A 288,358-nucleotide genomic window follows, 5' to 3' on the forward strand; every position below is an offset into this window, starting at 1 on the left:
AACATATGACAAATGACTACAGTACTTTGATTTGGATACTTGCAAAGAAGAAATGTAACACAAAATCAAGGTGGAAGTGGAGAGATCAAACTGAGACAATAGCTCTAGGGTAAATGTGATATCTTTCACCCATTCTTTTCTCCCAGCAGTAGTTTATTGATCCAGTTGCACTGAGAGGAAAAAATACCTCCCACAAAAAAACAGTGGAATACTGCAATCCACAGCTGACTGAAATTTCAGTAAGCTGAAACTAGAGTAGCCCAATTAATTAAAAAAATTACATATATGTTGAGTCATCAAATCCCTACTGATTCAATGAGCCTAATTGCAACTTACTATTAGATTTCAGCAGCTATGTGCCAAGTTATACATGACAACAAAAGAGGGAAGGGTCATCAGAATTACTTGTTGCTTTTTAAAGTTAATATCTGGCCAACCAGTTTGGATCTGGACCATGGTATTGGTGGTGGCTTAGTCGTACTCTGACTCTGCTGTTCTCCCTGCACAGCTAGTGGTCTTGCAGGACTAAAGCCAGCCTTTACTGAGTTTTGAGATGTGAATTGGTGCCCCACCAGTACCCAAAACATAAAAAAAATACTGTATCAAGAAAAGGTGTTCCTGCTTGTTGGTTTCCATTTTCACATATATTTCTATCCAAATTAAGAGCGAACTTTCACGGACAAGTAAATCACCAGGTTGCTGGGAGAGGACAGAAGCAAGAACAGCTGGGATGTGGCTTTAATCTGTCTATGCAAAGATATTTTGAAGGCTGTTTTGGACCTAAGTGCAATACATACAGTGGAAAAACATACCCACTTTTTATTTTTCAGGTAAACTTATGTTACCATGCCTGCTCTTCAGAATATAGACTACAAAGTTATATTCCAGTGCAAGGTTCGCTCCAAGCTGGGCATGCACGCAAGCGTGCACAACTCCACATCCCTCTGCGCAGCTCTCTTCCTTCTCTGCCCAGCGATCACGTTTAACTCCTTTGGTTCCAGTCACAATGGAATCCAGCACGTGGTGGTTGTGGCAGAGTTGCACGCGCATGCAGGGGTGAAGTCTCATGCGAGTGAGGCAGAGCCCCCACCCAGCGGGGCTGAAAATTAGAGTGTATGTTGTTCCAGTTTCTAAACTCTTTCCTTGTGATAGACAACCTGAGGAAGAAAAGTTATATTGGACCAAAAGCTCTACAAACATATTGCATGCATGTTTTCCAAAAGATTTCTCCTTGCCTTTCATTTTTTTAAGGGGGGGGGGACAGAAAGGTAGCCAAGGTCAAAATTAGAGATAAGGCACAAATTAAGAAACAAATTGCAAAATTCATCCAAAATAGCTAATGCCCGATTGTTACACCTGTTCAAATTTATCTTGAATTCCTCCAGTGTTGGAGCATTCACTAGCTCTCTGACTGGTTCCATTGCCATACTGTTCTAACAGTTAGGACGTTTTTCTTGACACTCAACTGAAGTCTGGCTTCCTGTAACTTGAGCCCATTGTTGCCTGTCCTGCACTCTGGGATGATTGAGAACAGATCCTGCCCCTCTTCTGTATGACAGCCTTTCAAGTATTTGAAAAGTGCTAAGAAACTGAATTTGAAAATAATTTGAAAAATGGGACATGGTGGCGCTATGGGTTAAACCACATAAGCCTCTGTGCTGCAGGGTCAGAAGACCAGCAGTCGTAAGATCAAATCCACGCAACGGAGTGAGCTCCCGTTACTTGTCCCAGCTCCTGCCAACCTAGCAGGTTGAAAGCATGTAAATGCAAGTAAATAGGCACCACAATGGTGGGAAGGTAACAGCATTCCGTGTCTTGTCGCACTGGCCATGTGACCACCGAAACTGTCTACGGACAAACACTGGCTCTATGGCTTGGAAATGGGGATGAGCACCGCCTCCTAGAGTCGGACACAAGTGGACTAAATGTCAGGGGAAACCTTTACCCAAGACTGAAAATCTCCCCTCAGTCTTCTTTTCTCAAGGCTATACATGTCAAGTTCTTTCAGGCTTTCCTCATAGGGCTTGGTTTCCAACTCCCTAGTCATCCTTGTTGCCCTCTTCCGAACTTGTTGCAATTTGTCAGCATCTTTCTTGAAATGCAGTGTCCAGAACTGGACACAGTACCCAAGATGAGGCCTAACTAATGCTGAATAGAGGGGAACTAGTACTTTCATGGGATTTGGAGACTATACTTCTGTTAATGCAGCCTAAAATAGCATTTGCCTTTTTTAAATAGCCACATCACATTGTTGGCTCATTTTCAGCTTCTGATCTATGACAATTCCAAGATCATTCTCGCTCACAGTATTGTTGAGCCAAGTATCCCCCATCTTGTAGCTTTGTGGTTGTTTTTTTCCTTCGGTGCTGTACTCTGCACTTATCCCTGCTGAATTTCATTATGTTGTTTTCAGCCCAGTGCTCAAACCTATCTAGATAATTTCGAATGTTGTTTCTGTATTCCTGGGTATTAGCTATTCCACCCAATTTTGTGTCATCTGCAAATTTGATCAGCATTCCCTAGTTAGCTTGCTGCACAGCTTGCCAAAGGCCACACAAGCTGGTCCTACTCACAGGAGGCACAGTGGGGAATTAAATTCCCAACCAGAGACCTAAACCATTAAACTCTCCAGCCAGCTTTGATATGCAAAGGAATAAATAACTGATATCACTATGGATTTATTTTGAGATGTCAGAATTAGATTCAGACTTAACTGTGCAGAGAGTAGCAATGCTGATGAAGCAGTATAGAAATGGAAATTAACAAATTAAATAAATTAAATAATCTGGAATTGGTTCCTTTCTGCCCAAATCCTCACCACTGAGGAAACGAATGGAGTTTTACAGGTACCTGAAAAACAAAATGAACACTGTAGACAGACGCACAAAAAATTCTCATTTCACGAATCCCATTTTCTTCAGAGGCATAGTACAATATGAAATCTGTAAGAAAATTCTTACAAGCAATTTGCATACCGGTAATTTACAAGAAAAATATGTGTTATAATTTTTTTCCAGCCCTAATGTGGGACATGGTGGCACTGCAGGTTAAACCACTGAAGCTTCTGTGCTGCAAGGTCAGAAGACCTGCAGTCGTAAGATCGAATCCATGCGTCAGAGTGAGCCCCCGTTGCTTGTCCCAGCTCTCGCCAACCTAGCGGTTCGAAAGCATGCAAAATGCAAAAATGCAAGTAAATAGGTACCACCTTGTTGGGAAGGTAAATGGCGTTCCGTGTCTAGTCACGCTGGCCACATGACCACAGAAGATTTTCTTCGGACAAACGCTAGCTTTATGGGTTGGAAACAGAGATGAGCACCACTGCCTAGAGTTGGACATGACTGGACAAACTGTCAAGGGGAACCTTTACCTTTAATGAGTTTAGGCCCCTTTCCTTACAAACCAGCCGCCCTCCAACCAAGCTACACTATACAAAACTTTAAAAACCACATCCTCACCTTTCATGGCCTCATATTCCCTTTCACTCCAAAACAGACATGTGCTTTTATAATATATAATGCCTCAACCAAGTGTCTCCAGATGCATTGAAATAATGGCGTTTCATGCCCTTTTCCTTGGTGAGGTTAAAGACATAGCAAGCAAGGGTGGCTGGAGCCAGGCAGGACAAGCCCACTGAGACGGAAAAGCAGATATTCATACACACACACACAAAGATCCCATATTAGCGATAATACATTTTATGTCATATTTTTGCTCTGAATATTGGTAATTGATGGCCATGAAGATACTGCTTGAGGGATACATACGCCTACACAGACAGGTAAACAAGTTTCATTGATGCATTGCCTGAAATAACCCAACCCATTCACCTGCTACAATTCAACAGAGGAGCAGAAAAACATACTTTGCCCCACTTGCTACAATGGTTTTCTCCCTCCCTCCTTCCCTCCTTCCTCAGGCACACTCACACTGAGGCTGCAAGGTCAAGAGGAGGAAAGCGCTGGAGGAACCCCCAACTCCCTCCCTTCTCTCCTCAAGCTGGAAAGAAGGTAGCCTAAACTGGGGTAATGGTCCCTGTTTGCTCGAACGGCCCAGGCGCCACTGGCCGTAACTACCCATCCTATCATCCCCAGTACATATGCCCAACGCCTGGCCTGGCCTGGGACAGTGGGTGTTCTAGATCAACACGTGGCAGTTCAGAGAGCGTTTAATCTGGACGGCCAAAGATTCGTCATCGGGGACCACCAGAGGTTTTCCCGCGCTGGCTCCCCTTCTGGAATCTTTTCCGGCGCCGCATTCCAAGCTGCAACAGCAGCTCGAGACAGGGGCCAGGGCGGGCAAGTTGGGGCGTCGACTGTGACGTCGCGCCTGGCAGCCTCCCGACTGGCTAAATGGAGAGGGTGTACCCAGGAGTTCGCCCAGGATTGGCTGGTGGGCGGGGGAAGCCCTCTTCCCCCTCCCCCCGGTTCTGTAAATAGAGTTCCTGCGGCTGCAGCAGACAAGCCGCGTGTTGGTTTGCTGTTGCGCCCCCTCCCCCCCTGTGCTTTTTAGGACGCGCACTAGGAGAGGGACCTTAAGCCGCGCTCTGCCTTCAAGGTAAGGGACGAGGATGGAGATGTGTGTGTATTTGTGCGCGCGCCCGCTTTGGCGAAGGCAACCCCTTCTGTCGGGAGCGAGAACTGCACCGGTGCTCATTATGCTTGGGTGACTACAGCTCCCAGCATCCCCCCTCCCCGGCCAGCTATGTTGCAGTCCGAAGAAAGTAGCTTTCCCAAAACTCTGGTTCTTGGAGGAGGGGCGTCTTAGCCCCCCTAGGCAGCCAGCCTCTGGGCAGCCAGCGATGCGCCAGCCTTGCTATTTCTGCCGTGTGACTCAAGTTCCGGTTCCTGAAATCTTTTGCTAGAGGCCTTTCGGGAAAAGCGGCGAGACCGGCAGTGCCAGATTTTGCATTCACGGCGCGAAGGGAGGCGGCGGCTCCTGGCTCCAGCTTTAAGCCCGCGTCTCGTTTTCGTGGCGCTTCCCCCATCCCTCTCCTCACCCCCTGACATGGGCCTGGAGCACGGGCCGTCATGGCTGGGTTGCTTGTCCCCATGACTGGCGCCTCTCGCTTCAGCCACTGAGTTCCTAGATCTCGGATTGCGAAGAGAGACGCCGCTTTGCACACGGGTTGTTGAGCAGGTTTTAAACAGAAGAGATTTACTTTAAAAAAAAGGCCCAGTGATCCAACAACCTGGTGTCGGAGACTTGCCACTTCAAGAGCTTGTGACCCCAAGTATTTCTTCTGAGAACTGGAAGTAAAAGGTGCTCAGAGTTCCACCCCAAACCTGCTCCTGGTTCCCACAGTGTTTTTTTTCAGCATCAGCAGTCTAATTTAAGCTTAGGGAAACTTAATTTAGCTACTGTTCTTATTCAACAACTGGGAATCAGATAACCATGCCAGGAGAACAGGTTGTGCCTTCTGCCGGCTGTGGGCCAAAGAAACTCCGTTTTCCTCTGTGTGTGCGTGTGTATGTGTGTGTTTTACTCTTCCCCACCTTTCCGCCTACCCATTCCCCCCAAATTCCTAGGGTTTGGGAATTGAGGAGATTTTTAGCTTGAAGGAACCGGTTTTTATCTTGCTTGTATGATAGGCAGACATTGTTCTCAGCATTAGCTGCTGATTAGATAGTACTGACTATAATCCAACCATATACAGTACTTAAAATAGTTTTGGCACTTCAAATGCAGTTGGTAGTTCCAGCCACAGACAGTGAACACATTGAATCAGTGAGATTTGTAAATCAGCTCTTATGCAAATGAAAAGCTTTGCAGTCATAACCAGCATGATCAAAACAGGACAGCCTCCCTTTTTTGTTTAAAATTCCCATTTGATTCATAAATATGCCACCTAGCTCACTGTCTCCAGTTCTTTTTTACTTTCATTTTTGGGCTGTATGCTGAATAGATACTGTACTCTGCTTCCAATCTGGTACAAGTACTCTAGATTTAGGATTGGCATCTTCATTTCTTGGCCTTTATCTTCCTATTGAGCTATTACTATCAATGGCAAACTGTCCATGTGACAGGAAATAAAAACATCCTGTCTATATGACTTCTGCTAATTACAGAAATTCGCTTGCTTATCATAGTTGTGTTAGAGCAGGCCCATTGAATCATAGATTCAAAAGGGCCTCATTGTGACTCTAGTTGTAAGTAGCAACTAGAGCAGGCCCAGTTGAATCAATGGAATTTTTGGAGGAGTTGCCCCACCAAATCCCCACTGATTGAACTGGACCGACTTTAGGATTATCTACTATGCACAGTAACAGGATTTTGGTCAGTGTATTTGGAAATGGCAGTCTGTACATTGTGGTGTAAACAAATTGTCATTGCAACAGTCTTGTATCAGTGGTGTTTAACTGAGGTTTCCCTTCTCAGAGAATCCAAGCCAAGGGAATGCCAGGCCACAGCCACAGCATGGTGGTGTCTCCTTTGCAGGGAGAGGACATTATAAACCTCTCCTGAACTGAAGGGTAGGGCAGCTGTTTGTGGTGACATTAGTAGAGGGGGTAGTTCCAGCAAAGTTTTCTGTCAGCTGCTCATCTAAGAACAACTATTGTCTTTTGAGAGGGGCGGCAGTTTTTAGAATTGAGTGCCCCCGTGGTTGGCAGCTTTGGTGACTCTCTCACGTTTGGGGGGGGTGACCCTGGCCGCGAAGAGTGGGGTCCGCAGCTTGGGCATACATTTGGACCCGACGCTCACCATGGAAACGCAGGTGGTGTCGGTAGTCCGCACCGCATTTTTTCCATCTTTGGCGGATTGCCCGGCTGCGTCCCTACCTCGACACGGGGGGCACTCACTACCTTGGTGCATGCGCTCGTAATCTCAAGATTAGACCACTGTAACGTGCTCTATGTGGGGCTGCCTTTGAGGCTGATGCAGAAACTTCAGGTGGTGCAGAATGCGGCAGCCAGACTCCTTACCGGAGTGAGAAAATATCAACACATTTCTCCAACACTGGCTGCACTGCATTGGCTGCCCATTCGTTTCTGTGTCGACTTCAAAGTTTTAATGCTTACTTACAAGGCCCTAAATGGTTTAGGAGCTCAATATTTGGCGGAATGCCTGCTTCCACCAAGGTCTACCCGGATCACCCGAGCGAGTCAGGAGGTGAGGCTGAGGAGCCTGACGCCGAGAGAGGCCCGGAAGGAGAAGACACGAAACTGGGCCTTCTCGACGGTGGCTTCTCGTCTCTGGAACAATCTCCCTCCGGAGATTTGCGCGCCCCTACGCTGGACATCTTTAAAACCCAATTAAAAACATGGTTGTACATCCAGGCCTTCCCTCCAGCCAACTTCTGATTTCTTTTCTTACTTTCCCCCTATTTTTTATTTTATTGCAATTGCTATTGAATTATCATGTTCATGCTTGTGTTTTATTGTGTTTTTTTCTATTGGAAGCCGCCTAGAGTGGTCTGCTAGTCCAGATAGGCGGGGTATAAATTAAATAAATAAATAAAATAAATAAATATAAAGTTAACCTTATTGTGGATATATATTTATTTCTTATGTTTGAGTCCTGCTCTTCCTCTGGTGAGTTCAAAGTGATATTTATGGCTCTCTGTTTCATCCTTACAGCAACCCTGTGAGATAGGTCTATTTGAGACAAGAGTGGCTAAGAGTTCAATACCTTAACCTTGCTAGCATTCTGTGTATAGTTACAGTGGTTACAATAGTTACAATGATGGCGATTGCAGTGCCAAGTTATCAAAACTTCAAGCATACCTTGTTCTTCCTATATGTCTGTTCCAATAGATAATAACACTAAGAGTACTGTGTTGGGCATGCTAGCAAGCCACAAACAGAAAACTAGATTACAGATCTAATTTCCTTGCAGTCCTCCTCTTGACTTGTAAATTCCCAAAGGGAAAAAGGTGTGGTGCTGTTTGTATGCTGCCAAGTTGCTTCAAACTTAAGGCAGCCTTAATTGGGTTTTCATGGCACATGAGATGTCTGAGAAGACATTTACCATTGCTATCCTCTCCTGAGTTTCATGGCATTGGAGGCAAGATCATGTAGGTCACCTAGTACAATTTGCCTGCTCAGTGCAAGAAACTCAGTCAGAAGACCTCCAGCTAGAGAGAACCCACTTATACTTCCAGTTAGTTAGTTTGATTGTTATGCTGCCTTTCCTAAAGTTCAACCTGTACCTGTACTCCTGCAGATTAGATCTAGTCCTGCCCTCTGGATGTTGAAGAAAAGTCTTTGCTCTGACAGCTCTCCAGATGGTTGGATAATGCTTCTCTGCGCAGGAACAGCAGTATCCCACATGCACCCAGTTTTAATCAGTCATTCCCACTGCATTGCCTGTTGTCAATGCAAAAGAAACTCCTGAGGCCCCTGACCTTTCTTGAGCTGGTTATCACTTTTCTTCCTGTGTTCTCTTGATGTCTGGCAGGTAACTCTTGCTAGTTGATAACAGCTCACTGTTCAGGGATTATGTAAGCAAATTCTAGTTCTTCTCCTGCACTGTTGCTGGAGGTCACTGCAGGAATGGGAAGGATAGGCACTGCTTGTTGCTGTTTGCAAAGCAAGAAAGTAAAGAAGGTTAGGTCAAGAAATGTGACCCTTTGAACTAAGTAATCTTAGAACTGCAGAGCTGTGGATCATTGAGTCCAGCTCCTTTAAGACTTCAGAGCACCCATAAATTTTATAATACAGTACTTCAGGATGGTTAAGCCTGTGATCCATCACAGCTGACATTCCCTGTGTTTACAGAGTGATACCAAATGATTAGTATGAATAAGTAACTATTTTCTTCTGAATATTCTTAAAATTTCTTGCCCCCCAAAAAGCAGACAAAGTGTCCAAATCTCTGACCACCTGCTGCAATTGTTTAAGGTTGCTGGAAAAGTATCCTATTCTGACTGTAACTTAAAAGTGCTCCAGGTGTTGCCAAAGGTTCATATCTTTCCTCATGATGCAGGGTTACGTTTGCATTGAGGCACCTTATTCATTTGAATTTGGGCTTGTGAAGGACCATCTGTGTCTACTCATCGGTACACTATGATCCTTTTTCGAAGGCCTTTTCCAGGCACTCTCTTGTCAAAGCAAGGAGGGGGGCAAGTGTTTCACAAGTGTTCCACTGACACTTCAGTGTTTTTTCACCTTTTTATGTCTCCCAAGGCTTAAAAAGAGTTAATTGAACTTGAGTTTTTATCTTTTGCTGTGTCTTTGAAGCTGTGTTTGCCTATTCTTCCATTATTATAAATTGTATTCTCTAATTTGATTGCTAGTGAACCCATAGGGTTATTAATACTTAAACATAAATATTTGTTTCACATTGGAATATAACAAATATATGTGGAGTAGAGTTCTGAATAAGAGTAGGCCAAATATTGGGATTGTAGTTTGTCGTAATTCTGATTAATCCTGCCAACGGTGTGTTGTGAAATTTTCTGTTCTTTCCTGCACCTCTTTTCCTGCAAAGTCCTAATTCCACAGAGTTGCTTGGCTTAGTTCAGGTATTCCTGTTCTTCCAGAAGTAATTATGCTGCTTGGAATCTTGGGTTTTAATGATATGGGGCACTGATATGATTTTTTGTGGTGTGTTTTGATTGTTTTTCTGGTTCTTATCTTTTCACTTCATATTCTCATTTCGTAAGGAAGGGCATATTTGAGCTGAGGGGTGGGGTTGGTCTAAGAAAGCTGAAAATACTAGCATGGTTATGGGCAATGCACAGTAACATCTTCTGCATCATTTAGCATATGAAATCAGAGTTGCCTGAGTTTTACAGCAGATTTCTGAGGACACAAGGCTTTGGTGTTGATGTTTTCTGGCAACACACAGCTGTTTCTAAGCATCTTACACTGTGTTCATTCATTACTTTGTTTTTGCCACTGTCAGGTTTTTGTCATGCTCCGCCCATTCAAACAAAGAGGCAGTAGATTTGTGAGCCATCTTACAAGGTGGCAGACTTATCATAAATCTGTCCTGGCAATCAGAAGGGAGGATGTCAGTGCCTGGGAAAGGAGGGCCCCTTTAGCACCCCGGCATGTCAAACTGCTAACCAACTTGGGATACAAAGTTCTGGTGCAACCATCCAATCGGAGGGCCATCCATGAAAAAGTAAGTATCAATGCCTTTTTCTACATGTTGTTGACCACAAGAAAAGGAAGTATAGTGTCCAACACTGTATAGTGTCATCCTGGCCTGGATTTCAGCTCCCAAGATTCCTGCCCGTTGGCCAGGTTGGCTGGCCCTTCAAAGCATATGGAGGACCAAAGGTTGAGAAGCATTGGTGGGCAGCATGCTTTGGGCCCTGCATGTCAAATAGGCACATTCAAACATATCCACAGGAGGGTTACCAAGATGGTAAAAGGTCTTGAAACTAAGTCCTATGAGGAATGGATGAATTGCTTGCTTGATTGATAAAATCATTGGGTATATTTAGTCTAGAGAAGAGAGGACTGAGATAGGCACTAGGGACTGTCATGTGGAAAATGGGACAAGCCTGTTTTCTGCAGTTTCAGTGGATGGAATCCAGAGTCACATAGAAGATTTTGACTTAATATTAGGAAGAACTTTCTAAGAATGAGAACTCTTCAGTGGAATAGACTGACTCTGGGAAATGGTAGACTCTCCTTCATTGGAGTTTTATTTTATTTTTTAACGGAGGCTGGGTGTCTACCTAATTGGAATGCTTCAGCTATGGATTTTCTGCTTATTGGTCTGCTGATTTTCAGATGGACCTAGAAATGATGGGAGGAGTGTGTAGGAGGAAAGAACAGTTTAGGAGAGAAGGGACAGGAGCTGCAGAAGATAAGAAGACTGTAGTTCACACACAGAATGCTTTGGCAAAAATGCTTGTAGTCTGTCTTCCCTCAGTCTGATTCCCCCTAGCTATTTGGGACTCCAATAATTGCAACCGCTTTTAGTGTTGAGGTAACGGGAGCTATAGTCCAACACATTTGCAAGGTGACTGATTGGACAAGGCTGTTCTTCCCTTCTACCATGAAAATGGCAGTTTCTGAAATATTGTAGTCGTGTTCTGTTAAAGAGAGCGTGCCCTCTGGCCCAAAATGACAGACAACGTAGTATTTTTCTGTGTCTTCCTTGTTGTCAGGATCAGAGTACCTGTTCCCCCAGGTGATCAGATTAGAAACAACGCTACATCTGTGGGATTTATTTTAATTTCTTCTGCCTTTATGCTGTTTTGCTCAAGGTGTTCATTTTAATTCAATGCCTTGTTCACAGGAGTACATAAAAGCTGGCGGTATTATCCAGGAAGACATTTCGGAGGCCTGCCTAATTATTGGTGTGAAGAGACCTCCAGAGGACAAACTTATTCCTAACAAGAACTATGCATTTTTCTCTCATACTATTAAAGCTCAGGAGGCAAATATGTCCTTGCTGGATGAGATCCTAAGGAAGGTACTATTGTATTTACTTAAGTGTGTTGTGTGTCCGTGTTCATTGCAATAGCATTGTGAAATAGTACTTAGCACTGTAAGACTATTCAGAGCTATAATATTAGCTTTCCATGACAAGCAATGAAACATGCACATTAGTAGCTTAAAAAAGCAAACTCCCCCATAAGGAGTTGAATTAGCCAATCAGTGTTTTGCATTTTCAATGTCAAGGGAAATGATTATAGCTACAATTCCATGCACACTGATGGGGCAGCAAACTGCACTGAACTCAGTGAGGCTGGCATTGGAATAGATCTGCATGGGATTGGTTTGTCCGGCACACCCTTGACTGTCCTATTGGAACTAAAAGGAGGTGAAACTGTGTTGCTGCAGATGATACTAGAATAATAATTTCCATAATCCCTCACTAATGGCCATTCTGACTGGAACTAGCGGGAGATGGAACTGAGTCGCATAATCAGTCATGTACAGTGGTGCCTCGCATTATGATGTTAATTCGTTCCAGCGAAATCGCTGTAGAACGAAAACATCGTAAAGTGATTTTTAAAAACCCATAGAAATGCATTAAAACCCAATTAATGCGTTCCTATGGGTTTGAAACTCACAGTCCAGCGAAGATCCTCCATAGCATGGCCATTTTCGCTGCCAGTGCAGCGAGGAATCTGTCCCAGAAAACAGCGGGCGGCCATTTTTTTTACCCGGTGGCCATTTTGAAACTGCTGATCATCTGTGTGAAAATCGTCGTTTTGCAATAATCGGTTAGCGAAGCAGGGAACCGATTATCGCAAAGTGAAAAAACCCCACAGGAAACATTGTTTTGCGATCGCTTTTATGATTGCAAAAACTTCGTCGTTATGCGATTTTGTCGTAAAACGAACCGCTCGTCTTGCGAGGCACCACTGTACCTTGTTCTAACACTGAACCCCATTGGCCTCCCATACAATTTCTAGTGGGCTTGATAGAATTCAGGTAAACAAATGAAATTCCATCCCCCATTTTCCTAATATCAGTTCTTCCAAGTTGCTACACTAGTGGTGGGAGGAGGATACGGTGCAGCTTAGGTGGTGGAAAAGGGAGTTCCTAAAAAATCATTTGGAGCCAGCTTCTATGCACTGAGATCTAGTCAAGAGAGCTGCACTTGCCTGATTTTCAGGAAATCCTCTCTTCCCTATTCTGCTGTCTTTCCCCTTCTGCATGGTTTCCCCACCTTCTTTGAATCTTTTTTGAGAGACTGAAAGGGCTGAGGTAGGAAGGAGGGGGACAGAGAAGTCACATACCTCACGCTGGATCTAATCCTTTGTACCCAAGTGTTAGGTACAAATCTCTGTTGAAGAGGTGGGGGTTAGAGCTTTAAAGTAGTGAGTTGCAAGTAGAGATGGGCACGAGCTGCCATTTGGCCCAGTTTGTCACTGCACCTGTACAGGTGTTGTGTGGGTGCCACACACTTCCCTCCCTGCCTGCTCAGCACGACTGGCCACTCAGATGAAGACTCGGAGCAGGAAAGCTGGCAGTGCTGCGATCTCTAGTTAAACTTACTTGAGCTTTTTTTGGAACAGGTAATGGGGGTGGGATGACATTACACTTTGAATATATCACAGTGAGTGGGATCACATGGTCAGCCTGTAAGGAATAATATTTTGTAGTTAAATTTAAAGGGCAGTGGGTTTTTTTCAGGAGCATTTCGACTAGAGTTTTCCAAGCTTTATGCTGTTCATTCTCTTAACAGGTAAGATTTTTTGTTTCTGTCAGAGAAGAAGTAACAAGCAGCTTCATAAGTCTCCTAATTTTTCCTCCCTCAACAATCTAATGGTTAATAGGAGTGAATTGCTTTTTTAAAAATATCTATCTATGTATCTATCTATCTATGTATCTCTCTCTCTATCTATCTATCTATCTCTGTCTATCTGTCTATCTAAGTGCTGGTGGCAATTGCTGTGAAAGTGGATTTTCAGTACACTAAAGTGCATAGACTATATGAGAAGTCACCTGCGTTACACTGGGTTTGTTTTCAGAATATTCGACTGATTGATTATGAGAAAATGGTGGATCACAAAGGAAGGCGAGTTGTAGCCTTTGGAAAGTGGGCTGGTGTTGCAGGTAAGTGAAGTTATTATTTGTCCTATGCATTACACAGAACTTGTTGTAGTGCTTTTAGGTAGTAATCAAGGGATCTGAGGAATGGGATTGCTTCCATATTCATGGGCACCATGAGACATCTGGAATTGTTTGTCTTGTGCTGTGCCACCATTAGGTGGGTTCACAGATGAATTGTGAGAAGTTGGTAACCGAGAAAAGCTGCCTTTATTCAGTCAAACAGTAGACCAACATTCCCTCTAATTTTCATCCCCACTAGCACACCACTTTGTCCCTGTGCATGTGACTCTGCCTCCCCCCCCAAGGTTTTGTCCTAAGTGGAACCAAAGGGGCTGAAAATGATTACTGGGGATGCATGGAGGAGGAGGAGGAATGCTGCGTGGGGGTGGGGGTGGAGTTGCACACAGGTGTGCTCTTTAGAGGGAACCTTGCAGTAGACTGAAGATGGCTTTCCAGTGTCCCAGGCAGATTTGTTATTATTAGCCTCTTGTTTTAACTAGAGAAGCTGAGATTCACTGTCGCACCATCAGCATGAATGACATAATGACATACTGGGGAGGGAGCAATTTGGAGCCAGGAAAGCCACCTGACCTGAGGAGGTTGGATTGACATTTGCATGCATCCCAGGCCCTATAGAATCCATAGACGAAAGATCTATTCTCTCTGCCACCTGAGTGCTATTATTGTAGGTTCAAGCATTGTGTCTTCTGTAATTCTAACGTAGGTATAATCAACATCTTGCATGGAATGGGATTACGATTTCTTGCTCTGGGACATCACACTCCTTTCATGGTAAGGCTAGGTGTTCTATTGCTAGCAAAAGGGTGGGAGACATTCAGTTAACCTGTCTGTTAGGTTTTGATGGCAATATCCTACCTTTCTGCATTTCAGCACATAGGTATGGCCCATAATTACAGAAACAGCAGCCAGGCTGTGCAAGCAGTTCGAGATGCAGGCTATGAAATTTCCCTAGGCTTGATGCCGAAATCTATCGGGCCCATAACATTTGTGTTTACAGGTACCGGTAATGTCTCTCAGGTAAGCATTCTTCAAATGCATTAGTTCACTGCCTCACAGAAACAAAAATATTACATATGAATGACCAACACATATTTTCAAAGAGCTTATAGGCCTTTCACTTTGCAGAATCCCGGTGACTGGTGGAATGTTGGAAGTTGTCTTATTCTGAATCAAGCTGTTGGTTTGTCTAGTTCAATATATCTGCCTTCTCTAATAGGCTGCCTTCAGGATGATTTAGAGTACAACTCTCGTCCTCCCCTAAGGCCAGGGATACTGGAGACTGGCATTCAAAACATCTGGAAGGCACTGTGTTGGGGAAGGGTGGTTGAGATAGACAGGCAGCAATTCTCCATGATTTCAGATGGGAATATTTCCCAAATTACCTGGAGAAGCCAGGGGATGAACCTAGTACGTTGTGTGCATAGAACATGTGCTCTACCACTGAGCAACCACAGAACTGAATGCTGTTTTAAACCAGAATTTGGGGACTAAAATCCACCTTTGGCTCATCTTTATCTGCAGTCACTGACTGTGTCTACTAGCTTGTTTCTTGCCAGCCTTGGGCAAAGCACTGTCCATTTTAGTTAATGGGGTGAAACTGTTGAAGGCCTAAGTGGGGAGAAGAAATGACCAAAAAGTGGTGGAATTAGACAAAGGATGAGAGAGAGAGAGAGAGAGAGAGAGAGAGAGAGAAAGAATGTTGCCTGGTGCTGCATGATGAGATATCCAGATTTCCAAGATTTGGGTTTCAGTCTTCTTGGTCCAAGTTAAGCACTATATTACCATCTACTGCACCACGCTGGCTCTGGGTAGTATGTGTTGGTTGCCCAGTGTCTTGTATTATCGGCTAAATCCTAATAATATCTTGATCTGCAGGGTGCCCAAGAAATGTTTTGTGCACTGCCTGCTGAGTTTGTAGAGCCCCATGAGCTGAAGGAGGTCTCCAGAACTGGAGGTACTAAAGGGAATGTGGTGGTGGTGGTGGTATGCCTTAGGAGGTTTGCAGTGTCTTTTATTGCTCTCTTAATTCCTTTACTCCTCCACAGACCTCAGGAAAGTATATGCGACGGTGATAAGTCGGCACCACCATTTGGTAAGGAAGAGTGATGGGGTGTATGACCCAGTGGAATATGACAAGCATCCAGAAATCTACACATCTCGATTTAATACTGATGTGAGTATGACATCTAGTTTCTGCAGTTTAGAAGCTTTTAGCATGTTGAAGTATCCTACCCCACCCCACAGCCTTTAGTGTGGCCTATGCAGGCATCTAAGGTTTTGCTGCCACATCCCTGCTCCCTACGGTGTGGTGTAACTCAGTGGCACCCCTTCAAGACTGTTGCTGGTTGGTTCTCTGTGTTGGGGTGACTGTAAACCTTTGCGAGGAGGATGGCAAGTAAAACTAGCCCTTCCTGCATACCTCTTCCCCATGGACATCACATTCCCCCAGCCTTTGAAAGAGATGAAATGTAAGCTGAAGAAAATACAATGACATGTAAAGGAAAAGAGGATTAACCTTTCTTTCCCAGCCTAATGATCTGTCTGCAGATAAGGAAAAACTGTTTCTTTTGTTCTTTTAAAAATATAACCTCCTCAAAAACCCTAACCACTGAAACAGCTGCTTGTGATATTCTGGAAGAAGAAGAAAAAAATAACTTTCTCCTCTCTGTTGAATGTGTGAATGGGGCGGGAGTAGTGTGTGCATGGAACAGAATGCTAATAAACATAATCCACTGGCCCGTGACACCTGATCTGCTGCTCCCTGTGTCCACCTCCCATGTCGGGGATAGTTTTCTACATTTTCTTGGTGTTCCATGACAAGAGGAAGGCGAGGTGTACAATCAGCAGTAGAAATAGCCATGTTCTGCATTGCCTTCTGCTTGCCGAGTCATTCTGGATGCATTTAAACTACACAAATATATCAAGCTAACTTTACCTGTTAATGGTGTCTGTATTTACAGATTGCTCCCTATACGACTTGTTTGATTAATGGCATCTACTGGGAGCAGGATACCCCCCGGCTGCTAAACAGGGAGGATGCTCGGAGACTTCTGACTCTGCTCCGGCCTTCAGCTGCTGCTACCGAGGGCTGCCCTGAATTGCCGCACAAGTACGGAAGCTTTGATTTGTCAAGAATTCACATTTTTGACAGGATCTACTATCACATGAGCACAAGGTCCAGCATGGGATATATTGTGTTCAGTCCAGATTTACACTTAGCGGAGTTTCATAGCACAGGAAAAAGTGAACAGAGCTGCAGTTTCCCCCCAATTCTCCCTCTTTTCCCAGACACCCAGCATTGCTTCCCATGGTGTGTTGGAGGGTTTCCTAACCTTCCAAATCAGAGTGGGAAATGGTGCTGTGGGAGAAAAGAGGAACTGACAATGGTGACTGCTTGACCCATTTCCTCTTCTGAATCCTAACTTCCCTCCCCAGATAATTCTTTTCCTGGAAGGGGAAGTCTGGCTCCTGCCAGTAATCTATAATAATACTCTTCTTAAATAATTCAATTTGAACTTATTAACGGATATGTGTGATGTCAAATGTTTAACATATTATCCGTATAAAATGTATGGAACTTCACGCTTTGTGTAAATCATATTCTGTGCTGTTCTTGACCCAGAACCATTTGAAACCAGTTCGCCTGGAGAGGAAAGTCTGCATGGAATGAGCAACAGGGATTGGTAAAGTCCAATGTTGCAAAATGTTGTCCTTTAGATTTCAGGCTGTACATAGAGTACATCTAGTAGAACTAAGAAACACTGCATTTGCTTTAGATACCAGAACGGAATTTAACACTCCTTTCATACAAAGCCTAGTCCTGATTCCCCCACTTTCCAAATATTCTTCAGTTCATTGCCTAATTGAGAGGAGACCCGGAGAAAACATTTTTGGTTTTCGCTCTTGTTAGAGATTTGGCAATCAGGAGCTGAAAATATTTGGGAACCTACAGGTAGATCCTGAATTACCTTCTGACCCCACCTATACTGGACTGATCTCTAAGGCTAGAATAACAACTGAGAGCCTTGTGACAATATTTACAACCCATGTTATCTGTTTATATTACCAATGCTTCCTTGTCCAGATTGGTACCTTGTTTTCCCTGCCATTAATTTTCATTGGCTGAAATTCTGTTGCTTTGTATAGTCAGTTGCACTAGAGTAGGCTCACTGATTCAGTGGGATTATGGCCCTGTGCTTTTTCTTCAATCTGAAGTGACCAACTTTAGTGTCCTTTTGCTTTTACTGATCCATGTCCTATTGAGCTTGAGTAACACAAGATCATGCTATTCGTGCAAACGTTGGTGTTGACAAATGAGTAAAATGGGTGGGTGTTTTTTTCTCCCCTTCACGTGAATAGCAATGGCAGTGGCTCTGCAAGCAACCCAGCCCTGTTTTACTACACTGGTGGGACATGCTGCTCAGCAGAAACTCAGTAGGAAACTGGTCAATACAGTGGTGCCCCACATAGCGAGGTTAATCCGTTCCGGATTAACCTTCGCTATGGGGAAACATCGTTAAGCAGAACGGGGAAACCCGTTAAACTTTGTTTAATGCGTTCCAAATGGGCCCAAAACTCACCGTTCTCTGATGTTTCCCCATGTTCCGGTGGCCATTTTGGGTGTCCTGGCGGCCATTTTTTGTGTTCCGGTGGCCATTTTGGGGGTACCGGTGGCCATTTTGAGTGTACCAGCGGCCATTTTGGGTGTCCGGCGGCCATTTTAGAACCGCCGAACAGCTGTTCCACCATCGCAATGCGAGCATGCCCTCACATTAGCGATGGGGAAATCCGCATCGCAATGCGGATTCATCGTTAAACGGTGCGCTCGTTATGCGAGGCACCACTGTATTTAATTTAAACCTTGCCTTTCTGCCACAAAAAGATTTTGAAATATAATGGCCAGGATCCCATTCAGGTTTTCATAACTTGTCACAGGTAATTCCAGCCAATTGGTGCCACATGCTTAGCTGCCTAACCAAGATGAACCCAATTAGCTGTATTTAGCCATGGCAAGTTAGGGAGACTTTACACAAACCGCAGTTGGATTCTGACCAGTGTACTGCAAAATCCATCTCTAGGAATCTGTCTGGTTAGCGTTTAAATTATTTTGGCCCAATTTATAGCAGTTTCTATAGGTATCTCATATGTGTTGAAAATAGTATCATAACTGCATCTGTGTTGTTCTTAATTTTTAAACCAACTGTTCTAGACTTGTTGCAATATGTGACATCTCAGCTGATACCGAAGGTTCTATAGAATTTATGACAGAATGTACAGCAATTGACAGGCCTTTCTCCATGTATGATGCTGATCAGCACATTATCCATGACAGGTGAGAGGGTCTCTTTTATTTGCATTTTGCTAGTTTTTGCTTGACAAGACCAGCCGAGGAATTATTTCAGGTTGCTTAGTTAGTTGTGGTGAATAAGGCCAAGGCTCCTCCAAGTGTATATAGAAGTTACCTTTTAAAAACTCCTACTGTTGACTAGTGCTTCTCCAGGCCTCCAGAAATACTCTATAGAGGCAGAGGCAGCTTTTTTGGGGGGGAGGGAAATGAGGGACCAGAGAGCTTTCTCTCTATAATTGTTTTAAGAGCCAGATCAAGGGGCTTTGTGTGTGTGTTTGAAAGAGAGAGAAAGTTTCTTATTCCCTGCTATCTTACCCTAATGAAAATCCCGTGGAGGACACGAGACTGGGAGAATGGTGTGTGTAAAGTACTTATGGTATAGAATCAAGCTTCTCTTTCTTCCAGTGTGGAAGGATCTGGGATTTTGATGTGCTCTATTGACAACCTGCCAGCTCAACTTCCAATAGAATCCACAGAATATTTTGGTGACATGCTTTTCCCTTACATAGAAGAAATGGTAAGTAGGAACGCACAATTTGGGCTGCTTAAAAACAGTGGTGTGTTCTTGGGTCTCAGCTCTTCCCTGAATGTAGGAAATCTGCTGTAAAACATAACTGGCTGTCAGGAATGTTGGTGGAACTTCTTTTTATACTATTGGCACTGTAGCATCACAAGATTACATGGCATCTTTTCAAATAATGCTTCTCAATTTACATAATGTGTCCTCTTCTTTCACTGTGTGCCCGTTTATGTGTCTTGAAAATATTTCATTGTTTTCTGGTAGGTAATAATACCAGTAATATGGGAACCTGCACCTGCTGGTCTTAACTGGAACAGTTCCAATAAAAATATTTGTTACTTAGTCTTAAGATAAAGGGAGAAACCAAGTCATGCAATCTACCAAATGCCTGTGCTGTTTGAACTACAGTCGTGCCCCGCTTAACAATTACCCCGTATAATGACGAATCCGCTTCACGATGATGTTTTTGTGATCGCAATTGTGATCGCAAAATGATATTTTAATGGGCTTTTTTCGCTTCCCAATGATCGGTTCCCTGCTTCGGGAACCGATTCTTCGCATTACGGCGATCAAAACAGCTGATTGTTGGGTTTTCAAAATGGCCGCCGGCTGCTCAAAATGGCTCCCCGCTGTTTTTGAACGGATTCCTCGCTATACATGCACCGAAAATGGCGGCCCCTATGGCGGATATTCATTGGATGGTGAGTTATTCAGCCCATTGGAATGCATTGAACGGTTTTCAATGCCTTTCAATGGGCTTTTTTATTTTGCTTTACGACGTTTTTGCTCTACAGTGATTTCACTGGAACGGATTAATGTCAATCGAGGCACCACTGTACATTTATGCGGATAGAGTTAAGTGATGGCATTCTGGCCAGTCTCTCTCTTTTTTACCCTGAAAGTGGTGAGAGGACAAACACCTGCCCTGTGTGCTGTCCCCACGACCTCTTTTTGTGGCATTCTTTGCTCCCTTTGCCATGAAAAAAAAAAGGTGGTTGTGGTCTTTGCCACTGTCCGCATGAGCAAAGTTGCCACAGCTTCCTGCTTTGTCTTCTGTTCCTTTCCCCATGGGTAGGGAGGTGTTCTGATATGCAGTCTTAGGGCAGTGTGGTATAACAGTGTGCTCCAGCATCTTCCTGCGCCATAGAGATCCACTGGAGTTGCTCCCACACACTGGTGACAGCTGCAGGTCCTGTGGCAACTCAGTGGCAGTGTGATCTCAGGGGGGGTCTACAGGACTGAGTGTGGCTGCTCGCATCCTCAAGAAGCTTTGTACCCTCTGTTTTACAGTAGGCGTTGCAGGTATGGTGATCAGTCCAGTTGTTGGGCAACAGAGACGCATTCCTGCATCACTGCATCCCATGGTGGTGCTGGTGGTGATTCATTTTCTCTCAGTGTTATTATCATACAATCTGATAGGCAATGTATTACTGTGATACTGTGTATTGAATGAGGGGGTCACACATGCTGATGTTGTCCACCATGTACACTGGGCTCACTCCCTGAATTTGGGAGGCCTGAATCTGGGCTAAGATTCAAGTTCAAGTTGAGAATGGAGGGGAAAAAACCCCCAGATAGGTTTTTAGTAACTGAGGGAGGGGATTTTGATTGCTGGGCATCACGTTTTTAAAAAACTTTATTTAATATTGCCTGTCATGATATACTGGAAAGACTGTTGGACTATTACTCGGGGAGCTTGGGTTTAAATCTCTGCTCACTTATCTCAGAAACCCTATTGTGGTGCTACTGCCTACACCCAGAAGGAGCCAAAGACCATCTGCCGGCCATTAAGAGCCTCGTGGCGCAGTGGTTAAAACGCTGTACTGCAGCTAAAACTGTGCTCACGACCTGGGGTTCAAATCCCAGGTAGCCGGCTCAAGGTTGACTCAGCCTTCCATCCTTCCGAGGTCGGTAAAATGAGTACCCAGCTTGCTGGGGGGGCAATGTGTAGCCTTTATAATTAAAATTGTAAACCGCCCGGAGAGTGCTTGTAGCGCTATGGGGCGGTATATAAATCCAATAAATAAATAAATATAAATAAATAAATATAAATTGGAAGCCACTCAACAGCACCTTAAAGCCCTTTGTATTTTTATTTTTACTGGTTATTTCATCTTGTGAATTTCTTTGAATACCAGTGTGGAAGATAGAGGGGGATGTATATGTTAAATAAATAAAATTTAGAAAATTGTTCTGTCGTGAAGCTAGGAAAATGATACAGTGGACCCTTGACGTACAGACGGCTTGACTTACAGACTTTTTGAGTTACAGACTTCTCTGGCCACAAAATTTAGGTTTGACTTGCAGACTGAGATTTGACTTACAGACCAGAAAAAAACCAAAATGGAACAAAAACGGCCTGTTACGGGATTAATTGGTTTTCAATGCACTGTAGATCAATGGAGACTTGACTTACAGACTTTTGACTTGAGAACCGCCTTCCAATACGGATTAAGTTCTCAAGTCAAGACCCCACTGTAGTAGTGAACAAATGAGGCAAAAATGGGTGTGTGCGTTTGTGTACGAGTGTATATTTGGGAAACAGCTTTATGCATTAGTCAATACAATTAAAATCAAATGTCAAAATTCAATGCACACCTTGCTTTATTTAGAAGATCCCTGGAAGTTGAATCAGGTAAAGTTCCCTCTGCTGTCATATTAAAGGAACAACCTTAGTACTTTGGTAGACTGAAGGGCTGTTTATTGAATTCTAAACTTTGAAATCAGGTTGCTAGTTTTTCTAGTGGCCCCTGTAGCTGCATCTTTTCACACAAGCATGATCCCCAGGAATTGGTAGCTGCTAGTGTTTATTTCCATGCTTTAAAAAGCTTCACTTAGTGACTTTGCACATTCAGTTGTCTTGAATAACTGAAGAGCCACCCACAATTGACTTTCCCCCTCCTGCTCATTGCATTTCACTGCCCTGGAAACTATGGGGTAGCATGTTAATGGTACTGGATGAGACATAAATTGTTATTTGCAGGTGTTAATGGCTGTTATGTCGACATAGTGCAAAGAATAAGCTAGAAGTGTCAAAAGTCAGGTTTGGGAGCGAATGTCCTGACAGATGTCTTTGTGCTGTATATGTATTTTATAAAATTTATATATATAAATGTTATACAGTATATATATATATATAAGCATCCTCCAAAGTGTCCGAGACCTCCTACACCAGCCTTGAACTTTCATGACAGAGGTAGTTTGCAGTGACAGGTATGCTGACTAGGCTTCCTCACCTCTAATTTCAAAACAAAATAAATTAAGAAAAAGCACTCTTCAGTATTATAACCTTGTATGGTTGTGCAAATTCTTAACTGATGCTTGGATTAATGCTGGAAAGGAGTCAGGGAATTGAGTTTGAAGCCTGTGGTTAGGTAGTCCCTGTGTCAGGAAGATAGGATAGTTCCTGGTTTTAGAGGGGAGTGACCGGACATCACTCTTCATTTTGGGAGAAAAAGCTCCCTTGCAGTTAAAATAAGTTGGGAGCAAAACATGACAACCTCCATACTTCAAGGGTGGACGGGGCCTTTTTGTATTTGTTTTTAAAAAAATATTAAGGGGGTTCAGAGGCCACGCTGAACCCATTCCATTCCTAGATCTGTCTTTGCCATTTGGGGCCCAATTGATCTCAGCAGTTCAGAGTATTTCCTCCCCCCCCCCCCGCCTTGTTTGGTAGGTCACCTGCAGTTCTTCTTGCACAGATATAACCTGTTTACAGTGATGTGGGCATTGATATAGCCCCAGGATTTTATTACTAAGATGCACTTGGCATGAGGCTTCTCTGGAGTCTGATTTGGAAGCACCAGCTAACACAGGTTAAGCAGCTGCCCTGGTGCTGTCAGTGTTGCTTCAGGTATCAATATGTACTATTGTGTGTGTGTTCCCCAGCCAGGTTCAAGGTTTTGGTGTATGGCATTTGAAATAACATTACCCGGTATGGTGTAGTGCAGTGGTCCCCACCCTTGGGCCTCCAGATGTTCTTCGACTACAACTCCCAGAACCCTTCACTGCCACCTCTGCTGGCCAGGGTTTCTGGGAGTTGAAGTCCAAGAACATCTGGAGGCCCAAGGTTGGGGACCATTGGTGTAGTGGATAGACCGGCATGCAGAAAACCTGAGTTTGAATCCTTTCTCAGCCAAGTAAATTCGTTGTGAGGGTGCCCCTTGTAAACCTTCTTCTTAAATATCTCACTTACCTTGAAAACCCTATTAGTGTAGCTATATACTTGTCTTGCATCAGCCTGAGATCCACCTGGAATCCATCAGGAGCAGGGCCTTCCATGTATTAGTTTCCGTCCTGTGTAAAGCCCTTCCACCTGAAATTAGTTAGGGGCCCACACTTTTCCTTCCTTGGAAGGAGAGAGGATACCAGATTCATGGAAACATTCATTGATAACTCTTATCCCAAAACCTAATAAAGATCTAACAGACCCAAGTTCATATAGGCCTATTTCTTTACTAAATCAGGATCCAAAGATATTTACAGCAATACTTGCAAATAGAATTAATAAATTTATTATAAAATATATCAAAGAGGATCAGAATGGTTTCTTGAAAGGTAGGCAAATGGAAAACTTAACAAGGAGGGTTTTGAATATTATACACAATATAGAAAAAAATAAACTGAAGGCAGGCATTTTATCATTAGATATATTTAAAGCATTTGATTGTGTGGAATGGCCAACATTAAAGACTTTGTTAAAGGGTTGGGGTTTTGGAAAAAAGTTTAGGGGGATAATAGATCAATTATATTTAGAGAATACCTCTGTAGCAATAGTTAATGATGGGATGACAGATCAAATAGCTCTTGGCCGAGGTACTAGGCAAGGTTGTCCTCTCTCTCCAGTTCTGTTTTGCCTGGTTATTGAAATGTTGGCAAATGTAATTAGGAACGATGATTTAATTGAAGGTATAGGAGAAAAGAAGACAAAGATTAATGTATTTGCGGATGATTCCTTATTGACAGTGAAAAACCCGTTAGAATGTATAGATAAAATTAAAACACACTTAGAAAAATTTGGAAAAATAACCGGATTAAACATAAACTGGCAAAAATCTGACTTAATGTTGTTTAATTATAGTAGAATAGAACAAGAAAAGTTTACTGAAAAACATGATTTTAAAATATGTAAAATAATTAAATACTTAGGAATAGATTTAGCGAAAAATATTCAAAAGATAAAGGATTATAATTATAACAAACTAAAGGAAGTAATTAATAAGAAACTACAAGAATATGATAAGTTCAAATTATCTTGGTTTGGAAAGATTGCATTGGTAAAAATGAAAATTTTACCAAAAATTAATTTTCTATTCAGAATGTTACCAATGCAGTTAACAGAGGATGAGTTGAAATATTGGCAAGGAATAGTTAACAAATATTGTAATGAAGGGAAGAAATCTAGAATAAATAAAAAGTATTGGTATAAAACAACAAAAAAGGTGGTATAGGTTTGCCAAATATAAGAAACTATTATTTAGCTAACCAACTGAGGTTTATTGGTGAAATTATATATAATCCGGAAAGGTTAATTTGGTGGGAAATGGAATCATCAGAATTACAAGGAAATATAGAAAAATATTTATTTGCTAAAGGTAAGAAAGACAAAATAAGTCAAGTTAATAATCCTTTTTTAAAGACACTGTTAAATATATGGTATAAGTATAAAAAGAATTTATGTTCATCATACTCTCCATTTAGATTAGTGACAGAAATAGAAGATTTTCCTACCAATATGAAGGTGTATATGGATTTATTTAAAGAAGAAAAAGTGATTAGACTGAAAGATTGGCTGTATAAAATGAGATCGATAGATCAAATGAAACAAGTATTTCAAAACAAGACTATTTCATGGTTGAACTATGTACAACTGGAAAGATGGACTAAGGAATGGGCAAATAAATATAATAAAGGTAGAGAACACACAAAATTTGAGCAATTTTTACTCTCATATGAGGACATTCAGATGACTGACTCAGTAAAAGGTACAGTGAGTAAAATTTATTCACTTCTTAATTTAGAGGAAGAAGAAAGTGAGAAAGAAGGATTGAAATTGGTGTGGGAACAAGATATTGGGAAAAGAATAAATGAAGAAGAATGGAGGAGGATATGGAAAATGAGGATTTTAAGATTGATGTCAGTAAGAATAAAGGAAATTTTTTTTAAACTTAGTTTAAGATGGCATTTAACACCGGTAAAATTAAACAAAATCAACACCAGTCATCCGAATGTCTGTTGGAAATGTGAGAAAGAAGTTGGTACATACTTTCATATGTGGTGGGAATGTGAAAAGGTACAAAGTTTTTGGAGACAAATTTTTAAAGAATTAAGTTGTATCTGTGGAAAAGATATAGAATGTAAGGCTGAGATTGCTTTGTTATCAATATATGAGAATGTGGAATAGGACAAAATGATTAAAGAATTGATAACTAATCTAATAACAGCAGCTAGATTGATTATTGCTAGACAGTGGAAATTAAAGACTGAATTACAAATTGAAGAATGGTATAAAGAAATATGGAATATAGCATTAAATGATAAATTAACTTGTAATTTAAAGATGAAGAAAGGAGAGTTGAAAAAGAATAATTTTTATGTAATATGGGGCAAATTTTTGGAATATGTGTTAATAAGGGGAAAAGGGAGAGCTCCAAATCAAGAATCTATGCAGTTCTGGAGAGGAGGACAATAGAAGAAGAAGAATGAGAAGAAGAAGAAAAAGAAGAATATGGCAAGAGGTCCCGTATATGGTGGTGGGGAACACTGTTATTGTGTTGTAAGTGTATATGTTTTATGTATATGATTTTTTTGTTATAGTTATAAATAAATAAAAAAATATATTTAAAAAACAAAATGTCAGATACAGAGCAGTTCCTAACTTCCATAAATATAAATTACCATGTGTAAATTAAATTATCAGTTATAATGTGTAAATTATACCTTGTATAAAAATAAGTTTGCATTTTACTAGATTTACTAGATCATGCTTCAAGTGATTAAATTAGACTGGTAGAAATAAGGCCTGCTGAACTCTGTGCCTCTGCTCTCGCTTAGTATACTGATCAGTTTCATTAATAATAAGAATGTGCGGTCAAGTCACTTCTGACTTAACGGAGGCCCTTTCTAGCATTTTGTAGGTATAGGTTGGTCAGAAGTAGTTTACTGTTCCTTTCTTTGGGGGGTGTTCTGCATTGCGCAGCTTGCCCAAGGCTACACAGGCTGGCTCTTCTCATAAGAGGCACAGCATGGAATCGAACTCTTCATTTCTGGTTCATTTGCCAAGTGCCCAACTTGCTGAGCTTTCCAGCCAGGTAGTCGCTTAATAAACTCCTTGAATAAATGCCTTTTAGTTGATACGGAAGGTTGTCCCAATCAGCTTGCTTTTCAATTCAACTTATGTTTCTGTTTAAAAAATAAGAACTCTGTAGTTCCAGCCTTTCTACTAATTAACTATGTGCCATCAAGTCAGAACTGACTTAAATAGTAACCGTAATAGGGCTTTCAAGGTCAGTGAAATATTTAAGGAGTGGTTTTATCAGGTCCACACCCCTGGTGATTTTCCATGGCTGAGCGGGGATTCAAACCCTGGTCTATAGAGTCCTAGTCTGCTACTATATCTACCACAGCACCCTGGGTACCTTGAATGCTTCTTACTACAGAAAATATTTAGGATAATTCTATTTAAATAAAATTGGGATCCCAAATAGAAGGTATCCTGAATTAACTCTGTCCCTTGTTTCTTTTCTGTCCTTCCTCTTGCTCCCAAACACCTTTTTGTTCTTTCCAGCTCTTGCTTCCTGTGGCGTTACAGATCTCTCACCTTCCTTGTGGGTTGTGTACTCCCAAGTTTTCCAATGAAATGTTGACTCAACATGTAGGAATACATGATATCTCTGAGGAGGGGGTGGGGAGCCTTTATTTTCTTGAGGACCGAACTGGCTCCTGGCAAGCAATCTCAAAGCCGATAGTAGGTGGGGCCACAGCCCAAAGATGGAGATCCACCTTGTGCTGGCAAGGAGATTCAGTTTTCCTGTCCAGAGCCTTAGGATACTCTGTCACTAGCACTGGTCTTCTCTTCAGTCCCACTGAGCTGGTTGCTCAGATGGCTTTGTGGCGCAGTGGTTAAACCGCTGTACTGCAGCCAAAACTGTGCTCACGACCTGGGGTTCAATCCCAGGTAGCCGGCTCAAGGTTGACTCAGCCTTCTATCCTTCCGAGGTCTGTAAAATGAGTACCCAGCTTGCTGGGGTGGGGGGCAATGTGTAGCCTGCATAATTAACTTGTAAACTGCTCAGAGAGTGCTTGAAGCACTATGGGGCAGTATATAAGCAGCACGTTTTGCTTTTTTTTGCTTTGCTTTTTGACTGAGTTGCTTTCCTGCCATTGCTATATTCAGTACCACTTCCCTCTGTTGCAGTTGCATCCTAGCTTTCTTACCGTGTTTTAAAATGAAAGGGGACAAAGGGGGGGGGGACAGGAAGTGACTCTAAGAAGGAGAATTTAAATAACTAAAATTGAGGAGAATTTTGGGTCAGGGTGATACAAGCAAGTGGCAACATAGCCCATGTTTTAATCCAAGGTCATGTATTGATGGTTTTAATGCAATTCCACTGTCGATGGCTCTCTTTATATTGGAAATGTCATTAGCAGTCTGAGGACGAGGGTCTGTGAAAGCAAGCATTCTAACTGGAAAATGTTGATCTCCGCAGCTCCTTTCTGATGCCTCAGAGCCCTTTGAAAGTCAGAATTACTCACCTGTAGTGAGAGATGTAAGTTGTGCAAACCAGTTTGCTTTTCTTTTCTTAACTCCAGCAGGCTGAAGTCAGCTGCCAGGAAAGTAATGCTATATTTTGTGTATTTTTTTAGGCAGTGATTGCATCCAATGGTTCATTGACTGATAAATATAAATATATCCAGAAACTGAGGGAGAGCAGGTAATGTAGGAGTTCCCCACAAATAAATATATTTCACTAAAGTTGTAAAGTTTGGTGCTTGTGTGCATTTTTTGGTTGATGGATTTGTACTATGTTGTTTTATGAGGTGATGTTTGATCAGGAGTATTCGCGAAGGCTTTGACGGACGGGATCTAATGGTGGTTGTGGGTTTTTTGGGCTCTTTGGCTGTGTTCTGAAGGTTGTTCTTCCTAACAAGACACACTAATCACCCATTTACAGAAAAAGACAAAAGCCTATCTCACAGCCATAAATACTGTACTCCCTAGCCAACTACACCAGAGCACAGAGTGCTGTCCTCTGAAGATGCCGGCCACAGAGACTGGCGAAACGTTAGGAAGAACAACCTTCCGAACACTGCCAAAGAGCCCGAAAAACCCACAACAACCACTTTGATCAGGAGCTCTACAAGTTAAATGGACCTCTGTCAATAACCTAGCTAAGCATGGATATGGTAGTAGCTGGCATTTTTCTATGGTAGTGGATGGCATACTTCTTTGTAGGTAGCAAATAAACGTAGTTCTATCATGCTCTTGGGATCATTTGATATGAGAATACATTGTTCCCTTTGGGTGCGATAAATCTATAGTTGATGCCACATCTTGCAAAATCGTCGACCCTGAAAGAAATCTTAACCATCTGAACTGCAATCCAGTGAGCTGTTCTGTATGTGTTTGTGGTTTTTAATTTTGGCATAGGGTAAAGAAAATGGTGTCAGATCTCCCTGTGAAAAAATTGTTTTTTAAAGCTCCACAAAACAAAAGATGAGTCAAAGCTAGCAGCGGAGGCCTGTGTCCCTCCTCAGGCTCTTTTTGCAGCCCACAACTATCCCTTAGCCCCTTCTTTTTCTGGAAAAAAAGAGAAAATAATGTAGCTTCTGGAAGCTTCAGGAGTGGTGATCCATTTTGTAAATAGGTAATGGCTCTCCACCATTTAATAACCCAAATAGCAGTTTTTTCCCCCAAAGGAGAGCATGAGAGTTGCAGTCCAAAATACAGCTGGAGGACCACAGCTGCCAACCCCTGATTTCGAGCCTGTTGATGCCAGGGCTTTATAAGTTAAAAGTCTAGAATTTCATGAGCATGGATTTTATTCTTTCTTTAAGCGATTTGTATTGCAATATGTTTTCTAAAGAAGCTTGCATTTGATTTTTGTTCTAAGTGTTCGATATTGTGTATATAGATATGTGCACAAATTAAGTTACCCCTGTCTGGGCCAAGTTGTCATTGTGCTTGCACAGGTTTTGTGTGGACACGAGGCTTGCCTCCCCCACATGCTCATCCATTCCTTGGGCAATGCGCACTTCCTTTTGTGCATCCCACTGCAACGACCCACTCACCACTTGCAGTGCCCCCTTCTGCCTCCTCCCGCAGCCAACCACTCAGAGGCAAATGAGGAATCCTTTGAGTGCTTAGCTGAGGAAGAAGGAAGAGGGCGCTGCAAACAGTGAATGGGTTGTCTCTCTGGGGAGGCAAGGAGGGAGTGCATGTCGCTGGAGGAGCGGCTGAGTGTGCAGGGGAGGCAGACCCCATGCCCGCACAACACATATGCAGGCATGAAGACAACTCAACCCAGACAGGGACAACTTGAATTGTATGCATCTCTAATTATGTATCAATTGTTTTGCTGGTCTCTTTCCCCTTCCAAATGAATGCTGAAATGGCTTTGGCTAATGTTAGCATTAAAACCGCCATACTAACCTACAAGAGAACTCCTTAAAACACACGATGCAAAGCCTACTTTGTTTATGTGTTCTCCTTTCTTGTGTCTGTTCCAGGGAGTACACCCAGTCACTGGCCATGGATAGGAAAAAGAAGGTCTTAATACTTGGATCTGGATATGTTTCTGGGCCTGTGATAGAATATCTTACTAGAGATCCTAATGTTGAAATAACAGCAGGTTTGTAAGTAAGACTATAACACTAAAATGGTACAATTGAAACGGCGGAACTAATGCTAAGATTTCTGGTATGGATTATGTGTGCATACTGGCATCAGTGTTCGTTATTTTTTTATTATTATCTGGGCTGGCACGGTTTGGTGGAATGCATCACAGGTGCCTCCAGCCACGGAAGGAGCTTCCATTCAGAGAAGGAGAATTCCAATCATGCCAGGAATCCTTCCATGAATGTAACTCCCTTGGGAATGGAAGCTCATGAAGTGACTACACTGTGTGTCCCATGGTTTGCCCAAGTCATTGGCTGCCTGAGGTAAAGAACAGGATGGCACTCTCTCCCGTTCCATGCACAGAAGTCAGCACAGGAATCTTGTTTCAACTATGGTGATAGGATAGTATTCTTTGTTATACCTGAAGGCAACAGCTTAGCTTAGAGATGCAAGTCAGGCTGCACAAGTCTCTCTTCTAAAACGTTGCTTGTTTCCATTCCAACATCTTCTGCCTGAGTCAAATTGGCATCATTCTGCTGAATGGCAGAATCAGTTCTGTTTCCATGCATTAATGTTTAGGCTATGTTCTGAAAAGCTGTAAAGGTAAAAAAAAAAAAAAAGAAAAGAAAAGAAAAAGAGAGAGAGAGAGAGAGAGAATGAGCCCATTGATTTAATTTCATCTTTTGCATGACCTGAAGGTAGAATGTGTACCTATTTTAGGCACTTGTCTGAGGAGGAAATAATATTTTGGGAACCCAGATTATGCAACATAATTATGCAACGGTCTGCTTCTAAACTGTGTTCAGTCTGACTGCAAGCTCAAATAAACTTTACCAATTCCTGCACTGGCATCTTTTCAGAAATATGAAGAGTGAGATTTGAGAATAGGTTTGTGGTGTAACTAGCTAGCAAGCTACATCACTAGCAAGCAAGCTATGTCAAAAACTCCCTGAGCCTCCACAGAGCCTGGGGGCTGCTGCTCTGCCTAATACCTGTTCTCCCTCCGTCTGAGTGCTTGGCTGGAATGGCTTAGAATTTCTACAACCGAGCCCTCGTTTCAGTCTTTTAATCTGATGATCTTGATTTCTTTTCCCCTCTCAATAGTTCCTCTGCTGAGCCTTTATCCTAGAACAGGTACTGCTTTCCTGCATGGACTAGCCTAATTTTAGTGGAGCTTGTTGGAAACACATTTACAACAACCCCCTCCTTGCATTCTTGTCCTATGCATTATGCAGCAAAGCACTTTAGTAGTGAAAAATCTACTTTTTGGGCACTGTTTTTGTATGTAACATTTTTCTTAACAGGGGAGACATGACATCTTTTGTGTAGATGCTTACTGCCTCTTGACACTTCTTTGGCCAGCCACTTTTTCCCTCCATCCACATCAGGAAAATCTTTAATTTTTCCTTCTAATGTAGTTGAGAGGGTTTTTTTTTTTTTTTGACTGCAGATCCCATAATTTTCCATTGTGGGAATTCTACTGACAGATCCCTTCCAGATACCTAAATCTGGTTTACCTGGGAGAAAGGCCAAAACTGGAAACCTGTTCAGAAATAAAAACCTCCCAGGTAGCACTGGGGCAGGAACAGGAAACTGGGGTGGCACTTAGGCTTACCTTATAGATTCAAGGAGCCTCAGGGAAGAGAGGTTGGAGAAGTGTACAGCCTCTTTTTTGGTGGCAAGTTGCATACCAAGTAAATTATTTGGCAAGGTTGTATGATAGCACACATGGTTAGATTTTCTAAACCAGCATATCATGTGGCAATAGCTCAAGAGAAGAGTGTTGGTTTGCCTGTTTTAGTTGTTTTTTTTTTTGTTTTGTAACAGTATCCATTATGAAGAACCAGCTTGAGCAGCTGATGAAGAAATACAAGAATGTTGTTACTGTTGTTGCAGACGTCACTGAAGATGAGGAGAGATTATCATCCCTGGTGAAGAAACATGACCTTATTATTAGGTCAGTGTTCTGCTGGCTACACCAATACTTTACTCATTCTAGCAGTGACAGTGAGCCGTGGCAGAATATATCAGTATGACTTTACTGAGCTATCCAGGTGGTGAGAGTGAAGAATTGCAGGCTGCTTTGTTTTGTTCAAAATGCATAAATCAGTCACCATTGCATAATATATAAATTATTCTCATCATCGCCATTATCTCAGAACAGCAGAAGGGACCCTATGGATCATTAATTCCAGCTCCTATCAAAGAGGCGCAGTGGGGAATTGAACTCTGGCTCCTCAGCTGGATGCCTAAACCACTGAACTATTTAGCAAAATCCTGTTGGTGCAATTCTTCCAGTGTAAACTGGATCAGAGCATAGGAAATAATTTAAATCTTCCTGTTCCCTGATTTCAGCTTCTGAGGCTCCCTAGGTCTCCCAGTTGCCCTCGGGAAGCCATTGGGAGCCTCAAGATGCAGCTGCTAGTGATCTGGTGGTGATTTTTAACTATTGGATCTTCCCCTCCATCCCAAGACTCCCAAAGGTATCCACAAGGCAAAAGGGAGCCCCACAGAGCCTCGGAAGCCGAAACAAGGGGGTGGGAAGGAAGCTTTAAATTAATTTATAGTACCTATTTGTACTGTCCTGATCTGATTTACCCCGGTAGAACTGCACTAAAAGGATTTTGACCATTTTGATGCAATATTTTTAAAAATGATATGTTTTAGAAAAATGGAAATTGAGAGACAGTAAACAAAGCAAATAAACCAACTTTTTTTTAAAAAAAAAGCTACCAATATCAGCATAAAACCTCTAGGCAGATAAAAAAATGCTTTGGCTTAGCACCAAAATTAATATCAAGGCAGCACCAGTCCTACTTCTAAAAGAAGTATAGTTTGAAATCTAGAGGACTTTTGCATGGAAGATTCTAAATTTAAATACTTGGCATTGCCTCTTTTGTGACACTTGTAGACACCCAAAAAGTGCCATGAAGGGGCCGTAAAGCATTTTGTTGCTTTTACTCCAACAGATGAAGTTGGCCACACTGTGGGAGAATGGCATTACATTGTCTTCCTTACATTATGCCATCCCTAAATGATCTTTTGATACATGGCTGGACATAATCAGTTGCTTCCTCATTTCAGGGGCAAAGGAAGAGCTTGTTAAGCAAGGCCATTGTTTCTTGGTGTCCAGCCTTTCTTTACTTTTTGTCTCTTTAGTTTGCTACCATATGCATACCATCCTTTGGTTGCTAAGAAATGTATTGAGAGGAAAGTAAATTTAGTGACTGCCAGTTACCTGACACCTGCTATGAAGGAGCTACAGGAGAGGTAGGTCATTTTGAAATCTTATCTCAGTTCACTGGACATCTGATGTCTCTCGTATACTTCTCTTGACTGGATATTGGAACACACTTCGTGTGACTGAGCAGACCTTGGAAAAGTCACTCCTGCTGGGACTTGTGGTGCACAGAAGTATCTTCTCCAGATGGTTGTTGTGGGTTTTTCGGGCTCTTTGGCCGTGTTCTGAAGGTTGTTTTTCCTGACATTTTGCCAGTCTCTGTGGCCGGCATCTTCAGAGGACTGGAGTAGAGCATGGACAGAGTTCCTACTCCAGTCCTCTGAAGATGCCGGACACAGAGACTGGCGAAACATCAGGAAGAACAACCTTCAGAACATGGCCAAAGAGCCCAAAAAACCCACAACAACCATTAGATCCTGGCCATGAAAGCCTTCGCGAATACATATCTTCTCCAGACTCTTGCCACTTGGGTGAGTGGAGTGCCACTTTCTTGTGAGTTGTACCCTTTCCTGGCTCTTGCACAGCCCCTGTTCAGAGCAATTGTGGATTAAGGCCACCTTAAGGGAGGCCGTCTGGTTGAATTCCTCCTGCAGCAAAAGGGAGAGCTGGAAGAAGGAAAGCAGTGTTCTCTGAATTCTGGTTATGGAGTGCATTGTAAGTCCACTTATGTCCATCAGTTGAGGAAATCTAGGGAATAAAGATGGCCGCTTCCCTTTGCTTTGCTGAAAAGAATCTCGGCTTGTAAAAGAGTGGCCCTCACCTTGTAACTCAATTGAGCAGTGAACTGAATTGATGGCATGGCAGTCTGTAGAGATGCCCTTCTTGTGACGGTCTTTTGTTTTGAACTCTATGCCCTTTTGTTTTTAGCGTAGAAGCAGCTGGTATTACAGTTGTCAGTGAAATAGGTTTGGATCCTGGGCTTGACCATATGCTGGCAATGGAGAGCATTGATAAAGTGAAAGAAGTGGGAGCTACGGTAAGCTGAAAAGGAAACCAGTTATTTTAAGAGGTGCCTCCTCTACCATCTACATAATTCTTTTTTAAAAATGCCCTTCTTGTTGTGTGATGTTAGCTGTGATCCATTAGAAAATTCTTTTTTCCCCTGTGCAACCCTCCTCGCTGCTACCAAATGTCATCTCAGCCCATGCTTCAATTTCTGCCACATGCAGAGGCTGGGTAATTCCCAAGTTCTCTTTGGAATTTTATGTGTGGGCACAATTTTTACCTTAAAGGATCTTGTTAAAGTTAGTTGTGCCGTTATTATGACTACCATACGTACCTCCTATTCTTTTCCAAAGGGACAAATGGGGTGTTTATCCCTGCTCAGAGTACATCTCTTATTATTTTAGAGGCACTTACCCCTAAGCATCCTTACACAAAATTCCAGCTTTAGTCAACTGATTTTAGTTTGATTGGTGTTGGTGGGTTTAAATAAGATTAAATATGTCTACTATTTTGCTTTTTTGATAGGATGTGTGCATTCTGTGGAACACATGCTCTTAATGAGGGGGATAGTGAACTTGGGTTTAATTTTTTTTCAACAAATACATTTCTGTATACGTACAGTGGACCCTTGACTTACAGACAGCTTGACTTACAGACTTTTTGAGTTACAGACTTCTCTGGCCGCAAAATTTAGGTTTGACTTGCAGCCTGAGAATTGACTTACAGACCAGAAAAAAACCAAAATGGAACAATAACGGCCTGTTACGGGATTAATCGGTTTTCAATGCACTGTAGGTCAATGGAGACTTGACCTACAGACTTTTTGACTTGAGAACCGCCTTCCAATACGGATTAAGTTCTCAAGTCAAGACCCCACTGTATGTAGATGTCTGTATAAGAGATCTGTACAATGATGATAATAATAGTTGTTCTTGTTATTATTGCTGATTCAGTGACACAGACCTAAGCACTACTAAATTAGTTTGGACTCTGTTGGCTGATTCTAAATGATGGAATGTGATGAGAGACATTTCTTTTCTTTAACGACAGGTGGTGTCCTACACATCTTTCTGTGGCGGCTTGCCTGCTCCGGAACATTCTGACAATCCCCTGAGATATAAATTCAGCTGGAGTCCACAGGGTGTCCTGCTGAATACGATTCAACCAGCCACATACTTAAAAAATGGGGAGGTGAAGTAATCTCTGTTTATATCTGTAAAATAAGAGAGTGGATTATCTCTCAGTTGTACTGTGTATGAGAGAATGTTAGTGTTTGTTCCATATTTGTGGAATTCTTCTATTAGTCCAACCAGAATGGAACAAAAATGTGTGCAGGCCTTCAGAATTGTTAGAAGTCTTCATCAGATGAGATATTTCAAAAGGCAGTGTAGGGCCTGGGGGCAAAGCAGAAGGTGGGGCTATGAAAGCTGAATTTATATTTATATAAATAATAAATAAATAAATAAATTATATTGGCATCTGCAGGCTCTCTATTTTCAGCTGAATGGTTGCTCTGTTAGTGGGGTGGGTACAGAAATAACTAGATAAATACAGAAAAGGCCTCTTGTTTTTCTGTAGCTTCTTTCCAAAGCTAATGTCCCCCACCTTTTTTTACGTAATCTACAGGCAGGTCTTAGGAAAGACTATACCTACCAGAATCCCCTAGCCAGTATGGCCACTGTCATACGTTCAGGGGATTCTGGGAGCTGGAGTCCACCTAAATCCCTCCCCCAAGAGAGAAAATTTTGCAAAATCTGCCAATGGTGGAGTTATCCAGTCACTTTCATAAATCAGTTGTATATGAACTAGAGAACAGCAGTTGCTAAAGAATTTGGCTAGATCTGCCACCTCTTTCAGGATGCAATTGCAATTACAGGTCTATAACATGAGCTGGGTGAGTGGGAAAAGGCCCAGGGAATTGTTGTGGCTCCCAGTATTGTATAGTGCAGAATGATCAGGCTTGACCTGGTTCTTACTGGAGTGTGTCAGGAGTTGGTCTACGTAGCTGTTTTATGTAACACAGAGTCATTTCACTGTATGAAACTTGCAGCATTCATGTTCTTGCACTCTGTCTTTTCCCCATGATGCATGCATGTTTGTTCCATTAAGAATGGTTAAGTCCTTAATTTTCTCTGTCATGTCCACGTAGATGAGTCACAAAAAAATATGGTTCCCTCTATGTTCATGGACTGCAGCGCCCATGACTTCTAGCCTGCAGAACCCATAATAAAGAATTACGGGAACATCTGCAGACCATAAGTTGCTCATCCCAATATAAATCTGCTTAGAGAGACCATGTGCATGGGGTTCACTTGGGGGCACATGTTCAGACTTCATCACCCTGTGGGATTGCCTTAAATTGTCAAATTGCATAATCTGAAGTAGACCCTTTGAAAGCTAATAAACGGTCAATTCAGTCATTGTATGGTCACAGACCTGATAAATAATAAATTCTAGCAAGTTGAGAAGTACTGTATTTGCTGGTGTATAACACTACTTTTTTGCCCTAAAAAACATGCCTCCAAGTGGGGGGGGGTCGTCTTATATGCCGGGTGCACTTCAGCTGGGATAAACATAGCTGCCCATAGTGGCCTTCCGATGCTCACCCAGTGCCCATAGTAGCCTCCCAATGCCTGCCCACCTCATTCTACATACCGTCCAGTATTGCGCGGTATCCAGCGTGGCCGCGGCGAGCATCAGCAGCGAGACAGGGGTGCCAGCCTTTTCGACGTGACCGGCCCATTCTGCTCGGTGGGAAGCAGCGGTGCTCCGGCCCACCCCTTGTCTGCGCAGAGCTCACACATGCGCACTTGCGCACTAGTGCCGGTCACAGGGAGATGCAGGGGCGGGTTGGAGGCGCTGTGGTTGCGCTGCGGCTGTACACTGGTGACAATGAATAGCACCTTTTATTTGGTGTGTGGAAGGTGTGCGGAAGAGGGGGTAGTCTTATACGGCGAGTATATAACAAACTGTATTTTGAGTGGAAATGTTGGGGGGGTCATCTTATACGCCGGCAAATATGGTAGTGCTCAGAAGATCTGCCTTTAGAAATCAATTTCTGTACTCAGAAGCCTTAAAGGTTGCTTGTAGTGCTGTCGTGTAAGTGGTCCACATACTGCCTGTCTGGTTCAGGTAATAAGAATCAGGGCTTGAATCCTGTTTGAGGGCAACTCGTTCCTTGTTACACTGTTTTGCAACAGGTGGTCTATCTTTGCTTTAGTACGTGAGAGATTGCCAGAAACATCTCTGTGATGGAAAGCATAGTTGTCCTCTGATTTTTTTTTGTTTGGATTCTTAAGTTTCAGCTTTCTTTCAGATAGCAATAGACCCAAATTTATAAATCATTAAATGGAAACAATTTATACACTGTGCAAAACATGTGCTGTAAAAATGAGAAGACTTGGTCTTGCAGTTACATTAGAGTAAGGGATCTGTGACCCTCCTGATGCTGATGAACTAGTATTCCCAACATACTTTGCCACAGGTCAGACTTCCTGGGGCTGAATCCAGCAACAGCTGGTGAGCCACCTATTCCCCACACCTTGATCCTAATCTCAAATGGTTTCCTATCAATGGGGTAGGGTGTTTGAAATAATGTATACTGGAAATCTGGTGTCAGGACAGAGAAGGGAGAGCTGACTGGGGACTGTGCACCTGCTTGGTGGTCTTGCAGCCCCCTAGAGGTAGAAGGGTGTGAAATGGAAATGGGCTTGTCAGGGTCCTTAGCCTTCCTCCTTATGCGGTGTAAATATCCCTGAAGAGGAACTTGAGAAAGTGGAAGAGCTCTGTCCTCCTGTCTAGCACACTTACATGATTGTTGTTTTTCACAATCCGTAGATTGTCAGTATTCCAGCCGGAGGAGCTTTGCTTGATTCTGTTACTGTCATGGATTTTTTCCCAGGATTAAATTTGGAAGGTTTTCCAAACAGAGACAGCACAAAATATGCTGAGCCATATGGTATTCAATCAGCTCATACTCTCTTAAGAGGAACTTTGCGGTACAGGGTAGGTATATGAGCTGCTTGATCATACATGTTTGTGTGTGTAATTTTTATTTTATTTTATTGATTTATATACCACACCATTAGTGCAACACATTATTCTGAGTGGTGTACAACAAGGTGAAATGAAAACAAACACTAACAAATGAAAATAGCATAATACTTTTTTCAAAATACAGACAAAAATATTTTATATACATTTGGGATGCATTCAGGTCAGTTTTTCTGTATTAAGATAAAGATGAGATGCCATATTGTATGCCTTGTACAATGGTGCCCTGCATAGCGACGATAATCTGTTCCCAAAAAATCGTTGCTATCCGGATTCGTCGCTATGCGGGGAAAAAACCCATAGGAACGCATTAAAACACGTTCAATGCGTTCCTGTGGGGAAAAAACTCACCACTATGTGGAAATCCTCCATCCGGCCGCCATTTTCGCTGCCCGGTAAGCGAGGAAAGGGTGCGTAAACACTGCAGGGGGCCATTTTGTTTACCCGGTGGCCATTTTGGAACCACCGATCAGCTGTTTTTAAAACATCGTTATGCGATAATCGGTAAGCGAAATGCTTACCGATCATCACAAAGCGATGTTTACCCATTGAACACATCGTTATGCGATCGCTTTTGCGATCGCAAAAACCTCATCGCTATGCGGATTCATCATTAAACGGGGTGCTCGTTAAGCGAGGCACCACTGTACTTCCCTGTTTCTATTTACAGGAGAAGCAAATTGATTTTCTGTATAATAGTTTGGTATTTTTTCTGTCCCAATGAATTGGGTTGCATAAATTCTTGTTTATTTTCCTGAAACCAGCTATATGTCCTATAATATTGTGCAGCTGCATAAAGACATAATATGATCCTCCTCCCTGAGTGTTGTGCCTTCATGTAACCACAAAGGTTGGAATAGGAGAGAAGATTCTTAGCCATTCCTTACCCATTTGGCTTGCTTGATGGACAATAAGGGACTATAAGGATCTGTGTTCTGTAGAATTTTCTGATATGTTGTTTCTGTGCTTCCAGGGTTATTCTAGAACTATAGGAGGCTTTGTGAAATTAGGACTGATCAGTCTTGAGCCGTGTCCTATGCTTAATGCAACAAGAACTTCAGTAACCTGGGTGAGTATTGCCTAAGGGCTTTGAGGTTTATGTAATACAGAGTCATGTTGGATTGAGACACCTCTATGTAAAATTATTGTACAATCCAGTGTCAGACTGTGTAGCCATACTCCATACTCTATTAGGCCTTTTAAAAAAATTCCTGGTTTTTGGACTTCAGGTCCTAGACCACCTCTGGTTGTGCTAGCTGAGGGATTCTGGGAGTTGTAGTCCAAAAAGCAGACTTCTCTAGACTCTACTTGTGCCCATGAAAGCTCATACTTAAATAAATGTCTTAGTCTGAAAGGAGTTGCAGACTAATGAAATTTTTGCTCCATGATTATGGTGATTGAGTGTATTTCAGAGAAAGAATCATGGGAGCAAGAGAGAATGTAAGGAAAGCACAAGGGCAGTTGTGTTCTTGGAAAACTGAAGGCAGCTTTCAGTGCAGATTATTCTTATGGTTTGAAGAATTGTAGGAAACTGATGGCACAGAAGCAGCTCCATTAGAAGAATGTGAATGTGGCATATTCTTATGGAATAACATCTGTATGTGTACTTTATTATAAATGTTAGCCTACCTTAAGCTGGTGCCCTATAGATGTTTTAGACTCCAGTGCACATCAGCCTCAGCTAATATAGCCGGTGATGAGGTGTCGCAGCCATTGAAACACAAAGCACCTGAAGAGCACCGGGTTGGGGAGAACTGGCCGATGCCTTCCCTGAGGAGTTAAATCCATTCTGAATTGTGCATAACCCCTGGTTCTTGTAACTTGATTTCTTGTACATTTCCTTCTTCACCTTTAGTTTTTCCCCTTGACTTTTCATTGATTCAGTTTTCACATAGTTATGTTTTAACACTTCCTTACACTTAGAAAGAGCTCATGTGCAAGTTACTTGGTCTTCCGCCATCAGCCAGACTGGATGACCTCAGAGAAGCTGTTTACAACAAACTGAACAAGGATGAAAAGCAACTAGAGGCAGTGGAATGGTATGGAAGGAAACTGCATGACTGACTTCCACCCACCCACCTATCCTATCCCTTTTTAAGACCCTCTCTTCACAGGTATGATTGTTAAGTGAATTTGCCCAGGACAGCTGCTCACTCTGTCCATCTCTGTTTCCTAAAAACATGCAACATGAAACACTGGACAAAAATGTGACACCTTTGCTATACAGTGGTGCCTCGCAAAACGAATGCCTCACGGGATGAAAAACCCGCAAGACGAATGGTTTTTGCGATCGCTATGGTGCCTCGCAAGATGGCTTCTTCTATGGTTGTGCTTCGCAAGATGATTTTTTCCCCCAAGACTGATGCCTCGAAAGATGAAAAAAATTCATTTGTCTTGTGAGGTTTCCCATGTACTTTTCGCAAGACGAGTTTTTCACAAGACAGCGCTACTCATGGAACGAATTACATTTGTCTTGCGAGGCACCACTGTATTCCCCGACCATGTAACTAGATTTGCACGTGTCCACAGCTAGGGGATACACACCATGATTTATTCATATGCTGGTTTTTTGATGAAAGATCACAAATACTAACAACAACAGTATAGTACAGAGATCAAACAGGCAAATTGATGAAGTATGGTAATGTCAAAAATAAAAATGAGACATGTTCAATAGTAACAGAAAAAGAACCAGCAAAACAAGCATGTTGTTACAGAGAGAATAGTGCACTTTTTTCTTGCTATACCCTGTCCCATCTTTCTGATGGGACAGAGTATAGCACAGGTAGTGCCATCATCTCACCTGTTAGCAGGATAAGAATCAAAGCTCCCCCTGATGATTAAAGTAATAGACTCACTCAGGATGATTCAAACAGCCTTCCTTAATTCGTGTTTTGCTCACAGACTGATTGGTCCAAATTGCTATATGATGGCATCCTGTTGTTATCCCTCCACATTATATCTTCAAGTCCTCTTTCTGACAGCATTGTGTGAATGTTCTGACCAGTCAAATAAACGGCCTGGGACCTTGATATCTGAAAGAGTGGCGCTTCCTATACATATATGCCTGTGCATTGAGATCCACCAGAGAAGCCCTCCTCTGTGTCGCACTAGGGAGAGCATTACTCTGTGTGAGGGCACTGGAGAGGGCCTCTTTTGTTCTGGCAACCCAGATGTGGAAGGCCCTCTCCAGTGAACGAGTATTGGCCTTATTTCAGTACAAGTTGAATTGTGGCTTCTCATCAAAGCCTTTGGAGTGTAAGGATATGGCTTGAGTAAATGGTGGAATTCATTTATAAGTAAATGGTATTCTTCTATATATATTTTCTCCTTCACGGAGTGCTGCCTTATCGTGGTGAAGGGGCTTGAGTAATTCAGAGAAGCTATGGGCTATGCCGTGCAGGGACACCCAAGACGGACAGGTCATAGTGGAGAGTTCTGACTAAACGCAATCCACCTGGAGCAGGAACTGGCAACGCCACTCCAGTATTTTTGCCAATAAAACTCCATGAACAGAAACAAAAGGATAAAAGATATGACACTGAAAGATAAGCCCCTCAGGTCGGAAGTCGTCTAACATGCTACTGAAGAAGAGCGGATGATAAGTAAAACTAGCGCCAAAGCTAATGAGCCAAAGCCGAAAGGATGCTCAGCTGTGGACATGCCTGGAAGTGAAAGGAAAGTCCATTGTTGCAGAGAAAAATACTGCATAGGAACCTGGAATGTAAGTTCTATGAACCTTGGTAAGCTGGATGGGGTCAAACAGGAGATGGCAAGAATCAACATTGACATCCTGGGCGTCAGTGAACTAAAATGGATGGGAATGGCAGAATTCAATTCAGACAATTACCATATCTACTATTGTGAGCAAGAATCCCGTAGAAGAAATGGAGTAGCCCTCATAGTCAACAAAAGAGTGGGAAAAGCTGTACTGGGATACAATCTCAAAAATGATAGAATGATTTCAATACAAATCCAAGGCAGACCTTTCAACATCACAGTAATCCACGCTTATGCACCAACCACCAATGCTGAAGAGGCTGAAATTGACCAATTCTATGAAGACTTACAACACCTTCTAGAACGGACACCAAAGAAATATGTTCTTGTCATTATAGGGGATTGGAATGCTAAAGTAGGGAGTTAAGAGATAAAAGGAACAACAGGTAAGTTTGGCCTTGGAGTTCAGAACAAAGCAGGGCAAAGGCTAATAGAGTTTTGTCAAGAGAACAAGCTGGTCATCACAAACACTCTTTTCCAACAACACAAGAGGCCATTCTACACATGGACACCACCAGATGGACAATACTGAAATCAGATTGATTATATTCTCTGCAGCCAAAGATGGAGAAGCTCTATACAGTCAGCAAAAGCAAGACCTGGAGCTGATTGTGGCTCTGATCATCAGCTTCTTATAGCAAAAGTCAAGCTTAAACTGAAGAAAGTAGGAAAAACTACTGGGCTAGTCAGGTATAATCTAAACCAAATCCCTTATGAATACACAGTGGAAGTGAAGAATAGATTTAAGGAACTAGATTTGGTGGACAGAGTGCCTGAAGAACTATGGATGGTGGCTCATAACATTATAAAGGAGGCAGCAACAAAAACCATCCCAAAGAAAAGGAAATGCAAGAAAGCAAAGTGGCTGTCCAACGAGGCCTTACAAATAGCAGAGAAGAGAAGGGAAACCAAATTCAAGGGAGATAGGGAAAGTTACAGAAAATTGAATACAGACTTCCAAAGAATAGCAAGGAGAGACAAGAGGGCCTTCTTAAATGAACAGCGCAAAGAAATAGAGGAAAATAATAGAAAGGGGAAAACTAGATATCTGTTCATTTTGTGCAAAGATGGACATGATAAAGGACAAAATTGGTAGGAACCTCACAAAAGCAGAAGAAATCAAGAACAGGTGGCAAGAATACCCAGAGGAATTATACCAGAAAGATCTGGATGTCCCGGACAACCCAGATAGTGTGGTTGCTGACCTTGAGCCAGACATCCTGGACAGTGAAGTCAAGTGGGCCTTAGAAAGCATAGCTAACAACAAGGCCAGTGGAGGTGATGGCATTCCAATGGAACTATTTAAAATCTTAAAAGATGACGCTGTTATGATGCTATACTCAATATGCCAGCAAGTTTGGAAAACTCATATATGACAAGGTTGTATATTGTCTCCCTCCTTATTTAACTTATACATCATGCCAAAGGCTAGACTGGAGGAATCCCAAGCCGGAATTAAAATTGTGGGAAGAAATATCAACAACCTCAGATATGGAGATGATACCATTCTGATGGCAGAAAGTGAAGAGGAATTAAAGAACCTCTTAATGAAGGTGAAAAAGAAGAGCACAAAAAGCTCAACATCAAAAAAACTAAGATCATGGCCACTGGCCCCATAACCTCCTGGCAAATAGAATGGGAAGATATGGAGGCAGTGACAGATTTTACCTTCTTGGGCTCCATAATCACTGCAGATGGTGACAGCAGCCACGAAATTAAAAGACGCCTGCTTCTTGGGAGGAAAGTTATGAAAAACCTAGACAGCATCTTAAAAAGCAGAGACATCGCCTTGCCGACAAAGTTCTGCATAGTCAGATCTATGGTTTTTCCAGGAGCGATCTATGGAAGTGAGAGCTGGAACATAAAGAAAGGTGACTGCCGAAGAATTTATGCTTTTGAACTGTGGTGCTGGAGGAGACTTTTGAGACTCCCCTGGACTGCAAGGAGAACAAACCTATCAATTTTGAAGGAAATCAACCCTGGATGCTCACTGGAAGGACAGATCCTGAAGCTGAGGCTCCAGTACTTTGGCCATCTCATGAGAAGAGAAAACTCCCTGGAAAAGCCCCTGATGTTGGGAAAGTGTGAAGGCAAGAGGAGAAGGGGACGGCAGAGGATGAGATGATTAGACAGCGTCATCAAAGCTACCAACATGATTTTGACCCAACTCTGGGAGGCAGTGGAAGACAGGAGGGCCTGGTGTGCTCCGGTCCATGGGGTCACGAACAGTCAGACACAACTTAACAACTAAACAACAACAATATATATTTTAATGACTTTAAATTGTTTCTTGGTGAAACCTTCTCTGTGACCTTTTGACATATATTGGGGTATAGTTATTCCAAAGAAATAATTGGGTATTTTTCTTTCCCTCTTAGGCTAGGGTTACTTGGAGATGAACCTGTTCCAGCTGCAGAAACTATAGTGGGTGCCTTGGCCAAGCACATGGAGGCTAAGCTGTTCTATGGTATGCAGACCCTTCTTTGTATTTCCTAATGATTTCTGCATGTGGTAGGAGGAGAGGAAAGGTACGCGGGTTCCTTTGCGGGAATGTTTGGCCTGACTGCTTGGTTGTGGCTGCCACCTATCTTGCCAAATTACTAAGATAGGATGGACAGCTTAACGAGGTTTTGGGGATGTGCACAGACCTCAGAGGGCTGTTCCAGCTTCCAGTTCTTAAAGGGTTGGATGCCACCTCACCAAGCTTTTATTTCATCTGGCCTGTTTTCATAAGCAGACGTTACGTCCAATTTGAAGAAAAAGCCTCTTGGGTCTAAAACAAGTGGGGGAGGGAGGCATGGTAAAATGCCCGTACTCCTGGGTAGCATGAGTGACCCTTCTGGCAAATTAACAATAGTCACAGTATTAGCAGTAGTAATGACATCCATAATGGGGACAAGTCAGAAAGCTGGCCGGCAGTGGTAGGGAAAATCAAGAAGATATGTACAGTGGGGTCTCGACTTACGAACGACCCGACTTGCGAACAATTCGAGTTACGAACCTGCCCTATAGGGAAAGTAAGGACTCTACATGCGAACTTCCCTCAAGTTACGAACAGGGGAAAAAGTCCCCCCTCCCTCCCCTTAGAGGCTTCTGGAGGGGGGAAAAGGGTCAGAAACTTAAAAATAAATACTGTACTGTTAAATAAAGTCACTTACCAGGCCTTGGTAGCCCTCAAACCACAGGAAAAAGAGCAGGAAAGAGCTAAAAGCCGACACCCAGAAAGAGCCTGGCAGCCATTTTGTGGTTTCCCCGCTCCTCTCCCCGCCTAACAGCTGATCGGCTGGCTCTGAGCAGGCTTCCGGAGGCTTGCTCAGCACCTAAAAAGCCTGCCTGAGTGCCTTTGTGCTGAAAAAATCAGCACAACATGCTTTAAAACATTATTTAAAATTGGCTTTGTTTTAAAAAAAAAGAGTTCTAAAGTGCTGCCTTTAGTGTTCCCTGCCTTCCCTGAACCTAAGGGGAAAAAAGAAAGAAAATATCCCCCTCTAGTGGCAGAAGGCAGAATAGCAGCTTCCCATTAGTTTCTATGGACAGAAAAGAGCAGATACTGATTAAATGGTTTTCAATGCATTCCTATGGGAAATGCAGATTTGACTTAAGAACTTTTCGATTTGAGAACCACCTTCCAATACGGATTAAGTTCTTAAGTCGAGACCCCACTGTAGTCTTGCTAGAGTTGGTGTAACAAGACAACTTACCTTCTTGCTTTCCAGAACAGGATCAATATTGTTAACACGTAATTTGAAAGTTAATGCCTTGAAATGTCGAACACACAAGAGAGCAGTCTACATTTCATTCCACTGGACTTGTCCTCACTACTGTCTTTGGTTTGGCATTTTGTCTGGGTACAACAGAGGGAAAGATGGGGAGCAGAGACCTGTTCATGGGGACCAACTGGACTGATCCTCCTTTAGTTTTATCATGTTAAGAATTGATGTCTAAATGAGTTTTTTCCCTTTTCCTCCTCACCTTTTATTCTTTTTGTGTTGTGTCTTTTTAACTGTACATTTGAAGTTTCATGGAGAAAATACCAATCTTGTGCAAGTTACCCTTAGAGCCTTTTAAGTTAAAATGCAGAATAAAAAAAAAATTCTGTGTGTTGGATTACTTTTTAGCATCCAGCTGTTTTGTTTCTAAACCTGTACACTGCTTAGACAAGTGTGCCACATAATGACTGAAGTTGCTATAGCAGGCTTCAAACTAGATTTGATCTTAGCCTAAAGACCAAGAAGTATTTGTATTAATTAACATTATGTATTTTGAAAACCAAATAAGCTTTACGTAAACATTGTACATATCCCATTAATATGTTTGTCAAGCTTCAGGGATTTAATTTAATTTTCATGGTGTAGAAGTTATGATTATGAAAGCTGGTCAGATGCTTATTCTTCTTTATTATTATATAAGTTTTAAAAATTTATGTTTGAAATATACTGTATTTTAAGTGTATAAGACGCCCCCATGTATAAGACACCCCCCACTTTTCTAATCCCAAATTAAGAAATCTAAGTGGGGCTTAGCAAGTGTCGGGGGAAAGGGATCAAAGTGCTGCAGGATCGCTTTGATCCCTGCTTTCCCCTCCACTTATTTATGTTCTCTCCTCAGCTTACTTCCGTGTTTAAGATGACCCTCTATTTTTAGTCTATAGATTTTATACAAAAGTATAGTCTTATACATGGAAAAATACGGTAATTTCCAAAAGTCTTATAATAACCAGAAATTTAGATCCTTGTGTTTTTCCTCCTTCAGGCACTGACGAGCGAGATATGATAGTTATGAGGACTGAAATAGGAATCAAACATCCCTCTGGTCATCTTGAAGACAAATACGTCAATCTTGTAGTATATGGTGATACCAAAGGGTATTCTGCAATGGCAAAAACTGTAGGATACCCTACCGCAATCGCCGCAAAGATGGTTCTAGACGGTATGTATTTCCATATGTTAGCTAACAAGTCTGAATATGAAGTTATTGTTTTATTTAGTTGGTGCAGAAATACCTCCTGAAAAGGCATGTTGTCTATAAATGAGACATATTGACTGAAATCCTCCTGTTGCTCAGTATTGGTAAAGGTAAAGGTAAAGGTTCCCCTTGACAATTTTTGTCCAGTCGTGTTCGACTCTAGGGGGTGGTGCTCATCTCCGTTTCCAAGCCATAGAGCCATCGTTTTATCCGAAGACAATCTTCCGTGGTCACATGGCCAGTGCAACTTAGACACAGAACGCTGTTTACCTTCCCACCGGGATGGTCCCTATTAATCTACTCACAATTGCATGCTTTCGAACCGCTAGGTTGGGGGGAGCTGGGACAAGCGACGGGAGCTCACTTCGTCGCATGGATTCAATCTTACGACTGCTTGGTCTTCTGATCCTGCAGCAGAGGCTTCTGCGGTTTAGCCACAGCGCCACCACATCCCCTGTTGCTCGGTATAGTAAATTATAATTAGAGTAGGCCCACTGAATCAGTGGGGATTTGTTGAGAACTCCTGTCATTGATTCAGTGGGCCTACTCTAATTGTGACTTACTACACCGAGTTAACAGATTTCAGCCATTAACTTGCAACTCATCACAATGATTTTATGATCCCAGTCCTGTTCTGAACAAAATTAATCTTTCCCCCCCTCCTAATTTTTCATGTCACTGTAAGAAGGTTTATTTTCAGTACCAATATTTTTCTACTGTCTGTAGAATGTCGTCATATTTAACTGTGAGAAGAAAACAATGTATTGTTTAATTAGACTGAGTTTTTAAAATAAATTTTGTAGGAGTCATGTCTCCTACAAAATGTCTTGTCATGTCTTCTTTCTAAAACAGGCTGGTACCTGTGGTCATACAGATGATAGCACCCACCCTCCATCACCATTGGCTATGAAGCTATGGTTGATAGGGATTGTAGGCAAAAAAGGGGGGAACATCTGGAGGACCGCGGTTGCCCAATCAAATAGAAAAGCATGTTTTTCCATTTATATTTTAGGAGAAATCAACACCAAAGGCATGGTCATCCCACTGACGAAGAATATATATGGACCAATACTTCAGCGTGTTCAAGCCGAAGGCATTTCGTACAGTACCCAGAGCATTATCAAGCAATAGAGGAGATGCCAACATCTTCTTCATTTCTGCAGTTCCTAATTTTGTATGCATAATCTGAAGCTTGAGGATAATGGTCTATGGGGACTTGTCTGCTGGGAAGTCAAAGCCTTAATGAAGAATAGTTGCTAAACAGCAACCTTACTGTTCTTGCATACAGCTCTAGGCTATTTCAAAGAGGCTTGTGCAATAGAATTTCCTATTCTTTTTCCTTTATTCCACATTGAATCCCTGTCCAAGGATACCTGTAAACAAGTCCCATCAGGTTCAGTGGGACTTGTGTCTGAGTCAATTGCACTGTAAAGACGGCGATGAATGTGTGGCTCTCCCAACCATATTGGCCTTGTGTCCCTTCAGAATTGCACAGCATGACCAGGGTTTAGGGATGATAGGGATGAATCAAACAGTTAGAGGGCAGCTTCTTTCTTATGCCTTTAACAAAGGTTGCTGGTTGATAGCAGATTCAGCCACAGTGCAATACAGTATTTGCCTTCACAATCAGAGAACCTTTGTGTAGAGCTTGGGGACATATTCAACAGTGCTTGTTTAATTGTATTCCTAAGTGCTGAAAAATTGCTAATTAAATATTCAATTTTAAATAGAACATTTGCAATTGAACTGTGACACTGACAGAAGAAGTCTGTACTTTGTGTGCATCTAAATATGGATGGTTTCCCCCCATTCCATTATTTCAACAGTTGGGCATGGAAGCCACTGCTTTATGAAGTTTCAACCTACATTTTCTAAACTATTTATTCTGAAGACCTCTCATTAAAGTCAGTGATCTGTGTCTTCTGCCATCTAAGAATGTATATGGAGAAACTTTCCACTCACCCCCTCTGTTAATTAATTTCTGTAAATTATATTAGATTCATGGGCATGGCGAGCTTGTGACCTAGCTCATCACCATTATGTCACCCACTATGCTGCGGTTAACTGCCTGTGTGATAACAGTGGAGCCAAATGTGTGTTGAACCCAATTTACATAAAGAAAGGCTGCATGGATCTTAAGAGCATTGTGGAATCCCCATAGTTGAACCTAGGTCTCAGTTAAATGGTCTTTAACAACAGGTTGGGAAAGACTTTTGCAAGAGACCCTGAAAATTGCTGGTCAGAGGGAGCGGGGAAAAAAGTACCACACAGTGCAGGTAAATCATCTCCTGGTTCTGACCCCTCAGTATGATCCATGAGAAGGAAATCTCTTTTTAACCTGCACTTCACTGCCTAGAAATTTATGTCAGCAATATTTGTGTATTCATTGGAAAGATGAAAGTGTGATTATTTTAGGCCTTTCAGTAACACATTAGCCATGCAAGCTTTAAAAGAGGAAAGGCCGCACACATAAGGGCAATTAGCTGTTTTTCCCTTTTCATGGCCATTTCCCCCTTACTGTCCATGGTGGAGCCACTTCCCGACCCAAGGAAGCTGTTTGGAGTGTGTGTTGCTGACTGGCAGTGCAGTTAGGCTTGTGGGTGCTGTTGCCTTTTTCCACTCACTGCAGGGGGACCAAGAGGAGTCTCTGGCTTGTATGTTTAACTCTTCTGTTGCCTCTTTCTGGTATCTACCGGGAAACTTGGATGAAAGGCATTTTTTCCTTTCCTGAACACCAGTTTATTTTGGACAGAATGTACCAAGAAAACGAATTATGTACTAAAACCTACCTGAAAAGCATGAAGTAGATACTGAGAGATGCACTGGGGAAGTGGTAAAAGAAACACAAATGCATTAGAAGAATGATATAATTGCTTCATTTAGAGACTGATTACTCATCTTGCCAATTCTGTGTAAGGGCCAGCAAGGTGCTAGCTGAGGTAGTCTCACAGCATTCAGCATGCAAGTGAAATGCTGCTTGTGTCTCAGAGTCATTTGTATAAAATAAAAGGCCTGAGAACAAAGGAGAGGACACTGATTTAAACATTCTACCTGTATTCCTGTGGAGTATGGCTGTGTTCAGGAACCAAGGACACAACAAACTGGGAAGAAATAAGGAGACTTTATAAATGCATAGCTTTGTGAAGGGCACTTCAGTCTAGCTGATGGAAGACTAGGTCACCTCTGCTAAGGTCCTCTGGATTTGAGTCTGAAGACAAAGGCTTAGCAATCTTAAATAGCCCAGTGGTGGGACTGAACGCAAGGGAAAAGCTTTATTTCCACTTTGCTTTATCCACGAACGTACTTCCAGTGGCTGCTGAAGGGAGTGGACAGAGACTTTATTTACTCAGTGCCTAGTCTCTCAGGTGTTCTGTGGCCATGTACCTTGCCTCTCATTTCTACCTCAGGCTGAAAAATTCTTGTGATTCCTCAGGTAGTGAGTGTCCGAGTTCCAGTGGTCTGTGGGGATTTTCCATTTTAAGGGTAAAACAACTAATTGATAGTCCTCACTCATCCTTTTCACACCTCAACTCCTCTCCCAACGGTTCTGTTGATCAAAGGTTTTCTTTTTTTATTACTTCAGATTACAGAAAGGGATTGTTGAAATTGCACAACTAATCCAGGCTTAGCCAAAAGGTTACTGTGCATTTGTTTTCTATTTCAGTATAACTTTTTGAAACAATTTTGTATACGGTAAAAGGCTCTTTCATGTATTGTGGTTTTAAATAAATCCAGTGCTTCTGCTGTGCTGCCATATTAAATAGAGGTGTTTGACTTTCATCTGTGCATGTCTTTTGTTCTAAATAAAGTTGTGAGGGTAGTAGTTAGTTTCAACATCTCACCTTGTACTCACTTAGAGCCATTCAAGTTTGGGCAGCTTATGGGCCTAGCATGGCCTTCAGCCTGATTTCACTGTTAGAGCAAATCGGCCCATTTCCCAGCAGCTTCTCTAGTAGGAAGGAATTGCTAGCAAGGAGAGAAGACGATGGAATTAGACTGGAATTAGACGGACCTCACCTAATTTTGTGTCGGCCTCTATCCCCAGGCAGCTTGCAGGCCATTGTCAAGATGTGGAATTTTGAGTAGAGTGCTAAAATAAGAAGTGTATAGAAAATGCAGTCCTGAAAGTATACATTGTATTTTAAAAATGGAACTTTGAACAGCAGTTTACTAAAAGTCATTGCAAAACAATTAGCTCTCCAGCTGAGTCTGGAAACAAAGTCACTATACAATAACATTCCTGACAGTTGAATGTTTACAAATAATAGCCATAAAGGAAAGAACTGAAAGTGTATTCAGATAATTGTTTATAATATGTAAAATTTTAACATGACAGGCCCAAGGTATTTCAGGTCTTGTGATTTGCTCTACTTTATTTTATTAGACCTCTATAGTTCCAACCCACTGAAATCCATAGGCTCTGAAACTGTTGGAGAAAACAGTAACACTTATCATCATGGTAACTTGCTAGATTGTGATGAAAGCAGTAACTGCAATGAAGATTCCTGTTACAATTTTTCCTTGGTGAATCAGGACCCAAAAACTACAGCAAAAGAAAATATTTGTAGTTGGAAGGGAAAGGGAAACATTTGAGATAAATATAGAGGAAGGCAGGCAACGCACTACAATGGCACATAACACATCAAACTATGCCATGTCACACATATTACAGCAGCAACAGCAGTAGCAGACAAGGGCAATATGCATTTCCCTCCATAGATTCAAGCTGGCCTGAAAGGTGAGCAATCAGAATATTTTTCATGTCATTTATAATGTGCATAAAGTCTAAAAAAGTCAGTTTGTTTCATATATTCTCACTTTTTAAAAATTGATAAAGAGATGTATTTTCTGCTTTTTGATTGTGTCATGGAGCTCTTGCATGTGTAGAATGTAATAACGTTCTCTGTGATATTTTTGTTGCATTGCCTGCAATTTATGTTTAGTTTTCATATATTTCCAGTCATTTGTGCCAACAGTTTTTACATACTGTAGCTGTAAGACTTCTGGATGCTTTTCAACAATTCTGAAGTATTTTCATGCATATGGAACACAAGAAGCAATGTAAAAATAAAACTTGTAGAAATAGAGAAGCTGATGCTTCCTGGAATCACTGCAACAATGAAAAGACTTACACACCTTGATACCCACATGAATTTTCATATTATTGGAAATGACTGTCTCTGATTTCATTTCTGAAATTTAATCCTTAACTGGGATAAATGCAAGCTGTGGCGCAAACAGGCTTCTTTTTATTTCCCTAGAGGTCTATAAAGTTCTATAGGTTTCTTAGAAGGATGTTCAGGCATCGGACTCTGACTCTCAGACAGTCCCTTGAGGAGATGGCCCTTGATAGAATCAACAGTCCAGGCTGTTTTTCACTGATTTTCCAAACCAGTCCCATAAAACCACAAAGGTGAATCAGTCAAATATTCTCTCCAAGCCTAATTCATGATGTTCTTCTGGGCAGAACAAAATGGAGAAACAAAACCATCTATGTTGCCTTGAGATAAATGCATTAAATAGGAATAAACTACTGTATTTGAGAGAGAGTGCAGTACGCAAAACACTTCACAGAGCAATAAAATACAGAAAAGTGACCTCCAGCAGACGCTTGCTCTTCTTTTGTTTAGGTGGACATCAAGAACCTGTTTGTTCAGGCAGGCATTTCATCTTTAATGATCTGTTGTGTTAGACTGTCTTAATCTATCACTGCCTCAGTGTTTCAATGCTTCAGTTATGAACCGCCTAGAGTGGTCCTGATCCGACCAGATAGGCGGGATAATAAATAAATAAATAAATAAACAAACAAACAAACAGTTAATGCTGTGGTTTTGAACTACTTCTGGGACATATGTGTGTGCTTTCTGTACTCCTCCAAATCTAAGCTGCTTAATATATAATAAGCATTATATTACTATGAAATGACGACCTGCTGATCACAGAGAAACAATGTCATATTTAGTGTGTGCAAGTAATGTTGAGCCTGTTGAGTTTGCTGTCAGATAACATTTTGACATTTTAATATACCAGTTGAGGGGTTGCAAGTTCCTTGCACCACTAAAGCAAGTGTATTTTGCTTGTTTCAGCAGATATACTAGTAAAAAGTTTGCAAGGCTCGCTCATGAGGTGAGAGGCATGTATGACAAGAGCAGAAGCTGCTTCTACCCCTTCAGGCTGAAAGATGAGTGACACCTATCAGCAACTGTCTCTGTAATTTTGCAAAGGTTTGTCACTATGCATATTGTTGTCAGTCTAAATCAAACCTGTGGTATGATTTGTAGTACAGGTAAATATGTTAACAGAGTGCTTTTTTAGAGAGAGACAAAGTGAAATGCAATTGACAGATGACATTTGTTAGGGCAAATAGAATTTAGGGCTCAGGGCTTATTATAATAATAATGTGTGTCATCTAGTCAATTCTGATTTACAGCAACCCTTTTCAGGGTTTTCTAGGTAGAAAGAAGTGGTTTCCCATTTCTTCTGGGGGTGCCCTTGTTTTATTATATGGAAACAAAAAAGTGGTGTGCTTTCATGATAGGCTATAATCCACAAACTATTTGGAATTGGCTTTGCTTAGAGCAGCTATTTAGTTTAAGGGGTGAAAATTAAACTCCTACAACCAGTTGGTTGATGTGGATTAATACAGCTGCCTGCTCTATGTCTGGAAAATCTTTTGGGGAATGGCTCTATGGAGTGTTGTGATCCCTATTTTGCACTTCATAAATTTGAATCCTACTGTTACCAGTTTATATGATAATGCTGGTTGCTGAGAAAGGAACCCACATATAACTTTAGGAGAATAGGGGAAAGTAACTGAGTGAAGAGAACCAATAGAAGCATAATACATAGCAGCTTGGTTGCTTCACCCCACTTGTATGTTATGTATCTGACAACCAGTTCTTGGGAGACAAGAGCAGAAAGTGCCATTGCCTCCATGATTGACTTCATAGGGCACTTCTTATACCATATGTGTCAAACCTTTATTAAGAACATTATTTATTAAATTGCCTGTCCTATTTTGATAGAGATACTTGTGGGGGTGACTACAGTGATTGTAAGACACTATAAGAACACCAGCCGTTTCTACCCCATGCAACTGGTTTTAAAGAAAAAAAACATCAGGGTACGTAGTAGCTCCATGATGCATTTTACACAAGGGCAGTGCTGGTCCTCTCATATTGATTTTACTGTACTAGAATGCAGCAAATTACTATTCGAGATGTGCTAGGCAACAGGTGGGGGAGGGGGAACAGTTAAGGGCTATGGAAGAGTTTGGGAAAACCATTTTACTCTTTCCTTCTTTTCCTCCCTGGTTTTCTTTTTTCTTTGCCTCCAGTTTCACTCCAGTTGTTCTCTATGGAAAAGGAAATAACAAAGCCAGTGCTTTGATCTCCCCCCCCCCACTCCCATTTTGGGCTCTCAAGCCTCTTTTGCCATGCCACCTTCCATGTTGCCCTGGCAGCTCATGATATCAGAACAGCCACGGCACTAGAGTTTTTCACTGGTGCTCAAAGCATGGATATTCAAGAAGCAGAATGGCTCCTCATCAAGAAATCCTTCCACCACATGGCCTTGCCTATAGAGGGAGAAAGCCATAGTCACCTATGGCTCCTTATGATGCTTCCAGGACCATAGATTTGCAAAACAATAACCTTTTTCTTCCTCCCTGCATTGAACTCATCTGCCCTCCCTCTTTTTTTAATAATGCTGATGTCTGATTAGACTTGTCCTCATCACCAGCTTTCTGAAATGCAGTTTTGTACATTTGAAAGATAAAACCTTGAAGTGGGCAGTGCTAGTTAAGATGCATTAGAAGACCTGCAGTAATGGAGTGACATCTTTCCCATACTTGACCCAGTTTACAGAATGTGGCTCCATATCTTTTTAGTCTATTGCAAGGATTACAATAAAAAAAAACCCCAATCAGAATACATCATTTTTGTCTGAGATGGTGTGCTTGCTCTATTTAGGAATGGATGCACATTTATTAAAATGAATAATCCAGGTCTAGCTGAAGATTACAGAAGATATAAGAAATCTTCATTTTTTCCCCCAGATCAAACTTATGTGCTGGTAAAAAGATTATCCTATGGACTTATGCATTAAATAACTTGTCAGCATGCTGAGATGATGACTGTGATTACAGACTTGGTTGAAAGGAAATATTGGAAGGGACCCTTGAATCTTTTGTATTATCATTTTTAAAAAAATTCTCAGCTTCTTAAAAGGGCAGTTATTTGTAACTCACATTTCTTTTCACGGAAGGCACTGATGAGAATAAACTATGTTTAATATGGTCTCATTTGTATCTACTCCAAAGTAAGCCTCACTGTGCTTAATTAAACATGTCCCTTCAGAAATGAAAGTTGTCCATAATGAGGATGTTTTCCTCAGTCAAATAAGTGGTGCACAAGATCCCTGTGTTTCTTTGTATTATTTCCTTGGATTCTTCTGTGCTCAGGATTATGGTTGGGAGAAAAAAAAAGAAGGCAAGAGGATTAGGAAACGGGGTTATAGAAACAGCCATAAGATCGAAATTAACCCTGTGGCACTTACATCCCAAGGGATATAGTGAAGAAGAAGAAAAATATTTGGACTGGTTAGACTGAGTGCTTGTTTAGGAACAAATAAAGGGGAAGGACAAATTGTCCCAATGAAATCTGATTGCCTTTTTAGGTCATATTCTTTGAGCAGCTGGCTCATGCAGTCTCAATTTCCCCCCCCCCTAAGAATATACTTACAAAATATGTCTATGCCTTTGGAATTAACTTTTCCCCCCCAAAGTGGATCACTTGATAGTAGCCTGATGTAAGCTGTACCAAATTGTCCTTAGAAAAACATGTATGTATGCTTGTATGTATGCATGTATGTATGTATTATATTCCACTTTAAAAATTCAGATCCACTTAAATAGAGCTTCAGTTTGTTGTGTTGACCAGTACTCAACAAGTCTACACATCTGCTTGGCTTCAGGTATGATTCCTCAGCTATTCATTTACAGAAAGTTTCGGGCCCTAAAAAAAGGATGGGAGTGTATCTACCTTAACCAGGAAATCAGTGAATCCTGTACCCTTACCCATAGTTGCTTCACTCCTCTCTTTGCATAAGCCAGCCAAGAAACCGTGATATCTTTCATTTCTCATCATGTCTGATCTGAGAAGGGATGGCTAATGACTATAGAGCAAGTATGGATATGACTCATTCATACCATGAGTTCACCATTTCCTTTTTTTTCCACTGAAATTATTTGGCTTGCTCACTAATATTGAAAAAAAGAGCAAAATAATGAAAGAAAGGCATGTCTCCCAGCTTAACAAGCTTTTGGGTCAGCCTGTTGATTTTATAGGTGGCTGTCCTGCACTGTTCATACTAAATGTTATAGTGCTGAGATCTGGTTTTTTTTTTTTTTTGGAAGAACATTGCCCTCTCCTTTATACTAAAGAAACATAGGCCTGAGCCTCCATCTGCATGGAAAAGTCATACGCCAGATATATAGTGCAACTCACATTTAGTCCTGGGTAAGCAAGATGCTATGAATTTTGCCTGTTCTTACCAATATCAAAATCTCTTTGCCATTTACCATTGTAAAATAAAAAGGTGGTTCTGGCCCCCTTCAGGTTGTCAGCACTGATGAGATGGATGTTATTTAATGAATGTCTACTGCAGAGCATTCAACAAAAACTGGAATATTGATATTTATTTTTGCAGTGCCTTGGATAAAAACAGTTTAAACAATGCGCAGTACAGATGTTACTTTCATAGAAATTTCTTATTTCAAAACAGGTATATTTCAGCTTCCCACAAAAGTTAAAACTGCATGCAAAGATACGGTTACTCACTTAGGATGCATGACAATGTATCAGAAGATGCTTGTTAAAATTAACTTATATTGAACTACATAATTTTAACAATGCGATTACACAGAACTAGAAAACTGACTTTGTAGTAAAATATAAAACTCTACAATTATAAATATAAATTTGGTCCATGGAATCCACTCTAGAAATATTTACAGTAAGTATCAGCTATTCTAAATGCCTACCAAAATCTTAAAATGTTGAATATTACAGAGCAGAGTATATTTACATTCTACAATATTAAAAGTTAAACTTCTAGCAAATGTAAGGAATGCTATAAATAACAGCAAGTAAACAGGATACTAAAACATTACACGTTCCATTCTGAGAATCTTCGCATCTACAGTTATGATCAAATTTAAGTAAAAATAAAGCCCAAGAAATCATAAACTAATACTGTAAAAGAGACCACAGTTTCATTTTTAGAAATACAATAAAGATCAATCAAATTAGTTCAAACATAACAAAATGCATTACAAGAAATATTTCAAAAAGGCACACATTTGTTAATGATATTAAGTTCAGCAATTAAGTCATTTGCAACGAGTGCTTGTTTGAACATGTGAAATAAAAAGATTATCTAATTGCTGGACTTTCCCCCCCTCATACCCTCTCTGCCCCATTTTTTAATTATTATTTTAAAAAAGGAATGAAATGTACTGAAATTTCCAGATCTGGATAATTACCACATGGTATGTTCCATTTGTAATCAAACTAAAGATTCCAAGCTTTCAGCTGCATTGCCGTCTGGTAAAGCTGACCCATTACTGTCTATTGATACTGAAGGGTTTTCTTCTTGCCTTGAACTAACAAGACTGAGAATAGTCTTGTAGAGAAACTGATAGTGATCCTATTGATGAAGGTTGGGAGTGGGAGAGAAAGGACAAAGTTAGTGAGATAGGCGTGGAAGTTCAGTAGCTGTCTGATAAGGAAATAACATAACTTAAAATAATTTGGATGTCAGTGCAAGGATGGTATGTGAAAAGGTGGCCTTTCTAATATTGCTTATCATTTCAAGGTAAGTATCAGCACCCTCAGTGGCACATAGAAGTGAACAGGCAACTAGCCCCTTTAAGATGAGTGATGTAATTGTAGCAGCTGAACTCTGCACTAAACTAGAGCTTCAGTTTCATCTTCAAGGGCATCAACATGTACAGGAGGACCCCCATATCCACGGGATCAATATCCATGGTTTCACTTATTCATGATCTGAAAATATTTTAAAAATTAAAAGAAACAAAATAATTATTTTCATATGTATTACCACATCTAGCCATTAGAGAGAGCCAGAGACTATGCCATAAATCCTTGTTGCTGAAAAATGCATTGCATGGTCTCTGACACCCTCTAATTGCTGGTTCTGGTAATGCATGTGAAAATATTTTTTCTGGATTTTTTCTTGTACCATGCTATGTAGAGAAAGGTTTTTGCCTGCTTGTGGAAGGATAGCAAAGATGGGGCTATTCTGGCCTCCTATGGAAGGGAGTTCCACAGTCTGGGAGCAGTGCCAGAGAAGGCTCTCTCCTGTGTCCCCATCAGATGCGAGGATGGCGGGACAGAGAGAAAGGCCTCTCCTGATGATCCTAACACCCGGCCAGTCCATAATGGGAGACACAGTCTTTGAGATAGCTTGGACTCAGGCCATTTAGGGATTTATAGGTTAAAACCAGCACTTTGAAATGTTCCTGGAAACTGATTGGCAGCCAGTGGAGTTGCTGTAATGGGAGGAGTGCGTGTTATGTGATCCCTGTAACTAGTCCCAGTCAACAATCTGGCTGTTGCATTTTGGACCCAATGAAGTTTCCTGACACTTTCCCTCAGCAGCCCCACATAGGTGTGTTACAATAATCCAACCAGGACATAACTAGGGTGTGTATGACAGTGGCCATATCACATCTCTCAAGAGACAGACATAGCTGGCTCACTAGTTTTCATTATGCAGATACATTCCTGGCCACTGCCAAGACTTGGGCATCCAGGCTCTGGGATGAATCCAGGAGCACCCCTAAGCTGTGTAACTGTTTTTTAAGTGGGAGTCTAACCCCATTCAGTACAGGCAGCATCCATATTCCTTGATCTGCCTTTCGACTGACCAGGAGCACCTCTGCCTTTTCTGAATTAAATTTCAATGTAGTCACCCTCATCCAGTCCATTACTGATACCAAACACTGATTTACATCCGAAACAACTCCAGATCAGTGTTTGGTATCAGTAATGGTCTGATCAACTGAAACAGTTCCAAGGAGTGTGATAGTACCACTGTATTATAATGGCATCTGCTCTCAATCTACAGAACCAATTAAAAAAAAAATAACCCAGGCAATGGATATCAGTTGCCACCGAGAGGAAAGGCAGTCCTCCAGGGTTTATCTTCCCCTGTGACTTTCCCAATGGAGGTCATTCAGTAGTGCCAAGGGTCTTTCAAGTGCCAAAACTGGGCTAGAAGCTGAACTAAAAAGTCATGGTAATGTGCCCCATCCAAAACGGATTAAATGTGTAGAAGAGCTACACATTGTCGAATACATTTATGAGAAAAAGCTCAAGGCACAAATTAAATTAATTCATGCTAAAAGAAAACATGTTTTTGTGTATCTATGTAATGTACACCCATCTCTATTCCAACATACATTATAAGACATATATGTATGGACATCCTAATAAGGCATTTATTAGACTTGTACACTAGGCATACATTGCAGGAAATCACACATTCCATTGATGTGCAGAAACGTACTATTTCTAAAATCCAGAACAGAGTTCGAGGAGAAGAATATGAATTGTTCAGGCTGCATTAGTCTGTCTTTAGGCTGGAGAAAGGAGAGTTAAATACCCCTTCTCCGTGTCCTGCTGTCTCAATGAAAATCATTGCCCACACATATCTACCTATCATTAAACAAAGAGCAACAGAAACCCCCACTGCATTTTTTTTACTTGTTTAGTGTAATGTGTAGTTTGTCCATGGGCTGATAAATGCTGCTGTTCAAATATATGCCTAGTATTTAGTCGGTTCTTCATATTACCATTTTGAAGTAAAACACTGCAACAGGACCACAGTTATAATGACCCTTTAAAGCAGTGGTCCCCAACCTTGGACCTCCAGATGTTCTTGGACTTCACCTCCCAGAAATCCTGGCCAGCAGAGGCGGTGATGAAGGCTTCTGGGAGTTGTAGTCCAAGAACATCTGGAGGCCCAAGGTTGGGGGACCACTGCTTTAAAGGAACAAATAGTCAGACCTTTCCTTAAAAGAATTTATTTCATATAATGAAAGAAAATTGTTCAGGATACTAGATTACTTACAATATCCGTGAAGACTCCAGGCCTCATCAAATTGATCATCTTAGCTACGTGATAAACATCCACAGAATTTTCATTTTCTAGTTGATGCATCAGCGTTGTTAATGCACAGAAAGTACCCGCTGTCACTCCTCCATGCCTTTTTGAAGGTAATATATACATATATATGTATATGTATGCATTTTATACACATACACACATGTGCATGTGCATGCATGCAAGTGCACAAACACACAGAAATGAAAAAATTTACTTCCCTTTAGTGAGATACAGTTTTTACAATAAGCATGCCATTTAAGATGGCATAGCAAGGCACAGGTCAGATCAAATATGTTTTCCTTTTTAGCAAAGAACTGATTCTGTTCATGAAGTGATTCCTAACTGACCATTCAGGACACATTTACCAGCTATCCAAGCCTAAGGGGACTCATCGCACGGCTGAACAGGTAACAGCTTGGCTGGTATGCTTAACCTTGCTGTGGGGGTAGCTGGATATTTTTTTTTAAAAAATCAGCAAATGCTGTCAGAACACATAGCTTTTTTGCCATTTATTCTTGCCTCTCCTCCCAGATCTCTTACTTGCTAAAATGTATACTGAGAGCAGGTTTTTTCTCAAATCAACTCTCAGTATACATTTCTTGGATCTATTAATAATTAATTCCTGTTGAACTGAAAAATTATTTAACGCATCTGCCTTGCAGTTCTATTGGGTGGCTTCTTATGCAGGCAGCAAAAGAATTCAATCTGCAAATATACCACATGCAATGACTTTTTCCGCTGACTTAAAAATGTGGCTTACAGGATATGTAGATCCCTGTTCCATCTATAGAAGTTCCTTCAAAACAACAACAATTGCTCCCAACTGCCCTGTCTTCCTAAATGTGATTATTCTAGTGTATTTGCTCCAGCCCAGAATGCATTCCTCAGTCTTTTCTAGAGATTCATGTGCACCCTGGAGTGTAAAAATGAAAGCTGTGCTTTAAAACATCTTGGGTAGATTAAATTTGATTCTGTAACAGAAATTTTAGGTGCTCCTGTCACTTCTCCTAAGTACAGGTGGGTAGATCTGCAAGTACTTAATACTTACTCATCATGCACAATGATGGGCCCATCTCTCTTGGAAGTTTCTTCTTTGATTACAGTTATCAGTTCAAATGTTTTACTGATTGGGCTATCTGGATTTGGCCATTTTGGACACTGAAAATGCCGCACTTCAAGAACATAATCATCCTTAAAAAGAAAAAAAAGATAAGAGTTTCCCCAATATTGTTCAAAGGAGAATCTGTCTTGATCTCTAACTTGTGAATATATACTGACAAGAAACAGTTGGGTTCTGTTTACATGCACACTTTTTAAAAAAAGTTTAGGGAATAGTTTCCAAAGAGTGAAAAGTTTCCTTTTTATTATTATTTAAAGTTGTATCAGATACATGAGCAACCAAGGGAACATATCTCTTCATAATCCAATATTCTTGAATAGCAACAATGACTAGCAATTGATAGCATTTAACCCTACGAACCATTGATATATATCAACCATTGGGAGTGTTCCAAGCTAAAAGTAATGAATGGGATTCATGGTCATATTTTCCTATCAGTCAACTAAACTAATTGAGGAGAAGGCTACCAGCAGCCACCAGTCAGAAGCACAAAGACCCTGAATGCTAGTTGCTGCTGGGGAACAGATTGTTGGGGGGGGGGTTGGGCGGGTGGCAGCGAGGTGTTGTTCCTAAGCTTGGCTTGTGGGATCCCTATAAACAACTGATTGGCCTGAGTGATCATTCATGACTTTTAGTTTGGAACATTCATGATGTTTATATAAAATCAGTGTTTGATTTATGTCAACAGTTATGGTTAATTCATAGGGTTAAATTCCTATCAGCTGCTAGTCACTATACTGTTCAGGAATACTGGATTATGAGAACACAATGCTGGTTTAGATAAGGCACTTAGTCTGGTCCATTACAGCTTTTTCTATCTTCCTGAGAAACAGAATAAGGATGAAGAACCTTTGGCTCCTTGGCTGGATTTGGCCTGCAAGGATCCCTAATCCAGTCCACAAGTATCTTCAGCTTTTACCAGCAATGAAAAACAAGAGGCTACTTAAAGTGTGGGAAGGTGATTCAAGGAAATGAATTTTGGTTATTACTCAGGGAAGCCTTTGCACTGGGGCTTATTATAAATAGACAAATGTAGAACTGATCTGTGCTTTGCTTGCCTGAAAATTTTTTGGGGCTGTGGCTGAATCTGAACAGATAGCAAAGCCAAGCTATGATTTGTATATTCGCTGGATAAAAATGTCAATAAGAAACAATTATGTCAGGACCCTCCGAGTTTCCCATTGTCCTGCCCTGTGCCCGTTAGTCTTGCTCGCTTCTTGGTCTCACTCACATCTGGAATCTAGACTTAAGACTCCAGGCAAAAAAGGGTGTCCCATCTCTCATGTAAATGGTACAATGCACATACAATTTCATGAGTATCTTTAGGAAAATGGGGAGGGGAAGCCAACCTAACTAGCTATAAATATACCTTTTTTGCACAAAACAATTTGGTTTTTCCCATAAAAACTGAAAAAGCATGTGCATTTCTCCAAATATTAAGCAAATGATCTGAAGTGGGGTTCCAGAAATTCAAATCACAGTTATACTGTACTATGAGGAAGCAATAGTAACTTACTAAAGTGATAATAATGTACTGTAAAAAATAGTAAGAGTACCTGTGTTGCTTCTAAAATGAAATCCTGGATTATGAGTTTCTCTTCATTTGACAAACATTTGTGTTCTTCAGAAATCAGGCTAACTTTAAAGCTTTCACAATTTATAGGATCTTCTTTGTTTGGCCAGTATACAAATTCATCTTCAGCCTGCTAAAAGAAAATAATTCTGATAAAATTCTGAATTAGCAGTAATCTAGATCTACATGCCGTTATTCTGTGATGTAAACAATGCACACTCTGGCTGAAATCCTGTTGGCACAGCTCTGCACAGGTAAGATTGGTGATGTCATAGACTATGACCTTTTATCACTAATTAATTTTTTTCAATCTTCCCCCCTGCGGGCTCTGAGGCTCCCTAAGAATCCCATCCAACATGGGTAAGCCTTTGGGAGCCTCAGGAATCTGAAGGGTTCCTAATGACCAAAAATAGCTGCCACTGGTCCCAGTCCTGCGACTAGGACTAGTGGTAATAATTTTAAAACATTAAAATTTCTTCCCACATCCCAAGGATCACAAAGACTTCCCTAGGTCAAACGGAGCCATTAAAGAGCTTTGGGAACTGGGGAGGGAGATTAGAAAATTTTATCAGTAATAAAAAGCTGTGGTTGATGACATGATCAGCCTGCACAGAATTGCATCAACAGGATTTCAGCCTCTCAAGTGATAAAGATGGTTTACTTCAATGTGACTGAAACTCTTTAATATGATTGCTACATTAAAGTCTAAGTAATGTCTTTTTATCAATACATTTTCCATGAATCGTGTTATATATATTATTATGACATTAACCTCTCTTGCCAAGGAATGACTTTCTAATCCTTCACCAATACTATAGATCTTCACTACAAGTACTGTATAGCTCTCAATGATCCATAATTCTAGCACTAAACTTAACACCATTTTATAATTATTTTTATTATTCTGACTATTCTTCCCACAACCCCCAGTAATGACAAAGGTATATTTTTATTTCATTTATATAAAAATGACTGGTAAAAAAGAATAAAGATATTCTATGAATAATATGTCAAATGAAAATCCTGATGAATCAAAATATTTAATTCCCCATCATAATCTTACCATATTTTGACTATCTGGAAGCATGACAACAATCTGAGCATTGTGGTCCCATATCATTCTCCAGAAATCTTTTATAGTATGTAGAAGAGGATGCTGGGTAATAATGTATTCATTATTTTGATAATAACCCTGCAAAGCAAACACAAAGCTGAGGCTGGATGCATGGAGTAATATGTCCTGTGTTGTTGTTCATCTGTGGTTGTATTTATCTAATCTTCAGATTGCTTAGGACCAGATGGTTTTTATTATGTCCTGATATGTAAAACCATAACATTCAAAGAGGCTGTACTTGGTTTTTCACATGACTGTAACTCTCTTGCCAAAGAAGATTACTTATTCTGTAATCACTCAGTACTGAACTAACAGTGATGATCTTCTGTTTGAAGACATGTGCATACAGAGTCACTCATGCATACACAAAGAACAGCCATGAACACTGAAAAGTATTGATTTACTCAAGGGTCTTCAAAAAACGCTGATAAAAATAGGCAGGTAAATTCAAACTGTGATATAGTTTGTCATGAAACTTACCATAATATAGGAAGCATTGATGTAGTCTGTGCCTTCACCTGACAACGATGAAATACCAACTCTAGATCTTTCCACTGTAAAATGAAAAGAAGGGCTATTTCTTCTTTCTTTTATTTCTTTAGCAAATGTGCAAGTCCCTGCCCACAGATTCAATATTTTCTGAACTCAAGAAAACTGGATTGACCCCTCACAGTACTGCTGTGCCGCAGAAATGATATCTGGGCAGCATTACTTTTCCAGTTGATGGGATGGCATCATGTGGGCAAGAGGCCTTTCTCCCTCTCCCTCTTATTTTGGTCATGAACAGTTTGTCCCACTCTAATTGCAGGACTTTCAGAAGTGGCACTGGATGAAACTCATTATTAAAGTTCCTATAATGTACAAAGGGTGGGCTTAGTTTTAGCAGGGAAACCCATTATTTCTTTGTCATTAGTGTATGGACCTCAACACCAAGCCACACGTGTAAAGTTATTTCAATTTAGACCATGCAAAATCCCTGAAAAAGAGGGCTTGTGAAATTTCGTTCTTAACAAACCTACCAGGAATGATAGATGAAGTCCTGTTCTTTTCTCTGTTACACTGTTTCAGAGCAGTAGAATAATCACACTGCTGTATATTAGACTGGCTTAGAAGCTGAAGACAAAGCAAATAAAAAGAACTTTAGTTGCATGGGGTACAGGAAACACACATGCAAATAGCTATCTTGGGAAAGAACTTCAAGCCAAAATAAAACACACCAGATTCCACTGCTAAATGTCCCCAATTCTCCTATCAGCTTATAGGGTTACACATAATGGAGCGGGGAGGGCAACTGAAGGGGTTAATCAGGTCTGAAGTGAGATCAGAACCGGTGAATTTTTTATTCACAATTCATTATTCCACTTTTCAAAAATACAAGCATCTGCCTTGTCTTAGAGGGCAATGTTTTCCAACCATAATGCCTGACATTCTCTTCTACTTATGGAAACGTTAAAGGGCTACTGCATACGGCCATCAAAAATACAAGTCAGATGCAATACTTCAGCTGCGTGCATACAGGCTATGTACACACATGGTGGGTCATATAAAAGGGAACATGCAGTAATCTATAGTTTTTTCTGAGACTCAAGAGGTTGACAATTCCTATGATATGAGATTTAGAGGCCTTGTTCCGTGCAGGTAAACTAGAGCGAGACAGACCTGTTCTGTGCTGAAGTTTTGTTCATGAAATACACTTCACTGCTGATCCTATGATCCTGCAGCTACTCAACATCACATTTGTACTCATGCATCTCACCTTAAATTGTTTCTCTAATCTGGTCTTTCCCATTGGTCCAGGTATTAAGAGTGAATTAACATAGGCATGGATGTGACTTTCAGGTACTTCTGTTTCTTTACTAAGTATGGCTTCCACAAGTGCATCGTGAATAAAGACATATTGTTCCTGGTTAGAACGAAAAATGTGATTATTTTCTTTGTTTCAATGTTAGTGTTTATTGTGGCTAAAAGCCAAAAATCTTTGTCCACACATTTTAAGTTAAATTACGGCTAGAAAAACACAACTAGAGGATTCCTTGCTTCTAGAGTTATACTAATTATCCTTTACATGGAAGGTAAGCCTCTTTTATTAAGGCATTTGTATAAGTAGGGTTTAAATTGATACTAGAGCGCTATGTTTTTTTAAAGCTTTCACTGTTGAATCCATTTTTAAAAGATCTGTTAACTTTTTTGAGCTTTTGTGATAAGACCCTAGGCCAAAACGACAGAGGAAACATTATTATTTTCCTTACCTCTGTCTGAACCAGGTAGTTTCTTTGTGTTCGTATATGCTTCAGGAATCCAAATACATTGACAGTCCCTTCATGCTGAATTTGCTGTAGCATGCTATCTAATACTATGTATGTTCCTGTTCTTCCAACGCCAGCACTGTTAAACATTAGAAGAATCTATGAAACAGAAATAATAAGCAGCCACGACCTATACCTTCATAAGCACACCTAAATCCACAAAACAAAGTATCTGATGTTACATACATGCTTATGACAGCCGTTGCTGTGTAAAGCAGCCCTAAATGTATAATGCAGTTTGACTTTCAAGGGTGGCATGTTAAAATAGCAGCTTAAGTGCACTTCATCACTATACACAGAGGCAAGCCAGCCTATGTGATAGATCCATGTGTATAATATTCATATGAAGCAATACAGTCATGCCAAAAAATATTGCCACCCTTGCAATTCTGTCAGAAAATGCAACCCTTCTCTCAGAAAATAGTTGCAGTTGCAAATGTTTTGGTACTCACATGCTCATTTCTTTGGTTTGCTTTGGAACAACACAACACACACACACACACACACACAAAAACAGAAGAAAAGTCAATTCTGATACAATCCCACATAGAAACCCAAAAATGCAAAAACATGTGAATGCCACAACATTTGCAACTGCAACAATTTTCTGAGAGAAGGGTTGCATTTTCTGACAGAATTGCAAGGGTGCCAGTATTCTTGGCCATGACTGTATATTTGTGACAGGTTGGTCATGCTGTTTACCTCAAAAAATCATCGTATATTTACAAATGATATAAACAGATTAAAATGTAGGAAAATGTCAATGAAGACAAAATACCTGCAATGAACCACAACTGGGCCCACAGCATGGCGCTTAGCATGTGAAACTTTTCGAACAAATGTAAGCACTGGCAAAGTATATTCAGGGACACCCATATCGGGCCACTGGGTATAGTGGTACTGAGAAATGACACGGCCACCAGGTCTTCCTTTCTGAGATCCCTGCAACAATAATTACTGTTAGAGAACAATACAGGGGGAAACAACTATATTAAAATATGTACGATGACATAAACTACAAATGTCAAGGCAATTTACACAGGGAGAAAACCATTTTTGTTTGGACCGATCCTAATCTTTCTAAATAAACAGTAGGAACCAACCCTTGACCCATCTGGGATGGATTGGTCCCCATTAGGGCCATGCTGGAGTGCTCTAATTGGGACAAACTCTCATGTAGCCAAGTTCACTGTTCCTTTAATTCTCAGCTCACTACATAAGACTAAATCAGTTCTGGAGCAAGCCGCCCTGTAGATATAGCCATAATCATTTCAATGGAAAGCACACTGTGACCAAAATGTAAAGGAAGTTAAGGACCCTACACATACCAAATTCAATAAATCAGTGAATTATATGTGATTTCTTATTGTACAAAAAACTATATTGACTCACCTACCTTTTTCACTTTTGTGTTCCTAATGGTAAAATTCCTCACAGTGTAATAAGCAAGCACTTGAATGCTCTTCTGAGTGACTAAAAAGTTTCCATATTCTTCACTACCATCAGCAGGCCAGTACTGGTCACATTTTCTCTAATAGTCAAAGCAATAAATAGTTTTAAACATTTAAAATAACATTTTATGATATAATTTTCATGTCTACCAGCAGACTGTCCTTTCTGGTCACAGATGTTATAACATGGGAACAGAGTAATTTCTCCGTATGAAATATGTGTGAAAATTGACTGTTTACAAATAATAGTTTTTTGTATACACTTTACTTAGGGGTGCTTTACGGACCAGTATATGTAACCAGAATATTCAAGAAGGCAGTGCCATTTTACAGTATAAAGGGAAATGAGGTTAATCAAGATACGCTGCTGTTAAGAACGAAAGAAGAAATATTTCCCTAAATTCTGGCTGCTTTGCATTGGCTGCCCATTTGTTTCCGCATTGACTTCTAATTGTTAAAGATGACATATAAATCCCTAAACGGTTTAGGACCTCGATACCTCACAGAATGCCTTCTCCCACCTAGAACTACTCAAGTCACTTGCTATAGCCAGGAAAGACAGCTGAGGGGCCTGACGCCGACAGAGGCCTGGAAAGAAAGAACAAGAAGCCGGGCCTTCTCGGTAGTGGCCCCTCGGCTTTGGAACAGCTTGCCACCAGAGATCTGCCTGGCACCCTTGCTGGGTGTTTTCAAGAGCCAATTAAAAACTTGGCTCTTCAGGCAGGCCTTCCCTCCCGCCAATACTTGATTTCCATTTTTCTTGTTTTGTTGTTGTTATCTTCCCATCTTGATTATTATTGTAGATTTTAATTGTTGTTTTTAAACCCGTTTTGCGCACAATATATTGTGAGCCGCCCTGAGTAGACTCCTGTCTAGAAAGGCAGGGTAAAAATCTAATAATAAAAATAAATAAATGATTTTTTTCTAGTTATTCCTTTAAGGTTGTGGAAAAGCAGTGTCAGGAAGCTAATAATTGCTTTTCCAAGACAGGTATTAAGAAACAAAATGAATCAGACTCAGTCTGATTCCCTGGCCTTGTGCATGCTTAAGGCACTTCTCCATGTCCATGCCGGATGTGCCCATTCTCAACTAAGGAATAGTTTTACCATTTCCATGACCTCAGCAAGTTTCTATAACAGAATCAAGGAATTGAAACCAGGTCTCCTGAGTTCTAGCTCTGTCCATTATAGCACAGTGGGTATCCCCAGTTAAATCAAATGTTCTCTCTTAGCCAAAACAGTTCTTGGTCAATACAATCAGAAGGATAATGGTTTTATCACAAAACAGGCACCATGATAATTGTCAATTTGTAAGAGCCAAACTGAATTTTTCTCTCTGAAAAGAAACAATTTTTGTCTCAGCAGGGGAGAATTCCTCTCCCCTCTCTACCCTGTCATGTTAATAGCATTTGGCTCTTAATATTGTCTAGTTTGGCTGTTACTACCATTATGCATAAGCTTCAACAGATGGTTCAACAATATGGGAATTTGTCCCATGGTTTGGTCCTTTCTGGGGAAGTGGGAGGATGCTTTCAAGTTCCCATGATTGTCAAGTAGCTTAAGCAAAGCACAGAGGAGGGGACAAGGGGGGGGGAGTTTTTCCTGTAATTTTCCCTTCCTTCCTTTCTTAAACCTCAAGTGGTTGCTTGAGGTGCAGTAAGATTGATCCCTGCATACAGATTCTCCTAAATGACATACTGTACCTCATAGAAACCCTGCCAAGCATGTTCCAGCCTAAGATAATTTAGTCATCTAGTGCACTGGTTCTTAACCTTGGGTTACTCAGGAGTTTTGGACTGCAACTCCCAGAAGCCTTCACCACCAGCTGTCCTGACTGGGGTTTCTGGGAGTTGCAGTTCAAAAGCATCCGAGTAACAAAGGTTAAGAACCACTGATCTAGTGGAGCCCAAAGTCATGCTTTGTGATTTTATGTGCATTTACTAAGACAAAATCTTGGTTTACAAAATGAAACTTGTATTTGGAATAAAAGCAAGAATGCATAATTTTGCAACCTTAGGGTATATTAATCAGTTTCACTAAGAAAGACATGAAAAGTATACAATCAATCAATCAAACAAACAAACAAACAAACAAACAAACAATAAAAGTTTGTACCCTTCCTTTCTCAACAAGGTTGGTTATCATTACAATGACTTCCACATTATGTTCCCAAATCATTCTCCAGAAATCTTCTGCTGTGGATTTTAAAGGTCCTTGAGCAGCAATGTAAGCTTTTGGTCTGTGGTAGCCCTACGTTAAAAGAAATGGAAATGGCAATTGAGACATGCAAGATCTGATTTGTGGGCTAATACTACTCAAGTAATTTTCAGGCTGCAACAGCTTGAACAATAAGAGACTCAGAACAAAAGCCAATGTTGTGATGAATGTAAACAGAATCACATAAACCTGTACTGGGATACAAAGGCTGAAATCTTGTTTATGGCAAAAACCAAATCAAAACTTTTTGTTCATTCCTCCTTGTTAAACAAAGTGTCTCTGCTGCAATCCTCTATGGTAAACAGGCAAACTGCATATTGGCTTGGTCCGTAGGCGCATGCTCCCTCGAGAATCACGTTTACCAGACAGAAATGGATTGAATTACAACTTGACTTATGCTATGCATAGGGTTTCAGCCAATGACATATAAAATGAACTCTAACTCGACAAAGGCATACATTTCTTGACTTCCTGGACAACACTGAGGGCATTTGTTCTGCATGGCAAGTTTTATTCAGCACAATCCTTTTCTCAGCAAGGCTGACCCATATTCAATGTTTACAAAACTTCTTCAGATGAGGCCAGCAGAAATACTAGACTGTTTACACTTAGATGTTACGGAATTATTATGTAAAACCTTGTATTTTGCACAAAATTCTAGACTTTTGACACAAAATACAGATATACAAATATTAAAAATTACAAGATTTTTGCCAAAACACCAGTGGTGGTGATGGCTGGCCAATGTTTTTAACAAAAATTGTGCTAGATGTTTCATTCTTATGGATAAAAAGGATAAAAAATCTGGCAGAAGTTGCACATTTGTTTTTAAAAATGTGTTTTTCTAATAAAGGAGCATAAAATTTGCATTCTTACACCCTTACCCTCCACCCACTAAGATCCTCTTTCAGAAACTGCTTAGGCTACTCTGAACCTTACAGATTTTTGAAATCAAAAGGCCAATGAAATAGGAAAGCGTACTTACATCCACATAGTTGGCATTAATGTAGTCATTAAGTTTTCCATCTTTGTCTGCAAGTTGGGCAAGTTTAACTCTACTGTGATCATCTACATAGGGTGGTTAGAGGTAGAAAGAGAGATTGCAGTAAGCACATTTTAGTAACAGTGCGGATGTTTCATTCACTGAAAGTTAAATTCCAACATTGTCAGAACATTAATATACAATATTATTTTTCATCATGTGCAATTATTCTATCCCTGTATCAGCAAGCAAGATCTGTTTGCAACAGCAGACTTCCATGTATGGAGCTAATGCAGATGAAATTATACATGGCATGCACATATGTAACTCATTGAGGGGTAGAGACTGTGAAGGAGTTGAATGTGTCAACATGTTATTTGTGGTAGCTCCATAGCTGTGGAATTCTGCTCATGTGGTGGCTTAGCTGTCAGCAAGGCACCTGTTCAAAATATATATTTTTGGTGAAGGCTTTTGGAATATGTTTTTCTTTTGATAGTTTTAGTGTATTATATCATATATTCATGATTTTGGTTTTTAGTTCTAATTGTATGTTATACAGTTTGTGAACTACCTAGGCTCTTTGTGGGGAACAGTTGGGCATAAATCAAATAAATAAATCAAATAAATCAAATCAAATCAAATCAATCAATCAATCAATCAATCAATCAATCAATCAATCAATCAATCAATCAATCAATAACAAACCAGATCCAGTGGAGTGTCTACCAACCTCTGAATCAAGACAGCTATGTAAACTCTTAATATAATATCACCATTTGTATGGAATTACTTACAGGCAACAATATTTATATATCTATTCTTATTCTTGTTGTCTGGATGGTTACTGCTATCGGATGTGATACCAAGATCTACAGTGCAGTTCTGGATTTCCTGAAAAAAAGAAAAATTATGTTAAATATACATATGTATTTGTATATATGCCCGCCACCCCACAAAACATCTGTGATATCTTCCAACTATTTCTTTACAAAAATAAGGTACGTTGAAATAATTCCTTACCTGATAAAACTCTTTCAGTGTCTAATGAAGGAATGAATGCAAAAAAAGTAAAAATAAATCAAATTTCACAGCACACAACAAATGAATAAATGTTTTTACTGTATATTACAAATACAATGGAAAGCAATTATGGTTATGATAGAAATATAAACACATAAACACATTGATAAGAACCTAGCTAATAATTCTAATTCATAGTATGCAAATAAAATATATTCACTTTGAAATATAATTTAATTTTCATGACTAGAGGAGACTATAATATTAATGACTAGGTTCTGAAATTTTAATGACTAGTCATAATTTCAGTTAATTTATGTTAATGGCAAACACCCATTAATTGAAATGAATCAAAACCACCCTTATATATTGATTTCAATAGTACTGCAGATAACACACAGTACTTTGCAAATACAAACAAGTTACCAGCTTTACAAATAAAACTTTTAATAACAACTCATTCCATGAAAAACATGCATAGATTCAGTCATGCATACATGAACTGCAAATGAAGTTAGATTTTATTTCACTGATATGAGACACAGAATTAGCTGCTTAATGTGATTACACTTCCTAACTGCTATGCCTCTATGATCTTTATGAGTTAACAAATTCAGGTATCTTGCATGCTTGTGATGTTGTCAAATGATTGAAAACATGACCCAAAGCTCACAAATATCAGCACTGAACAGTTTTTCATCTTCCATTCTGGATTTGGCAAATTACAGTATAACATTTAACCATTACATTTTGACCAAGTACTTCAAACACTGTTCAGCAGAAGTACTCTACCTACACTTGGAGCAAGTTCAGATGTTATAGATAAGTGGAGAGAAAAATGATTGACTTGTACTTTCCACTTTCATATTCTGTATGTATAACATATGAAGTGGGGACTTGGTATCTTTTGTAGTGAGATGCATAAGTTTGAGATGTATACCCTAGAGCATTTACATCTCACTACAGAAGAGACGTAGGAGTTCCCACTCCACACAATACACAGGAAATACAAAAAGAGATGTCACAAAGTTTCGTGTACTCTTTCAGTTAGTTCTCCTGTTTATTGTCTGCTTTTGCCCTCTTAATTACTCTGAAGATTTGAAGTGTATGCATTCGAGACTATTAGCTATACAAATGGAAAGCCCTGTTCACACTCACTGTAACTGTAGATCTGAATACACAAAATTCATATTCTGAAGAACTTCGAGATAACAGGCTATTCATCTGTTGAACCCAGTTACATTGGAGCACTTCAAGCTCTAATTAAAGTGTCTTTTCCATAAATATTTGTATGTGAAATTCTCCCCCCACATCGCATGCTATTTCCATGAGTGTAGTCATGCCAACATCTAGGATTTTAACCACAAAGAATGTTTGCAATACTTTCAAAATATGAGTCACTCTTTTATTGTAATGGGATAGCATTCCATACCTCAAATTCTTCAGTGAATCCATTGCTGGCATGTAGATCTGCAACATGTTTTGGAAAATGTTTTGCTGGGATTGCTCCAACATCATCTTATAGGGATGGGGTGGGGATGGGGATAGAGAACAAATTACTTAGTTATTTACTAAAATGTTTCGACTTATATTAAGACAAAATGTACTGTAACTGACTGACAGAATTGGACTATATGCTGAGTTTCTGGTCACTCTGGCCAGAAGTCAATGGTGTGCTAGATCTCACTTTTTCTACTGTGACTGAAACTCGCTTTGCCTCCTGTCGCTTCCTGTCCACCATAAAATCCAGATAGACAGGAAACCATCAGGAAGAGGTTTATTGGTTTATTGGTATTGGGAGAAGAGGGAAAAAACAGTTCCACTGATGCTGGGTAGTATGAACTGCTGGATAGCTCAGTGGTTTAGGTAGGGGTTGGGAGTTCAGTTCCCCGCTGTGCTTCCCTGATGGGGACTGAATTCGATGATTCATAGGGCCTTCCGACTCAGCAGTTCTGCAGTTACTATTACAGTGGGGTCTCTACTTAAGAACTTAATCCGTATTGGAAGGTGGTTCTCAAGTTGAAAAGTTCTTATGTTGAATCTGCATTTCCCATAGGAATGCATTGAAAACCATTTAATCCGTATCTGCTCTTTTCCATCCATAGAAACTACAGTGGAACCTCTACTTAAGAACTTAATCCGTTTTGGAATGGTGTTCTTAAGTTGAAACGTTCTTAAGTTGAAGCAAAATTTCCCATAGGAATGAACTGAAAACCAATTAATCCGTTCTGGCTGTTTTTTTGTTATGTAGAGGTGTATTCGTACATTGAAGCATTAGTTCCCATAGGAACTAATGCAAAGCTGGTTAATACGTACTCTACCACTAGGGGGAGAATTTTTTTTAACCTAAGATGACCTAAGGTTAAAAAAAGAGCAGGAAAGGTTTTTTTTTCCTGTTCTTATCTTGGATTTCTGTTCTTAGGTAGAAGCAAAATTTAGCAAATGGAGCTGTTCTTAAGTTGGATTGTTCTTAAGTAGAGACGTTCTTAAGTAGAGACCCCACTGTATACTATTATTAGTACAGTATAGATTTACTCTGTTGGATCTTGGGCTCCCTTTTTATTTTAATTTTATTTATCTGTTATGCATTTAGACCACCCAGAAAATAAAGGTCTCTATCCAGTGCAAAGAGAGCAGAGCTGTTTTACTGGATGCTCATACAGAACAATTTATCCTGGTGTTGTTAGCATGCATATCTGTGTATTTTATTGCAAGAAATAATCTTTATTTGACCTTGAGTACTGCAAAATACCAGATTTTTAAAAATTAAACCTAATTCCATTGATCCAATCAAAAGAAAATTAGACTTTCCAAAGAACAAAAAAGAGTCTTGTGGCACTTTTAAGACCGACAGGTTTTAACTGGCATAAGCTATTGTGATTTGCATCCCTCATCCACAAATGCATTCCTAAACTTCACTGAAATAACTTAAACTTCTAACTGTTCATTCAGTTTTCTCTGCTTGTAATGAAACTGTGTGGAAAAATGCTTAACCAGAAACCTCAATTTATATTGCACATACTGCACCCAAATCTTTCAGGATGACATTTACATTTCACAACATGATATATTTCAGGGAGAAAAAAACATTCAGCATGCACAATATGAAAAAGACAAATCTTCATCCTACAAATCCTGAAAATGTTCCCTCTCAGAATAAGCTAAAGTACTAAACATATGCTTTGACTAAGTGGTAAAGGGCTGATCAGTTTTGCCCCTGAAAGGCAAAATGTTTTCCTATAAAATGTCTATTGAACTGATTAATTCTGCCCTCCTTGTGGGTTTTTCCAAAGATATATGTCTGGCCCTCTTAGTAATTGTACAGATGGCCTTCCAGTATATCCAGAAGGTGTCTTCTTACTTTCTTATTCCACACTGTGCAACTTCAAAATTGCTTCCAAGTGACAAGGAAACACTGTACAAATTACACAAAGAATTGGTTTACATCAACAGGGGGTTCATTATTTAAATCACGTAATATTTTTAGGCTTCAGTTACCAAAACATGTTGATTCGTATTGGGAACCATCTGTTGTTGTTTTTTACTTGAATGGATTTAAGTGCACCGATCAAATTAGTTACTGAAGCCTACAAAATTGTACAGGTATGTAATAACACTTACCAATAATTACATTAGAAACTGGTGCATTTGTTATCCATTTGATCCTGTGGATGAGGCCTAGGATCCTGAGTTAAGTTTCAAATGTTGCATAAAGGAAAATGGAAGATTGGGTTAAGAGTTATGAGTGCCGTCCAGTGACAGACAGGTACCATCCTGTCCTAAAGAAGACCAAAGGTTTAATCTTAACTTGATGTTGAACATAGAATTTTAAAATGGGACACCTTAAATATAATCAAATAAAAAGAAGGTAAAGGTTCCCCTTGACAATTTGTCCAGTCATGTCCTACTCTAGGGCGCGGTGCTCATCTCCGTTTCCAACCCATAGAGCTAGCGTTTGTCCAAAGACAATCTACCATAGTCATGTGGTCCGCAGGAACTAGACATGGAAGGCCGTTGCCTTCCCACCGTGGTGGTACCTATTTATCTACTCGCATTTTGCATTTTGCATGCTTTCGAACTGCTAGGTTGGCAGGGAAAAACAAGACTAGGGAAGAGCTTTATGGCAACTCTTTATACTTCTGTAAAAGAATGAAAAAATGGATAGACAGACACGCAAATGGGATGCTAGGTTCCAAGCTCCCATCTTTCTCTGTCTGAAGCTGAACTCATGTGCTAAAATATATACAGTCACACCCAACCTTTTTATTTGACCAAACTCCGGGAGGCAGTGGAAGACAGGAGGGCCTGGCATGCTCTGGTCCATGGGTTTATGAATAGTTGGACATGATTTAATGACTAAACAACAACACCTCCTTTTTATCTGCAAAGTCCAAAGACCATGTGTCTATCTTAAGTGATTTCTTATCCTTGCACAGAAATTGCATGTGTTGCTGACTCTTGGCCCTATAAACTTCAAACAGACCTAAATGACCTAATGTGAAGAGTCATTAGTAGTGTTAGATACAATGGCTTCCATGCTAACAAAACTTCTGAGATTGATACTGAGAACCAGAAGAGGATTTACTCAGCAGAAGCAGGGGAGGGGGAAATAATTTTCTTCCAGAGCTTCCTCCAGAGGATGTAGGTGTGAAACAAAATTAGTGGAAATCACACTTTCCCTGTACCTGTTAGAATGAATATCTCATAAGTGGTACCCTGTGTGACAAACCCAGACCTACTGGGATCTGCCACACGTTAACTGAGCTGCCACCAACCATTCCCTGTAAGAAGTCACACAGACCAGGGATGGATTTTTAACAAATAAAAGAATAAGGTTTATTTAAAACAACACACAGGGAAAATAAAATGATCAGGTGAATAAGATATGGTAACGTGGCTTAGTTTCACTCATACATACACACAGTTTGGTTCACACAGAACACTTAACTTGAAGCACAGACCCTGAACCTATCAGTTCTGGCTAACCAACAGACACCTGAACCTATCAGGTTGGTACTGACACACAGTAGTACCCTGTCTGACACACAGACTCCCACACCAGCTTCTTCTTCCCAGCTGCTGCTTCGTCACATCCCAGCGTCTCCCTTCACCACACAGGCTTCACATATATATACAGTACAGCCCCTCCTCCTGATGTCCCGCCTTCCACTCCCCATAGGATGGAACTTTCCCTCCAAACCCATGACAGACAGGTAACATCAGTGCTGTATGTAACACCTCCCCTCTTTATAAGTTGTTTTGTAGGGGGAAAGCTAAGGTGCTTTTTCCCAAAAAACAACCTGGATAAAACACACAACAACAGTTATACATACCATATCATACTTACTTATACTTACATTCTAAGTTAACTATAGCAATTAGGCATTTAAACATTTACCATATACATTACATCAATTTACCTTTATCCATACAAACCAAGTTCAAAAAACAGGTACATTTAACCTTTTGTTCACCAATATATATACATAGTCCATGTTCTTTCGCCGTCTTCAATCTTCAGGTCTTCTTGACAAGGCGTCAGCAACACAGTTCGCTGACCCTCTGACCACCTTCACTTCAAAGTCATAGTCCTGCAAGTTTAAAGCCCACCTCATAAGTTTGCTATTGTGGGTTTTCATTGTCTTTAACCATTGCAGTGGTGAATGGTCAGTGCACAGAACAAAATGTCTTCCCCAGATGTAAGGCTTGGCCTTCTGGATCGCGTAGACTATGGCCAAACACTCCTTCTCCACGGTTGCCAAATGTCTCTCACCTTTTTGAAGTTTCCTACTCAGGTAGGACACTGGATGCTGGTCACCATTCTCATCCTCCTGGCACAGAACTGCTCCTACCCCGCTGTTAGACGCATCGGTGTAGATGATGAACTCCCGGTCGAAGTCTGGAGCACGCAGCACTGGATAGTTGATGAGCGCCTGCTTCAACCTCTGGAACGCCTCCTCACAGTCGCTGGTCCACGGGATGCGGTCATCAGCCTTCTTCCTCGTCAGATCGGTCAGCGGAGCCGCAATCTCGCTAAACCTCGGGATGAACTTTCTGTAGTAGCCCACCAACCCAAGAAATGATTTGACTTTTTTCTTGGTGTTGGGTCTGGGCCAATCACGAACTGCTTCTATTTTGGCCTCTAGGGGTTTTATCACTCCTCCCCCTACCATGTGACCCAAGCACTTTACTTCTGGGCTACCCAGCTGCAGTTTGTTCCCTCTGCAAGGCCTAGGCCAAAGCACTTCCTCCCCTGGGTTTAAGTGCCTCTCCCTGGCGTTCTGGTCATCCCAAGCTTTCTTTCTGACCTTTTGAGCTTGCAGGGTCTCTGCTGCTAGCTCTAGATTTCTCTTTAAGTCCTTCCTTAAAGAGTCTATGTATGTCACAACGTCCTGTGGGTCATCCTGGGTGATCTGCTCCCAATTTTGTTTGATCAAATCAAGGGGCCCTTTCACCCTTCTCCCAAATAAAAGTTCAAATGGACTGAACCCGGTACTGGCTTGTGGCACTGATCGATAAGCAAACAAAAGGGATTGCAGCTTCTGGTCCCAATTGTTTGGATTCTCTGCCAAGTAAGCCCTAATCATGCGCATTAGAGTCCCATTGAACTTCTCAGTTAACCCATTACTTTCAGGATGATAGGCAGTGGTTTCCTTGTGCTTAATTCCACAGATTTGCCATAAGCGTTTCATGAGCTTTGATGTGAACGATGCGCCCAAATCTGTGATTATTTCTGAGGCAAATCCCATCCTGGACATATACCCCACCAAGGCATCTGCCACTGTGTTAGTTTCAATGTTAGCCAAGGGTATGGCTTCAGGGTACCTCGTGGCATGGTCCACAATGGTGAGAATGAACCTGTTCCCCCTCTTTGTGGCCTTGGGCAAAGGTCCCACAATATCCACCCCTATGCATTTGAACGGAGTGTCAATCACAGGCAAAGGGCACAACTTTGCTTTGGTCCTGTCACGGCTATTCCCCTGCCTTTGACACACATCACATTGTTTACAGAACTCCCTGATCTGCTTCCCTATGTCAGGCCAGTAAAAATTCTGTGTGATTCTCTGCTGTGTCTTGTTCACCCCTAAGTGCGCAGCAAACATGTCAGAGTGCCCCCTTTGTAAGATCATGGGGCGATACTTTTCAGGTACCACTAGCTGACTTCGGATCCCATCTCCCCCTTTTGAGATATTCCTCAGGGTCTCTCTATATAAAATCCCCTTTTTCTCCAGAAATCTCACTGGGGTTTCAGGTGTTAGCTGGGCGTTAGTCACCTGTTCAAAACACTTCTGGAGAGTGGCGTCTGCCTTTTGCTCTTGTCCAAATCTGCTGTCTGTGGCTAAGGTTTCCACCACAGCTTCTGAACTCCCCCCACCTGCTTCCGTCTCTGGCTCATCATTACCCCCCTGAACTGTCCCCGTGGTGGCTTGTGAACGTGTAATCACTAGCACCCGTTTCACATGTTCAGCCAGGTCATTTCCCACGAGCACGGCTGCTGACAGAGTCGATGAAATTGCTAGCCGCCAAACTCCCCTCCAGCCTTGAAAGTACACAGGTATCTCCGCTACTGGCAGTGAAATCACCTGCCCCTCAATCCCTGCCACCTTCATGCTCTCATTTGGGATTACATACTCCCTAGGAATAATATCTGGATGGCACAGGGTCACCTGGGAACAAGTGTCCCGTAGCCCCCGATACTGACGGTTAAGTATTCCTACGTCCACCCCTGCTGTCTCAAACAACTGAGAATCTGTTCTCACCAGCAGGCAGCGCCTGACCTCTACAAGAGGACCATTTTCCTCAGCCTGATCAGCAGATGTAGCTGTTTCAGATTGAGTAGCCATGGCAACAGGCTCCCTCAGTGACAATGAGCCTTGCTCTTTCTGGACACAGAACACAGCTTTTGGCTTGGTTCCACTAGAATCCTGAGGCACAATTCCTTTTAGCTGCTTTAATTTCTCACACTCTGAGATTAGATGGCCCTTTCCCTGACAGAAATAACATTTTCTGGTGTATTTTGATTCTCTCTCATCTTGTTTTGGTTTTCCCTCCAAAATCTGAGGTCTTGGTCTCATGTCTGAGGGCTTCCCTTCACCATGGGCCCCTCCCCCTTGCTGGCTTTTCCCTGGTCCCTGAGAGTACTTGCTGTAGGTTTCTTTGGGTTTACCTACAGATTTCCCCTCACCCAAGGGCTTTCTTATTTGCGAAATAAAATCTGCGATCTCGGCTGCTTCTACCACAGATTTTGGTTTCCTTTCCCTCACCTGGAACTTCAATTCCCCATGGAGAACTGAATAGAACTGTTCCAGCGCTATCAAATCTTTAAGCTGTTGAAAGGTCTCTGTCCCCTCCTGCGATAGCCATTTCTCAAGCAGCCTCACCAATTGGGCCCCCACTTGGGTAAAAGTCTGCTCTGGCTTTTTGGTGATTGACCTAAATCTTTGTCTCAACTGTTCCGCATTTATCCCATGTCTTGCAAACACCAGTTTTTTAAACTCTGCAAAATCTTTCATCAGTTCCTCAGGCCTCTCGGCATAGACCTCAGCCAGGCTACCACTGATTAAAGATCGCATGATGGTCATCTTCTCAGTTTCCCTCACTGAGAAGTCCACAAACGCTCTTTCCACTAAGGAAAAGAACACCTCAGGACAATCTCCCTTGTGGTACACAGGGAATTTCTTCAGGTCAGCTTTAGACAATTGGCCTCCCTCAGAATCCCTATTGTTATTATTGTTCTGGTTCATCAGTTCCAATTTTCTTAATTCAAACGCCATTTTCTCTCTCTCCAATTCCATTTCAAATTGTCTTTGCCTCTCCCTTTCCTCCCTTCTTTCTTCTCTTTCAAATTGCCTTTGTTTCTCTCTTTCCCTTTCCTCCATTTCCCTCATCCTCAGTTCATGCTGTTGGGCTAGGAGCAATTTTCTGAGTTCTGGGTTCTGCTCTCCTGTGCTGTCACCCTGCACTGAGCCAAATTCATCCTCAGAACCTTGGTCAACCTGGGGGTCTTTCACTTCACCCATTTCTGCCATTTGGCTTCGAGTCAAGGGCATAATCCCCCCTCAGAACAGGCTGCTTTAAAAAGTCAAGCCTCAAAATAAAACGACCACTTTTTTTTTTCCTTTTGCCTCAGAACCAGCTTTCTATAGATTGCTGCTGTTCTTCAGCACTTAACTTGCAACTGTAGCCAGCCAGAGTCTACCCCCCTCTGCTGGGCCTCTCAGCAGGCAAGCTAGCTCACTTCTACTACACAGTTTTGCCTCAGCTTTTTTCCCGCCAAAAACAGGCTGCCTCAGAGCACCCTAATCTAGTCTCCCCAGTTGGCACGTTCTTCCACTAGCGCACCTCCCCGTGAGGTACACCTAGAAGATTACCTACGCGCCTCAGATTGTCCCTGACTAGACCCCCCTTGCTCTGGGCACACTTGCCAAGGCTTTGCTGGACCGCTGGACAACTGGACCAGTCGTATCCCACACGCTGGACACCAATCAATGTGACAAACCCAGACCTACTGGGATCTGCCACACGTTAACTGAGCTGCCACCAACCATTCCCTGTAAGAAGTCACACAGACCAGGGATGGATTTTTAACAAATAAAAGAATAAGGTTTATTTAAAACAACACACAGGGAAAATAAAATGATCAGGTGAATAAGATATGGTAACGTGGCTTAGTTTCACTCATACATACACACAGTTTGGTTCACACAGAACACTTAACTTGAAGCACAGACCCTGAACCTATCAGTTCTGGCTAACCAACAGACACCTGAACCTATCAGGTTGGTACTGACACACAGTAGTACCCTGTCTGACACACAGACTCCCACACCAGCTTCTTCTTCCCAGCTGCTGCTTCGTCACATCCCAGCGTCTCCCTTCACCACACAGGCTTCACATATATATACAGTACAGCCCCTCCTCCTGATGTCCCGCCTTCCACTCCCCATAGGATGGAACTTTCCCTCCAAACCCATGACAGACAGGTAACATCAGTGCTGTATGTAACACCCTGTTCCAAGGACAGGGACACATGCAGGAGCAAATTCAGGTTCTTAGCCTAAAGGAAAAGGAATAAATCTGGCCGACTCTTTTGCTTGTGCCAGTTTCCCAAGGACAACTACTTGTTTTGAAGCTCAAGTACATGTACATCATACATGTACTTGAGCCCAAGCCATCTCAAGGACCAGATCTCCCTTTACATGCCTGCTGGAGTGTTACTGTATAATCATCAGGAGAGGTCTTCCGTCCTGCCACCTTCTGCTTTTGGTGGAACATGGGTGAGGGCTTTCTCTGTTGCTGCTCTCAGACGCTGGAAATCCCTGCCGCAGGAAGCTAAACTGGCTCTGTCTTTACTGTCCTTCATAAGCAGGTGAAGACCTTTCTCTTCAGGCAAGCTTCCCTTGAGTGAAAAGCTGCTGAGTGGAGCTTTTTAAATGGATTGTTGTACTTACTGCACTGAATGTGTTTTGGTGTTGCTTGTGTTTTTTGGTATTGTATTCATTGATCTTTTTAATATTATATACTCATTGTTACTAATCTTAAATACTATCTTTTAATCATTGTAAACTGTATTGGGTCTTTTTAAAGGAGAAAAGTGGGTTAAAATATTTCAAACAAACAAACAAAGAAATCTTGACTTTTAAAAGTTGGCAGTGAATTCAGTCTCAATGAGGTATATTTGTTTTATACTATGGCTACCAAAGCACATTTCCTTGTCACTTGGAAGCAATTTTGAAGTTGCACAGTGTGGAATAAGAAAGTAAGACGCCTTCTGGATATACTGCTAGTTCATTAAATTATAAATCAGAAATGTATCAATACTGTAGTCTATCCATTCTAGCTCAGCTGAAGTACTTGAGTTGAACCTCTTAAGTCTCACTAAAACAACTGGAAATCAGCAATAAATAAAATTCCAAAGCTGTATAGCTTGCATTGTAGAGGTCTATTTATTAGTATCTATTTTCTGTCTTAGTGGCCACAATCCTATTGCACAACTACATGAACAAAACCTGAGCTTGTGCCTGCAGTAGTTGTGCAAGCACTGAGGCAAAAGTGCTGTCTCCAAAGCCCTTCGGCCAGTGCATTGTGCAATTGGTTGTGTCAGAGGTGTGTTAATGGGCAATTATAGAGCACAATTCCTTGCTGCCATGTGTAATACCCATCAACAAGATGCTAGCCATTGTTTCCCATGTCTACTTTTTTAAAAATTACTTCTATCTTATTGAATTATTTGAGTAAAAAAAGTTTTGGAAAACAGCAGAAATAGCAAAAGAACCACAGCTAAAAATGCAAGGGGCACCATTTTGTAAATGGGCACAGACCACAGACCACACAGAGGATGCTTTAGCTGGGGATTTCCTACATTGGGAGATGGCCAAATTAGATGACCCTTGGAATCCTGTCAAACTCTATAGATCTATGAACCCATGATCAGTGCAGGGACATGTGAGAGTAGCTGGTGACCGTGCTGTTCTTGTAGCTATTAGACTGTGATCCTGTACATGTGTCTACAAAAAGCAGAACATGAAAATGCATATTATGCATTGATTCTCACTTAGAGCTTAGAAGTTACTTTTGCTGACTACAACACTCAGGAGCCTCCACAGGTCATTAGTCCAAAAACTAACTTTTCCAAGTTGCCTTCCCCTGTAACCTGAAATTTCTGGATGTTCTCTTGGTTTAGCATTCATAGCAGTTTAGTGTAGGGCTGGGCCCTGCTTCCAGAGCATAAAAAGCCTAATAATATAAAAAAAACCTGTGAGCATCAAAATCCAGAGCACCAAAGTCAGCTAGAAGTTACAAACAATAGTTGCAAACTCAAAACATAGGTCATCTGTGTAAGTGGCTCAATCCACTTTTCTTCTGCCTATGAATTATGATTAGATAAAACTTGATATAAAATCTGTTTGTCATTTTCTCTTTTTAATTATAGAAACAATTATCAATTTATCTTTTAAAAACCAGTAATAGTTCATAAAATAAATTCTAAGCAATTTACCCGACACAGGGAAGACTGGTGCTGGGGGAGTGGATATTACCCGGGGTGACGTGTTATCTTCTAAATAAAAGTGAGCTGTTTGGAAACATTTCCTAAGAGAAAGAAATAATTCACATAAATATGTATGTAATACCTAGAACACTCTTCTTCCTTTCAAAAAGTTTTCCTGAAAAAAGAATTATATACTTTAAATATCTGACTCATACAGTACATATCTATGCTTAGGTGATGAGACTTAAATAATGATTGTTAAAAAAAACACAACCCCAACATTTTGAGCATTGCTGCAGCAAAATTAAGCACACAGCTTTCTACTGGAGAGAAAAGAACGCACGCCTAACTGTTCCGTGGCTATGAGAAAAATTTCCATGCTCTTAAAATGATTATTAATAGGTAGTATATATTGACTGTTCAGATAGGTTTTTTTTACCTGAAGAGGCAGAAGATATAGCAAGCATGTGTCATACTGAAACTCTCTAGAGTGCAACCCTGAACTAGATGTCACTGCTTGTGTTGTTCGGTGCTGCAATGGTATTAAAACTATTGCCATTGCCTTTAGTATGTTCTGGTTTGCAGAGTCTCATGGAATACCTTTTCATTCCACTCATGGGCACTTCCTTCCCCTGAACCATTGAAGATGAATGAAAAAAAAAACCACAATCCCTTAGGAAGATGAGAATCCAGAGACTCAAAATAGAATGCCCAAAATTCAGTCTGTTTAATCACTAAACCATCCCACTTGCAATAATTTATTAAACCATCTCATCTAGTCAAGTTGTTTCAATAGGGAGAATAGTACATAATGTCAACCACTGAAGGGAGATAGAGTACAAAATAAAAACATTTACTGGGCTATACAATATGCTCTGCATCCTCTTCCATATTCCAGATGTGGAAATAATAGGAATGGCATCTGGTCAGTCTACAACGAGTGGCTGAAAAGACTGTAATAATCAACTGTAGTTTCAAACAATGTAGCTTTCCCTTAATTAAAAAATCAATCTTTAGATAATTACGCCTGTTAATTACCCTTTATGTGGGTCATTTGCTTTGCTTAAAGTATTATTCACAATTGGTTAACTTTAAAATGAGATTGTTACATCAGAAGAAGCATGAGTATAACTTTAAATAAGTTCTGCTTTGAGCAACTGGGCTTAAATCTCCCTTCTGCTTCCACTGTCATTTTGTGGATTTTTTTTTTAACTGACCTAGAAATAAATTAAGCTGAAATAATTGGTTTCACAGTGTCCTATACGTCCACCGATTTGGACTGTTGAATACATAATCAAGAAATTGTAAATATCATGGAAGTCTGGACCTAATGAAATGTCTTTCTGGATCTGACATTGCTTCAATAAACTTTACTTTTGTTCAACAGACTTCGGAACATGGAGGAAAAAGGAACTACCGTATACGATAATTTACTGGTCTGCTGTTTAACGATGGAGAAAACAATGAGAGTAAAACCTAGTTAAATTTAAATTTACGGTTTAATATTTTGGAAATACTGTACAGTTTAAAAGATCAAATCCAGCATCTAAACCTAAATGCTTCAGCTAAATGTGTTGTGTGCCGTAAAGTCAGGACCAACTTGTAGCAACCGTAATAGGTCTTTCAAAGAAAGTGAGACATTAAAGGAGTGGTTTTACAAGTTCTACTCCCCCGGTGAGTTTCCACGGTTAAGCAGGGATTCAAACCCTGTTCTCCAGAGTCCTAATGCATCACCCTATCCATTATACCTAATCCATTACTCTATTTACACTGGGATGTATTTTCTACTTTCTAAGAAAGAAGATAAAATGTATATCACAATACTCAGAAATGACCTTAGTATACAACTGCACAACATACTTAAAATAAGTATACTTTTAAAATACTAATTGTTAGTATTAAAATACTTTTTAAATACTAATTGTTAGTGCAAACTAGAGTAGCCATTTTGACTAACTGGCTGATATAATTGCTGATTTCATAAATGCCATTCATTCAATGGGAATGATGCAGCTGGGACTAACAACTGGGTTTAGCCCATTATGCCTGGAGCTATTATTACAGATGTTGGGAAAGGAATGAACAGTAAAATAACACAAAAATAATTTTATAGTAAGATTATAAATGAATTCAGAACAATTTAAAATAAGCAGTTTTGTTTCTTGCTGAGCCAAATATTTGCTGTGATAATGGCTGGCTGGCTGGCTGGCTGGCTGGCTGGCTGGCTGGCTGGCTGGCTGGCTGGATGGCTGGATGGATGGATGGATGGTTTTTGCAGCTCAATGCACAACCATATGCTGTTTTGGATTCATCTCCCTTGTGCATAATGCAGAACTAGGTGACAGCAAATGCAATGTTATTTGCACTTCTGGAATAACACTTTTGGATACTGAGCCTAAAATGTGTGCAAGTTATAAAATGAAAAAAAAACCCGTACCCTTTTAACATTCATGATGTAACACTGCCAGCACATGTAGACTGTACTGAATTCATGCTTCACACCTCATTTCTTGAGATGTTTGTTTTATTGTTTGCTTCCACTTTTCCATTTACAGGGCAAAGAATACTGTAGCAACTGTAAGGACCACAATATTTCCAGCTCAGGTTCAAGTACAATTGTGCTATAAATGGAAAATACGCATTTTTCTTTTTACATAATTGCCAGAATCCTATTGGGTATTTACTGTAATATTTAGTCCTCAATGGGGTATAGGTATCTGGCCATGGAGTCATAGGTTCGGAGTTCAATTTCTCACTTTGCATCCCAGAACAGCCAGCTGTGTGGCCTTAGGCATGCTGCAGAGTTCCAGACTGTCCTCAGATGACGGGAATGGTAAACCACTTCTGTGAGTATTCTCTAATTGGAAAACTCTGAAAAGGATCACCATAAGTCAGAATTGACTTGATGGCACACAATTATTATTAAGTGTACTGGCATAAACTCTAGCACTGAAATGCCACTAATGAACGAATTGCCACTTGCATTCCTCATCATATGACAGTCATGCAGTTTGGTGTGTGATGAGAAATAAGGGCAGAGACTCCTAATTAGCTCCTGCCCTTTTTACACTGTTACACTTTCACTGGTATAAATACTCAACAGTATTCTAGTTATTACATATGCAGGGATAATGTTGCTTAAGGAGACTCTCTTTTTTGTTGTTCAACAGAAAAATAGTTTGTGTTTGCCAATTCACTCATCACAGTGAATAAATAAAGTAACTATGAGGGGTGCAGGTAACACTAAACGTTTGCGATTTTCTTTTGTAGACATAAGAAGACATGGTGAATAGAAAACTTTGTTCTGTGAGTTATTTACACAGAACTTGTAGTCTACATTCTTGTGAAGGTATATGAAGTGCACACTGGGTGAACCTGTTCAGAACATCGTAGAAAGAATTGCATGCAAACTGAAAACAATTATGGTGTGTTTCATTATAATCTATACTCTGTAAAGACAAGGAAGCAAACAAACAAATACAGTATTTAGGATAAAATGACCTGATTTTTTTAAAAAATGAGCTGAGATATGAAACAATCTTTCTGACTGATGAAAGATATGACAAAATGTAGCAGAATGTTCAATTGGAATCTCAAAGAAATATAATAAAAATGTTAGTGACCTCTTGTGGTCAATATAATGTATCTTTCAGATAAGCAAAAAAAGAGAGCTACAAAATCTATTTTGTAATACACTAAAAAGACATGAAGGATTAAATTTAACATCTAGAAGTTATTAACATTAATAGGATATCTGTTTTATTTTGAAAAATCAAGGTTACAAACCATATATTTATATTTTTTTTAGGACAAGAAACAAAATGAACACAATGTCATCTGACAAAAACAAGGATCAAAACACATGTAGGATTACCAGAACTACACCATGCAATCCTGGTCTTACAGTGTCTGGCGTATTTTCTTTGTAAACAGGAAAGATTTCAAATGCCATTTAGCTTTAAAGATAAAACCTTTTGGAAGATGAATGTGAACAGTCATGTAGAAAATAATGTAAAGCCACAAGACAAGCTTGTCCGAAAAATGATGGTTAGCTATAAATCCCCAAAGTAAAACCCAGAACAAATGTACCAGAAATGTAAACTAAAAATAAAAATGTGCAGCTCTTGGAATGCTTGTCTTTCATCTACTGGTGTGTGCATGTGGAAACAGTTATAACTCACAGCTGAATGTGTGAACTGGCTCCATTAAATATATATATATTTGAGTGAGGCTAAGCAACATCTAAACTCAGTTTGTGGTGTTGCATCTGTGACTCTCATTAACACATGCAATTTATCAACTAATGCTGAAATAGTAAAGTGATACATATGCATATGTGGGCTGATTCTAATCCATTCATTCAGAAGTAAAACATCTTATTTTAAAAACAACAGCAAAGTATGGGGAGAGGTTATACACTATATATTTTTCTGTAATGCCCTAATCTAGACATGACCTAGTCTAGACAGTTTTGGGGATCGTCAGAGTTCAGATGTTCAGAGTTCATATATTCATTCTCTGTATGAATATATCAGTGCATTCCTTTGACAAGTTAATACGGCAGCGACAGGACTGGGAAGAAGATATTTTTCTAAAGGAAAATTAGTGGGCAGAAAGTCATATATAGTTGGGGTCAAAATGGACATCTCATATATTGTTCAAAAGGTGCTGATTAGCTGTCATTATTTATTTATTTATTTATTTATTTATTCCATTTATACCCTGCCTATCTAGTCATTGCGACCACTCTAGGTGGCTTACAACACAAATACACACACACACACACACACACACACACACACACAAATTCTCATAATTAGAAAATTAGAAAAAACTTCTACAAGATGGAGAGCAAGCAACATAACTCATAATAGGAGAAGAAGGGAGGAAAAATAGGATATTATGCATACGGTAGTATTTTTGAAAGACCTTAGCAGCTGCTCTACATTATTCAAGAAACTTCTCAGATAAAACTGAGAACCTTCTACTTATTATATGATTACATGCATCCTTATACAAATACATGAGACAAGTTGTAATTAAGTAAAAATATCTGAAAAAGAGATCTGTTACCAAAAACTCAGTCATTTAGGACAGGAACTACACAGTTACGGAAGGTAACAAGTCATCCACAAAAATGTTAATAACAATATCTTTAAATTTTTTTAAAAAAGCTTACCTCCAGTATATGAGTATACCAACAAGAATCACTAGACAGATGAAAGTCAGGGCTGATACGACCACAAGAGGTATAACTGTCTTCGGTTCTGGCAGACCAATACGGGACTGAAGGCTACTATTACTTGCCTCTGCAGTCAGAGAAAATTGAAACAACCTGTATTTAAACTTTGACAAAAAGCACAGCATAATTGGCCATGATTTTTGAATCTTAGGTACTCTCACTTACCGGTCTAATTTTTTAGTGTCACTGCAATGTATATATTTGCAAACCAGTTTAAGAAAATAAGCAGAATGATGGCAAAGCAGAGGGTCACAGCTTAGGCAGTGCAGAATTTCATTTTCTGGTTAATTACAATTTTTTATATAAAAAAGAATGAAATCAAGAAGTTTGGTTCACTTTGATATTAGTAAACAGAATTTCCAAGATAATTAATTATATATATCAAAGATTGTCTAAATGCAATATTTTACTGAAATATTCCATTAGCATTCTAAACAACAAAAATTGACTTCCTATTAATATTAGTATTATCATAAGATATAACAACTTTCTGAAGTGTTTCTTTTCTGTTTCTTATTCATGAAAAAGCAGAGCTCTACAACTCAGCTTTTATTATACTATGTCTTACACATATTTTTCTCTGAAAATCAAAATTTATATTATAATACAATTCTAATAAATTCCATGAAAAAGAGGAATTTGCAATATCTTTTTAAGATCAGGCTTATCTGTTCGATCTGTAGCACTGGTAGGGGCACAGTAGAATGATTTGTAGCTATTTTTCTTCGTTAATACACTGAAATATATTTTTGTCTCTATGGCTGCACAATTCAGTGTAACTGAGATCACATTTCATTTCCGTTTAGTTTATGCCTCTGATCTTTTAAACAAAACAATGACAGCTAGAGAGTGAAATAATGAACACCATTTTAAGTCCATACAGAGAGTACTAGCTCAGTGAAGAGGCATTTGTAAATACGCCAACATGCTTCTGTTCATAGGTTTCCCTGCAAAGAAAGCAGGAAAATACAAATGCTGAATCTATATATGAAGTTGTCCCCTCAAATGATGTTAGAGGGTAAGGAATTAAAATGGGCACATTCACTGGGTATAATCATACAATAATTATATTATACAACTATTGAGTATAGTACATAGGAGCAAATTACAGTTCCACCCATTTAGTAAAACCATAAGTACAGAGAAGTGTCCTGATCTTAAATCAAGGAGACCTAGACAGTATGCATAGGAGTACAGGACTCAGGTGAAGGGGGAAAGAATCATTAGAATATCACCTTCAAAGTCACTGGCAATGTAATCATGCATAGATTTGTACACATGGAAGTTCAGCTGAACTCAGTGGGACTTAGTCCCTGTTAAATATGTATATGATTACTGGATAAAACACATATAGGCTTTGCCACTGACTTTAGAAGGATGTGTGTTCTGCAACTTCCATCCAACAGTTTGGATGTGATTGTACTGGGCTGTATCCAACTGTGCCTTTAGGTGAGGGAAACAGACATTACTGGCAAACAGAATCTGTCTTTATTTAATAGCACATTGTGCAACCACAATGGAAGAAGGGGAATCCCTTCTACATGATGTTGGACAAAACCCACTACAACTGCCCTGCACATGCTGCTCCCTTCACAATAGGCTCACAAAGACCTCCTTATACAGAGCAAACTGTACATGGGAAATATATATGCATGTTTAACCTCCAGAGGCAAGGGTAAGTGGGGTGCCCCTGCTCTTACGAAATGGTACCAGTACACCTGATGTGTGCAAACATTTTGGAACTGGGCTATTCTAAACAAAACAAAGAAATATATTCTAGCATCTGTGAGACTAGGTGACAGAAAAATTCAGCTGTTGAATTTCTTTCTGGCAGACTGTTTTTAAAGGGAAATTATGAATCACAGCAAGCAAGAGCATGGTACTTGTCTAACACTCCGTGTTGTGCTCTTTTTGTCTAAAGTCAAGCAATTTCTGTGGCAAAGGGAATTAAAAGGACCAAATAATTTTGAGCCTTGGGTCTTTGGAAGCTGCAGAACAGCACAAAGGGGAATTCTGGGTGTTCTTTAGATATCCATGTCTATAGCCAATTAAACCTATAGTTGACTTTTGAATCTATTAGTCCAGAATTGGAAATCTGCATGAAGTGTTGGTTTCTTACTTCTGAATTTGAAGAGCACTCCAACAGTTCCACTTGCAACTTTAAAAAACCCTTCTACTTTATGTACTTAACTTTGAACCTGATCCTCTCCTCACTACCTGATACACAACAGCTATAAGTAGAGATTGAACTTTTGTTTGGGATCTGCCTGAGGACACCAGTACAAAGCAATAAGGACAGGCCAGTAGCACCCCATTCCCTAAGATTTCAGCTCCAAATGTTGAGTGGTGAGGAAGATCCTTGTGATGTCACAGAGACACAGCAAGCATGGGTTTAGAGTGGGAGGTTTTTTTTTCCCCTCCTAGGTTTTGTGTTGCCAGCACTCAAAAAGACTAATGAATTATACCACTGTTTCTCCACTCTTTGTCTGCTTAACTGTCCCAATGGACCCAAAATCAGCATGCCAAAAAGCCAGTAGTGAGGGAAGGGGGTGAGTAGAGCGTGGGTGAGTGCATGCATTTGGGCCCACAGTGCCATTTGGAAGATACATATGCAAACACTTCCACACTGAGCCCAGGTACTTGACAGTTGGAAATGGGTGATGTGTACCTAAGCTTTAAATTTTTTTTTAAAAAATCAAGTTATCTCCGCCTTCTGTACTGCTCATTAAATGACAACCTCATTTGGAGTCATGGAAAATATAGCAACACTCTGAAGCTTCAACCCTTGCCCTCTGACCTGGCAATTCTACACAGGACTTGTCTCGGGGAGGGGCAAGGCAGGCAAGCATGCCCTCCCTCATCCTGAAATGATAGAGGAAAGCCCACCACCCTGAGCCAGAGTAGCTCATGTAGCAGGTTGATGAGGAAAGTTCATTTCCGTCCTTCAGCCTGACAGAAGGGCAGTGTAAGTTAAACCATTTTGGTTATAACATGCCTAATCATTTTGTAATACAATGCCCATAAAATTACAGTTAATTGCTTCTCATCTCTTATTTCCTTTATGTACGTAGGTGCAATGATCTATCATCAGGACTTCCATGGCTCTAATTTTACCATAGCCATGAAAATTCTAGGCAGCCATGGGTCTCTATTGTCCTTTACCTGTGGGAATAGAAATACTGTGGTACCCTTAAAGAATTTCCTTGTTTTACGGATTACAGAATATAATGCATATGAAATTTTTCTTGAACATAGAGAAAAGGTGCTACACAAATAGTAAACATTTCTATTATATATATTTAGTGAGTGACAATATATTTTTTTTAAAAATTAGAGGCCAGACAAGGAATTCAAAAATATCAACACAACGGCATGTCTAGTTCCTGTACTTAGCAACGTACAATCCTTAACTTCTATATATACAAACTAAACTTTTTCATGTTTCCTGTCATTAAAAATTAATTTCAATTAACATCTGTGATTGATTAACAAAAGACCTCATAATAGACAGTATTCATTCTCAATTACTACAATGACAAAAGCAGAGTCAGGCACATTTCAGAATAAAAAAATCCTGTGAAAAGTCTCTAATGGGAATGAAAGAGGCTCAATTGATCATAAGTGCAATTTCCCAATCAATGTGATACATAATTCATCTAAATTATTCTTCTGGCACTGCCCAGTATTATCCAACCATTCATTTTGTAAAAAAACTAGAAATAACTTACGCTATCATTTAGACAGTTAACTAATTTGATGTCTTCTTCTAAATCACATGCCTATTTTTTTTTCTGCACTTTACATGATTTATGACTAAAATGGCTTAAATGCATCTCTGTAAGTCAGAATCATGAGGATCTGGCATACTCTCCAGACACCAATTGCTATCAAAATATGAAAGATAACAAATTTAGCCAGTTTTTATTTTAGCTGGGTAATGCTGCCCTCTACAGGCAATGGAAACAAAGAAAACTGCCTCACTGTCATGTTTATCTTAGGTTTATTTGTCATATACTTAGCTACTAAACCTTGCAAGCAAATTCATATTTTAATTCCAGCTAGAACAGACCCCCCCCTTCACGGATTGCTGCCTTGTCATGGTGAAGGGGCTTGAGTAATTCAGAGAAGCTGTGGGCTGTGCCATGCAGGGACATCCAAGGTTATAGTGGAGAGTTCTGACTAAACACGATCCACCTGGAGCAGGAACTGTCAAGCCACTCCAGTATCTTTGCCAAGAATGCCCCATGATCAGAAACGAAAGGCTAAAAGATATGACGCTGGAAGATGAGCCCCTCAGGTCAGAAGGCGTCCAACATGCTACTGAGGAAGAGCGGAGGACAAGTACAAGTAGCTCCAGAGCTAATGAAGTGGTTGGGCCAAAGCTGAAAGGACGCTCAGCTGCAGACATGCCTGGAAGTGAAAGGAAATTCCGATGTTGCACAGAAAAATACTACACAGGAACCTGGAATGTAAGATCTATGAACCTTGGTAAGCTGGATGTGATCAAACAGAAGATGACAAGAATAAACACTGACATCCTGGGCATCTGTGAACTAAAATAGATGCACTGTCCTGTGATCTCCAGGGCTCCCTGAACTCTCTATAGGAGATCTGGAAGCAGTATATTGTAGGTTAAAAAAATCCATTTATCAGCAAGATTTGTATCACTAAACTCAATTAACTATGAACCAGAAGAATTGGGAACAGAAACCAGAGATTTCTGTAGCCAAAAGAAAAGAAAAATCTTGATGCAAGCAATACCGTATTTTTTGCTCTATAAGACGCAGTTTTTCCCCACAAAAAGTGAGGGAGAAAGTAAGTGAGTCTTATGGAGCAAATACTATTAAAAAAGGGTTCAGGCACCATCACCCAGAAGCCTCCCACCACCATGCTAGGAGGCCTCTGAACTGGCACCAGAGGCTGCTTGCTGTGGCAGCCACATTAGACCTCACCACTCTGCCATCTACACTGCTGGCTTTCCAGGATCTGCCTCCTGGAGCCCAACAGGAAAACCAACAGGGCCAACAGCAGGAAATTGAAATGGCAAAGGGCAGTGAAAACAGGCAAGGACCAAAGGGGAAAGAGTGATTCTAAAAAGATTAGGGAAAACCAAAAACGCAGTCCCCCACTACCATAAATTAGGCAGTTGATTTTCCCACATTTAGAGAAATCACAGGGATCAGCACACCCAAAGTGCAATGGATGAGCCTTACCCTGGGAAAATCACTTTTATGATCATGGTATCTCCCCTGCCAGGTATGAGTTGGAGTGGTCCCTCCTACTCCCTTCTGTGCCCTGTCCCCCCAAGGCATGGTGACCCTGGCTGCACTTCCTGCTCAGAACAGGGCTGCACAGCCACAGTCCCACCAGAGGCCAAGAGAGCTCCTCAGTGTTTTGGGGTGCCCCATGGGACCCCCATCAGGGGTTGGGTATTCCTCCCACAATCGTCCAATGCACAGATATTAGCATACCTAATGTGCGGGGAAGACAGTGAAAGTGGGAAATTCAAACTTTCAGTTAGTGAAGAGGCTGCTTGTTTGCTTCCTTGCTAGTCCAAGCAATTAGAGAGCTGGGAGAGAGACCTGGGACTGCCTGGTAGTGTCATTTTAAAATGTAAAATTTAGTTTAAAAGCTGCTTGTTAGTGCTTGGGTGAAAAGGTGCTCGTTTGAGTTGAAACCTGCTTGTGTAGAAACGTGCATATTTGCTTTAAAAGCTGCTAGTTTTGCTTTAAAAGCTGCCTGGGAAGCCTTTCAGACCAGCGTCGATCAGGTGGGGAGAGGGGGGGGAAGGAGCGGAGAAGAGCACAAAATGGCTGCCGGCTAGGTGTTGGCTTTTAGCTGTTTGGTGCTCTTTTTCGGCTGTTAGGCACTGTGAAGAGCCGGGCTCAGTCTACAGTACCTGGTGACTTTCCTTTAATTTTTAAAAAGTTTTTGACCTTTTTTCCCCATAGAATGCATTAATTAATTTTCAATGCATTTCTATGGGAAATTTGGATTCAACTTGCAAACTTTTCAACTAGTTCTGGCATCTAATAGAGAATGTATTTCCAAAGGGTGTTCCAGCTAGGAAACTAACTGTGCTTTATGAGCCAGAACACAAACTTGGCTGCTGATCACAAATTAACCCTGCATAAATGGGAAAGCAAAATTCAGTCTTTCTTTCAGTTGTTTCCAAGTCCTTATGGTTGTGGTATCTCTTTGATGTATCTAAATCAGAACAGGTCCAGGAAGTCTCAGAGACAGGGGATAGTTACTAGGTTAGTGTTTTTGGAACAGAGTTCTTGCCTGTAGCACATACTACATTTGCTGATACAGTAGTTTGAAAATTAAGAAAGTCAAAATTCTTAGTGACTTCTAACTGGATTACAGTACCTGCTTCCTGATTTCAGCTACTATAGTTTGTATTCAGTTTTTTTGGCTTTGTCTTGAATAATTTGTACCTGCTTCCTGATTTCAGCTACTATAGTTTGTATTCAGTTTTTTTGGCTTTGTCTTGAATAATTTGTTGTGCCCTGCATGCTATAAACATTCAATTATGTCAGAAAACTGAGATTTGGTCTTATGCTGAGCATGTACTACTACTGGTGAATGGGATCAGATTAAGCTTTGTGTTGCTGTTCTTTTGCATAACCTAAATTAAATAAGGAAAACCAGCTGTTAAATAGTTTAATCCACTATTTATCCTCCACAAAACTAAAAGGGACCTCTCAATGCAGTGCCAAATCAGACAAACCATTTCTAACTTAATATAGGCTTGAGCTGTAGCTGGGCAGAGTTGCACAACAATCTCATCTATCATTGAGACATTTCTATAAGCATGGGGAGGAGGTGGATGAAAGGAAATGTAAAATATAGGCAGTGTGGTATAAGTCTTATCACTGGCTGATAATGGTCTATATGTACTTGACTTAAATTTATGGTACACAAATTTATGGTACATAAACTACAGTACACAAACCTTTAAGTCTCTCCATTTATCTATTTATTTTATTTATATCCCACCTATCTGGTCGAATGTGGACCACTCTAGGCAGCTAAAAACATTTGTTTATGACAGTGGTAATGGTTCTTAATGTCACTGTTGACTGCTGTTCACTTTACATGGTTCAAATGTTATTCTGTTATAGTTTATTAAATATTTTATTACACTATTTGGTTCAGAATATTTTTCCTGTGTTTCTCCTCTAAAAATTAGGTGCATCTTAAGGTCAGGTGCGTCTTATAGAGCAAAAAACACGGTATATTACAATAGTCACTGCAAAGAAATAAAGGAGGACAACAAACAAGGTGAAAACAGATCACTTTCATAAGATTTTTTAAAAAATCAAAGGGAAATTCAAAGCAAGATGAGTGATGCTGAAAGATCAAAGGGGAACATACTATGTGATAAAGATATAATAAAGAGAAGATGGAAACAATATACAGTACTGAAGATTAGAACTATGCAGAAGATATGGAAGGATAATAGACTCCCTTGAACAAGAAGCCTGTGATAAAGAATCTACAATTTTAGAAAGTAACATGATAACTAGTCTCAAAATATGCTGAAGAAATAAATCATGTGAAGTAGATGGGTGCCAACAGAACCACTTCAAGCTACAGGGACTGGATCTATAAAAGCCCTAACAAGTTGTTGTTTTGTTGTTGTTTAGTTGTTAAGTCATGTCCAACTCTTCATGACCCCATGGACCAGAGCATGCCAGGCCCTCCTGTCTTCCACTGCCTCCCGGAGTTGGGTCAAATTCATGTTGGTAGTTTCGATGACACTGTCCAACCGTCTCATCATCTGTCGTCCCCTTCTCCTCTTGCCTTCACACTTTCCTAACATCAGGGTCTTTTCCAGGGGGTCTTCTCTTCTCATGAAATGGCCAAAGTATTGGAGCCTCAGCTTCAGGATCTGTCCTTTCAGTGAGCACTCATGGTTAATTTCTTTCAAAATGGATAAGCTGTTCTCTTTGCAAGTCCAGGGGACTCGCAAGAGTCTCCTCCAGCACCACCATTCAAAAGAATCAATTCTTCGGTGGCCAGCCTTCTTTACGATCCAGCTCTCACTTCCATACATCACTACTGGAAAAACCATAGCTTCGACTATGCGGACCTTTGTCGGCAAAGTGATGCCTCTGCTTTTTAAGATGCTGTCTAGGTTTGTCATCTCTTTCCTCCCAAGAAGCAGGTGTCTTTTAATTTTGTGGCTGCTGTCACCATCTGCAGTGATCATGGAGCCAAAGAAAGTAAAATCTGTCACTGCCTCCATATCTTCCCCTTCTATTTGCCAGGAGGTGATAGGACCAGTGGCCATGATCTTAGTGGGTGTTTTTTTATGTTGAGCTTCAGACCGTTTTTTGCACTTTCCTCTTTCACCCTCATTAAGAGCTTCTTTAATTCCTCCTCATTTTCTGCCATCAGAGTGGTATCATCTGCATATATGAGGTTGTTGATATTTCTTCCCACAATCTTAATTCCGGTTTGGGATTCATTCAGTCCAGCCTTTCAGATGATGTATTCTGCATATAAGTTAAATAAGCCGGGGGACAATATAGTCTTGTCATACTCCTTTCCCAATTTTGAACCAATCAGTTGTTCCATATCCAGTTCTAACTGTTGCTTCCTGTCCCACATATAGGTTTCTCAGGAGATAGATAAAGTGGTGAGGCACTCCCATTTCTTTAAGAACTTGCCATAGTTTGATGTGGTCCACACAGTAAAAGGCTTCTGCATAGTCAATGAAGCAGAAGTAGATGTTTTTCTGGAACTCTCTGGCTTTCTCCATAATCCAGTGCATGTTAGCAATTTGGTGTCTAGTTCCTTTGCCCCTTCGAAATCCAGCTTGTCCTTCTGGGAGTTCTTGGTCCACTTATTGCTGAAGCCTACCTTGTAGAATTTTGAGCATAATCTTGCTAGCGTGTGAAATGAGTGCAATTGTACGGTAGTTGGAGCATTCTTTGGCATTGCCCTTCTTTGGAATTGTGATGTAGACTGATCTTTTCCAGTCCTCTGGGCACTGCTGAGTTTTCCAAACTTGCGGGCATATTGAGTGTAGCACCTTAACAGTGTCATCTTTTAAGATTTTAAATAGTTCAACTGGAATGCCATCACCTCCAATGGCTTTGTTGTTAACCATGTAATCTAAGGCCCACTTGACTTCACTCTCCAGTGAACAAGTATATACCATCAAAAATGGAAAACAAAACAATCGAGCACAGGCTAGAAGCATTCAATATACAGCATATTTCAGTCTCCATGAAAGGAGGCCAAGAGTGCAACATTAGGCAAAGTAATGCTCAAAATTTTACAGAGACATATATGGAGTGAGAGATACCAGGTGTTCAGACTGGGCTCTAAAAAGTGAGAGGCGGTCCAGGACTGGAACAGAATATGAAAGAGGATTATGCTTGTTTGCTTACTTAATTGTATTTCTTGCATTGTATTTATTCAGTTAATGGGGCAGAAAGGCACAAAACATACCAAAGAGACCAACCTTATGAACAGTGAAAAAAAAATGAAAAAGGCAAAAGTGCTACAAAAATAAAAAGGTTTCTGCTGGTTTAGGGGAAGTAAAATTGCAAATTCATGGATGGGCGGCTAATCACTTAAATTTTACTCCTAACATGGATGTAACCTATCCCACTCTAATCTCACAGGAGAGACTCAGCACAAGCAATGCCAATAGCAGTCTCTAGCAGATTAACACCTTTCCCTCATCCTGCCCAAATTATGACTGCTGATCCCACTGGGAAAAAAACAATAATTTTAGGAAAAGAGAAAAGCCTTACATAAGATGGACTGACTTGGCAAAGGAATACATAGATTTTAGTTTGCAAGACTTGAGTAGGATTTTTTGAGGTCATTGATTCATAAGATGTGCATAAATTGAAGACTTCCTCTCCAAAAACACCTGTTGAAACTGTATGTCTATGTAGGGTTTCTTAATATTATATACAAATTACATTTGCTAGGATTTTTCAGGGGAAGACTAGCATTTAAGTAAGTAAGTGACCAATATGTTTGTACTTCAAAATATGGCCCATTTTCAATTGCTTTTCACTCTAATCAGACAGGAAAAAATATAACTTTTTTGAGATGAGATGGAAAGGGTGTGATAGGTGATTTTTCAAAGAGAGTAGCTGTGTTAATCTGTTGCAGCAAAAGTAGCACACAGTCTTGTTGAAATCTGAAGACTAGCAAGTTTAATTTGACAAATAATATATTTTAAGAATGTTTGAAGTAAACTGGAGTCCACAAAAACTTATATCAAAGAAAACTTGTTACTATTTGAGATGGCGCAAGTCCCTTGTTTTCACTGTGAGAGAATAGCCAGTGAAACTTAAGATTTTTGTAACCTTCTCACATATATAAAAGGAAATTACTATCATTGACTGAATCTGATAAAGTTATAATGAATTTTTTTCTAGCCAAATAAGAAAGTATTTATGAAATATTTACCTTATCACCTTAGTTGAAAACATACAATGTCATATAAATCATTATTAGACATAATTAAATAATGTCTTCAGACCATATACAGCTTTTAAGCATTTCAGTAAGTTGAAATACTCTTCAATACTGTATCACAGAACTACTATTCAGTGTATAGCTATATTGCTGGTATACCTGCAGCAGTATATTTACCAAAGCAATCCAATACATGTCTAATTTAGAAGTAAGCCCCTTTACGTTTAATGGAAATTACTTCCAGATAAATGTGTTTTACAGTTGCAGCCTAACTATTGTTATCTGCTGGTTGTAAGAGTTCCAAACATGTAAGAAGTCAGTCCTTTCAGAAAAAACAAAATCCTGAGGTATTTTAAAGACTATCAATGTTATTTGGCATAATCTTTCATAGACTGTAGTCTGTCAACTGCATTTTTCATGTATCTGATGACGTGAGCTGCAGACCACAAAAACTTGTGAAAAATAAAACCCGTTAGTACATAGCAATACTCTTTTGTTGTTGTTTTGCTGCAACAACCTACTACAACTACCCCATGGAAATTTTTGCACTTTTAGAAAACAGCAGCTTCAAAGAACATTGTCCAACTCACCACATAAATGCATCCTTAAACTGGGGCAGACTGCTTTCATTATCTCATAACTGAGAGCCAAAATACCCATTCAGAGAAATGCCTTTCCTCCTCTTAGAACAATCTTCCCCCCAGCAACATGAGCTTCTTTATCATGTGACTCTGGGATAAGATATGCAAAAAGAGGTGCTGTTTACCCTACAGAGCTAATCCCAGCCACTCAGAGTGCTTTCTTTTTAACATGTGTTCACAATTACATCTTCTTTGCCAAATGTGAAGAGGGAGGACTCTTTATAGAAACTTTTCTCAATGTGCGAATAACTCCGATTGCAGTGACAACAACTTTACCTTTCAAAACTAACAGGGAGGTTTTGCTATAATGACACAAACATAAAAGGCCTAATTCTGTTCCCCTCCATTTCCATTTTATGTCACATCTGTCATTGCAGTACCTGTTCTCACTGCAACACCTGTGCTAATTTCCATAAATTCTCATACATATTTTATGTTGGGAATTCCATTCACAACCAATGGCAGAAGAATGCTACAGTTATGTAAGGTAAACAAAAGATGGCTATAACTAACCTGCCTCGGAAATGTTGAATACTGATGACTGGCCACTAGGCATGGATCCTACTGAAGCCTGCTGTGATCCAGAAGTTAATTTTGAGTTACTTACTCCAGCTACACCCTCAGAGCCTTGGTTGCTAGCATCAGAAAAATTGAAATCTGTTGAGGTCTCATTATCATTAATGTTATCTGAAGTGCCTTGACCAGAACCACTTTCTTCATCATTTGTAAAAACTGCCCATGATTTAGATTTTGGTGCCTTTTGCAGTGAACCACTAACAGTCTGAATCTGATTATCCCACAGAGCTGGTTCACTGTGTTTCTCAATCTTCATGTTTGAAGCCACAGGTGGGACTGTTGCATGTTTCATTTGGTCCATCTCATTGGTTACCATGTGATCTGATAAAGCAGTTACAGTTTTCTTCTCTTCTTTTTCTTCAGATGTTTCAAAATGTGAATTTACAATTAGGTTGTCCTGATCTTTTACACTGTTTGCCTCTGTTTTGGGCCCATCTACCTCCTCCTGAGTTCTTCTATGGGACATGCATGTGTGACAACCATTTATAGGTAGGCCACTATCATATTCATCATAATCATCATAAACAATAGAGGACCACACATCAGTATTAGAACCAGCAGTGGTGGATAATTTGGTAATTACTTTACTAGGAGCTAATAATGCTTTTAAAGTTTTACCACCTTCAGTGTTGGAAGAATCAGCTGTAACAGAAATATACACATCTGGTATGTTTGTAAAAGGATGCTGAATAGAATCAGAAATTATTTCAGGGACAGAAACTGTAATATCAACAATATCAGTATGTGAAGAAACAGTTAGCTCATCCTTCTGAGGAACATTAGAAAGACTACGGTTATGAACAGATGTAATAGTATTTGATAATGTATCAGTTGACAAAATAGCTGCAGTCACTGTGTTCCCTGCTTTGAAGGGAATGTCATTTGTATTTTCTACACTGGATGACTGTAATGATGTGTCTTCATTGTAGGACAACCTGGGTGAAATGTATTCATCATTTATATTGGCAACAGTTAAACCTTCTAGCAAAACTGTGGAGTTACTGGCAGTATGTGATGTAATTACAGTAGATGGTGCTGGTGCAGAATGCAACATTGTTTTATTTGCTGCAGAATCTGATGCCATTCGATTCAATATTTGGTCAGATATAGAACTACCATTACTAGGCTTTGTAGTCTTCCTTACCAATACCGGATCACTAGGTGCAGTTACAGAGGTTTTAAGTTGTGTGCCATCACCAGAGGACTGAAAGGACGTTTGCAGCAATGCATTATTGCTAAATATAGCTGAAGCCTCGTAAAAATTCTGCTGAGGAGAGGATGCCAATATTTCACTAGAAGCAGGGGTAAAAGAAGCTGGCTGTGAGATGGCAGTGAGCAGGGGCTTAGGCAACGAGTCATCAAAGGCTGGCGTTGTATCATGCAAAGGCTGGACTGGAACATGATTTTCTGCGAGGCTACTAACATCATAATCAAACACCTTAGTAACAGGAAAAGCAATAGATACTGGAAGGGTTCCCTTTGCACTAGAAACAGTAATCAGGATTTCTTGTAAGGTTGCATCATGTTTAGCAATCTCATCATTAGAAATTGCTGTTGTAAACTCAGTCATTTCACTTTCAGCGGGAGAAGCCATTTCACTGAAAGAAGAAATTTGCAGTTCTTTGTCATATGCATACATGACACCATTTTTGCGAGGCATCTCCACATCACCACTATATCCAGGTGTGCTGGATATCAGTTCACCTGAAGAGTCATGCGAAGAAGTTTTAAGCATTGACAAAATAGCTGTGTCAGGCAAAAGGGACTCACCACCAGAATAGACTTCAGACTGATCCATTGCACTAGAAAGAGAGCAGGTAGGCTGCAGCAAAATGTCAGCTTGCGAGACTGCAGTAGAAGGCTTATGCACAAGCACATTGCTAGAGCTGCTAGGTAGCAGAGCCTGATGAAACGTGCCAACAGACTCATGCACAAATTCTGAAGTATAATAGGAAGCAGCAACAGTTTGAAGAGAGCCCACATTACTAGATAAAGCATGAGTAAGTTCAGACACTGTAGACAGTACATGCATATTTAAATCACTGCTGGATGGTTCAACTTCAGACAACAAGTGAGTTCTATCATGACCAAATATCAATGTCTCTGGAGCAGCATAGACTGTCTGATGTGATGTCACATCAGAAAACTGAGCAAGGCTTGATTGCATCAACACGCCTCCCTCTGCCAATGTCAAAGGAGCATGCAGGGACACCTTATCACTCTCAACAGCTGGAGTAGCTTGAGTAAATGTTTGAGAAACTGTATACAGACGGTGAAACATTGCACTACTGGAGGAAGCAGAGGAAAATGGAAGCAAAGGTACACCACCATAGGAAGACAGGGTGGAGTCAAATGACACATCAACACTGGGAAATACAGGTGTGGCATGCAAGGTCACATCACTACTTGATGCAGCAGGGAAAGTGTTGAGCATCTGGGTGCCAGACAATAAAGGGGTGACTAGAGGAAACACTTCACTACGGTGGGAAGGTTGAAGTGGTATCTCACCATTATACACTGGCTGAGTTGTCTGAGAGAGGCCCCCACTGGCAGCAGCAGAATCAGAGCCACGTTCTTCAGCATTTGCAGAGACAGAGTAAGATGACAACTCGGGAGGGGAGAAAGCAAAGGTGGAAGAATGTGGCAATTCTATATCCACAAATGAAGTATCCTGTGACACCAGTGGATCAATGGGATAAACTACTGTTGCACGATTTGGGGAACTAATGTGAAAAAGCTCTTTACTATCCAATGGAGCGGCAGTAATACTTGTGCCATGATGGTGCCATAAATCCCCATTTTCTGCAGGTGTTTTCTCTGCAGAATCTTCAGCTCTTGGAGATGCTATATCTTCTGACACAACTTCAATATAGTCTTGAGAGAGGTCATCAGGCATGCTTGTTTCTGGGCTTCCTGAACTAAAGATGTGTTCCTGGGCTGTCTCAATTGTAACTAACCACGTTGAAGAGGTGGTAGATATGGAACCCCAAGAGTCATCGATGTCTAGGTCTGGCTTAAAAGCAGACACCTCTATATCATCTTCAATACTATCAGATGCTCTTGTCTCATTGTAAGAAAATGTATGTGCATACTCTTCCTCATTACCTTTGGTGGAGCTGCTCGTTAGAGGAACAATTGTAGCTGTTGCTTGAGATCCCATAGAATCATTCTCTTCCTCCTTTGGTACTTCTGTAACAGGCTGAGGAGTTGGATGCAAAATTACTTGGGAAGGATCATTTTTCCCTTGGGAGTCTTCCTCTTTCTCCAGATGTCTGCGTGTTCCTGCTTCACTGAACCTTGTCTCCATTCCCTCTTGACTGTAGCTAGATGTAGTAAACTGGAACTCCTGTTTCCTTATTTGATTTCTCAAACTCTCTGTGCTGGTAAGGACTGCAGCTTCTTCTCCCACCCCTGTCCTTGACTCGTCAATTTCATCTTCTTCCTTTGAAAACAACAATACAGAGACATAAACAAGACACAATCAATACACTTTCAAATGGTATCTGAATAAAGGAAGATATATTATGCTGAAACACCACAGAAAAGGATCCTTACAATGCAGGATTAATATATTCAGGAAGGAACATAAAACTGTGAAAATATGCATAAGCAAAAGCAAATCTTTTTGTCATAAGCTAATTTCCCCAATTAGCTAAGCCTCCGAAAATTTGTACTCCTGTTCTGTATAAAGGCAGCAGCTATGATGATTGCTTCTAATCCTAGTAACATTATTTTATCATCTCTTCCATGTCTATATGCATGACATTCTGACCTTGCCCACCCTCTGTCCATGAATGTTGAGTTCTCTGCACCTTTTCATGATATTTTATTACATTGATCAGAAATATTTCTCTCTCCCTCCCTTTTTTATTTTATTTTGCTATTTTCAAATGCTGAATGACAGCCAGTGTGGTACAGCAGATAGAATGCTGGAGCAGGACTCAGAAGAACTGGATTCAAATCTCCATTCAGCCTTGGGAATTTTGGGGGTTGGAAATGGTAAAGAAATCGTGAGAGATGATTTGATAGTATATAACATGTAAAATACATGCTGATTCCCAAGTGTTGCAGGCCTGGCTAAAGTTTATAACCTGGAAGTGGCATTAAGGTGAAGCTTGATCAAATACAAGGGGATATTCTGGTCTATCAGCTTGGCAGCTACTTATCATTTAGTGCTAGGTAGTATTAGTAAATAGGTCTGAGAAGAGAATGATGGCAGAGTTATAATTAGGGTACGGCAACTGGGGTTTTGTCCCAAAGCTACAAATTTAGAGAGCATGCTGTTGTCCCAAGACTTCCAAGATTGGTCTGGCAGCCCTGTCTATCACTATAGAAAAAAGATAGTGACAGATCAGGGTTCGAGGGCACATGCTGACTTAGGGGCAGATAGACCAGCTAGTAGACCAGGCTGCTGGAGAGAGCAGAGGCAAAGTGGTCTCTGAGAAAGCAGACAACACGTTCTATCCAAAGCTTGCTAATGGCTATTCCTTGGTAGGGATTAGAAAATAAGAATGTGTGATGTGAACATACCTCTCCTAGAAACTGTAGCTAATAAAGCACGGCAGATTAAGGAACATTTCGAGAGAAGAAAACATGGTACTGCAACTATGCATTCTCTTGAATGTTTAATTCCAGCAAGCTGCTTCAGTTCTCTTATACTCAGTATGAATCCAACTATGACAGGAAGTTATTTTAAGTTAGAAATCATATTTTTTATGTATGAGTTGTGTTTTTTAAAACAATGATGCAGACCAAGCTGATTTTATTACCTTGACATCTGGATACAGGGGCCCAAATTCAACTGTTAGCCCCAACTAGAGTATGAAGACTTACAACACCTCCTAGAACTGACACCAAAGAAAGATGTTCTTCTCATTATAGGGGACTGGAATGCTAAAGTAGGGAGTCAAGAGATAAAAGGAACAACAGGGAAGTTTGGCCTTAGTGTTCAAAATGAAGCAGGGCAAAGGCTAATAGAGTTTTGTCAAGAGAACGAGCTGGTCATCACAAACACTCTTTTCCAACACAAGAGGTGACTCTACACATGGACAACACCAGATGGGCAATACCGAAATCAGATTGATTATATTCTCTGCAGCCGAAGATGGAGAAGCTCTATACAGTCAGCAAAAACAAGACCTGGAGCTGATTGTGGCTCTGAACATCAGCTTCTCATAGCAAAATTCAAGCTTAAACTGAAAAGAGTAGGAAAAACTACTGGGCCAGTGGAGGTGATGGCATTCTAGTGAAACTATTTAAAATCTTAAAAGATGACGCTGTTAAGGTGCTACATTCAATATGCCAGCAAGTTTGGAAAACTCAGCAGTGGCCAGAGGACTGGAAAAGATCAGTCTACATCCCAATCCCAAAGAAGGGCTGTGCCAAAGAATGCTCCAACTACCGTACAATTGCACTCATTTCACACGTTAGCAAAGTTATGCTCAAAATTCTACAAGGCAGGACCGAGATCTCTGAGAAGTACAAGCTGGATTTCAAAGGGGCAAAGGAACTAGAGACCAAATTGCTAACATGTTCTGGATTATGGAGAAAGCCAGAGAGTTCCAGAAAAACATCTACAGTGGTGCCTCGCTTAATGAGCGCTTCGTTTAACAATGAATTTGCTTAGCGAAGACTTTTTCAGAGCATTTTTGCGCTCCGTTTAACGATGTTTCCTATGGGCAATTTTCGCTTAGCGATTTCTGGACCATGCTTAGCATAACGATTATGTTTTTGGGTTCCCTGTTTCGCTTAACGATGGTTTAAACAGCCTCATGTTTGCTGTTTTTTAAATGTTATAAAGTTAAAGTTTACTGTGTAAAATGTTTGAAATTATAAAGTGCACTTGATAAATCCTTTGTTAACAAAATTTGACTTTTTTCTGACTCTTTTTTAATTTGTTGTTGAATTTTCCCCATTGAGATGCATTAAATGGGTTTCAATGCATTTCAATTGGGGAACCGCGTTTCACTTAGCGATGTTTCCTATGGCGATTTTCGCTTAAGGACGGCAATCCGTTCCTATTGGAGCGGATTATCCGTTTTTCAATGCATTTCAATGGGAAACTGCATTTTGCTTAGCAATGTTTTCCCATAGCGATGATTTTTTTGGAACCAATTAAAATCGTTAAGTGAGGCCCACTGTACTTCTGCTTCCTTGACTATGCAAAAGCCTTTGACTGTGTGGACCACAGCAAACTACGGCAAGTCCTTAAAGAAATGGGAGTGCCTGGCAACCTTATCTATCTCCCTAGAAACCTATACGTGGGACAGGAAGCAACAGTTAGAATTGGATCTGGAACAACTGATTGGTTCAAAATTGGGAAAGGAGTATGACAAGGCTGTATATTGTCCCCTGGCTTATTTAAATTATATGCAGAATACATCATGCAAAAGGCTGAACTGGAGGAATCCCAAGACGGAATTAAGATTGCTGGAAGAAATATCAACAACCTCCGATATGCAGATGATACCGCTCTGATGGCAGAAAATGAGGAGGAATTAAAGAAGCTCTTAATGAGGGTGAAAGAGGAGAGGGCAAAAAACAGCCTGAAACTCAACATAAAAAAAAAACTGAGATCATGGCCACTGGTCCCATCACCTCCTGGCAAATAGAAGGGGAAGATATGGAGGCAGTGACAGATTTTACTTTCTTTGGCTCCATGATCACTGCAGATGGTGACAGCAGCCACAAAATTAAAAGACACCTGCTTCTTGGGAGGAAAGCAATGACAAACCTAGGCAGCATCTTAAAAAGCAGAGACATCACCTTCCCAACAAAAGTCCACATAGTCAAAGCTATGGTTTTCCTGTAGTGATGTATGGAAGTGAGAGCTGGACCATAAAGGCTCCAATACTTTAGCCACCTCATGAGAAGAGAAGACTCCCTGGAAAAGGCCCTGATGTTGGGAAAATGTGAAGGCAAGAGGAGAAGGGGACGACAGAGGATGAGATGGTTGGACAGTGTCATCAAAGCTCCCAATATGAATTTGACCCAACTCTGGGAGGCAGTGGAAGACAGGAGGGCCTGGCATGCTCTGGTCCATGGGGGTCACGAAGAGTCGGACATGACTTAATGACTAAACAACAACAAGAGTCGATCCACTGAATCAACTGCTGAATGGTAAGTCAATACAGGTTCAATTACTGTATTCTGTTTGAGACTAAAAATTGGATTTAGACCATGAAATATAATTTAATATTCCAGATGAAAATTTAAAATGCCCACCTTCAATATTCTGCTAAACACAAGAAGTATATGTTTGGCAGCAATTGTCCAAGTGAAGTTTGTGATAATACCTGTCAGAGTGCCTCTCCCTCGGGCCATCTTCCCATTCTAGCCACGCCTACCAATCTTTGATGCTGTGGGTAGCCACTCCACAAGAGGCCTGAAAGTCATCAACCAGAAACTGGGCCTTCTTCGTAGTGGCTGCCCCAAGCCTTACCCCTTTGTAATATTAATTTTTTAGTAAGTTTATTCTGGCCCATGGTTTGGCACCCTGAGTCTTGCACTATTTGCTAGACTGGTTTTTTTTTTTTTTGGTTATATATGTCCATTTAAACAAATCTGTTCGCATATTCATGCTGTTTTTTGGAAGTTGCCCAGAGTAGTGGCTTGTCCATTAAATGGGTGGAGTATAAGTACAAACAAATGAACAAACACATAAATAAATACAATACCTCATAATCTTCCGTTTCAGACATTTCGGGAAATTCAGTTTCTAAAAACAAAAACAAAAAATTCACTGTATAAACTGATATTTTGATGTCACAGAACCATCTTGTATTGTAATGTTGGAGCTTTTGCTATGAGTAAGGGCTGAGCTAGATGGCACAGTTAGCCTGCAATTAAAAGCAGAACTGCTTTAAAAGGAAAAGATTAATCATCTGGTACTATTTTGACTCAATCCATATTTGTCATATTTGGCTGCTTTTTAAAAACAACTAGTTACTGAGAGATAAGCGCAGTTTGTTTCTGTGTCCGATTTCTCAGGCATGTAGCTCGAAAAATGGGCACAACTGGAGGGATAACACAATGAAAGAAATAAACCTATAAATGTGTACTCCGACCCATAGAGCCAAACTATATGTGACATTGGAGATCTGTGAGCAGATATTCAGACATCCATTTCTTTTTATATAAGCAGCTACCATGGTGTGAGCTGTTGTGAGGTGTTAGATTTTAGTTGTGGCACTGACTGGAGAGGATGTTAACTCTTTCTGCTATGCAGTTTTCCTTTATTTAAACCACACCTCGGGTTATTAGCTATATAATAAAGGTAAGGTAAAGGTTCCCCTTGACAATTTTTGTACAGTTGTGTTCGACTCTAGGGGGCGGTGCTCATCCCCGTTTCCAAGCCATAGAGCCAGCATTTGTCCAAAGACAATCTTCCATGGTCACATGGCCAGTGCGACTTAGACACGGAACGCTGTTACCTTCCCACTGAAGTGGTCCCTATTTACTTGCATTTGCATGCTTTCGAACTGCTAGGTTGGCGGGAGCTGGGAGAAGCTACGGGAGCTCACTCCGTTGTGTGGATTCAATCTTACGACTGCTTGGTCTTCTGACCGTGCAGCACAGGCTTCTGCGGTTTAGCCCGCAGCACCACCACGTCCCTTATTAGCTATATAATAGCTGAAGTGAAAAAACAGAAGTACAGTATACTTATATTTTCCATCCCACATTATAGACTCATAGAAGAAAGGTGTTGGAAGGATCCTATGTGGCCATTGAGTCCAACTCCCTGATCCGTGCAGGAATCGAAATCAAAGTATATCTGACAGACAGTTGTCTAATTTTCTCTTGAATGCCTCCCGTGCTAGAGTGCTCATCATCCCCTGAGGAATTGGTTCCATTGATGTACCGCTCTAATAGGACTTTTTTCTGATATTTTAACCAAAATTCTGTTACTTGAGCCCATTATTACTCCTCCTGCAGTCTGGGATGATCAAGAACAGACCCTGTCCCTCCTCTGTATACCTTTCCACTATTTGAAAACATGCTTTCCACATGCTCTCATATCTCTCCTCAGTCTTCTTTTCTCAAGATTAAACATGTCAAGTTCTTTCTGTCTTTCTTCACGAGGCTTAGTTTCCATTTCCCTAATCATCCTTGTTGCCTTCCTCTAAACTTGTTCCAGTTTGTCTGCATCCCTCTTAAAGTGTGGTGTCCTAATAGAGAAGAATATGGCTAATAGCAGAAGTGTGTGATTATAAGTGTGTGAATATGTGTATATGAGAGAATTAAATCTGGAAAACTGATATATCTAGATTTTGGAACCCCATTCTTAGGAAAGCTCATTTCTCTGTTATTTCCACCTCCCTTTTTCATTCCCCCCTAGTACTCCTATCTCTGAATTTCTTTTTGTCAGTTTTGTTTGTGATGTTGCTGTACGGTTTTGACACTTTTTACCAGTTGGCAAGTGTTGCTGTTTTTTAATGTAAAGGTAGAATATAAACATTTTAAAGTAAACTATATATTAATAATAAATGGTGACACAGAAGAAAATGCCCCCCAGTGCCATGGTACTAATTCAGATTGGTCCTGGTAGATAAATTTATGCAAAGAAAGGATTTAAGAAGTTCTAATCATGGATCTCCTTTATCACATAAAAACCCACAGCCACATACAAATCTGTCATGTCCTGCTCCTGTATATTACAATCACTTTAAAAAAACTGCCAGGCCTATCAAGGTACTGTAGTCCTCAAACTATCAGCCTCATGGTAGTGCCACTAAAATTAATCGGAGCATATGACGCTATCACAAAAACAGTAGTTTATAGCTTTTAAAGAACAAGGAATACAAAGGGAACATGTTTGTTACATGTTTGGTGTCTGGTAATAAAGGAGGAAATAATTATTTTTAAAATATGTGAGTAAGGATACTTCCATACAGATGGCTCCCAGCATACCAACGAAGCACAATGTATAGCCATTTCATCATTTCCTCCTTCAGTTTTTTCTTGGGTGGGTGGGAGGAAGTTTGGAAGCAATAAAGACTAAATAGTGGTAGAAGGACATGGGATGATCAGAAGTTGTAAACAATATCATCACAACTGAATAAGGAATAAGGAATAAGCAAATCAGAAGCAGAAGCAAATACAAAACAAAATTAGAGGTTTTAAAAAGTCTTACCTGTTACTTTATGAAGGTTAGGCTAGGGGTAAAATAATGATGATATTCCCTGGCTTCTCAAATGCATGTAGTAACATTTAAGATATCCATTACAAATACTTAATACTCCAGATCGATAACACATATTTCAGTATCCTTTTCAAACAACCTTTATTTTAATTAAAGAGAGGCATCATCATCATCATCATGATTAGAGAGAAAATTAGCTTCAAATTCTCTTGATATAGATTCCCCCTTTCAGATTCATTTTCTTATAATATTTCTACAGTTCTTAAAATTTTTTTTTTACTTCAAGCAGAAAAAATAATTCACCCAAAGAGTTAGAGCAATACAGGTGCACACTGATCAATGAAATCCTGTTTTCAGAATCTACTATCTTCCATTTATACTTAAGACCTTGTCTAAAGCAACATGAAATTGTGTGTTGATACTTTTAAATATCGGAAGAGTTGCCTGTCCCTTGTCTCTTCCACCCTATGAACCAGCAGTGTAATTTCCAAAGTTTTTGGTGCTGTGTCGTATACAACACCCCCCCCCCCCCGTGTACACCTGCACAGCTATTACAAGCCATTATCTTAAGCCTCTGTTCCCAGAACGGGAATCATAGATCCAACTCATATGCTAAGAAACTATGGTCAGAAGCTAAATAACGGTCATTACAGAAAAATATATTTTAATTGTTCTGCTAAAGTGGTTTGTAAATGTTGTCAATAAGATAGTTGGTTATGTCTTGGGGAGGGAACAGAAAGATGTTTATTGCACTTCCCAGAGTGTTGTTTCCCTAACTAAAATTAAACACAACAGCATTTCCTAAGATCACAAAGGAAAGTCTACTTTGTATAGACAAGCAAATTTCACCAATTCACAGAGGTGAAAACAAGTACGAGAGTTCAGCATAATTGTGCAAGCCAGCAATTTGTAATGGAAAGCCAAAATACATCCTTCATATGAAAAGATATTCAAGGAAAAACACTGAAAAAATTCAACAGCATGATTTTATATCATAGAAGATCAGTATCACATTGTGACATTGCCGATTTTCTTCAACTGCAGATTTCAATCAAAGAACCCCCTAACCTTTGGCACCCCTTCTCTATTACTCTCCTGTTCAATCTTACATCTCCTTCCTTCCCTTTCTCTGTTTCCCCTATGTCAAGCTGTAAACTGTAAGCTCTGCAGAGCAGGGCCCTATCCAGTTGTCCTCTGTTAAATACAAAGCATATGTAAACAAACAAAAACAAACAGGAAATAAAAAAATTAATAACTAACATGAAAGTAAAGTTACATATAAGTTTTTCATTCATATTTTGTGTCCAGGATTGCTGGTCTTTTCCTTTTCCACATTTCAATATTCTTATCATTCAACAGATGCCAGAGGAGATAAGAAATAACATATTCATCTCTCTGGTTACATGGATCTAAGGTGTGAAGTACTTTTCCAGCTTGTGATTGCAACCTCAGCATTGGCATGAAGCAAAAAAGCAAGGACACACAGGAAAGTACGAGCAATACCATTTCTTAGCCTTTGGAATACTGTATAATGGAAGAACTTCAGGAACTTATGAAGTTTCTATTGCCTCCACCTACTCATTATTCCTCTACACTTAATCCTGTTCACTCCAAGCCGAGTCCATTTATGGAAGTGAATGTAACCTTAGTCAACCTTAGTCAACAATGACCTTCAAATATACTAGACCCATGTTGGCTTCAACAGGTCTGCTATAACTGGAAATAAAGCCAGATTTAGACCACTATGCTAAACAAAGTTAAATTGCATGTAAATATGCATAGCCTTAATTGTTACTAAAAATCTTATTATGTTAGCGTGATTTCTAGTCCTGGCCTATAAACTGATGATACTCTGGTTTTTGTAGCTCCTGATAACACAGTGGATCCACTGAATGGATCCCAAGCAATGTAAGAACAATAAATGAAGCTATTTTGCGGGACTCTTGTGTAAGGAAGATTAAATTTTAATTTCTCTTTCTGAAGTACTGCTTTCATATATTTGGTCCATTCATACAAGCCATACACACAACATTGGTTTTTGTTTTCTGCTGCAAAGGTTATAAATAGTTTATTCCAGAGGTTGCTCAACTTTGTTGTAAAAGTCTTTTTCCTCCACGTAAAACAACCACTTGAGCCTTCTACAATGCAAAAAAGGAAGACATTTACTGCAAAAAGCTGGGAACAATCAGTGGGAAAACAATGAAACTTGAAATGTCTTCGGGTCTAACAACTCACCCAGAAAAGGAGAAAAGAATAACTGGACAGTTGTCTGTACTAAACAATGCTTCTATCTATACTGTTTTTCTGATTTTAGTGAAGGATAGGCATGATTTACAGTAAAATCTCATGTATCCTATGTATGCTGTTTATTCAGAAGCACGTCTGTTCAGTAGGATTTACACACCAAATTAGCACACACAGGATTAAACCTTTAGAGTAATGAATACATCTGTGCTAACAGTTTATTTCAAATTCAGTGTTTGAAAGACAGAATTATGAGGTCGGTAACAATTCAATAGCTAATACAGTAACTGCAATATTAGATCACTGTGGATTTTGACAGAAAACAGATAAAACAATTAGTATATCTTTCACACTAAGGAGTGAACAGATACTTTTGAAATAAACATTTTAATTGTTAGGTTTTTTTTTTTTTTTTTTTTTTTTTTTTTTTTTTTTTTTGCAGTCCTACATTAAGAAGCAAGGGAATTCCATCACCACATTGGCACTGAAATCACATTTCAAAGAAGCAAGTGCAATGAGATTTCAAGATCAATGTTATCATATCTGGTAGTTTTCACCCACTGATGACCACATTCTTTAACATACAAATAATTTAACACAGTTCATCATTTCTCCCCTCCTAAATTCAATCCAAAATAGATTATCAAATTAGCTCACCAACAGGTAGAAGCAAGAACAAGTGGAAGATATCACAACCAGAGTGGCTGCAAGGCCCCCAAAGTCATATTTTAAAATCTAAAATAACAATGTACCCAGTATAAACAGCTTGCCAAAGTACTAGGTAACTGTGAAATCCAGAAAATGCAAGTGAAGAACATTGATACTGAAATTCCATTGCACTGCATTTTCAGCTGGTTTGCAAATAAAAGACTGCTGTGGCGTTTCAGTAAAAAAATACCTTCATGAACTTACCTGGATCATCCAAAGGCATGTCAACAATCACTTGATCGCTGTATTTTCCATATAGTCCATTAGCACAAATAGCAACTATCTGAAGGACATAGCTTGTATTGGGCAGCAGGTTATTCAGAATGGCCCCCTGGAAGGATAGAAACCACCAACTATATTCATTGTTTTGTACCTTTCACAGACATCTAAATTATTTTTCTTGAAATGCTATATTCCTATGCACACTGAAGAGGAAATCCCACTGATAATGTGGGACCTGTTTTTTAGTGATTTTAAGGATCAGGATGCAAACTTTTCAACTTTTCTGCTATGAGTATTGTTATGTAAAAACCAATTGAATAACAACTGAATGTAAGCCTTTTAAAATACTGTATATATATCATAACTGGTACACAGTGTTCCACACATTGCACTGTTGAGAAAGCTGTGTACATCTATCCCATTACAGTTTTGCTTTTCCATTATTAGCTGAAAATGAAAAGCACCAACATAGCTAACAAGTTAGCAGAACCTGTGGGTATAACAGAGAAGTCGAGAGCCAGATGTGCCCTGTCTGCTTGCCCTCTCTTGTTTTTTCTGTGCAACCCTCTCTTGATACACTAATTGCTACTTTCAGGTTTCACTTCCTTCTCCTTCCCCAAAATTAATGTCACAGGTTGCTCTCATTTATTAGAGGTAGAACACGGGGTCTTCCCTCTAATACCTTACTAGCATATCTTTGTGCACAGAGGTAGTATTAGGAGCTTCTATAATCAGGTTCAGGGTTCTTTTCACCTACATTATCTCTGAATAGATTTCTTAAAAAATATAATGTTTCTAATCTCTGAGTAAATCACAGTTAAGAAGATTCTAGGGCTATACAGTACTACATTTCCCTTAATATGGAAAGCCAAACAAGTAAGTAAGCAAACAAGGTGTCTGTGGAACAACTATTTTTCCTCCAGAATTAGTACTAGTATCTTTCATACTTCTGGGTAAAATTTATTTATTTATTTATTTATTTATTTATTTATTTATTTATTTATTTATTTATTTATTTATTTATTTATTTATTTATTTATTGGACTTATATACCGCCCCATAGCGCTACAAGCACTCTCTGGGTGGTTTACAATTTTTTAATTATACAGGCTACACATTGCCCCCCCAGCAAGCTGGGTACTCATTTTACCGACCTCGGAAGGATGGAAGGCTGAGTCAACCTTGAGCCGGCTACCTGGGATTTGAACCCCAGGTCGTGAGCACAGTTTTAGCTGCAGTACAGCGTTTTAACCACTGCGCCACGAGGAGTAACTATTGGAAAACAATGGGTGTGAATTCTTCTTCATTACATTTGCTTCTTCTTTTCTTGCTTCCAGGTTCTAAATATTAGAATGCATATTTCAATTCCTGCTTGGGAACAGTGATAAAACTCTATGATGATATACAAATAGCCAGCAAAATGCCTCTTCCCAAACAATTATAAATAGTCCTGTGGCTCCAAGAGGGACAATACATTCCGCACAATTAGAATAAAGGTAATACAATTGATGATAGATAAAGTTGCTTGTTATATTGTGCTCATGTTATGCCACAAAAAAGGAATCCATGTCAAGAATATCAAACTCAATTTAAGTGTTTGTATAATTGCTTCTTTTCATGTGTCTATTCCATTCATATATAAAATAGGAAATGGACCAGTCTTACTTGAACAGCAGAAGGGGATATGTCCATCTCTGCCGCTGATTTTCTCCACTTAGGGCTCACTTCTAGTATCACAGCTGATAAGAACAAAAATGTCAAGAGCAAACAAATGTGAAGAAGTAAGGGACAGAAGTGTGGATGGTTCAGTAATGGTTTCTCGTTGGACTCTTGCAGTACCTTCCAGCTCTGTACTTCTGTGGTCCTGTGTATTCTCTTTGATTGGCCTAAATCACAATCCCCTTTTTACATACAAATGGGATGGACACATGAATGATGGTCTAATTTGTCCCAGAGATGGGTATAAGAGGATGCAGTGTGCTGATTAGATAAATAGCACATCAACAACTAAAGCTGTAATTTGAATAAAATGCTCACCACAGTTGCAGTCTTTTTACCACTTTCATTATATGATCACCTTTAAATGATGAAAAACTTGCATGAGTGCAACTACTTCTATGGCTAAGAAAAGCTTTTAAAAAACATGTAAACATTTCAAAGAGAGTACAGTACAGGTAACATGACAGCAATATTCTCATTTCTGCCACCAACAGTGAGGAGGTTCAGCTCCTCACAATTTGTGATTTGTTATCCCTGCATTTGTAGAAAACTTTTAAAATGGTCAGTTACCAAGTCCTGATACCCATCCGTTAGGAACTCATGCTTTGTCTCATCTTCTCCCTCTAACTGTTGGTAAAACACAGCATATCTCTCAATCATTGTGTCATAGACAAGTCGTGGCCTTTCCCAAGTAACCAGAAGGCTGGTATAGTTCTTTGGATCAGCTTGAACATTTTCTGGTTCTAAGCTGCAAACTTAAAAAAACAAAAAGAAAGAAAGAAGACAAAAAGGATAGTCATCATAGGCTGAAAAATATAAGGGATGAGTCAGAAGAGAAATCTCACAGCATATCCCTTTAGTAACCCCTACCCCCCGCCCGCTACACAAAGGATGGACTATCATCAATGCTGGATCAGATGCCAGCCTTTTCTTCAACACCAGAGAGGTGAATGCCTTTCATATTCCTCACTCCTAAGGTTTGTCTACTTGAGCATTCATTTTTGAAAGTATTTCACTGTTGTGATTGAGTCTCTCTGCTCTTTGACTGCCTTGTTAATTAAAAAAAAAAGCAAAAAAGCTGTTGTGGTTCAGTACAAAACTGCTCTGGGAGGTGAGGGTGATTATTTTTTTCTTCTGTCTTCATATGAGGGGATTCAAGGAATAAGTGGCATACACAGCTGCGTTTTTGCTTCAAATGTGTGGAAGCCTTTGTGTCTCCTGGAGCTTGAAAATAGTTCCATCTCTCTGAAAAATACATGTCTGTTTCCTCCATAAGATCTTGATTGTTTTCTTCAAACTGTCTAAGACAGGGTTGAGAAAATCTATGGCTCTTCAGTTGTTGAGACACTAGAGTTCCTACTGTATTTCAGCTACTCTGGCCAATGATGAAGAATAATGGGAACAGCTATATTTTGATAACTAGAAGGCCACAGGATGGCTGCCATGTTCAAGTAGCTTATAGCCACTTTTACCCAACAGCAGAGATATTGCTCTTAAATTACAACTCTTGTTATCTAATAATTGTTATATAATAATACAATATGGAATCTCTGATTTTCAACCTATTACCTGAGAACAAAAGCAAATGAACACCTCTGTGGTGGCATGGTGAAAATCAGTGGTTTTCCACAGGGGAGATGTTTGTGCAGAAATGGATTGCCATTAGGTGGGGCCTCTATCTCAGTGAATATGAAGTGAGAAGATGCAGCCAAATTAAAAAAAAATTGGTCTTAATGTAGACAAAATTTTAAAATCAATCTACAAAATAGTTACCAGTGTGGTCAATCTGCTTCCCCTTAGTAGAAGTAGTTAATTTCAGTTGTTCTTTTTCTTTTTCATTAAGAAATTACCTTGTGAACACAAGAGGGCACTCAAGGCTCAATATTGTTTTCCAACATTAAACTTCTGCAATATACAAAAATTTCAGAGACCAACTCCCCTGTTATAGCAAGGTAATAACAAATAAAGATTTAATGAAACAATCTTATTTAACTCATGACCAACTTTAAACCCTAAACCTATCACAGTCTCAGTTTCCATTTATTAGATGAGGGGTTACATACACATTTATTAAATTTAGCAGTTACAATGATGCCCTGAAGTGTATCCATTGGGGGAAACAAAATTGTTCAGTTGTGTTATATTGAACCAATAATGTTTAATAGCTGAAACTACAGCAGATGGAATGAGCTCACCGTTCTCAATAAAAAAAGGAAGATTCAGTGTTTTCTACTCATAAAGATTCAGAGGAAAAAGACTTTCATGGTTTAGGCCACAACCCAATACATATTTACCTGCAAGCAGGTCCCACTGAACTCTTGAGATTTTCATATGAGTAGACATATAAAGGACTGTACTCTTAGTATAGCTTCATTTTGGAAAATATTGAAATTGTAATTATGACCTTGCAACACTGATACTGATGCTGTCATGTTGTAACCCGTATTGGAACAAATGAGGGTTGCAACAGAGAAGTGCTCAGTAGTAGTGATGGGCATAAACAAGAAAACTGGTGGTTCATGATGGTTCATCAATAGTCATGTACCACAAACCACCACAAATCCGCAGAAAAACAAACTGGCTCGTGGTTTATTTTTCCAGTTCGTGGGTGGGGGGAAACTACTTGCTCCTGCCCTCCACTTCCCCTGTTGCTTACCTGTCCCCTTATTACTGCCTCCACTGCTGCCATCTTCAGAGGCAGGAAATCCAGACACCTAGCTCTTTTATGCCAATGAAACTCAAAGCATGTGCCCACCTATCAGCTGGACAGCAGGCACATGCACAGAGGCAGCGGGCCCAGCTTCCCAAAGCAGGTAGGGAGGTGATGGGGCAGTGGGAAGGGGGTGGGCGAGCATCCTGTTTTGCTGAGGCAAAACTAAGCATGGGGGGGGGAGTTCAGCACTTCTACAACCTTCTTACATGAATAAGGTGGGGATTTGCTGATCAGATAGCCCAGTGAGCACCTGGCTGCAGAGGATTTCAATCCCCTGCTGTACGTTGTAGAATTCAAAACAGACTGGGTGGCTCTGGGCAAGCTGTATGGTCCCAGAGCATGCCTCATAAGAAGGGACTAGTAAACTACTTCATAGTACTTTATGTCTAGGAAACTTTAGAAAGTGTTGCTGTAAGTCAGAATTGACTTGATGACATGTAATTAAATTATTCAATTACAACTGACAATCCCCAACTCTCTGAGTATCTCACTGTAAATTTGCAATGCTGAAATCAAACAAATTGGTGGTTTATTAAATGTATTATTCTTCTGCTGCTGTTTTTAAAAAGATTTAATCTGCTTGCTTTTGCCTTGGAAATAAAGCACCATACCCAGTACAATAAAGTATTAGTAGTAATACTCTACTAATTTTAAAGCACATGAATCCTACCCGAGGTTTTACGCCTACGTACCTGAGCATTAAACACCACATATATCAAACACATAGTTGAAACTAACCTGTAAGTAAACTAAATCTGTCTCCACTCCCTACCCCCAAATATTTCCATGCTCAAATTCTAATTTGATTATTTTCTCTCTCTCAAGGAAAAGAATTACAGGAACATGTTAAATTGTAGATCACATACTATATTAAGCAAGGTCCAAATCAACTATCAATGCAATTCTAGGTATGAAACGGTTTACCTTTAAAGTTGTGACCTGAATCGCAATGGATTGTCAAATTGTTGCAGAATCATAGTGCTCCCAGGCTTTGGAATGCACTGTCTCAGAAGCCAGGTTGGACCCCTCCTTCTTGTCCTTCCATTGTCAGGCAAAAGCCTTCCTTTTCAGGAAGGCTTTTAAGCAATAAGGTGGAAGGTGGTCCTGGGAATGCTATATTTATGAAATTTAAATAATTTAATATGTTTTTTAAAATGGTTTTTAATTTTAATGTTTAATTGTGTTTTAATATAGTTTTGTATAGTATTTTGAACCTGTTATTATTGTTCAGTTTTAATTGTTGTGAACTGCCTTGGATTCCCCCCCCCCATGGGGAGAAATGAGGCAAGCAAGCAAGCAAGCAAGCAAACAAACAAACAAACAGAGTTCCTGTCTCGTTAATCCAAGATTTCCTATGAGCACCTGAACTTCTAGACTTGAAAGGATTTGTTCTTCCTCTTGTTAACAGAGAAAGGTCTGCACAAACAAAACCATGAAGGATGAATGAGATAGTGTTGTCTGGGGAAGGTGGGCACTGTTGTATCTTAAAGTATAATCCCTCCTCCACCACATTTCTTTGAACTGTCTGAAGCAAAATTTAAGGAAAGAGGCTGGGAGAGGTATATGGTATCCCTTAATTAGGATGCATGAATTTCACACAAGAGGAGACACAAGAATATAATCTTGAAGATTACAGAAAAGGAGGGAAGCAAGAGACACAGAGTATCAGTCACATAGTACGAATAAAGTGTATAGCTTCTGTATCTTGTTAATTCTAATATACAGAAATTGTGGCAATAAACTGAGGAGCACTAACAGGTCCATCTCTCTGCTCATTTCTGTGTAAGATTCTGCTAGGGAGTTGATGTAAAAAGTCATGCTACAATGGGTTGGATATCCACAAATGCTTAAATCAAAAGGGTATTTCTCTCCAGTTATTTAAAATTCTCAAGCATCTCTGTCAGCCTCCTACTTTTTAGCTTAATGCTTTCCGCCTGGAAATGAATAGTCCAAACAGCTTTTTGAAGGCCAGAAACAATGCAGAGGATGATAGCAACCCCAAATGGAAATGCAGCCAAGGGACGAAACTAAGGAAGAAAGCCAAGCAGCTGTGCCGAGCACCTTCGGACAAAGCACCATGCCAACAGCTAGGACAACATCAGGAAATACAACAGTACAGCGGTGGGATCTACAGTACAGAAGAATCTAAACAAACTAAAACAAAACTTTTCATGTAATATGTTCAAACCAAAGTAAAAAAGTAAAATGTTTTCAGTAACTGAAAATTCAAGGTTGAGCTGTAATGTGCTGAAATCGAGAACTATAACACATTTTTTTCCATTTAATATATAACCTCATCCTTAGTTTACCAAGTGCAATTACTACCGTTCATGACTGTATTAAAATATTTATTTATTATGTTCTCTTAATCTAATTGATTAATCATTAGCTAACAGTTAAACTAAACAGAAACGTTAGTAGAAATGTCCTTGAATAACTCCTTGAATGATTCATTCATCTAAGTATTGTTTCTGAGCACAGGAGTGGGGTACCCATGATGCCAAACAGTAAAAATTATAGAAATATCATCACATTTTAAATATATTTTTGAGAAAAAAGTCAGTGTTCTCCAATTGGTAAAATTAGGACCCAGTTCACAGGGGGTGAGTTGTTGTTTGCATAATTATGTTGTAAACCATCCAGAGAGTGCTCCAAGCACTATAGGAAGGTATATAAATTGAAATAACAATTGTAATACCAACTGTTGCAGAAATTATCAATTAAATCAGCAATGGGTACCTTGTAGTCCTTCATCTGTTGCTAATCTGTAGCCCCTAGTATACCTCGCCATTGGCTATGCTAGTTGGGACTGATGGGAGCCGTAGTCTAAGAATATCTGGAGGTCCACATACTTCCATCCCTTGTACTAAAGGAAGAATGTTGATCCTACTCCACTTAAAGAGCTTCACTTAATGATATGTGCTTCAACAAACATCCGATGTGACCAATAAAATCTATTTTTATTTCCCCTTGCTACCATGTCTGTACAGTTATTGTATGATGCTCCAGGAAAGGCGCCTGATCGTAGAGATATATATTCAAAGTTTTTATTTTTCATGTTCTAGCCAGCAGATACATGACATTTGTTTTGCAATTTTTACTTGAGATGTGTATTATCCAATTGAATTTTAAAATCAAATGATTAAATTATTTTTCTCATTGATGAACTGCTGGATAGCTCAGTGGTTTAGGTCTGTGGAGCCAGAGGCTGGAAGTTCAGTTTCCTACTATATGTCCTTCATAGGGATTGGACTTGAAGATCTATGGGGTCCCTTCCAGCTCTGCAGTTCTAAGATGATGATGGTAATGATTATGTCTTAGTAAGCTGGGAGTTATATGTTTGTAAAAGCAGGCATTTATGCACCTACCCCTAGGTGGACAACCAGCTGCTCACTTACATTGTTGCTCGATATGTGTACTTTCTTCCTAAATGCAGCTACCACAACTGCATGGATGCAGTAGCCCCAGTCTGAAAATAGGCAATTACACTGATCATATTTTCTGGATCTGGCAAAGCCCTCCAACTGGCTTTTACTCTATTAAAAAAGCTGAGTAGAATGATTACTGGTACAGTGGTGCCTCGCTTAGCAATTGCTCCATTGAGCGATGAAATCGCTTTGCGATGGACTTTTGGCCATCGTTGGAGTGATCACTTAGCGATGTCCTCTATGGCTAAAATTTGCTTTGCGATGATCGCGGGGAAGCGATCGGCGGTTCCAAAATGGCTGCCGCAAAAAAAATGGCCACTGCTGTTTTGCCTCGCTGTAGAGGCACCCAAAATGGTCACCGCTATGGAGGAATTTTGCTTTAAGGTAAGTTTTTAGCCCATAGGAAAGTATTAAATGCGTTTTAATATGTTCCTATGGGCTTTTTAAAATCGCTTAGCGATGAAATCACTTAGCAATGTTTTTTCCAGAACGGATTAACATTGCTAAGTGAGGCACCACTGTATCCTGTTAGTTCTGTGCCTGCGCGCATTTAGATCAGAAATGGTATTTCACTTCTAGAAGCAATTCTTTGTGGTTAAAAATCAGGGTCAAATCTGTTAAATCAGCAAATCCAAATAAGCAATAAATACCTGCTTCATGAATTTCTTCCTGCCCAGTATATGAGGAAAACACTTGGCCAGAAAACTTATGTTGCTGCTCTCTAAAATTATTTTGCAGATAGTCCATTAGCATTACATAACCCGATTGCTGCATGGTGAGGACGTCACAAAATACTGACAGCTGGAAAAAACCAGTAAATGCAATGAGACAGAGAACTTTATTTACAAATTCATGTTAAAAAAGGAGGAATTTTCAAGGTGATGAACAAACTTCACACAACTCCATTACAATAACAAAATTCATGCAAAACACTACATATATTAAATTAATTTAGTAAATTATTTTAACATCACCTTCTATTTCAAGAAAAGTAAAGACTTTGCTTTTATCCCCTGTGCAGACAGAACATCCACTTGCTACCTCCATGGTCATTCTGTCTGATTCCAGATGTTTTTCCCATAACAAATCCTATCACTGTAGAAGTTGCTAGAAATACGGTGGAATGCACCTATCTAGTATTATTCAAGAGGAGAAATTTTAGCCTTTAATGACTTGTTTACAGTGGAACACACGTACACACAGAGAGCTCCATTCTTTTTCCTAGTAAGCTGAAATTAAACGGCAGTTTCCAAACTGAAACGAAAGGAGAAGCTGAGTTTTAAATCCTAACAGATGTGCCAAGGTTGATATCAAATGGGATAAGAGAATGGGTGTGTGTGTGTGTAAAAACAGCATATGGACCTGTTCTTACTGAATCACAATTTATTAGATTGCAGTTGATATGTCTAAAACAGCCCTCAGAATGGGAGCTGGGCAACACGTTTTCTGTGGGCAACATGTGGTCCCATAAGCTACTGGGCTTCCCCAGCAATCTGTCCTTGCCAAAATTACTTTGCTTCAAAAAGTTATCTTGTAAGTTATAGGCAGGTGGGGGGGGCAATTTTACTTCACATCTCTGATGAAACTTCTTGTTCACGTTTTAATTTTAATTAATTTTTTTTATTTTGCTATTAGAGCATGTAAACTGGCTTTTCCAAAACATTCTCTACCCCACTTTTGTAAGAAAAATGTTCAGAGGAGTAGATTGCAAGCAGAGGTACCTCTCTCTAATTTCCAGGGACAAGCTTGTGCAACCCCAGACCTCTGGAGATTGCCCATTTCTGCCATTCATGCTGGTGCTAAGGACATTATTTGAAAACTGAATACTCGCTTGGGATAAACCAGGATAACACAGCCCCCACCCCGTCCCCATACACACACTTAAGCACATTAAATACATACAATTTACTCTGTATTATTTAGAAATCTACACTGTGGCCCAAAGTCTAGAAATAGATATGCTTTATGTGCATATTTAAATTATCTGCTACATTACTATGGTGAAACAGTTATGTTACGCACAAACTAGAAATAACTAATTGTTCAACAGAATAAAAATCACCTGGTTTTCTGAAATGTTAACAGTGTCCTTAAATACAATCCATTCAACTGTTTCTGAGCAGGGGGGTGTTGATAAAGATCCATTGTAAGTGTAATATTTGTCTGTTGAATTTGGCAAAAGATTTAACAAGATGAAGGGCTCCAGTTCACTTTTTTTCCCTGCAAAATACAGACTGTAAGAAAACAGCAACAACATTCCTAAAATGATGCTCCAAAAATAAAGATGGATTATGAACTATTTATTTCAGGAAAACCTATACAAGATAGCTCATATAAAAACATATAAAACTCCAAAAGCACTGAAGTAGTAAAATAGCAACCATTAAAAACAATACACACCACTCTAGATATTGATTAAAAGCATCTTGAAATAAAGAGAAAATTAGTTTTGCATAAACCAAAAAAGTAAGAACTATACAAAAGCTAGATACGGGGCCACAACAAAAAGGCTCTGACCTCAGTGTCTGATAATCTGATAGATCGTAATGGCAAGACTGTTAGCAAGGCTTGTTGACTGTTAGAGTGGTCAATTGACCAGATGGATGGGATATATAAATAAAGGCCTCCTTCATTCCAAGAATAGTGTCAGAGTTCTGAATTGTTCCCTTCAGAATGCAGTTCATTGCTTTAAAACAATTTGCCACTCATTTTTGAACATCAGAGACAGATAAATGCTAAACAAAGCCTTCATATTGAGAGGTCATGTTGGTTCTTAATATGAACCAACTAGAACTCTACTTTTATCTTGTTCATGGGTTCCCTGAAGCACAGAACTGGCTTCCACTGGAAAGGGATGCTGGGCTAGATAAATGTTTGGTCTAATCCAACGTGACACTTTAATATAGTGATTGGTCTTAACACTTATATTGTTAATCATGCCGTCCAGCTTTTACATTATTTTAATTATTATTACTTTAAAATGTTGGTCGTTTGTGCTTATTTTGATTTTATAATTATTATGTTTATTGCTTTGAATTGTTCATGTTTAATATGTAAACCACCCAGAGTGGCCTTGGCAGCCAGGTGGGCAGTATAGAAGTCAAATAAAACAAACAAACAAACAATAACAGCTGCGGCAGAAGTCCCCTTGTTTACCCAGTAAGAGTAAACAAGGGGACTTCTATAAAAGGGCTCCTAATACATTAGGGCATCAGGACAAGGTAAAACCTTGAGCTACAATGGGTTTTGTTTTGCTTGTTAGAAGAGGAACCACAGCAGGAACAGAGGATATTCAGTACAGGTATTCTCTCATTAAGTGGGTATTATATAATTAGGCCATCTGTTTCACTACGATGCTGCATCTCCTGTAAAGTAATCATTAGCACGAACATACTTTCTTTCCACATACATTTAGTTTAATTATGCTGAACACATCTCTTTGTATCAGGAGTCTTCACAATATTTCCACTTGTGTAAAATATAGCCATATTTTGTTAACTTTTTGGCTCCTTCCCACACCATCACAGTGACTACCACTCATGTACTGTAACAAGTTTACTGGCTTATTAAACAGTGAGGTACATGAAGAGCATACTGGTAGATGTAGCTTGTCTAATCCTACTTTGCTCCTCCCTTTGGAGAAAAGGTAAACAAACCAGGAAACCACAATGAAGCATAACTCCCCATTACATCTGTGGACCCAGAAACATAGTTAATTGCTACAAAAAATGTCAGGACTTATCAGCCAATTACAAACTTAGGTTTAAAGATGGCTTCCACTCTTGGCTTGTTCAGGACCAGTGAAGTACAGTTCCAGATATGGCTATAATTTAAGTTATGCTTAAACTGAAGCTGCTTATTAACTGTGAAGAGAGATTTTCACGTTGCACCATTAACTTACCAAAGCGGCTAACACTGGCCACCCCATCTATAATTGCGTTGTAGTTTGCATTATCTTCTAGGCCAATCTGTTGATGAAATATTGTATGATTGATTCTTATGCAGAGTTCAGCGTTTGATTAGTTTGTTAGTTATAAAGGAAACATGTATTAGCATTTTGCATACACACAAACATCCCATGCCGAAACACATTGCAATGAATAAGGGTCAATTTTCTCATGCAAAATTAAATAAGAATAACACATGCTCTCCCAATAACTTCTTTCTATCAGATGAAATCGGTGGAATTTCACAATTAAGATTATGCAATATGTGTAAACAATAATTACCTCAAATAAGATTGATAAAGCTCTTAATTTCCCATTTCCTTCAATTGCCTTATCTATATCCTCAAACTGATTTGGATCATAACAGTGGATTTGCATCTGTAAATACAGTAGTATTTCAGGATGATTTTTTAAAACAAACATGTACATATAAACAAGTCTTTGAAAAGAATTTTCCAGGAACATATTTATATTAGTTTGCATGTTTATTTTTAAAGAAGAACTTCTGAAATCCCAACCACTGCCTCATTCCAAGTAACCTAATATTTGCTTGAAAACATACTGCACATAGCAAGGTACTATTATCAAACTCTGTGAAATGCAATTAGAAATCTGCAGATAGCAGAACACAACCTTAATGCTTATCAGAGGTAGTCTACTTTTATAGTCTAAAAAAGTAAAGTTCCACATTCAGGTCAAAAACATGCATGTGTGTGCTGCCAGAGATTCTATCTCACATTTAAGAACCACTACAGGCTTATTACAAAGGGGCACAAAATAAATCCAAATAAAATGGCAAGACACACTCTGAACAGCTCTGAATTATGAAAAATGAGGGGGCAGTATTTTGTGTTTGCAACACCTACAGAACCACTTGTCAGTTACTTCCAAGGCCCTTTGAGTATCACTGGCCAGGTTTTCACTCTGTTCCCAGGTTTAGAGACAAGTATTTGTAATATGTATGCTTACTGTTGAAGAAGAAGATTTACAAGTCTCTGAAATAAATCATGATGTCACAGGCATGCTCTAAAGGCATAGTTGGTAGCAAGCACATTACTTTGGCTAGCTACCAAGGCCAACAAAAGATTTGTGGATACTTGTTTCCTTCATGGATGTAGTGAATGGGAAACATCACATACACATACTTCAAAGTTTATTGCACAGAAATATAATTTAGATCTGAATATATTATATAATTTAAAGCAAAGTATGCATCACATTTTAATTGACTTCTAAATAAAGTAGAAGCTATTTGAACTTTCCTGTGAATGTGAGTGAAATCTTTCTATACGTGAACATGAAATAACCTCTACCCTTAATCTATCAAGTACACAGATAAACAAAAAACTGACTTGCTCTCCTGGACTGAGTTATCATCAGAAAAATAACATTTACAAATGACTTGGAATAATGGAGTATCTGAACAGAAAGACTGGGCAGGAAAGGATCAAAACGTTACAAGAAGCAGCTTCATAAATTCATAACTGCTTAGAGATCAAAGAAACATCTTCTTAATTTTCTTTTGTTACTCTCCAAGCTAAAAAGCATGCAAATAGGCACATAGAGCTTTCCTGCCCTCAAAGCAAGAGAGCAGCTTATGCAAATGCCTCGCAAAAGTGATGGTGTTTTTTTAAAAAACAAATTATATTAAAATAAAAATACAAAAAAGAGAAAAAACATACCTTTAAAAAATTTAATAACAAAAAATCACATAAACAATAATACGTAATATGCTCCCCCTGCTGGGACCTTTTGGAGCTATAACTAGTTTTTCCTCCATTTACTGAGTCCCATTTTCCTTCTAAAACTTTTTTTAAGGAGGAAAAGCAAGAATGATGTTGTCCCTTCCATAGAAATGGAAGCTCACTGGCATTTTGCTGCCTCGGTCCAAACAGCAACTGAAGTTCATACTGATCCAAACCAGTCAATTAATTCTGGTGTCTGAAGCTGAAAAATTCACAAACACCACTCCCATTTCCTGACAGGAGAACATCAATCATAAAAAAGATCAATAATTTGCTTCCCCTCCATGGAATTCAAAACCTTCTTCCTGAGGGGGCTGTTTCACTCCATCTAGGGCTGACCACAAAACTTCATGTGTGTATCCTGTTCTGTTTCAAAGGGAAGATATAAGCATATTGCCTGAGCTTCTTTGTTTGAAGAATTGGGACTTGATGTGCACACAAGCTGCCTAGAGTGGTCTTAACCGACCAGATAGGCGGGATATTAAATAAATAAATAAATAAATAAATAAATAAATAAATAAATAAATAAATAAATAAATAAATAAATAAATAAATAAATAAATAAATAACAACAACAACAACAACAACAACAACAACAACAACAACAACAGCTTCCTCAGCTGTAACTTTAAAACCACACCTCCAGTGCAGCCTGCATCTTTCTTAACTGACATCTAAGAAATGTGCCTGGCAAAATATATGAACTTTGTGGATTCTAAGTTCTTTCCACTAATGACAAGACACCCCTGCAACCCTGATAAAGTGGGTCCTGATCCATGAAAGCTAGCAGATAGTATGCTTTCTTTAGCGGTCTATAGCTATTGCCCATTCCTGCATTTGTATCATGTAAAGATCTGATGGCTCTCTTTTATTTCAAAAAAATTATGAGCATCTGCTTTCAGCTGACAAAGTTTGAATAAGTAAATCTGTATGCAGATAATTTATAGATATGATTAGTTATTACCCTAAATAGTTACTATACATGTTGACTGCAACTGTACACTTCAAAAATACAAATATAGTTCCAATATTTAATATCTTTGTTACCTCAAGAGGGTATTTTTGGCCATCAATGCTATGTTCGGATCCATCTTGAGATATATTACATTTTCCCCAGTGAAAGGTTATCCTGCTTGCTTTAAATATAGCTTCTAAGCCTCCTCCAGTCACAAAGTATTCATTTGTCAACTTAATTTCCACTACAGAGGGGGGAAAGGAGTTGTTATTCACCATGCTTAAGATAAAGAAACAAAAGCCACTCTATGATTCAAACATATGTGGAAGCAGATACGAGCCATTTCTTTCAGCCAGGGAGTCAATTAGGCAGTCAGGAAGGGAAGGTAACAGAGAAAAGCTGGTGTACAACCAGGCAACTGACTTTGTAAGAGTTTGTGCTGAAGTAACTGTTTAGCAGATTATAATTGTTTCTTGCCAGATAAGGAGAATTTCTTGTAACTTCTTGCAGGGCTTAATTGAAAGAATATAAAACATTGTGTTGACATCAGAAACAAGTTAGTTTAACTTTATTCCCAGTGAAGTCAATGGGACATAAGTCATGGCTAACATGTCCCACTGAATTCAAAGGTATCCAGTTCAACTAACTCAGCCTGGATCCAGCTCAATAAAACTTGCAGATGGATGATGTCATGGATTATAGGTGCTATTATAGCATCTTCAGGAAATAGGTAGGGCATAGGACGCCTATTGCTTGCTACAATGCAAGATTATTTTACTGCTACTGACAAGCAAGTATTGCCAGAGCCCCTTGAGATGAGGCTCGTAGAATCAGTAATGATTTCATTTTCACCTTCTCTCTCCACACTCTGTAAAATACAGTACTCTTGTGCAGTCTTCAGGGACGTCTCTGGCAAACTGGGCTAGCTCTTTTGGAGTCAGTATGAGTGCAAACACTGGGTTTTACTGACTTTAGCTAATATAGTTATGGACCTGCTTAAGACCCAAGCTACACTCTTCTTTTTTTTTTACATTACATAAAACAGAAGAAACCTATGTATAGCCAAAAAAGCAACCCATTTAATGAATAATTGATTTGGTATTTGGTGATAGAAACTGAAGGTGTAGGTACCTCAGATGGATTGGGAACATAATAGGGCACAAACGTTAAGTGTCCAATTTCCCTATGCTCTGCTCCTGATTCAGACTAAACTTAATTCAAAGCAAAGACAAAGCAGGAGACAGTCACAGTGATCGCTCCTCTCTTGAACTCTAAACCCCGTGTATACGTGAGGGGTGGTTCCATAATGATTTCCAAAACACCAGTTGTCTTTACTAATACTCCTTGAACACACTAACTGCATAGTTGTGAAAACAGCAGCACAATGTCAATGATATTTGTTATTAACAGTCATAATTTATAATTATTATGTGGAAAATGTTTAAATCTTCATTTTCCTAATCATTATGTAGTACTGGATTACAGTAATTCATCCGACTTCCCAGACCATCCCATGTGACTCTTCTTCTTTTGAGTCATCTTGACTTGAGACTGGATTGCAATTACCAGCAACCTTCCCCACGGCTACAAAAATCTTAAATTCAAGAGGTTAAAAAGAGAGAGAAAAGGAAAGGAAGCAAGAGATCTAAAGTCTACAAATGCTCATTTTCTCCATGCAAAATAAGCTCACCTTTAAGAATACCAAAATAAATGAAAACAAGAAATATGAATTTTGTACCTGTTTTGCCGGTGTTGTAGATTAAAGTATCTTCTGATGTTTCTTTTCCCCAGTCTTGGAATTTCAGTTCCTTCAGATTTACATTTACTTGAGTTAGATCTTCATCAATATTAATAGGCGACTGTTTGGCACCATTGCATGCAGGGTATTTTTTCCCCCAACTTGTTTGATTTAATGCTCCTAAACACCAGAAAGAAAAGAAGGGGTGTGCGTGGAAATAATCTAAATAAACATATACATTTCATTTTATAAGAAAAGAAAAAATTATGCAATGTAACACCCATTAATGATTTTATCCACGAAAACCTACTTTTCTTAAAGTATGCCTTCCACATAAAGCTGATACAAATGTTTTTTTTATGAAGTTGCACCACTCAGAACTGATGACATATAGGAATGTTCTGTCGCATCAAAAACGTCATCATTAAACAAAGCTAGAGTATCAAGGAGAAAGTGTCAATATAGCTTTCTTCTTGACATTCTAATTTCACGTGCGCTTATATCTGAGGACCATCACCTTTCTCAGCCATGATTTCTAAGGTACTGCCACTTTGGCGTTATTGGTTTACATTCTGAAAGAGCAAACCATTTTGGAAGACAAGCAGCACAGCAACAGGTTGAAAGGGTAGAGCATATTGCTTCTTTCCTTTGTCAAGCAAAAACCTCTTTTCCAGCCTTTTGTCCATTACCCTTCAGTAGCTGAAACACCCTAAGATGCTTTCCAAATTGAGAGTTGCTGTGCTGTGGTGGTCACAGGCCTGGGCTGGAACTTTGAAAAAGTTGGCTTCTATTCTCCAGTGAGCCATGAAGCTCAATGACTGACCTTCAGTCAGTCACTTTTTCTCAACTTGGCATACCCCACAGACTTGTTGTGAAGATAAAGTAGGGAGGACAATCTATAAATGCCATCATTCGCGTAGTTCTGATGAGCCATGGGAGGAACTGTGCCAAAGCCACTACCTCTGCAGTGGCAGCATCCATAGCAACAGCAAGAAAAAGAACAGTCCATACTCCAGATTGATTTTGAGAAGGAAAAAGATGCTCTTCTGTCAGACTCAGGTTAGGATATGGGATGGGACGGCTTTGTTACTCTAGGCCAGCGATGGTGAACCTATGGCACACGTGCCACAGGTGGCACATGGAGCCCTTTCTGCCGGCACGCAAGCCATAAGTCGCAGGATCGCTACTCCCCTCTCCCCCTGCAGCCAAACCTGAGCAGGCAGCTGCAACCGCAGTGCTGGTGCCAAGACAGGCCGTGGGTCAGGTTCCAGAATAGCTGGTACTGGCAGTGGATCCGGAGTGAGGTCTCGAGGCACCTCCATGCCTGAGATTTTCCCTTCCACTGCCACTTCCGGTTCCACTGCCACCCCGTTTTTTCTTTTCCTCCAGTTTGGGCACTCGAGCACAAAAAGGCTCGCCACCACTGCTCTAGGCTGTTCTACCTAGCTTTCTACATGCCTTTCCCTTTATAATCTTTACAATTTATGACATTATTATTGGCCCACACCTCAGATGATGGTTTGTTACCTTGTCTCTAATTCTAGCAGTTTTTCCTTATTAAAGTAGAATATGCCAGTTTCTCAGGTGATACATGTGGCTCCGACCTTGTTTCATTGTTGTTTTGGACAACATGTATTCAGTCAATAGTGACCACGACCATGATCCTATTAGTTTTTACTGCATGAGTCAGGACAATAGCACTAGCAGTTCTTGCTGTCTGCAGGCTGTTTAGGCATGGAGAGCCACCAAATCATGCACATTGTGCTGTGTGATTGCCTTCTCTGCTCTACAATTCTAACAGAATACCTTGTCTTGGTATCTTCCCCTTAGAACCTGGGTGAGGCTTTGGAAAATGGGGTTTGTGCAATGTCCTGGCTGAGTCACACGTACTCTGCTCAGCTAATTAGGAGTACACTTACATCTGGACCCTCTCTGTTCAGGGAGCAAGCAGTCCTTCAGAGGACCTTGTTTCTGACATACCCAATCAAAGTTAACAATCACCAGCCCAACAAGAGATCCATATTATCCCCATCACAAAGACCTTGCTGAAGACTGAAGTATAAAAAGTACTGTGGCACCTTAAAGGCTATCAAATGTAATTCAATGTGGGTTTTTGTGCAGTATCTTTTGAGTGCTTCATTTAGCCACTGGTTTATATAGAGAGTACAAATCGTTGTGAGGCTGTGGATCAAGTGAAGAAGAGATACAGGTACATGTAGGCATCCTTCAGTCTTGAGAGACTATGGTAACGTGCTCTGAATAGAGGTCTTTGAACAGCGTCTAGTGTGGCTGAGAAGGCCAATTTGGGAGTGACAATCCCTTTCACACTGAAGACAAATACAATCTGTCCCCTATCCAGCTCCCTGATTTTGCTGGTTTTGGGTCTGCCTCTTTGCCTCAACCTGCTGGACAAGTGTCTCTTCAAATTGGGAGAGGCCAGGCTGATACAGGTACAGATTAGTAAGATTAGTAAAATAAGTTGTCCCTTCAAATATCCTTGTTCCCGGCAACTTATGACTTTAAATCAGCACCCGCACCTGGTTTGGAGCTGGAATAAGATCAGTAGTCACTGTCACTAGAGCAACATCCCAGCTAATATAATTCATGTTGTGAACTTCTGTTATGTTTTGTTTGAAAATTCTGATAATTTGATGCTTCTGAATACTCTACAACAATCACGTGTGTAGAATACATAATGGTACATCAAAATGGATGTAAATGTAATGTCATAGGCATTTGACATTAAAGGGGACTAGCTGCTGCACTTGCTCAGACTGAAGCAAGTGCAGCACTGAAGCACTGAAACACAGAAATACTGAAAGCAGCTTTATATATGCCATAGCATTGGTCCACCTGGCTCAAAAGTCCTCTATGATGATTGGTACTGGCTCCCCAGAGCTTCAGACAGGAATCCTTCCCAGTCCTTCCTGGAGATTCTGAGGACTCGGAGATTTGTATGTGAGTGATATGCACCGTCACCGAGCTAAAGTCATTCCTCTAAAGCAGTGGTCCTCAACCTTGGACCACCAGATGTTCTTGGACTACAACTCCCAGAATTCTTCACCACCACCTCTGATGGCCAGGATTTCTGGGAGTTGAAGTCCATGAACATCTGGAGGCCCAAGGTTGGGGACCACTGCTCTAAAGCACTACTAAGTTGCAAACCTGATATTTAAGGAAAGCACTACTCAGGGCAGGATGAGCTCCAGAATATTCAACCAACTGTACTGCTGCATTGCCAATTTTTTTTCATCCATTAGTGCTCTGAGATAATGGCTGAAATCCTGTTGCATAAATTATGTCACATAAGGTTGATGTCACCAGGAAGACATTGGGAGGTGCAGGACAGTAGGAGAATGTCTGCAATTACCAAAAATTGTCACTATCAGTAAAACCATCAAGAAAGCAGCAATCTTTGGTAATTAAGGACTTCCTCCAGCTGTCCCACAGCTTCCCAATAACGACAAAGATTCCTCAGGACTTTCTGGTGAAGAAATAAAAATGTTTTGTTTCTGGAAAACTGCTGCAGCTGATTTCAGCCATTGGCTTCTCACCTCCACTGCTTCCTTGGGAGTGCATGGGAAGAAAAAGAGATTCTATTGGCATGCTACTAATATCTGATTTCAAGTTTTGAGTGACCTTCATCAACAGTTTCATACAGAAGTTGACTTATGTGAGACATACGATGGAACTCTGGAGAACGCACTAAGCCACTGGCTACAGAATGAAGCAGCAGCATCCTTCATCTTCTTGACCTCCCAGTTAGAAAGCCAGTTGACTACAGTATTCTTCATCCCCTTCTGGATGACACTGGATGAAACCAGTACAGTATTATAGCCAAAAGAATACTGTGGTAAGTGGAAGTGAAAGCTGCTGAGCAGAACTGGCAAAGTTACACTTCTTTTGCCCATCTTTCAAAGCAAGTTATTTACCAAGGCCACAAAAATGGTTTTCGTTCTGAACCTAGACCAAAAGCCAGTCTGAAAAGGATTCAGATAATTAGGATTTTTCCCCTAGCCACTACATTCTGAAACATTTGCTCAGATATGGAATGCTTGGAATTGATAAGTACATTCCAGAGGTCCAAAGCCAAAGTCCACAAGTAGTCCACAAGTCAGTCCAGGTCAATAGTATCAGGGGAAGGTGGAGAGAAGAATGCAAGAAACATGGTCCAAAAGTGTAAATGGCAAAAATTCAAGCTCAAAGAAAGGCAGGTTCAGGAGCAAGAGGAGGCATTGTCTTGAGCAAAGTCCCAGTCATACCCTAAAGTTTACACAGTGTAGCTGGAGCCCCACTTGGCCATCTGGGGAAGACACTCAGTTGATCTCTGTAGGAGGAAGAGCTTTGCCTCATGTCAACTGCCTACTCTTGACCTCAAGTCTTTCTTTCCTGCAGCTGAGCACTTCTCAGAGACTGAAGACTTCTACAATAGCTCATGCCTTTATTCTTCTGTGATATTCTCATGGACTGCGAGGTAGTCCAGCCTCCTCTCTAGCTCTCATATGCTTTCTTAGAGTTCAACCACCTGGATTTTTGAGGGCCCGGAGTTTACAGGATGTAGCAGTTCCTTCCCTGTGTTTGGAGGTTCCAGCTCATTATTGCTAGAAGATGTATCCAGGAGGACTATCCAACAAAGATTGGATAATACAGCCAAATGTTAGAGAAAAACAAAACAAAAGGCAAAAGCAACAAGGGCAAAATATATTACATACTAAAAATGGCAGCAACAAAATTAAGGTTTAAGTATTAAAAGCCTGTCAGCGTAAAAGTACATTCAACTGCTGACAAAAGATGGCCAAAGAAGGTATTTGATGAAGTTAAATTAGAAGAACATTTCTGAATCATGGAAACACCACAGGAAAGGTGTTGAGTCTTGAGTGTCTTGATAAATCACTCAGATAAAATCAGTAAGAACAAGTTCTCTAACATTGACAGGAGCCAGTAAGAGAGTAAGTGGCCCTAACAAATCTAGTCCTAAACCATTTGGGCTTTTAAATTCTAAAACAAGTATTGAGAACACAGGGAACTAGTGGAGCTAATATATGCCTGAAGTTACACATTCTCAGCTATTAAGTGCTAGATAAAAATCTGGAAGCCATATTTTGAATCAACGGAAGCTTCTACACTAGTGGCTCTTAACCTTTCCTTTACCATGGACCCCCTTTAAATATCTTTTGTTGCCACGTAACACAAAGAATTAGCTCATGATTTAAAACCCTAAAGTGCATCAAATATATATTTAAAGTTATTTATTTGAAGTGTCTCATCACTAGATATTCCTTGCTATAATGGCAATACTTTTTAAGATCACTGGAAAAAGCTACATTTTCCTTTGAATAGGATGCACCCTACTCAACAGCATCAGTTCTTTTACTTTTCAAATTCAGCCAACAATCCATTCTGAGCCTCAGTCAAAATGTATTGTTACAAAATTCACTGCAATAATATTGAAAAGTCACCTTACTCAACAATAACCAAATGGTTTGATTAGCAGAAGTCGAAGAAGAAACATGATCACAAAGTCCATCTGAACACTCACTCACATGGACACTGACTTTGAGTCTCTCTTCCCGCGGCTTCTGACTGTCTGTGCAGTAGCAAGAAATGTCATGTGCTGTCTCTCACCCACTCAGCATCATTAACTTGCATGTTCTCGCCATGTACAGAAATATGAAACAGTTATTTGATATCAAACAGTTATTTTCATAACAAATTTGTACTTTTGTTTGTTTTTAATGGAGGTGGTAAGTTAGAAAAGCCAATTTTACACAAACAAGCAAGGGAAATTAAGATTTTGTTCTACGGTTTCTTTTCTTTCCTTCTTTCCTTATTTTAACTGCAGAATATCGTAACATTTCTTCAAGCCTTTGTAGACCATCTATGAAGACATTGCAGCCTCCTGGAGGTCCACAGACCACAGGTTAAGAGCCTATGTTTTAGACTGTCTCCTAAGTCAGATTCACAAAACAAACATAAGGTGTTGGCTAAAGCTAGCCCAAATTAATTTTTTAAACAAACAACCCAACAATCCGAAATTGAGCAAATCTACGAGTTTCAGTTTCTCTCACATGTGGTTTTGTGAACTTCGTTATGTTTTAATCAAACCCCCAAATAAATTGAAATTTCCACCCCTCTCTAAAAGGCACCCTGGCAACTATCAGCACAGAAAGCAACAGCTGAAGGAATACCTAAAGGCACACAGCTATTCTTTCAAGTACATAACACTCTATTCAGAATAAGATGAATCAACCTAGGTAGATTACCTGGCTTGAGTCATTTGTACTCCAGTTTTGCACAAGTTTCAGACTGTAAATTTATTCGCTCCCAACATGACCTTGCTTTTACCTCACCAGAGGGTACCCTTGACCTGCCACTTTCAACAAGCAGGCCACTACCTGAAGTAGTTGAACACAGTTTCTGTGGGTTTCCTTCAACTTTGGATCAGGAAGTTAGAAGGTGCAAGGGTGACATTGGTAAAATCTGTTCTTCGTCCCATCTTTCCAATATGGCGGTTTTTAATTTGAGAGCACCTCCAAACGTATGATGCAGTTTACAAGAGCTATGCAGTGTTATACTGTTTGAAATAGTTCTTAAGATCTGTTGGTTTGAAAAAATAAAAAAATAAAAAAATTGTAACTGTTTTTGTGAAATGAAAAATTGCAGTTCATAGAAAGGAATGGCCGATGTTATATGGGTTGATCTCTCACATGTTACACTGTTCATTCCTGCAAGGGACTGTCTGCAAAATGGCTGGACTGTATCACTGAGAAGATTCTGAAGCACTAGTCCTATAACTCGTACACATTACCCTCTTATTTTAGAAGACTGGCTTCTGATTTGAACAATCAATAACAATATCCAACAGTCAGCAATAATTTCCTTTCCAGTCACTATCTTTCTATAGCAACTGTTTGCTGTTCACCTTCAAACAAGAATCACCAGCCTCACTTTGCCCAAACTATTCCTTGCAATCTCAACACAGACTTGGCAGCACACACAATTTGTGACCATGGCAAGAAGAAGCACCTTACTGAATTTTTGGGGTGCGCCACCCTTGCATGGTCCACATGCCATACCTGATTGCAAAGCCATAATTAGTAATTTCTCAACTCTGTTCAGACTTAAATATTTGTTGTGTTCTTTTGGTACTGAGCAAAACTGATCGCTGTACTATGTTTCTAGAGCACTGTATTTTGACAATATGGATTTGGGCATATACCAATTTGCTTCAAAATCTTATATCATGGTGAAGCCAAGAACAGAAGACATACAGTAATTCAGGCGAGATGGAGATGCTGTTAGTAGAATATCCATCAGCCCAGTGAAGTGGTACTGAGCTCTTCCTCTTCCAGAGGTGGGCTTGTACACTTCTGGAAGAAAAATGTTTATAGTTAAGGTGTGGAGATTCTCATACATCTGGCTCTTTCTAAATTATCCCATGTTTCATTTTCACATTTGGAGTATTCTTCTGAAGCCCCGGGACAGGGACAGGAAGTATTTGTGGGAGTGCCGTCGCTCCCATCTCACTCAAAGGACACTCAGACCTCTCCTCCACCTTCTCCACCTAGGAAGGAGAGTAAGAAGGTGGACACTAAAGAGCTGGAGGAGCTGAGAGTCAGAGAGGGACAGAAGCACCAAGGGGTGGATACCCAGGATTTGGTCTTGGGAATAAAAGGGTTAAACGTGGCGGTACAAACCGGTGAAGATTTGGCGGGAAAAGGGGAAAGGTCGATAGAGGTGGGGGCAGGAGATATAAGGGAGAAGTGGGAGGACATCCTGGACGGTTGAGAAAAGATCTGGGTTCAGGATCCCTGGACAGGGAAATAGGAACAAGTCAAGGTTCCTCATGAGGAGGTTGAGTGGCAAAGACGCCGGGGACAACAACCGCGTCTGTCCTATTGGGGAGAGACTGAGGCAAAAGAGTGGAGATGACACCTTTGCGAGGAACGTGAGGTGGTGGCGAAGGAGATTGAGGCAAGAAGACATGGCATCTTACAGAGTTCCAGAAGATGGGAGTCTTCCCGGACCATGGCTGGCCAGTCCGAGAGGGAGTTCACCACTCTGGGGTTGAAGCGGAGATGAAGAGACCTTACCGCTACTGATGGGTGAGGGGGAAGGAGGCGACCCCACAATGGCAGAGAAAGCTTTATCTGGACCGTGGGAGTTTGACGAATTAAACCCATTTGTTAATGATGTTTGGACACCCTTGCAGTCAAGGTTTCGACAGCAAGAGACATTAGACTCTGTTCACAAAGCAGTTACAGTTAATGTGGGAACGTTAATAAAGGAAGACCGTGTTGTTGAAGTTAAACCGTCTCGTTCTTTACTGGGTGTGACAGAAGCCCCTAATAATGAAGCCTCACATCTTCCTATTATAAATTCACAAGACATGAAGTTTTTTTTAAAATCTCTGAAGAAATTTGCACAAATTATTGGGCAATCTGTGCTCAAGTAAGGATACATGACAATCACTATTATCCTCTGAAAGTGTTGAGACTACTGGCTTCAAATAAAACATATAAATAAAGCTTGAAACAATATTTTCCCCACTGATCATTGTTATCAATAGTATTCAAAATGATACAGCCCACAACACAATATGTTCATCTTTGGTACAGACATCACTGCTCAAGGGGAAGGACAGAACACAAAAGAAGCAACACCTTCTGATAAGCTAATCAGTAATGGCCCTTCATGAAGGAAAAGACAAGGATGATGAAAGACAAAGAAGCCAATTATCTTGCTCTAGCTGAGCAGTCAGTCTCTTTTTGTGCAAGTTTGAATAAACTTTATGTAATTAAATCAGGCCTGAGTGCTCAATGGAAACCAAATGACTGAAGTGATGCTATTGTACTTTGGACATATCAAGATTGCTGGAAAATACAATAATTCTAAGAAAAGACAGTTGTAAAAGAGGAAGACCTTGCATTAGACAGAGGAGTAAGAGGAGTATGAAACAGTACCCTATAACTTTCACTCCCCACCCCACCCCATGCACCCTTCCTTATAAACATCAAAGCAGCCCAGGATAATTCAATATGACAAATCCCACTGACAGTAATGTGACTATGATTTATTTCACTGCATATTACAACTTTAGATTTTAATTCTGTTTTGGGATATGTGCAAGGATGTCCTTGTTTGTAGCATGACAGTTTAATAGTAGTGGCACTATGTTGTAAAATTTGGAAAATCAGAATTTATCAAAAATATTGGCCCATACCTTGCGCACTGCACAGTGAGAATGACTTTCCTTTTTAAAATTTTGGGGTATGCAAGGTTCTTGCATAATAAGACAAAGACAGATGCAGCCCCAAAAATGAAGAAGGAAATAATTAATATGTGGAAATATGCTGCTGCTGACATCATTCCTGTTGTGTAGGTAGGACCCGCCCAACAGGTTTTCAGACACTGATATCCTGTCTTCTGCAAACATAATATTTTTCACACAAGTAGACTTCCACTGAGATCTTAGTCAAAATAATGGTGATTAGAAGGTTACCTGTCTAAAGAACAAAGTTAAGAACTATAGGTGGAATTTTGTGCATTTCAGAAAAGTTTTTGTTCTTTTTTAAAGATTCGAGATTGTGTGAAATTTTATTTGGTCTAAAGTTGTGACTACACTGGCTGAGGCTTGATTTGCAACCTATTTTATTTTATTTTATTTATATACTGCCCCATTGATTCCCACTCTACTCTGGACAGTTTACAAGTTAAAAGTAACAAAGTTAGAAGTTACAGATTTCAAAGACCCTACATGGCAATACATATAATAATATGGCAATGTTTTGTTTTGTTTTTACATCATTTTAAAAGAGAAACCAAGGAAAAAAGTATTAATATAAACAGCATCCAGAAGACTCAGCTATCAGCTTTGAATAGTTCTGTTTCTAACAGTTTTCTGAATATAAGCAGGGAAGGAACCTGACCCATCTCTGTTAATAGCCTGTTTCAAAGAATAGGGGCCATCACTCGGAAAGCCTGATTCCTTGTCTTTACCTTTCTGGCCTCCCTCGGATTGAGAAGGGCAAGGAAATGAGTACAGTGGACCCTCTACTTACAGAATTAATCCGTATTGGAACGGTGACTGCAGGTCGAAAAGTCTGTAGGTCAAGTCTCCATTGACCTACAATGCATTGAAAACCGATTAATCCCATAACCGGCCGTTTTTTTTTTTTTTTCTGGTCTGTAGGTTGATTCTCAGGCTGCAAGTCGAACCTAAATTTTGCGACCAGAGAAGTCTGTAACTCGAAAAGTCTGTAAATTGAGCCGTCTGTAAGTCGAGGGTCCACTGTACAGTACTTGATTTCTGGGAGAAACATTCTGACAAGTATCAAGGTCCTAAACCATTATGGGCTTTATATTTAATCACTTCCTATTTTATAAATCTGTCCAGATTAGAGGATTATATGGAGACTGCAGATAGTTTTGGCGCCAGCATCCACACTGGCCCCTCAATTTGATGCAGTTTGATCCATGCTAGAGCCCACATTCCCCCCCCCCCATCCTGCCTTCTGCTGATTCCCAACTCTTCTTTCATGGCTGATTTTAAAGATAGTGGGCTGTTTAAAGTGTTGCAGGCATTAGGGAAAAGGGATGATTTTCCAAAGTCCTCCATAACATACAAACACATACATACACACATCTCACAGAAACATCTGTACAGTACTATAGTTTGTCAAAACTGTTTCTATTTCATATGTATTTTTATTTATTTCTTTGTTCATGTAGAGTTGATACAGTACTAAACTAGTTTACCAATGTAGTGATAAGGTGATCTAGTGCTAAACTTGGTAGATTGTTTAAAAATAAATTGAAAAAATACTTCAGGGGAACTAGAGAGGAAGATTGTGGGGAAGGGTGCTCCCACTGTTCAAAACAATATTGCCCAGCTTACTGTGCTACCAGAATACCACCCACAGTCACACATCTGTTTGGAGAATGAAACAACTATCACATGGGAGAAAGTCCATTCAAATTGTTTTGGCTTGAAAAAAGCATATGCTCCAGGGGAAAAATCCACACTGGGAGCAAAAAGGGCCAGATTGATTGAAATCCGTGTCAATGTGATCAGTAAAAAAAAAGTAGATTCATCCATTTTACTCCTCCAGGAAATTCCATAGTATTTGACCATGTAATTGCAGCCTAAGACAACCAGATGTCTTATGTCTTCTTTTTTCTATCTTTAGAAGAAAACTAAGACAATATTTCACTAATTAAAGACTGGGGACCATTCTGGAAAGCCAAGCTAATCTTTTCCCCCTCTTTCCCCTAAACAACATAAAGAGGACGGTGACCTATAAAGCAGTATTTGCAGTGGGTTCAACAGCTAAATTCAATCATACACTCTAGACTGCAGAAGTAATTACTACTTACCATTTTAATCTGTTTTTGTTGTTGTTTATGTCGGTGAACATACTGTAGATGAGGATATTTAAAATATATTGAACACAGCTATGGAACTGTTTCAATTGTGCAATTAAGATTTTGCTAACTTAGCTTATTACAACAATGATTAAAGAGACATCAGAAAGATCACAGATACAGTACTTATCAAGCCACAAAAAAATGAAAATGGCTAAATGTCATCATCATGGTAATCTTATACGTCATATATCAACTCCATGATAAAAACTGAATTTTTGCAAATTGTATTGTTCAAAATAAAGCAATTGAATTTCTGACAACTAGTATTGTGCAGCAATTTTAAATTAAACTTGCAACGCTTATCCCCAACCAAAATTGCTTTGCTATGTGAACTAGAGGCAAAATTTCTCTGCCACCATTAGGCAACATTTTAAAAAGTCCTATTGTTCTGTTCAGACACTGAGGTTTGGCTTTATCTGTCTATGCCTATCCATCCCCTGATGGCACTGAAAACAGGTCATTTTATTCTGCTGTATGTCTGTGCTACCCTGCCATTTTTTAAAAAGGACCCTTTCAAACTACAATTATCCATTAAATGCCTACTGTTCTTTTATGTGGTGACTACTCCATGCATGACACACTGAAGAAGCATGAAGAGGACTTTGGGAAATCTGAGATGAGTATGTGCAGCCTAATTGCCCCCCCTTCCATGAGTGCTGCACTGCTTTTTCATTGGCTATGCCAATTAGGGCTAATGAGAGCCAGAGTTGTAACTACAATTTTGGCACCCAGGGCAAGCAGAACAAAATGCACTCCAAATCATGTGGAAATAATACAATATGTTATTATAGCACTGAACATGTTGTCTGCATCTCTCCTTCTCCATAGGGGATCAGTAGCATTGTCAGAGCTATGAAAACAAATAAAAATGTGTCTAAAATAAATAGATAGACAGATACGCACATTATATATACTTACGCATCAATTTTCTGTATTATCTTTGTCCTGTCCAGTCCAGAGGCCTGGTTTACCAAGCTCCAAGCAGGCCTGCTCTCTAAGAGCAAGCTTGCTCTACTAGGAAGTCAGGTAGACCAGCATTCCACTTGGATTTCTTCTAATCCTCTTCCTTTCGGAACAGAGGTCTCTGATCTATTGAATGGTAGGTAGATTCACCTCCCCTGCCTTGACAAACTCTGGTATATCAACCATCTGATAGTCTGGTCTATCAATGGCGTGACCTGCTGAAAATCTGTGGGATGTACCATTTAAATTTTGTGCCTTGGTAAAAATTTCTGGTTGCCCCACCCTAGTTATGGCCCTGATGAGTCCTTCTGTTCAAGAACAACTAGACATTTTTTTTAAATTCTTAGAGTAAAGGCTACTGTGGTGGCGCTGTGGGCTAAACCGCAGAAGCCTGTGTTGCAGGGTCAGAAGACCAGCAGTCGTAAGATCGAATCCACGCGATGGAGTGAGCACCTGTTGCTTGTCCCAGCTCCCGCCAACCTAGCGGTTCGAAAGCATGGAAATGCAAGTAGATAAATAGGGACCACCTAGGTGGGAAGGTAACAGCGTTCTGTGTCTAAGTCGCACTGGCCATGTGACCACGGAAGATTGTCTTTGGACAAAACGCTGGCTCTATGGCTTGGAAACGGGGATGAGCACCGCCCCCTAGAGTCGAACACGACTGGACAAAAATTGTCAAGGGGAACATTTACCTTTACCTTAAAGGCTACTGGGCTGATTGATGTGGAGAGGTGAAAGGGACAACTGCAGCTAGGAAAACAGAAGAGAAGCCATTCATTTGTAGAAGCTCTGTGTTGAGCAAAATGGAAGTGCTTGTCCCCATGAACCAGATATTTTATGTGCAACTTTTTATTTAAACTCCAATGCAGAAGCTAGAGCAGTTTTAAAATGCCTACTTTGAACATAAGATCCTTCCTGTGGTGACTAATGGAAAAGCACAAAGTCTGTCTGTCGCTCTGAAGCATACTAAAGAACGGCTGATCTTCTCGTGTTGTCACCCAAATCCAGGAAGAATAAAAAGCGGGGAAAGAGTTTCAAAAGATGCTATTCATGGAAGAGCTAAGTCGTCTAGCTATGATGAATTAATAAAGGAGTGCATATGCCAGGAAACATTAGCAGAAACTGGAAAAGTTTCAAAAAAAAAAAAAAAGATCCTGTCACAGCAGTTGGTAGAACTGTGGGTTGACAGATAAAAGCATGATACTGTTTCTCACTACTTACAGAACATGAAGAAAAGAAGAGACTTATTTTATTTCCAGTGATGAAAAAGAAGGATAAAATCTAAGACTCTGAATGACATTTAATACAGATTCATGAACAGAAGCACACTAATTATAGTAATGTTGTGTCTAATATATGCACTTCTGAATAATTAAAAACCAGAAAGCAGATTACACAGCTGGTTTAAATATTAGGCAACAGATAAATTATGATATATTTTGAGTACATATACTGATATATAGATATATTAGCTGGCTAAAATTTTAATTTGAACTGATTTGTACTGTACAGGAACGCACAGTGGGGTCTTGACTTGAGAACTTAATCCGTATTGGAAGACGGTTCTCAAGTCAAAAAGTCTGCAAGTCAAGTCTCCATTGACCTACAGTGCATTGAAAACCGATTAATCCCGTAACAGGCCGTTTTTGTTCCATTTTGGTTTTTTTCTGGTATGTAAGTCAAATCTCAGTCTGCAAGTCAAACCTATATTTTGCGGCCAGAGAAGTCTGTAACTCAAAAAGTCTGTAAGTCAAGCCGTCTGTAAGTCAAGGGTCCACTGTAATCCTATACAAATATGCTAAGAAGACCCACTGAGTTCAACAGGGTTACTGCTTGATAAATGGAGTTAGGAAAACAGCTTATATTGCTGCTAATCAGCCTCAACATAGGGTGACAGCAATGATGATGATAGTCTAAAAGTGTCAAGTAGCAAAGCATTAGGATTACCTAGATGCATGTCCTATTTGGTGCTCTGACTGGAGTCCGGGGTAACTTTAATACAGACCGTGGCATGGTTGAGATTATTCAAATTTTGGTTACAATTCAAACAGGGACAGTTTGGTATACCAGCTTCTGCGAGACTCTGTCCCACCTTTTGGGTCAATCATCCTCTTGAAAAAATTGAAATCAATTGGAATAGATAGTGACCACCTCAGAGATCTAAGTCAAGAGCTAGCTTTCCAAAGTATTAAAAGAAGAATTTTGGATACTGAATTCTTGCTGCATAGCAAAACACTTTTAAAATCTATCTGATTGTAAACCCAATTTGCTTCAACTGAATTTTGCCTCCTAGTGAGAGTATTTAATAGAAATGGGGACTCAGAACTTGCCGTCGAATCCAACTTAAGTCACACCAACGACTTGACTTGGACTCGGCTTTTTTTTTTTTTTAAAGACTCAGACTCAGATTGTGCTTCGGGCCCATTCTTGTGAGTCGTGTTTTCAAGTCCCTGCAGGAGAGGCAGGCAAACAGTGGAGAAGAAGGTAGTAATAGGGAGGGAGGATTTTCAAGCAGGATTTGGGGTAGCTTGTCAGAGCAAAGCAGCCTAAGAAGGAGAGTCCAACTTGGCTTTGTCTTCACAAGTGGAGAGACAATCTCCCAGCCCTGTTGCTTACAAATCCCAGTAGATTGGATAACACCTCTATCAATGCTGGAAAAAATGAAAACAGGGTTTCTGGGTGTTCCTGCTGACATGATGAGGGTAGGGGGCCTGCCTCCTTCTGCAGCTCCTGCCAGCCAGTCAGCTGGTCACTTCCATCATTTCCTTGTGGGGGAGGAGGTGGGGAGGCTACCCCAGGAAAAGCCAAGGGAGACTGGGGCTTCTTGGAAGGCAGCATGCCTGGCTCAGCTGCAGCACTGGGGTGAGGGACCTTACTGGCGGCTCAGGGTTTTTTGGGGCTGAAACTTCAAGAATTCTCCAGGCAGGGACTTGGGAATTGGGATTTGGACCCAAAGACTTGGACTTTTGACTCGGACCCAAAGACTTGCCAGCATCCTTGGTATTTAAGATTAAGAGTTAATGTAAATTTATATTCATTTCATACCCCAGCAAACCTACTGAATCCACTGGCTACCTATCATCAAGGCTTGTATTAGACTGGCCTGCCTTCAAAGGGTTATGCTGCTGGATTTATTGAGTTCACCTGACTTTATATAATTTCATAATGTATTTACTAAAATTATTTTAAGCAACTTTAAGCAGACAGAAAATTCCAAATTGCAAATGCAACAAAAATATGATGAAATGTTTTTTATACTGAATTTATTCCTGATTGCAAAGATTTAGTTTGTGTATAAATCAACACAACCCTCCCCCTCCAAAATCCAAGGCAGGCAATATCACATAGTAGTTGAGAAGTTGTAGTACATTATTAAGTTAAAATTAATTATCTAGCTTGAGACTACTGAACAGTCAGCAATGGTAAAGTCTCAGGCTAGTAAGGTCAGTAAGCTGTCATCAGTTTTGTGAAAACTCTCTCTCTCTCTCTCTCTCTCTCTCTCTCTCTCTCTCTCTCTCAGAAGAAAGCTTCCTGGATTTCTCAGGAAAAAAACTCATAGCCATCTATGAAGCACAAATCCATGAGGAACCTAGGAGCATTAAGCAACCCAGAGGGTGGTATGATGGAGCTACTGTCCAAAGATCAGACATGTTTTCCTTACCTCATAAATATTATCAGGGCCTTTCAGAATGATGTGGAGAAAAGTATATAAAAACAGTATAAACATTGACTGATGAAAAGCAATGGTCATAGGTAGAGATGGGGATATGAATGAATGAATAGCCATCCTTCAGTCTCAAGAGAGTATGGTATCATGCTCTGCAAGGAGGACTCGGAACAGCAGGGATATTTGTATTTGTATATGAATATGAATACCCCCCCACAGGTGGACATAATGAGGGTTTGGCCCCCTGGGGCCAGATTGTCCACTCACCATTCATTCGCTGTTGCCGCGAGCTCCGCGCTCCTTATTGCTCCGGAGTGCTCGGTTGGCCAGCCACTCTTCAACCTGGAAGAGAGGCTTGTCATTCTCTCTTCCACCAGGAGTGGCTAACTGACCGTGAGCTCTGGAGCAACAGGAAGGGAGCACGGAGCGGGTGGCAGCAGTGAATGGTGAGTGGACAGTCTGGCCCCAGGGGGTTGGACCCTCGTTATGTCTACCTGTGGGGGAATAATCATATACAAATACGAATACCCCATGTCTAATCATAGGTTTTAAGATACTAAGATAACTGTATGTTTGTTTATTTGTTAGATTTATATCCCACCCATCTGGTATATTCTACCACTCTGGGCGACTTACAGAATATCAAAATAATTAAAAAACATAAAAACATTAGCATACAACAATAACAAATAGTGCAGGAATAAATAAATAATAAATAGAAAAGCAAAAGAAATCAGTAGTTGACAGGAGGGAAGGCCTGGATGTGCATCCATGTTTTCAGCTGGCATTTGAAAGTACCCAGCGTAGGGGCCTCGTGAATCTCTGGAGGAAGGTTGTTCCAAAGGAGAGGAGCCACCGCCAAGAAGGCCCGGCTTCAAGTTTTTTCCCTCCCTTGGCGTCAGGCTCCTCAGCCTCACCTCCTGACTCGTGCGGGTGATCCGAGTAGATCTTGGTGGGAGCAGGCACTCCGCCAGGTATCGAGGTCCTAAACCATTTAGGGCCTTATAGGTAAGCATTAGAACTTTGAATTCAGTGCAGAAATGGATGGGCAGCCAGTGCAGCATGGCCAAAACAGGAGAAATATGTTGGTGTTTTCTCACACCAGTAAGGAGAAGGCCGCTGCATTCTGCACCACCTGAAGTTTCTGCATCAGCCTCAAAGGCAGCCCCACATAGAGTGTGTTACACTGGTCTAATCTTGAGATTACGAGCGCTTGTACCAAGGTAGTGAGCGCCCCCATGTCAAGGTAGGGTCACAGGCGGATAATCTGGCAAAGGTGGAAAAAGGCGGTGCGAACTACCAACGCCACCTGAGTTTCCATGGTGAGCGTTGGGTCCAGGTGTACCCCCAGGCTGCGAACCCCACTCTTCACAGCCAGAGTCACCCCCCCAAAATGTGAGAGAGCCACCCAGGCCACCAACCCCAAGGGCGTCCACTCTCAGAACTTCTGTCCTGTCCGGGTTCAGCCTCAGCCCATTTTCCTGCATCCACTGCAGTACGGCCCCCAAGCAGCGCTGGAGGGACAGGACGGCATCACCTGCAGTTGGTGAAAAGGAGATGTACTGATGACACGAGGCTCCACACCCCCTGATGACCCCACCCAGTGGTCTCATATAGATGTTAAACAGCATTGGGGAAATAATCGACCCCTGTGGGACCCCACAATTGAGATTCCACGGGATCGAGACATTCTCCCCAAGCTGTACTCTCTGGGGTCAGTCCTCCAGGAAGGAATGGAGCCAGGCTAACACCAAGCCACCTATTCCCAACTTGGAGAGCCTCCCCAGGAGGATACCGTGGTCAATGGTATCAAAGGCTGCCGAGATGTCAAGGAGAACCAACAGAGACAATTTGCCCCTGTCAGCCTCCCTCAACAGGTCATCGTACAGGGTGACCAATGCTGTCTCTGTACCGTGGTGTGGCCTGAAGCCCGACTGGAATGGATCCAGGGCATCTGTCTCATCCAAGTGGGCCTGAAGCTGATCAGCAACCAACCTCTCGACCACTTTGCTCATGAAAGGAACATTGGCGACGGGCCTATAATTGCCAGTCTCATCCGCCGCCATATTAAGTTTCTTTCTAATGGGCCTAATGAGTGTCTCCTTGAGGGCAGATGCAAACCTGCCCTCAAGGAAAGACACATTTATTATTGCTGTGGCCCATTTTGTTGTTTTCGGCCTGGCTGCTTTGATTAGCCAGGCCAGGCAAGAGTCAAGGGAGGAGGTGGTGGCTCAACAGCGATCAAGCACCTTGTCCACAGAAATAGGCGTCACAGGGTGAAAGGTGTCAAAAATCACCGGGCAAGACGGAGCGCTGGACATCTCTGCTCGACTCATTGTATTTAAAAAAGGAGAGAGCTCCCAGCAGATGGCCTCCACTTTAGATTTTTAAAAGGCTGCAAACTGGTCAGGTGAGAAACTAGGGGGAGGCCTATCACCTGAACCAGTTCCGGATAGCTCGTGCACTATACGGAATAATTCTGCCTGCTGGTTGGATGCTTCGCTTATCCGGTTAGCGAAGAATGATCGACATGCAGCCTTTACCTTATTCAGGTAAAGGTTAGTTGCGACCTTAACAGCTATCCAGTTATGGTCTGTCGGGTTCTTCCTCCATCTATACTCTAGCCTTCTCCTTATTCGCTTCATCACTCGAAGCTCCTGGTTAAACCAGGGTGCTGGCTGAGCTCTATGACGGAGAGGGCATTTAGGCACGATCGTGTCTATGGCCCTGGTGGCAGTGGCAGACCAATTGTCAACCAGAGCGTTGACAGGAGCGCTAGCCAGGTCAGCCGTCATCCCTCTCATGACGTCCTGGAATCCAGTAGCCTTTGAGGGCAGACCATAGAAATAGGTCCCTGCCCCCTGCAAGGGGGGAGAGCCACTATGAGCTTATATTTTAATAGGTGGTGATCTGACCATGACAAGGGGACTGACATGAGGTCCGTCACCACCAGATCACACTCGCTCCAACTGGAGGAAAAGACCAGGTCCAGTGTGTGACCACCCACGTGGGTGGGGCCGTTGACATGTTGGGACATGTTCAAGGAAGCCATGGTTTCCAAGAACTCAAAAGCTGAGCCAGATGCCTCTGCCCTCACATACACGTTGAAATCACCCAAGACCAACAGCCTCGGGGATCCCAATAGTGCTGCGGAGACAAAGTCAATCAACTCCAGAAGGGAAGTGTCTGGATCGCGGGGAGCGCAGTAACCCAGCAAAATCCCAATACCATCCCTGGCCCAATCGACACGTGGAGTACCTCTAGACCTGGCTTTACCACCGAGGAGCGCCTAGTAACCTCCAAGCTGGATTTATAAATAATGGCTACTTACCCCCCGCCCCTCCAGTCTACCTTGGTGCTGGGCAGCATAACCGGACGGACAGACAAGAGCCAGGGGAGGACCCCCCTCCCCGCTGATCCATGTCTCAGTTGTGCATGCATTCTCCTCCAGGATAAGATCATGAATCACCAGGGGCTTGTTGGCTATAGACCTGGCTATAGACCTACTAGATCTGTAGTCCCCCTTTTCTACTATTTGGTATTTGCCTATAGTAAGTAATCATTTTTTAAATAAAAGAGAATGGAGAAAGCAATTTTCAGTATAAAAACATGATTGAAAGTTCAGGGATTGTTTATGACAAATTCCTCATTATGTGGTCCTTATGGTGTCTACTGGCATTCCTCAAATTCAGTTAGAAGAGGCATATGATTGTTAAATATACAGTATTGAGAATTCAAATCCCATTTTGCATCTTCACTTGGAAAAAACGTAGCTGAAATATACATTTATAAAAGGCAAGTTTTAATATCCTTCATCATTGCAACTGCTATGTTTGTCCTATAGAGTAAGATAAAGTAGACAGAGATGTTACTTCTTCTTTGGTATCTCCCTCAGACAGCTGTAGCGATCCACGTTATCTTGATGTTTACACAGCATGAAATTAGTTCAGTTTCTTTGATCCTTCCATTTGCTGCATAATGGAATTTCACATTTACACACACTATATTCCAAAACAGATTATTGCCACTGGAGCTCACATCAAAATTTCATACACATATACAAAACATGTTTTAAATTAAATGAAAACACCAGCTTTCTATATATGGCATTACATAATGTTCTCTAAAATATTATTATATAAAAATAGAAATGTCTTAGACATATTGGTGCAGCTCTTTTCTGCACAGAAATTGGTATTCTCATCTCTCATACAGTTTTAGAACAATATCATTGGTGTTTATTAGACTGAATATATTGAACCAATTAATCTATCTACTTAAGGAAGAATGGGAGTTCCCCCTCTCTTTAACACTTACAGTATACTGTATGTGAAAGTGTTGTTAGTTTCATTTATTTTGAGTATAATCAGGAACATTATAAAATTAACTGTACTGTAATATAAAAGATTAAAGGCAAACTTAAGTGCAGTTTTCTTTGAAGTATTTCAATTTCCATTATGTGTTTCTCTTGAATGGTTTTGTTAAAACAGCTTCTTCAGAATTGGGATTACATTTTCAAGAGCAGCAGATGAGATTTATTTTATTGAAACCACATCCTGTCATATTGCTCTAGCGCTATTCTAGTCACTTTCTGTCTAGGACTATCATGGTTTCAAAACTGCACTATGTATGAACCTTCCACAGAATACGATCTTGCTGTGAACTGAACTGATAATATTATGCATATGATTTATCAACTGCCTTTCTTCAAACAAACAATTGATTCAGTTCCCTGAAATATTTCAACAAAGGTTTTAAGAAACCCATATTTTGAATAGGAAGTATTAGTAAAATTTCTCCCAGGATGAATGAAGTGTTGCTATTTTGGTTAACTGGACAGAGTAGGAATAGGGAATATGTGGTTACAGAGACGATTCTGAACTGCAGCTTCTGTTAGCCTTTGTCAGCATAGCCAGTGATGAGGAATTGTTGAAGCTACCTTCTCAAAACCTACTGATGACCACAACTTGCATCTTCCTGTGGTAATATCATGCAGGAGTGGGTGATCTTGTTGAACTTAGAGGCTAAACTCTCAACCCCACACTTCACCATGGGCCACATCAGGCCCTAAAATGCCATTAACAATCAATCAATCAATCAACCTGACCTGCTGAGGGACAGCATTCCACATCTTTCGAGTAGCCACAGATAAGACCCTCTCTCATGTACCCATTAAATGTACATGTTGAGGCAAGGGGACAGAGACAAGAGCTACCTCTGAAGATCTTAGAATCCAGGAAGGCTCATATGGGGAATGCTGTCCTCTGTCATAAGCCACCTATGACAGATGCTGTCTGCAAAATTAGAGATGGCTTAGTAAAATAAAATGCTTTGCCAGTATTATCCCTACTACTAAAATATGCAACATAGACATATTTTTATTAAAGCAATTGAAACCCAGAGGCTAAACTTTTTTTCAACAGGAAACATACTACGGACTTTTATTGTTACTTTTATGTACTAGAAGATCATTTATCAAGCTGTTTTCCTTTATAGGAAGCTTGGGGAGAAATGTATCACTTCCTGAAAATGCACGGGATGTATTCCTGTACATTCTTCCAAATTGCTAGTACAGTAATTCTCTAAGAGTGTTTTTGGATCATTCTGCTGAGAAGAGCCCTCACTCCCAAATCTGTCCCAACCAGCCCAATTTTGTTCAGGATTCATTTAAACTACACTCCTATGTATTATACATTCCTAGATGTGATTCACAATAAGCTCTTCAGCTGTTTATCAGATGGAGCCATACAAAGTCATACTTGAAGAAACTGATTGCAGTGGGTCTACTCTACACATGACTAACACGATTTCTATTCAGGGAATAATTAGTTACAGTTTAAAAACATATATTGCTCCCCTGCTACACATTTGGTAATCACAGAATTCCAGATGTTTCTCTTAAATAGCTTTGAAGCCTCCTATTTTCTTATAAATTATAAATCCACATCTTTCATAGATCAAAAATGGGAAAAATATTTTGTTTAATTTTAAAGACATCCCCAAAGGTAAAATATAATGCATCATTAGCACAATGTTTTGTGTTTACTGGAATGTAGAAAAACAAGCCGCTGAAATATGTAGTGAATGAGAAAAGAAATATTTTCTGTGAAGGTCAACATTGAAAACCATTTTCCCCCTCTGATAGTTTAATAACTTTCCTGGTGTAGTTTATGAGACAGAAGATTACACTTGTGTTTAGGAAAGGTGATTGGTACTGTAGATCCTCGTACAGAATTAACTTGACAAGCAATGATTGGTTATCAGCACCTTTTGTTCTCATTGCTGCGCTGGAAGTATGATTTCAAAGTAGGTCACTGCTTTGCAACTCTAAAATATACTGAAATTATTTGGAATTCTTACAACACTTCCATTAGATTAATGGACAGTGACAAGTGCTTCCTAATTTGTTTCATGATTTAACAACTGTGAATAACTCAAAACATATTTTAACTGCTATTTCAAGCATTTGGAGAAAATTAAATGCATCACTGATCTGGGATGAATATTTCCTCTATAATACGCAATGCAGTCATATCTATTTACTAAAAAGTAACTTCATATGTGTTCACTTAGGCTTACTCATATAGGATTGCAATTTTAAGTTCTATACCATGAATGCATATGATTAATGCAATAGAGGATCTATATCCAGAATACATTGTGGTTTAATTGTAAATTCTGCTGCTAAGATTTTGAATCAGATTTCAGGGCCAAATTAAATATAACATCACTGATGTTGGTACCCTTTCCATAACTGTTCTTTTAAACAAATAAAAAATAACAGACTAATGGAGCACATGAAATGTATTGGGACCATTGCATGAGAAGAATGTCCCACTACATTCCCAACCTTAATAGGTCCCTCCTTGTGCTATTTGCATTAGGGCAAATGCTTCTATTGGTGACAATGGAAGTTTTCTTTCTAAATAACTGATAGGTATGTGGGTGATGAAGGTGCAGGGGAACTGCGATTGGGGCCATGGCAGTGCAAGTGGGTTAATCCAGCCCTAATCTAACCCTTCTGCACATAGTAGCTATTTCTTTTTCTTTTAACAACACAATGCAAATGATGTAACTTGTCACAATCAATTTGGTGCATCGTCTTGCCCCAAGTCAATCATTTTTCTAAAAAATAAAAAAGTTAACATGTTATAGTACTGAACTGCACATTTTAAAGAACAGGACAAAATCAAATGGAATGCAGGAGGTCCAGGATCAAGTTTTCCTGCTTTTGTTTTTAATTTCATATTGGGAACTGCAGATTTTAGTGAGGGAACTATGTTAACAGGGTTATTTCTCTCATTCCTCCAGTGACATTTGTCAGAAAAATACAGGCCAGTGTGCTTCCCCTTTAATATCAAGTGTCTGTGAGAAGCATGATCTGGATCTGACACTAAACTTCTTTCTACACTGAGTCCTTGAGAAACTTTGGGGACAGCTAAAGATAGCCAAAGCCTTAGCTGAAGCTCTTGAAAATATTGATCATTTTTAGAGTGTCAAAAGATACAATTTCCCATGATAAATAGACTTTGTACATGTGTGGGATTACACATCATGTATAACTGCCACCAGAAGTGTCCTGCTTTATTATGAAAACTGCATTTCTCTTTTGAGCAATTAGATTTAACTTTAAGAGGTCATGTTTATATTTTTGCTACTTGTGAGTGGAGGAGCAGGAGTGAGCCGTCCTCACTTGAAAAGTCAAAGGAAGATTGTGAAGGATGTGTCGTGGTGGAATTGATAAAACTTGATGATGATGACGGCGGAACAAATAAAGCGGTTGAAGTGTTCCTGGTGGAAAGGGCGAGGGATTGGGGGGGAGGAGTCAGGTGTATGGAGATGGGACAAGGAGATAAAAGGAGAGGAGGAGGGAGGTAGGGGCAGAACGGAAAGTGTGGAAAGAAGGGTTCAGACGGATGAAACAGGAGTGGAGCGAGAAAGAATAGCCCGGTTGGTAAAAAGCTTCCCTAACCTCATGAAGGAGGATGGACTGCTGCCCTTACCCAAAGAGCTAAAGAAGCAGGGAGCAGGTGAGCAGAGAAAGGGATGGAACAAGGAAGCGGATTCAGTTACCCAACCTTGGGAGGTTGGCGGGACCCCTTGTGGAACCAGCCCCTTTCTACCGCGGCTAGAGGGTACGGTCGTGAAGCATCCCTGTTGTGGGACTACATGTGCGGTGCTGAGTATTCCCATAATGAACCCGGGTGCAATCCCCCTCCCTGGAGTGAAGAAACATTAAGAGTGGGGAATGTTGGAACAATTGTTAAACCTAAGAAGTATACCCTATTAACAGATGCAGAGTTGTTGGACCCGTTTGGTCTGGACTTAACCGATATTAAAGTTAATAAACCTGAGTTGATTGGAACCAAAACGTCTACCCCAACTGTCATTCCCACCGAATCTCTAGGCCCGCCTACACTAGACAAAGAACCCAATCACACTGTTGCAACAAGTTCTTTTCTTCTTACGTTCAACTTCTCTTTCTTGTCTTGATAGTCACAATGTGTTTTAATTTAACACAGTTTACAGCTGATGCTGATGAAATTGATAGTTTACAAGTTGTAGTTATTAGGTTTGATTTTGTTTTCTGTTGTAAGATCTCAAAAAAGAGAGGCTCCGTCAATCTAACTGATTGTTTATCCTAAATATGTGTATGCTTCAATTATTGTTTTATTATATTATTTTTATTGTTCTATTGTATTAAACTGGGTCTGTGAATGTATCATGAAGAGAGAAAGATTATCAAGACCTGTAATAAAATAGGATAAATTCTACCGGGCAGGACCCAAGTGAGTATTTTGAGAAACATTACTGCAAAAGAAGACCAGCCATTCTAAGATCATCTTAACTAATCTACATGCTTTCTGGGGGATGTGTAGTGAATTTCCTGCCACTCACAGGAAGCATGGTATATTAGCAACGAGGAGAAGAAGCTTGGCCAACTAGAGAGTTGCCAGTTTGCAGGTATCCTAGAGAATGATAATACCAAATATGCCAAAGCAGTATCGCTAATGTTGCAAATGGGTGAGCTGGAGGACTGAATAACAGGAAAGGTCCATAGAGCCTGGGCATTTTTGAAGAAGGCAGTTTCTGAAATCCTGTTACTTAATGTAATAAGTTGTATTCTGCTGGTCTGTAGCAGTTGTGATCAACTATGACATGGATCTTACTAGCCTCCTTGATTTGCCCAATTTGGTTCTTAAAATAGTGGCTGAATTCCTGGTGGATAATATAGTAAATCACACTAGAATAGGCCCACTGAATCAGTGGATATTTGGTGAGTCAACCCTATCAGTTCCATTGATTCAAACTGCAGACCTGTGAAATATTATTTTCTTCAAGGCACTTAGGCTAATAATAGACCAGAGCATATAATGGCCATAAGCTATAATAAATTGCACAGGTAATACCACTGAAACTGCTGATGCCGAATCATTCTTTCCAACTTCCAAATGTAAGTGGCAAGCTGAGCACTTAGCAAGGGGGAAATGCTTTTTGTTTAATGACTCTGCTGACAAAAGTGTGAATCAGCCAAATTATCCACATGAGTATAAACAAGGCAACAAATAATGTGGAAAACAGAAGGGAGGTTTCTGAAGAATTTGTGGAGTTATTAAACAGAAATTAAAATAGTTTCATCTAAAATGCTATTATAGTCTACCAATATGGGTGGAAAAACGCACTGGAGAACAGAAAAACATGTGTAGTTTAAATTACTGCATTATCACATCGCCATGTCACAGACACACACTGATAGAAAATGGAACTATATTAATAGGAGTCCCCAAAATCTAAGGTGCTATATTTTGAAGGAAGATTAAATGTCAATTGGTGAACCTAGATTCAGTAATGAGGTCTGCTTACTGACTAGACATCTCTTTATTTTAACTCACAGAGCATTGTAATGATCAAACTGGATAATTTGGTGAATGCCTCCCTAGTCATCCAACGGCAGCATAACATTGGCATGAAAATTACCCTAATTTATATATCACATATTTTTCCCAGGCAGGATAAAGTTTGAATATGCCCCAGATATACTGTTTCACTCTGGTCTTTGACTACAGAGAGAAGTAAGAGTTTTAAAACTGCATTTCTCTGGGGCAAAAATTAATTCAACATTAGAGTACACTTGAATGGTTTTAATTATAAAAAGTAAGGCTGAAGCTACTAGGCATCTTAAGTTATATCAGGATGATGTTGACTTCTTTTCTCTACAAACACTTTCTGATTCACTCTATATGTCTTAAGGCATCTATCCCTACTTCCTTTTTTTAATGACAAAATTACAAAGCATATATATTTACATTAAAAATGCACAAATAATAGGATAAAATGAAAGCTAGAAAAAATTAGGAGAGAGACAGAGAGAATACTGAGGGCAACAACAATGTAGTATCCATTTGGTGTCATTTGCTCATATATTAGGGCAGAAATGCCCAACATATACGGAAAGGATTCTTGACATTGTACAGCATCTCATAAATGAACAGAAGCAGTCAGTGTTGCCATTGGAAGCACAAGGAATAACAGAATTATGAACAAAACAAACAGAACTACTCATACTGTTCTACCGGTATTATATTCAATGTGTTCCAAAGCAACACTTCACCAGGCATGGATTTATTTTCTTTACATCATGGCATGGTACTTAGTCCTGTGCAAACACTAGACTATATCAGGGATGGGGATTTGCTTTATGGAATTCTCTGTTAAGTCAGACTTAAGTTGCACCGTGACTCGACTTGGACGTGACTTGGTTCCCCTCCCCCCCAATGACTTAGACTAAATTCGTGATTTGGAACCCACTCAACCTCCTCTTTTTTCTGAGGGAAAAAGGTTGTTTTTAAAAGAGATTTGGACTTGGGACTCGGGACTTGGTATCAAAGACTTGGGACTTGGATCCAAAGACTTGCCAACATCCCTGGAATACATATGAATTATGACTAGCATATGGATTAAATTTTACAAATTATCAAACCATAATAATAGCTTCTCAGCTTTATGTTTTTACATAAAACATGTAGTTCTTGCCTACTTTCAAAGTCAGATTTTGCAGATTTATTTAACCAGTTTGTAAGGGTTTTTTTTCATTTGATATGAAAACACAGTATCAGTGCAGGAATGAATATATGGAATGTCTTATCCAAATATACTGCAGAAATAAACTAGAACTAATTAGCCCTTGGTGTAAAAACATTTGTGTGTAAATATGAAACAATAGCAACCCAGAGACAGCTTTTAAGGAATTGAACAGGGAAGTTAACTTGCTTTCAATTAATCCCCATGCTGGTCTAAACTACAGGGGAAATTTAAAAAGAGAGAGAGACTGAAAGGTATTTTGCAGTTTTGTTGAAGCCCTCCCTGAAGCTACAAAACAGTTGTAAAGTATATCCCCCAGAGCTTTGTGACCTGAAGGAAATTTTTCCCCTTTCTCAAATGCATGATGATATCCTATGCAAGTCCTATTTACCAAAGTTTTGTTTCATTTGCCATCTCCAGTGTTTGTATGCAGAACAAAGAAAAGGCAAGCAGAGATAAATATATGCCAGAGATCCTTTGAGCTCGGCTCAAGATCCTCTGAAGAGTATTTGCAATTGATAAACCTGGAAAGTACGAGATTAAGTTAATTTAGTTATTACTTCTGAAGCTACTTTTAAAATGCATGTATAAAGTAAAGGCTAAAATTAAACCATCAGCCTAAAAGCTTTCCATATGTTAGGATTGCAGTTTGCTCCATTAATGAAGCAGGCATGCAAGGATTATACAAAGCTGGGGAATTATAAAGCGGGGTCGGGGGGGGGGGAGTCCTTGAAAAGAAGTGGGAGGGGCCAAAGTCCACACAGCTAGTATCTTCAGATATGAGCTGAGCTTATGAGAGTAGATCTTGGAGAGGGAAATCTAGGGAACAAATAAGACCCATGGGATGGACGTCACCCGCTGTTATAACTAATCTAGTAATTCAGTGAATCTTTAAACAAACAAACATGTTGTGTCTACAACCTCAGTAAACTAGATTATCTAATTCTTCAGTAATCTGAAATTCTAGACAGAACAAAAAACTAAAACTTTGAATAGTGATACTGTTAATTAAAATATTGCAAAACAAAAAAAACCTTCCCCTGATATTTCACAGGAAATTTTAGGAACTGTTAAACATTTTTACTCCAATGAATTTCATGTTGAAATTATCCAGTCCTCCATTCACCACTAGCAGCCACAGTTCTCTGCATATGGCCCTTAGCTATTTACATGAATAAAATATTTTTAATTCATGCAAGCATATTTACAGTGCTTCAATTTTGCAAACACAAAAAAACAAAGGTTCTGCATATGAACTATACCAGTGTAAATACGTATACACAGACATGCACTTGCACAATATATGCAAAATTCATAATAGCCATTGTGCTAAACAGTGGTGCAAACTTTTATTTAGAAATTGTTATCTTTGGAAAATAACAAAATTGAATTAAAATTAATTCAACCCTACATTAAAAAAAAACATCCCAGTAAGGTTTCTAGTTTGAAATACAAATGTAGTGTCTGGGATAAATGTTTTTGTTTGTAAAAAATATATATCTGGCATTTATGAGAGAAAATATCCAAACTCGCACACAACAAAATCCTTTTTGTGGATTGGGGGGGGGGAGTGGTGAATAAGTACATCCTTTGATGAACACTTCCAATATTTTTAATATTTAATCTATGTGGCTGTATTATTTAGCTGGGTAGTTTCTTTTACCATCAAAGAAACAATGGTTCATCCTAACAAACCACTTTGAACAATCAAAATAATGCACTTACCTGAATAGGACCAGTCAACTACTTCAATATATTTTCGTTGGTGTCTGAAGTATCCAGAAACCATTTCTAAAAAAAAAATATCAGTAATAAGTATCAAGTAATACAGAGGAATCAAAAACATTGTTAGTTTCAATACCACATAGAAACACAGGGTCTGAATACATTAGCAGCAGCTAATCTGGACTTGCTTTGGAACAAAAATGGCTCCTACCAATACATGAAATAGCTTAATAAATGATCCATTTCATGATATTGGTATATTAATCACTTCCTCTGCTCCTCAGCAGAGGGACATGGAAAGTAATTTATTTTTACTGTGCATTGACTATTGCTGATGTGCTGCATCAATTATAAAAAAATTAAAATCTTTTATTTGCCTTTTCTTAAAGGGCCAGTCAAAAAACTGCCTGTGGCTAAAGTTACCACCATGGATTCAACCGCAGACAATTTCTCAACTGGCCATTTAAGAGGAGGCAAAAAAGAGAGGATTTTTTATTTTTCTTTAAAACATAACTGATGTGGCACATCAGCAATAGTTCATTATACAGTAAAAAGAAAAAAAAGAAAAAAATCAGTCCCCCTGCCACCCTTTTGGAGACAGATGATGTAATTAATTTGCCAATAGTCTGAAGTGACTTTCTTATTAAGTCACTTCATGATAATCAAACTAGAATGTTTATTTAGATCAGTTACATGCTCTAATCAATCCAAACCAGATCAGTCCTACCTGTACAGATAGGACTGGTCTGGAGCAATCTGGTTCACTCCAACAATGACATTGTCTGAACAGGGGCAGATCTACTATGAAACTAATGAAGTTTAAGCTTCAAAGCCCTTAATCCTGGAGGGGCTCAAAAAGTGACTTTAGTCCACATTTAAAAAAAAAAAATTCATAGAACAACCTGATTGAAGAAGATAACAGAGGTTACCCAGTCCTCGTTGCTGGTCGCAAAGGCCTCCCTCATAACAGTTCAAGCTTCAGGGTCCCATAAATATAGGTCTACCAGTGTGTCTGACCACCATCTTTAGGACTGAACGAGACGATTCCTACAGCAGACTAAACAACAGGCTGTGTAGCCAACATCAAAGTGTGGCGCCTTGAGGATCTCTCAGTCAACTTTGATCATTGGCATTATAAGGGGAAAGCGTTAAACTTCTCAGAATCCTTAGGGGAATCTGGGTGATATAGTCCAAAACAGTAACTTTTCCAGGCTATTCCCTAATGTTTCAACAGTTACATACTTAGGAGTAGGTAGCACATGCCTCAATCTTGGAGGTGCACACATCTGTTTCTTGTGCAGGCATGGTGATAATGGCATCCTCCAATTGGCAAGGGAGACAGACCCCTTCTGCTAAATGGCTATAAATTATAATCCCATTACAAGAGGTTACTACCAAACACTCTATAAATTGGGTCATTAATCTAATTAATGAATGTCTCCATGGAAAGGTCACAAAACTGGAAAAAAAATAATCTGCATACCTCTGCAGTGGTTTATGATATATTTAAGTATATTGCATCTATGCAATTTTGATAACTGTTTCAATCTATAGTGTGATTGCATGACTACCAAGATGAGAGGGTCTGAATTTTAGGTATATTTTGCAGTCAGAAGAAATATGAAACTGTATACTTTGGTGTGCTAGCACCCTAAACCTTTCTTTTACATAGCAACTACAGAGATGTTTTCAACTCAAGGCAGTCACTGAATATGAAGTATTTTGCACTTTTCTTTATTTCTCCCTTTATCCAGTGTTGTCCTAATTATCACTTCAAACCATCTGTTAAGCATTGAAATGCAGAAACTAATAGGAATCTGACCATGTGAACACAGTAATAGAAAACCTCCACAAGGACAGTGCAATGGAGAGGAAAAAGATCACTGAGCAGTAGAACATTTTGATGCACTATGAATGCATATATTCAGTCAATGGACCTTCAGTAAAAAGATTTTTCATCTGCCAAATCATTGCAAGCCAATATTATAACATCATTTATATGTAGAGATACATTGTTAATATCACAGGAATGAATAATAAAAACTGTTTTTTTTAAAAAAGAACAACATTTCTTAGTGTCCTTGTCATTTTAAATTAATCAATATTGGGGACAGAATAACATTTTTTTAAAAACCACTACTCCCAAAATCCACATAAAACACTCTTTCTGTGGCCGCTGCTGCAGACATGGAAACTTTCTGCCCACCCACCCGGGTGAGGCATGCACAGGAGGACTGGTTACGGTGGCCTGAAAACTATGGGGGCGGGCAGGCTTGCCTTTAAAAGGCTCCTTGCCCCCAGCTTTGTCCTCTTTATGCTACACTCACTGGTCCACCCACCCACCCTATGTTAAAAGCGAGATAAGCTGGTCACTTCAGGACTGGATGGGAATTTTTGGCCTGTCTCTATAATTGGTACTAAAGGAACAGGTGAGTTTTTGCCCATCCCGTTCTTAATCTTGCTTGTTTGGCAGTAGGGTTGGGTGAGGTTTCTTATTATTGGTCACACTGGTGGGTAGTGCTGAAAGGCCACAAATATAGGTCTACCAATGTGTCTGACCACCATCTTTAGGACTGAACGAGCTGATTCCTACAGCAGACTAAACAACAGGCTGTGTAGCCAACATCAAAGTGTGGCGCCTTGAGGATCTCTCAGTCAACTTTGATCATTGGCATTATAAGGGGAAAGCGTTAAACCTCTCAGAATCCTTAGGGGAATCTGGGTGATATAGTCCAAACAGTAACTTTTCCAGGCTATTCCCTAATGTTTCAACAGTTACATACTTAGGAGTATGTTTGAGTGAGTTTAATGGGCACCCGCTACAGGTGTAAGCCATTCCAAGAGCCTGAGGCTTCTTCACTGGGAGGCGGATGAGCTGGGGGTCCCCCGGGGTGCAGACCACCCTGAGTCATGAGTCTCATCTGGCTTGCATCCTGGGGGGCACCCATTTATTATGGGAACTCACTCAGTGAAAGTCTGTGTCTGGGGCAAGGCCAGCCCCAGATACAGATCATGATTCCCACCTACTATAGCCCCCCCCTTGTGAAAGGGATGTTGTGTTTGATGTTTAATAAAGTGTGGCCTTTATTTCAACCCACCTCCTGTGTCTCATCTCATTACTCTGGGCTGGCTGGGCAAAGAACTCCCAGAATACTATCTATTCAAGAAATCAGTGTTTCCCATCTTTGGACAGAAGTAATATAATTTGAGAATGCTGATGAAGGCAAGATTAGATATATTATTCCATAACTAAGGATAAGTAGATATTGTGTGGTGTCCGTGAGATAAATAGACTTAATTTGACTAGTTTATGTTTTTGGTACTGTATTATGTCTATAGACAAGCAGAAGAATTGTTTAGAATCTACCTCTAATACTGGTAGATCTAGTATTACTGGACAATTATATATTATCATCACAATTTGTACTCACTGGAAGCCTTATTCTCCAAGACATCTAAATTTCTTTATTCAAATATATGCCAATCTAAGTGATTCTCAAAAGCCCCATAGAGAGGCATCAGATTTACTTTAAAAGAAAGATAACAGAAGAAATAACAAAAATGAAAAGAATTTTCTTGTGTACTCATTTATTCATTTTGATAGATCTGTAGCCCATCTTTCATTATAAACAAAGACTCCCTAAATACAAATTCAAAAATGGCTAGGAATGAAATCCAGTTAAAATTACAATAGCCACAAGTCATTAAAATTTGACAGGTCGATAGCACTTAAGACCAGACCAACAGATGTTTAAAATCTGTGGTGAGAGTCAGGCTAAGTTCCTTGGGAAAGACATCCTGAGGGCACAACAATAGGTTTCCCTTTCTTCAACATTTAATCTCAGGGAGCAGTTATATATGGAGGAAGTGCTCCTACCCCGAACATGAGAATCAACTGGTTTCACCTGGCTTCAAAAAGACAACACCATTTCAAATTCTCAAAAATTCCCTTTTTCCGGGGGTGCCCTGGGACTGTGCAGCTTGCCCAAGGCCACACAGGCTGGCTCTCCTGGATGCACAGTGAAGAACCGAACTCCCAATCTCTGGCTCTGCACCCAGATACCTGAGCTAGACAACAGTAGATCCTAAAACAATTCAGAACACAAAGGCAATTTCCTTGGTCAAAGTTAACTGTGTTCCCATGTGGACATAAGCTCTTATTTCTGAATAATAACGTAAACAACAAAAGAAAAAAGAAAAGGCTTAAGTATTTACAGTTGCCCACTGTGATTTGAATATGCATAATTAGGCATAGGAGTGTGTGAGATCAGCCAGTCTTCCAGTCAGATGGGATCACAATCCCACCTTCTGTTCCACAATTGCATTCCACATAGAACCGAATAGAGGAAAATGCACAGTACTGCATTTCTCTCTAGTATAGTTTTATTTTGAAGATTGTTCTTATCATACTTTACAGATTTCTGCAGTTTTCCACAAATGATCCAGTGACTTTTTGCAACAGACACTGTACTTATCTGTACCAGAGAATCTATGCCAGTGTTTCCCAATCTGGGGGTTGTGATCCCCAAGGGGGGTCCCAAAGTTTTTTTCTGGGTGGTCGTTGGTCACCTCATATGTAGCCCTTATTAAATAATTTCTTCATTGACCTTTCAGAGCAGGATATTGAAGTAAGTGTAATATATGTATTAGAAAGAGGCTCTTCGGGAAAGAAAGAAGTCTCTACTTTCTGAGAAGAGATGACTTAACCCCATTAAAATGCCTTTTAATGAAATATGTTGATGGGAGGGGGGTCCACAGGTTACTTGCCTATTATTAAAGGGGGTTGCTACTTGAAAAAAAATTGGGAGCCACTGGTCCACAGCTTGTCTCAACAACTACCTTACAGAGTTTTCAGAAGCGGGGGGGGGAAACCTTTAGGAAAACACCCCCAAAGTGCAGAAGACTCCAAACAGTACTGGATAAGTTGAAGCCTATCAATGGCTACATAATGTTTAACCGGTGCATGTAAATGAGAAAATAAGGAAGAGAAGAAAGGAAGGCGGGAGAGAGAACTATCCTGGAAGAAACCATGGCTAATGGACTGGGACACTGAACAGGAGCACTCATCTTTGCTGCAACTTCCTTTTTGCCTTTTTTTATTTTTGGTAAGTCTCATTTCCATATCAATTTAGCAAATAGAATTGTCCGAGTGGAACTCCTCATCTAGCCAAAACGAAACCACTACACAGAAGAAGGAGGTATTGGCCAGTTTTGGTGAAGCCCACAAAAACTGTGTTAATTTCAGAACAGAAGTGAAAATTTCCCCACCAAGTGCTGGTGGGGGATCTTGAATGACCAAAGAGAGGAGGAAACTTGAGTGCTAGAATAGAACTGATTGTCCTGGAAGACGGCATGGCTCTGTGGCTGGATCCCTGAAGAGGGGCAATCAATATTGCAACTTCTTATTGCAGGCAGATTCCACTGGTAATTATTGTTTTCAAAAGAAATTGACCTTTAAATCTGTATCGTTAGTTTCTTTTCTAAGACATTGTAAGCATGGATTGATGTAGCTCTAAGAGAAGCTGCATAAAAATGAAAGCAAAATCACAGAATCCCTTTAAACAATTGTGGCAGAATGCTCATGTCACTCCTGTTCATCATATGGAGCTCAAGTGCAGGAGCCTATGATAGGGTAGGAGGGACAGAGTTAGAGGGACGGCTAGAGCAGTGGTTCTTAACGTGGGTGATAATGCCCCCCAGGGGGCGATTTCATTTTTCAGGGGGGCAGTAGAACGAAAAGGGGCAGTGTGGGGGCGCTGGAGCAGAAGGGGGGCGGTAGGGGGGCGCTGGAGCAAGCCAAACCTGTGAAGATGGCTGCAGCCTTTTTACAGTGTGCATGAATATATATTTTCCTACAATTTTCATTTAGTTTCAGACTTTTTGTCTTGAAATTTTTAGTTCCTGCATTTGTTTTTATGCCCTTTTTATATTTCATCTTGCGTCTTAAAATTCACTTGCAACTAAATCATTAAATGTTACTTTTTGGGAGGCATTTCATTTTCTTGGAATTTAATTTTGTTTTCAGGGGTCATTGGATTTAAGTGTCTTAAATAAATAAATAAATAAATAAATAAATAAATAAATAAATAAATAAATAAATAAATAAATAAATAAATAAATAAATAAATAAATAAATAAATAAATAAATAAAAAAGATATCACCGCGGGGAGGGGGGCGATGATAACTTCTTCAATGGCTCAAGGGGGTGTTTCTTTCAAAAAGGTTAAGAACCACTGGGCTAGAGAGAGGAGAGATAGGGAATGGAAGTGAGAAGGTTAGGACATTGAATTGAGAGAGTTGAGACAGAGATTGGAAAGATGGAGTATTATAGAGAATAGAAAAGAGTTAAAAGGAATAGAGAATAGATAGGTGATTAAAGAATATTGTTAAAGAGGTTACTGTGAATAAAAACACATACAAGGAAAAGTGTAATCAAATCCAATTTAATGAATGATCCTCAACAACTATGATTTACCTGTGATTTACATACCAACTAAGAGATCAATAAACCTAGTATATTGGCAACACGTGTCTGAGATATATTTGGTATATTGTGGACTAGATCCACTGAAAGAGGCAATGCATCCTGAGGGTGGACCTGTGTTTGGGGAGAACAAACTAGGGACACTAGGGGGACGCAACAATAATATGCATGAAGCCTCAGTCATCTCAAATATCTATGTATTTGTGAAATGAAAGTCCAAAATGTTAATCTACAACAACAATAACAAAAGCAAATTTAAATAAATGCTAATAAATTCCATAGTTGATCTGAGTGAATGAATAACGTGTATCTAATTTAATTCATGGGCAGTATGAAAATCAAATAAATAAATGAATACATTAATTAATTCATTTTATTTGTTTTATTATGTATTTAATTTAAGGGAAAAATAATTTTATTTAATGAATTAAAAACAGAATATCATTTAAAAATAATATTCTTTGTAAATAATAAGAGTGAATAGTGGTAGGTGTTTTTGGCTTAATTTTCAATAAATTCATTGCAATGAAATTGCAAGATTAAAGAGAACATGGATATTATTTTCCAAATATACTCATATTTAGTATACTGCAGAAAAATATTAGGAAGTTACTAAGCACACTGGTTTATTAAATTTATATCCCACCTTTTTCCTATACAAGGACCCAAGGCAGTCATTTGGTCTGCCTGCTGCTCTATGATGAGTTAAATACCTTAATTATACTTAAGCACAGCAGATATATCTAATTAAGACATACAGTCAAGTGAAAAAGAAAGTACACTCTCTTTGAATTCAACAGCTTGTAGAACTACCTTTAGTGGCAATAACTTGAAATAATCATTTTCTGTATGACTTTATCAGTCTCTCACATCATTGTGGAGGAATTTCGGCCCCCTCATTTTGGAAATGCCTGTCCTCATTTTTGACCATGTAGCAATGTAACACAGGCTTCTCTAAAACACAGTAGTCTTTGCTTTTTCATTCCAGCAATTTCAACTGACATGAAGAGTGGCTGTGCAAAAGTTTCACAAAGGCCAGAATCAGATTACTCTGGATCTGAATGAAGCACTTGCACCTACTTTCAAACTAGTCTGAATGTACTGTTTTTTGCACCTCTGACAAAAAGTAATTCATAAAGTAATTCATGTGTGGTCAGGAGAAGAAGAATCACACCCATTGGCCATAACCCTTGCATTCATCTGAACAGAGACTTCTTCCCTCCATGCTCTGCTTATTCTTGGTACATGTTGAATAAACTGAAAGGGTCAGAGTCTACACATGAGACAAACTTTCACAAAGAGGGCAAAATAGAAACAAAAAAGGCATGTTTTAGGAGAAACATTCTTTGTTGGTGGCTTTGAGGAGAAGTGTTGGATGGGGCAGCCAAGTCTTGCATAAAGTAATTTAGAGAAACAACAAACTGAAAAAATTATGTTAAATCCTCGGAGCCTGAATTAATCTCAATATATTTTACTTATTTCCTAATCTTACCCAACTGTTATCATAAGCTATGTCTTCAAATCTTATGCTAGTTATATATTTAATATGAGCCTCCAATAAAATGTTTTTTTTTCCAGAGAAACTGACTATGGAAGTCCCTTTCATTCAAGCAGCTCTTCCAGTTGCAACTAACCACTGGTATTAGTTTACTATCTTGAGTCATGTTTCAAAGAACCTATGTGAAACATAATTGACACACTTTCAAAATTCAGCTACTTTTTCTCAGATACGTACCCTGTTTCCTCAAAAATAAGACCTAACCTTAAAATAAGGCCTAGTATGATTGTTCAGGATGCTCGTAATATAAGCCCTACCCCCCAAAATAAGCCCCAGTTAAGTGAAACTCCAGCCTCCGCCATTGTGTAGCAACCAGAAGATGACAGGAATGTATTTGAAGCAGTGTAGATTGCTGTACATGAAAAAAAATCCCCTGAAAATGAGCCCTAATGTGTTTTTTGGAGCAAAAATTAATATAAGACCCTGTCTTATTTTCAGGGAAACAGGGTAGAGATGTGGATATATCCATCACAACACAAAGCTTCAGCTTCAGGCCTTGTCTATCTAACATATTAACTCATAAAAAAAGATTTTTCCCCCTTTCAAATTCTCCTACTGGTATAGTGTGAAAAGTCTAATGCAGTCTACTGAGTCAAATAATAGAATAAGTCATTACCCTTTTGAGTTGCTATTTTGTACACTCTGTTTATCTCCCTTCAGCACAGGCATTGTTACAGATTACCTGTACATAGGAAGGCCATAGTCTAGTGTAGTTATACAGACTTTATAATGTCTGACTCCTGTCAAAGGCTCATATTGTAGCCATGACCAATTGTTTTAAAAGGAAATACTGTTTAGAAGAATGGGCAATATGAAATACAGAAGCTTTGTAAGCATTGTAAAAGAGTTCAGAACCATTTTTAATGTTATCTTTCTTTTGGGGAGTCCTTTTATATATACACCTTTTAAAACAAACCCAAACAGAGCAATTACATCTTTTAAATCTGTAAAGTAGCTTTTACTGCTCTGACATTTTGAAGAATGAAAATGGAAGGTCACAAAACACAACAAAAAGTTGAATTGCCTTCATTCAGGCTATGCCATTCCTGAACCAGGGTATCACAAAGCTATCTTAGTGAGGCTATAGTAACAAGGATGCTGTGGCATGATGTGGGTGGAAGACTGTATTTTTTATACACATTGTCTATCCATCCATCTTTGGCATCTGCATGGATGGCTACAGAGGTTTTGATATTGTAAGCTAAGTCATACTATCTGTTTTCTTCTACTAGAGACAATGTCCTCTTCCAGATTTTTGGGGTGGGTGGGTTTCTTTTCACTTTTTCTTGGTTTATCCCTATTTGGCATGAAGCAGAGAGAGGCTTACAAGGATTCCTGTCAACACTGTGCTTCTAAAAACAACTTCTTTTAATACTGCTTCTCTCCACCTCAATTCTAAGAAAATGTAGAAATCCTTTTATCATTATCATTATCATCATCATCATCATCATCATCATCATCATCATCATCATCATCATCATCATCATCATCATCATTATTATTATTATTATTATTATTATTATTATTATTATTATTATTATTATTATTATTATTATTATTATTATTATTATTATTATTATTATTAAATTCCCTGCAGTTTATCTCTTCTGGAGCTACTTTTTTGTGTGTTTTCCACACTAATTAACTGCAAATTAAAACCTAGTCTTTAGAAAGCAATAAAAAACCCACTCAACCTTGCAACCATTTGTCACTATTTTTTAAATCAAGAAAAACCTGATGTCAGGTGAACTGGGGGAAACTACCAACAAAACCAGCATTAAACCTGGTACACTTCAAATGTTCCAAGTAAGCTCTCCCATCAGCTATTGTGATGAACAAATTTCATTCAGCTAGAACAAAAACTGGTCCCATTCAACATGTCATAGTTACTAGTAGAAGAGAATATAAACTGACCAGAATCATACTGGTGTTTATATACAATTTGCAATTCTCACAGCTAATTGCTATTCAATGTTGAGGTGCCAAGGCACATCTTGGTCATGTGCCTTATCGTCCTTCTGATTGCATAAACAAGACAGAACCCCTGCACCTCATCTATTTGCCACAATTAGCCACGGCAACTCATGCGAACACCAGTAGGATTCTAGCCTCTGACATGTATATAGTGCGCTATCCCTTGTCCTCCCCTGTTAAATCATACAAATAGTTTAATTCATTTGCTTGCTTGGCTTAATATTATCACCATCACTTTAGAGGGAGGTCATTATTACAAGCTCTGAAACAGATATCCTTAGTGAATGATATTTAGCTCTGATTAACGTGGTTATATGAGTGCAAATTATATCTTTGAATGCAAAGTATACCTGAGCCCTTTCATGGGTTAGTGCCATTGTATCTTCCTCTATGCACTGAACAGATTGCCATGGACACAAATTCAAAACTCAGCCATTCATGCCAGGACTGTGGAAGTTAACCTAAGTCTTCAGAAGGAAGTCAATACTTTACTAGCACTGTTTATGGTGTAACATTTACAGTATCTAATTCTACTCTGTGTCTGAAGACAACGTTACAGTTAAAACAACACATATGAAACATTTTGTAGTTCTAGCCTAAGGCTAAATATGCTTCTTTATAGGAACAAAGGTGGGAGAAAAAGAGTTTATTCTACAGTAGAAAAAATATGTAGATGCTCTAATTTGAAAATCTGTCCAGGATTTTCTCCAGGTTCTCTTCCACACAATTTCACCTTAATTTCCGTTCTCATTTAATATTTCACCTAAGTGCTCTTTTTCAACAAACAATTTTCCTGGATTTGAACTTTATTCGACACCTGGTGAAAAATAAAAAGTTCAAATACTGCTGCAACACAGCTACAATGTGCAATGTTTGCCTTATGATAAAACAACCATTTTTAAATTCCATAAGCAAAGCAACATTTTAACTAAGCTCATAAAAGAGTCTTTTTCACCCATCTGGAATCTACTTTTGTAGCATACAAAGCTAATTATGAAGCTAACATGTTTGCCTTTGATCTCAAAGGCTGGAAATTTAGTAGGTTCAGGGTTAATTACTACTTTCTATCACAAGCTTTAAAAAAAATCTCCAAAGTCAAGGGCAGCTTATGTAACAAGTCTAATCACATATCCCACAGGAACAGAATTCATAGCACAAAAACCTACTAATTGACATGAAGAGCAAATGAAACGCAAAACACAAATACTTTTCCTCAATAAGCAACATCCTCCAAAATGGATCTCCTCTTCAGAAATTGTGACTTTTCTAGTTTATTTTTCAGAAACCATACTTGAGTTAATTTGTTTAATGAATATGTTTTTGCTCTCCGTATCTAGGCCACACTATTTTAACAAATGAAAGGTCTTCCTCTATTTTTGGCTAACTTTTTTCATAGAAAGACCTTATTCCAGAATTGATTTAATTACATTTATTTTCTCATTTCTTTAAAAACAAACAAACTCAGTGTAGCCCATAGTATCACTTTCCATGTTTTAATTCACAGTAAATCTGTGATTGCAGTTAGGCTGAGAGGGAAAGAGAGATTGATCCAAGGTCACCCAATGAACTTTGTGTCTGAATAGGGGTCTGAATTTTGATTTTCTCAGTGCCAGTGTAATAGTGGTGCTAATTTTCAGAAAATGGTAGCTGTAAAACATAGCAATGTATTTTCGAATATGACAATCTTATAGACAGCCAGGATAAAATTATTTACACAAATGTTGGAGAGTCTCTACCTCTGTGTCCAAAGATTCCTCAAAAATTTTCCCCACTTTTTATTTTTCACATCCATTCTCAGTACTGAAAACATTACTTTGCTTCTTTTCCTCCACTTCTACTTTCATCTAATTTATATCCCCCAGGGATATAAATGCCTGTGAAATTATCTTTCTCGGTTGATTCTGTCTAGCTGTGAGTTAACCTTTTCCTAACACTCACAGGGATGGCAGAACTGTGCCAGCGCATCAGTGTTACTATTAATCAAAAACAGTACAGAGGCTAAATATTTACTATTTAAAAAGATGAAGCACTAATCCTGCATATTTCTGTAAGCTTTTCCTAACATTGACCTCCTTCTTATCTCTTCTTTGTTCCCATAACAGAAAAATGTGTGGTTTTATTATGTTCATACTATAATGCATGTGTTAATCTTTAGCATGGTACGGAATTCCTTGCTGTTTATGCAGTTGCCATTTCCCATCTGTTTTGCACTCCTTATTTATTAGTCAAAATAAATATCCTACATTGGCAAGGTTGGGAAAATACACCACAAAGTTGCAAGGATTCCCAGTGTAAAAGTCTACAAATATTTATAAACATATATCTGAAAATATCTTTAGTATATATATATTTGTACTAAAATAATAAAGCTAATAAAATTCACTACTTTTTGAACCAAGGAATGCACAGAAACAAAGTTAAGGTAAAGGTTCCCCTTGACATGTAGTCCAGTCGTGTCCAATTCTAAGGGGCGGTGCTCATCCCCTTTTCCAAGCCGTAGAGCCACCGTTTGTCCAAAGACAGTTTCCGTGGTCATGTGGCCAGTGCAACTAGACACAGAACACTGTTACCTTCCTACTGTGGTGGTACCTATTTATCTACTTGTATTTACATACTTTCGAACTGCTAGGTTGGCAGGAGCTGGGACAAGTAATGGGAGCTCACTCCATTGCGTGGATTCAATCTTACGACTGCTGGTCTTCTGACCTTGCAGCACAGAGGCTTCTGCGGTTTAACCCACAGCGCCACCACGTCCCACTCCCATAAAAACAAAAGTCTTTCTTAAAACCAATGATTACCAATAGGTATGCCATATTACAATTATCCAAATCCAGGCCCCCTGCATCCTTCAGTCTCGAGAGACTATGGTAACGTGTTCTGTATGGAGGTCTTGGAACAGTGTCTAGTGTGGCTGAGAAGGCCAATTCGAGAGTAACAATCCCTTCCACACTGAAGACAAATACAATCTGTCCCCTGTCCAGCTCCCTGACTTTGCTGCTTTCGGAACTGCCTCTTTGCCACAGCCTGTTGTACAAGTGTCTCTTCAAATTGGGAGAGGCCATGATGCACCCCCTGCCTCCAGGATGAACGCTCAGACTGTTGAGGTCCATTCCTAAGGCCTTCATATCCCGCTTGCAGATATCCTTGTATCGCAACTGTGGTCTCCCTCTGGGGCGATTTCCCTGCACTAATTCTCCATATAGGAGATTTTTTGGAATACAACCATCAGCCATTCTCACGACATGCCCAAGCCAACATAGATGTCACTATTTCAGTAATGCATACATGCTAAAAATTTCAGCTCCTTCTAGGACTATTCTATTTGGAACTTTGTTCCGCCAGGTGATACCAAAAATGCGTCGGAGACAAAGCATATTTACTATAATTATACAATATTTGCCTATTATGTCTCATTTGCATAATATAAACTATATCACATATTATGTAAATTAATATGGCTTTTCACATACTATGTAAGTTACATACATTAATTTTTGCACTGTTTTTCTAACAATATGTTTCAGCCTGGGCATCATTTATATAGTAATAACTGATCAAGGAAGCTACAGTACTGTACTGTAGCAGAGTGCTGGACTTTATAAAGGGACATCCAAGTTCAAATATCAGCTTAGTCACAGCTTACTTATCTTTAGGCCAGTTATTTTTTCCCCCATTCAACATTACCTTACAGGGTTGTTCTGGAAACAAAATGGGGAGAATGGAAACTATAAAGCCCTAAACAGCTTGGGTCCAAGCTATTTTGAGAACCATGTCTCCATTTATGAGCCTGCTCCAGTATTAAGATAATCAGGAGATGCCTCAGATGAGTGTATGGACAGCCCTTCAGTCTCAGTATAGTTTTACTGCAGCTTTTCTTCCAAGAAGCTTTAGCAACTACTGTACATTGTTTTTTTTCCTTGTCTTTTTGTCTTTACTATATGCTAAGATGAAAGATATTGCTGGGCCTAAGGCCTGCCAGTGAATGTCATGCCTTAGTGGAGATTTGAACCCTGGATACTATCCAATATTCAGAGCACTTTATTGGTCTAAATAAGAACCTTTTTCTTACCCTTTATAATCCTTCTCAAGTGTTATCAGGAGAGAATTTCCTATGGGTCCTGCCACCTTCACAGGTTTGTTTGGTGAGGACATGGGAGATGGCCACCTCTGTTGCTGCTCACAGACTTTGAAACTCCCTCTCACAGAAGGCCAAACTGGCTCCATCTTTGCTGTCCTTCTGCAAGCAAGTGAAGACCTTTCTCTTCAGGCAACTTTTCCTTTAGTGATTGGCTCCCAAAGTGGGGTTTTCAAGTGGATTGTTGTATCTTACTGCTTCAAATGTATTTTGGTGTTGCTTTTGTTTACCACTTTTTAGTGTGGTATTTCCTTGATCCTTTTTAGTATTTGTATACTTAACTTTATTTTAGACCTCCCTCAATCCCTCAGGACAGCATTCGTTCTTTCACTTCACTGCTGTCTACACAGGGAGTTGTGTAAAATTTACCTGTTAGCAAATCAGTCAGGTTTATAATATGGCACATCAGTTATTGTAACAGTTATCCATTAGTCTTTAGTTGGGCTAAATTGGCATTGGGTGGGATGTCTACAATTCAAATTATGGCATTATCTGAGCACCTATGTAATATGGCAATCTTATATACAGCAGCGTATTGACTTAAGCCTACATTGTGCAATAAAATATTTATTAATGTTCTTGAATATCATTTTTTACCAAAATGTTGAGATAAAAACTAAATGAATAAACAACTGTGCAGCCCACTGCAAACAGTTCCAGGAATTCACATTATGAATGCATCGGGGGGGGGGGGGGGACTAAAAAAAAAAGCATGAATGCAGAAAATTGGCGTGGGTGGGTGAAGTACAGCCCTCCAAATACTGAGAAACATAAATTACCATAAACCCTAACCAGCAGAGCCAGTGGCATGTGTTTCCAGATGGCAAGCAGGCACCTGCCACCCAAACCTAAACTTATTTATGTACACAGATAAACACACTATGTTATAGTGATACACAATATGTGCATGAATTATGTTAATCTGCTATTAAAAGCAAAGTGTGCTGCTTATATACCGCCCCCACAGCACTTAAAACACTCACTGGGTGGTTTACAGTTTAATTATGAAAGTTATGCATTGGTCCCCACTCCAGCAAGCTGGGTACTCAATTTACCGACCTCAGAAGAATGGAAGACCGAATCAATCTCGAGTCAGCTACCTGGGATTAAACCTGGGTCATGAACAGAATTTTGACTGTAGTACAGCAGTTTAACCATTGTTAAACCTCGTGGCGCAGTGGTTAAAACACTGTACTTCAGCTAAAACTGTGCTCACGACCTGGGGTTCAAATCCCAGGTAGCCGGCTCAAGGTTGACTCAGCCTTCCATCCTTCCGAGGTCGGTAAAATGAGTACCCAGCTTGCTGGGGGGGCAATGTGTAGCCTGTATAATTAAAAATTGTAAACCGCCTGGAGAGTGCTTGTAGTGCTATGGGGCGGAATATAAGTCCAATAAATAAATAAAACAAATATAAATAAATTGTGCCACAAGGCTCAGTGCAAACTCCCTACTCTCTTGAAAACAAAATATCCATAGACATGCTTAGCTAGTAGTGTGGAATTCCTGGAGCTGTAGTTCAATAATGTCTGGAGGGCTGCATTCTATCGACCTCTACCACACATGTTGACAGTCATGGTTACAGAGTCACTGAGTTCATGTCTAAACATCTGCATTTCCAGGCAATTCATTCCTTCAATAAGCACTAGAAATAAGGTGCAAGCCCTTGTTTGTTCTGATTGCTTCAATGAGCTGTTTTGTGAACACAGTATATACTGAGAGAGGTAGCAACACAATAGCACAAAACACTGTAAATTAATGCAGTGTCTCAACAGATACCCCATCAATGAAATTGGTTAGTAAGAGATAAATACTTGGATTCAGTTTGTTAAAGGCAAACTTGTTTCTAGTATCATTAGTGTATGTGGTCTTCCTCTGCTTGCAAAAGCTAGGATATTTTAGTTGGGTAATATAATATGATGAAGACAAAAATTGATCTGCATGTCCAATTTTGCATAGGGCCTATGCTTTGGACTGACTTCAATAAGTCATTGATTTGGCTGCATGAAAGCATGCAGTGTTATGAAACAATGTACTTTTCATTCAAAATGATTTTCAGTGTGTGGGGGGAACACAATACTTAGCTAGAACATGAAATTAGTTTGAACCTTTTTGATGTCTAATGGCCAGCCTATAATAATGTAATGAAATAAAGTGCAGGCATTTTTTAAAAACTGTAATTATTAACTGTTCTTATCATATCATGCAGCCTTTTAAGAGAGGGGAAAAAACCTTTGGCCTGACAGTATAAACTAAATGAAGTATTGCATGTCTTTTAACATTTTTATGCTATGTATGGAAAAAAGTGAAGGAGACGTTAATCCAAACACAATATACCATGTCACACCAGATCTTCCAATTCTGGGCTAAATCCACTTTATTCATAACTAGAGAAGGCTCACCAAAATAAATCTGATCTAGCATTAAGTGGTGACTAACAAATCCCATTTGCTTAAATAGTTCTGATCATTTCATGACAGAAATGCGGATAGCTTTCTGAGACTGTATCAAGATTTAATTAAGCTCTATAGTCCTTATATAGATTACTAATTAATCAAAAGATTTTAATCAGGAAGAAGACGAGCTGATAGCGGGGACTAAATTCAAGCCCCTCGCCCCCACCAGAGGGTTGAAAATGACTGGAGATGGCTAAACAAAATCACAATTAAAAAATAAAATAAAACAGAGAGTATTCAGATGTGCCCTTTAACTTTTAGAGAACCTTGGGGAACCTTGGGGCCATCACACCAAAGCCTACTGTTCCTACAGAGTTATGGTGGACCTTGTTTTAAGGTCTGTGTGCAGGTTTTGAGGAGCTCACTTTGCATACCACAATTTAAATTATGCCTCATACTTCTCTTTAAATTCTCAGATGCTTTCAAAGAAGCTTACAAATGTCATTATAATAAAATCACAGTAGTAATACTCTCTATACATTTTTTTAAAAAATATAAAAATACACCACCATGCCTGAATGTGTCAGAATGATTTATATAACAATGTTTAAGATAAACTACGTCTCTATGTGGTGGACTTTCTAATGTTATTCTTATTTTTGTTTTTTAACCTTTTACTGAAGGTATTTCAATGTGGTCATTTTGCATTCCAGCATATTCTAAACACAATGTTTCCAGCACAATGAACAAACAATACTATTTAGAGACTAAAAACTTGCAAGTGTTGGAATACATCATTTGGAACACAAATGAATTTACTAATTTTATTTATTTATAAATATATATCACTTTCTGTCTCATATAAAGATCCCATTAAAATTTAAATGCAATTTTAAATTGTAAAAATAGTATTTTAAAACTTTAAAATACAATAAATAGAGAAAAGAATACAGGAGAAATCAGATTAACATATTGAGGAAGTGAGTTTCTCAGGTGGGTGCTTCCATTAAGAAAATCTTATCCTGTGTTACTCTGAGTCTGTCAGGGCCAAGGAAGATATAGAAGCACCTCCAAATAAGAACTTAAAACTACTGGATTCCATTCTATAATGGATAGAATGATGGACTGGGACTCAGGAGAACAGGATTCGAATCTCCACTTGGCCATGGAAACTCACTGGGAGAGTAGAACTGGTAAAAGCACTCCTTAAATGTCTCGCTTACCTTGACAGCCCTATTAGGGTCTCTAGAAGTCACTTCTGACTTGACGGCACAGAACACAGAGACACACATACAACAGAGGTTCTCTTATGGATGATAAATTATGTCAGAGCAGGTAAGTTTGCAGTAAAAAGCAAGCCACCCAAGAAATGCAGTTTAAAATACAAAATGAAAATCTGGAACTTGTTGACAAACTTGTAATAGAGTTTGAGTGGGTTAACATTGGGTCATGCAATAAAAATCAGAACTGAGCAAATCCTCTAAGATGAAAAATGTAACATGCAAGAAACCTTTAAAACTTTGTTTGGTGCTATCTCTTCTTGGTTTTACTGTGTCGTGTAAAATAAACCTCAACACAGACTATTGTGGAAAAGCAGAAGCATTTGAAATGTAGATTTCTGTAGGATGTTAAGAATTTCTTTAGTCAAAGAAGTCCTAAGGAAAATCAACGAAGACTGAGATATTGTAAACACATGATACTCAGAAAGCTGCAATGATCTGGTGCAGTAAAGAAAAATTAAAAACAATCTTCTGAGAGTTTTAGTTCAAGAAAATCTGGGGACCCAAGGTTGGGAAGCACTGCTCTAGTAAGCCAATAAGAAGAAGCAGATGACAGAAAACTAGTGTAACACGGTTAAAACAGCACATGTTTGAAATCAATCTAACCATTGTATTTTTGCATTTCAAGGACATCCAAAGCAGAGCTTAATACAACAATCTAAATGGAGTCTGATAAGGGAAAGATCACTATGACCAGATCTACATTTCCCAGAAAATGGTCTAACAGAATCTCGGCAAAAGTCCTCCTGGCTTATACAGTTGCCCAAACCTTCAGGAACAATTTTCGAATGAGAAGCACCTGAAAACTGCCATTGTGATATTTCAGTGGGAGTACCATCAAGAAGAGGGGACGTGGTGGCGTTGTGGGTTAAACCAAAGAAGTCTGTGCTGCAAGATCAGAAGACCAGCAGTCATAAGATTGAATCCACATGACAGAGTGAGTTCCCGTCACTTGTCCCAGCTCCTGCCAACCTAGCAGGTTGAAAGCATGTAAATGCGAGTAGATAAATAGGTACCACCCACAGTGGGAAGGTAACAGTGTTCCATGTCTAGTTGTGCTGGCCACATGACCACGGAAACTGTCTTCGGACAAACGCTGACTCTACGGCTTGGAAATGGGGATGAGCACCCCCCCTAGAGTCAGACACGACTGGACTAAATATCAAGGGGAACCTTTACCTTTACCATCCAGAAGAGGCTACAGTATATGATTTAGAAATCATCATTTTGCCAGTCAACAGTGCTTTTGTCCTATATGTACTGAACCTCAACTTTTCATCCCACATCAAATATCACTGAATGCCCATTGCAAAATTTTCCAATGGAAACAAATACCTAGATGACATAGCAAAAGAATCTTTGTTAGGTTGCTCCATTCCATGTGCCTCAATGACTGCCTGATACTTTGGAAAATTACAGATGTATTTTATTGAATCAAGGGATTGGAGGGGAGAGGATATTCCTTCACCATAGCCAGGAAAAATGCTTCATAATACTCTAAACAGACTAGTGCACACTGTCCAGATTATATACATAATAACACACGATATCATTAGCAAGAGAAAGCTAAGAAATTATGCTGTACAATGAAGCTTCAGAAACCTGTCTACAGCAAATAAGGCTATGAAATACAATTACCAGTAAAGGAAAGGAATAGAGAGAGAGCCCAGCATCTCATCTGACTTGGGGAATATGTCTTTAAGGACTAAAGTATGAGTATCAGAAATAATTTAAATAGCAACCTAGAAGGGAAGGGAAGGAAATGGAATTCTATTTTGTTATACTGCAAGTGGCCAAGCCTAACTCTTAGACAACAAATGGCAACTCCCATCAGCCCTAGCCAGTGAGTGATGATAGGAGCTGCAGTTCAAAAACATATATAGAGAGCATTCTCACTCCTGGCTTGAGTATCTCTATTTGTTAGCATCACACTAACACTGTGTACGGTCATCCATAGCTTGCAATTGATCTTAGCAGAAACAGGCATGTGGAAGGAACAGGTAAAAGGAGCCAGAGTTAGCCATACTCTGAATAAACCCATGAGATCAATAAGACTTATACTGCTCATGACACTACTCTAAGTGAGATTAAATTGGAATCCAGCTCTTTGACAATATTGCAATAGAACATGGCGCACTTGACCCTTAAAATAAAAGAATTACAGGCACGTATAAGCCAGTGTGCTGTAGGGATGAGTAAGGCTGCATCTATGAAAATCTCCCTCTCTGCATGACTGTCAAAGGTGTAACACCTCTGGGGTATATTGCATATGCACGCATTAAATATTAGGCATGGCAGCAATCCAATTTCCACAATTAAATAAAGGGGGTTTGATGTACACCAAAATTACTGGTTTAGGGTGCAACCGCTGCCATTCTTTGTAAACACTGTTCATTGCTCTGGCTAGCAGGAGTCAAAGCTTTCCAGAAGTCCAGCTGTAATACAAAAACTATAAGCAGCACCCAATGAAAGTGCAATGAATTAGTGCCATGGTTACATAAGAAAGGCTTTCAAGAGGGCAGCATGTGCTTATTCCTGTGGCTGTGGGTGATGAGCCCTGACACATAGAAACACACTCCATTCCTCGTGCTACCTCCTGAGGCTTTTGCTGAAGGCTGCACAGTCTCCATGGAGCCATGTATCTTGAATGAACAGCATACCAACTTATGCAGAAGTAATTACCCCATGTTACAGCAGACAGTAAAATTATAAGAAAACATGTCACCATGATATTAAAAGCAGCAGCACTGTCTCAATAAGAATGAAGCTTGCAGAACCATGAAGGAAACCTTGATTTCTTAGCTTCTGAAATCACTGATCTTAACCTTAATTGGAGGTCTCTCATACAGATGGCTTTCAAATCTAGTCCCATATTCAAGTTCCAATCTAAAAAGCAGTGTCAAAAATAGCTGTCAAACCTCCTTATGGCAAGATTAAGATAGCTTTTATTAATAATCTTCCAAAATAAAAAACTTTAATTCTCACAAAATATCACAACCATTTTTATTTTATTTTTTATTTTTTTGGATTTCCACTGGGTTTGCACTGCAACAGGATTATTGTAACAAAGTTAGAGGTAGAGCCCACTAGTCCACAAATGACATTTTATTCATGTAAACTCCTATAACTAGGATTTACAGCAGGACCAGGGACTAGGGAACATGTGGTGACTCAGATATAAATATGGCGAATATGGCTTTTTGGAGCTACCATCCAAAAACATCTGAAGAGTGTCCTCAGTCCTCAGTTAAAAGAAGCTACCAGTTTAGCAATCAATAAATCCAAGCTATTCCAAAGCCAAGGTGCAAAAGATTAAGAGCTATGCTGCTTATGCCACATAACCTAATAGACACTGTAAGCAATTTCAAGATTATGAACAAAATCCATCCTCTTTAAGGATTTCAGCTGTGATTTTTGGGCATTTACTGAAATTTAAAACAGTCTCTTGAACTCTCTCCTTGTCTGGGACTTTTCTGCTTTTCCAGATAATCCCATCTACCTTATTCTTTTTCCAAGCATTCCCCTAGTGTTACCCTTCAAGGTAAAGTCACCAGATCAATGAAGAGTTTTCCTTTATTTACGCAGCATGAAGATAAACATATTCACCTGACACTTTAGTGCTGTTCAGGGTCAGTTTAAAGTTCTCTATGTACCACTTCCTTGTTGTTTTCTATACCATCCATCTCACTTAATGTCTAGTCCGTGGTGGAATAGCAACATGAAGAATACTCAGTATACCCATAGGATCATCTGCTTGTAAAGAAAGAAATTGGATGATGTGAAGATTAAGGAAGCAAAAGAAGGCATCTCTTTCTTTAACCATCCAGTTAGATCACTGATCACCTAGAACTGAAGTAGACCACATCCAAAAATAAAATATGATCACAGAGGAGGAGCAAGATATGTTCTCAATCACCCCAGAGTGTAGGGCATGCAGCAATGGGCTCAAGTTAAAGGAAGCCAGTTTTCGGCTGAATATCAGGAAAAACTTCCTAACTGTTAGAGCAGTACGACAGTGGAACCAGTTACCTTGGGAGTTAGTGAGTGCTCCAACACAGGAGGTATTCAAGAAAAATTTAGATAATCACTCGGCTGATATGCTTTGATTGTATTCCTGCATTGAGCAGAGGGTTGGAATTTCCAACTTCACTTTTCTATGATTCTATGAAAAGTTGCTCTGTTCTTTATTTGTATCAGAGCGATGCACAATTTAAAATTATGGACATATATGGAAACAAATTAAAATGTTAAGATAATTAGAATGTTTTTGAGTAGAAGAAGGCTACTTCAATAACATTACTCAGCAATTTACTAGATCTTCTTTTGTACACTTGTTGGGGGCATAAATTGCATGCACGTAAGTGCTGCATTGATTGAATTTCTTCATAGTCATAGCAAATTTGTCTTGCATTCAAATAGCCCTATTTTACTTGATTATTCTTTGATCCTATTTTGCTTTGAAGTTTATTAAGTGACTTCCAGAAGGTCCAGTTTGAGTCTTGTCTTGGTGAGAGACACTCTTCATTCATTCTGTAAGGTGTGCTGTTTTCATTCTCCATAGGTTTAGTTTAGCCTCTTCCGGTTTAATATTTAGAGCTCAAGAAAACCTTTCCTCAGTTTTAGTTGTTAACTAGGGGTTGTTGTCCATGAAGTGGGTGAGTTTGGTGCTGCATTACTTTATTTTATTCATCAAATGCTAGCACATCTCAACATACTTCTGGAGGTGCAATGTCAGCCAAACAATAGACATTTTCAATAGGGTAGTTTTCAGGAAGCCTATAATAATTACGTATTACTCATTGAGAGCTACATCTACTTGTTTGGCATGATAGTGTTCTGGGCGCATGACAAGGCATGCAAACGCACCTTCTTAATTAGTCTCAATTAGCTGCTGTGACTTCCCTAATTGCAATACAACATGTGGAAAAAAATAATAGTATTTTGGCCATCCTTTGTTACAGCCAGAGATGATGTCACATTCACTAAACAGAAATGTCATGGTTTCAGATCTACCTGAAAAGAAGCAGGTGGCATCTGATATTGTTTCACCCTACTTCTAGCACCATAATCGACATACAATTGCCATACAGAATTAAGCTCTCTAACTCCAAGCTGTTGTAAATAGTTGCACATTTCTTGGATATGAGCAAATCTGTGCATATATTCCTGAGGGATACCTTTAAAAATCTATTTTTGCATATCCACATTTCTTCTGGGGCTTCTGCCTAGGCGATGACACCATGACTCAGAGAAATCTCTAACAGATTGTGCACTGCTGTCAGATTGCCATGGAGAAAAAAACCCCTGAAGCTTCCCATGTATAGATAATGAAGAATACTGGCTCATGATACAAGATTTCACTGCCAGATTCATACAATACAAATCCCACAGCTGACAGTATGATTCAGAAAAGGCACAGAACCACTAAGAATTAAACAGTAGCACCCCAAATCTTTTTGTCCAAATCTACTGGTCATGAATGGGGAAAGAGACTAATTCCTTAGCTAAACCTACTTGCATGAACACTTGAATGAGTGCTATTGAATCTGTCTTGTGTTGAAATGGCTGTATTGTTGACTACTGAAGTTTGCTTCCTTGCTCTAATCAAGCAATGCCAAAGACTTTAACAAGTGACAGAAAATGGTAATGCAATGGTGCAGAAAAATAGCAACTTAAAGTAAAAATGAAATACCCATTTTTCTCCTTTGCAGCTTATTGCATATATATTTGATGACACATAACAACAACAATAGTTGATAACTGGTTATGCATTACATAACATCTTCTCGTTCCAAACTAACCCAAAACACTTCACTGATACTGTATACCTAAGCGCTGCAAAAATAAAATTGTTATCCCTATCCAATGGAAAGAGAACTTACTATCCATACAGAAATAATATATATACCTCAGAACTGGCAGAAGTGTCTACCCCATGTATCACAAGCAAATGTGGAGGCCCTGAGAGAATCCTCAAAGAATCTATATATGGTATCTTGCAGTGACTCTAGCATGTAAATATGAAGGAAATGATCCTGAAAAAAATGGCATGCCAGAATGCTTGACACGCACTGTGACCTTTGCCAATAGCACTATGATTTCTCCACGTAACTTTTACAGGCATGTAGAAGACCAGTATCTCTTAAAGATGGATAGTGATGCTCACAGATATTAGAGATACAGAATATAAAGGCACACATTCAGACCTTGAGAGAAAATGACCATGTCTTACTGAGTTTCCATTAAGTGGAAAATTCTGCCAGTGTAGTAACAAAAGGTCATGCTGCTTGTGCAAGCTTTGCCAATGTTACTTGCCCTAGGCAAACAGACAATTAGCCAACTACAGGATTTAGTTGAAACAAACAAACACAGATCAGACATTATTTCATGTTGTACTGACATACAAAGGATGGTTTAGAGCTTTGCCCTTAAATTATCAAAGCACTATTTTGAAGGGAAACATGAAAGATCTATGTGTATCTGCTTCTCCTAGAAAATATTTGAATGCCCCAAAGTAAACCAGCCTAATGCCTTCACTACATTGGTATTCAGCATGAGTATGGAGGCTTTTTAATTTGCACTATTCCAGAGGTTCACTAGATAATCCTTCCAGGTTAATGGCCCTTTTTAGACTTATTGGCTAAAAGGAAAACATTTCTATAAAATTAAGATTTTTTTATTGAATGCTGGAATGCTGAAATTCACTAGTACAGCATCCAAAGCCAAAGGACCAGTGACTTTAAACGAAACACCCAATGATTTGCCAATAAATTTTACATACACTAACAGATGTGTGTCAATTTCTATCACTGGCCAAAATCCTGCTGCTTAACACACTAAATTACACTAGAGCAGGCCCATTAATCAAAGGTGAGTCAACTCCTCCATAAATTCCATTGATTCAGATAGGCCCACTCTAACTTTGACATTATATGTATATCAGTAGACCCATTTCAAGCAAGGAAACTTATGAAGAAGTAGACAAAACAAATGCTGATTGACTCAAGGAGTCCAGTCTAGAGTGATTTACTACACTACAAAACAGGATTTTCGCCACTGTGTACACAGAACAGCTCTTTATTTATTGAGATACATCTGGGTCCCTTTAGCAATATGGAACATTCGGTAAACACGATATTTGAAAAAGAACTGCATACTGATACAATTAAACATATATATTTTTCTCAGTTTTCAAAATTTTCTGATAAAGTGAAACAGTGCGACATTTTCCAAATTCCTGTACCTAATGTCAGGAACCTGATTCAGACTGGCTTTCTGTTTATATACCATATGACTGGTATAGTCTCTCTGCCTAACCAGCTGGACATGGCTTTAATCAGAAGATTCCAAATATTACAGTCCTGAGGAATATAAATATCTAGACCTCCCTACAGTTTAAGACTTTATGTTCTCCATGACATCCATTGTAACCAATTTGACACATGTGACAGCTAAAGATGTAAACCTTGCTTATTTGATTCTCACAGTTGAAAACTGAAAAATTTCTGAAGTTTTCTACCAGTGAATTAGACCAGTGGTTCTCAAACTGGGGTCCACAGATGTTCTTGGACTGCAGTTCTGAGAAGCCTTCACCACTTGCTGTGCTGGCCAGGATTTCAGGGAGTTGCAGTCCAAGAACATCTGGGAACTCCAGTTTGAGAACCACTGACTTAGATTAAAAGAATTTTTGTGCAATTTTCACATTTCAGCACTTTTTTCTGCAAGAATTCATGGTTTGTTTTATAACAAATAGAATTTTGTGCAAAACAAGTTTTTTGTACATTTTTCACGTATTTTGCACAAAACCCAAGGTTTTAAAATTAAACATGCAATTTTGTGTGTGCACTCTTCCCTACTTGTTTAGCATCCTCATGAAACTGCTCAGATATATCATCCAGATGTTTAGGTTGCATTGTATTATTTAGCTGCTGATATTTTTGTGAAATAATTCATGTTTGATATTATAACTTTTTGAATAACTTCTCCTGTATTTTTATCGTTTTTGTGAGCAGATTTGAGCATAATTGTGGAACAGCAAAGCATCAATAAACCTAATTATACATGGCCCTACCTTCTATCTCTTTCTTGTGTGTATTGAGAGACTATAGCAACATGAATGTTAAAAATTTATATTTTAGACATTTTAGAACCAATATAAGAAAGATGGGAAAAGGTACTTTTCCCATCATTCTTATATTGCTTCTAAAATGTCTCTTCTATAGGATTGCTAGAACAGGAGAAGGGGAAAGGAAACTAGAATTTCTTTTACTTGTAGAAAGGGGAGGATTATAAATTAAATTAAAACCTCTGTTTAAGTATGTGCTAAAGTTATCTGCCTCTGCATTTGAAGAGAGCAGAGAGAGAGAGAAAACTCCATAAATTCAGAATGTTCAGAAGCTATGTTTTACTTACATTTCATGACACATATTTGGCATTCATGCCAACCTCTTGGCTGAACTCTGTTTGTACAGTGGCAAAAGTACACGGAGGGCTAAAGAAAAAAAATGCACCTGTTCCAGAAAAATAGGATTCCTCCTTGTTTAGTAGTAAGGAAAACTGGTGAAGGGGAAAATAATAATTTCTGGTGGGCTGTACTGAAGTAAGAGGAGAACAGAACCGATGATTTATCAGGCTACCAACAAGCAAATTTACCAACAAGTGAGACAAGAGTAGTGCTTAATTTCTAAGAGAAGGCTGGAGTTGTAATAGGGTAACTACTGCTCCATCACCAAAAGCATAGGACAAGGAACATCATAAGGGAGAATATTCTTCATATGAAAGGAAGATATTTTCGTATTAAATCTGTATGTGCTAATTTAAACTAATATATGCAAATATCAACACAGCGAAAATACACTAATATTCACCATATTGCACAAGACTGTAACCAGGTAACCACCTTGGGACTCAGCACTGAAAGAAAGATGGTATATAAATAAAATAAATAATGCTAAGTGTGAAAAGACTTGTGCCTTGTATTTTCTGAAGCTCACTAAAATTAAATATACGCAGAAAGAAAATGAACAGAGGCTACTGTACTTAAAAAAAAATCTAGCTAGGCAATAATCAGTTATTTCAGAGGAAAGGTCTGAACAGTACTTTCAGAATGTCCAAGAGTGACTTGACATCTGAAATTCATTCAGAATTGACATGCCATGTCATATCCTTCCTGCCATTCAGCAATACAGTGGTGCCTCACATTACGAGCGTTCTGTTTGACGACGAAATCGCATCACGACGAAGATTTTGCGATCACAAAAGTGATCGCAAAACTATGTTCCCTATGGGGGAATTTCGCTTTACGATGATCAGTCCCCTGTTTCGCTAACCGATTATCGCAAAGTGATGATTTTCGGCCAGCTGATCAGCGGTTTCAAAATGGCCACCCTCTGTTTTCTGGCACAGATTCCTCGCTGCACGGGCAGCGAAAATGGCCATACTATGAGAATCTTTGCTGGACTTTGAGTTTTAAGCCCCTAGGAATGCATTAATTGGGTTTTAATGCGTTTCTATGGGCTTTTAAAAATTGCATGATGACATTTTCATTTGACAGTGATTTTTTTGGAACGAATTAACGTTGTCATGCCAGGCACCACTGTAGTTATTCAGCATGTGGTTTGTGTCTTTTCTTACAAAAGGACCAATCACTGCCACCAAACCATTTTACTTAATAAATGAGGGAAAGCTGATTAGATACATTTACCAATCAAAGGTTTTACTTCCCCTGTTTGGTTAGATGAACTCACAAGGGGGCAGGAGTAGGATGGCCACTCACACGTCAGTAAAAAGGAGGGCATCCATCACCAATAAGGAAAACAGTTCTCCATAAAAGAGGACACATGGGCTCTGTTCTCCATAAAAGAGGACACATGGGCTCTGCTTAGTAATTCTAAGTGTTGAAGGGGAGTTGGTTGGCCTTGCTTAGTGCCATTGCCTGGCACTCTGAATAAGTTGAAAGTACTTGTTTTTCTTGTTTAAGAACTGTATGCTGTCGATGCCCTGACTAGTGTTTTTTTTTTAAGTATTCCTCAGCAGTAACATGTGCCTAATGCCCTTTATAGGTATTAACTCAAAATAGTGCATGTAAACTTATTTAACTTGACTTGTCATGCAGAATGTAGTTGGGCTCATTGGGATTTTTTACCCATTTGCATGACCTACTCAAACATGCACAGACTTCTCATTATTATCTCTAAAATACTGACTATCATAGCTCAGTGAATTGGAGAACCTAGCTCTGGAGTCGGGCATTAAGGGTTTTGATTCCCTTAATGGGCTTTGTAGATGAAGAGCTAGCCTGTTTGACCTTGGGCAAGCTGCACAGTCCCAGGGCACCACCAGAAAAAGAGAAACCTGAAGTACTGGAAATCCTTGAACGGGTTGACATAAGTTGGAATCAGCCTAATGGCACTTAATTGTTAACTACTGAACTGTAATCAGTCCTATCATTCTACTGAAAGCACTATGCTATGTTTCCAAACACACAATTGCCTCAATCATACAGTACATTTACCTATCAAAATACAGTACAAGAATTAGCACTGAGTATCAGATGCAGACAGGTCATGGCATACATCTGACTCCTTGTTAGAAAACAAGTACCAGTCTCACCCACTGCATACTTCCAAATCCAGGAAGAGAAGAAATAGGGCAGAAAATAAAGCAGACCATTCCCCATCTTTACTGGTAGCAGCTTTTGTCAGTTGCTGGTATTAGATCCCAAACTGTGTTAATTAGCCAGAAAATAAAAGGTGCCTGTAATTCCTGTGTGCGACTTCAGAGAGTTAGGACAAGACACAACTAGATTATAGTTACAGACTTATGGCCAGCCAACATGAGCATCTTGTGACACTCCAGATATTGTGCACTGCAACTCTCATCATCTTTCACCATGGACTATACTAGCTAGACCTGTTGAGAGTTGCAGTTCAGTTGTGAAGACCTACAATTTGCTTACCCCCATCTACAGCACAGACATATGTATATATACCTGCCAATTTAGGATAAAGTCAAGCATCCGATGAGGCTGGTGAAGATGTGTCTAGTACATGAAAGTATACGACACAATAAATTTGTTAAATCTCCAGTGTCACAGTGGCTGAAATCTTGTTATTTATTTAGACAAATGGCATAAGCTTTGGGAGCAAATTAGCATAATCTCCATAGACATTACCTATTGCAGGACAAGTCGAGTGACTCAGTATGCATCAAATAATGGCTGAAATTCAGCACTAAGCCACAACTAGAGTAGGACCATTGAACCAGAGGAGTTGGCTCACCAAGGAGTCAGTTGCCAGTGATTCAATGGGCCTAATCTAGTTACAACTTACTACTGGATTTCAGCTACTGCCTATGAAGATTTCTTAATTTATAGCAATTCATTTCCAAAAGCTATGCTATTTGCATAGTTACACAACAGGATTTCAGTCAATATATAACAAAAGTAAACCAACAATAAATCACTGAGATATACACTGAGCTATCCAGCAGTTCATAATCTCAGAACTGCAGTTTGGAAGGGACCTTATGATCAAGTCCCACCTATGTCAAGGAGGCACAGTGGGGAATTGAACCCTCAACCTCTGTCTCCCCAGTCAAATACCTAAAACATAAAAACTGAAGTACAGTATCATGGTGCCTTAAGGAGTAACATTTGAACTTTCAAGGATTACTTCCTTGTATCTGAGAAAGTGGCTTGCAATCCACAGACTGTTCACACTGAATTAAATTTGTTAGTTTTCAAGATTCCACAAAATTTTCAATTTTGTTTTGGTTATCTACTCAACTAACATGACAATCTCTTTGAGTAGGGTCGAAAGAATCCACATGCATGTATACATGCACACTAAAAATGGTTATCCTCTGGAAATTAATTTCAGTTCTATAGTGTTTAGCCTCTGAGCATTTTATTCTGCATTATCAAGTATTTATGACCATGCTGCACCTAGATCTAATGTGATTAGCTGGATAGTTTGTTGCACAACCTAAGATATTATGTTAGCTTAAAGATTGGCACAATTCCACAATGTTGTAACATTACACTGATGCAACAGTTACTACACACCAGCCATCAAAGCAAACCACAGGCTCACATCTGTGATAAGATCAGGATTCTAGAATGCATTTCACATTTAAGGGATGCTTTAAAATTATTGCCGTGAAAACTACTAAATCAGTGCTAACCTTCAGATAATATTAAAGCAGGGGTCTTCTAGTGTAACCACTAGAAGACAGTACTTAAAAGTTTAAGTCAGTGGGGCTTATCCTGAGTAACTGTACATAGGACTGAGAGATTTTTCATGGTAGGGGTATATTAAAACAGTTAGAATTGGCAAATGTTATAAATATAACATTATTTCACACTTTTAACTAAAAATGCTCCTGAAATAGAAATTAAACTTATGCCTCTTAGGTTTCTTATGTTACTGGTCTGTACTTGGAAGTAGTTGCAACATCTAAAGCAGCTGATGGGACAGGTGCGGCTTTCTAGATGTTATGGAGTTAAAAATCTCACCGTCCCTGGCTGCAGTTGATGGGATTGTAGTCTGAGGACATTCCTGGTCCTGCTCTATAATGATTTATTACATGGATGATCACTTCCATACTTGTTTTTTTCTGTGTGGACAGTGTATGTGCTCCCAGAATTAAAAGGTGGAACACTCAGCAATCTGCCCACAGCAAGGTGCACCTGACAGGAGTTCCTATTCTTTGAGAACTAGAGAGTAATTGTGATTAAGAATGAGTGGTAAGCCAGGGAAGACTGCCTTTTAGGTGGCCTTACGTAAGCTGTGAGATTTTTACTTAATGCCCATTTGTATGGTAGCACATAATATGAACTGGCCAACTTTATGGCATGAATGTCACTGATGTAATGCATTTGAAATGTTTTGGGCATTTATCAAAATTTTTGTAGTAACATTATTATAACTACTTCAATCAGAAGCCCTTAAAATCCTGTCCTTTTTGTTGAAATTCTCCAACATAATAAGGCATCTGGAAGATGAAAGAAAAAACAGCTGGAGGGCCATTTGGTTTCCCTGATGTAGACCTCTCTTTAATCAAATTTTGGCCTGGATGTAACTTATTTAAATCAAAATATGGTGTCCTAATTGATGCCCTGAGCATCTGATTACTTTATGTTTGATATAGTCACGTGAAAATTCATTAGCTGAGCAATTTTATTGTTTCTGGCTATTTTCACACACCTTCTTGTGCATATATATTTTTCCTTGTAGATTTCACACATTAACTCACATATCTGAAATTAACACTAGTAGGAGGTAAATGCTGCATAAATAGAACTGTATATTAATTAAAGAAACAAATCTTCTGCAGTCACAAAAGAGAAGTAAATAGAATAATCCAAAAAGCTCTTTGGATCCCTCTGAAGGAAAGAAGCTATACCCCAATTTTCCTTTTAAAAAGTGTGTAGGATATAATATTTAAATATAGGACTTGAGAATAATCCTATTCACTTCACTGGAGATAACTCAGAAACACACTCTTCCAGTCTTCTTCACATTTTCTGTAGAGCAAACTCATTGGCACCTATAAATTTGTATTAAATGGGAGCAGAGGGGGACAGTATATGTCCCAAAAGCACTTCAGAAACTTTTAGATATAAAGATGCCACATATATTGGCAGGATTTTTTAAAAAAGTATGGCCCATACAATGATAGCCTATAAAATGATAGGTAAATTTTCAATGTGCTTTCTTCCCGTTGAATTATGTTTTCCTGATATTCAAACTGTTATTTGGCTTGAGAAATGACTACATTTGCCAAAAGATGTGTCATACTGGGTTCCTGAAGTTATAAGAATTAATCTCTAAACTGTGGTGCTGGAGATCCGGAACCAACTCAGACTTCCAAGTTTTTGAAAGAAAACTTGAAAAACACTGTTTCAAGAGGAATTGAAATTGTCAGCAAAAAGAGCTGAACCTTCTCACCCTTAAATTCCTAATTAGAGCAACCACAGTGGGAACTGACCATTTAAATGACAAGTAAAGAAAGAAGGAAAACAAGACTTTCTAAGATGACAGTACTCAGACTAATTACTTCTCAGTAACACCACAGTCTCCAGGGGAACTATGTCAGACAAAAAGACAAAACAGAATACTATCACACTATTTAAGTTCTTTTTAGTCCAAATGCAGTAAATGTCCCTAAACAGGCTGAAATCCAATATTTTGGCACAACTTTATTGTAACTGGATTGTAAGTGATTAAAACACTTTAAAGTAAACAACTGTAAACTTATTGTTTTCACAGTACGCGAAAAGCTGAAAGCTAAACTGTTCCCTTATTTATTCAGTTTATCTGCACATTATTTCCATTGGGGAATTTCAAGTAACATTTCAGTAACTTTCAATGGATTTCATAGACAGTTTCATTTACAGAACTCTGTACATATTAGTCATTTGAATCTAAAATCAAAGCTATTCATGGATTGAACCAATCATGTCCTTTATATCATTCTTGACCCCTCGTTCACCCCTCGTTTCAAGCTTAATTCACCCTTCATTTTTATTTGGTCACAATTCACTAAATAGGTCCCAATGGTCTCAATAAAAAGAAATAAACATAGAAAACATAAAAAGAATATTGAGTTACTACTGGCCATGAACATGCACTAAGGCAATGCTTTCTAGATACTCAGATGAGAAAGGTAGGAGACCAATTAGGATGCGCTTTAGAACACCTTGTAATTCCCTTTAGAACATCTACACATCCCTTTAGCAGCATAGTTGGATGCAAAGAAATCAGTAAGAATAAGCCTACAGACAAATACATTAGACATAATCTTCTATCAAAGAAAAATAAATAGTCAGGACACTTAATAGAAACAAAGTTGACAATGTTTTTGTGGCAGTTTTTGGCCTGGTTTTACATATATCCTTTCATGATATGAACCACCAGAGTCTTTAGAATCATCATTCTGGATGCTGAGATTATTGTGTGATTTGTGTGTACTTCATCATGCGCATTAATGAAAATATTTCCTCAAGAAGTTTTGAATTAAAATTTGATATGATACAAGATCCAATGGCTGAAATCCTGTTGCTCAGCATAGCAAGTTGCATCAAAGCAGATCCACTGAATCCATGGGAATTTGATCAGTTAACTCTTCTATATATGCCACTGATTCAAATGAGCCAACTTTCATTGTGACTTACTTTAGCATAGCAAGTTGCAACTAGCAAAGGTCCATTTGAATCAATGGAACTTATAGAGGAGTTGACTCACTAAATCCCCACTGATTCAATGGGCAATGGGCAACTGGCTATGCTAAGCAACTGGATTTCACCCAATGTTATAAAAAAATATCAGCACTGCATCTGAAGCAGCAGGAGGCAACAAGCATCTCAAACTGTAGCAGGACAAATAAACTTCCAAATGAAGACTGCCAACTGGCAAAGCAGTCTGTTCAAATGGGGAAACAATTACATTATTAAGGAAACATGGTAGTCTGGCTTCATAGGATCAACAATAAACTACTTTTAAGACTACATAATCCACCTCTTTGTATGGTCTCCCCAGATCCCAGGAGAATGATGGCTCAGGGAGAGACAATAGATAACAACTAATGAAACTATTGTTCTTGTCAGTGCCATTATTGTACACTTAAGTCAATATATTCATGCATTTACAAGCTAGACTCTCTTTTTTTTTCACTTAAAGATATATTTTGAAAATCTTCAGTAATGTATCCTTATGGAATTTCTACCAATTTTGTTTGAAAGTTCTCATTTGCAAAAAAATAAATAAATTAGCAGCTATCAAAGAATTGCAGGCACGATTACATTATCCGCATCATTCCAACATAACCTCTCTTGAACCAGTTATGTTATGAATTAAGTCCTTCTGGCAGTCTTCAAAATGGAAACTCAAATTAATTTTACATATGCCATAAATCATGTTTATTATAATGAAACCTCTCCATGTCTGGAGTAAGACACTGAGCCTCATGATTAACAAAGGTTTAGTGTACCAAAAGCAGCACCACCTATTGGATAAAAATATAGGTTAATATCTACTTTATCTGCTGCGAAACTGGACTTGAGTAAAAATGACTGCAGCATATTTTTACTTTCACTCGCTGTACAAGAAACGGTATGCTCCTGCACAATGCTAGTAATACAACAGACATTATTGTGTCGTATATAAATAACCACCCAATTGATTGTTCTACTTACAAGTAAATGGTATTTATCCGGCAATCTGATTATTTACCATAACACCATCAATTTAATTTTGATTCTTATTATAAACTGCTAGCAAATTACAGAGGAGGGACAGACACACTGATTACATGAATGTGAATGCCTTCAACATTAATTTGATTATGTAAATTGCACTGTCAGAGGGGAGGAAATCAGACTTGAACAAATGTCCAAAAAGTGAATGGATTGTTAATGATAAACATTTCCCTCATAAACACAAATCTGTATCTGATGCAGTTAATCAGAGGAACTCCTCCCTTGCTTCCACCCCATCCCTGTCTGACATCCCATTCCTAAATACTGTACACTGGAGACAAAATGCCACTGCCTTTCAATGGAGAGAGCTTTCCCATAAGTGGATTGAGCAGCATCCAGTGCTAACTGCCTGAACATGCAGCACAATCTCACACTTGGCATAGGCAGGTTGATGCCTGTTGTCAACACTCAGTTGAACAATTTCTCATTCTTTCTCACTCTCTGGCCTCTCTCTCTCTTTCATGTCATGTGTGCAGATGAGTGTTTCATCCTGCCTGCTTAGAAAGACTGAAATGCCGCCACCCCCCACCTTGTGCCATCCTGCTTTCTCATGCAAGGCTTGCGTGCTTTCCTCAGCTCATAGTAACGCAATTGAATTAACAACCTCGTAGCACAGGAAGGTAAAATGAGCCACCCAGCTCTCCTCCAGACCAACGTGCTAGCGCGTTGGCCGTGTGGAAGTGAGCAGATGCAACCCTACACAACGATCAACAGAAACAGGAGGGCGGCTAAGAGCTCGGGGGGGGGGGGCAGATCGCCTTGACTTCAAGGAATGCCCCTTTATTTCCACGAGGCTGCCGCTCGTCACAGAACGGCACAAGTCCCGGACCACTAACAGGTGCCTCTTCTCGCTCTAGGTGTTCTTGTCCCCACATGACATGTCCCAAGGCGCTACAACCCCAAAGTCTTGCATATTTCTCACGTTTTGCTACCACGAGCGCGGGGTGTGCGTGTGTGTGCGTGTGCGTGTGTGTGTGTGTGTGAGAGAGAGAGAAATAAGGAGGGAGAGAGGGAACGGGGTGGGGGTAGAAAAGAAGGGCGCACGACGGGAGGCTATCCTTATCCTTGAGGCTGACAAGACCGGGAGGAGGAGGGCACGGGACCGAGGTGGGGAGGCAAAGTTGCCGTAGTCCCACGCCACACGTACACTCACCTAGTCCGCCCAAGCAGACGAGCTGGATAGCGGCGAGCAGCACACGCTGAAGGACTAGCATTTCCAAACCGTCCCGGGTTTTTTTCTCCCCCTTCTTCCACTAAACCTTGCGGTGCCGTTCTCCTTTATTTCCCTCGCAAGCCTTGCGCGTCGCCTCACCGGCGGGTGGGCAGGCGAGTAAGTGGCGGTGGGGGGTTAAACGTACCCACACGACTCTTCTTCCAGGTTGAGGTCTCCTGACACGCTCGCCCCGCAAGTCGGGGAGGCAGGGAGGGAAGGAGGGGAAGAGAGGGTGGAAGAGAAAACAGTTCCTTAGCAGGAAGAACCCGCGAAAGACTCTGGCGGGAACCGACTCGGAAAGCGCATCTCTCTCTGTGTGCGTGTCTCTCTCTCTCAGACTTTCCCCAGCTGCCGCCGGTCCAAAGCAGTCGAAGAGCAGGAGTGCTCGCGCGCGCCGAGACGCGCGCACTCGCGTGGGGGGGTGGAGAGGAGGAAGATCGAGAGCAGGCGCTGGAGGGCGCGCGCTCCGGTAGGAAAGGCGCGTGGGCTGGAAGGAGGGAAGGAGAGGAGGAGGAGGAGGAGGAGGAGAGAGATGGCGAGAGGGGGAGTCCAGGGAGAAGGAGGGTACTAAAGATGAAAACGAGAGAGACGCAAGGGGCGGACTGGCTGGCTGGCTGGCTGGCTGGCGGGGCGTCAAGAGGGATGCGGAGGAGCGTCTCCAGTCAACTGCAGCCTCAAGCGTCCTTCCTCGCTCTCGGGGCGGTGTTGAAGCCTACAAGTCTCCCGCGGCCGATTTCATGCTCTCTGCCCCCTCAGGGAAGCGAGTGGCGGGCAAACGGGAGGGCGGCGAGTCCTGGAGGTTTTCCTGCGTTAAAGTGCGAAGGAGAGGCCTTCTTCCTCTTCACGGAGATTGGAGCGGGTGTAAGCACTCCAGCGTGGCAGCAGGCTGCTGAATTGAGTGTGTCACCTGCAAGAGAACGAGGGGGGAAACTGGAGGGCGCCCACTGACTCACAGGAGCGCCAACATGGCAACAGAGAAAGAAGTTGTGATCCTTTCATTCGCCAGGCACACCGGGCAGATCCCCAGTTTTAGGGTTCCAGAAGATATGATTGGCACCATTGGGAAAATGTGAAGGGCACCAAATTTAGTTTTATGTCTGATAAAATGCTAAGCTTCCTGTCAGTAGCATCCTCCTCCGATGGTAGTGGTGGTCGTGGGGGAAGTACTTCCAGGCAGGGGACCTCAGTGGCATGAAAGATGGAAGTACACAAGAAACAGCTAATGCTCCCCCACCCCAACTTCCTAAACGAGATCTGAGTGTGATCAAAGAAGGCGCTTTCAGGATGCATCTGACGCTTGAGATCATTTCTGCTGAGGTGCCAGGGACTGAAGCTGGCATTTCCTGCATGCAAAGGCTGCATTTTATCTTCCAACTACTATCCTTTTCCAATATTAAATGGCAACTAAAATTTTCAAATGGGCTTGATTTCCTTAATTCAGGCATCAAAACAAAGTTGGCATCAGAATCGACGGCAGAGTTTAAGCTTCTAAAAGTACAACAAGCAGTTGGGATCCTGTCCTGCTGAAAACAGAAACAAGGGGAAATGTAATTAGGAACTGGAGATGCTGTTACAGGCGCTCACCTTGTGCCAATCAGGAACAGGTCCAAATGACATTTTTATCAAACATTTACCCTGCTTTGTTTGCTGAATTTTACTGGAGGATCACATGACATCATTCTTCATTCCTAGTGCTACCTTGTTTTTTCATGGTTTCTTCTGTCTTTCTCCTGACTGCAGAAAACCCATTAAGGATAAAAGAACGGAGTAGTTGCACAGTGCCTTCTAATTGCTATTATGAGGAGCCCTCCATCTGAAAACACCCACACCTGAAAAAGGTGTTTTGACTTTTGTTAGCAGTAATGAAAGAACGATGTTACCCTGCAAAGCTGGTTTCACTCAGAGAATACGGTTTGCCCCAGGAACAGTGTGCCTTCCTTTCCTAGGCTTATTATCATATTTACCATACTTTAGAGTTGCAGCCACGAAATTAAAAGACGCCTGCTTCTTGGGAGGAAAGCGATGGCAAACTTTGACAGCATCTTAAAGAGCAGAGACATCACCTTGCCAACAAAAGTCCGAAAAGTCAAAGCTATGGTTTTTCCTGTCGCGATGTATGGAAGTGAGAGCTGGACCATAAAGAAAGCAGACTGCCGAAGAATTGATGCCTTTGAATTGTGGTGCTGGAGGAGGCTCTTGAGAGTCCCCTGGACTGCAAGGAGAACAAACCTATCAGTTCTAAAGGAAATCAACCCTGAGTGCTCACTGGAAGGACAGATCCTGAAGCTGAGGCTCCAATACTTTGGCCATCTCATGAGAAGAGAAGACTCCTTGGAAAAGACCTTGATGTTAGGAAAGTGTGACAGCAAGAGGAGAAGGGGACGACAGAGGATGAGATGGCTGGACAGTGTCTGCGAAGCAACCAACATGAATTTGACCCAACTCCGGGAAGCAGTGGAAGATAGGAGGGCCTGGCGTGCTCTGGCCCATGGGGTCACGAAGAGTCAGACACGACTAAACGACTAAATGACAAGAGTTGTTCATTACAGAAAGTAAAAGAACAGGAATCCATCATTAAGATCATTCCTGAATAATCACAACCATTAGCACCCCGTGTCATAATTGGGACAGAAATAAGGGCTCACTTCTAAGAATCCAGATCAAATGCTGATCCAGGTAAAAGGGTGTGGCTTGAGCACTAGCATGCATATTGTAGAAATTACAGCACTGATATTCAGTTTGCACTGCTCTCCTGCGCATTTGTCACCCAACAACTGAAAGCTGTGCATTCTATTTTAATCAATCTGATGTTGAAGAAACATTCATATTTCATTTTGACATCCCTTTCAGTGCCTCAGCGATCTATATCAACAACTTCATTCACTGCTGCATGCTCAGCAGCCTTCTTTTTAAGCTCCTCGTTAGGTGTAAGAAACACAGTAGATTTAAAACAGCATGCATGCACTTTAGCTTTGTTCTAAAGTGGCCTAAAATGAATTTGAAACCCATTGCCACACCTGTCCCAGAGAATAAGAAACATGCCAAAGTAGAGAATGTAGTATCTTTTGTTGGAACAATGTTTGTAAATGTAAAACTATGCAAATTTATTCCAAAATGTGTGTGTTTGAGGGTGGACCAGAGATCACATCATGGAGTATTATTTTTGGGTGTGTTATTACAAACAGAGGCTAAAAGAGTTAGTAATAAGGTATGCCCTTTTTCTTGTTGTTTTCCAAATCCTAGAACTCTCCAAGAATCACCCAGGCAGAATTCTAGGAGTCACAGCCCATAAACACACACCTGTAGATACCTTAATTTCAGTTACCTGGATAAGCCTGAGGGCTTCTTCAAAGCCTTCTTCTAGGTCTTCATTGCCTACTGTAATGCTTCCTGGGAGAAAGTTCTCTCAGTGCTTTTGGATGGATGGGGTCTTCAGGAAGTGCCCTCTACAGAACATTAAAAAAACAACTCAAATTACCATCTGTTTGGCTTCACTGGGACATCCGGAACATTATTTGAAAAAGCAGTACTAATTCAGTTTTCATACAGTATTGTCTCTGTGTAGGTAGGTAGCTATGAGCTGTAGGAAGAACTTGACATGTTTCTGACTATGCATATTATATAGTATCTGCAAATATTATAATTTATCAGTTTCTTTAAGACAGCAACAACATCCCAGCTACAAAGGTCACTAATAAGAATACCCAAGGATCTTAACACTTCCTATAGTTTGTTCCACAGCAGCAATCAAGTTACAAAGATCCATAGATCCAGTTTTCATGGATTCAGTTTTCATGGATCTTCACAGTGCTATCAAGATACCAGAGTTTTGGATCCTTCTCCTCAGGATATTTCCTGAGCATCACTATTATTCTAATAAGGCTTGACCTCCTGGTAAACTGGGATATGAAATGGAAGCGACTGGCTGATTTAGTGAGGACTGGCATTGGTTTGAATCAGAAACTGAGAACATTACCTTTTTTGGATTAGAATTCTCAGAACTCCAGACAGCATGCCTGATGGTCATGTGAGCTGTGGGATTTTGGGAGCTGTATATTTTTAAAGTTTCAAGCTCTGATCTATACACATAACTCAGTATCCTGTTGGTGAAGAAGCATGCGTGAAATTGTGTGTTTCTGTAGTTTGTGAAAAGAGATACCCACTAACCATTTGCACAAGAGGAAAGTTATGAAGCTATGGGGTAATCTCTGGTTTACAGAATTGTAAACTGGGGAGCAGGAGAGCGAATCATGAAGCACTCCAGCCATGCAGCTACTTCAGTTTACGAAAAATGAATAGGGTACTGGCCATAATGGTTTGTGAGTGATTGTCTTGTTTATCACTTTGATTTTTATCCACAATCTTTACACAACAATTTCCCAAACAAATACCAAAATCCCCCTAATAAAACTCTTTGGAATAATGGAGATGGTGGAGTTGCTAGGGAATGAGGGACAAAGGATTGTTAGAGGAGGAGGGGGTTACTCCAAATGTTGGAAAAAATTACTTTTCTGAAGTATAACTCTCAGACTCTCTTGGGCTGATTGGCTTGAGCCACAGCATTCTGGAAGTTGTAGTCCAAAACAACTTCCAAGATGAACTCATTACAAGTCAGGGCCGAACTATGAAAAGGTTTGGCCCTTGAATTACAACAGACTTTTAGTGTCCATATAATAGAAGACAATTTCTTAGTATTCCTACTTCTTAACTGCAGTATCCTCTCTAATGCTGTCCAGCCTACTGAATGATGGGTACCCAGTGTGGTGCAGTGGATAGAGTGACAGAATAAAAATCTGGAGAACAGGGTTCTGATCCCCACTTGGCCATGGATATTCACTGAAAGAGTAGAACTGGTAAAACTGCTCCTTAAATATCTCATTTACCTTGAAAGCCCTATTAGGGTCACTGTAAGTCAGTTCTGACTTGATGGCACACAACTAACTAACTGAATGGCAAAGCTACCCTTGTAGGATTGAATGAAATAATTTCCTGCATAGAGCTTTACTTGTTACACATGATTTTTGCTTTGGAGCAATTTTTTTGCAGCTGCTTCCAAAGTCCATAAATACAAAAGCTTCTCTGCTCCCACAGCTTTTCATCCCTCTTGCCTTGGAGGTGAGAAGGAAAGGAAGATTATATGAACACTGACAGAATGTGTGTTGACAGGGCGGATGTAATTTGTGAAGGCTCCTGCTGTTACCCATCTTTCCCCATGGCTGGCTATAGAGCTAAATCGTGTGTGTATGTGTGTGTGTCCATATACGCAAACTGGAGAACACCATGAATGCTAATGGAGACCCTCATTGGCTGGATAAGCTACCAATAATTACAGCACCATAGTTTGTCAGCACAGATAAGACAATGAGCCACAGATTGTTTAATATTTATCATTAATATCCAGTATTTAGTGGTTAGTTTTGAAGTGACAGTGCTCATTATGGTGATTCCCATAGGCTATAACCAGGTCCTCAAGGAGAGTCTAGAAAGGCAAGCAGCTATATTGATTCAGATAACCAAACCAGATCTCTAAGTGGTTATAATCCCGGCCAAGAGTAACACTTTTGTAAAAACAACAGGTTTCGATTGTCCATTTAAGCCACCTCAAAATATTTTGTATTATAACAATGATATCTTAATATAGTATGTACTTCTCCCTGCAGCAGTGCTGGGATTACAGGCCCCAGATCCTTGTGTAGATCAAAATCTTTGTATAATTCCAGTGCCTCCAAAAATGTAGTTACAAAGCATAAACAGTTCATTAGCGTGCCTGTGTGTGTGCGCGCGCGTGCACGCACACACACATGCACGGACACACGATATTTGAGACATAGTGACTTACTTGCTAAGTAAAGGCCAAAAGTTACAGATTATGGAAGTGAACAGGAAGATATGTAGAATAGTAATTAAATAAGGGTACAGATAGGACCTGTTTACTGTATATGTTTACAGATCCAGTGATGTTTTGTGGCAGTGGATTATCCTAAAAGAATCCATACTGTTATCATAAAAGCATACATGTTGCGTGCTTCAGGAACACCTCAAAACATTTTGCTGCCTGAGGTGAAGACAGGATGGTGCATCTCTTTATTTCATATACAAAAATCAACTGAATTGTCAGCTGAATCTTGCTTCAGCACTGCTGATGGGACAGCATCCTCTGCTTTATCTGAGCACTAGCTTGAGGAGCACAGAGCAAGCAGTGTGGCTTATCAAGCGCTGTCTCTCAACACCTTCCTACCACTCCCTGTTCCTTAGTACTTCCTGCCTAAGGTGTCTCCTTCACTCTCTTTACAACTTGGCTGGTCCTGCTGTGCTTAAACCAGGGTGGGCAACTTCTAAGGTTCCAGAAACCATGTTTCCTCCCCACTTGACACACTGAGGGCCATGCCTGACCCCCAAATGTGCAGTAAAGAACAAAAAGATTTTCAAAATCGAGTGTTACTAGAGGTCAACATCTGATGTCATTTAAGAGATTTAGGAAGGAGATTTCAACGTACCTATAAGTTTCCAGAGACAGAAAATGGCATTTATTTCCAGAATTATTTTGTGACAGAAATACAGTATATCCAAAATCTGTAGAAATTTCCTTGGAGGGCCCATGTTGCCCTAGGTCTACACTCTGCCCACCCATGGCTTAAATAAAGAATATTTTTAACTTGTCATTTCATGGTCCTAATTACATTTATTGTTATCACAAGGAAATCCAGTCCAAACATTGTTTCTCCATTTAGGAAAGCTAATTCAACACAATGCAAAAGAACACAACATATTAAGCCAAATATTTTAAAAACATATAGAACGGCAAGGGAATCTGAGTCAAATGAATGTATCCTTGTATTTTCAGGTATGCTTTTTATACCAAGTACAGTAAATGAGTGAACTAAAAATGCAGAACAGATGACCATTTATTGTGAGATATTTTTAGATCCTCACCAAAACACACACAGAGAGAGAGAGAGAGAGAGAGAGAGAGAGAGAGAGATCAGATGGATTTACTATCTTAGCTTATTGCATGGCCTAGCACCTCTCCAGCCGCTATGTGGAGCTGCCATGCTAGGAGAGGGGGCTGACTGTACTGGGCAACAACAGGGGCCTCAGTAAGTGTGAGACCCACCTTTCTCTGGCCACTTCCTGTAGATGAATAGCAGCACAGTATTTACTACATATTTAATTATTGAAATATTTATCTATTTATTTATTGGAAAAAAATCTGTGTATAACGAAAATCATGATGCTCAGACTCGTGCAATTCAAGAGAGAAGTGCAATTTTGCTTAGGTGTAAGTTATGCACCTAAGTACAAAGGCGATATGAGAGACTGAGAAAGCTTGCAGAAGATGTTATTGTTACTGCTAAGTTTTTTTAATTCACAACTCTAGCTATCTCATGTTGGAATAGTCCGTTATACACTTTCTCCAGAAATCTGCACATGTGACTGGGTTTATTGTCAGAGTTAGGATTGGAGGCTAGCCACTATGGTAAATAAAGAGATTCTCCAACATTCATCATATTTCCTCTGGAAATAAAATGTACATATGGAACAAATAGTGTGTACAGAGTAAGAAAGTAGAGTTTTACTGTTTACTATCTTTCTGAGATAATCCTATAATCTATCCATCTCTAGGAAGACCTCCCCTTTTTCCATTTTAAATTCCTTTCCCAATTAAGAAGAATGATAATTTCAGCTATTATTTGTTTTATATTTCATGTTTGAATTCTTATTCAGCTTTACATGACTACTAATTCAGCTTCCCTTAAAATGCAGTTCATATTTCTAATCCATGCTAAGTGATTTGGAAAGGATTCTAATAAACAGTTGTATTGATTTCAGTGAAATTCCAAAAAGAGAGAGAGAGATGCAAATAATGGCACAAAATAGCAGAAAATAACATTCTATATTCAAATATTTCAGAAGTACAGGAATGTAAAATTACTTCCTCCAGTGGCAGAAGTGGACTGAGAAAGTGTTGAATGACCCACATTTGTAATGATTTAAAGAAAAAATAAAAGGTTCCCTCTCCTTTCTGTTTCATCTCTGAGTAAAAGACCTGTTCCCATGGCAGCCAAAATAAAAGCCAGCTGACATTGATTTAGTACCAGGTCAGTCCCTGGTGAGATAGTCCTGTGCATCCTGATGAAACCTGCGAAATTTACCTCAAATCAGATTGTGGTGCACCACTGTAATTTTTTGTTTTAAAAAAATGTGTTTTAGATAATGCATGACTGTTTTGTTACAGACTGATGTAGCTTGGAAGTCATTTGCTTAGTTTTCTCCTACAGATTATCCCTGGCTAGCTGCAGCAACAAGCTTGATTGATATGCATAATCATGGTTGAATCCTTGAGAATAGGGTCAGTCTAACAGTCATAGTTCACACACACAGAGTGACCTTGGAGGAAAGAAAGGGTGCATTTATAGCTTGAAGTCTGTCTACAGTTCCACATGTATTCTTAGGGAAGTGTGTGCAGGTCTGATAATTCCTTCCAATTGTGAAGATACAGATTAATATGATTATCATCATCATCATCATAGAACTACAGAGTGGGAAGGGACCCCACAGATCATTAAGTCCAGCCCCTGTCAAGGAATGTTTGAGTAAAAATTATAATAACATATTGAAACCTTGATCATTAGAGTGGAGGGGGGCAGAGTTTCTGCTTCCCTTTAGTGAACTGCAATACTATATGTCTGAAGACAGACATATTCTGTGTGATGAAGTCATTTGAAATGACCTTGCTTGCTTCAATTTCAAATGCAGGAAATATATGTCTAAGCCATTTCCACTATTCTTAGGAGATAATCCTTTGGTCCAGGAAGCACATCCAAGAAGCCATAGGATGAAATGGAATGCCCTGTTTGAGGCTGAGACAATGTTCCAGCATCAAAAGGGAAGATTTGGTCTCTTTTCTCCCCTCAAACTCAACCCAGGCATTATAGATACTTCCATGATGATTTCCTTCTGAGATCAGGACATAGAGTAGTGTTGTACACTGAGTCAGAGGTATATGAATGAATGAATGAATGAATGAATGAATGAATGAATGAATGAATGAATGTCTACCATTTGGGGGCTTTGGAAGAAACAAAGAACTGCAGCACTCATCTGCTAGGCTCATCTTTAGGATAACTTCCTGTGATAAATGAGACGAGAGCATAGAAGCTCTTGTCGGAGTGCCGTCCCCATATAAGATATCCAAAGAGGTGCAGACCACTCCGCCTCCAAGGAAAGTACACCAGGGAAGCTGGAAACAGACAGACAGAAACAGCAGACAGAACAAGAATTGGTGGGAAGAGAAGAACGGGGGAGGTCCGTAGTGGAGGTGGGAATGGGGGTTATAGACAGCAGGACAATATTCCAGGGGTGGTGGTGGAATTCATCTGGGTAGAGGACCCATGGACTGGGAAGTGGGAAAAGATAAAAGTCCTAAGGGAAGAGGCAGACTATCGTCAGAGAAATGGGCTTTCCCAGCATCCCTCATATTGGGGGAAGTCTGAGGCGAGGGAGTGGAGGAGACGTTTGAGAGAAGAAAAGGAAGCTGTTGCCCAAGAGGCAGAGGAATGTCTGGCATGGCGTGTGGAGGAGGCACAGAGGATGGTGTACCTCCGAGACCATGGGGACCCTTCACGAGAGAGGGAGACCAGGTATGGAGAGAGAATGGAGATGAAGAAACATTACCACTATTGAGAGATGACGACCCAGAAGCTGATATTCCAAGTTATGAGCTCTTTCTACCAGAACCCTGGGACGTTAAATCCTTGAACCCATTTGATTCAGAACTTTGGTTGCCCTAGCAGGGCCCGTTGGCGCAGCAAGAGACATTGCAAAGGGACACTTTAAGAGAAGTTTTACCATTAACTAAAGAAATAAATACAGTACCAGTTCAGATTTCGGTTTGAAAACAACTCCTGTTTTATTTGAGCAAAAGTCGGAGGCTAATATCGAACCCTCACACTTCCTTACTTTTTTTTTTGTCTGTTTTCACCTTTGTTGCTGATTTTCAGAGGCAGAAGAAGTAGGCTGGGGTGTGGAAGCAAGCGGGCCATTCTTGATGTTGGGTTAAACATTTTATCTATTACAAAAGCCCCCAACAAGGAACTTTGTACTTACAGATATAAATGTAAGTGTGATAGGATAGAATATTATGAGCTACCCTGAGAATATCTAAGATTGGCTGACTATATAATAAATCCAGCAGTCAATGAAACAAGTGCAACATCTTGGTGGCTATAATAATAGATTCATTCTGTCTGACATTGCCACTATCCATTGTAGAGTTTTATTAGTGAAAGGGCAGAGATTTAAAATATCGTTTAGCTTTCGGATGAACCACTGCAAATGTTTGGAAGTGAATGTCGTGACAATGACCCAAATCTGATATGAGCCAACTACTGTTCATACCATCCCATCAACACAAATTCACATCCAGTTGTTCCAGCATCTGGCTGCTGGGGATGGATATCAGCCATGAGCTGACTGATAATTGTGGTGCCATTCTCTGGGAGTGTTATAATCTCTCAATTTGTTATTTTTAGAACCTGTGACTATGTTATGTCTACTTGTCGATTGACATAGAAAAGGTCATAGTAATACTATGAGGGTCTCATTTCTCGTTTTCAAAGACAACATAGACATGGCTTCATCCTGCATATTCAGCCTGTCAAGTTAGAAATACCCACCCCCCTTCATATTCCTTTGTTATGTGAGATATAGCAAATTGACTTAAGAAACAGGACTTTCTGAATTGTCCAACATGTGTCACAGCTTTCATAGCAAGGCGCATATTCACATCATATTAACTGCATTTCACCAACACCAGGCAGTGAAGAGTTTATTTCAATGAGTATTCTCCCTTAAAAAACAAACAAACTACAGTTTGTTGTTGTTGTGTCTAATTTACACCAAAAATCCAAGGAATCTAATGCCTTTCTCACCATAGGAGAATTCTGAGGAATTCCTCATGGTTATGAGTCATAATGGCTAAGGTGTTAATTCCTGTTTCTGTTTCATGATTTGTAGCATAGTTCATGACTGTAACTGTTAGCCACCTTTTTACTTTGTTATAGAAAGGCAGAATAAAAATTATTTTAATAAAAACAAATAAACATAACCTAACAGGGTTTAGCCAAATCTACAAGCTGTTCTTATGGGAAACATATTGGCCTCATGCAATTGCAGAATTCTAGTCAATGAATTTTCTGAATTAAAAGAAGTTATCCACCAAGCTGTCACAGATACTTAACAATTTGATTACACTTAGACAGACTGCTGGACTATCTCACTGTCAGTATTTCTCAGATAATTTTTTTACTTGATGTCCACCCAAAGCTGCTTCCTTAGCAAAAGAATGGGTCTGAATGACATTTCAGTATACAGTATGGTTTTTACATATACTGTATATCTAATTGCAAAACGATGTCTAAAGAGTACGTTTTTCAGTCAACTAGTGCTGAGCTAATATGGATAGAAACAAAGAAGTTGTAACTTTCATTGTCAGGTTATTATCAATTATCAGAATCTGTCTGTCTGTCTGTCCGTCCATCCATCCATCTATCCCTCTATGCATGCTTATTTCCAAAAGTGATACAAAACCTATGGAATTGCATTTCCCTTTTCTTCCTTCAGCAGACTCTTTTACGTGCACTGATTGCAAAATCACATTCCTTGTTGTGTGACTATGTAAGGGGGGGGCAGACTGTGTTACCCTTCATATGTGTTTAAAACATGAATAGGAGTTTGGCACTGAAGTTGTAAAAATGGGATTCCAGAAATGACCAATGATAAATAATACCAAGATTTGTGGAAAGGTGTAATGGAATCAGTAAGTGAGTGAAGCACTAAACAAGGTTTGAGGAGTGAGGAACTGTTTCAAGGCTATCCATAGCACAGAAATCAAAGAGCCAGGTAGGGCATTATTAGTTCGGCCACCTCACAAAGCTGCAAAGACTGTCCCAGGGAAGTTCTGCACAAAGCAGAAGACTGGGTAATGTTTCTGACCTGAATAATGATCTCTAAAGCACTCCTTTTGTACAGCATTCAAAATCTGTCCTCTTATATAAGCATTCACATTACAGCTACTGCCCTCTTTGTGTAAAGTAACACTGAGAAGCAGAACAGTACAAAACCCCAAGGATATGGTAGATACCCTGTTTCCCTGGAAATAAGCCCTAACCTGAAAATAAGCCCTAGTATGATTTTTCAGGATGCTTGTAATATAAGGCCTACCCCAAAAATAAGCCCCAGTTGTGAAACCCTGCCCTCCACCATTGTGCAGCAACCAGAAGAAAATGACATGACTGTATTTGAATAAACGTAGATTATTGTACATGAAAAAATAATAAAGCAAAAATTAATATAAGACCCTGTCTTATTTTCCGGGAAACACGGTACTATATACTCCCAAAATACAAAGTACTGGATTTCTCAGGTGTAAGCATTGGATGCAAGTCTTCACCATTCAAAATCTTTTATTATTTTTTTAAAAAACAAATTATGCCAGCTTTGTGAGTTAAAGTTTAAACAGGGAGGCAGGACGATTTACGCAGCCCTGTGAAGATTCCCTTCCCCTAAGAATGACTATGAGCATTGTCTATGGGCACAATCTCTTTGAAACACAAAGAATGAGCAATGCGCAGTGACTTTAGGGCAGTGATCCCCAAATGTTTTGGAACCATAGACCGGTTGGGGGTGGCGGGCTCCGTGCGCAGAAGGGGAACCCCCATGCTCGTGGGTGGGTGTGTTGTGCTCGTGGGTGGGTGTGTTGTGCTCGTGGATGGGCATGTCACGCTCGTGCATGCGTGAGCACAACACACACCCCACAAGCAGAACACCCCCTGCAAGTGCAACACCTTTCCGTGCTAGCGCAACACGCCCTCCTCATACATGCGGGGGTGGCAGAGATCCGTCTCTGCAGCCCAGTTCTGGGAAGCCGACAAACCAGCACCAGGCCACGGACCGGGGGTTGGGGACCCGTGCTTTAGGGGACCTAGAATGCTCAAATGTGGCCTTCAGAAACAGCAGTCCAGCAGGATGAATGCCTATCCCAGTGTGTCCTGGGGAAATGTTTATGTTCAAGGCTACAACTGAGCAAACAATCATATCATAAATGCAATCATTTAGAGGAATGTAAAATAGCATGTTTCAACTCTTCATTAGAAAGAGAATATAACAACATTTACCGTGTGTGTGTGTGTGTGTGTGTGTGTGTGTGTGTGTGTGTGTGTGTGTGTGTGTGTGTGTGTGTGTGTGTGTGAGAGAGAGAGAGAGAGAGAGAGAGAGAGAGAGAGAGAGAGAGAGAGAGAGAGTCTAGTTCCCCCCCCTTCCAGCTTTCACATTATAGGCACAGATCCAGTGCACAATGAGCCATTCCCGTGGTCTTAATTATCCCTAGCAATGTAAGGCAATTTGTTTTCAAATCTTTAAAAACAGTAATTATGTACAAAAATATTTCAGATATCGTTCAGTTTTCTTCCCAGCTGCAACTATGACAGCACTCTTGTGATTTCAGTGTATTTATATCATCTAGTATAGCTGTGCAATCTGTCACAAAATTTTAATCAGGATTGCCAGTGTATGGATTGCATATGATCAGTTATACAGCATTAAAATAAAAACTGGCAACATTGCCCAGGTGCCATTTGCTATGTGGGAGGAGGAACTGAGACATGCTTTGCAAAAAGCAATTCCTAAGATCCAGGAAGTCATAGTAATGTGAAAAGTAACTAGTCAAAAGTAGGACTAGCCTACAAACGGTTAGCCTAAATTTCTTTGTTCTATCCTCATTTTTCCTATCTTATTTCCTTGAACATTCTTTGTGGCTTCTTTTCAGTTCCTGCTTCTCCAAAAATATTTTGGTCTCAAGACCAAACTAAGACCTGAAAACTACTGTGTGATTATCACCTGCTAGAGTGAGGGAAATGAAGTGCTGCAAATAGACAGGTTGTATTCTCTTTTTCTATTAACACACAGTATGTTTGCTGTTCTGATTTCTGTACAGCCCCTAAGGCATTGTATGGGGAGATCAGGGCTTGGCAGCACAGAAATAATCTCCAATCCACCCAGCCATTTTCCCAGCCTCCCAAAGGGTCCACACAAGTGCTACAGGTTCAGCTGTTGTTGCTGCAAAAAAGGAGTATGATGAAATATCTGAGAGCATGTCCCTTTTCCCTAGAAGAATTGTGTTCTATGAAACACAATTGACCTGAGAATCAAGGCATATGTCCTCTGTGTGCTAAGTTTCCCACTGAAATCATGCTGGGTGGTTCGTTGCAGCAAAGGCAGCAATAGCAGAAGTGCCAGGTCTTTTGGTGGCAGCAGGCAGGTGCTCATCATTTCCAGGGTATCACCCTCTCTGCCATAGATCTTCTGTTTTTCTAGTTGCCTTGTGTGTAGTGTCATGAAACCGATACCTGCATAGCCAGTCTTATGCAGCTGCTGGGAAAATCAGTGAGATTTCATCTGCCCTGCCTCGTGGCAGATAAATGCCTCTTTCTAGATTATTAACCCTATTCCATCCAAACCTACTTAAGAGTAAATTCCAATGAATACAGAATTCTTTTTATGTGCCATCAGATTACTTCCTACCTGTGGCTTTCTTCACTGTTCAGCTTTCACACAGTGTGGGTAGTCTTGGCCCTGGGTTCCACCAACATATCCTTAATGCATCGCTGGAAAATAATCAGCATTTGAAATGTGGTATTGGAGGAGAGCTTTAAAAAACCATGAACGACAAAAAAACTAGAGAAATGGTTCTAGATCAAAATCTAGCCTGAACTGTCACTAGCAGTTAAAAGGACTAAACTGGGACTATTATGGTTGTTTGGTGTGGTGTAGTGAATAGAGTAACTGAATCAGACTCAGAAAGTCTAGTTTGAATCCCTGCTCAGCCACTGGGGATGTGGAACTGGTAAAACCACTCCTTAACTATCTCACCTACCCTGAAAACCATTTTAGAGTCACTGGAAGTCAGTTTCCAATTTGACAGCACATAGCAACAAGGCTATTATACTTTGGATGAAAAGACAAAATTCACGAAAAATACAATAATTCTGGGGAAAGTCTGATATATATATGAGTTCTTTTTATGTGCCATCAGATTACTTCCTACCTGTGGCAGCCCTATATTGACTGCCAAAAGGTGCTATCATTAACAGGCCTGCTATATAAATATATATAGCACCTTTTGGCAGTCAGTAATTCATAGGGCTGCCACAGGTAGGAAGTAATCTGATGGCACATAAAAAGAACTCGTGTATATATATCAGACTTTCCCCAGAATTATTGTATTTTTCATGAATTTTGTCTTTTCATCCAAAGTATAATAGCCTTGTTGCTATGTGCTGTCAAATTGGAAACTGACTTCCAGTGACTCTAAAATGGTTTTCAGGGTAGGTGAGATAGTTAAGCAGTGGTTTTACCAGTTCCACATCCCCAGTGAGCCTACATGGCTGAGCAGGGATTCAAACTAGACCTTCTGAGTCAATTACTGTATTCACGACACCACACCAAACAACCATAATAGTCCCAGTTTAGTCCTTTTAACTGCTAGTGACAGTTCAGGCTAGATTTTGATCTAGAACCATTTCTCTAGTTTTTTAGTCATTCGTGGTTTTTTTAAGCTCTCCTCTAAAACCACATTTCAAATGCTGATTATTTTCCAGTGATGTATTAAGGATTTGTTGGTGGAACCCAGGGCCAAGACTATCCACACTGTGTGAAAGCTGAACAGTAAAGAAAGTTGACAGCAGTACATGACAGGAGTGCGCAGTACATAAGCTACACAATTGTTGTTGAACTGCAACTCCCATCATGCCTCACTCTTAACTGCCCTGACTAGGAATAATGGGAATTGTAGATCTACAGTAATTACAAGGATATAATTTGGTCTTAATTCCAAATAAGTGTGGTCTTAGATTGTAAGGTTCCAATCCAAGGGAGTCTAGCCCTGAGTCTACTTTTAAGTATACTTGTTGAAAAAAAAATCTAGGAGGAAACTTGGCCTGTGGCTCATTTTCTTCCATCAAGGGTCCAATTAGTAACAGGAGATCATTTATATTTAAAAACAAATTTATATTCATACTTAAAATTGATTTCCACTCTGGGCTTATTCATAAATTACTCCAGTCTCCAGAAGACCTGGTATTAAAGAAACTAATATTGAGGTCCCAGCCAGCATGAGTCTTGGCAGCTGTTGCTTAACCAATTAAACTCTGCTTTAGACACATGCTGATGAGCCTTTTCACTGGTTGCCCTGCCAGAACACACTTTTTCCACAGAGCCTTGAAAAAGAAAAGTTGCTTAAGGGAACCCAACTCCTAGAATCCCATGGAGTACACGAGCAGCAATTTTCAAAGGTAATTTTTCCAGACTTTTGTTTACCACACAAACCCAGCTTTTATTTTGCTTCTGCCCAGCTCCCTCCTCCCCATTCTAGAGCTGGGTGGCTTTCAGCTTAAAAGTAGTTAACACCATCTCATATTGCGAGGACATGACCTGATGATATTATCTATAGCATGTAGTTAGCAAAAGTTAGCTCAGCAGCTACTGGACTCATTAGCTGGCTAGACCACACTCCAGTTCTGTTTGATTCCCATTCTAGCCAAAATCTCTGACTCACAGTGCCTCTTGGAAAGAACTCCTGGATTATGTGCAATGAATACTAAAGGTGCTTTCTAGATATAAAACAAAACCTACATAGAAAAATGAGAGCTTTCTAAGGAAGGGGATGGAAAAGGGAGGACAAAGCAAGGGAAAGGGAAAATGGCAATTCATCACTAAAGTGAACTGGTCACTTCCTTTTTCCCATTCTGCTTGGTTTGCAGATGAGAGGGATGACAGGGATTCTATCTGACAAAAAAAAACTACCTATGAATAAGCCTCATTTCTCTCAATGGTGCTTTCTTTGGATCGGATATATAGAGACTGCACTGTAACTTTTTATTTGTGCATTTTATTTGCCATGCTACCTAACTTGCTCTATATGTACTCTCGAGGTTCATTCAGCTTTTGTATGTTGATTTTACTAACCCTTGCTGCTTTCAATGACTGAACTCACTTCACAGACTGCATCAATTTTTCCCTAAACTGGCAGGCAGGCAAAAGGACAAACCACACAGCACAAGCCCTAGATGCTTGACAACTTCACAACAACAGCAATAAATGTATACAAAAAATGTGCAAGGCCAGAGGAAAGTGTTTAATTTTGCACAAAATTCCCCTGCACCCAGTACTTCTACAAGGAGAATAAAGCTGTATTGCATTCCCTGAATTGTTTCATAAATATCTCCACAGAACACCAGAAGGAGCGCAAAGCATGTCTTCCATCTGACAGAAGAATATTTTATATGGACTTGTAATGATCCTCTGCCAAAGCTGGCCACATTCATCCGTGCTTCAGTGGGTGATTTTTCCTCTAGTCCCTTTTTCTAACAACAGACCAGACCACGTGTAAATTAAAATATAATCTTTTATATTTCTCTATAGTCAGAGAAAATAAGTGGATCTCATTCATTCCCCTAGCACAGAACATGTAATCTTATAGTTCTTTTTAATATCACCATTCTTCTAAGCATAACATGATCCATTTTCCTGGGATAACAGCCTATTATCTCTGAACAATCTCTTACTTTTCCCTTTCATGAACCATGGGCTGAAATAGGTTTACAAAGAGAGCATTTAGCTTCCATTGATTGAGTCCAAATGGATTGTAAGGAGTGCCTAGAAAAATCAGAATGATTACAGAAATACAAAGAAGAGATTAGAGAATGTATAACCAAGTAAGGAGCTCTTATTAATGATATTACTTTGTGAACTACAGCTTGCAGAATTTCCCTGACATAATGCTCACAATCCCATGAGATTCCAGGAGTTGGAGTCCTCAAAAGTAACATTTTGAAGCCTTGTTCTAATGTATGGTGAGTGATTTAAAACAATCACCTACCCTTGTCAGCTATCTTTGGTGAGCCATCTTTATGAAATAATGCAGAAACCCATTACATATTATGTGCTATTCTTTAAAAAACATGGCAACACCCTGGCCAATGAGCTTTGCCTGCAGTTGATAAGACTCTCACTGCCCAATACACAGTAGCTTTAAATCTTTGCCTGATTTCCCCTCTGTTTGCTAGTCCTCCTCTGCTAATTCCTCTTTTTCTTCCTCTGGTGCTCCCATCCCCCATTTTCTTTTCAGCTCCTCTAATACCTCATTCCCCTTTCAGACTGCGCCCTCTGCATTTATTTTTGCTTTCCATCCATGCCCCATTTGTTCTTTCTTCATCGCACCTGCTGCTTCCTTGACTTCAGTATTTCTTATTCCAGGCCTCTGATTTGAATAACCTCCTTTGTGTCCTTGGACACTTCCATAGGTCCTACCAACTTTCATCTTATTTAAAAGATAAGATTTCTAAAAGACCACATTGCTGTAGCATGGAGGAAAGACCTTGTGAAGTTCACTGACCCTTTCCTAATCTGGACGGCACTTTAGAGCCACTAATTTGTCTGCTGCAGCAGAACATTAAAGTCATTTGAGTATTTTAATTGGTGAACATACTACATTTGGTGCTACACTTAACGATCATTGCTTCTATTAGTAACAGAAGTTCAGCAATACTGATTGCTGCAGGACTGAAACATATGCAATGTATCATTAAAATTGCATGGAAGAAAACATTTTCCAGATAGAATTAAGTTTAATTATTACCAACAATTGAAAGAAATGGATTTTAAGGAAATTGTGCAACCATATTAACACCTGTTAAAGGGAATTAGGACATTCCTAAAGTCACAACATTTACATTTAAAGGAGAGCTAAAATGGTTTTAAATGCAAAATAAATAAATGCATAGTTTTATAAAGATTCTGTTGACATCACCCAAAATAGAGGAAAGCAATATTTTAAAGCGTGCAACTGTTTATATTTTTTCTGTTTCCATGTAGAGATCACATATTTATAGGAATGCAACTTTTGTATTTCTCATCTCATGTTATAACATACCATTCCAAATCCAGCAGATCAATGAATGCCAGGTAAGGCTGGTGACATCATCAACCCTGCTGGTTTTTCAGAGATTAAAAGTTTCCAATCCCTTCCCCCACCTCCATCCCAGCAGGTCTCAAGGCTCCCTTAGAATCTCTTTCATATGGGGGCCCCATTGAGGACTACAGGAGGGGAAAAGTCTTTAAATCATTGCCATTGCTAAAATCATCCAGGTGCAACACTTTTTGAAAATTAAAGACTCCTTCCCATCCCACTGTCCCCAATGGATTCCCAATAATGAAATGGATCCCAAGGGAGCCTCAGGACTTTCATGGGAGAGAATTAGGACTTTTCAGTTTGCAGTTGATTATGTCACCAATCTTATGTAGAATAAGTTATGCTGCTGGATTTCAGCTACTAAATCAAGATTTGCAAATGAAATAACATGCACAATTTGGAAGAGTTAGTTTGGGACAATAGCTATGCTATGGGGATTGGGGGAATCAAAGTCTAGATGTGTAACTTTTCCAAACTCATTGTTATGTATCATTATGTTCCTTCAAACCCTACAGATTAATGGCAGGATATGTACTTTTTTTAAAAAAACCCCGAACAGTTGATCTTGTCTTGTCCTGACATTACTTTTTCTAGAAATTTAACACAGATATAAATCTATGCGGTTACATGTAGCCACCAAGGTCAGGAGTAAACCCTGAAAGATTGCCCAAATTAAAGGCTTTCCAGAAAAGCGAGAACTTCAGCTTCAGTCACTGAACTTGCAGAAAAACCCTGATGGGGGAAAAATGTTAACTACGCATACTGGAAATAAGAACACCACAAGGTCAGCACCCTAAGTGTTTTGCTGGGAGATTTTCCTATGGTTGATTGCAAATAAATTCCACTAAAAGCAAGAATGAGAATCCACTAGTGTCCATCCATGAGCAGATGGAACTTCCATGAAAGAAGCAGGAGAGGTTCCTCCGTCCACATAGACACACACAAAATACCTACTCAATATATTGTGGATAATTGATATTGTGGTTCAAACACTCGCCTTTTATGAAACCTATAATCAGCCTGTTTAATTTCCTACCAGGCAAATGCATGAACAGTGACCTTCCATGAGAGCCACAACAGCTCTGAATAGGAAATCCTGGCACAAACAGGGCAATGTATGCCAATTCAGGAGGTGGGTGTGGAAGTGAGGATTGCTTCCATTCCTGCTAAAGTGTATGTTACAAAACTGGCACTTACTTGGCAAATCAACCATTCAGGAACTGATGCTGGCAGAGCTACAGGGATAATCCGTGTGTGAGGACACTGTTCATTAACAATGTTGCCCGTATATGTGGCACTAGCATAGTTTTGTATGACAGCAGATTTTTCCACACTCATTTTCCTTTGAAAACCAGTATTTCCTATAACAACATTGTCTTAGAAATTAGGTCATTCAGTGTTGCTTGTTAAATCAATTCAAGCGTTCCTGCTCTCATTATAATTTTTATTGCCTGCATCACAGAAAAATAGCACCACTGCAATTCACTTCTAGAATAAATGTTAGATACTGATAAGAGCTTATGCTCTCAAATATTGGTAACCATTTCTTATAGACAGAATTGTTTTAAGATTTGTACATAAGCATCTTTATTGCAACAACAATCTTAGATTCTCCTTATCCTTATCCTCTGGTATCTCAGGGTGATTTTCATGTATATATCTACTTCTTCACTTGGGGATTAAAAATTCTTCCCCCCCCCTTTTTTTTTTAGTGGGAATTGGCTTCCCTACTGGTCCCCCCTGGAGAACAGCCAAACTTATGTAAACTTGGGCAAGTTGCATGCAGTCCCAAGATGCCCACAGAAAAAGGGAAGAGTGCTTCATACCTAGACAAACCATATTTTGGAACTGCCTTAACAGAAAATAATATTATTTTTATATGTTAACCGAAATCTCCAAGTATCAATTAAATACCAGCTTTGCTAGGAAAGAGGTGGATTGGAAAGGAGTATTTACCACTAGGTAATACACTAGAATGTGCTAGCTATTGTGTTGTGCCCACCAATGTCCCATCAACACATATCTTCTTGGCATGGCATATCAGCATGTGTAGCATCAACAAACTGGCATATCAACATGTCAGAATTCTCAGCATGGTCACAGTTGCTGTCTCCAAATAGTTAACAAATAGGAACATTATTTGTATCAGTTGTCCAGTAGGTCTTGCTAGGGGAAGGGCTGAGGAACTGTGCAGATTAATGATCCACATCAACATCAACACATTGCCTAAATATGCAAGTCTTATGCTAAAGGAAAGACTTTTCCAGCAGTTTCATGGGCATTTCCATACTTGGACAAGTAGCAATACAAACAAAAACTTTGTCATTAAAATATGGAATTAATCCCAGAACCAACTTGCTGTTGGATGGTGAGGAACCTTATCTATCTATCTATCTATCTATCTATCTATCTATCTATCTATCTATCTATCTATCTATCTATCTATCTATCTATCTATCTATCTATCTATCTATCTATCTATCTATCTATCTATCTATCTATCTATCTATCTATCTATCTATCTATCTATCTATCTATCTATCTATCTATCTATCTATCTGTCTCTCTGTCTCTCTGTCTATCTGGCTACCAAGGCCATTCTGGGTGGTTTACAAATAAATAATAATACAGATATAATCAATAGCAACTTAAAACAAAATGTGAAAGAAATGAAAATAAAATACATTAAAATAATAAAATAATAGAGGTATGATGAAGGATTGAATTTATAGTTATTAAAAGCACTATTGTCTCAGGATATTCTAGAATATGGGAAGGTGGACCTTTCTCTCTGCTTTTTAAGATGGTGTCTAGGTTTGTCATCACTTTCCTGCCAAGAAACAGGTATCTTTTAATTCTGTGACTGCTGTCACCATCTGCAGTGAACATGGAGCCCAGGAAAGTAAAATCTGTCACTGCCTCTATATCTTCCCCTTCTATTTGCCAGGAGGTGATGGGACCAGTGGCCATGATCTTAGGGTTTTTTTATGTTGACCTTCAGACCATTTTTTGCGCTCTCCTCTTTCACCCTCATTATGAGGTTCTTTAATTCCTCCTCACTTTCTGCCATCAGAGTGGTATTGTCTGCATATCTGAGATTATTGATATTTCTTCCAACAGTCTTAATTCCAGTTTGGGATTCCTCCAGTCCTGCCTTTGGAATGATGTATTCTGCATATAAGTTAAATAAGCAGGGAGACAATATACAGCCTTGTCATACTCCTTTCCCAATTTTTTACCAACCAGTTGTTCCATATCCAATTCAAACTGTTGCTTCCTGTCCCACGTACTGTATAGGTTTCTCAGGAGATAGATAAGGTCGTCAGGCACTCCCATTTCTTTAAGAACGTGCCATACTTTGCTGTGATCCACATAGTCAAAGGCTTTTGCATTGTCAATGAAGCAGAAGTAGATGTTTTTCTGGAACTCTCTGGCTTTCTCCATAATGCAACACATGTTGGCAATTTGATCTCTAGTTCCTTTGCCCCTTCGAAATCCCACTTGTACTTCTGGGAGTTCTCAGTCCACATACTGCTGAAGCCAGTCTTGGAGGATTTTGAGCATAACCTTGCTAGCATGTGAAATGAGTGCAATTGTGCAGTAGTTGGAGCATTCTTTGGCACTGCCCTTCTTTGGGATTGGGATGTAGACTGATCTTTTCTAATCCTCTGGCCACTGTTGGGTTTTCCGAACTTGCTGGCATTTTGAATGCAGCACCTTAACAGCATCATCTTTTAAGATTTTAAATAGTTCAACTGGAATGTCATCACCTCCACTGGCTTTGTTGTTAGCCAGGCTGTCTAAGGCCCACTTGACTTCACTCTCCAGGATGTTTGGCTAAAGGTCAGCAACCACACTATCTGGGTTGTCCGGGACATCCAGACCTTTCTGGCATACTGTAATTCCTCTGTGTATTCTTGCCACCTCTTCTTGATGTCTTCTGCTTCTCTGAGGTCCCTACCATTTTTGTCCTTTATCATGTCCATCTTTGCACAAAAGGTTCCTTTAACATTTCCAATTTTCTTGAACAGATTTTTCGTTTTTCCCTTTCTATTCTTTTCCTCTATATCTTCACACTGTTCATTTAAGAAGGCTGTCTTGTCTGTCCTTGTTATTCTTTGGAAGTCAGCATGCAATTTTCTGTAACTTTCCCTATCTCCCTTGAATTTTGTTTCCCTTCTTTTCGCTACTATTTGTAAGGCCTCGTTGGGCCACCACTTTGCTTTCTTGCATTTTGTTGCTGCCTCCTGTACAATGTTACGAGCCTCCATCCATAATTCTTCAGGCACTCTGTCCACCAAATCTAGTTCCTTAAATCTGTTCTTCACTTCCACTGTGTATTCATAAGGGATTTGGTTTAGATTATGCTTGACTAGCCAGTGATTTTTCCTACTTTCTTCAGTTTAAGCTTGAATTTTGCTATAAGAAGCTGATGATCAGAGCCACAATCAGCTCCAAGTCTTGCTTTTTCTGACTCTATAGAGCTTCTTCATCTTTGGCTGCAGAGAATATAGTCAATCTGATTTCGGTATTGCCCATCTAGTGATGTCCATGTGTAGAGTCGCCTCTTTTGTTGTTGGAAAAGAGTGTTTGTGATGACCAGCTTGTGTTCTTGACCGAACTCTATTAGTCTTTGCCCTTCTTCGTTTTGCACTCCAAGGCCAAACTTACCTGTTGTTCCTTTTATCTCTTGACTCCCTACTTTAGCATTCCAGTCCCCTATAATGACACGAACATCTTTCTTTGGTGTCAGTTCTAGAAGGTGTTGTAAGTCTTCATAGAATTGCTCAGTTTCAGCCTGTTCAGCATTGGTGGTTGGTGCATAAACTTGGATTACTGTGGTGTTGAAAGGTCTGCCTTGGATTCGTATTGAAATCATTCTATCATTTTTGAGATTGTATCCCAGTACAGCTTTTCCCATTCTTTTGTTGACTATGAAGGCTACTCCATTTCTTCTATGGGATTCTTGCCCATAGTAGTAGATATGGTAACCGTCTGAATTGAATTCCCCCATTCCTGTCCATTTTAGTTCACTGATGCCCAGGATGTCAATTTTTATTCTTGCCATCTTCTGTTTGACCCCATCCAGCTTACCAAGGTTCATAGATTTTACATTCCAGGTTCCTACGCAGTATTTTTATTTTCAGTGTCGGACTTTCCTTTCACTTCCAGATGCGTCTGCAGCTGAGTGTCCTTTTGGCTTTGGCCCAACCACTTCATTAGCTCTGGAGCTGCTTGTCCTTGTCCCCTGCTCTTCCTCAGTAGCATGTTGGACGCCTTCTGACCTGAGCGGCTCATATTCCAGCAACATATCTTTTAACCTTTTGTTTCTGTCCATGGAGTTTTCTTGGCAAAAATACTGGAGTGGCTTGCCAGTTCCTGCTCCCGGTGGATATCTGAATTTGCATCTCTTTCTGTAAATATAGGCTAAAATTTTAAGGTTAAGCAAAAGGTGTAACTTTTAGAAGCAAACTGTTGTATATTTAGATATCTCCATAGCCATTACCTGTTTTATATCAACTTGCTTCACTCAGTATGCAACAGATAATGCCTACAGAGATTTCTTATTGAACACCTATTCACTTCTAAAAGTTGTGTCTTTTTTGTAACTGCACAACAGGATTTTGGCCATAAATTCATATATTCATTTTTTTGGGGGGGGCACATCTTTATCTTACTTTTTTGTCATTGTCTGGAGAAGGATTTTGATCTTGTAAGTGATTGATTTGGGGTTCCCATCACCTGAAAATACATTTTCAGCTTATGCCTATGTCAGTTTACCCAGAGGTCAGTCCCACTGTTTTCAGTGGTGATGTCTCCGTGTTGTACTGTGTTTCCCCGGAAAGAAGACAGGGCCTTATATTAATTTTTGCTCAAAAAACAAAACAAAACAAAAACAAAAACAAAAAAACACAATAGGACTTATTTTCAGGGGATGCTTTATTTTTTTCCATGTACAACAATCTACATTTATTCAAATACAGTCATGTGATCTTCTGGTTGCTGCACAATGCTGCACAATGGTGTAGCGTGGGGTTTTACTTAACTAGGGCTCAGTTTTGGGGTTAGGCTTATATTATGAGCATCCTGAAAAATCATACTAGGGCTTATTTTCAGGTTAGGTCTTATTTTCGGGGAAACAGGGTATGTTTGGCAGCCTTCACCAAAGTTTTTCTGTCTGCCCAAAAGAGTATAGGAATCAGAGCTGGTGCTAGCATAGGGAAACCATTCTCTTTGCATCTAATGTAAGTAAAGTGGTGCCTCGCATTACAACGAAATTGCTGTAGAACGAAAACATCGTAAAGCGAAAATAAAAAAGCCACTGAAACGCTTTAATACCTGGTTAATGTGTTCCAATCAGCTAAGAACTCAATGTCCAGGGAAGATCCTCCATAGGGGGAGCCATTTTCAGGTGCCTGCGGAGTGAAAAATGGCTCCTAAGCACAGCGGGGAGCCATTTTGAGCACCCGGCGGCCATTTTGAAAAGCTGACGATCAGCTATTTAGATCGTCAGGAAGCGAAAATCGGTTCCCGAAACAGGGAACCGATCATCACGCAGCAAAATTCCCCCATTCAAAACATCGTTTTGCGATCGCTTTTGCGATCACAAAAACCTCGTCGTAATGCGGATTCCTCGTTAAACGGAGCACCCGTCTTGTGAGGCACCACTGTATATCAAATGAAATATGAATAAAACCTTTCCCCCCACCCAGTAATGCATTATACATACAAAATCCTTATGTGTGATGTGACGGAACACATAAAATGCAACCGCCCTTTAATCTTTCCTGATCCCTGGTACAACATTCCTTTTCCCCACTTTCAGGTGAGAGTACTCAAAACATTCAAAACTGTTTGAAACTCAACAAAACTTGGCTCCCAGCTCTCAAAAATACAGCATGCAAAAGGTCAACAAACTCCACCCAGCCACAAGGACCGGGGATCACTACACACAAAAGACCGGCTAATGACACCCATCAATCACAGTGACAGATAATCTCTCCTCCTTATCACAACAATACATCCAGAACAAGACACACTAATCATCCATCTCCTGAAAAGGACAAAAGCCTATCTCACAGCCATAAATACTCCACTCCCAAGCAAACTACACCAGAGCACAGAGTGCTGTCCTCTGAAGATGCCGGCCACAGAGACTGGCGAAACGTTAGGAAGAACAACCTTTAGAACACTGCCAAAGAGCCCGAAAACCCACAACTACCATTCAAAACTGTTTTTCATCTAAAAATGTAAAGTTAGATATTCTTTGTGTTAAAAGCTTCTTCCATACAGCCTGTTCAGTTATTTTACAGAGATACAGAGGCCTGATAAGATTGAATTGAGTAATCTCATTGCACTGTGAGGCTTTCAGTAACCTAGGCTTTCTAGGAAATAGTCTTTTAGTTTACATTTTGTATAAATCTCCTGCTGTCTTAGCCTCTCCCCCACCCACCACCCACCCCAGGAAGAGAAGGCAGAAAGGTTTTGGAAGGGGAAAGGAAGGTGGCTGTGCAACAGTTCAGGAGCCTCTCCCATGGCAATTGATATGCCTATTAGATCATTTCACAGACACCATTGCAAAAATGTGGGTCATTTAAGAGGCATCAGAGCGGCTGCATGAATAATAAATGTCATAAAGCTTTTGAAGTGTCTCTCAGTGTCCAGCAACATTAACAATTTTTAAAAATGTTATTTACTAGGTAGCATCTTGAGGGAGAGGCTAGCATATAAAAGTACCATTTAGCAAAATGACACTCCTACAAGATGAGGGTTACTTGGTTGCCAAGCAACAGATATTCTAAACCCAAAAGCTTAACTGAGTCGGAATGCTGTGAGCCTCAGTAGGCTACGAATCAGGGGGAAAGTTCCACTTTCTCGTTCCATTTATTAAGTTCATTAAGAGCTTATTTGCGATGTCCATAATTTCTCAGCAGAGAGCTCAGTGTGCAAGACATTAAAATGGATGGAAAAAGCCCTTAACAATATTTACTTTTTAGGGCACAAAGGGACAATACACTTCAAGCTGTTACGCATCAAAGTATTCTGGCACTCAAATCAATTCTGGCCTTGAATGTGAGTCAAGGGACTTGTGCAGCCAATTGCACAAAACAAAGCATAAAAATTACAGCTTCACAATCTTGCTAACTATGGACTTTTCTAAAGCTGTACTGTCCAACGTTCTCCCCATACAGCCTGTTCAGTTAGATCAAAATGCAAGGCTGGCTCTGCCACTGGGCAAAAAAGCAGTAACTACCTTCAGTGGTAAGTAAAGTGAACAAGTAGAAAATGTTTAGTTATTATTTGGTTGCTATAATATTTATTGTTGCTGGGGAAAGGGAGACAGGTGCTCTTGGAATTTCAATCTCAAATGGAAATAACAAGAATAAATTGGTTGGTTTTGGATACCACGTAACCTACCTTTAGGGGTAATGTGTCAGGAAGCAAGATGTGCAGTGAAGACACTTGGTATTCCAGAGAGACAGAGACAGAGAGAGAATCAATGATCAGTATCTTATTTATTTATTAGATTTCTTCCCCGCCCCCTTAGACAGTGTCTACTCGGGGCGGCTTGCAAATATCATAAATATCATAAAATAGCATAAAAACATCATGGACATTAAACAATTGAATCAATAATATAGTGTATTCAAGATGGGGAATGATAGAAAACAAGAAGATATAATTCAAGAATTGACAGAAGGGAAGGCCTGCCTAAAGAGCCAAGTCTTTAAATGGCTCTTAAAAACACCCAGCGAGGGAGCCAGGCGGATCTCTGTTGGAAGACTGTTCCATAGTCGAGGGGCCACTTCTGAGAAGGCCTGGTTTCTTGTTCTTTCTTCCCGGACCTCTCTCGGTGTTAGGCCCCTCAACCATACCTCCTGGCTATGTCAAGTAATTCTGGTAGATCTAGGTGGGAGAAGGCGATCTGCCAAATATTGAGGTCTCAAACCGTTGAGGGCTTTATATGTCATCATAAACACTTTGAAGTCAATGCGGAAATGAATGGGCAGCCAATGCAAGGCAGCCAGAATGGGAGAGATATGGTAGTATTTTCTCACCCCACTAAGAAGTCTGGCCGCCCCATTCTACACCATTTGGAGCTTCTGCATCAGTCTCAAAGGTAGCCTGACGTACAGTGCATTACAGTGATCTAATCTCAAGATTACAAGCACGTGGACAAGAGGGGTGAGGGGACTTCCATCAAGGCAGGGTCACAGCTGGGCGATCCACCACAGATGGAAATAGGCAGAGCGGGCCACAGACGCCGGGTCCAGATGTATCCCCAAGCTGCGGACCCCACTCTGTGCGGTGAGAGTCACCCCCCCAAAGAGAAGGATTTTCCCAAACCGCCAATGGAGGGGCCACCCACCCTCAAAACCTCCGTCTTGTCTGGGTTCAGCCTCAACCCATTCAGCTGCATCCACTGCAGTACAGCCTCCAAACATCACTGAAGGGACAGAACAGCATCTACTTAAGTATGTCAAAAGGAGATGTAAAGCTGGGTGTCATCAGCGTACTGATGGCATGAAGTCCCACACCCCCAATAACCCCACCCAGCGGCATCATATAGATATTAAACAGCATTGGGGAGGTGATCGACCCCTGCAGAACCCCACTGTTGAGACTCCACGGGGCCGAAACACTCTCCCCAAGCTGTACTCTCTGGGGACGGTCCTCCAAGAAGGATCGGAGCCAGGCAAGCATCAGGCCACCAATTCGCAGCTCGGAGAGCCTCCCCAGAAGGATACTGTGGTCGACGGTATCGAAGGCAGCTGAGATAATGAGGAAGACCAATAAGGATGAGTTTCCCTGTCAGTCTCCCTCAACAGGTCATCCAGCAGTGTGACCAGTGCCGTTTCTGTGCCGTGGTGCAGCTTGAAGCCCGACTGAAACAGATCCAGGGCATTGGCTTCATCCAAAAGAGCCTCTCCACCAGTTTGCTGAGGAAGGAAACATTGGCGACGGGCCTATAATTGCCAATATTGTCCGCCGCCAAATTTGGTTTCTTCCTGATATATTCTGATGCATAACTCCACTTGGGCAGCAGGAGTGGTTGTAGAATCATAGAACAATTGAGTTGGACGGGCCATTAAGTCCAAGCACCTACTCCATGCAGGACTCCAAATCAAAGCAGATCTGAGAGATGGTTGTCCAGTTTGGAGTGCTCACCACCTCCCAAGGTAATTGGCTCTAGTGTCATATTGCTCTAACAATTAAGATATTTTTTCCCTGATATTCAGCCTAAATCTGGCTTCCTGTATCTTGTGCCCATTGTTACATGTCCTGCGATCTGGTAAGATTGAGAACAGATACTGCTCTTCCTGTATGACTACCTTTCAAGTATTTGAAAAGTGCTATCATGGTGTTTAACCTAGCATCTTACTAGGCTAACTCTATGATGACCTCTGGAAACTATTAATGCTTTATGACCACTGGGGTGTGTGAAAAGATTAAGCAATATAAAACAAATTCTATAGACTAAGTGCAGGAAGAAACTTCAAGAGTGCTTACAAATGTTAAAAGTACAATGGATTGCCTCGATTGACTTGTGGAATGCATATTACTTCTTGTGAAAAATAAAGTGGTCATTTGGACATTGCCCAAAAAGAAGAAACCCACCTCTGAAAAAGAGAATGAGAGGGTAGCAAGCTGCATAAAATATGTGTGTGCAAATTTATGCACACACATATCCTTCAATCTATATAGACACACACACACACTAGTGCAGAGAATACTACTGCCAGACCTTTGCACATACTTGTTCTGTTGTTCATGAGAGGCCACTGCTGATGGTCAAAATCAAGACCAATCCTCTCCCTTCTTAAAGCGTTTCTCAAGTTCCATATTTCTGCTATATGTGTTGTGCGACATCAGACTTTCCTCATGCCTCTATGCCCAATCAACAAGTAGCTGTCCTATTGATTTTAAGAGAGTTGCTTCATTCATGATAGCATTCTTTGTAATTAGCCTTTGCTCTTCCCCAGTAGTTGACTGGATGTCTTTTGAGCTGGAAGTCTGATCTTCCAGCATTACTTCTTGTTTAATTTTGGTTTGTGTTCTCATAGGGTTTATACTTGGTATAAATATTCAGAAGTGATTTACTATTGTCATCTTCTGCACAGTACTGACAGGAGGTAGTTTGAGTGCCACTGTTATTGTCAGTGAAAGATGTTCCATCAATGTTAACATTGCTGCTACCCAGTAGTTGCCCTTTGACTTTCTGACTCATGTCTCTGGTCTCTATAGCAAGACCTATTGTTTCCTACCAAACATTTTTTACTTTCATTTTTCTGTTACATGGTTTCCTTTGTGCTTGTTTAATCACTTTCCTAAGCTTTCATATTTATGTGCTTGACCGATGACTCTTACACTGGCAAACCTGTAAATCGGCTCACGCTCTATTCCACCCTGTCTTTCACCCCTTCCCTCTTCCCTGGTTAAATTGAAGCAAACTGCTCCCAGTTTCATGTTGTCTGAAAGTAGAAATGATAATATGAGGTCAAAGAGCCCTCATTTCCAACTATTAATAATTGTGCGCCATCAAGTTAACTCAAATTATGATAAGCCATTCCAGAGTTTTCTAGGTGTTGAGTACTGAGAAGTGGCCAAGGCTAGCTTGCCCAAAGCAGGCTGGCTATTTTTCCAGGAGGTGCAGTGGGGGATTGAACTCCTAATTTCTCTTTCCAGGTATCCAATTTACTGATATATCCATCGTCCTCCTCCTCCTTGTTATTATTATAGCTAAATATTAATAAAAGCAGATTTGGAAAGTAAAGTTCCATATAAGAATTTGAAAGAAAACTATTCTGATAACTAAAGAGCTATTATAACTATAACTCTTCTATTATCATTTAAATGTGTTGTCACTGGATATTGTAAAAATTATTACTTGCCCCAGGTACTTAACTGAGAGGTGTGTATAATTCCTTGCTCTGAAGAAAAATGCTTTGAAGACTTGTCTTTACAGCAGTTTCAGATGATGCAGCAAGCATTCCTATGGAGGTATTGCTCCTACGCTTCCAAAACTCTGCTTTTTCACTTGATGTATTAACATCTTAAACAGAGAGTTAGAATTCTGACTTATTCTCAGAAATCAAGGGTTTTCTCCCTCTGCTAAACTACCAGGCTCATCAACGAAAATAATTCAGAGGAGTGGTTCACTCAAGATCTATTTTTACACACTAAAGTCAAATTTTCCAAGGCAGAATTTCAGTTTTTGAACCAGATTTCCTTGAAACCTGCACCTTTCCCTGTTAGCAGCATGTAGATGAAAACACATACAGTAATTTGTTGCAAAGATTAAGCTGCTCCCTTTCCATAAAACATAAAGACCTAGGGTGAAAAAACTAAGAGAAGCACATAACTGTCTTTCTCTTCTCATATAATTCCTAGGAAATTTGAACATAAATGAGCTCTTCATTTGAGTTGTAGATATCCAACCTATTTGATAAATGGGAGCACATTGGTACATTATATTGTCATGACTCTACTTTCATTATGGTAGACTTCCAGATATTATTGGACGGCAATCCCAAAACTGCTGATCATTTGCTATGATGGCCAGAGTGGGTAAGAGGTACAATCCAACAACTGTTGAGGGATCACATTCTCCTTCCCTCTGGGGAAGATGTTCTGCAAAAAAAGGGACTTTAAAAATATGAAGAGAAGGTTCCACTGCTTGTTACCGTTGTTTACTCTTGCAGCTGGTCATGGCTGCTCTAGAAGACAAGCTAAGTCCTCTGATACATAGTTGTTTAACGCATTCATGCTTGTGAGTGCTAATCATTATCATGTACCAATTTCTTCAAGACCTCCCTGGGGTAATGATAGGATTTTGTATTTCAGTTGATTTTTAATGGATTACAAACTAATAAAGTCTGTTTAGTTCCTCAGACCAATAAAGGATCCCCATAGAGACACAACCTTTGACATGCTAGTATAGCTGCGGATACACTTGTCTGCATATTCACATTTGTTGCACAAGTTAACTAGATGGCCAGATGGCTTTGACCTGGGTGGTATGTATCTTTGTTTTTGCGTGTGAATCAGAATACACAGTTCTGTGTCAAAATACATAATTAGCTTCCTGAAAGTAACATAGGACTGAATTCAGAATTAATTAGTCCCTGGAAGGAAACATCACTGGCCCCATTTAATCTAGAAATACTTACTTTGTTTTTAGACTGAGGTCTCTTTTCTAGACTTTCTATCTGAGATCTTTTCATTTGATAGTAGATGAGGCTATCTAAGTGGCTAAGAATAATCACAGTGGATATAAATTACTCCTAGGGCCCAGCTGCCAGTGAGCATGCGTAAGAGGGTGCCATTACATTCACCTTCTGCTTGTGGGCTTCCCATAAGCATCTTGTTAGCCGCTATGGAGACAGGTCTTTATTCTGGTACAAGATGACCCCATATTCTTCTCTGGAGATCTTAGAGATGGACCTCTGCATGCATGCATAGCTTATACTCTACCACTGAACTATGGAACTTTAGTATAATTAGACAAACATGTCCATAAATGTCCTGGTTCAGTCCTAGGTTATTTTTTCACAGTATGCGGGGGGGGGGGGGGAGTCCATTGAATTATACTCAAGCGACAATGTGAAATATAGTTGGTTGTACACTTCAGATCACAATAACAAAGATACAAATCAGACAAATAACCATGAATAATTATTTTTCATCAGCAAAAACATCATTGTATTTGTTGGAAACCATTAACCTTTTAAAATTTAAAGTGTGTCAGAGAGACAAGCAGTGAGAAAGGGTTGCAAGAATTAATCCTCAGTCAATCCAAATGATATAAAACAAATTTAGGCACATAAGTGTTTTTTTCTGTGCTCTGCAAAATGAGAATCTTTAATTGGGATTATTTTAAGCTTCCTTTAAAAACCCATTTCATAGGCTTTGAAGGAATTCAGACTCAGCACTTCTCCTTTCCTTGGCCTTTTTAATGAAACCTTAAATTTAAATGAGTATTAGCTCTCTCCTCACATATTCTGTCTAGGCTTAGGAGAGCTGCCTATTGTAACCAAATACAACAGTTTCTTTAGCAGTAGTGCATTTACTAAAGACAGCCATTTCTCAATGGGGGTTACCCAAAAGGAGAAAAAGAAAATTTCAGACTGTCAGCAAAGGGGACAATCTAATCCTCTTTGCTACTACATCTGCTCTTGCAGTTTTGCTCTACAAATCAAAAGGTATCCCATTAATTAAAGCCCCTTTCCCTTTCATTTTTATTCAACTCGTGAAATGTGACCAGTATTCACAAGGAGAAAAATAGGGGGAGAAGAAGTTTCCCTGTATTTCCAACACCAATATCTACCAGAAGAGTATACACTTTGATTTGTTGTCTGGTTTCCGTTACTATTCTTCTCTTGTTTTCTTTCTGCCTCCCTTGCCCTCCCCCTCCTTCTTTTAAAGTTGGGGACCTTCTCCTGTGGTAAAGTGCACTACATTCAGAGAGACTTAGGCAACAAAGGCTCTTGCTTCTTGATCAGCAACAAACTCATCTTTGTTTGTGCAGCTCAGTTAAGGAAAGAAGGCCAATTTGATGCAGGTTTCTATGGTCTGTGGTACAAAGGCACCTATTTGTATGCAAGCTCCTCTGGCAGGCACACAGCAGACTATGAGATCATCTGTTGCTGAAATCGCCAGCTGTAATGAGGAACTGTAAAAAAAAATTATAAACTCTTTTATATAGTGCTTTTATTTCTCTCAGCTGTCTGTGCCACAGATTTATGCATGGTTCTATGAGCAACTAACAAGGGCAGTGAGGAGCACCTCTTCAGATCAAGAGTTCACTGGACACTTTCCCCACATTTGATTGGATACTAATTATATTTGTCTTAAGCAGGAAGTGATGCTTGACTGCCTTGCTAGGGTTATGTTGATTGGTGCTTAAATAATTCTGATTCTGTATTGGATTAATTCCTTCTCATTTTTGGTGTGTGTGTGTGTGTGTGTGTGTGTGTGTGTGTGTGTGTGTGTGTGTGTGTGTGTGTGTGTGTGTGTGTGTGTGTGTGTGTGTGTGTGTGTGTGTGTGTGTGTGTGTGTGTGTGTGTGTGTGTGTGTGTGTGTGTGTGTGTGTGTGTGTGATTTACGTGGTATAAAAAGCATACCTGAAAATACAAGGATACATTCATTTGACTCAGATTCCCTTGCCCTTCTATATGTTTTTAAAATATTTGGCTTAATATGTTGTGTTCTTTTGCATTGTATTGAATTAGCTTTCCTAAATGGAGAAACAATGTTTGGACTGGATTTCCTTGTGATAACAATAAATGTAATTAGGACCATGAAATGACAAGTTAAAAAATATTCTTTATTTAAGCCATGGGTGGGCAGAGTGTGGACCTAGGGCAACATGGGCTCTCCAAGGAAATTTCTACAGATTTTGGATATACTGTACTTCTGTCACAAAATAATTCTGGAAATAAATGCCATTTTCTGTTTCTGGAAATTTACAGGTACGTTGAAATCTCCTTCCTAAATCTCTTAAATTACATCAGAAGTTGATCTCCAGTAACACTCAATTTTGAAAATCTTTTTGTCCTTTACTGCACATTTGAGGGTCAGGCATGGCCCTCAGTGTGTCAAGTGGGGAGGAAACATGGTTTCTGGAACCTCAGAAGTTGCCCACCCTGGTTTAAGCATAGCAGGACCAGCCATGTAGTAAAGAGAGTGAAGGAGACATCTCGGGTAGGAAGTACTAAGGAACAGGGAGTAGTAGGAAGGTGTTGAGAGACAGCACTTGGTAAGCCACACTGCTCGCTCTGTGCTCCTCAAGCTAGTGCTCAGATAAAGCAGAGGATGCTGTCCCATTAGCAGTGCTGAAGTAAGATTCAGCTGACAATTCAGTTGGTTTTTGTATATGAAATAAAGAGATGCACCATCCTGTCTTCACCTCAGGCAGCAAAATGTTTTGAGGTGTCCCTGAAGCACGCAACATGTATGCTTTTATGACAACAGTATAGATTCTTTTAGGATAGTCCACTGCCACAAAACGTCACTGGATCTGTAAACATATATAGTAAAGAGGCCCTATCTGTATCCTTATTTAATTACTATTCTACATATCTTTCTGTTCACTTCCATAATCTGTAACTTTTGGCCTTTACTTAGCAAGTAAGTCACTATGTCCCAAATATGGTGCTCCTTTTTAGAAAGGCAGTGGATGCTGCATCTGTTGTGTTCTTGAATGAAAATGAAGAGGTAGAACTGTGGATCTGAGCCTGAAGTAGCTGTAGGGGAAAGGGTATTATCCAATGAGTAACCATTCACAATGCTACCTTTCAAGCATGCCTTGAACTGAGATATTTGAAACAACCATACATAAAGAATTTATAAGCTCCTAGTTATCAGAGCCTATCATTTGGAGGCAATTAAACTCAGTAATTAGAGAATATTATATTGTCTTCATGAATGCAGGGTATCCCATTCCATGCTCTATAAAATGTAGGTCCAATTTGTTCATGAAAGCCTTCTGTTTGTATTTGATACTTGTGCATACTTATCAGTAGAATGTAGACATTTCTTATCTAACAACTGAAACCCTAAATAAGTTTGGAATTCTGAATTAAAACCATATGTAAGCCAACTACAAAATCATTGCTAATTGCTTCTGTTGAATTTGACCTTAAAAATTCAATGTTTATTTGCAGCCAACATAAAATAAGATCCCTTGGATATCATAAAAATCGTATAAACTATATCAAACAACAGTGGACAGGATTATTCACAGTGAGTTTGATCCACAAAACTCTAAGCTTAGTGACTAAGCTTTCCTTTCTTTGAATATTGGTGAACTGAACTCATTGATTGAGAAGTAAGCTAAATTACAAAAAGAATATAGTGTTTCATCTACCATTGTCCTCTTGAGTGGATGAAAAATAAGCTACATCAAAATAAACTGTTTAGCAACACACTATGATGTATGACAACAAACCTTCAGCTTGATTGTCACCTTCTTAAGGATTCTTCTGTGTAAGATGCCAAGATAGAACCTATAAATAGATACAAAATTTAGAAAAGTTACATTTTTGGACTACAGCTCCCAGAAACCCTCAACCAGGATAGCCAACAGCAAAGCTTGACTTAAGAAGACAGTTTTTCCAAACTCTAGGTACATAGTATGGATTATAGACCCCTGCTTATACCATATTTTCCTGTGTATAAGACAATACTTTTATCTAAAATCTTTAGACTAAAAATTGAGGATTGTCTTATACATGGAAGTAAGCTGAGGAGAGAACAAAATGGCCTGTACCTTACCTCTGCAAACAGGCTGCCTCCAATCATGAGGCTTAGCTTCTTACAGTCAGTAGACTTAGCTTCTTCCAATCACGAAGCTTATGGAACTGATGTCAGCTGATGCTGTACAAACCAGTTGAAACACACCTCATTGGAGGTGAAGCCTGCAGGCAGTGCTAAGATTTCTGTCCGAGCATTCTGAGCCCAGACTCTGAATACTCAAAGATAAGTTAAGATTGGTTGTTGTAGGTTTTTTGGGCTGTTTGCCTGTGTTCTGGAGGTTTTTCTTCCTAATGTTTTGCCAGTTTCTGTGTCCGGCATCTTCAGAGGACAGGAGTTAGAACTTTGTCTGTGTTCTGGTGTAATGTGTGGAACAGTTGAGTATTTGTAGCTGTGGGATCAGCTTTTTGTTCTTTCCAGGAGATTGGGTGATTATTGTGATCAGGGTGTTTTTTGTTATGGGTGTATTGTTGTAATAAAGGGGAGATGTTCTGTCACTGTGATTGATGGGTGTCATTAGTTAGTCTTTTCTGAGCAGTGATCACCAGTCCTTGTGGCTGGGTAGAGTTTGTTGACCTTTTTGTCAGCTAAATTTTTTAGGGCTGGGAGCCAGGCTTTGTTGAGTTTTAGACTTTCTTCTTTTTTGTTGAAGCTGTGCTGGTATTTGTGGATTTCAATCCCTGTGTAGTCTAACATAATGATTGTTGGTGTTGTCCAGTACTTCTGTTTTTGAAATAGAATTTCATGACCAGCTTGTTTCAGGGCATGTTCAGCTACTGCCAATTTTTCCAGTTGTTTTCATCTGCAGTGTCTTTCATGTTCTTTGATTCTGGTGTGGATGCTGCATTTTGTGGTCCCAATATACACATGGCCACAACTGCAAGGTGTCCGGTATACTCCTGCAGTGGTGAGGGGGTGCCTTTTGTCCTTTGCTGACCATAACATTTGTTGTATTTTCATGGTGGGCCTGAAAACTGTTTGTAGGTTGTGTTTTTTCAAAAGTTTCCCCATGACCCCTTTGATGTATATATATATATATTAAATACTTTAATTGTGGGTGGCTGTTTTTCTTCTTCAGTTCAGTGTTGTTTTCTTGGTTTGATGGCTCCTGTGATTTCATTTTTGCAATAGTAATTTGCCTGTAGGGCCCAATTCAGATGGTTGAGTTTGGTACTGAGAAAACTGACCTTCACAGTTCCTATTCACACAGCCTACCAGTATTTTGATTATGCCTCTTTTTTGTTGTGGGTGGTGGTTGGAGTTTTTGTGTAGGTACCAGTTTGTGTGAGTGGGTTTTCTATAGATCTTGTGTCCCAATAGGAGGTCAGGTTTGCGTATGACTATGACATCTAAGAAAGAGAGTTAGCCCTCTATTTCTTTTTCCATGGTGAATTGTATATTTGGGTGGAAGCTATTGAGATGGTTTAAAAATTCTTCCAATTTTTCTTCACCGTGGCTCTAAATTGCGAAGGTGTCATCCATGTATCGGAACCAGAGTGTTGGTGTGAAGGGTGCCGAAGCCAGGGCCTGTTTTTCAAGATGTTCCATGTAGATGTTTGCTTAACTGGGCTGAGGGGGCTCCCAATGGCCACTCCATCTGTCTGTTCATAGAACTCATTATCCCACTGAAAGTAGCTGGTTGTCAGGCAGTGTTGGAAAAGGGTCATGATGTCTTCTGGAAAGATCTGCTGGATGAGTGTCAGAGTGTCCTTTATCTGACAACATCGGGTCATAGTAGAATTAAACCCCCTGGTGAATAGGGATACTACATCAAAGCTGATCAGTCTGTCCCTGCGGTTGAGTTTTAGGATGCTGATCTTTATGAAATGTCCTGAGTCTTTGATGTAAGATGAGGTTTGTCCAATGTGGGCCTGCAGGAGAGTGGCTAGGTATTTTGCTAATTCATATGTCGGGGAGCCAATGGCACTTACAATGGGCCTGAGTGGGATTGAGTCCTTGTGGATTTTGGTGAGTCTGTATAGTCTTGGTGAGAGAGCTTCTGTCTTGCAGATTCATTGAAGGACGTCGGGGTGCAGGGAGGAACTGCTGATCAGCATGTTTGTTTGTTTAGTGATTTTGTTGGTTGGGTCCCTGTTTCAGTTTTCTGTAGGTGGTGGGATCTAGAAGTTCCCTGATTTTGTCCTTGTATTCTTCTGTTTGCATGATTACTGTGGCGTTTCCTTTGTCTACTATCAGAAAAACCTACAACAAAAACCTACAACAACCATCAGACCCCAGCTGTGAAAGCCTTCAAGAATACGTAAGTTAAGATTTTTTAATTTTGGGTTAGAAAAGGGGGGGGGTTCTTATACATGGGCTGTCTTATATACGGAAAAATATAGTTGTTTTAGCATATACGGTATAGCTTCTCACATTGAAACTGATCCTCTTCCTAACTCCTAATCATTGTGATAGCTGCTCTCAGTCAAACTCATAAAGGCCAGGTATCCTTCGACTGGTCTACTTTGCCACATCTTAGTGATGATCTCTCTCTTTCCCTACAGAAGAAACCAATCTTGCAAAGAATTTATCCTGCATACAGAGCAGTCATCCTGTGTCATTTGAAGGGCAAGTCATCATCATAACAGTTTCTGTGGCTGCACTCACAAAGAGTTAAAAAGTGCAGGCAACTGCATTGATGCAGCTCTCTCCCTCTGTCTGTGTGTGTCTGTCTTTACAACAATACTGTATATTGTTTCCAAAAATATCTGTTTTCCTAACTCCTGTTTGCCTGGCTCTGATCCTTCTTGGAGGATTGCCCTCAGAGAGTACAGCTCGGGGAGAGTGTCTCGGCCCCGTGGGGTCTCAACTGTGGGGTTCTGCAGGGCTCAATTATCTCCCCAATGCTGTTTAATATCTATCTGAGGCCACTGGGCGGGGTCATCAGGGGGTGTGAAGCTTCGTGCTATCAGTACGCTGATGACACCCAGCTTTACATCTCCTTTTCACCTACTTCAGTGGATGCTGTTCTGTCCCTTCAGTGATGTTTGGAGGCCGTACTGCAGTGGATGAAGCTGAATGGGTTGAGTCTGTACCTGGACAAGATGGAGGTCCTGAGGATTGGTGGCCCCACCATTGGTGGTTTGGGAAACTCCCTCTCTTTCAGGGAGGTGACTCTCACCACAAAGAGTGAGGTTCGCAGCTTGGAGGTCCATTTGGATCCGACGCTCACCATGGAAACTCAGGTGGCATCAGTGGTCCGCTCCACCTACTTCCATCTATGGTGGATTGCCCAGCTATGTCCCTATCTTGATGGTGGGGCGCTCACCACTTTGGTCCATGCGTTTGTAATCTCAAGATTAGACCACTGCAATGAGCTTTACATGGGGCTGCCTTGGAGATTGATGCGGAAGCTTCAAATGGTGCAGAATCTGGCGGCCAGACTTCTTAGTGGGGTGAGAAAACATCAGCATATTTCTTCCACTCTGACTGCCTTACATTGGCTGCCCATTCATTTCCGCATTGATTTCAAAGTGTTAATGATGACATATAAAGCCCTAAACGCTTTAGGACTTCGATACCTAGCAGAACGCCTTCTCTCACTCTCGAGTCTCTCGTTATAGTCAGGAAAGACAGTTGAGGGGCCTAACACCGAGGGAGGCCCAGAAAGAAAGAACAAGAAACTGGGTCTTCTCATCAGTGGCCCCTCGACTCTGGAACAGTCTTCCATCAGAGATTTGCCTGCCTCCCTCACTGAGTGTTTCTAAGAGCCAACTTAAGACCTGGCTTTTTAGGCAGGTCTTTCCTCCTGTCACTACTTGATCTTTACTTTTATATCTTTTTTTCCATCTTGAATGATATCATTATTGTCATTTTAAATTGCTGGTTTTTAATTGCTTTTATGTTATTTTTATTGTAAGCCGCACAGAGTAGATGTGGTCTAAATGGGCGGGGTATAAATTTAATAAATAAATAAATAAATAAAATAAATAACTACTAGCCCAGAGCAGAAAAGTCTGATCTGAGAAAAAGAAGGATGATGTCAGATGCCCTGCCAAGCAAAATATTCTGGTATTTTGGCCCTGCAAAACCTGGTTCCACCACAGTGGTTCCTCTTTCTGAGCAGGTCCCTTAAAGTATTTTTGAGTACATCATATTAGGTCGGAACATCAGAAGAAGGACACAGAGCCATTATGCCCTGTTTTGTGTGCTTCAGGCAGAATGTTAGATGAGACAGAGCTTAGTTTGAAACAACAAAACAACACAAATGTTCTTCATGTACAGTTACATGGTCCAACTGTTTCATAAGAATGTCAGCAACTATTCATTGCCATTTTAAATGCTTCAGGTAAGAGCTATCTTTAGTTTTGTAGATAATGAAAGTGTGGTTTAAACCAGAAGTCCCCAACCTTTTTGGGGCCGTGGACCAGCTGGGGGGAGCGAGTTCCATTTGTGTGGGGGGGGAAGCAAGTGCAACATGCCCACCCCACGCGAGAGTGACATGCCCACCCCATGCACGTGCGGGGGTGGTGGAGCTCTGCATCCATGGCCCAGTTCTGGCAAGCCCATGGACCGGGACCGGGGCGTGGACTGGGCATTGAAGAGCCCTGGTTTAAACCATCGACCACAATCCCATGCATATTCACTAGGCATAAAGGGACTTACTTTAGAATAAACATGCATGTGACTGCTTTGTGCAATGAGTAAAAAGAGGCAGCAAAAAGATTGCATTGGAATAGGAAGTGATATAGGTGAGCCATCACTTTCTTAGGCATCGCCTGACAATTTCAGAACTGATTTCCCATGCAATACATCAATCTCCAGCTTTGATCTTTTTAGGCCAACAAGCTTGGGTAGACATTCTGAAGCCTGGGGGGCGGGGGAATGAATGGAAAGCAACAGTAAAGTCTGCTGTCTTTCAAACTCCATGGTAACTCAAATTGCCTGACAAATCCAGGGCACATTTCCATTAAGTGTTTTCTCCTCCTCTGCTAAAGAAGAAAACAGTCTCTTTCTGAGACTTCTTAGTGATTGCAAATTGGTGGAGGATCTTCTCAGAGGAAGCCAACTGCAGCTGGCCTAGCTGTTGGACTGTATAGAACCCATCCAATGGTTGGCAAACAGAGAACAAAAATTTATAAAGAAGGGAAGCCAGCATAATGGTGAGTGCCCTTAAAGTTGGCACTGTACGAGGCCCTAACCAAGAAAGGAGTGCTAGTGGGCTCACTGTAAATTACAGAAGACTTCAATGGAATGGGGGACCTGCTCCAAAGCCTATTCAGTTCAATGGGAATTCTTCTGCTGATTTCAATAAGCTTACAGTCCAGCCACAGAAGGGGGAATACACTTCAGGCAGTCTTTTGCTTTCCAAACTGAGCTGAATTGCTCTCAAATATGGATGTGAAAAGCTTTTGAGTGATCCAATTATCAGAGCTTTAGCTGTGTGATCTGTGTGGCATGCTAGATAGACACATTTGGACAGTGTGAGGCTTAGTGGGGGAGAGAATAGGAAAAGCTCTCTTTTGACCTCTTGACTCCACTACATTGTAACAACAACAAAAAAGGAACCGAAAGATCCTGACGGGATTGGCCTGAGACATTTTGTTGACTGAGGCACAGCAGCAAAATTCTTCACCCCAGCTAGTGCAAGGTGTATAGCATGCAAAACCAATCCTGCTGTTTTGGCACATGAAGCAGAAAATTCCACAAGAGTATTTCTCTCTCCTTGGACAATAACATGATGGTAGGAGAAAATCAATAATTTCACACTTGCCTGTTACTAACACCCCACATTTGCTACCCTCATTTTACCTAGTGGTAGAATTGGTCTTGAATCTTTAGATGACACCTAATACACCTTTAAATGTCGTGCTATATTAGGTAAGTGGAAATGAATTGATCTTGGTGTTACTGTAATGGGATGAACTGAAATATTTTTCTGCCCTGTATTCAAGACACCGAGTAACCAAATCTCACAGGCACATATCCTCCTCCTGCACAGTAAAAACATGCAATTAATACATTAGCTGAAATCCTGTTGCACAGGTCTGCCTGTGCAGTAGGACTAACATCATCACCAGTGGGAAATCACTGCTGGTTAAAGGGCTTCTTGGCGATTTCAGGCTGTACATGACTTTGTTGCTTTGCATATGGGTCACATGCCCCCCCAAAATTATGAAAAGGAGCCTTCAGCCAACAGTGATTTCCCACTACTGATGACACTGTTGTGCAGGAGAGCTGTGCAACAGGATTTCAGCCATTAAATAAAGATTTAGTGCTCTTGTATGACACCCCCAATAAGCTGTGTGAGGCCACCATATCACTGCATATATTGATAGGGTAAGCCCTACTTGCATTCAACATTTAAGAGTGTTTACACATGCACATCACCATTTAAGAGGGTGTTTACATGCACATATATCATTCAGTAAATTAAATGCAAAAACTCACAAAATGAAAAAAATATAGAAGTTGCTTTTGGCTTGCCTGACATTACATCAAATGGTACCTTGAGATTCTCACATGCTTTCCAACAGTAAATATTTGCAGCCTCATATTTGAAGTCAACTATTTCCTTCACCGTTAAGAGCTAAAGATGATATGAAATTAATTAACTAAGTGCAATTTGCATGTACTTAACAAATGTAAATGACAGTCATAAGCAGTTCTGAGCAGGATCAGAACAAGTGGGATGAGAACACTTCTCCTGCACTGTGGTGATAACCCAAATCCACCTGAAGCTCAGGAAAGAAGTCTGAGCAGCACTAATCAAGTCATCCATATCATACTGACCCATTTTATGGTCTCAATCCTGATTTTATCCCCATGGTTGCTATTCACTATTTTAAAATACACAACACTTGTGTAACCATATGTAAGCCATTAACCATTGGGAAAATAACAATCTGGCATGCATTTGACACTGGGTATCAGTGGGAAGGAAGGGACGTGGTGGTGCTGCGGGCTAAACCGCAGAAGCCTGTGCTGCAGGGTCAGAAGACCAAGCAGTCATAAGATCGAATCCACGCGATGGAGTGAGTGTCCGTCGCTTGTCCCAGCTCCCGCCAACCTAGCGGTTCGAAAGCATGCAAATGCAAGTAGATAAATAGGGACCACCTCGGTGGGAAGGTAACACTAGCCATGTGACCACGGGAAATTGTCTTCGGACAAACGCTGGCTCTATGGCTTGGAAACGGGGATGAGCACCGCCCCCTAGAGTCGAACACGACTGGACAAAAATTGTCAAGGGGAACCTTTACCTTTACCTTTATCAGTGGGAAGGAGCTTTCAAAAGCTGCTCACTGCTTCATTTGGCCACTAGCCAATTAGCTCAGTTCTTTCCCCCCTGCCGACCTTTGGTGTTTGAGGCAGGCCCCATGCCTTCTGTTCCTCCTCTTCCAGTTTGTCCTGCTTGCTTTGTTTGCTCTCTGTGCTCCTGATCTTTTTTGACCATGCAGTCACGGAGGCAATTTCTCTCACACGAGAAGACTACAGCCTTCCTTCTATTCTTCTGTTTGTAAATACTGGTTGAAATTATAAGCAAAGATCCTTCTCTTTCTACTTAAAATCATTCCAGAGTGATTTTTAAACATATGACGTGCTAGTTACTGTGACAAGGGCCAGCTCCAGGACTTGAGCTATTCGCTTATATTTTCTCTGTGCAGTTGCCGTTTGTGCCTGATACTCTGCTAACCAAAAAAAGTACCAATTATCCACAACATTAACCTACAGTAGTTTGGTTTAGTTTCCACAAACCAAGATTAAGACTGTTTGTTATGCAAACACTGTAGGCTAGAGAAGGCAGATGTGACAAGTGAAGTGTAGGAGCCAAGAAAAGTACAATGCTCAAAGTCAAGAGCACAACCAAGATAGAGAAAATACTTTGGAAAATTCTTGGATAAGGACTAATATGTATACACAGGGTAGTCTCTCAACAAGTATTAATAACTAGGAACAGCAGCAGCTTGTGGCAGCAGTAATGGTGTGAGGGAAAATATTGTGGTGAAGGTTGAGGAGACAGAAGGGAGGTAACCCCCTCCTCCATTTCCCCACCTTTCTCCTCAGCTGGGGCTCTGCTGGGGCATTTGCCCTTTGGAGTCAAAACATGCACAACTTTGCATGGTAGACATATTGTACAAAATACACCTCTGATGTATTAGAATATATAAATATATATAAATGATGCAGCAAAATTCTAATACACACACATAAATGTGTGTGTGTATGTATATATGTATATGTATATATGTATTGGAATTTTGCTGCATCATTTATATATGTTTATATATTCTAATACATATACATAGGGTACTTCTCTATGTTGAAAAGCAATGAGGGTTGCCTTTCTGGCAGAGATCTTGGGGACGATGGGGCTGTAAACAATGAGGCCTACATAACTAGAACAGGAAGGTCTGGATTCAGGATCAAGTGTGTTTCTTTATTAACAAAAGGAAAATATTTAGAATAAACAAATAATTTTATTAGGACACTTTAGGAAAAAATAACAACACTGCTTTAGCGGTGTTTTGTGACTTCTGACACAATTGAGTTGGATTTAAAACCTGTGATTCACAGTAGTACTTTCTGCATTTGGTTATTTGTGATGGAGTTACATTACCAGTGTAAAAATTCATATTGGTTTGTAGGCTATGGCACTATAATCCAATTGCCATTAGAAGCATTATTTTATTGTTACACACAGAATGTAGGATTGGGTTGCTAAATGTTGGGAACATTTATTTAGTCAGGGATAATTCTTAATAGCACGCAACTGCTCTGCATGTGATTTTTGAAACTGCCTATGAAAATACATTTGGAGCTGACCTACTTTTTTGTAAATCAATGTCTGTTATTAGAGCAATATGGCAACAAGGAGTGAATAGAGTAAAATGTATTAGAATACATTAGAGAGTGTTTTCATAAATAGTGTAGGATCTACCCTAAAAAAACTGAATATTTATAAGGAGAATGGAATGTATTGAAATGGATAGTTATAAATGTATTTATTTATAATTTATTTATATTTACCCATCTATACTCCTTAATCACATTTTCATCAAATCAGTGAGTTAAGGCTAGGAAATTCCTGTGTTGTTTAAAAGTGGCACATGGCTTTGTGGTAAATAATTCTGAAGATATGTCATTTCCCATGTGCTCTAATCATCTAATTATGCCGGTCTTTTGGAGAGTTCAGACGAACAGCTAGCTAGCAAGGTTTTACCTTGCAACAGGCCAACCTATTGTAATGTACATTATGAAGGACAACAGGCAAACCTGTTGTCCTTCATATGTTTTGGACTGCAATTCCCATCATTCTTCACTGCATGCTACACTGACCAAAGCTGGTGGGAATTGTGGTCCAACCAACATATCCCCCACCCTTCTTCTAGAACTTGCTAAACTCCATTGAAGAATAAGTGGGAGAGAAGAATTTGAAGCCTTTTAAGAAAAAAAAGAAAGAAACTGAGATGAGGACTCATAACTCCAAATTGTCTTAATTGGTATTTGATAGAGATGGGAAAAAGAATGGTCTCAGACTACAAAACAGTAAACAGGCATTATATGGTTATGCACGCAGATTTTGGTCACAGAATCTGTGCAGTATTCTTAGGCATCTTACTGGGCTGACACTTCTGAATTTATAGTCCAGAAATCAGCCACTTTGACTCCCTTCACTGGGAAAAAGGTGGCATAAAAATGCAATTTATCTATCCATTCATTAAAAGTAGAATAAATGTGATCCATTTCCAGTAAACATTCTATGCAAAATGCAAAGGGCACAGTGAGAGTCATTAAAAACATTAGCGGGAGTGATTGTTTGGAACCGAATGTACCATTTTTACAAGCCTATGCATGAAATTTGCTAGCTGTTTTTGCCAAGTGCATAGCAGGTGGTGTATGTGCATATGTTGTGCTGTGTTTCCGGGAGGGAGAAGGCAACAGAATGCACTGAAATACCTTCCAGCTACACCTAGCAAGTAAACAGAGAGCTACTAATTTCCCTTTTACAGTGAGATATAATTAAGCAAACAGATTTCATATGGGTAGGATTTTTGTTTTAGAAATGAGTGTGAATAATGGGGGTTGAGGAGAGGATTTATGTTCAGCCCAGCCCAGCCAAGATGTACCTATAAAATTACCTTAGTTTGGCTGATGACGAAGTTGAAATGAATGATTTTAGACCTAATACAAATTGTAGACTTTCTTCAAAATTTAGGTGAGAGAGCAACAGAGAGGGCGTGTGCAAATACCATCTGCTTAGATTTGAGTTGAATTATTTGTCTTAGAAATAGGAACTGACTCATTTTGAGCCTCAATATGTGCCAGTATATTCAAAATTATCTGTATGGAAAAAAACATGAAAAGGGAAAAAAAAATAAAGGGCTCTGATCTAGGATGGGAGGTGAAACACGGTGTGAACAACTACTGGAAAGCTCCCGCTAGTTTCCTTCCTTCCTCTCCCATGCAAGAAACCATGCAATTTACTCAAGAAAAACATTGGTTGAAGGGGAAAGAAATGCCCTTGATTAGTACCTTCATTGCCTCAAGTATATACAAAAGGGAAGAAACAGCTTATTCTTGATGCCAAAATGACCAACCCTTCTCAAATTTGATGCTACGGACTCAAGATATCCTTGCCACATTCACCCACACAGGCACTCAATCAGTTGGATGCTAAAGTGTAATGCAAAATTATATCTGCAGCTGACTAAAAGTAAGAAGAAAAATATCCAGTACACATTCACCCTACTGAAAATGAAAGAAAGGCAAATAGCAATCTCTATTAGACTAGCTGACTGGATAGCCCAGTGGGTTAAGTATGGTTGGGTGTTCAATTTCCCATTGTGCCTCCTGCGACTAAAGCCAGCTTGTGTAGCCTTGTGCAAGCTGCAGAGTCCCAGGGTGCCCCTGGAGAAGGGAACAGTAAACCACTTCTGAGTACTGTATTCTGTACCTGGAGAATCCTAAAAAGAGTTGTCATAAGTCAGAATTCACTTGACAGCACGTGATTATTATTTAGTTGCCTCCGTGTCATAGGTATCTATCTGGCTGCAGAGCCAGAGGCTGGAGGTTCAGTTCCCTACTCTGTCCCCTACATTTACAGCCAGCATGAAAAAAGTTACTATAAGTCAGAACTGCCTTGATGCTCATTATTATTATTACTGATAGACTAGCAACCTTCCCTCACTTTTCAAAGATGCAAAATGGCCACAGGAATTTATCAAGCTGCTCTGAGCCCTTCTGGGTAATCCATGATTAGGGTTTCCTGAAGACCTTGGACTTTGCATTACTGCTTGAACTGTCCTCTCCAAACCCAAAGCATATTGATTATGTTATGGCTTTCTGAATGTAGTATTACTATGAACATCCCTCGATCTGCAGAAAAATGGGACTTGTCTATGGGATCTGATTATATTGCCAGGGAGATACTGTATCAAACATTTGTAGTAGTAGTAGTAGTAGTAGTCGTCGTCATATACCACATTTCTCCTGACAAGGGACCCCAAACTGGCTCACAACATTAGAATTCACACAATTTAAAAACACCATAAGTAGAATATTAAAAGATAATTTAAACAATATATGATTTAAAATAAACTTAAAGGATTAAAATATTAAAATGTGGAAAAGATTAAAATTATTTGCTGAAATGGGGTTCAGAGATTCAGCTGTAATTGTTAAAAGCCTGTCTGAAGAGATGGGTTTTTAGCTTTTTTTCCCCGGAAGGATAACAGGGAAGGGGCCATCCTGATCTCCCGAGGGAGAGCGTTCCATAGCCTAGGAGCTGCCACAGAGAAGGCCCTCTCCCGTGTCCCCATCGGCTGTCTTGTGCTGGCAATGGGACTGAGAGGAGGGTCTCCTCTGCTGATCTTAATCACATATTTGAATTATTTGTTGTTTTTATTCTGTGCGGTCAATTTGGTTCTGACTTATAGTGGTTCTGTAATAGTGTTTTCAAGGTTTGCAGATGTTCAGGGGGTGGTTTACTATTGCCACTCTCTCCGACAAGTTTCCATGGACAATCAGGAATTTGAATGTAGCTCTCCTGAGTTCTATCCAACAGTCTTTTCACTGGCTCTCATAAATTATTTGAGAATAAATGAATAATTTTGAAAGAAATATTTCAAAGTGCTGCTTTTTCTCTAGAGTAAGGTAGAAAAAGAGCAACTGCCTGAGACTAGTTCCAGGTTAAGATTTCCCCTGGAAAGTAATAAATGAATAGAGAAAGGACACAGAGGAAATTCAATCAGAATGGTTTCAAAGGAATTACATATTTTAAATTTAGTTTTCCTTTTCATCACCTTTTTAATTTTAATTATTTCATGTGGTGCTATTTGTGCATCAGTGCTTTTCCTTGAATACCTGTGGGATCTCTCAAGCAGAAAAAAAATCCAGTTTATCTGTGAGGTGTATTCAAGGCGTTCTGGATTTTTAAATTATTATAGTGTGAATCCTACTTAAGGCAGAAGCAGATGTTATGGCATGCTATAACCCATCATCGGAAGAGGAAAAATCCTTATGGGCTGATTGTGTGTCATGGTAGGAAACTTTCTCAGAAGATTCCTTTGTTTTTGCAATTGTTCCTCAACATTTCAGCAACAGATTCCTTTGAAATCTGATTTCTCAAACACAAAAATATGGCTTGTTCACATATCTCTAATAGTAACCACACTTTCATGAATCTAATTATGAGTTATCTGTAATATCTATGTTTCCCCTTAATTAACAGGTCCGTAAATAAAATTTGAAATAAGATTCTAAATGTTGTTCTTGGCCTGCCATTTCTTTCCCTTGTACATCTAAAAAAATTTTTTAAATTTATATCCTATCTAAAACGTCATTGCTTCATTCATTTTTGTTCTTTGTTCCAGTTTAAGAATGGGGAATCTACTGTGACCCTCCAGATGTTGCTGGACTTCAGCTCTCATCAGCTCCAACCAACATGACCAATTGTCAGGGATTATGAAAATTATAACCCAAACATATCTGGATGCCCACTGATTCCCTGCCTCTGCTTTAAGAACGCAAATAGGCAACAACAGATGCCAGATGAATATGCAAAGAAACTTCCAACTTGAAATGTTGGGGTGGACAATCTACTGAACAAAAGCCTTGAGCATAATTTATAGTATAGTTAGTTATATGTAGTTAGTGTATATATAGTATAGTTAGTTAGATAGTAATGTAATTTATATAGTTGAATCTTACCAGGAATTGCACACTGCATGTTGCTCCCTGAGGCAAAAAATAAAATTGTATCATCTCCTCCATTTGCTATGGAGAAGCTTACCTATTTCAATGTTTGCCACAGAATGACCTCTTCCACCACAGCTTGTGAATACAGGGATATAGATATTTGAATACAGGGATGAGGAGAGGCCTCTGCCTTCCAACAAAAGGGAATGCTGGCTCGGGGAAACATTTGGGCAGTTTCCGCACACTGGCTGAAATCTTGTTGCTTAGCACAGTACACTGCACTAGAGTAGGCCCATTTGAATCAATGGAATTTATGGAGGAGTTGACTGACCAAATCCTCACTGATTCAACAGGCCTACTTAAGTGTGACTAGGCTAAGTCATAGCACTTAACGCAATATCTTATCATCAGGTTGAATCTTATCTGAATCTTTATAAAAATGAACATATGCTAGAAAATAGATGAATTCAGTGCTCTGACTAGAAAAAAAGAAAGAACAACAGTCTAACAACTGCTTGACAGTATACAGTTATTATTTTTATAGCTTTTTGATTCTGGAGAACATGGTTCAAATTCCTGCTTAGCCATGGAAACTGACTGGGGGACTGGAACTGGTAAAACCACTCAAATATCTCACTTACCTTGAAAACCCTATTAAGGTTGCTGTAAGTCAGTTCTGACTTGACAGCACGTAATAATAACAATATGTCTATTAAACTGAAACCGTTCTCATTTCGAACATATTTCAAAACCAAAAGGTTTATCTTTCACATTGAAGCCATATGTGACCAATCGTTCAGCGTAAAAAACCTCTTCTCAAAACAGCTTTCTTTTGCAGGCATTTACTCCAAATGACTGATTGTTCTGCATTACTCAAGTAAGGTGCCTGCTTGTGACGTTCACCTCCTTGAGGCACGTACGTTTTATGGCCTCACAAAGGTTCCAGTCATTTTCCTTTCACTGCCACCAGTGGATTACCACAAAACAAATGATTTTTGATCAGACACTTACTTGTATGGTGAATGTAAACAAATCTTAAAGTGAAGCCAATTTAATAATCACAGAAATTCTTCAGATGTACATACTATTCTCTTGCCATATAATTTCCACCTTCTCTATCTATATTAACCAGTCTCTAACTCAATCTCTATCTCTTCTGCCTCTGCCTCTGACTAACTCACTCTCGACTGCCTCTTCTGACTCTTCTTGACTGTCTGACTCCTCCTCTCAGGCTCCGCCTTTTTAACCTCTCTCTCAGCTCCGCCTCTCCACCATATGACATGAATAATACATTATACCTAACAAAAGGGTGAATGCTACAATGCTCTTTATAATGTCCCTTTCATTATTTAGCATCCTCCCTTTTTCATCACTATATTCTGATTTTCTGATTTGTTCTCACATCAATAGTATTTCACTGAGGATTTTAATATATCTGATTTTATTCTCCTAATCTCCAGCAGCAGGCAAAACACTTTGCAAAAAATAATTTGTGAATAGTTTCCTTGGTAACTGCTGGTGCATTTTAATTTCCATGTGAAGCTTCCAGTCCAAAAACGATATCTTAATCTGGACCTCTATCAGTATTTATCAGTTTATTTGCAGTAAAGTTATATTCTAAGCACATCTTCCACAGCAGAGGAGGCTCCTTGCAGAAGGATTTCTTTTCCACAAACCACAGTAGTCCTGCTCTGAAAAGCAAGAGGATTTGCAAAGGAATTTTCCAGAGCTCGTAAGATCATTGCAATTTGTTTATTTGTGTCATCGGGTTCTGCTTCTACTTTAGGCAACTCCTCTTTTTGAGTGGGAAATAAAGTTGAAGATGTTTTGACTGTACTCGTGTCTTCGTCTTTATTAGTTCCACAACTGTCAACAACATAATTGGATCAAAACAAGTTAATTCAGGCAACAGGCCATAACTTGGAGAAACAGACTCTCTCCCAAAGTTTAATGAGTCTTCTGGGGTGCTCAGCCAAATTGCTCTTGATCCGTCGGTTTCTGGAGAGGAGCACTCTGCACCACGCATATGGTGCCGCAACATGGGTGCTGGGCCCAGTCACCTTCTCTCAGTGGTGTGCTGTATCTCGCGTCGGGACAAATCACTTGTCTTCCTCGTCCCTGTCCCCTCAAGAACACAGTAACTGTCCACTCCTGGGTTTCAAACTCTACTTCTCCCTCAGCTCTAGTCACAGGGTCTGGCAACCCGCCCCCCCACCTTCAAATTAAGGAAATCTTTCAACAACTCTTGGGCTTTCTTATATTCCAGCTCTATACGTTTCTCTTCCTCCCTCTTTCTCATCTTGCTTTCCAATTCTACCCCAAACCAATGTTTCCCCTGCTCATTTATACTTTTCTTCCACACTGAGAGTTGTTGCTCCTCCACCTTTCCTTTCGTGCTCTCCTCAACCAAACAAATCTCTACCTTCCCTCTTTTCTCTTCTGATACCATTTCGCCCTTTCCTGCCTTTGTCACCGTTTCTTCTGTAGTCTCATCTTTTTTCCCCTCTAATGCTATTTTTCCCTCAATCTCACTCGTGCCTTCGCTCTCTGTCTCCTCCATCACAGCCTCTGTCACAATGGATGGCACCACTCACTCCTCTTTCACAGTTTGTTTGTTCATTTAATTTTTTACACCTCCTTTCTCTTTAAAAATGACCCAAGGCAGCCTACATAATTAAAAGACAATATTTACAACAGGAAATAATGTCACTTCTTTTGTGGTACAACTGTCTGTCCCTCGTTAACAGGCATTGGAAAAATAGATCTTCCGGTGGATGTTATGTGTATTGCTGCTCCTGCATCCCATCTGCTCCTACATGTTGTAGGGCTCGGGCAATAGGGGCAGGTGTCCTCCTCAGGTATGACACGGGACATGCACTGCTGCTAAGACATCTGTCTTCCCGTGAAGACATTTGGGAGTGGATGCCATAGTGGCATCACGTTAAAGAGTGGCATTTTATTTCCTGCGGTCCTGGAAGAGCTGATAGCCAATGTGGGCCACAGATGGACTGTAAACCTATATCACTGAAAGCATGAATAAACCAGACCATAGGCCTAATTCAGTATATTGCAGTGACAACGCTAGAAAAACGATGTGAGTGCTGCTGTGCAGTTTTCATTATCCAATAGGTCAAATTTTTGATATGAAGAGTTTACATTACTATATAAAGAGGGAGTCCACCTTAAACTTATCAAGTCCAGAGATCTAAAGTGATTTAACTGCATGCCACCTATTGATGTAAAATTAGCACTGATGCCCTTAAGTAGTGTAATCCCCAAGATGAAGGCAATACCATCCATCACACTGGCATGTCCTCTTTACCCACCGTGAAACCAGAGTTTTGGGGGAAAGAGGTTTGAATTATTAGTCACAGCTCTGCATTCAGTTATTGTCCATTGCTTGCAGGGATCTGTCGGGCCCCTTTTCCTATGGTTAGTTAATGCATGCTCCAATGCACCTTTTTTAAAAAATTTAATTCACTATAGAGTATCTACCCTTTTGATCCTTTGAGCTATAATTTTTCAAGCATCAATCAAAGCAGCATCTGAGTAATCCATTCTTACAAAGAAGGGGAAAAATGGGTGACCAATTGCTTAATTTTGCAGGACACAGCATCGTAACATGGCATGTAATTCTTTAGAAGCAATTGTGTTCATTTCAAGAACCATTTCCACAATGCAATTGAAAAATAACACCATTAATAATAAGCCAACCTTGGCATATTGATTTCCTAATGCATTGGTACAGACATTTCCTCAATCATCCAAATAGCTTTTATATGCTATTTAGTTCAGTATGTAGCATAAGGGGTTGTAGATTTCCAAAGCCAATTTGTATCATATGATGGATGACTTTAGGGAACTACACTGCTTAGCATTTAAAACGAAAACGAATCCTACATTAAAATTAGTAGTTGGTATGTATGTTTTCCCCAGCCTGCCTTGGACTGATGTGCAAGAAATGTTACATCTTTTCCTGCCATACCCTTTCCTGGTTGCAGAAAGCAATTCCTAGGTTGCAGAAAACGAGACCTCAGAAATCTGTCTCCCTGCTAGTCTCCTATTCCTGTTGCTTTCCTCTTACTGTTATTCAATTTGCAAGGGGAAGATTACACATTACAATAACTAATATTCATTTTACTTGCAGTACACTGCATAGCATTATACTAGAGACATACTGTCCTTGTCTCGCTATACCTGCCACTGTTTCTACTCTTGCTGGCCAAGCAGATAAAAGGAAGAGGAGATCATGTTTCAGGAGGAAAGCCGGGGGTGGGGGCTGCCATGGGATATTTGATGAGAAGAGATGCTGAGGATTGAGAAAGGAATCTAAACTTGAATCTCCTTGGAGAAAGGCATTTCTGAGCCTCCATGTTTACTTCCTAGGTACCAAATTCATTATCCATCTTGTGATACTGCCTGTACTATCCCAACCAAAAAGGCACCAAAATGTGTGTAAGCTTTTAAGGTCTCTAGGCCTTTTCATTAAGCAAGATGTTACAAAAATCAAGTTTTCTACTTGTAAGAATTATTGAGTTGAATGGAAATTACTCCCAAGTAGAACAACTGAATTTAAATATGTAGGACTGATGTTTTAGCTATTTCAAAGGCATTCGGAAGCTCTGAAAAACAAGGTGTAGTGTCTTAAAATTGTGGCAGAGTCTTGCATTTTTGGTTCAGTTTCTCTAGCTGCTCAACAGAAGTGCAGAGATTCACAGAACACAATAGCTTCAAGTTCTCCAGAGTAGTCCACTCCTTTTTCTCATCAACTGGCACTTACAGTCTTAATAACTCACTCTAAGATAGTAGGAGAAAGAATAAAAGCTTTCATTGCTTACAACTGAACAGATCACACAGCAAATTGACAAACATGACTGCTTTCAGCAACAGATTTCAACAGACCCCTAACTTCCTTCATACAACAGAGAGACAGAAAAATGCCTGAGGTGTGGCTCTCTGAATTCAGAAGTAGGGAATAATTGGTTAATAATGGATAGACTGACAGAAAAATGATCCAGCCCAGAAAGGTTCATCCCAGCCAAACCTAAAGACAGCATACAAGTTTGCAAACACTCCAACAAAAACTTGGTGCAGCTGAGCAGAAGCTGGATTGTCTGAACATCTGTACAAATACAATGTTGCAGAGTTTTAAATTTCTGGTTAAAAATGCTATGCAGTTGTAGTGCCGAGATACACAGAGGAGACTAGCTACAAAGTACCCAGAGTACATCCCTTTCTCATTAACTTGCACTTAACATCTCAGTAACTCACTCTGAAACATATGTAGGAAAAATAATAAAAACATGTTTTACTTACAGTTGCATGAAATTATAGACTAGCACATGCTGCTTTCTTTACTGCACATATACTTAGCAACCAAATGAACAGATCAACAGCAAAAAAAAAAAAACCCTACTGCCAACTAACAACTACCACCAACTAAATAGAGCAACAGCATGTGAGGTTGCAAAGAAAATTCCAATTTATAATGACCCAAAGCAATATCATGGACAGGCACCCTGGAAATGTTGTGGTAGTGTTAGTATCCACTACCATGTTTAAGAACTGGTAAACTAAATATTAATAGTCAGCTCATTTTTATTTTATAATTAGGATTCAATCTAGGATTTTAAGCATTATTCAGTATCATATCTTCAAGACTTTGCCAACAAAACACAAAAAGTCACATGCTTTGATACTACTACCAGTATGGTGTAGTTGATAGGGTGTCTATTACTCAGGAGATCTGGGTTCAAATCCCTGAGGGCTGGCAGTGGAAAGGCTCACTGGGGGCTGGCAGTGGAAAGACCACTCTTTAAAAATTGCACATAATTTAGAAACACCATTAGGCTCATCTTAAGATGGATACAAATTGATGGCACATAATATAACAAATAATGCTCTATTTTATAACACTGTGTATCTGTTTTTACACGTGACTGATATCCTTCAGAAATTCTTCTGCTTAAATAATTTAAAGCTCTGACAGCAGACAATCAGATAAACAACACATATCAGAAAACTCCTCCAGGAGATTTTTCTCACATTAATAGTTTCGGGAACATATGCTTTCAGCTCATCCCAAGTGGGAATATTTGTATCACAAACAAATAACAAACACTATGCTGTCAAGACTGTGAGGAAACACAGGTCCTCTGCATCTGGCCATAAGTTATTTACAACAAAATGTGTATTATGTTTAGTGTTTCTTATATGAGTTAGGCTTGATTATTAGTGTTGAGATTGCTAAGAGTTCCGTTTCTTATGTATGGTTTTGTACAGTTTCCACAATGGAATTTGTAAAATAACAGTTAAAGAACTGTTGGAAATAAAGAGTCTTCCATATTCCTCTTTCCACTTAGTGGAAAGTGTTTAATACAGAATATCTTTAATTATCCCCAAAACTGCAATCTCCATAATATAATTATAATTTGGCAGAAGATTTTGCAGTCATTTCTTTAAATTATTAATTTAATTTTAAGTCTTCCTAACTATGCTAAGGAAGAAAGTGCCAAAGCAGGACTGCAGCTGGACGTTAAGAAGACTAAATTGATGACAATAGAAGAACTACACAACTTTAACATTGACAATGAAGAAATTGAAATAGTTAGAGATTTTGTATACCTTGGTTCAACAATCAATACAAATGGAGGCTGCAGTCAAGAAATCAGAAAGAGACTGAGACTCAGAAGGGCAGCAATGAAATAATTAGAAAAGAACATCAAGTGTAAAGATGTGCCATTGGAGACTAAGACCAAGATCATCTACACTCTTTTTTTCCCTAGCCACCATGTATGGGTGTGAAGCCTGTACAGTTAAGAAAGCCGTCAGGAAAACAACTGATTCGTTTGAAATGTGGTGCTAGAGGAGAGTTTTGTGGATACCCTGGACTGACAGAAAGACAAACAAGTGGATCCTGGATCAAATCAAGCCTGAACTGTCTCTAGAGGCAAAAATGTTGAAACTGAGCCTGTTCTACTTTGGGCACCTTATGAGAAAGCAGAATTACAGGAATTCTAAGTCTAAATAAAATATCAGAGGACACCAGGCTGATAAAGGGAAGATTGTTATAATCAATAGTTTTGCATAAGGCTTAATAATAATAATGAGCACTACGGGCCCAGAAATGCTAAAAATAAACGAGAATCTGCCCTAGTTTGTAGGAAACCAAAGAAACCAATGAATTAGCTGGAGACAGAACACGAATTTACAAAAAGCTGCAATCTGGCATCTGACAGCTTTGAAAATTAATTGGAACGGAATCTAGGTGGATTCCTACAATCCCAGAGCTGCTGTAACCTACTTTTTACATATGCAAACCTGGTACATGTAAAACCATGGAACCCTCTTTTCAACAATGTGAAAATGATATATTTCTACCAAATCATGCAAGACTAACTGACCAGAATACTGTTTAACAAAAGAGACCATGTTCTGCTGATGTATAAAGGGATATGATGTTTTCAATAGGTTATAACAGACAATATCTTGTTAAGCCTATTCATTATCCTAACACTCAAAGGAGTATTAGTCCTTGGCAGAAAAGGGAAGGGTAGTATGTCTGCCATAACTTAAAGAGATATATGATTTGTCATATGATTTGAAAATTAACCATACAAGCCATAGTTGGTGAACTTGTGGCCCTCCAGCTGCATAGCCAATGGTGAGGTGCAGTTCAACAACATTTCAAAGGCTGCAGACTATTGCATTTCTGTTCTATAGAAGTGTGTTTCTGAGAATCAGTGTTCAGTGTGCCCAGTTGCTAAAAGGAGGCCAGCTAACAGTACCACCACTGTGAGAAAGCAGAATAGACTCAACAAGAAGCAGGACTTTGTTGACGACTGTCTTTGGTTGTCAAACACCTTTCCACTGAAGAACAGCTAAGCACAATCTTGTTGATGAGCCAAAAAATTGCTGTAAGACCCCTTGCCTTCTGGGAACAGAGAGGGTTTCTAATGTATAGGATTGCTACTAAATATAAACTCTGATTACAGCTTGAACAAGCAGGCCATGATTGAAGGTTTTTTTTAATGTTTTAGAATTTATTTGATTACATTTACAGAACAAAAAGATTACAAAAAGATTGTAGTTTGTTTATATTTTCCCATCTTGATTAATACTTTATTGTTGATTTAATTGTTTTAACTGTTTTATTAATAATATTATTGTAAGCCACCCTGAGTAGACATCGTCTAGAGGGGCGGGATGGAGAAATAAATAAATAAATAAATAAATAAATAAATAAATAAATAAATAAATAAATAAATAAATAAATGGACCAGCAGAATCAGCAAAGCTTATGACTGAACAATAGCAGCAGTAAGGACCAATAATAAGCACATTAGCTTGTTCTTCTCTGTGATGTATATTCCCTGCCTGATACACTTATATTTTGATCCACAAAATTTCACACTGAAATAAATCTCGGTATTTATATTTGATAATGACTTTAAAAACCTTGGCTAAGCATATGTATATATTTTGTCTCAGCTGTCACTCTCTGGATTCTTATCCTGTAATTTTTCTTCTCCAGAATGGCAGTTTTAAGATCCTGTGCAGAGTATTCAGGAAAATGAAAACGATCTGAAACTTCTGTTATTCTTTAAAATGTTGCAATATTTTGCTCTTCTCTACTTTTTATTTTTGCCAACATTTTGGAGCCACTATCACTGAATGAAGAAACCATTTGGATGCACTACATATGTAAGGGGAAACTGATTTTTAAACTGGCAGGGGAGTTACTGCAGTGCATTTAGTCTTTATTTCAATCAACTGAATATCTTACCTTTGGTTTTAAAGAACAAAGAATTACATATTTTATTACTATCATGCAACATTCCTTCTAAGCTGCATGGGTGCGCAGCCATGCAGCGCTGCATTGGTGCTGAGCACCTACAGCCAGTGTTGCCGCCCATCTGGTTCTGGTTGCGGCCAGAACCCCCACATGCACAGGATGGGGCCCTCACCCAGCACTGGCAGAAAATTAGAGGGAATGTTGCTGCCATGTTGTCTGGGCAACATGTAGCTTAATAATATGTATAGGTGCCCCACAGTTTGGGACACCATTAGTCCCCCCCTTAGTCCTCTCCTGATACTATCACATTATAATGAGAAGCAAACAGAATGAAGAAGGCATGCGTTAGAACTGCAGTGAACAGATTTCAAAATCTTTCTTATATAACACCTGGAACTGAAGGAAGAATAACCACACCCTATCTCCAGCAAGTAAATAAAATGTACAAAAATACTTAACCATGTGATGATAGACTGTCGTCAGGAGAACTTACCATAGCTTCTGTGCCAGGTATGCCTGGAGGGCTGGGAGTAATTTAAAAATATAATTCAACAAAGAAGACTTAGTGTAGCATATTTTATCATATGATTCAAAGGGAGGGGGGGAGAATAAAAACTCCACTTTTCCCAGATGTAACAGGATAAATTAGATTCTTAGGACAAAACAACATTCCCCATTCAAATGCTTATATCTTATGCCAAGAAGCATGAATTATAGAGAACCTCTTTCACTACCAATGTCTGTGTAAATCATCAGACATTTCTTCTTAGTAAGAAATAGGATGGAGTTCCACCAGCTTCCATTATATTGCACCTCAACTGAATTGTCCTACTATTGTTTTCCTGTAAACATTTCCTGCTCCTATAAAACAATGCTGAATTTGACATTTTCCTCAGCTTTATAACTGTGTGCCGTCAAGTTTATTCCTATTTTGGGCAATCCTTTCCAAGGTTTTCTAGGTAAAGTGTACTCGGAAGTGATTTACTGCAGTGGACCCTTAACTTACAGACTTTTCTAGTTACAGACTTCTCTGGCTGCAAAATTTAGGTTCTACCTGCAGCCGGAGAATTGACCTACAGACCAGAAAAAACCCGAAATGGAACAAAAATGGCCGGTTACAGATTAATCCGTTTTCAATGCATTGTAGGTCAATGGAGAGTCGACCTACAGACTTTTCAACCTGCAGCCACCGTTCCAATATGGATTAATTCCGTAAGTAGAGGGTCCTCTGTATTCTCTCTTCTCGGGGTGCCCTGGGACTATGCAGCTTGCACAAGGCTACACAGAGTGGCTCTTCTCTCAGGACACTTCTCACAGTGGAGAATTGAATCCCAACTTTTGTTGGCACAACCATAAACCTAAACTACGGATTTATCCAGTCAGATTCTGCCTCATTTACCAATTCTGGGAATCCAGTGGTGGGGAGAAGGAAATGTATCAGAAAAGCAAAAGGCCTATGGTTGGGTATCTTCCAGTTTTAACTCAAAACAGTCATTGTTAGGGCTAATAACCTGCAGCTCAACAGATATTTTAGTAAGCAGATTGACAGGTCCAAAGCAGTATTTTGGGTTTTAATTGTATTTTTCTGTCTCTCTATTATAAAACAATCTGCCTTCAAAAAAATCTTCCCTAAAAAGAGACCTATAAATAAGAGTGTGTACTAAATAAACTGCTAAGCGCAGAACAGACCCTATATAGACAGCCTATCATTAGAGCTGAAACCACATTTGAGGCAGTCCACATTGTACTTAAGAAATTAGACTTCAAAGGAATCCTATGTGCAAGGGTTTTCTTGTGACAAGCTGCTCTCAGGTTGAGCACCAGGTAAAACTCAGTAACTTTACAGACCAGCTGGGATGTTATTACCTGCTGGGCCGAAAATGCCAATATCAACTTCAAGTCACCTGTGATGGTGTTACTGCAGAGTAAATTAGATCAGGACAACAGGTCCCTCTCTTTAATGTGCCATGGTAATGCAAAGAGGAAAATGCCAGGGCTGAATCAACTGAATATCATATCTTTGGTTTTAAAGAACAAAGAATTACATATTTTATGTACTTTCTTTTTCTTCTTTTTCTATCTCCTAATAATCTGGTTCTCCTAAAGAGCAACCACAGGCTCCCCACAACGTAAACTAGAGGTCTAGATATTGAGCCCTACCAGCCAACATCCTGAAAGCAGTAAGCATGGAAAAGTATGTGAAGGTTGAAATGTGGTTGCATTTATTATTATGGGATGTCATTTTTCTAAAGTATTTTATGCTCCTCTTTCAGTCTTCAACTCCCAGAGAGGATTATAGACTATTTTTTTAAAAAAAGATATTGTCTTTGCTCTCAAACAGACACAAGGAATGGGAGTGGGGGGGGCAGCAGAGGTGGAAATAATTCTGATAGCCTGCTGGAAAATCTCTGCTGCTATGTGACAATGGGGGGAATGAGAAGCCAAGGACAACCTCAACAAATGAAACAAGATTGCTTTCCTTCATTTTCCTCAACTGCAAACTGATAGACTGGCTGTTGCTAAGTAGCAATAAGTCTTTGTTGTTTCAACTGTAAACTAGTCATGTTTCAATGGATCCAAAACCTGGTCATCCATAGAGACCATATGAGATTAAGCAATTCCTGTGGGATGCATATTGAAAAATGTCCAGGAGAGCCCATTACTAAGGCAGTGGATAATGATGCAGCTATGACTGTGCAAGACAAATTAAAATGTATTGTGAAAACTTGTGGGATGTGGCTACCACATCTTTTCTCCCACTGCATGTTAACTCTGTTATCAAAATATCTTGTATTAAGACTTGTGATATAGTATTAAACAGGCAATTATGGGGCAAGTACAGAACACACCCTTTGTGATTACATATGGCTTTCCCCATGCAGTGCGGTGTGAAAGTTGTATTCTTATTCTATGCCATGTCAAAATTATTTCTTCAAGGAATCTTATAGATGCAATCATGTTATTTCATAACTGGCTCTCACCATTTCATTGCACTACTGCTAGTATGAACATGTGGGGCAAGAGTACTTTCATGCAAACATGTAGGTCTAGGTTCTTTTGACAGCAATGCAGAAAAGTTATATACAATATATAAGCTAAAGAGCTCAGTGATCTGAAGGCACAGTTGTGGAAAGCTGCGATAGAAGTGTAACACAACCCTCAAGACCCCTCCCTTAAACATGCTAGAAAAGAAACAAAATAGAGCCTACTCTTATAAGGGAGGGATGTACATTATGTTTCTGAATTTATTTCCTGTTTGCCAAGGTTAAGGAGACAGGAAAGCAGTCATACATTAATCAGTCTCACTTTTGATACTCTACCCAGTAACAGGAGTTGCATGGAAACAGAATCCAACTAGATGACAGATTGGCCTTTGGAAGAAAAAAAAAATCAAACAAAGCAACCAGTCTGAACATTTTGCATCACAAGCATGGCCTACATGCTTTTATAATTGGAAGAAGGAGCTAGAATTTTGCTTGCGTGAAGGAAAGGTGACCAATCCAATCATCACTAGACAGGTGAGGAACATTCTGAAATCCTGGGGGGGGGGGGGTGTTAACCTCAGCAGTACTATAAATATCTGTTATGATTTCAAGTTGCCTGGCAGAATAGACACATTTTTGAGAAATGTGGGTTTGGGTGGTTTTGTTTTGTTGTTGTTGTTGTTGTTTAGGAATCTGTTTTGATTTACTGTATGCTTAATATGTATGACTGTTTACAAGCATTTGTAACAGTAAGGCAGCATGTCAAGCAATGAAATGAAGAGTTCTAGAAACCTGTTAAATATTCAGCATGTGTAATCCTTAAAAGGTCAGTGAGCTTATTCACAGTTTTGCTGCATAAAAGTTATTAGAAATGAAAGGGAAAGAAGCATGAGTTAATTTGAGGGTGGAGCAGGGTGTTAATGTATGAAAGCTTCCTCCCTAGGGCAAGTCACTTAGTTCTGATGACATTCTGATTCCCTTCTGCACTGTGCAGATGCATACATTATTATTAGGCATCAGACAGAATGAATTGTTTGACAGTGGAACAGCCTTCCACACACAGTAGTGAACTCTCTGCCTGAAATGTTTAAACCAAAGCTAGATGGCCACATCTCAGCCATGATGCAGTAGTGGGTTTCCTGCATTGAAATATGATGGATTAGATCAGCTGTTCTCAATGGAGGCCATATACAGTCATGGCCAAAAATATTGGCACCCTTGCAATTCTGTCAGAAAATGCAACCCTTCTCTCAGAAAATTGTTGTAGTTGCAAATGTTTCGGTACTCACATGTTCATTTCTTTGGTTTGTGTTGGACCAACACAAAAAACAGAGAAGAAAAGTCAAATCTGATACAATCCCACACAGAAACCCCAAAAAGGCACTGGCCAAAATCAGGATCAGTTTCATGAAGACATTAGTAAGGTGGCAGCTTTTACTGGGCCAATATCTAGCTATACAGGAGTATCTCAGTCATCTGGATATAGTGGCTGGATATTTAACCAGGAAGATTTTATTCTTTTATTCTAGTTCCCATTTTAGACCAAACATGACATTATCCTGTTAGTTCAAACAGATCAGATGAGAAGACATTGTGCTTCCTGAGGGAGAAAAGCCAGTAGTGTATTTTCATGCCGTAAACACAAGGGGCCTACCTCCCAAGGTTAGTGTTCTTACATGAGGCACAAGGGCTCACAGGTATCTCTCAATGGTAGCAAAATTGCAATAATATTTGGAATTTTGGAACAGTAATTTTGAATATAAAATGGTGCTACTCACAGAGATCTTCAACTAGCCAGTACATCTGAAAATATCTCTGAATGCAGAGCAGCAGCTGAACCTCACAGAGAAGGGCCAAGATGCAGATGAGGTTATGTAGACCAGTGGTTCTTAACCTTGGTTACTCAGGTGTTTTTGAACTGCAACTCCCAGAAACCCCAGCCAGCACAGCTGGTGGTGAAGGCTTCTGGGAGTTGCAGTCCAAAAACACCTGAATAACCCAAGGTTAAGAACCACTGATGTAGACCCTAACTACTGCTAGTACCTCCTGCCCAAATGGAAAGCTGCCATGATCTCTTAGTACTGAGGCCTTCTCAGTCTGCCTGTTAAAAGAGGAGAAATAGCACAGCCCCTTATGTGCTACTGATATCAGCTAGTCTGAGATGGCTACCTTAGAAAGACTTGAATGCCCCAAAATGCAGCAACCTTGACTCTAAAACTCTTACAGCAACTTTAGTTATATTGGTGGCAAAAGATGAAAGTATCTTGCAGAGCCAATACAATAGGACACCTATATCTGCCGGGGATTGGTTCCAAGCCCCCACCTGCAGATGCTGAAAAACATGGATTATAGTGAATTTACGTAACATGGTCTCTGGCTTCCTCTAGTGGCCAGTTCTGGTAACTTAATCTACAGAAATATATATTTCTAGGATTTTTCTATTAATATTTTAAATATTTTCTGACCGTGGATAAGTGAATCAGTGGATACTGATCCCACAAATACGGGGGTCCTACTGGGCAGTTGTACTGCAGCCATTACTTAATGCTGATTTAGCCTTTTCTTACCTTCAAAATGAATGCCATGTCTGATTCCTAGTGCGCCGAGGAATATGCACACTAGGAATCAGACATGGCATTCATATCTGATTCCTGATTAGGAATATTCCTAATATGCCATTCACATAACATTTCAGCATCTTCGTTTTTAGGTCTTGCACGCCAGGCAGTGCCTTATTTAAAGAAGGAATGGCATTATAACAGTAACAGTTATATTAAAGCTCCCTGTGTTGTATGTGCTCTGGTGCTGTGCTCAGAACTTACAGTATTTGTTGGCTTAGCTGAATATGAGTCAGCCAACCGGCCAGAGAATTTTTGTGACAGTTAACTATGAGGCCTTTTGTCCTATAACATGATGGTGGTTCTATAGATGAAAGCTGTTGTTCCCTTATGTGTAAAAATTTATATTCTATCATTTATGGATATTGCCATCAATGAAGCTTCTAGGAATTGATGGGTGGATGGTGACTAGTCATATAAGAAGCACCGGCATTGTTAGTGAATCCTACTTGTTACTGGAATGTATTATACCTGCATAAGAGAGAAGGGGGCTGCTTTCTGAGCAAAAAAAAAAACAACAACAAAGAGAAAAGAACTTTAAAAAGAGTGAGCAGAAAGCCAGTGCACAATTCATTTGCACAATTGTTAAATTAAACTCAGTTTTCATTTTGCTATAGCTCAGTGGTTTAGGTATCTAGCTGTTGTGCCAGGGGTTGGGAGTTTGATTCCTGACTATGCCTCCAGGGAGGAAAGCCAGCCTCTGTGGACTTGGGCAAGCTCCACAGTCCCAGGGCACTTCTGAATAGACATAGGGGTATTTGTATTCGTATACGAATACCCCTGCACAGGTGGACATAACGACGGTCTGGCCCCTGGGACCAGACTGGCCACTCACCCTTCCACTGCTGCCGTGGGCTCCACACTCCTTCCAATTGCTCTGGAGCGTACATTTGGTAAGCCACTCTTCAACCTGGCAGGGTTGTCCTGCCTTCTGCCAGGAGGGGCTAGTCGACCACAAGTTCCGGAGCGATTGGAAGGGAGTGTGGATCCCGCAGCAGAAGGGTGGACAGGTTATGTCCACCTGTGTGGCGGGTATGCGTACTCATATACGAATACCCCCATCTCGATGTTCTGAGTATTATCTACCTGGGAAATTATGAAAAAAGTGGCCATACGTCAGAATTGAAGAAGGGTTGTTTTATCATGTTTTACTGGAATTTTATTACCCTGACTGATCTTACCAAGCTATAATTATATGTATCTATTTTATATGGATTTGGTTTTACTGGTCTTTGACCGTAATAAAGTATTCGATTCGACTTGACAGCATGAAATTATTATTATTTCTTCTCATGAATCTGTGTTATATTATTATTCTCATTTTTATGTTCCTACTGGGTAAAACACATGTGCTTTTTCAACTGAACAATATACATCGGAAAGTTTTATTTTGACAGGAATACATTCTGTAGATCAGCATCAAAAGTATAGTTTCTAACAAGTTTCTCTTCTTGGTTTATGCTACAATGTAAGGGTTCGGTAGTTGGCTCCTTTTCTTTTTCAAATAAAGCACCGGGTCTTCTCGGTTTAGAAATGGGGGTAACATTTATTGGGTTATTCAACAAGAGTCCAGTATCTACAAATGTATTCCAAACCTTCTCCTCTTTCGACAACAGGTCTGATGGAGGGGTTCCAGTCTTCCAACTTGAAGGGGTTCCCACCTGGATCATTCCAGGGTCCTGGCCACTCAGGTGGCATATCAGGGTTTAGTAATAGTCCCTCCTCTCCTTCCAACAGGGGGATGGTGTCCTCCTCTCGAACGTCCACCCCGTCACACTCCTGGGAGGATTCCCCCATCTGCCACGGGGTTCCAGGAATCCACTCTACTGCATCTCCCATATCCTCCATTCTAATCTCTCCCACTGTTCTCTTTCCACCCTCTCTCTTTCTTCTCTAGTTTCTCTCTCAGCCCAGTAGGATGGTTTGGGATTGCGTTCTTGTCTTCTCCTGGCATCCACCTCTTCTTTGGGGACTCACAGCTTTTCTATCTTCCCCATCCAGGGGTCCTCAACCCAAATCCACTCCTAGCTTGCTTCTTATATCCCCTAACCCTGTCTCTACCACTTCCCGCCCCTTTTCTCCCATGCCCCCCAAGATAGTCGCAGTTTCTGTGATCATTAATCCTTTCAAATCTCTCTCTAGGTTTCCTGAGTCGTGTCCTGGAGGTCTTGTCTTCCTGGGTGGGGGAACTGGTGGGGTCTGGCTCTCTTTTTCAGCAGTTGGAGGGAGGGATGGCATCCCCGAGAGAGGGGTCGGTCTCTCTCTCACTCTCCTTCTTACATACAATAAGCACTAAGTGTTGTAAAATGAAAATGAGATGGTTCCTGAATATAGCTGTATGAAGAGAAATTTACTAGTAAGCTCCAGTTATTGTAAATTGTATGAGGACAAGATTTTTACTGAAAATGTGCTCTCCTCTCGTCCTTGGAATGCAGAAAGCAAAGTATCTCTCTTGTGCTGAAGAGGAAATAGGAAATACATTGATTCAGTAGTAGGAAGCAAGAAAGAATGATTACAGGCCCAATTGTCAATAAGCTCTAGTAGGGTGTGGAATAAATACACCACAAAACAGTTTAGATGGCAATTAAATAGCCACTACTGTACTGATTAAAGATTAATAATGTTGGCCCAGCATAAAGACAAAAATCTAGTCATTGGCTGATCTACCTGCCAGCCAATGAGCCCTCCCAGTCTGAGTGCTGGAGAGATAACAAACCAAAGAAAGACACAAGAATGGATATCAATCAGGCACACGACCACTTTGTGGCCATGTTCTCTGAAGACAACCTTGCCCTGGTCCTAAGAGAGACAGAGTCTTGCTTCCTTTACTCCAATATCACTTCCATGAATCCCCCCAAACAACGATGGGGCCTGCTGGCTTGATCTTTCTGCAAGTGGATCCAATCTAATGACCTCAAATGCCAGCTCTAATGGGCTTTAGAGAGTTGTAAGTACAATGCCCCAGACCACCATTCTGCCTTGTATTCAGCTTGCTTCCCTGAATGAAGTCTGAATTGTCACAAGGCAGAACCTAAAATGCAGGACTGTGATTACACACCGAGGGAAATGCACATTCACTCCCTGTGAAGTTACATATCACTCTGTAGGTGAGGTCATCCAAAGATCTGCCTTATAAACCATAAAAAAGACTCCCTGCTTCAATTTCCTCATATAGTCCTCATGTTTTCTTGTTAGCTTTTTAGAAATACTTTCAACCTCATGTATGGACGTGAGAGCTGGACCATAAAGAAAGGTGACCACCGAAGAATTGATGCTTTTGAATTGTGGTGCTGGAGGAGATTCTTGAGAGTCCCCTGGACTGCAAGGAGAACAAACCTATCTGTTCTGAAGAAAATCAACCCTGAGTGCTCACTGGAAGGACAGATCCTGAAGCTGAGGCTCCAATACTTTGGCCATCTGATGAGAAGAGAACTCCCTGGAAAAGACCCTGATGTTGGGAAAGTGTGAAGGCAAGAGGAGAAGGGGAGAACAGAGGACAGGTGTCATCAAAGCGATGAACATGAATTTGACCCAACTCCGGGAGGGAGTGCAAGACAGGAGGGCCTGGCATGCTCTGATCAATGGGGTCACAAAGAGTCGGACAAGACTTAACGACTAAACAACAACAACTCAACCACAATTTTGTAAACTGGAAAAGGAAACCTCAGGAGGTGCCATGATGTGTGTGTGTGTGTGTGTGTGTGTGTGCATGTGTGTGTGTGTGTGTGTGTGTGTGTGTGTGAGAGAGAGAGAGGGGGGGAGGGAGGGAGGGAGGTAGAAGTATTTCTTGGCCCTTATGTCTACCAGTACATTATTGACAGAATGAGGACAGCGAAGGAGCTCTCATGCTTCAGGTGATTTTCACCTTATAGGGCTAGGCAGAGATTGATAAATACGTTGAGGTGTCTCCTAAAAAGCAGCCAAACACCCAATGTGACAGTTTTTGTAGATGGTGGCACGGGGGAGGATTGATGTCCAGCTCCCCCTCTGAAATATTTTAAGAAAAAGGGAAGAAGCATAGTCATTCTCTTGCAACCCAACCTACCTCTTAGGGTTGTTGTGCAGAAAAACTGGGGGGGGGGGATGTTATGTTATGTATGCTATTTTGAGCTCACTGGAGGAAGGGTGGGTTTAAATGTAAATTGCAGTCTCTGTGCTATGGAGCTTAAAGGCATTCCCAGATAACTGTAATTAAGTAAATGTTTACACCCAAAAGCCCACAAACAGCACTCTGTCTTATACAGGTCTAAATAAACACGTGGGTTGTTTCTCATTTCTCTTTTTCTCAAGTTCTATTTCTCTATTTCTTTTTTCCCCTCAATGTTTACTTCAGCAATAGGCTCACCTTTCCAGATCTAACATTCTATATTTTTCAGCTCTAAGACCTGGGGTATTCCATGTATATACAGTACAGAAGAGTCAGACATGACTTAACGACTAAACAACAGCAAGCAATATCAGGAAATCTTGGGATGTTTACCATATTTTGCCAATCTGTATATACAGGCATTAAGGGAGAAAGTTCACAAAACTGCCCTGAGAAATAATAATGGCTTGTAACAGTGTTTGTATTCTGCTCTGTATCTACGACACACAGCACATTAAATAAATGTATTGCTTATTCTACTGTTGAAATTAGTCAACTGTTTCAAGAGAAATTATATGAAAGTACAACAAAAACAAATGGCAGAAAAGAGAACTAGTTAAAAATAGAATAGATTTTCTATTCTCTATCAACATTCTGGTTCAAGTTTCAAGCCTTTTGATATATTATACAGGGGCATTAAAGATGCAGACACTGTGCATTATGCATAGTAGAAATGGGAGATGCCTGAAGTAAATAATTGACAATGTATAAAAACAAAACAAAGCTGCACATTGAAAAAACAACTCAAGAAAATTATACTAAAAATCAGAAAGAAGGCGAAGGTTTGAACTTGAGTGCCCAATTTTTCTTAAATCTATGGCTTCAGTGGACATAGATAACTATTTAAACATACAATCCCCCACAGTTTTTACCATACAGGTGGAACTATTGAATAGTGGGGATATCCTCAGCATGTGACAGAATGAAAAAGATAGCTTTAAAAGATAGTCTTATCCCAAGGCTACACTGCGTGTCTACATGTACAATGTGTATACTTTCTTAATCTGTTAAGAATTAACAGCTGAACAGTTGGGAGTTTTTATGTGCTTGTTTGACTCACCTTGTCCAGGATGCTCTCAGTCTACTTGTCCCTACTACTTTGACAGCTAGGAAAGGCACTTCATCTCTTTGTTATTTTATTCCTTAATGGCAAAGTTCTTTGCTAACATTTTGGCTCTTCAAATTTCATTTCACCTCTATCAGTGATTTTCCTCCAGCAGGACAATGACCCGAAACACCGAATTCCAGGTTGCTGAAGATTATTTCAATCCAGTTTTTTCTCTTTCTTCTTGCTCTTCATCATTCTCCTCCTCTCACCCTGTTTGGCCTGTTCTCTTCTGCCACTCTAGCTTTATCCTTTTTCCATAGAATCAGTTCAAAATGTTTGTATGGAACTATGCAGGTTTGGCCTACAGCCTTTCCCCATACCTGGAAGCAGTGCCTGGTGAAAGTCGGAGAACTACCATGTTTCCCTGAAAATAAGACAGGGCCTTATATTAAATTTTCGTCCAAAAATGCATTAGGGCATATTTTCAGGAGCTTTTTTATTTTATTTTTTTTATGTACAACAATCTACATCTATCCAAATGCAGTCATGTCATCTTCTTCTGGTTGCTGCACAATGGTGGAGGGCAGGGTTTCACTGAACTGGGGCTTATTTTTAGGATAGGACTTATATTACGAGCATCCTCAAAAATCATACTAGAGCTTACTTTCAGGTTAAGTCTTATTTTCAGAGAAACAGGGTACCATGATTATTTAACAAACAAGACACCTGCAGAAACAAGGATCTCCCCTTATCACAAGCCCTCTCTCCCTGCTGCTTTCTGGAATTCAGGTGACCCACAGAGAAGAAGAACTAAGAGTCAGATTAGTTATTGAAACCATCCTCAGGGGACTGTTGCTACAGTATTACTGATGGTATTTTTCTGGGAGGAAACACAGATATCTGGAAATGGGTCTTAATTTTTCTGTTACCTTCCATTAGTTGGAAAGTGGATTTTTAAAAAATGTAGTTCTCAAAATGAAGACTGGCTGGGAAAAGCACTAGGCATTAAGAAAGTATGTCCATGTATTGTAGCAAAATCAAAGCAAAGCAAAGTGTACTACTTATATACCACCCCATAGTGCTTCAAGCACTCTCTGGGCAGTTTACAAGTTAATTATGCAGGCTACACATTGCCTCCCCAGCAAGCTGGGTACTCATTTTACCGACCTCAGACAGATAGAAGGCCGAGTCAACCTTGAGCCGGCTACCTGGGATTTGAACCCCAGGTTGTGAGCACAGTTCTGGCTGCAGTACAGCAATTTAACCACTATGCCATGAGGCAAACAAAGTATTCTATGAAAGGAGATCCCCACATTAGATCTTATACCTTGGTCTATACAGTGATGCCTCGCTTATCGATGTTAATCCGTGCAGCAAAAATTGCTGCTAAGCAATTTCATCGCTAAGCGATATTAAAAAGCCCATAGAAACACATTAAAACGTCATTAATGTGTTCCTATGGGCTTAAAAACTAACCTTAAGCGAAAATCCTCCATGGGGCGGCCATTTTCGGTGCCTCTAAAGCGAGGCAACACAGCGGGCGGCCATTTTGTTTACCCGGCGGCCGATCAGCTGGCCGAAAATGGGGGCTTTGCGATGATTGCTTCCTTGCGATCATTGCAAGGCTAATTTTCCCCATAGGGACCATCGCTAAGCGATCACAAAAGCGATCGCAAAAACATCGTCGCAAAGCAATTTCTTCGTTAAACTGAGCGATCGCTATGTGAGGCACCACTGTATCTGTGTCAAAGGCTTATGTGTATATTCATCTAATAATACAGACTACACTTAAATCCAGCACTGAGTTAGACGCGTTTAATCATATTTGTTTGAGTGGCCATAAACAAAGTTGCTGTTTGGATAGCTCAGTGAGTTAGGTAACTTTCTGTGAAATTCACAGTTGGGAGTTCAATTCTCAGAAGAAAGGGATGTTAAAACCATTTCTGAGTACTTTATAGTTTTAAAAAAAACTTTGTAAAGGTTTGCCATATGTTAACATTGACATGACAGCATGTAAAGAGCAAGCTTAACTTCATGTTAGATTTGGGTCTTGGCCTTCCTATGTTTTTCTTCTACTTTGTTGGAAGCAAAGAGGCTTTCCAAATTCCCCACCCTATTTGCAAAAAGAGAAATTGGGGAGATAATTGCACCAACTTTTTCCAAAGAAAGAGAAATTATTCAAAAGTTTCTCAGAGGTGGTGTTCAACAGCATTGCTGTTTATTCCCCAAAGCGCTCTCCCTCACTCTGAATGTGTGTGTTTGGTTGGAAAACTATATTCTGAGACTGTTTGGTTCAGGACCTGTCTTCTTCAGGCTTCCTCAGGCCTTTCAAACATAATATTTTGTAAGGATCACTGTCGATCTCTACAACATGTCCTTCTAATAGTTTTTACTTCTTTGTCACATGTCTCAGGGAAGATAGTGTTGACCCAACTCTGACAAAAAGGGGCAACTAAAGCTGTGTCTTAATTTGTCCTCCGATTTCCTCTGCAACTGGAAAAAAAAAACCCAGGCATTGACTCTTAATTCAAAAGTGAGAAACTGGCGAGGCTGCTGGTTGCCACAGAGATGAGAGTAAAAATTAAAGACACACAGTCTTCAGTTAACTCCTAAGCAAGGCAAAGTGCAAACATTCTGAATATCAACCATGAGAATTTCGCTGAAATTTCTCATTTTTAAAAAAAATCCTAAGTGAATTTCTCTTTTATGAAATTGAATGAGAATGGTGAAAATTCTCTAGGAAGAAACGTTCTGCACAGCACCAAATTTGACCCACATGTTGGAAAGACAGATGCTCCACATTTCTGATCCTGATGTGAATTTTGATTAAGAACAACAAGGGACATCTCTGTTGCAGTTATTCACGTTTTACAGATTATGCACAAACACTGAGCGGCGTTTGAAAATGGGTCCTGAAATATCATTGATGTAAAAATAAGACCAAATGTTAGCAATCAGGCGGAGTGAATTCACACCCACATCTCTCAAGGATATATATTACATTACCTTGGCAAGAATGACCAAAGAGGAGTTGTGCGTCCCATTCGGAGCTTTTTGAAGTGGAATTGTTGTGCCCTTTAAAGCTACCTTTTCCTATGAAGTATTCTTGGCTCTTCTGTATATATGTTTTGCACAAAATGGAGGTAACTGAATGAATCTTATAATATAGACACAAAATTTATCTGTCAGGAAAGAGTAATATAGTGAGATTATTAGACCAGGGGATCAGCTAAAGGTAGATTTAGATCTACTGATAGGTATCACAGTGATTTGCACTATCAAGAGTTGGTAAAATGGGAATGCACTGAACCATCAGTTTAGTTACACCAGCAGTTCTGGGCACATCAGGGCAAAGAATGTTATTGTTAGCTTTTTGACCTTTAAAAGTTAAGAAATATATTTATACGTGTGTGGTCTGGAGTGATTATAAGTGTCTGAATGTCCCAAAGTGAGCTGAGCTTTAAGAAATTTTTACACTGAGCTCTGCGGGAGAAGAACTGTGCCTTTCTTCCTGTCCTGTACGGCAGTGGTCCCCAACCTTGGGCCTCCAGATGTTCTTGGACTACAACTCCCAGAAGCCTTCACCAACACTTTTGCTGTCCAGGATTTATGGGAGTTGAAGTCCAAGAACATCTGGAGGCCCAAGGTTGGGGACCACTGCTGTACGGTGTCAAGAACATCAAAGGCCTGATGTAAATAAAAAGAACAGTAGAGAATAATCTCCTGGAGCTGAGCTGTGACAGCAGCCACACTCTGAATCACTGTATGCCTTGATGTAATTCATGGATTGCTGCCTTGTTGTGGCGAAGGGAGAGAAGCTATGGGCTATGCCGTGCAGCGACACGCAAGACAGACAGGTCATAGTGGAGAGTTCCGACTAAACGCAATCCACCTGGAGTAGGAAATGGCAATGCCACTCCAGTATCTTTGCCAAGAACGCCCCATGATCAGAAACAAAAGGCTAAAAGACATGACGCTGGAAGATGAGCCCCTCAGGTTGGAAGGCGTCCAACATGCTACTGAGGAACAGCGGAGGACAAGTACAAGTAGCCCCAGAGCTAATGAAGTGGTTGGGCCAAAGCCGAAAGGACGCTCAGCTGTGGATGTGCCTGGAAGTGAAAGGAAAATCCAATGCTGCAAAGAAAAATACTGCATAGGAACCCAGAATATAAGATCTATGAACCTTGGTAAGCTGGAGGAGGTCAAACGGGAGATGGCAAGAATAAACATTGACATCCTGGGCATCAGTGAACTAAAATGGACAGGAATGGGCGAATTCAGCTCAGATGATTATCATATCTACTATTGTGGGCAAGAATCCTGTAGAAGGAATGGAGAAGCCTTCATAGTCAACAAAAGAGTGGGAAAAGCTGTAACGGGACACAATCTCAAAAAAGATAGAATGATGTCAATATGAATCCAAGGCAGACCTTTCAACATCACAATAATCCAAGTTTATGCACCAACCACCATTGCTGAGGAGACTGAAACTGAATGATTTTATGAAGATTTACAACACCTACTAGAACTGACACCAAAGAAAGATGTTCTTCTCATTCTAGGGGACTGGAATGCTAAAGTAGGGAGCCAAGAGATAAAAGGAATAACAGGGAAGTTTGGCCTTGGAATTCAGAATGAAGCAGGGCAAAGGCTAATAGAGTTTTGTCAAGAGAATAAGCTGGTCATCACAAACACTCTTTTCCAACAACACAAGAGGCGACTCTACACATGGAAATCACCAGATGGGCAATACCGTAATCAGATTGACTTTATTCTCTGCAGCCAAAGATGGAGAAGCTCTATACAGTCAGCAAAAAGAAGACCTGGAGCTGACTGTGGCTCTGATCATCAGCTTCTCATAGCAAAATTCAAGCTTTAACTGAAGAGAGTAGGAAAAACCACTGGGCTACTCAGGTATAATCTAAACCAAATCCCTTATGAATAAACAGTGGAAGTAAAGAACAGATTTAAGGAACTCGATTTGGTGGACAGAGTGCCTGAAGAACTTTGGATAGAGGCTCATAACATTGTCCAGGAGGCAGCAGCAAAAACCATCCCAAAGAAAAGGAAATGCAAGAAAGCAAAGTGGCTGTCCAACGAGGCCTTAGAAATAGCAGAGAGGAGAAGGGAAACAAAATGTAAGGGAGATAGGGAAAGCTACAGAAAATTGAATGCAGACTTCCAAAGAATAGCAAGGAGAGACAAGAGGGCCTTCTTAAATGAAAAATGGAAAGACATAGAGGAAAATAACAGAAAAGGAAAAACCAGATATCTATTCAGGAACAATGGAGATATTAGAGGAACATTCTGTGCAAAGATGAACATGATAAAGGACAAAAATGGGAGAGACCTAACAGAAGCAGAAGACATCAAGAAGAGGTGGCAAGAATACACAGAGAAATTATATCAGAAAAATTTCGATATCCTGGACAACCCAGACAATGTAGTTGCTGACCTTGAGCCAGACATCCTGGCCTTAGAAAGCCTGGCTAACAACAAGGACAGTGGAGGTGATGACATTCCAGTTGAACTATTTAAAATCTTAAAAGATGATGCTGTTAAGGTGCTACATTCAAAATGCCAGCAAGTTCGGAAAACCCAACAGTGGCCAGAGGATTAGAAAAGATCAGTCTACATCCCAATCCCAAAGAAAGGCAGTGCCAAAGAATGCTCCAACTACTGTACAATGGCACTCATTTCACACGCTAGCAAGGTTATGCTCAAAATCCTACAAGGTAGGCTTCAGCAGTATGTGGACCGAGAACTCCCAGAAGTACAAACTGGATTCTGAAGGGGCAGAGGAACTAGAGATCAAATTGCTAACATGCGCTGGATTATGGAGAAAGCCAGAGAGTTCCAGAAAAATATCTACTTCTGCTTCATTGACTATGCAAAAGCCTTTGACTGTGTGGATCACAGCAAACTATGACAAGTCCTTAAAGAAATGGGAGTGCCTGACCACCTTATCTATCTCCTGAGAAACCTATATGTGGGACAGGAAGCAACAGTTAGAACTGGATATGGAACAACTGCTTGGTTCCAAATTGGGAAAGGAGTACGACAAGGCTGTATATTGTCCCCCAGCTTATTTAACTTATATGCAGAATACATCATGCGGAAGGCTGGACTGGAGGAATCTCAGCTGGAATTAAGATTGCCGGAAGAAATATCAACAACATCCGATATGCAGATGATACCACTCTGATGGCAGAAAGTGAGGAGGAATTAAAGAACCTTATAATGAGGGTGAAAGAGGAGAGTGCAAAAAATGGCCTGAAACTCAACATCAAAAAAACTAAGATCATGGCCACTGGTCCCATCACCTCCTGGGAAATTCAAGAGGAAGATATGGAGGCAGTGACAGATTTTACTTTCTTGAGCTCCATGATCACTGCAGATGGAGGCAGCAGCCACGAAATTAAAAGACGCCTGCTTTTTGGTAGAAAAGTGATGAGAAACCTTGACAGCATCTTAAAAAACAGAGACATCACCTTGCCAACAAAAGTCCGAAAAGTCAAAGCTATGGTTCTGTCGTGATGTATGGTAGTGAGAGCTGGACCATAAAGAAAACAGACCGCTGAAGAATTGATGTTAGTGAATTGTGGTGCTGGAGGAGGCTATTGAGAGTCCCCTGGACTGCAAGGAGAACAAACCTATCAATTCTAAAGGAAATCAACCTTGAGTGCTCACTGGAAGGACAGATCCTGAAGCTGAGGCTCCAGTACTTTGGCCATCTAATGAGAAGAAAAGACTCCCTGGAAAAGGCCTTGATGTTAGGAAAGTGTGACGGCAAAAGGAGAAGGGGACGACAGAGGACGAGATGGCTGGACAGTGTCTGCGAAGCAACCAACATGAATTTGACACAACTCCGGGAGGCAGTGGAAGATAGGAGGGCCTGGCGTGCTCTGGTACACGGGGTTACGAAGAGTCGGACACGACTAAACGACCAGACGATGACATGTTATTTAGTTCTAAGGGCGTTTGTTTTCTTACAAGGGGAAACAGCTATTCCAATCCATGAGAATATACCAGATGCCTTTCACCTATTCCATGTCTCCGCAAAGGAAGTCGAGTATTCTATGGAAAAATCAACTTCACTTTATGCATCCAGTGAATAGTCATTTTGCACTCAAGGCTCTGCATGTGCTACCAGGTATTGTGCAATGAGTAAAATTCACAAGGCTATTTTCCATGTTACAAGAAGCCACCATTCATGTATCCTGACATCCATGGTCTCCAGATGAGAAGGCTGAGGCAACTCTGTTTTTATTGGAAGGGAAACTGAGGTTACAGCTGAATTTTACCCAGTACCAACTCCCTTCTCCCAAATGCGTCTCCAAGAGACCTCACTCTATCTATATTCATGGAAGAGGCAGCCCTATTAGTCTGCGAACACATATCAGGCAAAAACAACAGAAAAAGAAAAACAGAAAATAGAAAAGACAAAAATATTCTGGCATCTTAAAAATGAACTATTATATTTTAAAGTAAGCTTGTCTTCAAGGTGCCATAATGTTTTTTCTTTTTTATTCTTAGTATTTATTTATTTATTTATTTATTTATTTATTTATTTATTTATTTATTTATTTATTTATTTATTGCAACCCTCAGTTGGGCTGAAGTAGCCCTTGAGCACCCATGGAGATACCCCCTCCTCTTCATCATCACAATACAGTGATTCTGATGCATGCTGAGGTTCTCTATTATGATGCGCTTATTGTTCTGGGTGGGATCAGGGCAGCAAAACTTACTAGTCCATTTTCTTGGGATGTAGAGGTAAGTCAAACACATGGTCTAGGACAGTGGTTCTTAACCTTTGTTACTCGGATGTTTTTGAACTGCAACTCCCAGAAACCCCAGCCAGCACAGTTGGTGGTGAAGGCTTCTGGGAGTTGCAGTCCAAAACTCCTGAGTAACCCAAGGTTAAGAACCAGTGGTCTAGGAGAGAGAAGAGGACAAGGCCTGGTTCCCAGTTGACCTGGAGGAAATGAGAAGGCTTCAGTAACATAGAAGGAAAGTACAACAAGACACAAGTTAAACAACACCATTTCCAAAAGGTAAGTAACATATCTTGCCTTGTGTTTCCAAGGAGGAAGAAGTCAGCCAAACTGTTTCTGGATTCTCAACTAATTGAATGTTCCTTGTTGCCACCATAATGAGATATTGCCATATGGTTTATTTAGGTATAGGAGCTGTAAGTTATTTGGTTTTATCTGGCACTACACCTGTGGTTATCTTGGAGGGGGAAGTGATTTCATTACTTGCCATTTGAAAATATAGCATTTTTTCTGGATAAATAAGAAACAGGACACAATTACAGGCTAATAAAATAACAAAACCCAAATCTTACATTTCCCCCTTGTTCTTTTACTCAGGTCATAGATACATGCATTGGCTCCATTAAGTGACTGTCATGTACAAGATGCAGTAGGATTTGCCACATGGAAGACTATGCCATAATATACTTATTAATTTTTCAGGTGTTATAGAGGTCAGGTCAGAAAACCATGGAAAGACTGAGAAAGATGATCTGTCAACATCCTTTTAACCGGCTGTGATTTTGAAAGTATTTTTTTTGGTGGCTGACTACTGGTTTCACTAAAAGATTCCTTTCAGTATTTCTTCAGACAGAAAGAGAGATGACAGACCAATAAAGTAGAATTTTAAAATGCCCAAAAGAAGTGGGAAAAGTGCTCTCAAAATAGCTTGGGATGTTGAGGAAGATGGCAACAAACTGCTTGAAGTTAAAGAGTATACCAGCCTAGTAATATGCACATCTCTGCACATTGGTTAAGACTACATAGGTAAGAAGCACAGGGGAGAATCAGAGTAATTTCTAAAGATTGTAAAAAGCCCTTTTCCCACTCTCTGTCAGGACATCTGATTGCTGGTGGCAAAAAATAAATTTATTTTTTCCAGTGGAATAGCTATGGAAAATTGCCTTCATCAAGATATTAACAACCAAATTAATAACACTAGCCTCTCCCAGCAAAACAAAAATGCTCAAGAAAGGAAGAAATTTTTAGCATGCTTGAAAGGCATCATAACTCTATTTTTAGCATTTATACAGTTTGTCTTCACTCTCCAGAAAATGAGGTAAATATATTTATCTCTTTATGCCATTTGAACGTCATATGTTGCTGCTGGTTTTTAATTGTTTTGTTTTGTAATATGAAAAAATTCAAGATATTAAAAATGTTAACCATTAATTATTTCCTTTCCTATATGACTAAATTCTTATAGTTGCTAATCTCCTTGAGTGTATCTATCTCTCCACCCCCCCCCATGTCCATATAATTCAAAAAGCAGGAGGTGTTTATGACTACATTTAGCTGGGCTTCCTTCATGCTGCTTTACATCACAACAGACCTTATATTCCAATCTAAAAACGGAAACAAATGGCAAACACTGAAGTACATCTGAAAGATATTCTTCAAATATAATCTACAAACCTACAGATCTTCTCCAAATATAATCTACAAATCGAGTAGAGGAAGTTACATTTAGGCATCATCTTGGGGGAAAGTTACTCACTTTTGTAATCAGGTAAGAAAAATACCCCTCTCCTTTTCCCCCAAATTATCCACCAGATCATCAAGAAAACTGTTTTTTCCTGTGAATAATGATGATACCTGAAACGTCTTTAAACAGGTAAGTTGTAATTTTCATGCTGAATAAAACGTACAAAGAATCTAGAATCTGTATTTCAAATTGGACTGAAATGTTTGCATGGTTTCAATCACATTGAAAGATACAGAATATAATTTTTTTTTAAAAAAAGAAGCAAAACAAAACCTAGCAAGAGTAGAAGAAACTGGGAAGAAAACTAATTTCAGTGTGCTCCAAAGGGATCATGACTCTATTATTAACATCCATACTGGTTGCATTCACTCTTCAGAAGCTGAGGAAAACCTTTTTATCTCTTTATACTATTTGAATTTCATACAGTGAATCTAGTTTTTAATTGTTTTGTTGCCTTTCTCCTGAGGGTCATGATTTGAAAAAAGTGAGATATTAAAATATCAATTGTGATGAATTAATTAATTCATTTCATTTCCCCCCATAACTCTATTCTTACTGTTACTGGTCATTGCAACATAGAAACTATACCGTTAATTTGCCTCAAAATATCTAAAACAGGTTTTTACTACATCACTTTTCAACTTGAGGTAAGAAATAACATCTTTGAGAATAATAATGATTGATCATTAAATTAAACAAACTTATCCTTTGGTCTGAAAATGGAAAATACTCGATGCATCAGGAGACATCCTTCGAGGTGAGATAGGAACAATGGTCGATCCAAGGTGAAGCCTTGTGAGAACTCCTAATCTAAGTGGAAAAGTCGAAACCTAAATTAAATTAGGTTACTGAGGACAAACCAAGAATCAGGTAAGTGTTCCAACATCTCTTTGAGTCTATCTGTCTCTTCCCCTTCCCAATGTCCAAATGATTCAAGAAACAGGAGGTGGTTATGAGTATATTTAGCTGGGCTTGTTTAATACCTCTTTACATGACAACAGACCTTATATTCCAATCTGAAAATGGAAACAAATGACAAACACTGAAATACATCTGAAAGTGAAAAGGACCTAAGATCTTCTCCAAGTACAATCTACAAACCTAAGGATCTTCTCCAAGTATAAATATATAAACCTAGTATTGGGAGAAACATTCATGAATCATCTCGGGGTAAGTTACTCACTGTTGTAATCAGGTAAGAAAAATACCTCTCTTCTTGTCCACCAGGATACAGAATATTATTATTTTTTTTAAACAAAACCTAGCAAGAGTAGAGGAAACTGGGAGGAAAACTAATTTCAGTGTACTCCAAAGGGATCATGACTCTATTTTTAACATCCATACTGGTTGCCTTCACTCTCCAGAAGCTGAGGTAAACCTTTTTATCTCTTTATACTATTTGAATTTCATACAGTGAATCTAGTTTTTAATTGTTTTGTTGCCTTTCTCCTAAGTTGTAATTTTCATGCTGAAAAAAACATACAAAGAATCTAGAATCTGTATTTCAAATTGGACTGAAATGTTTGTGTGTTTCAAGAAACAGGAAGTGGCTGTGAGTATATTCAACTAGGCGTGGTCCACATCTTTTTAAATCAAAATTAATCTTAGATTCCAACGAAAACATTGAAACTAAGGGAAAGATTGAAAAACACCTGAATGTAATATGGAACTAGTATGGTTTCTGGGTACAAACTGGTGGAGAGACTAACGTTTGTTCTTCATATTGGGGTAAGTCACTCACTTTTGTTTTCAGGTAAGAAATGCTTTTTCCCCTGACCCCCAAATTATTCAGGGGACCACTAGCAAATCTGGAAGTTTCCAGCCAAAACATGCTGAGTGAAGCATTCAAAGACTCTCAAATAGAAATTAACATTTCGGTTGAAATTTTTCAACTATTTCAATCACCTTCAAGGAATGAACAGGTAATGAATTCATTTTATTTCTACTAATGTTTTTCTGAAAAAATAATGAAGATTAGTATTCCAGGCAGAGTAGAAATGTTATATTTTGTGATTTAAATCTCCACATTCCCCTAGCATGGTGGATGCAGGATTCTGTGGTACATTTCTAATCTTCTAATTTTAATTTTGGAATTTCTCTGCCAATTCTTTTTTAGGTTTCACTGCTTGGATTAAGTGGAATTCCAGAAGAACTAGCCCCCAAATAATGAAGTATCTAAATCAGGATTTTATATTACAGATCACGTTTCACCTTGAGATAAGAAAGATCTCTTTTTCAGAAATCTTGACAGAGCTTACTTTAGTTCAGTTTAGCTTTGGAAAGCTATGTTGGAACAGCCTGGTAAAACATTTAATGGAAATCCACCAGGAAATACCTAGGATCTCCAGGAACAGTATGGAAATAATCCAGGAAGGGAAAGAAAAAAAATCTAGAGCCAGAGTAGGCAATACAAAGCTGGGTAGACCAAGGGTCTGAATAACTATCATCCCATTTCCCTGTGTTCTGAAACCCAGACACTCCAGCCAGCATGGCTTTGTTAAAGGATTATGGTAGTTGTAGGCTAAAATGCATAGAAGGGCATAGTTTAGAGTCCCACTGTGTTAAAGCAGTTCTCAGCTCCTCATGTATATCCATATCTATTCACCAGTAGTGGCCATATGATTGTTTATGGTCTTTGCTGATATGCCCAGGGTAGCACTGATTGCCACGTTTGGGGTCGGGAAGGAATTTTCCTCCAGGGCAAATTGGCCTGAGATCCTGGAGGTTTTTCGCCTTCCTCTGGGCATCCGGCAGGGGCCACCCATTAGGATGATCATAAAGATTAAAAATAAAATGCATATTTGAAAGAAGCCATAAACAATAAGAAAACTTTTTAAAAAATAAACCTTGTAAAAATATTCTTTATCTTGTTTGTCTGCTTCTTTATCCTTCTTAAGCAAAATGTATCCCAAGTGGATTTTTCTTGCAATTCTCTATCCCAATTCCAAAGAGCCACCGTTATGCTCCCTTCTCTTAGAACTTCAGGGAGCAGCCCAGTGCCCTCCAAATGTACTGGACTACAACTCCTGCTATGCTAGCTGGGGCTTCTAGGCATTGTAGTCCAAGACGAAGGAACATCTCCAAGCTCAGCCAGCAATGGCCACAAGAGATGGGAACTGCAATGGAGCATATCTGGAGAGTGACCAGCTCAGGAAGGTGTTCAATTGTAGGCCATATTTTGAGATTCATATATTGTACAGGTGGTCCCTTTTTATGGTCACAGTCAATCTCCCTTAAATAAGAGTTATGATTCCAAATCACATACTGAGAGACTCTCTACACACATCTTCCAGTGCAGCAATGCAACTGATCAACTGTTTGAGGAGGAGATAGCTTGTGTTTGTGTCCCAATGTTTACCTTCCTCATGTGAGAGCTGACTGTGGGGAGGGGGCATGGACACATACTCAAGGCCTTCTCAACATCCAATCTTCAATTATCTTGATCTTCCATGCTGAGCAAGGAGATTTGAAGGTGGTTTCTATCCCAGAGTGTGGTGCAGTCATCAGAATGTTGGATTGGAATTTTGTGAGATCCACATTCACATCCACACTGAGTCATCAAGCTTGTTATTTCACTTTGGACCAGTCACAGCCTTCCAGTTCAACCTATTATTTTAATTTTATTTTATTTTATTAATCACATTCTCCTACAAGACTGTAATAAGGACACATCAGGGAGGAAGAGAGCTGTGTACAATGCCTTGAGCATCAGTGTAACTTACAAATAAATAAACTGCTGACAATGGTTTCAAGCACTGGGTCCCCAAATGTTCTTGGACTCCCAACTCCCAGAAATTCTGGCCAGCATGGCTATTAGTGAATGCTTCTCAGAGCTATAATCCAAGAACCCAAGTTTGGGAACCTTGGCTCCCAGGTTGGAAGCACTCCATCAGCTACTGGGAAAGAGCAAAGTTCAAGTATAAAGTGCTTTGTCACTAATGACACAAGTAGGTTAAACCTGCAAGGATGTCTGGTGGTTGATGTGCACCAAAGTGAATGGAAAGTCTGAAGCTTTACAACGCATACAATTTCGAACATGAAAAGTATAAATCAAGGTGAACTGGAAACTGTAAAGCAAGAAATGGAACATTAAAACATTGCCGTACTTGGTGTAAGTGAACTAAAATAGAGAGGAACAGGATATTTTTAGTCAGACAACTACAAAGTGTTCTACTCTGGAAATGAAAAACTCAGGAAAAATGGAGTGGCTCTAATACTAAGGCTAGATTAAGCCCAGGCTGTTAGTGGCCATAATACAAGATTTGGCCAAATAATATTAATCAGATTCTGTAGGAAACCCATTACATAGCCATGTTTTTAACTAATGAATGATGTTTCAAATGTCTTCAAAAAATACCATTTACTCTTTATTACAAAAGGAAACAAGGTGTTTCACACAGAGATAAAATAATGATCCAGGAGAAATTGGGCAGATGCCTGATTCATTACTAGCAGCAGCAGAAATGAACCAAGTACATTTTCGGGGCAATAATCACATTAAAATGTTGCATGAAAATCAACAAGCAATAGTGTGGCACCTTATTCAACAAGACAGAAGATTTTTTTTCCCTACAACAAAATGTTGCAAAATGGAAAATGCCAATTCCATACAGACTACTCCAGTCCATTCCTTTCTCCCCATAGTTATCCATTTTCTCCTTTTAACTTGCAGCCAGCTATCTGTGCTGATTGTCTACAGTCAGTTCTCCTTGGAATAAAACAGTTATGGACTGATAATGAAATCATTAGTGCTGGGATTTCTACAACTAGGACTTTATTTCATGTTATTTTATGTACTTCTTAACTGTTTTTAAAGTCTCTAGTATTTACAGGGTAGCTTACAACATAACATACCAAATACTATATCAATAATAAGAGGCTCATAAAGGTTGCCAAGGTGATTTTAAAAAAACCACCTTAGTCCTGCTACTGTAGCTTTAAGCTGCTCATTCTGCAGGTGTTAAGAGGCAAAAAATATTTACTTTATTTGCCATGAATAGTACAGACCACTAAAGGTACAATAATACACTAGGCAATGTGGGCATTCATTCATTCACTCACTCACTCACTCACTCACTCACTCACTCACTCACTAAACGATGGGCCTGAACTGCTTTGGTGGTTTATACTGGTTCATTTACCACCCAAAGGTTGTTTCCAGCCCTCCTACCTCGGGGAAGGTGCCCACTCAGAATCCCACTTAGGATTGTTTTTTGGGGGGACACCCATGCTGCACATATACTGTGCATTAGTAACTCTCTGCTTTTGAAGGAAAAAGAGTTTTACTGCTTTATTACTGAGGGCCTGTATCCACTGCCGGGAGAATTTTGTAAGTGTTGTAAAGCATGTTTTTTTGCATTAAGTCACATGGACTTTAACCTGAATCAAAAATTCCTGTGGTGGTGTGCGCTTCCTCATCCTGCCACTGCCTTCATCTCCTATAAATATAACAATCATATGAAATCATGAAAGGGTTGGAAATGGAATGGGGTGGAAAAGGGGAGAGGGACAAGGGGCAAAGATGGTGGCAGGTGACGGAGGGGGAATAGAAAAGAGGAAGGATTTGGAGGGGGTGAGGAGAAGAGGTTGGTTGAAGGACAGGGCAGAAGGGGAGGAAGATGGTGGAGGCTAAAAGGGGAGGAAAGAAGGCTTATCTTGGCTGACTAGTGGCTGTCAAAACAAGAAAGAAACACAGGGCAAGAATATTCACACTGTAGAGTCCATTCATTGGACTCCGCCTCAAACTAAATGGACCTCTGGCAGGGAAGCAGAAAGACTTGCTCCCCTGGCACGCGGATATGACTTCTGTGTATGCCTAAGTTTGTGTCGTGTTTTTTTCAGAAGAACACGGGCTTCATTGTCAGTGGGACAGAGCCCTGAGTATTAGTCACAGGTCCCCTCATTGGATCGGCCTCTTCCCTTCACTGGGGCTGGGTGGAACAAGAACCACAGAGCTACCGACAGTCCTTGCAAATGTCCTTGCTCTGTTCCCGGGGAGTTTGTAGGTCCCAGCCCTGTGTTGAGGCCATTCCCTCCTGTAGACCCTTGTGCTTGTGTTGGCACTGGTGTCCCCCAGCACCTTCTCTGCATCAGGGTCAGGGTCCTGACTGGTGATTGAGGCAGCAAAGGGGCTTGCTTGTCATCGTCCGTGCATTTAGGCAGCCTGAGCTCCTGTTATCCCCCTAGGAGCCCCTAATTCCAGTAGGACTCCTGTCCAAGCATCCCTCTGAAGCATCCCTGCCTCTTCCATCTTTATGACTCCCAAATGCCCACAGAGCCCAGCCTCCCCCTTCCCTTGCTGCTCATCATGACCTTCTGCTGTTGCCTGATTCTCTTGGGTAGGCCAGCCAAACCCAGTGCCTACCTGACGTTCCACAGGCCTTCCAGGGATTGCTGGAAGAGATGAGAAAAACCACTTGGGGCATCAGTGGTGCCCCTCTCACATTCTTTTTATGGGCATGTTCAGTTTTTTTAAATCATCAGGGGGATTTGGTGAAGACACAAGAAATAGCATTCTCTGTTACTACTCCCAAGAAGATGACTCCGACCATCGCAGTAAACGGCCTAATTGCCTCCCACCACCAGAATCTGTAAGTCCACATTCCACACAGCATGCTTGGCTGGTGTCAATGTCAATGCACTAATCACAGCAGTAGCCTGGCTGCCACAGGCCTGCCTACCTGCTTGCTCTGGAACTCACTTTCATGGAAGGCCAGGCTGGCCAGCTCTGTATGATCCTTTTGCAAACAGGCAAAAAGCCAAAAAAAAAAAAGAAGAAGAAAGAAAGAAAGAAAAAGAAAAAGAAAGGAAAGCATGCTGCTTATATACCGCCCCATAGTGCTTCAAGCACTCTCTGTGCTGTTCACAAGTTAATTAAGCAGGCTACACATTCCCCCCCCCCCCAGTGATCTGGGTATTCATTTTCGTGACCTCGATAGGATAGAACAGTGGTTTTTAAGCTTTGTTACTCGGATGCTTTTCAACTGCAACTCCCAGAAACCCCAGTCAGGACAGCTGGTGGTGAAGGCTTCTGGGAGTTGCAGTCCAAAACTGCTAAGTAACCCAAGGTTAAGAACCAGTGGGATAGAAGGCTGAGTCAACCTTGACCTGCCTACCTGGGATTGAAAACTGGGTCGTGAACACAGTTTTGGCTGCAGTACAGCAGTTTAACCACTGCACCACCAGGCTTTTCCAAAACCTTTTTTTTTTCAGGTAAGCTTTTTCTCAGTATCTGGCTGCCTAAGAAGGGGTTCTTAAAAATGGGGTGTGGTTTATATTCAAGTTTATAATACTGTAAGCCATCTAGAGGTCTCTTGAGGAAAAAGTTGGGGTATAAATATTTTCAGTCAATATGAAAAGTGCTGAAAGAGTACATTCACCTTATAATGAGAAATTAATGTGTTTATTTTAATATATCTGTGAGGTCAAGATACACCTTATATCAAAATACATAGGCTGAAATCCTGGAGTGAGACATAACAAAATTCGGTCCATCAGATCAGTTGAAATCATGGAAGAGTTGACTCATCAAATCCCCACTGATTCAAGTGGCCTACTCTATAAAACAATAATTAAGGTTGTAATCCTATGCATAGCCACTTAGGAGTAAGAACAATGATCAGTCGTGGGATTTGCAGTCAACACACACAAAATAGCTCTGCATAAAAAGACCTGATCCCATTGGTTGCTCCAACCAGAGTGGCTAATTGAATGAATGTGATTTGTTGTGAGTCATCATTTAACGGGATGTGGTGGTGCTGCGGGTTAAACCGCAGAGCCCCTGGGCTACAAGATCGTAAGATCAGCAGTTCGAATCCACGTGACGGAGTGAGCTCCCGTTGCTTGTCCCAGCTCCTGCCAACCTAGCAGTTCGAAAGTATGTAAATGTGAGGAGATAAATAGGTACCACTACGGTGGGGAGGTAACCGTTTTCCATGTCTAGTCACGATGGCCACGTGACTATGGAAACTGTCTCCAGACAAACACTGGCTCTATGGCTTGGAAATGGGGATGAGCACCGCCCCCTAAGAATGGAAAAATTGACTGGACAAATTGTCAAGGGGAACCTTTATCTTTTACATCATTTAATGTATGGCGTTCCCATGTCTCCCATCCCAATACGAACAAGTTCTTGTAAGTCCTTGGACATCTTGGGTATTAAAATGTCCCAAGAGATTTTGACTTCTATTCAGTCCATTTATATGGGGTTCCTTCATGCATATAAATTTTATCTCAGTTGTATTCTTGTTCTGTTGTGTTTCGTTTCCAGAATAGCAGCTGTCAAATCTTGTGTTCTGGTAGGTTGAAAGGGTTGGAGACAGGTTTCTGTGAATGGTGGTTTCTAGTCGGTAGTGGTAATAATCAAATCGATCAATCAATCGCTCAATTGCTGGATCAATTGCTCAATCAATTGTGAGATCATTCAATCAATCAATCAGGACCTGTCTTCTTCAGGCTTCCTCAGGCCTTTCAAACATAATGTTTTGGAAGGATCACTGTCGATCTCTACAACATGTCCTTCTAATAGTTTTTACTGCTTTGTCACATGTCTAAGGGAAGGTAGTGTTGACCCAACTCTGACAAAAAGGGGCAACTAAAGCTGTGTCTTAATTTGTCCTCCGATTTCCCCTGCAACTGGGAAAAAAACCCCAGGCATTGAATCTTAATTCAAAAGTGAGAAACTGGCGAGGCTGCTGGTTGCCACAGAGATGAGAGTAAAAATTAAAGACACACACTCTTCAGTTAACTCCTAAGCAAGGCAAAGTGCAAACATTCAGAATATCGACCATGAGAATTTCGCTGAAATTTCTCATTTCATAAAAAAAGTCCTAAGTGAATTTCTCTTTTATCAAATTGAATGAGAGTGGTCAAAATTCTCTAGGGAGAAACGTTCTGCACAGCACCAATTTTGACCCACATGATGGAAAGACAGATGCTCCACATTTCTGATGTGAATTTTGATTAAGAAGAACAAGGGTCACCTCTGTTGCAGTTCTTCACGTTTTACAGATTACGCACAAACACTGAGCGGCATTTGAAAATGGGTCCTGAAATATCATCGATGTAAAAATAAGACCAAATGTTAGCAATCAGGCGGAGTGAATTCGCACCCACATCTCTCAAGGATATATATTACATTACTATGGCAAGAATGACCAAAGAGGAGTTGTGCGTCCCATTCGGAGCTTTTTGAAGTGGAATTGTTGTGCCATTTAAAGCTGCCTTTTCCTATGAAGTTTTCTTGGCTCTTCTGTATATATGTTTTCCACAAAATGGAGGTAACTGAATGAATCTCATAATATAGACATAAAATTTATCTGTCAGGAAAGAGTAATATAGTGAGGTTATTAGACCAGGGGATCAGCTAAAGATAGATTTAGATCTACTGATAGGTATCACAGTGATTTGCACTATCAAGAGTTGATAAAATGGGAATGCATTGAACCACCAGTGTAGCTACACAAGCAATTCTGGGCACATCAGGGCAAAGAATGTGATGGTAGCTTCTTGACCCTTAAAAGCTAAGAAATATATTTATAAATGTGTGGTCTGGAGTGATTTATATGTGTGTGGTCTGGAGTGATTATAATTTTTCATGTGTTATAGAGATAAGGTCACAAAACCAAGGAAAGACTCAGAAGGATGATCTGTCAACATCCTCTTAACCGACTGTGGTTTTGCAAGTATGGTTTTTGGTGGCTGACTACTGGTTTCACTAATAAAGTTACCCCCTCCCCTTCATCATCACAATACAGTGATTCTGATGCATGCTGAGGTTCTCTATTATGATGCGCTTATTGTTCTGGGTGGGGGCAGGGCAGCAAAACTTATTGGTCCAATTTCTTGGGATGTAGAGGTAAGTCAAACTCATGGTGTAGGAGAGTGAGGAGGACAAGGCCTGGTTCCCAGTTGACCTGGAGGAAATGAGAAGGCTTCAGTAACATAGAAGGAAAGTACCACGAGACACACATTAAACAACACCATTTCCAAAAGGTAAGTAACATATCTTGCCTTGTTTTTCCAAGGAGGAAAAAGTCAGCCAAACTGTTTCTGGATTCTCAACTAATTGAATGTTCCTTGTTGCCACGATAATGAGATATTGCCATATGGTTTATTTAGGTATAGGAGCTGTAAGTTATTTGGTTTGATCTGGCACTACACCTGTGGTTATATTGGAGGGGGAAGAGATTTCATTACTTGCCATTTGAAAATATAGCATTTTCAAATGGATAAATAAAGAAATGAACACAATTACAGGCTAACAAAATAAGAAAACTCAAATATTACGATTTTCCCCCTTGTTCTCTTACTCAGGTAATAGATACATGCATTGGTTCCATTAAGTGACCTGTCATCTACAAAATGCAGTAGGATTTGCCACATGGAAGACTATGCCATAATATACTTATTAATTTTTCAGATATTATAGAGATCAGGTCAGAAAAGCATGGAAAGACTGAGAAGAATGATCTGTAATCATGTTTTTAACCGACTGTGATTTTGCAAGTATGTTTTTTGGTGGCTGACTACTGGTTTCACTAGCAGATTCCTTTCAGTATTTCTTCAGACAGAAAGAGAGATGACAGACCAATAAAGTAGAATTTTAAAGTGTCCAAAAGAAGTGGGAAAAATGTTCTCAAAATAGTTTGGGATGTTGAGGAAGATGGCAACAAAGTGCTGGAAGTTGAAGAGTATACCAGCCTAGTGATGTGCACATCTCTGCACTTTGGTTAAGACTACACAGGTAAGAAGCACAGGGGCGAAGCAGAGTAATTTCTAAAGATTGTAAAAAGCCCTTTTCCCACTCTCTCTCAGGATTTCTGATTGCTGGTGGCAAAAAATAAATTTATTTTTCCCAGTGGAATAGCTATGGCAAATTGCCTCCATCAAGATATTAACAACCAAATACATAATACGAGCCACTCCCAGCAAAAGAAAAATGCTCAAGAAAGGAAGAAATATGGGGAAGGTAATTTTTTGTATGCTTGAAAGGATTAATAACTCTATTTTTAGCATTCATACAGTGTGTCGTCACTCTCCAGAAAATGATGTAAATATATTTATATCTTTATGCCATTTGAATGTCATATGTTACTGCTGGTTTTTACTTGTTTGGTTTGGTAATATGAAAAAAAATGCAACATATTAAAATTTTTAACCATTAATTATTTCCTTTCCTCTATGACTAAATTCTTATAGTTGCTGAACTCCTTGAGTGTATCTGTGCCTCCCCCCCCCCATTTTTATATTTCAATCTAAAAATAGAAACAAATGGGAAACACTGAAGTACATATGAAAGATATTCTCCAAATACGATCTACGAACCTCCGGATCTTCTCCAAGTATAATCTACAACTCTAGTAGAGGAAGTTACATTTAGGCATCATCTTCGTGTAAGTTACTCACTTTTGTAATCAGGTAAGAAAAATTGTTTTATTGCCTTTCTCCTGAGGGCCATGATTTGAAAAAAATCTGATATACATCTGAAAGTGAAAAGGACCTAAGATCTTCTCCAAGTACAATCTAGGAACCTACAAATCATCTCCAAGTATAATCTATAAACCTAGTAGTGGGAGAAACATTCAAGCATCATCTTGGCATAAGTTACTCTCTTTTGTAATCAGGTAAGAAAAATACTTCTCTCCTTGTCCACCAATTTATCCACCAGACCATCAGCAAAACCTTTTGTTATGGTGGCAGATAATGATGCCTGAAGCTTCTTTAAACGGGTAAGTTGTAATTTTCATGCTTAAAAGAAAAACATACAAAGAATCTAGAATCTGTATTTCAAATAGGACTGAAATGTTTGCATGATTTCAATCACCTTGAAGGATACAGAATATTATTATTATTTTTTAAAAGCAAAACAAAACCTATCAAGTGTAGAAGAAACTGGGAGGAAAACTAATTTCAGTGTGCTCCAAAGGGATCATGACTCTATTTTTAACATCCATACTGGTTGCCTTCACTGTCCAGAAACTCAGGTAAACCTTTTTATCTCTTTATACTATTTGAATTTCATACAGTGAATCTAGTTTTTAATTGTTTTGTTGCCTTTCTCCTGAGGGTCATGATTTGAAAAAAAGGTGAGATATAAAAATATCAAACGTGCTGAATTAATTCATTTTATTTCCCCCCATAACTGTATTCTTACTGTTACTAGTCATTGCAACATAGAAACTATACCTCAAATTAGCCTCAAAATATCTAAAACAGGTTTTTACTACATCACTTTTCAACTTGAGGTAAGAAATAACATCTTTGAGAATAATAATGATTGATCACTAAATTAAACAAACTTATCCTTTGGTCTGAAAATGGAAAATATTTGATGCATCAGGAGACATCCATCAATGTGAGATACGACCAATGGTCGATCCAAGGCGAAGCCTTGTGAGTACACCGAACCTAAGTGGAAAAGTGGAAACCTAAATTAAATTAAGTTATTGAGGACAAACCAAGAATCAGGTAAGTGTTCCAACATCTCTTTGAGTCTGTCTCTCTCTTCCCCTTCCCAATGTTCAAATGATTCAAGAAACAGGAGGTGGTTATGAGTATATTTAGCTGGGCTTGTTTAATGCCTCTTTACATGACAACAGAGCTTATATACCAATCTGAAAATGGAAACAAATGACAAACACTGAAATACATCTGAAAGTAAAAAGGACCTATGATCTTCTCCAAGTACAATCTACAAACCTACGGATCTTCTCCAAGTATAAATATATAAACCTAGTATTGGGAGAAACATTCATGAATCATCTCGGGGTAAGTTACTCACTTTTGTAATCAGGTAAGAAAAATACCTCTCTCCTTGTCCACCAAATTATGCACCAGACCATCAGCAAAACCTTTTGTTCTTGTGGCAAATAATGATGCCTGAAGCTTCTTTAAACGGGTAACTTGTAAGTTTCATGCTGAAAAAAACATACAAAGAATCTAGAATCTGTATTTTAAATTGGACTGAAATGTTTGCATGATTTCAATAACCTTGAAGGATACAGAATATTGTTATTGTTTTTTTTTAAAAAAAGCAAAACAAAACCTAGCAAGAGTAGAAGAAACTGGGAGGAAAACTAATTTCAGTGTGCTCCAAAGGGATCATGACTCTATTTTTAACATCCATACTAGTTGCCTTCACTCTCCAGAAGCTGAGGTAAACCTTTTTATCTCTTTATACTACTTGAATTTCATACAGTGAATCTAGTTTTTAATTGTTTTGTTGCCTTTCTCCTAAGTTGTAATTTTCATGCTGAAAAAAACATACAAAGAATCTAGAATCTGTATTTCAAATTGGACTGAAATATTTGTGTGTTTCAAGAATCAGGAAGTGGCTGTGAGTATCTTCAACTAGGCTTGGTCCACATCTTTTTAAATCAAAATAAATCTTAGATTCCAACGAAAAAATTGAAACCAAGGGAAAGATTAATAAACACCTGAATATAATACGGAACTAGTATCGTTTCTGGGTACAAACTGGTGGAGAGACTAACGTTTGTGCTTCATATTGGGGTACGTCACTCACTTTTGTTTTCAGGTAAGAAATGCTTTTCCCCCTGACCCCCAAATTATTCAGGGGACCACTAGCAAATGTGGAAGTTTCCAGCCAAAACATGCTGAGTGAAGCATTCAAAGAATCTCAAATTGAAATCAACTTTTCGGCTGAAATTTTTGAAGTATTTCAATCACCTTCAAGGAATGAACAGGTAATGAATTCATTTTTTTTCTACTAATATTTTTCAGAAAAAAATAATGAAGATTGGTATTCCAAGCAGAATAGAAATGTTATATTTTGTGATTTAAATCTCCACATTCCCCTAGCATGGTGGATGCAGGATTCTGTGGTACATTTCTAATCTTCTAATTTTAATTTTGGAATTTCTCTACCAATTCTTTTTTAGGTTTCACTGCTTGGATTAAGTGGAATTCCAGAAGAACTAGCCCCCAAATAATGAAGTATATAAATCAGGATTTTATATTACAGATCACTATTCACCTTCAGATAAGCAAGATCCCTTTTTCAGAAACCTTGACAGAGCATTACTTTAGTTCAGATTACCTTTTAGTTTGAAGAAAGAAAATATCCGTAAATGTGAAATGTGACCAATGGTCAATCCAGAAAAAAAATCTTGTCTGATTTGGAAAGCTATGTTGGAACAGCCTGGTTAACATTTAATGGAAAACCACCAGGAAATACCTAGGATCTCCAGGAAGAGTATGGAAATAATCCAGGAAGGGAAAGAAAGAAAAATCTCCAGCCAGAGTAGGCACTACAAAGCTAGGTAGACCAAGGGTCTGAATAACTATCATCCCATTTCCCTATGTTCTGATTCCCAGACACTCCAGCCAGCATGGCTTTATTAAAGGATTATGGTAGTTGTAGGCTAAAATGCATAGAAGGGCATAGTTTAGAGTCCCACTGTGTTAAAGTAGTTCTCAGCTCCTCATGTATATCCATATCTATTCACCAGTACAGTGCCAGTGGTCATTTGATTGTTTATGGTCTTTGCTGATATGCCCAGGGTAGCACTGATTGCCATATTTGGGGTCGGGAAGGAATTTTCCTCCAGGGCAAATTGGCCTGAGATCCTGGAGGTTTTTCGCTTTCCTCTGGGCATCCGGCAGGGGCCACCCATTAGGATAGTCATAAAGATTAAAAATAAAATGTATATTTGAAAGAAGCCATAAACAATAAGAAAACTTTTTAAAAAATAAACCTTGTAAAAATATTCTTTATCTTGTTTGTCTGCTTCTTTATGCTTCTTAAGCAAGATGTATCCCAAGTGGATTTTTCTTGCAATTCTCTATCACAATTCCAAACAGCCACCATTATACTCCCTTAGAAGCCCAGTGCCATCCAAATGTACTGGACTACAATTCCTGTTATGCTAGCTGGGGCTTCTAGGCATTGTAGTCCAAGACGAAGGAACATCTCCAAGCTCAGCCAGCAATGGCCACAAGAGATGGGAACTGCAATGGAGCATATCTGGAGAGTGACCAGCTCAGGAAGGTGTTCAATTGTAGGCCATATTTTGAGATTCATATATTGTACAGGTGGTC

At 39.9% G+C, this 288,358-nt stretch overlaps 2 protein-coding genes and 1 non-coding gene across 8 annotated transcripts; 1 reads left to right on the forward strand and 2 right to left on the reverse strand.

Moving 5' to 3' along the window:
- The first annotated feature begins 4,405 nt into the window (after positions 1–4,405).
- On the forward strand, positions 4,406–50,952 carry AASS (aminoadipate-semialdehyde synthase). The gene is made up of 24 exons (XM_073000547.2): positions 4,406–4,554; positions 9,844–10,065; positions 11,194–11,370; positions 13,382–13,466; positions 14,188–14,255; positions 14,355–14,501; positions 15,360–15,438; positions 15,530–15,657; positions 16,445–16,593; positions 18,694–18,816; positions 19,237–19,348; positions 28,060–28,119; positions 28,217–28,284; positions 30,080–30,201; positions 32,016–32,145; positions 33,348–33,458; positions 34,297–34,405; positions 35,425–35,565; positions 38,212–38,379; positions 39,401–39,496; positions 40,351–40,466; positions 44,586–44,674; positions 46,960–47,136; positions 48,185–50,952. The coding sequence occupies exons 2-24, from the start codon at positions 9,853–9,855 to the stop codon at positions 48,301–48,303; spliced, it is 2,787 nt and encodes a 928-aa protein (XP_072856648.2). The 5' UTR covers positions 4,406–4,554; positions 9,844–9,852; the 3' UTR covers positions 48,304–50,952.
- A 5,890-nt stretch (positions 50,953–56,842) lies between these two features.
- PTPRZ1 (protein tyrosine phosphatase receptor type Z1) lies at positions 56,843–195,210 on the reverse strand. Of its 6 annotated transcripts, none has more exons than XM_073000546.2 (30): positions 194,706–195,210; positions 159,470–159,535; positions 130,606–130,785; positions 128,960–129,111; positions 126,450–126,545; positions 126,122–126,188; positions 124,283–124,440; positions 122,871–123,021; positions 116,650–116,834; positions 114,343–114,469; positions 108,722–108,762; positions 103,554–104,487; positions 89,314–89,443; positions 84,144–84,235; positions 73,578–73,663; positions 72,146–72,166; positions 71,920–72,016; positions 71,129–71,211; positions 70,042–70,176; positions 67,873–68,007; positions 67,255–67,418; positions 66,420–66,555; positions 65,927–66,073; positions 65,190–65,283; positions 64,651–64,724; positions 64,120–64,248; positions 63,040–63,186; positions 61,412–61,554; positions 60,328–60,463; positions 56,843–57,879 (listed from the first exon to the last, which is right to left on the reverse strand). In XM_073000546.2, exons 1-30 carry the CDS (start codon positions 194,764–194,766, stop codon positions 57,739–57,741), a joined length of 4,308 nt encoding a protein of 1,435 aa, XP_072856647.2. In that variant the 5' UTR covers positions 194,767–195,210; the 3' UTR covers positions 56,843–57,738. The 6 variants fall into 6 exon arrangements, with proteins under 6 accessions (XP_072856647.2, XP_020658781.3, XP_072856646.2 ...); XM_020803122.3 differs by having other exon boundaries at positions 100,983–104,487; XM_073000545.2 differs by having other exon boundaries at positions 63,040–63,189; positions 100,983–104,487.
- LOC140707944 (U1 spliceosomal RNA) lies at positions 94,477–94,640 on the reverse strand. Its single transcript, XR_012088073.2, has one exon. It is a non-coding gene; the product is annotated as a U1 spliceosomal RNA (small nuclear RNA).
- Positions 195,211–288,358: the final 93,148 nt, after the last annotated feature.

The sequence above is a fragment of the Pogona vitticeps genome, chromosome 5 (assembly GCF_051106095.1).
Source record: "Pogona vitticeps strain Pit_001003342236 chromosome 5, PviZW2.1, whole genome shotgun sequence".
NCBI lineage: Eukaryota > Metazoa > Chordata > Lepidosauria > Squamata > Agamidae > Pogona > Pogona vitticeps.

What these genes read in the sequence shown, in the direction of transcription:
- AASS (XM_073000547.2), top strand. Translation starts at nt 9,853, where the DNA reads ATGCTCCGCCCATTCAAACAAAGAGGCAGTAGATTTGTGAGCCATCTT. An exon ending in CAGAAACTGAGGGAGAGCAG is followed by an intron (nt 28,285 to 30,079) that starts GTAATGTAGGAG and finishes TGTCTGTTCCAG; the next exon opens with GGAGTACACCCAGTCACTGG. An exon ending in CAAGAACTTCAGTAACCTGG is followed by an intron (nt 39,497 to 40,350) that starts GTGAGTATTGCC and finishes CCTTACACTTAG; the next exon opens with AAAGAGCTCATGTGCAAGTT.
- PTPRZ1 (XM_073000545.2), bottom strand. Translation starts at nt 194,766, where the DNA reads ATGCTAGTCCTTCAGCGTGTGCTGCTCGCCGCTATCCAGCTCGTCTGC. An exon ending in GATTCACTGAAGAATTTGAG is followed by an intron (nt 72,167 to 73,577) that starts GTATGGAATGCT and finishes TTCCTTCATTAG; the next exon opens with ACACTGAAAGAGTTTTATCA. An exon ending in ACCTTGTTGAGAAAGGAAGG is followed by an intron (nt 68,008 to 70,041) that starts GTACAAACTTTT and finishes TTTGACTATTAG; the next exon opens with AGAAAATGTGACCAGTACTG.